The sequence below is a fragment of the Elgaria multicarinata genome, chromosome 8, assembly GCF_023053635.1.
Source record: "Elgaria multicarinata webbii isolate HBS135686 ecotype San Diego chromosome 8, rElgMul1.1.pri, whole genome shotgun sequence".
NCBI lineage: Eukaryota > Metazoa > Chordata > Lepidosauria > Squamata > Anguidae > Elgaria > Elgaria multicarinata.
Window position 1 is genome coordinate 71345246 of NC_086178.1, and position 254220 is coordinate 71599465.

Below are 254220 nucleotides of genomic sequence, written 5' to 3' on the forward strand. Positions count from 1 at the left end.
CAGGGCTAACAAAATGTGCTAAAATATGTAGACCTGAGATTACATTACTAAATGACCCTAATCAGTATGGGGCCAGGTTATCACCTGTTCCAACCTGCCCATGCTTTGAGTTCAGCCACAGAGGCCCTGCCTGTGTGCCCTCTGGTGTGATCAAATAGGTTGGTGGGCATGAGAGAAAGGGCCTTCTTGGTGGTGGAAACACATTTAAAAATTCTATTCCAATTGAGGTCTGTAGGGACCCATCAATATAGGTCTTTAAAAGGTCTTTAAAGTCCCATCTGTTCTCAGATGTTTTCTTACAAGATATAAGGGTGTTGCTCATTTCAGTTAGTGTGCAAGTGGTTTTTAACTATTTTAACTGATTTTAAAGTTACTACACTAGACTGGATACTATTACTTCTATGGTTATTGTTGTTTTTATTGCCATAGAGTTTCACTGTTATTTTTTTCATGTTGATTTTGGATAATTTTTGATGGTTGATTGTGTAATTTAATTGTGAAGAACGCCTTGTGGGAGTTTGACTCTAAAGGCAGTCTAGAAATATCTTAAATAAATACATCATGAGCCAACAAATTAATGCAGACAGCCACCAACATCCAAGAACAGAAGAGAGAAACTATTTAATCAATATAAGTCTACTGCCAAGAAAGTAGGAAAACACAGTAATCTGAATTTAGTGTGTCACTACATAAAAACATATACTTGAATATATCTGCACTAGGTTCAACCCTTTGTAATTGCACAGGCATTTAAAAAAGAAACTATATATATTCTAACATTTAAATCTGTACATTTTAAACTGGTTGAAATAGCTTTATGCCTCTCGATTTTACTATTTTATGTTTAGATTTTAGGATGTTTTATTGTATAAGTACCCAATGATGCCACTGTGTTTCTGCTGAATCTGTTGCACCAGCGAGACCCACCATGGCACAATGTGGAGTTAGCACTTCATAAAGAAACCCCAGAAAGAAGTGAAAATGTTCATTGGCAGATGGAGTGCAGTGTTCCCTTCCAGTGGAGGCTGGTGGCTCTGATTTTGGTGGGCCTATGTATCTATTCTGAGTTTCAAAATATATCCTCAAAATAGGTTGAACATATATCCCACCAAACAGGTTCAGTACCTCGGATAATACCTTGAGATGCCTGGCTGAACCCAGAACAGATTCGCCACCCCACTGAAATGGTCGCCACCAGCCTCCATTGCATTCTGCTTACCTGCCCCGTTTCAGAAACAAGTGTTTCTGTTCAATTTGGGTTATTTGAACAACTGCTAGCTCCCCACTATGTTAGTGCCTATGTGGCATGTGGGCAACATAGGATACTATCCTGAATGTTTCGTGTTTACAGTATGTACGTCATCCTGAAATCCTCTTTGGGATGAAAGTGTGATATGTAAAAAATGTAAATAAATAAATTAACAAGTTACTGAGATTAAAGGGACATGCTTTTAAGTGCAAATGGTTCGGATTAAGCTGCAAGTTCAATCAAAATAAGATTGCATACTGAACATATTTAAGCGGCAGGGAGGGAAAGAAATGTTACGTTTTGTCGTTTTCTTTATTTTTACTGTGCAACAGCAGAAGTGCTTGCATAAATTCAGCCTTTAGCCATAACTTTGGGCTGAGTTATGCAGTTGGATTTCTTTCACTTAGAAAATAGGAAAATAGTCACCACCACCACCCCAACCCGGCCCCCAAGCAGGGCACAGTTTCAGGTATAGACTTGTAAAAACATCAAGCCCTAATGAAAAGAAAAGATGGTGAAAGAGGCAAGCAGCAAGGCAAGCCATTCAAGGGAATTCTAGGGAGGAGCAGATTGGTGCTTCCTTGATGTGTAATAACTTTTTTTTTTTTTAAGATGAAACTAAATTAAATGCATATTTGAAAACTTCAACATTTATTGCCTTTCTCTGAACTCAAATGAGACACATAAACTGTTCTAAAACTCTAGATATCCAGGCACGCTGTGGGGATGTTAGTCATATTAAAGTGCAACGTTGCTAATATGTTTGCTTGCAGCATTTATATTGCTTGGTTTGAAAACCTATAGACACCTCAGCTAGAGACTGCTGCTAGTTTCCAGACTTGTAAAACAAAATAAAAACACTTTAATTAGCCTTGAAGGGGCATTGGAAAAGAGTAAACCAATCAGAACTGAATAAACACATTTGCCAAGTTACAAGTATGAGTAAGCTGTTATGCAGCTTTGGGTCTACATTGATTTATTAGACAGAAAAGGTTCAGGGCATCATCAGACGTTGTATTGCACGCTTGTTACTGGACACTCACAGATGTGTACCGTGTCCTTTAGACGACGACGTCCACCTCCCCCGCACCTCCTGCTCCTTCCGCTCATTTTTCCGTAGCAGAATAGACCCCTTTTAATCCAGCTTTTTTAAAAAGAAAACCCAAATGTGCTGTGATCCCCTGCTGCGTGCAGGAAAAGTGGTGCGGTAAAAGCAGCCTCTGAATGGGCCAGGTGGTCTTTATTTACTTTCTCTTTCCCCTCCAGGAAGAATAAGGAAGTGCGGAGAAGCAGTGATAAGAAAACACAGTTTCCCCCCCTGTGATGACACTCATACTTGGAGCTAATTTGCTGAATGAGAAAGTAACATTTATCTGAACTTAAGTGTTTAGAAATGCTAGTATCTTGTCTTAAGCATGTTACTCATAGGCAAACATATGATGCTGTACGACTGAAACAAATAAACCTAACTAAGCCCCATTGCTTTCAATGAGAATTTATTTCAACATGAGTGTACTCTTAGGTTGAATTATTTTAGTTGAAAGATAATGCCCACTTTTGGGAGAACCATTCCCATTTAGTTTAACGGGATATATGTAAGATCAGGCTGCGCTCCTGCAATCTTAAGCATACTATGAAATTAATGCAAGATTTCCAAATCCATGTTGTTTTCTCCATCTACCACCTTGGCAATACAACTGAATGGGTCTTGGGTCTTTAAACTATTATTTGTACCTGTAGTTCTCTTCTGGCCTGACGCTGCTATTTGCCCTGGGGCAGGGGGGAACTTCCATTCACATCAATTATGTAGAAATCACTACTTTCTTTTCGGCTGATCCCTGTTTTGCTTGAAAACTGATATACCATCGGCCATCCAGTTTCTTTATTAAGGGGAATGATGAGGATCTTCTTCTAGTATTACAGGCTCATACCTGGGGAAAACGTTAAAGGTCGTGTCTCCATCCACATGTGCCTATTCTGGATCATTGACTGTTGTGAGAGAATTCGGGCAATCAATTTGACAATGCTGACATGAGCTGCTACACTAGGAGCCAGACTACATGTTACACTAATAGTGTAGCATGTAGCCCAGGATTGTATTTTTCTTCACTTTCATGCAGCATGAATGACCACAATTCAGATCAGGAACATGGTGCACTGGAAGAGGAGAATAACACTTTACTCCCTTTCCCAAATTCCTCTCCACAGGAGAATGGATGCTTGTTTCTTCTTATTTTGCTAACCTTCCACCACAGGAGGAATTTTGAGAAGCACATTGGGAGTCGGGGGAGAGTTGTAACCCAGGCCAGGGGTTATAAATCATTATAAAACACTATTTATTTATTTATTTATTGCATTTCTATACCACCCAATAGCCGAAGCTGTCTGGGTGATTCAGTACTGTTTTATAACAGTTTATAAGTGTATTGACAACTGTTGGGGCCCATGACACATTCCATATACAATTTTCAAACTGTTTTCAAAGTGTTATATCCTGCTTGGTGTAGATCTGGCCCTGATCTACACCTTGCGTCAGATCATTATGATCCCATCATAGTAATGCAATATCCCTGTGCATTTATACCCCGTGGGACACACAATAACATTTGTTGCAGTATTTTGGATAATGTGGAATAAAAAGCAGGAAATAACATTGAAAGCAGTATATGATATGAGTATTGAGAAATGCTCCACCAGTTATCAGTACATTTCAGTACTGCTATAAAGCAGTAGCATAGTTCTAGCCCCAGGAGCCTTTATGACAGTTGTCAGAGGGTATCATGTAACTTACTTTGGCCTGCTGCTAAAAGGAGCCCTTCTTGTTGGTTAAACTGGTCTCTATGCAGCTCTCTCCTTTGGCCATGGCTAAGTGGTGGGGCACAGGCTGAATAGAACCTGATAGCCTTCAGATTACCAGTTCAAGACCGACTGCATGCCTGACTTGCAGTAGAGTTATTTTTGTTGGTGTGGGTATTGTTTTAAATAAGCCTGCTCATTTGAATGTTTCAGGACTTTAGAGATGCACGTGAAACTTGGGATTCCCATGTCATGAATCAACCTAGATTTAATAGGTTTTCTAAAACATGGGGCCACTGTTTTATTTATTTAAAACATTTCTTAGCCGCCTTTCAGGGCAGAAGCCCTCCCAAGGCGGCTTACAACCATACATAAAACAGTATAAACATTAAGAACAATAAAAGTTAACAGTAAAAGCTAACAATAAAATTAATGAGGTAGTAGCAGCAAAACATGCATCTGTGATGTGTCTAAATCTTCAAGCCAGTCACTTGGTTTTAAAAAGTCTCCCCCTGATGACATTACAGTGTTGTTTCCCAATGAATTCGCCCACAGCAAAGAGCCCAATCCAAACAAGGTGGGCCTTTGCATTTACGAAATGGAACAAAATATTCACCGCTCAGTTGTACAATATATAATGTAACAAATAATGACTAGTAGTAATAACAGAGAAAGATATATGCATTCAAATGAAGATGACCAAATATCACAACATGGCAGGCAGCTTCATCTCCTGAATCAACAAACTTGCCTTGCAAATTATTTGACCCATGCTAACATCTGGTCCTGAGTCCTGGAATCACTGCCTGAAAAATGTTCTTATGGTCAGTCTCTTCCAAGAAGCATCTCATAGTAAATTGCTCATAGAATCATAAATGACAAAAAGGCATTGCAGATATCAGATCTGTATCTGAAGTACATATTTTCCCATTCTTTCTTCGTGCCACTTCTAAAATGACTCACACAATGGTGATTTCACCTCTTCCTGTGGGACACCACTCTACCACCAAGTAGGTCTTGCAGTCAGGAAATGTTTTTATTAGCAGAATGTGAATTTGGTCACCATGCAGACTGCTTTTGGAGCCCACAATGCTCAGCAGGGTTCAAAGTCAGGCAAAACATGTCTCTCCATGCAAAATATTATTGTTTTTCTAAATGCTTTCTCCAAGCATGAGAGGCTTGAAAAGTAGAAGCTCAAGTAGGAAATCAAGACTAGCACATCATTATTTTTGTTTCATGGCTGCATGTAATAGCTATAACGGTTGTCCAGTCTTTCTTACTGTAGTCTGCAGGATGGGGAAGAAAATACTGTTGGTTACAAATTATAATGACCGAGATTGTAGTCACCCCGTGACCCTATCAGTAAAGGGTGCCCATATACCCCCTTTCTTATTGTCTTCCCTCGATTAGAAGGCCTTTTCCTGATCACTAGAGAGAGGTCTGAAGACAAAAACTGGGCTGGTTATTTCAAAACAATATGACATTCCTCACCTCTGTAGCTCCTGGCTATGTACAACTCTTCCCTCTAGCCATTCTCTCCGCCTGTTTTCCTTCTCACATTCTTTTCGACCACACCCTCTGCCAAGTTCCAACACGAATTTCCTAAGCTTCTCCGCTTCTCTTGGCCTGCCGCTTTGTTAGCTCCCTGGCTCCGGCTTTCCTAGGTCAGTGCTTTTTCTCCCCCACCCCCTGTCCCTTGGCTGAGGCCCTTCTGCCTGCCCTAGTGTTCTAAGTCTTTCTGGAATGCAAGCAGCTCAGTCAGTGGCAGCCAAAGACCTTTCAGACTGCCCTGTTAGGATAACTTAGCCAATCTTCATCACTGTTGGGAGGGCAAACTGTCCCTTTAAAAGGGCCAGCCCAAGACATTTTGCTGGCATTTCTGCTGCCTCAAGTCAAGCTGTATAGTACCCAAGGCCAATCTACACCACAAATACCTCTGCCCATGTACCACAGCAAAATACTACTGTCAATGTCAAAGGCCTACCTCCGAGTGCTTCCTCCAAGAGACACTCAGAAGATGGCAACAACGGAGAGGTGCCCTCTCCCTGAATCATGTTTCTACCTTGAAAAATAAAAAAGTTATAGGTGTTTATTTCTCCCAAAGCAAAGCTATGGGAAAATGTGTCATCCAAATCACAATTCGGACCTGCAAATCTCGCTTTGGATTTGGATCCGAACTGAATCAGGGGAGGTCCAAATCAACCCGGACCAAATTGGGCCCAGTTAGGAAGGTCCATATTGGGGTCCAAACCAAATCGGGGGGTCTGTGCACAGCCCTAGTGTGGCTATGGTGCTGTCCTGCATTGTTGGCAGCAGTGTCTGAGTGCCAGGCTAACCAAGAAGCAAGGCAACGAAGCCAGGAAATGTTCAAATGCCCAGGTTTCAGTCCAGTGGGGTTCAGGCTAGGCAGGAGGGGTCAAGATAGCAGGCAAAGGTCAAAGCACAGGCAAGCAGTCAGATAAGTGGGCTAAGGCGAGAGTGGTCAAGATAGCAGGCGGCGATCAATACACAGTTAGGCAGTCAGATATGTTACACAGTCCAGAACCAGAGTCAAGAAGCAGTACAAGGGGGCAATCACAGCACAAGGTCCAGGAGGCAAGGTAGAAAATAGTAGAGCTGGACGAATGGTGTTATTCCCAACACGGGCTAGGAAGACACCAAAGGCTTTTAACACCAGAGCCTGCTGCCCCACCCAGGACTCCGCTCCAGTACATTAGAGTTCTCTGTTCAGAGCCCTACTCATGAGGAGTCACTTTCTCTTGAGGAGTCCTTCCTTGAAATTGAGCACTGCTTCTCACAGAAGCCTTCCTTGCCTGTTGCTTGAGGTAATGAAGGTCCTGGAGGCTCCTCAGAGGCACATTCCCCTCGCCATCATGGGACAGACCTGCAGCCATCTCCCTGAGGGCCTAGGCTCCTCCTGGTCTGGTGACAGTGACTGCTCTGCGGTGCCCTCAGTTTGTGAGCTCCAACTCCTCTTCTGAGGAGAATTCCTCCAGTGGGGGCATGACAGGTGCCTACCTTTCAAAATTTACCACTACACCACTGTTACACAGCAGAACGTATTGCCACTGCAAGAAGGACTAATGCATTAATATGGAATCGTCTCCCTTGAATATGTCACTGGAACTTTCATCTTGTGAGAGAGATAATTAGTGACTTCAATAATTAAATCAATGCCTCATTTAAAGTGAAAACCCGTTCAACCTGAATCATATCTTTAAAAGCTTAGTTTATGTTTTCATAATCATGTGAAATTACATTTTTTTTTCTACATACATTCGCTGGATTTCTATGCTTTGTTCTATTCACAGTGTTTGAGGAAAGTCTTACAGCATGTTCTTTTTTCGGCATCATTTGTGTTGAGCTGACATAGAGCTGTAAATGAAGAGTTCTCATGTAATATGGTACGGGGCACAATATGAATGGCAAAGGGAGCTGGAGCTCATTGGCAAACCATATTGTTTGAGAACATTTTGTTACAGGGCAGCATATGAATATCATACATAAATTAATAAATAAACCTGACTTTCCATCTAATTCAAAAGTTGTGAGAGCAGCTTAGTGGACTTCTTTCATGGCTTGGGATCTGGGCAGTTGGGTCAGTAGTAGGGGTGGATGGATTAGTATATTTGCATTGCATGCCAGTTTCACGTGTATTCTGTTATAAGTCTTTTCCATTCCATTCAATTTCTACATCCTACCTTGGATTTACACACACACACACACACACACACACACACACACACACACACATTTATTTCCTAACGTATACACTTTATCTGCAACTTTTCCTAATGTATGGATTTCTTATAGACTTTTCCATAATATCCACATTTTTTCATGCAATTATTGAGTCAAGTACTGCAGCATAATATTCAGGGAAGGGTGCAATCCAAAGGATAACTGTGTTCCAAACCGATATTAGTCTAGGAAGGGTGGAATAGGTCAGTTTACTTAAGAAATCAGGCCAAACAAAGTTTTCCCCCATCCCTAGTCAGTAGGACCAATCTCTTATTTGATTCAGAGCCAAAAGGCTCAGGCAAAGGGACCAGTCTCCCTCCTAGCGAAAGGGAAACAGTGTCCAGTGGAAAGCTGACAACCCTAACCTCATAAAGGGAAGCTGGTGAGGTCCAATATGAACCTGATTGTACTATCTAATATATTGAACATGAGTACTCTATCCCAGAGATCCAGGTCCTGCCTTCACAGTGCTGCATTGCCTCCACTTTGCCACTAAACCCCGTGATTTCACTGCTGCAGTTTGGTGGTGGGTAACCTTGATGGCAGGAGGCAGTGCGGCCTTTCCAGCATCCATCCAGCTCACTGGGCCCACCTTCTGCCCAGCTTCTGGCAACCATTCAGGGGTCACTATCCACCCCAGAATACCCCTGGCTCAATGCCAGAGTGAGGTCACACGGCTTTAAAGAAAAAAGTCAGGTTAAGTCCCCAACTTTTTTAGCGTGCAGTTTCATGCAAAAGCCCAGCGGTGGCTACAAGTCAACTGCTGCATCATATAAATAGCGCGGTGCCACCACGCAGCCATTGCAGGACAAATAACCATAGAGACAGCCCCTCAGATATCAAAGCTTACCAAATTCTCTCTTGTTTTTGTTTTGTCTATTATCTGTTTTGTCCAGGATTGCCATCTGACTTAAATCCAAAAACCTAATGTATAACTCAGTGCACCTGGGATTGGCAACATGTGGCCCTCCATATGTTTTGGCCTACAGTTCCCATCATCCCTCACCTGACTAGGGCTGATGGGAATTGTAGGTCAAAACATATGGAGGACCACAAATTACCCATTTCTGATATAGAGACAGGCTTTGGTCTGTTTAGTTTTACAATGCAGATGTGTGTTACCCAGTTTCTGTATTAGAAGCTATTATTTAAGCTTCTCTGTGTAACCATGGCGATGGCAATTCCCAGCACTTTTATATGCAACAAGGTTGAATTCTTAACATGCCAAGGATCCAGACAAGAACGGGGTTGTCTCCTGCAAAATTTGTTGGTTATTGACAAATTGCTCACCGTCTTGCCTGACCCTCATTACCTCCACCTCCACATGGTACACCTGCTTCCATTCCAGCACTCAGCCAAGCAGCTGTTAATGCTATGTTTTCATAAGGGTGGATGAGGCATTAAGAAGGTCAATACGCTCCTTTTGTCTGAGGCTAAACCACACGAAGTTGCCATAGCCAAATGCTCATCATATGCTTGTGGTATCAGCGCATGACGGCAATCCCCCACAGACGAAAGCCTTCACATTGTGCTCTGCACTCCCAGGAAGCAAGGCTGGGATTCCATTCTGTGTCTTAATACTACAGCTGATACTTAAACATTGCTGAATCATGCAATGTTTGTGCATCAGGTGTGATAAAAGAACACACTTTTCAAGGTGATTGGCTGCAAGGGTGGAGTGGAGTCCCTTTTTGATGCTGTTTCATAATTTGACTTTTACTTCAGTAATGAATAATACAAATTCTCATCACCATCCAACTATGGCTTATAAAAGGATCCAGATAATTTGTAAAACTATTATTACAGATCTACACCAAGCAGGATATAACACTTCAGAAGCAGTTTAAAAACAGAATATGGAATGTGTCCTGGGCCCCAACAGTTGTCAGGGCACCTCAACACCACTATAAAGCTGTAGTGTAGATACTGCCCTAGTAAGTTAGTTGGTGTTGGTGAGTCTGTGTGAGTGTGAGTGAAATGTAACATTGTAACAGTAATAGGTACTTTCCTCTTCTTGTGAAGGTAAATACAATTATTCTGTGAATTTAGGCTGCAACCCTGTGCACACTTACCTGGAAGTAAGCCTCACTGAACTTGATGAAGCTTAATAAAGTATCAGCATAAATTTACCGTTAACTAGTTTCTAATAGCTCAGCATGATGGCATAGGGAGAGTTTTGCTCTTTAAAAAAATTCTTTTGTTAAAAAAAGGAACCACCACCATTTGAGTATTAAAATTATTCTCAGATATTATATGCAGAAGCATGCCATGTGGACTTCAACAGATTTTACCAAGTCAATTTAACATGTGTCTCAGTAGGGAGCAGCAGCATGTTTACTGGTTAAATAACTGGACTCAGGCAAACACTTGGCTCATGGGCAAAGTTTGCAGGATCAGGACTGGAGCTGAGTGGAGCTGGACTGGTGCAGAAACAGGAGTGTGTGATGTACAAGCAAAACTGATGCAATAGGGGAGGTTTGAGCATGGTCAATGCAAGTGGCAAATTAGAGAGGCAAAACAGCAAGTATAGTTGGAGTTCAGGTCACAGGAACGAAAATCCTGTGGGGTAATGGGGAGCTGGATCAGGAGAGAGGAACCAGAAGGGAGCAAATGATGGAGAGCTTAATAAGAGGCAAGGCTGGTACTGTGGATAATTATCTGCAATAAATGGGCAGATAGATGTATTTGAGGGTAGCAATCCAGATCCAAGATTGACACTGTGACTGGAGTGGAATTCATCTCAGACAGCTTGCTGGAATAACCAAATAAATACCAGCCCTGTTATGCTTAAAAAGCCTGACTCAAATTCCTGAAAAAATAACCCAACATTCTGAATTCCCTTTGTGCATTTTTGGTATTCTTTCAGAACGTGCATTTCCAAAACTATTTTGTAACTGTGAAGGCTGAAATCTTCCCTTAAAATAAAAAAATGAAAATAAATAAACAGCAAATTGCTTGCAATGTTACCAAGAGTCCCTAGGCCAATATCAGTTCCTTCAGCAACCAGATGGTGCATATCCCTGTATTCCTTCAGATGTCAGACAAAACAGTTATCTATTCCTTTGCCTAACACAGACACAAATATATAAACACATACAGTTCCATAGAGGGAACAAGGGAAATGCTGCTGCAATCAAAATAACAAAAGATGTACTTAAAAAAATAGGAGGGGGAGAGCAAAATTGTTTACATATATAGCCATGTGGCTTTGCAGAGCTTACACAATGCCATTTTCTTGAAATGGATTAACCAAAATTTGTCTCTTACTCAACAGAATATTGAATTCATTTCTCCTTCATTCAAACTGAAAATGTAGCATCTGTTGTCTCAGAGATGTTGCTCTTTGCCATTTTTTTTAGTCCTTGAAAACAAACATTATTAATGGAGAATCTGCAAAGCAATTCTAGGCACAACATTAATTATCTTGAAATTATCATAACACTTCATCTGGAATAACTGGAGACGGTAATGCTGAAAGTTCAGTCCTTCTCCCATCTGCATCTTCTGTTGGTCCACTGTGACTTAGGCCACAGCTAGACCTAAGGTTTATCCTGGGATCATCCAGGGTTCACCCCTGCCTGAGCACTGGATCCCCTGTGTGTCACCTAGATGAACAGGTTTGACTCCTGGATGATCCAGGGATAAACTTTTGGTCTAGCTATGGCCTTAGCCATACTGAAGTTTGAAATGGATTCAAGAGAATCTGGAAACCATAGCCAAACTGACTGAGGGCATTTAATTGCATTCTATGTTTCACAAATGCTGTGCCATAAATCTATCGATGGTCACATAGAACTGGCTGATTGATGGAGCGAATGGATCTGTGAAGTCAGAGTTACAAAGGAGACCTGAAGTATGGAAGTCTTTGAAAGCTCCTGTTTTAGAATGGCTGAGGCTGTGTGCTGGGGCAAGGAGACTTGTGGGGCCAGCAGGTTTGGGAAGAAGAGCCCTGAGATGATAGACAATGATGATAGATGATAAATGAGAGCACAATGACTTGGATGCTCACTAGGCTTCCATGACTCCTTCCATTCAGGGATGGCACAGAGAAGGTCCTTGTTGGCAGAAGGTGGGAATGTAATTTTTGCTAATTCCCTCCACTGTTCCAGAGGGTTCCCTGAGCAGATTTTCCAGGATTACAAGTAGGGGTGTATGGATTTTGGAAAATCCATTCCGTCTACGTTTCACAGGTTGTCAGGGCTGGATCTACACTACTGCTTTAAAGCAATTTAAAGCGCTTTGTAACAGTTTTGACAACTGTATATGGAGTGTGTCCTGGGCCCCAACAGTTGTCAAAACTACTATAAAGTGCTTTAAAGCAGTAGTGTAGAGCCTGCCTAGGTGCCTTGCATTCTTTTGGCAGCTCATGGACAGAATCATACTTTTCCCAATTTCCCAAATTTGCACTTATTATTATTATTATTATTATTATTATTATTATTATTATTATTATTTTATATAGCACCATCAATGTACATGGTGCTGTACAGAGTAAAACAACAAATAGCAAGACCCTGCCGCATAGGCTTACATTCTTGTGAAAACATGCAACCTCCCTTTCTTGTACTGATGTCATTATAAATTTGTACATACACAGAGTTCATATAATTGTGCATTCAATTTGTATGATGCAACTATATACTGAACTCTTGACTTTGTGGTGTAAGCCTGGTTAAGATGGTCTGCCTTCAACAAGGGAGAGGGCCTTTTCAGTGGTGGCCCCCCCGACTGTGGAATGATCTCCCTGATGAGGCTCGCCTGGTGCCAATGCTGTTATCTTTCAGGTGCCAGGTCAAGACTTTTCTCTTCTCCCAGGCATTTAACAGCATTTAACAACGCTAAGTTTGTTTTTTAATGGACCCCCAGAACTGTTGTTTTTTAAATGGATACTCTTGTTTTTACACTGTTGTTTTTATGTTTCTGATGGTTTTTAAATTTTGTATACTTTTTAATGTTCACTGTTTTAACTTTTGTGAACCACCCAGAGAGCTTCGGCTATCGGGTGATATATAAATGTAATAAATAAATAAATAAATACTGATGGATCCAATTGGTTTCCAAAATACTTTGTGAGGTTTGGCTGTTGCTATCACTAATCAGGCAGATTAATGGCATCAGTAGCTTATTCAGTCTCTTTATGTCAGCCTTCTGCAATCTAGTGCTCTCTAATTGTTTGAGACTGCTACTCCCACCAGCCCCAGCCAACATGGCTAAGGGTCAGGAATGCTGAGAGTTGTAGTCCAAAATATTTGGGGAAGACCACTTTACATGCCTAGGTGCTCTCTTACTGGGCAGTGGACATGAGTGTTCCCGGGGTATCCACCAGGCTCAGGATGTGAAAGCGAAAAGAGCTTGAGTGGAGTTGGAAGAAAACTTTGGCCTCCATGTTCAGAGCTCATTTTAAAACCCATGTTCTCATGGTAGAGGGAGTGAAGAGATTTTTGTTCACTACCATTGCATCTGCTTTGTATCAGTCAGCACGGTTCTTGTCTCCACCCTTGTCAGAGGGGATCAAGTCTTTCTGAGGCCTGCTGTGTGACCCGTTTGTGAAATATTTTTTTAGATATAATTGTTTGTACAGGGTATCACAATATGTCATTGTCCCCAGTAGTTTTTAATTCTAAATGCACCAGCTGGAATAAATCATCGAAGCTTGGCATTTGGTGATATCAATATGCCGATAATACTCATCTCTAATTTTCATTTTCCTTACAACCAGGAGCAGCTGTCCAACCCCTGAATGGGATGCCTGAACATTGATGTGGAGTGGACAAGGGCTAGCAAGATCAATCCTAATCCAGACAAGGCAGAGTTTATGACTGTGAGTCAGCCTAGGGATGGACAGCTGTCCATCCTCTCTGTCTTGGATGGAGGTAAGAGCCCTATAGAACAAGGTGTGTAGCCTGAGGGCTCTTATGGATCTGGCGTTGTGGCTGGATTCAATGGCTAGGGGCAACTTTTGTCAGATATGATTACTGAGCTAGCTATACCTGCTCTTCTCAAAGTAAGACTTGACCCCCATTATCCTCACATTTTTGTAATATTTTATTTGTGCTTTATACCAAAGCTCTACCACCAGTTGGCAGAGAAGTGCAGTCAATGAATTGGAAACAGGCAGGCAGGCGGATAGATAGATAAAAATACTAATATATAGTACTGAAATCTGTCCTATACTTGATAGGAAAGTATATCCTGAAAATTTTATAAGCTAGCCCAGGCATGAGGCCACAAGTACATAGTTCAGTAAAGTCTCTTGCTCATTATAAGGATAAAAGGTACCCTCCCTTGGAAAGAATAAAAAGTGTATCAGAAATCTGAACTGAACAGCAGGCTAGGTTCAGCGCTACTATGAGGCAGGGCAATATGGCTCACCTTAGGTACAGATTTACGGATACCATTAAAGAGCCCTAGATATATTTACCATCATGGGGTAGGGCAGATACTATGTAAATTTCTGCCTCGGGCATTGCGATATTTTGGGCCATTATGATGTTTTGGAATGGACCTAGACTGAAAGTTTGAACAACAGGAAAATTAGAACACTCTTTGTTTAAGAAAGTACTTCATATTATACACATCTCTTACCTATATCATCCCTGCCCACTGTTCCCTAGAGCCTCATTCCTTCCTTCATCTGGTGTGGTACCATCTTTATCAATAGTTGCAGAAACAGTAAGGCCAGATCTACACCAAGCAGGATATGACACTTGGTTTGAAGACTGTATATGGAGTGTGGCTTGGGCCCCAATAGTCATCACTACTGTTATAAACCGTTTTAAAGCAGTAGAGTAGATTCTGCCTAAGTAACTATCAAATTGAATTCTCTCTCCCTCTCTTTCTATACCTTGCACAGGGCTTCATGCTTGGGATTGCTTACCAAACAAAAGCAAACATGCTCTCCCCTCATTTCCTCTCAGTTGTAACTAACATCTTTATTTTATTTTATTTTATTTTATTTATTTATTTAAAGCATAGTTCTATCCCTCTTTCCCGTCTGTCTTTGCAGGTTATTCAGATGGCTTTGAATCTTGCATCCTAAACCTCCCCCCAAATGCTCTCTGTTCCCACCACAGGAAGATTCTATAACTATGATGAACCAAATATATGTCTTAGGCCCAGGTGAATTTTCAGATTGATAAGCCTCAAATTTGCTGCATTGCTCTTTAAATAGTCTTCTAGGGGGAAAAACAAGCAATAAATGCCCTTAGGCTCACAAGAAGCTGCTCTGTGTGTCATTCTGTATGTCTATTTTAATCATACAAGTGATGGAAGGCTTCATATCTTGGATAAAAGGTGTTGTGTGGGTGAGAACTAAGTTTATTGACTCTTAAGGAGGCATGGGAATGTATTATTTCATCACCTCTTGGTGTGGCTGTGAGAGATAACCTTTTTATATGTATCACAGCTAACACTCAGCATGAAACCAAGAATGGTGTTCAGTGGTAACTCAAAGGGCTATAATTCTATGCAACACTTTTTTAGGAGTAAGACCCACTTGAACTCAGTCTCAGTGAAACTGGTTGCTGAGTAAATATGCTATCAGCAGGCTGCATGACCTAATTCTGTAGGCTTGGCTACAAAGACCATTCTCTGATGTTTTTGCCAGAACCCGAATAAACAAGGTATCCCAGGATGCTGGCAGAACAAAACAAAGCCATTAAAAGAAAAAGAAAAAAAGCCTAATTTCCAAATGAAATCACAACAGTTTGTTCCCCAACCCGCTTTTAAAACAAAGACATACAAAAACCATCATTAAAGATATTGCCATTCATGTAGAATAACTTTTAATTTTTAGTTTACAACGTACACTAAGCATTAGAAAGAATTCTGCAGGGGAGTGCAGTATATTTCACTGAATGTTTATGTTGCTCCAATGAGCAGTTACTCCAAAGAGCACAGTGCAGTCTCTCTTGCTCCCTCTCTTTTATCTTCATGGCAGTCCTGTAAGGCAGGGCTAAATGCAGTGGCTAGCCCAGGGTTACCCAACAAATGGGATGGCTAGCTGGGGATTTGAAGCTAGTTCATCCATAAAGTTCACTGACAACTTTGTCAGGAGATCCTGCTGAATGGGGTGAGCTCTCTCGCTCGCTCTCGCTCTCTGTGGGGGGGATCCCCCAAAATTAGGGAGAAAGATCTTCAAAGAGTGGAGCCTTTCCTGACACACAAGTCATATTCTGGGTCCAACTCATTATCTTCATGCAAGATAGTATCAAAATAAATGCTACTGCTGACTTTGAAAGTTTAAACTGTTTTCGTCTCTCTAGATATAAAGGGAAACAATCTCTTTCATGTTGAATCACTGCAGAATTCCTGGGTGAGTCCTTTTCCAAGTCACATTGTTCATGTTGCCTTTATAGATAGATTCCAGTGGCAGAATTAATAGTACTCTGTGAACGTCCCAACAGAAGACGATACTATTCTAGTAATTTGACTTTTTATTTTTTAGCACATTTAATCCAGGGCCAATATGACAGTCTAACGGGGTGGCATTGATGTCACATTCCCAAATGTCCATTGTGCAATATTTTAGTTCCAGTTTGTACATCTCTGTGGCAACAGAGTTCGGGGGAAAGGAAGTACTATATTCTATTGAATGTCGACCTAAAAAGATTAAACTCTGCCAGAGAGAAATGTCTAGACGAAATATTGTACCTTGGCCACCAGCTTCTCTGAAACTGAAGCGTAGTTTTTGGCAATATTTTTTTTTCCATAAGTTTTCACTTTGGCTTGTTTGAAAAGATTATGCCATTGGATTCTCCAAAAAGCAGGGGTGATGCTGGTTTGTACTGCACTTTTAGCCCCTTCATGGTTCCGTCAAAATTAACAAGTCCTTTTCTGCTCTAGAGAGAGCAAAAAACAATTTCTGTAATATGCTGGTGTATAATAGTCCATCACCCAGTCTTTGGTACCATGTTGCATTATCTCTTTTTGCAGTTTCTGGGACAGCTTGATTTTTGCCCTTTCCTTTTGTTTACCCCATTAACTGTCTTTTACTATCCTCAATAGATCTTTTCCATGACCAAATCACTCTGTATCCACACAAAACTCACTGTAAAATGCATCACACTGACCACCGTCAGAATCTGCCTATTGTGGTCAGCTTATACTTTTTCCTAGTATAGTTTTCCATCCTACCTTCCCTTTATAACTGTAGGTAAAATTATCCAATGCAGAAAACTGTTGAGTCCTGTGGAAAATATAACCAGCCAAGCCAGGGCCATGCAAAGAGATGATAAAACACATTTTCTCCATAAGCTTCACTTGACTTTTTTAACACAGATACCATTTCCAGACACATACTTTATAAAGCATTCCCAATCACTAGCCAGTAGATATTCTTCATTATTTTAGGGGAGTAGATGAATTTCAGAAAGAACACTGTTTTCCATTAGACATTAAGTACACTGGGGTCCCCAAGAAAAGGTGTGCACAGAATGAATTTGTTGTTTTTAAAAGAAATGTCTCTTCAAATGGCAACCATTCTCATTCATGCAGCTTCAAGTACGACTATTTCAAAAGGAAATATATGCAAATAAACCTACGTTCTGAAATGGGACTTGGGGTTTTGAGCTTGTAAAATGGGATTGCGGTTCATAAATTTAATAGTGGACTTGCATAACAAAAGAAGGTTCATAAGCCTTGCAGGAATGCAATTCTACCACACTGTCCATAGAATTATTGTAGAAGCAAACTCAAAAATAGTCATTCAAAAATGAGATAGACTCATTAAAGAGTGTTGCACGGCCTTGCTGAGTTAATAACTCACAAAAAGGTTTACTAGTGTGCTTGACCACATGCATCCAGATTAGTCATTGTAGCACATCAACAACATAAAAGAAGCAAGAATACTAGCTTTTTTGTAATTTATCAAAGGACTCCTGCATTGAAGGAGAAGCTTTTCTGTCACAAGCAACCAAGCAAATGGCTATTTAAAATAACAGGTATTGTAGTGTTGTATGATAAAGGAAGAGAAGTTTTTATGATTATGATCCCAAACATTTGGTCAAAATCTATCAATGAGTTTCATAGATAACATAGGAGCTGTCAAAGAAGGGCAGGTAATCAAAGAACAAGGAAAACAAAATTCCAGGGGTGGATTCCTTAGCAGAAGGTTTTGGGATGACCATTGTATGGAAGAATGAGGATCTGGATAGGGAATGGCATAATTTTTTAAAAAAACACACAGAGAGAAGAACACACAGAACAGATAGGCATGAGTAATCTCATATATTCCTTTTACACATTTGGGCCACATGAGAACTAATACAGTGGCTGAAACAGAGAGACCCACATGAGCTGCCTGTCCATCCCATCACTTTGCAGGTGAGCAGTGCTATCTGTTCTGACAGCAACAATCACCTGTTTCAAGGCTGGAGAACTTTGAATTATATGGAAAGAGCATTGATGGATTGTGCCGAACTACCACCATGCATTATACAGGTACTAGAAGACACAAAGTAAGGAGTCGTTTACTCAGTTTCTGATTCTAATATGTAGAAAACCTGAAACCATTTTGTAAGACAGAAATGATTAAAAAAAATAAGATGCGTGACATTTATTTTGTAATGTTAACATTAATATCTGTAGAAAGATTTTTATTGTCAGTACAAAAATTAACAGATTTTAATACTTTTTATCCCCCTCCCCCTTTTTTAAATATGTAAAGCCGGAATGAATATTGCATTCATATTGCATGGCCACACCAGTGTGAAAGGTGCTCTGAATGTGAAAACATAATGCTTTTAATTCTGAAAGACAAGTTATAGAAATGCAATCATATTTTTGGCCAGCTACCAGTACTTATGCCTGGCAGAGTGGAATGGTTTGGAAAACTGTAATGGAGCAAGAATAAAATAACCCTTCAAAAAGATGGTGGGATTCAACTCTGTCATAAATAGCATATGTGACGATCCAGCAAAGCTAGCAATAGATTAAAATATCTGGAAAGCCTTATTGGAAATTCAGTAAACATGGTTGCTAGTTGGATGCATGTACAGAAAAATGGAAATGGGGATTTAGGCCATTTAAAAATTGTAGCACATGTTAGGCAAATTAGAATATTTTCTTCCTTCACGAGTCTATGGAATCCTTTGTATTGGGTTAATCCCACTGAGCAAGTCCATCTAAATGAACAGGGATTGCCCAAGAATAATGCTTTGGATATGGCTATATTATTCTATTGCCCTTGAGGAGTTGTAGTGTGTGACAACCAAAACAGCTATATAACTGGAGAGACAGAGCGCAAAATACTTTCTTGTAAAAGGACACATTTTTTTTTATTTCTGAGAGTTTTGGTTTTAATTAGAGCAATAACCTCTCATTGAACTTTAAAAACCCAAATTAATCAAAACCTTAATTCCCAAAATTAGTTATATACCGTAAATATTTCTCTCTTTAAAAAAAAAAAAAGATCTGACTAGTAAAGTTTGAGCAATATATCTACTAGTTCTCTGTGCTGCCTGCATAGAAATGCCATTTAAATTACAACATAACACAACCCTATAAAAGATTAATTGTTTTGTACATTACCAATTAATTAATAAATTAACGAGATACCATTTTCCCTGAAAGCAAAGTATTTTTCACCTTTGGATGGTGATTTTTTTTTTTAAAAAAAGGAAAGTCTTATGTATGAACAGCAATTACAAGTAGCTGTTTCTTTTTTAAAAGAAGGAGACTAATTTCCTTGGTGAAGTGGGACATCCATTTTAAAATCAATACAAAAAATAATTCATTGTAAATATATAATATATATTTATACATATTTGATTATATTTACATACATCCAGCACCTATATACTGCATTTGTGCTCTGTAAGTGTGTGTCAACATATATTTTCTCCAAATATTACAAAATAAACAAGGAAGGCTGACCCAGTGTTTGCCTCAAGTCCAACTGGCCCATTGGATGTAGAAAAGGTGTTGCAGTTGTGTCCATATGTGGCCCATAAAATTCTTCTTCTTCTGAATATTGTTTGGTGTTCCAAAGCTCAATCCCCGCCCCAACACAATTAGAACACAATTTTGCCCATTTTTGTTTTCTTTTGGTCCCTACATTTCATATGTACAAACAAAAACCTCGTGTGTCTGAAGGAAGGCTTCTCTTTTTCTCTTGGTAGGTAGACATTCTTGTTTCCTTATTCCATTGTGGAATAATAGAGGGCTCCTTTCATGTTTTAACACTGCCGTTTATGTGTTGGTACTTAGGAAGGCAAGGTTCATAAGGCATCGGATCGGGAGAGAAAACAGAGTCATCCCCTGAAGAACAGGAACTCCTTGTGTCTTGATAGCTAGGTGAATACTGTTCCAGTGGTCCACTGAGGTCTAGATATTCCTGCAAGACAAGGCAAAACAACCACACATACAAGTAAATTTCACATTACCTTTGGACTGAACTGTGGCATGGGTTGCATATACGTTTTATGGGCATACATGAACAAACAGGTTGCGGCCACTTTCACAACTGACTGCTTTTTACACTATTAGACTAGGACTGAAGAAAGCTTCAAATCCCCATTTTTCTATGAAGCTTGCTGGTATGGGACCAGATGAATTGAGGGCCCACCTACACCTATGTGGAATGGCCTGAGCCCAAAGATCAGCAGAGAGGTCCTAGTCATCTGTCTGCTTTAGAATCTCTTATGTTGGCAGGTTTGAGACACAGGACCCTTTCAGCACTGGATCTACCCCTATGAAACTCCCTCCCATTGGATGTAAAATTAGCTCCCTCACTGGTGAATTTTGCATAGGCCTTAAAGACATGGCTACTCTGATCTTTTCATTAAACTATTGGTCTGGAATGTTTTTCACTTTGTGCTATCCCTATGGTCTTAGCTAGATGTTGCATTGAATGGTTTTAGCTTTACATTTTATTCTGTGTGTGGAACTATTTTTTTATTTATTTATTTTTTATTGTTACAGCCTTGTGTGGCACAGAGTGGTAAGCAGCAGTTACTGCAGCTGAAACTCTCCCCATGGCCTGAGTTCAATCCCAGCGGAAGCTGGTTCTCAGGAAGCCGGCTCAGGTCGACTCAGCCTTCCATCCTTCCGAGGTTGGTAAAATGAGTACCCAGCTAGCTGGGGGAAAGGTAACTGCGACTGGGGAAGGCAATGGCAAACCACTCCGCTACAAAGTCTGCCAAGAAAACATCAGCGAAAGCAGGCGTCCCTCTAGGAGTCAGTAATGACTCAAGTGCTTGCACGAGAGGTTCCTTTCCTTTCCCTTTTAATTGTGAACTGTTACGTGAGGGGGGCCTTCATCCCTAAAGGGCACTATTTAAATACCAAAGTAAATAATAAATAAATTATTAACCCCATCTCACAGGATTGGTATAAGGATACCAAGGAGGGAGGAAGAACCTTGTGCATCAACCACCCTAATCTCTTTGGAGGAAGGGCAGGATATAAATATAGTAATAACTACTCTTAAAACCAGAGATCTCTGGAGGAGCGTGAAAAAGGAAAAAGAAACAGAAACAGCCAAAACAACAACAAAAGACTTCTGGGGCAGATGTGTCAGTTCCAACAATATCAACTTTAACCACACTAGCTGAAACGTATACCCTAGCCACATCAAAAGCAAACATTTTGCTTACGATGATAAAAATGAAATTTCACCCTCCATAGAACTATTTCTGTCCAACACATGGAAGTGATTTTCAGAGGGAAAGATTCTTCCATTTGGTCAAGCTGACTTTTTTCTGTTTTATAATAAAATTTTAATGGGCAACTTTTTGCACTGAGCATCTCAAATATTACCTACTAAAAACAAATAATTGTAGTGCAACATGCTATATGTTCTTTGCTCACTGCAGCCACCTGCACTAACGTTCATGGACACAGTCAACTTAGTTTGCAGTCCTTTGACGTAAGCCCCATTGAAATCAGTGGTATCCAAGCAAACACGTGACAGTGCTCTGCAGAGCTCCCACTCATTTCAATGGGTCTTGCACAAGGGAACGTCCTGGTAGCTTGTGCCTATTGCATTTGAATAGAGCCACCAGAGGGAGAGGGGGAGAAAAAGAGCTATAGTATCCTTTAAATCCAAAGCCAGGGCTAAAGAAGTTTTAGAAACAACAGTTTTGGCAGCAGAATAAAGTTCTTTCCCCCCTTGAAACGTTCCTTCTCTTTCAACTTTTGCACAGCAGCTGTATTCATTTAAATGCAACCTCTTCATTTGCTAAACCACAACTTATGATTTTAAGATGAGAAAAATCAATTAAATAAAGCTGGTTTTTAACAAATTTCCAGACTACCTTAACCAAAAAAAAAAAAAAAAAAAAATCTGCATTTTAAATGTTTCCCTATGAAGACAGTGATGATGAATCCAATGCAAAATAAACAGGAGCACAATCTGCAGCAAAAATAGCTCATAGTGCACTTTTGATCTAACATTACTTCCATATCACATAAGTATTCTTTCATGTCTGGTCTCTGTGATCTCTGTGTCTATCCAGAGACAATATGAATCTATCTGTGTGCACAGGGTAAAAATTGTGGCGCCTCCACCATCAATGGCAAATCGCCCATTGACTTCAAAAGTAGTCATCATTTCCTCCATATAAATTAACATGACAGCTTTTAGGAACAAGATGGGGCAGGATATTTCTGGCACAAGTGGAAGGAGGAAACTTTTAGAGCACCCAAAGATCGTATCCATGTGAGTCAAGAGGATTCAACAGATTCACATATTCATTCAAGGGCCATTCACATGATCAGTTTTAAGTGATAACTCTTCTTTGGTTGACTGCTACAATATGCAAATATTGTTTGATTGGTAGATTTTCGGTAGCCATTACCATGGGTGTACATAGACCATCTTCGCCTTTTTCCCATCACATTAGTGGTTCTAATTAAGATTGATCTTTAAGACCGAACTTCAATTACTCATCTGCCCATAACAGCTGAGAAACAAACTGAATAAATAAATACATAAATAAATGAGCATGTAAAAATAAACAGACTCTCTTCCACATAAGCCTTTCAATTCTTTACCCTCCAGCCACCAAACACATATCTTGGTCTATTCCCTTCGCACTTCTTGTAGCTTGCTTTGCTTTAAGAGATACCGTACATCAATCTTAATATGCTCCTCCTCTTGTTGTATAAATCCAAATGTGCCAGTAGGAACACAGGACAACTATACTTTCAGTATAGTTGTTCTCTGTTCTTTATAAGGATACCCACATCTATATAAGGATACCTGCATTGTTTCATTTTGCCATTTATTGCAGTTATCACGTTATTTGACTAAATCAACGTTTAAGAAGCAAGTGCTTTACTCACCTCATTAGTTGTGAGAGTGAGGATCCGATCTAAGTCTTCCACAAGCTGTTTAAAAGTAGGTCTCTGTGAAGGTACTGCATGCCAACAATCTCTCATCATCATATAGCTGTGGAAACCAGCATTTCACTGTGTTAATTAAGTCTACGTCTGTGTCATCCAACGTTCATAATCACAATACCTCTCTGCTGTTCAGCTAAAAGTCGGGGTATGTTCAAACATTACCCTTTGGAGTACAATGCTCTTTATTTAAGAAAGCACATCCGCAGACTAGGAAATTATGGATGGTAGTTCTTATGTCCCACCTGCACATGCATTCAATCATCATCCATACAACAGAACTATGGTGCCTATACAACAGGGATGGAGAACCTGTGGCCCTTCAGATAATATTGGATTACAACTCCCATCATCCATGACCACTGGCCATGCTGGCTAGAGCTGGTGGGAATTGGGGTACAACAGTATCTCAATGGCCACAGGTACCCCACTCATTCCAATAGAAAGTTCTTATTTACCTGAAATGAATGTTTTGCACTGTTATCTAAAAGCCTACACATTTGGCAAAGATTAATCTTGTTGAGTGTTACAACTCCTATCAAGCCACATAATCTGGGCAATTTATGGGCTTTTATTTTAACCATAGTTCTGGACCTTTCATATTAGCTCTACATTTTGGGGGGACAGCCACAGGAGCTACGTAAATGCTTTTTTTTAAAAAAAAAACTAAGATTTTCAGGCACTGGACAATTCTTTTGACAAAATATGCCTTATTCTAGACAAATAATGAATAAAGACTTGCTGTTGATGGTTATTTGACTAGAAGAGAATGGAAAGGACTACTAGGGTGGGAAATGTCAACTTTGGAAAGCACAAAGATGTACTTAATTGAAAAATGTTGCTTCAATGTGGATCCTACATGAATCAGAACTAAGTACAGCCTACATGAATCAGAACTAAGATTGTGCAAATTGTACATTGAAGAACCTGACACATTAGAGCATCAGCCAATTTCTTAAATGCAACTAAAACCAAAGATCAATTTATTGAGGCTTGTTTTTGGCGGGTCCTCATGGCAGTACATAATTCGAACTGTCCTAAATCAGACACTTCTCATTGAAATTTCTGAAGCTCTCTTTTTATTCAAATCAAAAAGTGTGTGTGTGTGTGTGCACGCGCGCACACGTATGTGAGTGAGTGGAGAGAGAAAGAGAGAAAGAGAAAGAGAGAGAGAGAGAGAGAGAGAAAGCACTCAAACCAAATGTATTTCTGCTATTTATATCAGAGCTCCGTATCCAGCTCATGGCCCAGTAAGGAAGAGTTCTTACAGTTCATTGGTGCAATTGGCAGGTTTATCCATTCTATGCCCTTCTTTAAGCAGCTTGAAAAGCTCTTCCACTGGAATTCCAGGGTACGGTGACCCTCCTAAAGTGAAGATCTCCCACATTAGCACACCAAATGACCATCTAGAGAATTAAAAAAGGGAATAAATATGTGACTGAACCAGATTTTCCAAGGACAGCATAGAAAAGGTTACCTTTAATAATGCAAGCCACAGATGCCTATTACCTGAGCAGTACATTTGTATGACTTAAAGGATATGTTCTATTGTCTTCAGCTTTTCCTACTATTTATGTCTACAGCTGCATGCGTAAAGTGATAGATACACACCTGCCTAGGTGTTTCCTGCAACTCCTATGGCAAGGGTGTTGAACCTCAGGCTCAGGGCCCTAATCCAGTTCTTTGGGCTTTCCCAGATGGCCCCAGCCCATTCCTCCAACCACCATTTTTGGGGTGGTTTCCCAGCTTTTGCACAGTTTCCCCACCACCACTCTAAAAGGTTGTAAACTTAGTGATGCTGGTATTTTGGCCCCACCCCTTTTATCTTTGGCCCCGCCCAGCACTGGAATGCAGCCTCTGGGAGCTTCTCTGGAATTGAATTTGGCCCTCAAGCTGAAAGAGATTGGACACTCCTGCCTTATGGGAATCAATAATCTCCTTCTGGCTCGTGAGGAAAAAGCACCACAGTAGACACAGACCCTGTTCAGATGGCATGCTAAACTGCGGTGGTTAAGCATTTGGGTTTAGCATGTCATGTGAACCATGACGTAGCATGTTGTGTGAAGCATTCATAACCATGGTGGCTACATAACCATGGTTTAAACATACTCACTAATCATTTGCTGCAAAAGCGTTAGGGGCCTAACCATGGCTTAGCATGTTCTCTGAACAGGCCCACAGTTCTACTGTTAAAATCGAGCAGCCCTGGCCCTGTAAGCTCTCTGGGTGAGAGACTTCCTAAGAACCTTATAGAAGCTGCTCTGAGCTCCTTGGACAGAGAATGGGGTATAACAACAACAATAAATACATGATACTGCTGGAACCATGAATACAAATATGAGTGGGAACTGGCATAGTTTGACGCAGATATAAGCAAGCAGTTCTAATGTTACAAACCTAATAATATTTTCTTGCAAGCAAATCTTTCTAGTTCACTCAGCTGTCCATAAAGGCAGAACAGGGCAATGCAAAGGAATCTGGATGAGCTGTTGGTTGTGCAACTCCCTCTCGGAGGCCATAGAAACTGGGGTGCCACAATTATTCAAGTCTGATTGGCCAGAAGTGGCTCAGGATAGACTTTGATCATAAAGAAAGCAAATATGTGCATCAGATATTTGCATGGGGTGCTGAAAGGGGATGACCAGGAAGCCTGATTGACTTATAACTCCTACGCAACAAACAATTGTGATATTCTTTCCTTCTCCAAAGGTACTCACAACTTTGCTAACAATCTTCATTGTTAAAAAAAGAAAGAAAAATAAACTATATAATTTCTAAACAAACATATGCCCTTTTAGGCCACACAACTCAAGATGTAGAAACTCTGGTATATTTGGGTTCTCAAGATGCTTCCAAAGTCTAACCATTTAAAGCAATGCTTTGGAGCTGCATGTCTGTTAAAAAAAAAAAAAGGTTCAAGGGAAGAAAACTTCCGCCCTGATGAGAGGAAGCCAGTGCTTTCTACCTTTCATGTGCTTTGAAGCCAGCCAGATTAGTAACAGAGCACTGGTTTGCAGTCTTCCAGAAAATCCTCACTGTCTAAGGCCACCTCCCACTCTTTCTTTCTTTCTGTTACTGGCAACCACGAGATTCAGAAAGGCAAGAAGGGGAAAAATAAGAGAAAAATCTACCACAGTGAAATCAACAATATTGCTGAAAGAATGAGCCTATGGGCAGGAATGAAGTTGAAAATATCCATTGTTTTCTTTGGTTCTGATGTCTAAAATGGTAGGAGAAAAATGTATTTTCTTTTTTTGTTTAAATAATGGGGGGGGGGACTGTAACAGAACTTTCCCCCAACTTAACAGTCAAGAGAAAATGTAATATGAAACATATTTTAATCAGCTGAATATATTTCTAGTACACGTAATTCAGTTTCACTGGGAAAGCTCTAGATTAATGGTACCTTTTACTTCCTTTAAAAGGTAAAGGAAGTTTTTCAGATAAAGTTACTTACACATCACTTTGATGCGTGTAAACTCTGTCAAATAGAGCTTCTGGTGCCATCCACTTCACAGGCAACCGACCCTGGGCAGAAAATAGAAAAGCAAAAACTAGGTTAATAAAAAGGTTTACTGTGATTCACTAGTAAATTTCAACAAATAATTTGGCAAAAGATTAATTCAAATGGCAATACCAATGTTAAAGGAAATGAACCACTAGTTCTATGTAATATGAGATAATATAGCGTCTACCAGTTCTCATTAATACAGTTGTAATTGAAGGGATCGGAAAGTCAACCTCAACCCCCTTCCCTCAAGACACCATTCTACAGACATCAGCTCTCCACAGAATCCACGTAATCCCGAAAGTGCTTTACTTTGGTATATTCAAATGTACTCAGTGGTAAGATAATTGAAATGTGGGAAATGGCCCTCAATGACCACAGAAAAGAAGGATGCTTTTGCAATAGCACTCCGCCCCACAGCCAGTCATTCAACAAGTCCATGTCAGATGCCCACAGACGAGGGTTGCTTAACCTCAGGGCTGCTGAAGCTAAGCAGGTCTGGGACTGGTCAGTGCTTGGATGGGAGACCACCTAGGAAGCCAAATCTATAGCATCTTGAGTTCCGTGATGGGAAAAGTTGGGGTATAAATTAACTAAATAAAAATAAACAAATAATTAATGTTTTCACTCAACAAGAGGTGCTACACTCAAAAATACGATGCTTCTGAATGACCATGCAGGGGCTTCTAAAATGATACACTAGTGTCCTGTATACACACCCTCCTTAATTTTAAAACTGTCACGACACTTAAGGTCTACTGAATATAGCATTAAACAAAGATACTAGGTTTTTGGCTGTATGAGCAGTTGTCTGTAGCAAGAGCACACTATAATAGCATAATATAAATCAGGAGGCCTTGGCGCTTTAACCAGCATGTTGCCGAGAAAGCTTCTACTAACTCCAAACTGAAATATGGGTAATCTAAGACTTCTACAAAACTAAAACCAAATGTTAACAATTGCATAATGGATGCATTCCACAAAATCATTCATTGATTACAAAAAGGCAAATTTATATTTATATTCACTATGCAGCTAACAGTCAAAGAATGTGCTAGAAGTTTCATGGAGACCATAAAAAGCAAAGGCTAAACCTTATCCTTTAGAAAGCATCATGTAACACGTACTCTCCCCGGCTGTGTAAGCAGATAACCTTCCTTTCCCAGTAAAAAGAGGTTAGGAATCCTTACACACTTGCCTATTATTTTCATTTCTTTGATTAAAAGTTAGGCTGCTGTACAAGAAGTCCATTAGGAATACATTTGCTATACTTAAATGCACTACTGAAAAAGATACTGGATCAAGTGATAAGACTGCCATCCACTTACATTAGTAGTCTTTTTATAATAATCTATATTGTTGATGTCTCTGGCCAACCCAAAGTCAGCTATTTTCATGACGTTATTTTCAGTTACCAAAACATTCCTCGCTGCTAAATCTCGATGGATGCACTGAAAAAGAAAAAGAATAAAATTGGAATTTACAGAAGTGAATATGCACAACCCACCTGTAACTTGAGAATCTCCTACCACAGGACTGGGCAGACTTCAGGCTTATGGGATCTACTCTATTGGTTTTTGGTTTTTTTACTAGCACAATGAGATCAACGAACCAGAACCAGGTACAAACAACATGAAGTTAGATTAAATAAATATAGGGCCAGGAATTGTGGGGGGGTTTAGTACTAGAAGAGAGCTCACAATCTTTCCACACAAAGAGCTACTCCTGGTTACACCCTCACCCCCATGTTTCTTCATTTCATCAGTATAATTTAAAGCAGAGGAGCTCATTTTGTTGTTGCTATTGTTAAATAACTGGGAGAAATCCTTCTGCAAATCACCCAGAAATCTACCAGTGGATCCTGTTGTACCTTCTGCCTACTCCTGTCCTAGCCATCAAAATCCACACTGCTTCACTGAGATATACACATTCCAGTGTAATCTAATGCCAAAAGCACTTATGTCTGCATATTTTCATTGTGTGCTGGACAATAAAGATACAGGGGGGTCTCATGATCCAAACGTTTAAGGACCCCCATTTTCTTAAGCATTGTTTCCTCTTTTGAGAAAGAACAGCACAGGATTTTCCTGTACAGGTAAAAATCACCATCACAGAACCATTGGGCATGCTATAGCTATAAGAAAAGCAGTTAAATAACTGGCACCTCTCATAGCCAACTATAATAAAGAGTTTGAAAAGAAAGACTTGTTGGGAAATATAAGACCATGGGAGGATTCTGGAATAACAGAATTTAGAAAAGTGTTAAAAGATGGAATAATAAAAACCACATTATCAAATTAAACAAGAAATGAGATATAGCTCTCCTGTCTTGAATATCTCCATGTTATTGTATTAACTGCAGCAATGACTGCTTCAAATGGGAGCTGTGAAAGGAGGGGTGGACTCTAGATCTCTTGCTGGAGACATGGGAAAGTGTGGAATGGAAGTACAGCATCCACAAGTGACAGTTAAACACATTAAGACTGTGGGGATCACCTTGATAAGCAGGCAATCTGGTCCCTGTTCCCAACCTGACACTGTCAATAGCTATCAAATTAGCCTATATGCAGTCTAATCTCGTCAATTTCCTTGTATGTTTCACACTGCACTTTCTTCACTTTGACAGCTGAAATATACAGGGGCATTGAGAAGACAAGGCTACATAGATCTAATAGTTGTAAGTGCGCACTTGCGCAACTGTGTGTGTGTGTGTGTGTGCCCGTGTGTCCCATTTTGGTGCATTTTTTTTTTAAAAGCTCAGGAATTAAAATGGGCTCACAATTGGAGTGGGGAGTGGCACGGGACAGGTAAACAAGTTAAGCAGAACTAGACCATGGTATACCAGGGGTGAGGATCAAGGGGGGAGGAGGGGGAGAACAACCCATTGTAAGCCCAATTGTCTGTCGGGTGCACTGTGGGTTGTTCCGAAAATAACCCACACTGCAAAGCTTTATTTGCAGGGCGGGTTGTCATGTTGTGCAAACTCACCCATTATTTTCTGATCATATCCCAAAAATTAAAAGTTACAGGATATTGATTTTAGAAGAAATCAAAAAATATCACTGGATCAGTTTGAGGCTTTATTTTGTTATGAAAACAAAGTACTTCTTATAGTAGGCATTGAAATTATTATGTATCTCATCACCCCAGTTCATGTGGTTATCTCCTATAACTGGGGATCCCAGGGCAACCTGGGATGCCCAGGGACTTTCCCTGGGATATCTGGGACCACAGATTTCCTGATATTTCTGTGGTCTCGGGACCATCCCGAGGACCACCTAGAGATGATCCCAGGATATCTGGCAGGTGTAGACCTGCCCCTAGTCACTGAACAACACAAGAATACATTTTCTCTTGTGTTGATAAAGAGGTGGCCAGCTGGCAATGGAACATACAGATACAAAAATATTAAAAAGGAAAGGGAGCATCAAACTTATCTAGTCTAACCCCTAGGTTTGAAGCAAGACTTTCTATACTGAAATCGTATCTGCAGAAGACAATTCTGTCATTTTAAGGCCTTATAGGAAGAAAATATATCCCTAAAAGTAACCAAGTAACCTGTGCCAAACACTCTGAAAATAGTTCCCCTAAGAACCAATCTAAATTTTCCTGCCACTTAAAACCTTTTGATTTTATATCCTGCCACTGAAACACAGCCCTATTGTATTCAGTGATACCAAATAATTATTTTCCACCTACTTTATGAGACCATTTTAAAAAATCTAAAGATTACAATCAAATCCTTTCCCCAGTGTCTACTAGACAAATCTCTTGAATTTGAGACTCACAGTTCAATTTTATACAATAGGAGGTCTTCATTCAAGTGAATCAAATATTCAGAACTGCGCATTAACTTGTACCACAGATTGCTATTGGAATAACTTCTTAAATATTTTCATGGTAAGCCCTATTAGTATGTACTTTGATCTGATAAGGTTTCAAACTAACAGACCAATTCAGTGTGGCTGGTTTTCACAGAAGCATATAAAAATAAAACAAAAAATACCACCAACAACAATTTAAAAAACATAACCCTGTCTTGCTATGATATCTAGCATGCTTGTTTACTGCTGTTTTGGAACAAAACAACTTAATTCTGAAAACTCCAAATATGATGGAGTTATTTTCTTGCTTTGGGAAAACATTAATAGCGGAATTCCAAAGTGGTCTCCTACCCTTAACCTTTTTTCTCATCCCATCAGCACCTTTTTTGAAATGTGCAATTGACCTTTCTCGACTGAGAAAGGAAGTCCTGCCTGCTGATGGAAACCATAGCTTGCTTAAGCACTGCTGTCAGTACTAATAAAAGGCTGCAGGAGAAACATGTTGTGATTTTTGTCCAAGATAACTTACTTTTGGAGGACAACAATGCATACTCTTTTTAATGCATCCACTTCCACATAGGTAAGATCCCATGTGTACAGGATTAAATATACAACAGGAGAATTTATATATGCAGTGGATGAGAAATTGCTTGTCACAGTTGTCTCAGTACAGCAAGGCCATCTATCTCCTCACTGTACTAAACATATTACCAGCACATCCAAAACTAACAGCACAGAATGTGTCGAACAGTGAAGCACAGAGCTAGCAGGAAGAAACACTGAACTGCAAAATCAGGAAGTCCCAGTTCAAATCTTTCCCCTGCCACGAACTCACTAGGTATCCTTAGGCAGGCCATCGTTTTTCATCCTCAGCTCTCCATCTTCAGTATGTGGATAATAATATCCACCTACTTCACAGAATTGTTATAAGAATTACTAAGAAAATAGATGTGACTTCAACATTAAAAAGTGCTATACAAATACTGCAGCTGTCACAACTACTGTCATTTTTGCTGGCTCAGATTCAGAGATCCATGCACACAGTAGTTGTCTGACTATTACTACTACTAGTAGTAGTATTCAGCTAGCTGTTACATGGATCTCTGGATCTGAGCCAGGAAAAATAAGGAAAATACAAGAGATGCAATGTATGATGCAGTCAAACATGAGTACAAATGCAAACATCTAAGTCAAAAGAAAATCTGTAAAACTTAATCACTAGTAAGGAAAACCATCACAGGGTTTGAATTTGGCTGCATTCAGACAACTCGACAGTTGTTTACCTAGGGGCTACTCATCACATAACATGATAATAATCAACTGTGGTATGGATTAGGATCAGTGTTGAGTTGACTATTAGTCCATACTGAGTTGACTGACTCATTCCCCCCCTCCCTCCTCATTCCCAACCAAATATTATAATTAGCATTTGCCATTTACCTGGAAAATGGCTGAGAACTAGCAAAATGACTGTCTAATCCACTGTAGTCCTGCTCAGGTGTTAAGCAAGAGAGGCCCTCCTCATTTGCCCATCTGTGAGACCGGTTAGTTGGGAAACCACACCAGAGACGGGTTTTTCCATAGTGGTCCCTCACTTCTGGAATAAGTTGCCATCGGGGCAAGGTCTGAAAAGGGGCTTGAAAGGGTCCCTCATCTTAAGCAAACAGGAGTAGAACTCCTTTTCAGAACTTGCCATTGAACATGCCTGAGGGGGCAGGACTGGAATGCAGTGGGACCTAGATGACAGAGCCAGCATGCATAGCCCCATGTTCCTATCACAGCTTTATGAATCCTCTTCAAGCTTAACACCTGAACAGGACTTAAAACTACACTAATAGCTTCTGTTTCCTTATTTAATGAATGGCCTCTTACACATTATTTCCATTCCATTACTTGTGCACAAGTGGCAATGGGGGCATTGAGAATATGGCAGCATATAACCACTGCTGTACAATTCAACAAAACAATAGTGGATAAATTCATTTTGGATCCACTAATATGCAGAGACAAAATAAAGAAAAAGGCCTGGATATCCACTCAGAAGAACGTTCAAATTCTCTCCAACTGCTGCTGCATTTTATCTGATGACATCCAGGAAATGCAGGCCTTTATTTCTCACCCCCTCCCTGTGTATAGTAGAACTTTCACCTAAACTACCATCAAATAAATAAGGACCTACCTATATTTTCTCCCAGATAGAATATTAATAAATTGATGTGATGGCACTTTATGTGAAAACAATTTCTCTCAATTGAGCATATGGATGCAGGCAATACCAATCAACAGCTGTGCACCTAATTCATGCAGCCTTACCTGCCCCTACATCCGTTATCTAACAAGTAATGCCAGGCAATTGTCATTACTCCCAGCAATCAGACCTTTTAGTATGCAGCAAAAGTTTCTGATGAAGTCAAAGCTCAGTGCCCTAACAGCCAGAGGACACATGCCTGCCACATTCCTCTGAATCAGAGGATGAGTCACCAGCAGCATTTCCATCTTGCCACACTTACAGAAGTCCAAAAGTGCAAAATCAGATGAGGGACATCTAATTGTCCAGTCAGTTTTTTGGAGAGGATGGGGAATACACGTCTTGTCTACCTACATAAGGTTTCAGTTGGCCTTAACTCTCTGCTGAGACAGCATCTTTGTATAGTTGTCCTAGCAGGAGAGAGCTTTAGCCAGCAGGGCTCATTTGTAGCTGTCCAAGGTACTGCTTTCATTGGCCCTCTGTGTAAGAGGGCTACTGCCTTGACTTTGCCTGCTATCATTTGACTTTACCTACCTTGACCAAACTTTACCTACTTGATCTGATCTTGCCTGCCATAATTTGATTTTGCCTTTCTTGGCCAAATTTTAATTTACTCCTGCAGACATCACCAGGTTCCCCTCTGAGCCTCAAGTTCTCCTACATGAATAAGGATGCAGGCACCATTCTCTCCTTCTCAGCAATGGCACCTTTAGTGCACCCTCCCCCCAGCCCACATAGTCACAGCTTTCTGTCATACTCATGGTTTTCTATACCCAGGTGAATGCTACACCTGAAAATCCAAAGGTGTATTCTCTGCACAAAAACACCCGCAGCAGCCCTGGGCACCATTTTGTGAGAAAGAACCATTTCGGCACACTGATCAATGCTCACTAGATTAGGACAGAACTATTTCACAGAACTTCCCAAAATCCTAAACCTTTGGGTTGATGCTCAGTATTTTAGGATTCTAAAAAAAAAAGTATCCAACAATGGCATTTTTTTTTGTTTTGATTTTAGCTGCCTCGAAATTCAGATAGAATCTATAATACTGGAAAATGTCATTATTTCTAATGTAACATGTGATGCATACATTGGAGCACTGATGACCAACTACTACACAATTTGTGATGTAAGTTACTTGGTAGTAGGTTCTTTCCCCCACCTTATCGCTGGTCTCTGCCCAATACCTCCTCACCCTGTAATGATATTGTGGTCAGGTCAACAGCAAAACCAATTATATTCCACCTAAATCAGCACTAGCAAAGCTGTCTAAGTAACTCCACCCTCATCCTTATTCAAACTATTAAGCAGAAGACTGAAATGTGTTACAGGCTGTGTTACACAGGAAAATGTAAGGTTTACTTAATTATAACTTAAGACAATGTGTAGCGATAGAGGAAACTGACAAATATGGGTCTCTGTGGAGTGAATATTGAAGTTATGCTGTTTCAGCTAGTTTTCTCAACAGGCAAATATTTTAAGTGGAGACAAATTACTAATTTATTCACAGAAGGTTGCAACTTCTTTTCACTGGTTATCTAATGCTCGCATATAAAATTCCCATGAAGGCTCTAGAGAACTGAACGTGTCTCTCTCTTTCATATTCAGTAAGTTAGCAGTATGTTGTGGCCTTAGTTTAGTAAGCCAGATCTCAAGGTTATGTTTTTGTTGCCTGCTTGGCTAAGCAGCTCACAGTTTATCCACATTAGTTTTGAATTTATGAATCCCTAAGTTCATTTTGTAATATTATTTGCTGAAGACTTATTTTTTCCCTGACTCCACCTTTAATAGAAACCTTAACAAGCATAACCTAGAGTTTGATTACTCATGCATATATTTGTAACCAAATACATTTGGAGGCTTTTCTGGAACCTTTATGAACAATTCTGCTAGTAATAATACTTATTAATATAATATTAATATTTAAAAAAGCTGATGAAACTATTCAAAGAGATTAGCTGAAACACTTCAAAGTAGGGGTGGACATGTTGCTCAGCACTACAGGCTACTCTACGGGCTACTAACAGTTTTATTTTTACTTTTTGCACCCATGATGAACATAATTTGCAAAGTATTTTTATGAACATGATTGCTGCCAGTCACATCTGGAAATGTTCTGCAATTCCAGATGAATGAGGCAAGGTAGACTATGGCTCCTGCCTAGCATTTTGAAATGTGTGAAAATGTCCTTCTTCGCAGCTAAGATCTTCTAAACAGTTAGCTTGATCAATAGTCCTCCAATTACTGTTTTCAAATGTCCAGACACCATGACACAGTTCCATAAAATCAAGAGAAGAGCTTAAGAAAAGTACGACTCAAAAAACACTGCACATATTTTCAGACGCTTGTTCCCTGACAATCATGCAAACAATTTTTATCCTGCCATTATAAAGATCATACAATTGCTTTGTTCCTGCCACTATTACCTGACATTTGTATATTACTGGGGCTGGGTATATCAACACAATGGCTTCAATACTGAGCTGCCATTTGGCAAACAGGGAGACTTCTGCTGGCAGAAGGGGGCGAAGGCAATTTTTGCCAATTACTTCTTTCATTGGCAGTCCTCAGCATCACCTCTCACACAGTTCCAGAAGATCCCCCAATCCTCCAGAGCAGAGTTCTGCTATGGGAACTTAAGATCTAAGCCAATATATAGAATGGGATGAGATATGCCTATCCCTCCAATAGCATACCCATACAATCTCTGGGCTTGCCAAATGCATTTCTGTTCAACGGAATACTGGTATACACCAATGGACATTGAACTCAATGTATGTAGACCAAATCTGCAAACTCTTTAATCCTCTGTTTTGTGGATTAAACATGCATTATACCCTGTGCATGAAGGCCTATTGCACACGTGGAGAAATGGGGAAAGTCTGATCCAACTCCTTCACCACATGTAAGCTCTATACTGGTAGCCCACTTTTCAGGGAGAAAAGCGCTTTACAATTCTCCATCCCAGTCCAGTAATTTGCTAAGGAAGTGTCGGCTACATGTAGTGTTCTCAAGAGGGCTCTCCCATTCATTTTAACTGAGGGAGGAGATCCACACACACAACCCTTTGCACAATCCCATTGCAGTAAATGAGGATGGCTCCATCTGCAAGAGCTCCTAATGCCACATCACATAGAAGGGATGCTGATCTCATTCTTCAGATTTAATAAATGCTATTGTGAGATGCAAAGAAAGAGCTCACATGGCAGCATAAAACTGTTCTGGCCGTCTTTAGCGGCCTTCAAGTTAAACATGGCTAATATCAGCATTAAAAAAGCAAAAGAAAATATTTTAATAGCTTTGGCTTACTTTTTGTGATGCTAAGTATTCCATGCCTCTTGCCAATTGGTATGTACATGAGACTAAATCTTTGAACGTCATCTGCTCTTCTGGTACCCGGTTAATATCAAATGAATATTCCATTCCTGGTGGCCGCCGTGCTCGCAGGTATTCTCGCAAATTCCCTTTCGAAGCATATTCGACGAGCACATATAGTGGACCTTCAAGGTGAACACATACACAGAGAAAGAATGAAAAGTGGGACAAAAAATGTTCAGTGCCATTGACTCATAAAAGTACAGTCGATCCCACATTTTCAGATTCATGGGAGACCTAAAAATATTACTATTCCTTATTTATTCAGAATATAAGCTCACCCTATCTCTAATATAAATAGCAAATTTACTGAAGTATAAAAGTCAGTACGATTCTTTAACACATACAATTATGGTCAGTTGCCTTCATACACACACACACACACACACACACTTTTTCCATATACTTATGCACATACCGACCTACTCATCCACCCACTCCCATTAAACATATTCAAAAACACCAAGCAGACTAAATAGCCCTCTTCCCACATCATGTTTGCACATCATGAAAAGCCACTGTGGGTTAATTCACCTGAGGGACTTGTGGTCGCACACTGGCTGACATTTTTAAAATGCAATCCGCAGTGGGGGTGCATTGCAGCTTGTTGTATCATGCAAACCTGTTGTTGCATGGATGTTTTAGGGCTGTGGATGATTTGTTAACCATATTAACAACTACTATGGCTTGCATTATAAAAATGTCAGCCAGCACGCAACAAGCCCCACTGCTAAATTAACCCATGGTGGCTTGTTGTGACATGTGAACCAAATCTTTGACTGAACTTTCACATGTACAATTACAATCTTACTGAAAGGCAGGGGGATAGTTCAATCTTTGCATTGTGTAACCATGGTGAAAAGGGGCATTTTATATTAAAAATACAAAAATAATACAAAAGGAACAGGAAGCAAAAGTGTGTTTCCTATTCCTCTGCATCCCTAGCCCTATTTGTGTATTATTGAAACAAGAAAAAAATCACCACATGAGTGAGTCAACAATGAGTAGCCCCACCCCCAAACGTGCTGCACATTATGTAATTCCATTCCTAATAACACAAAGCAAAAGTCTGAAGGGAGGGAACCTCCGCATGAGTTGGAATTCCAATAGTGCAGTGTTCCAGCTCACTTGGAGGCCTACAGACCTTTATGCTGTATGTACAGATGTTAGGGGTGGGACTATGTAATGTGTGTCACTTCAGGGGGTGGGGCTACTTGGTACAGCCCCAGTTCCTGCTCGTGTGGTGAGTTTTCCAGTTTTAATAAAATGTGAATAGGCTTCTGTCTCATGTGAAATACATCTTTTGCATCTCCCACCGCAAGGAATTGTGCAATCTCCTCTGAAGGGGCTACTCAGGCATATTCACCCCATAGAATCAGATTAATATTTCACCTAGAGACCTCCCTCCCAGAGAGTTTCTCTGCCTCACTGTTCTTTCCCTATTTTCAATTGAAGAAGAAAACAGTAGGGAAACATGCATCCAAGGAGGATAGAATGAACTAAATAACATTAAACCACCCAAGCAGCATTAAATGACCCTCTGTTCTTTGGAGTGGAGGGAAGTTTTGTGTAAAAACACAGAAACTGGGGCAGAGATATATGACAGTATGCCCAATAAAACGTAGCAATTCTGTACCAGTGTCTATGATTCAGAAAATGCTGGCCATTGCTTTTATATCAGTTTTTAATGCCCAGAATGCTATTTCCTGGAATTCTTCAAAATAGATATCATCGACCATCTCACTTATCCCTCTCCACTGCCTTTTACAATGACATTTCCATTTCACTTGCACAGATTTAATAGCTACTCTACACGGCATAATGAGACGGCATTATTTCATCACCTCCAGTTTGCAAACTCAAAATGACACTCACCATCCTGTGTACAGGCCCCAAGGAGATTGATGATATTTTTGTGCTTCCCAATCATTTTCATCATCTCCATCTCAGACACTAGGTCAGACAGGTCTTTTTCTGTAGCATCATCTGCACAGGACAGAACAAGTTCCACAGACAGTTTTAACTAATGTACCAGCCCAACTCATTTTTCTTCATGAACTGCTGCATTGATTCACTATAGATAATCCAACTGGTATGATGTAATTTAAAGAAATCAAATGCAGCCTTCTCGATCTGAACAGCATTTCCCGATAATCTTGGTTCTCAGGCCAGGTCCAAAATAAACTGTTTTCCCTTTTGTTGTCTCAGTTGTGTGCTCTGCTTCTTTTTCAGTTAAACTCCAAGGAAAGTAGGGAGGAAATCAAGAAGGATCAAAACAAAAATTAAGAAAAACATATAGGTCAGTATCCTATTTGTCACTACCACTGATGTAAATTATTTTGCACTAGCATAAGTGACCACTAGAGCAATACCAATAGCGTTTGCGGGCAGGATGGCTTTCTCTGGAAGTGTCTATGAACTGACTGGAGTTCCTCTTTCAGAACGGATATTATACATTTGCAATGACTGTTTGCAAATTTAGAATCACAGATCCTCCTAAACATGCAGATCCTAATCTGCTCCTGTATGTAACAGAATTTCCTTTACCACTGCATTGATGACAAGTGCTGGTTGCTCTCTTACATGTGAGGCAGGTGGATGGTTTCCCAATATGAGATTTTGACTGTCAGTGATCGAGCATTCCAGTCTACTAGATGAGGGTGTTTGCTTTTCTTGTCTTTAATAGGAGAAACTATATGAGGGTGACAGTTTTTCAGTAAGTAACTGGCTTTCTACAAATCTAACGTATTATTAATTACAGTATATTAAATCTACAATTGCAAGATAGAACTCAAACTGGTTGCCAAAAGGAAATAGATACTGCTTATTTCAAATCAGACTATTATGGTATGGGGAATCACCTCCTTTATCATTATTTCCTCCGTCTCTGTGCCTTGAATGCAAATGTTCCAGGTGAGAAGAACATATCAGACAATTATTAGCAAAAGTTCCATTTGGTTTATCTTCAGTTTTCCCAGTGCCCAAGGATTTGTACCACTAAATTCTACAACTCATGTGATATTGCACTAAATAATAAAGCTATTTCCATAACTAATGATTAATACAAAGCACTCTTCCAAGACGGTCTTTCTCTTTTCTTATAAGCAATTGTGAACCTTGCATGGTGGCTGCTTTTGTTTGGCCAAAAGACGCTGGAAGAATATCCACTGGACAGAACTCTATGCTGTCCATCTGCTAGTAGAACTGGCCTTAGGTGAGCTCTGCTGGTCTGCTCACTTCCAGAAATGAGTATTTCCGCTAGTTTCAGGTTGCCCTAGAAATCTAAATTGTCATTCCACATTGGTGGGAGATGCATGCAGAACACAACTGGCCATGTAACGGCAGTGCTGGATGCTGCCCTATGTTTGTTGACAATGGCTTCCACCATTTAGATAAAATTATAAGCATGCATTTTTAAAATTAAGGTCTCAGAATATCTCTCACTATCATCATGTTTGTACATATATCCTTTTATAAACTGTTGGTCTCTCTTTCTCTCTTTTAAAATGTACTAGAAGAGATTGGATCAAGTCCAGTAATTTATTTCTCAATGTGGTTATGCTACAAATGCCTTTGAGTAAGTTTTAATCAACTAAATGAGAGCATAAAGCATATCCCTGTGGACCAAATCAAGAGATGAGGAATAAACAATCATAACAAGACTTTGACTTGCTTGTAAATACCCGTTGAGAAAGATAAATAAGCTGTCAAAAGAACTGATTTAGACTCAAAACTGCTGAAGCCCGAGGTGAACTAAATGAACTTTGGCCTTCTACAGTTAGAGAGTCCGTATGCCACAAAAGAAACATTCTTTGCAGAACCTGCCTCTTTAACTCAATTCCTGCCTCTCCCCCCTATTACCTTTCAGCATTTTCACTGCAACAGTAACGGCTTCTTTTGGCCTGTCTTTGTCAATTCCCACTGCTTCCGCCATGACAACTTGACCAAAGCATCCTTCCCCAAGGGGCTTCCCTAGCGTCAACCTAGGGATGTAAATAGAGGATTAGCACACAGCATCTGAAGAGGGGATGAAGTCGGCGTAACACAAGAGCGAAAAATAAAGGGATCTTTCAGCAAACATTTTGACTAGGGCATTTGTCATAAAGACCTACAAAGGGTATTATAGTACAAGCTAGAGTTTGTGCGCACTCCTCCAGTCAGACTTCTGAGGAACAAGACCTGTGTGTAATTAATATTCACCTGGCAAAACCTCCTCATTTACTGGCAGGAACAGGAATTTGATTTTATGGCTAGCTGGTAAGATGTACTGGGCTCTCCAAATGCAGTGTATTTGTAATACTCAAGTGCCTTAAAATTACCCTGAACTTTTTAATTTGTTGCTCTGAAGCTGAGTTATTGTTCTCCACCCCACATCAATACCTTTTCCAGCTAGGCAACAAAGTAACCAGAAAATGTATTTATTTGTCTATGTTTAGTTTTAATTAACTGAAAGTTAACATAATTTATTAGGGTGACAACAATATCCTTTAAAGGGAGCTTTGAAATATCAACAGGATAGAAGACATTAAGACACACAGCTTTTTAAAAGATGCTTTGGAATGAATTGTACTCCTTATAAAAAGTGGCCCTTGTTTGCTTAAGATACTAAAAGAAATGTGCACAAGTCCTATTCAGAGTCCTATTCCACATAAAATTCAGGGTTTTATTCCAGACACACAGGAAAAGGACTCAGGATGAATACCCATAAAATGCTGAATAAGCGTCACAAAAGGAAGAGCTACCTATTTTCTATTACTTTTTCAGAATGCTCCAGAAGAGAGCATCATAGAGCATGTGCAGTGTATTTTTATTCACTGCTAAGTAACCACAACCAGCCTCATATTTGCATTTGCAAAATCAGATAGGAGGGCTTCTGTAGCTGTGTAGGATAATACAAGGTTGTTATTTGTGTTGTACCCTGCCTCAACCCAGAGGGAGCACGGGTAACAATTATTATTATTATTATTATTATTATTATTATTATTATTATTATTTTATTCTCAACACATTTAAAGAGAGACATATGCTTAAGGAGGATGTGGTCACTCTATCAATACCAATGGTTAAAGAACTTCTTCTATGAATATATCTCTGAAGTCAAGGCAAGAAACTTTTATTGAGACAATTAAACAAGATTTTTGAAAAGGGGTTGTGACTTTTTACTGCGGTAACTTTGGAGATGTATTCATAGAAGAAGTTCTTGGCCATCAATATTGTGAAGGTAAGATCAGATCGTCATACTTAAATGTAAAAGACACCTTCCCTGGAACAAAAATTTAATCTGGAAATGTGCCAGGAATAAAGGATACTGTTTTTCATGTGTAGCTTTGTCATCTTTTCCTTGCATTTTTTTTAAATTTTATTTTTGCTGCTGCTGTTTGATTACTGTTGTTGTTTCAGTCTTCTACAACAGACATTCTCAATAACAATCTCAGATTAGGAATTAAGCACAGAGGAGATGTTGAATTAACAAGAGTGCTTTCTGCCTATATCATCCACTAGCTGTATTAATGTGTCTTGTATATGAAGAGTGCACTGTCTTCTCTCCTGGAGAAAATTAAATGGGCCTGGCAAAATGCCACGATTAAAAATCAAATAGGATGAGTTTAAATAGAGACTTTTAATTGGAAAAAGCTTTCAATTTAATCATGCTAATGTGAATGTATACATTGGGTTATATCTGTTATGAAAAGTGCATGCTACTTTGACAATACACAAAGACCAAAGGGTTGTATGTTTTGTGCTGAGATCATGCTGCATTTTCTCCGAAACTAAAATTCAATTTAAGTTCTTGGCAGAAAGCAAACATTTGCATTGGAAAATGGTTAATTTATGTGCTCTTGTGCTTCTAGTATGAGCATAACAATCCTGTCATTGTGTGCCTGCGGCCCCCCAATCTAATAAACTGCTCTTAAAGAGCCTTCTTTCATTACAAACCCGCTCCACCCACATTTATGCCGAATGCTGTTTTCAAATGTTTAATGCTCTAAGATTTTCCGCATTAATGTTTCCCCTAAGGGAAAGGCTGACAGAATTAAGTATACAGACCCCCACTGTTGACTAGAATCTTACAGGTGGCAAGTGAAATGTGTGGCACCACTTTTCATCCACATAATTAAGAATATTTCTAGAAATGCATGTAAAAGGCTTTATATTATATTATATTATATTATATTATATTATATTATATAAATACCAGAGTTAAATTTTCCAAACAATTGGGTTGAAATTGCAGGGCAGATTCTAAAATCTATGTAATGATTGTCTACACATTAAATACTGACTAAAATTAACCCTGTTTGCAATGTGTGTCCGGTTTTACTGTAAGGATATTTCAATCCTAATGTATATCATACATAGAAGGTGAGTATCAGCACATGGTGGCAGTGGGAAAAGCTGTGTTCATTTTGTTTGAAAATCATAAGTTAGTCCAATTCATATAGGCTTTTTTAAAGCTTTGCAGTAGCATCCCCAAAGCTGAATGCGGTGCATACACCCAATTGGCTAGCTACACTTTGGGTCAATTTTTAAGTAATACAGGCAAGGGTTTTCATGTGCCACCATGAACAAAAAGGGTTATGACAACAAGGTTGTGTGTGCAACAAATGTTGTGCTACACAATTTTATACCAAAGTATGCAGCTTTATTAAGAAGAGATTTATTTAGTGAGCTACTTCTGCATATTAAAATATCATATCAGAACCAGCTAGAATGTATATCCACCCAGGAGGAGAAAGACAGTAATTCCTCGTTAGCCCAAACTGGTGCCCAGAGTATTAGTAGCTCTTAATTATTCAGAAAGAACTCTGATCACATTGTAGGATCAGGAAGTCAAATGGACTACAGATTCCCATTGGACCCTTCTAATCTGAGAATCCAGAGGCAATACAAGGTTGCATGCACACTTCAGTCCTTAAGAAAATATTTATGCATACATTATCTCATGCTAATGTATAATTACTAGAAAGTTGTATTTTCATACATGTGCATTTCATATGTATTCATTGAGGCAGATATCGGAATTTTATGACGTTTTTAGGATTTTAGGAATTTTAGGATGTTTTTAGGATGTTTTAAAAATGTATACTATGTTTTTAATTTAGTTTTATGTATTTTATACTTATTGTTGCTCCCTGCCTCGATCTAAATGGAGAGGCAGGTAAGAAATAGAGTTATTGTTGTTGTTGCTGTTGACAAATCTATATAGTTTCTCTTTTTTATATTTTCTTTTGGGGCGATTGAAATTTCACAATAAAAACGAATTATAGATAGACAGTCAGACAAACAGCTAGATAGCCTCATGGGTATTCACATGTACTTTTGCACACATTGCCTTGTTTCTGGATGCAAACTGTTATCCAATGCAGCAGCTTTGAATCACTTTGCCTCCATTGGACCAAGAAACAATCTATCAGAATACCTATGGTGCATTACCATTTCCTAAATCTAAGGTTTTTGGCCTCAATAGCCAATCACAGGAGCAAGAGCTACTATTGCCTCCCAGGAGAAATATCATGGCAAAGTCCAGCCTGATGCCAATTATCAGCCAGGCAGTTGGGGGAACTTACTTTCCCCTCTTTGCCTCCACTGCTTGCTTTCCTCTTCCCTCCCCACTTTCCTTTCTTTTTAAATCATGCCCACTATTATTATTATTATTATTTATTTATTTATATAGCACCATCAGTGTACATGGTGCTGTACAGAGTAAAACAGTAAATAGCAAGACCCTGCCACAGAGACTGTCTTACATTTTAATTTCTGTGTAGCAATTATAAAAAAAATGTAGGTGCTTTATAAGATAATTGGTTGTTCTGTTGCCTGGCATAACATTTCATGTTATCTGGGGCCAGATCTACACTACTGCTTTAAAGTGCTTTAAAGTGCTTTATACCAGTTTTGACAACTGTCGGGGCCCAGGACACACTCCATATATAGATGTCAAAACTGTTATAAAGCACTCTAAAGCAGTAGTGTAGATCCGGGTAACCTGATGTATACAAGGACCTCAAAATATCATTTTTTAATTCTTAAAATAGAAAAGCAAGTTTCTAGCCCTGCATCAGTCTGATAAACTGTAAAATTAATGCAAGGAACAAAGGCCAGATCTAAACCAAACAGGATATAACTCTATGAAAGCGGTTTAAAAACAGTATATGGAATGTGTCATTGGCACCAACAGTTGTCAGTGCACTTCAATACCATTATAAAGCAGTAGTGTAGAACCTGCTGAAGATTGTTGTTCTTTTAAAATTGATAAAACCTTTTGTTATAAAATGATATTTTGTTGTACAATAAAAATGATATTCAAATAAGACAGAAAAAGAAACCTTACTCCTCCCTTAAACCATTCTCGCATTTTTGGCCACCTAATTATTCAAACAAACAAGCAGGCAGGCATATGAAAATTAAAAGATGTCTATATCTGGGTAGTAAAGATTTGGAGAATTCTACCCTCTCAGAAAAGAAAATAACTTAAATTTAAATATGTTTACTGTAATTTTTTGGTGACCCAGTGTCCTCTATGATAGTTTACTTTAGCACCTGTAAACACAAATGGTGTAAGTAGAAAGCACTGTAAATGGAGGAGTATGGCTTGGATGGATGGAGGTCTCCTTTTTTCACCAGAGGTTCTGAAATGCCATTAAAGGCAAGATTTCACTTACTTATCCCTTGCAAACTCCCATTTTGGATCTTCTGGTAATTCATACTCTGAGACTCCTGCCAACATTGGAGCATCAGCATTGGAGGAGAGACGAGTAGTTATCCTCACCAAAGGAGTGTTGGAGTTCATGGAGGAGCTAGAGTCTGCAGACACCTGTTAATAGAATACAAGATGCAAAACGAAGATGTAATCTTGGCCCAATTATTGCAAACTGGCAGTAGACAGCAAACCAGCCAGCTCATAAATGGTACTCAGCTTCTAAAATCCACGCAGACATGAACATCATGTTCTGGTAAGTGTTTCCTTACTTTTAAAGCACAATCTTTCTCTCCTATGCCCCAAATGATTAATTGTTTAAAAGGACTCTGTTTTTTGTTACCTTCCTCTTTCTCTTTTTCTTTTTTTTCCCAACTGAAGTGCAGTTAGATGGGGCTTTTCAGCCAGCCATTTATTTATTTATTTACTTCATTTCATTTCTATACCACCCAATAGCCAAAGCTCTCTGGGCGGTTCACATATATATATTGCTGGAGAAGGAAGTACAGAATAAAGACACAGAAAGCAGAGCTTTTAGACTCTCAATCAAATTCATTTCATTGATTAGGTCATACAGGGGACTTATCAAGATTTGTGTTTACAGCAACAACTGGTTCAAACAAAACGGTGTCGTTATTCTGTCATGTATAAAACAATTGAATCATTATCTATCCTCAAATCCTATTTCCACTGCAATTTTACAAATATGGATTAATTTCAGGAAAGGGTTGAGCATGTAAAGGCAGATCTTGGTGATTTTTTTAAACTAAAAATTATTTTTTTGTAAAAACCAACCATTTTAAGAAACCAAAAAAATAGTGACCATTTCTAATTTCTTTCTTGAGACCATAGGAAGTATTTTTTGAAAAAAACATTTTCCTGTTTTATAGAAAACAAAACAAATCTATTCAGATATTTAGGTATTTTTAATCACTTTTTAATCCACAAAGTCAGGGAAACTTTAAAAATATCTCTCTAAAACAAACCCTGTTATGTCGAATCTAAACAAAATTAAAATACTTACTACTGTGCATATCAAAATGTCAAGAATACAGTCTAAACATGAAGTTACTATAAAAGTTTTAGAATATCCTTATAATTTTGTGGATTCTGTAGTGATGGTTTTTGAGAAGTATGCAGCAGACACCAACAAGATTTCTTTCTTGGTATCCAGAGTGTTCTCAGCCAGTCAGTCTTAAATAATATTTACTAATTGCAATGTATAAAATATGGGAAGGAGGGGAGAAATCTCTTTGGGAAATGGGATCCAAACAATTCTTTATAGCCAGATTAAAACCTGTACTATGAATTGTGTCTAGAAGGCTACAAGAAATCACTGCTTAGTTTAGGGTGTAATGCATAGGATTTCACCCTAAGAGTACTTCTCAAGTCCAATCCAAATGTTACAATGGCAAGTAGTTTGCTGCAAACCCCCCATTTCCACAGAGTCAAAATTCCAGGATGCTGCCGTTAATACCTGAAATCAGCTTTCTCCAAGAGCCAGCCCACCGAGCCACTATCTGCCAGTCAGATGTGGAGACTTGCTATGGAATCCATCAATACCCACGGGATGTGATCAGCTTTAGGGCACCTCATGAAAATCTTTTGGGCAACAACCACCCCATTGCCCTAACATTGGGATTTGTCCACAATGAAGCAAGCCAGAAAGAAGCAAGCTGGCTATTGGGCAGTATAGAAATGTAATAAATAAATAAATAAATAATGTTCTGCGCTAATAGTAGCCTACAAAGGTTCTTCAAGGATAGGCCATGAAGAGCACACTATAAGTGACACCATGCCTGAACCTGTATGAAACCATCACATTCTTCTCATTGGATGGAAAAAGACAAAAAGATTCCCTGTTCACCATTGCAACATCATATTCCATGGGCAGAATCCAAGGAGGTGCTTATGCCCCTGCTAATTCTCTTATGACATGCTATGTTGCACAAGTGGCCACTACCACTTGCACAATGGCAATTTAGGGTTTCCAGGCTAACCCAAAATGAACAGAAATGCTCATTTCTAAAAGGAAGCAGGTTGACAGAGCTCATAAAAGGGAGCTCTGCTACCTTCTAGAAATGGGAGGCTCTGCTTGTATCGAGGCTTCACCTAAGCAGCCCTAAATCTCCCTTGCATAAGCAGTAGCTCCTGCTTGCACAACAGAATTCTCGGGACCCACTGCTTGCAGAAGGGAATCACCAGGATGGAAAGGAATCAGTGTGAGCGTTGTGAGACTAGGAATTGTATTTTTGGGGCTCTGCCAATCTGCCACCATTTAATTTTATGCATTACCACATATATCATCAGTTATGACAAGATAGTAGGCATTAGATTTCAAGTGAACGAATTCCTGTAGTATGAATGGTGGTGGATTCTATCAAGGCTATGAGCTATGGTGTATTGGGGGTCTCAGAAATCTTGCCATGAGCACTTCTGAAAACTGGATGGAGAGGCCTTTAAATTCTTAAGCCAGCAATCATTGTGTCTGCAATTAAAACATCCTGTAGAACAATTGTTTGATATAGCCATTATAACATTCCATGGAATAACAAATAGGCTGTGGTCAGCTTTGCCAGAAACATTGCACCGTCATGACAGTCTCTTGATTTGTGAGTAGATGGTCAAACATCTGTACAGTGACTTTGGTTTAATGGATATGGGTCATCAGTCAAACATTTGTGAGCTAAAGAAAGGACTGGTCTAATGGATACAAAAGTGGATCTGGGGATAGCCCCAGTCAAGAGTTCTCAACAGATAAGGAAGGTGTGCACCTCTAGAGCAAAGTTTACTGAGTGTGGTTGGCCTCCAAGAGGTGAGTAGAACTGGATAGGGACCAAATTCCATTTATATATGATATCCAATATCTGTGATTTGATGTGCAAATACTCTATATGGTATTGGTATAATCAATAAATCAGTGTGAAGTTAGAAAAGATCTTGTGTGCAGCCTCATTACTCCAACTCTTTTCAGATACCAGATCTGATTACATCTGATTTGGTCACAGTTAATTGGTGGAGAATACGGGCATGAATCTCTTGTCTTTCATGTTGGTTTGCGTTTATGTATTCCCACATGACCTCATCTCCTGCACATTCCCTTTCTTCTTCAAAACCTGAGCCTCACTTCATAGCTTGCCCCAAAAGAACCTGGTAGGGAGTATACCCTATCTGTAATCAGTTTAAATTTGTAGGGCTATCAAAATGATGGGGAAGTTTTTGACCCAATGAGTTTAGAGTTCACAGCATACTTTCTTTAAAGCTCTTCTTATGATCTGATTCATTCTTTTGACTGCTTCTGAACTTTGGGATCAGTAGGCTTATAGGCAATTTCTGCTTGACTCCCAAGCCTGAACACAGCTGATTCAGTTTCTGACACAAAAGCACTTCCTCTATCTGAACTTAGGTACTGGGGTGCCAAACCTATAAAATACCTGCTTTTGCAACTTCTCTGCTGTGATGGCACTACCAGAGTTCCAAGTTGGGAATGCTTCTGAAACATTTGATTTACTAGGATCTCTCTCTCTCTCTCTCTCTCTCTCTCTCTCTCTCTCGTGTGTGGCAGTTTGTCTATATAATCCATTTATAATTCTCTCCAAGGCTCTTTTGCCCTCTGTTCCTGAAGCAGGGCTACTCCCTCTATTTTTGTTGCTGTTCTGCAGTGCACTAAACAATGCTGTACTATTTGCCTATCCATTCTGTGTTGTCTTTTCTATTGCTTGATCTGTGAGACTTTCTTATAGGTTTCTTCTTCTCCGTGGTGAGCCCACTCATGCACTGTTATAATTAATCGCTGTTTTTCTCCATTAGTGACTTTAGATACTATCTCCGCTTTGGTTAGCATCTTCTTTTGACAGGAGTATCTGCCCTTTTGTTCAACCCCCAAGTCCCTTTTTCTTTACCTGTGGATGCTATTAACCATGCTATTGGTCCCAACTGTCAGATATAAGTCATGATGTTCCTCTATATTTCTCAATGTTTTAATTCCATCCCATCTGCCGTACTCCACCCATCTTTTTGCCAGTGATACATATACCACTGGATTCCCTCATAGACATATTCACCATCTACCACAAAGTGGATTTATCCTACGTACCTTCTGTTCTGCTCCTATTGGTATATTGCAATCAGTGGCCCTATATCAGTTTCTTGCACTGAAGCCTGGGATGACAGGACTCCCTCTAACTCCACATCTATGGAGGACACTGGAATGATTCTCCTTCCCTCTTCATAGGCACTCCCCATGCATTGGGGGTCCATATCTCCTGGCCCTTCTTTGAAGTCTTGCTCTGAGTCCCATGGTTCCTTTTCTTGTTCCATTTCTCTCTGTTCACAGTCGTGATTGCCCCTCCCTCTAACAATGCTGCACTCAATATGTCACCTTGGGCTAGTCTCTGTGTGTTGATTCCTTTTTGAGTTAACAGACTATCCAGTGGGCAATTCTACCATTATATGGGGCTAGAGAGAATATATTTAAGGGGTGTGACTTGGTGGGGTCAGGGAAGTGTGGTGCAGGTGCCCTTAAGATGGCCTTTTTATATAGCTTGGAATGCCCCTTCCTGTGCTGGCACCACCCCTACCACATCCTTTTCTTTAATAACTTCTAGTCGAGTTATGCTGGCAATGTAGGGCACATTTGTTCTCAGAAAGTTGAATGTCCCCAAGACTGTTCTCAATTGCTTAACATTTTGTGGGAATGTTGTCTATATACATAGACCTTCTACCTTTGTGTGTTTCAACATCCTTCCATCTTGTCCCAACACAATGCCTAAATATTTAACTGTAGGCTGGACTAATTGGACTTTATCTGAATTCAAGTTGAACTCTGCACCTGCTACAAGTTTTAAGACTTCTAGGGTCGTATTTCTTCTTACTCACTATTCCCATGAATTAGGATGTCATCCATTTCCTGATGTCAGAAGGAAATTTATCCAACATAGCAACTACATGTTGGTGGGCTATGGCTAGGGCATTATTCAGTCCCATTGGGTGAAACAATACTGGTGATCCTGAAATGTGGATGCAAACCTTGCTTGGAAGTCTTCAATCAATAGTATGGCGAAGAAACAATTAGCTACAGTAACTCTATGACTGAATACCAGTTGGGATGTGATTGAACATAGAGCTGCACCTCTGGCAAATTTGCTACCACCAGTGCTGCACTCACCCAGGGTGTTTTTATTGATATGTTGTAGGTCTATCATAAATCTATAAGCTCCCCCCGACAACACAGGGAGATATCAAATGGCCTTTGGTCCATGGTTTTGTGTACTTGATTTGCTAATCTGTATGCTTTGCTTCCAAAATTGCAAGAGTTGGACCAGAATATGCATGCTACCACCATTGTGTAGATACAATAAAAAAGCTTTTGTTGCAGCTTTTCAGACCACACAACTTTGTCAGGTAGGAGATGTGCTCTACTATGTCACTAATGAAAGCAAGAGCAGTTATTGGTTTATGTACTGAATTGTAGCTACTGCATCCATAGTCTTAGGTAAGGCATGGTGCAGTTGTTATTATGATTGTAACAAACAAAGGACTGAACTCTCAATCCATCACCCCACCTATATAGCCTTGCAGCAACTTCTTAGGAATCCTTATGAAATTGAAAAATCACTGTATATGAATAACAAAGCAAAGAACTGATTTCCTTTCAGGTTTTTCTTTTCCTCTGTCTTTATTTCTTGTGCATATTCTAGTTTAAAGATACCTATGTTTTATGAATAGATACCAAGAGGAGGAATATGAGATCAGGAATTGCATTTTGGGTGTCTCATTTGATTTTATGCATTATCACGTCTATATCATCAGTTATGTATCCATAGTATGGATTAGATTTTAGCTGAATAGGTTCATGTAGTATGAATTATGGTGAGTTCCAGCAAGGCTGTGAACTATGGCGTATTGGGGGAGTCTCAGAAAACATGCCATAAAATCACTTCTGAAAACTGGATGAAGAGGCCTTCAAATTCTGAATCCAGCAATTGTTGTGTCAGTAGTTACAGGCATCCTGTAGAACAAATTCTCGAAGTAGGTGTTGCAACATCCTGTGGAATAACAAGTACGCTGTAAAGCAACAATTCCATTTAAAGTTAGAAGAGCTCTTGGATGCAGCCTCATTACTCCAACTCTTTTGAGATCCCAGGTCTGATTGGGAGAGATCACCCTATATCAGAAAGCTTTGGTCACAGCATAAGCACCCCCGTTGGATTCTGCCCCATGAGTAGCAACGAGTACAGTAATACCACAAGTCTGAAACTTGAGGAAACGTAAGGGAGGCTGAATGGCTTTTATAATGATGAGACTATTTACCACACCCATTCGCTTCTTAGAATATAAGGTTACAGGCACTGATCATTGCTTCAGTTTTGTTTGGATGCAGCTTCAGGTAGGTCACTCACTCTTACTGTAGCTGCATTTCGAAAAGGGAGAGGGGGAACCCCATAGAAAATGTGGTATAAAGTTCAGAAACTGAACTGACTTTGCCATACTTACCACTCAACAAAAACTGGACAAAAGAAACTTGTTTTCATAAACACTGTTGGAATAAGACCAAGCAATTATGCCACCTAATACATGGAAGTACCATTCCATGCAACATAATCTTGATGCTGATAATTCTGAAATGAATAGGGTTTTTCACCATCTACCTTTTTCTTCCAGGTGTTGATGCTTTGCAGCCCACAGCCCTACTATCTTGCTAGAAGGGTAGGTGGAAGTTCTCATGCCAAACGTTTCCTTTATCACTCGATAAGAAGTACTTGAAGAGTAGATGATTTCCTCCCAACCCAAACTAAACATTGCACTTATTTTAACATGGACACCTGACAATGATCACAATAATCGTACATAGTTTGGGAGTTCATGTGCAAGCTATTTTATCACTTTTTAAAAACATCTTGTATGGTTTTGAGCAAGTTCCAAACACTGTAATAATAGATGAAGACATTTTATAATAAAACTGTGATACATACTCAAAAAGGAAAAATAAATCCCCCACCCCTAGATATATTATAGAAATCCTCTATTCATTGTGATTTAGGGACTGGTAACCTGACACAATATTGTTTTTTGAGTGGCTGCAATTACGTGCCAAAAAAGCAATCTAGCCTGAATTCAAACTTTTACAGCCTAAGTAAACATGGGACTACAATGGAGAGCATAATGTTGTCTGAAAACATTTACTCCTTTATAACAACAGAATGAGTACATGACTAATTGGGAGCAGTTATTCCACATTTTTCTTTCTTTTGAATTCATTTTTTGAATTCCTGCTCTGTGTTTGAAGGAAGCTAAACACAGAAGAGTAAGAGCAAAACCGCTCTTATCTTTCAATTCTGTTCTAAGATTTCACCATGAAGAGCTGAGAGAATGACCAGATTTTGCTGGGAATTGGTGGTGAGATTCAAGCCAAACATATCCCCCAAATCCCTATGTAAACTCTTAGGAGAAAGGAGAAGACAGAACAGGAGAGAAATTGTTGTTTGCTGTTATTAATGACTGCTCAAGATTGTATGGGATTTTTTAATATGAATCCAAGTCTGGCAAAAGTTGAGTACTGACCTAACTTGGCCAAAATCAGCCCAACCCAGCTCTTTGTTAACTAAGAGAAAAAGGCAGTTTGGACTACTACAGAATGATGTTAGACAACTTGCTGAAAGCCAGATATTGTTTTTAAGAGTACTGAACCATGAGCATTTCAAAGCAAACAGAGATTCCTTATGTGATTACTTCATGCATATTGGAAAATAATCTGAAAGTTGCTCATTTCACCATGCAGATATGAATTTAGCAACACTTATCTCAGAAGTTCTATCATTTGTTTTCCTCGACAGAGAAGGGTGGCTAGTTTTATCCAGAAAAGCCTGGTTAATCTTAAAATAAATTATATCTCCATAGCTGCACTGTGTTACAGGCAATAATGTTATAGGAAAAGTTGGAAGAAACACTTTGTCAATTCCATTATGAGTGGGTGGGAGAAAATCCTGCCTCCTTTGTTCACACAGTAACTAAATCATCAACTAAGTCGGACTAAATATAATATACAAGACTGCGTACAAAAGATGAATCCATTCTATAGGGACTATTTAGCGTGTGTGTGTGTGTGTGTGTGTGTGTGTGTGTGTGTGTGTGAAATCCCTCCTAATGTCTTAGGCATTTTCATTTTCTATAGATAATTTCATTGGACATTGATTATTTCTTCTTTCCATTAGAGCCCCCTTCTCTAGCCAGGTCTCCCCACATAACGTTTTGACTTCAGCTCCCATCATCACTAATGAGCATGACAAATGGTCAGGAATCCTGAAAGCTGTAGTCCAAAACATGTGAAGAGCACCAGGTTTGGGGGAGGCTGCCTTAGGGAGCATGTTTAGACAGGAAAAGAGCCCTACAATTGGCTGGCTGAGGCTTTCTCTGAGTTGTAGGACATTTTTCTGTCTAAACATGCATTGGATTGTATCCTTAGAGTATTATGTCTACAAATAGAATTTAAGGCATGCAATATAGGAGGACTTCCTTCTCTTCTTCTTTTATGTTTGCAGCTTATGTAATGTGTGCCTCCTTCTTCACATATATAACTTTTCTCCGAGATACTATCGACCCCTTTATAACTGGCAACTTTCCTGAGAAATGTTCGATATGTTGATAGCATAGAAAAACGCCCTCCTGCCATGCCCGGCATAGCCTGGGAGTGGGGGGGTGGCTGTTGAGGGTGGGGCCAGGAGAGGAGATGCAGGAGCCAGCCAATGGCTGGCTGGCATGCTGGGTCACAAGGCCGGGAGGGGATTAGAATTACTAAAATGGATGTTCCTCCTCCCAACTACCTCTTCCATCGTGCGGCTCCCTCCCTCCCACCCTGTAGGCAGTATGAGCTTGCTGGTTGCCATTAGGGGGCCAAGTAGGAATTTTTTGCTCTTGTCCTAATTTTTTGTTCTTGTCCTCCCAAGCTGTCCGGTAAGACAGCTTGGGAGTATTAAATAGGTTAATTTGGTTCATGTTCTTAATTCTGTCACATTTGATAAGGGAGGGAGGTAAGGGCATCCTGAGAGGGGTTATGGGGCAGTGAGCATTCACAGGCACTGTTGCAGTGAGGGGTAACACCTGAGGCTCCTCGCTTTGAGCCTAGCGGCCTGGCAGGAGAGATAAAGGTTACCTCTGAGGCCGACCCTCCTCTCTCACTCAGGGCCTTGCTAGACCTACCTGGGAATCCATGCTCGAGGAGCGGCAAGCCCACGCTACAAGTAGCATGGGCCGTTGCTCCAGACCAGACATCAGACGCGACGGGCTGTAGGAAAGCCCCATCGTGTCCTCCATATTGTTACTTCCTTAAAGGGCCAGGTGTGCAGAAGCGCACCATTGGCAAAGGTAGGTGTGTGTGTGTGTTTTAAAAAAGGAGTTCCCCGCTCCCCCTGCCCCCGATTTCCCCCCCAGCCACAATACCCCCTGCCCACCTGCGATCTCCGATCCCCCCATACCCCGCGATCTCCAATTCCCCCCATACCCCGCGATCTCCGATTCCCCCCCCATCCCCCTGGCTCCGGTTTCCCCCCCATCCCCCCTGGCTCCGGTTTTCCCCCCATCCCCCCTGGCTCCGGTTTCCCCCCACCTCCCCATCCTGCCCTGATGGCCACAGCGCTCCAGCAGAGCACTGTGCGCCACCCGCAGCTTTTCCCGGCTACTCGCCTCAGCCCGAGACCGCAGGAAGTACCAGGCCACAAACGGTGCCAGTTATCCCGGGGCAAGGGAGGGTTACCCCTGCCTGAGCCCGGGATCCCCTGTGCGTCATCTGGACACACAGGGTTTGGCCCAGGGCTCACACCGGACTACTCCGTCGTCTAGCAAGGCCCTCAGAGCCAGGCGGCCTGTGCTGCAGCGACACTGGAAGGTCTCCCTACCCCATAAGAGGAAGCCCATGGGGTGGCGAAGTCCCAGGCGCCAACCGACAGGTGGCGAGTGGCTCGCCCAAATGAAGAACAGACCTGCTAAGAGGCCTGATTCAGGATGCCCTCTTAGGATTGGAATTTCACCTTGCAGATCACTTAATAAATGCGGCCCAGTTTAAATCCAATACTTTGTGTCGTCTCTTTATTTCTTGCCTCCACTCACCGTAACATCTGCTCCAGTGATACATGTTCCTTTATGTTTTATATAGTAGCATGGTTTTTAACAGGGGATCCCTTAATTAAAGTGATTTGAAGGACACTTTCTACAGAAAAACTTAGGAGAAGGTCTTCCACTTGATTTAGACATGCCCTGTTGGTTTCTCTATGGCTTTCAAGTTACCAACAGTTCTCCTAAATGGCTTGAGAAAAAAATTGTTCTCATCCGAGGTTGGTATTTGGTTACTCTGAGATCAGACTTTGAGAGCCAGTATGGTGTAATAGTTAGAGTGGGACCCTGGAGATCTGGGTTCTAGTGTGGAGGAGTCATATAGTACAAGTTCCCTCAGATAAGTTCAGAACAAACATTTCAGACCTTTCATCTAATTGTTCCATATAACAAAATAATTATATGAAAGATAAAGTATGTGTCTAAGAGCCTAAATCTAATATCAAGTTTTAATCTCAGAATTCAATATGGAATCTTTCTTCCAGATGAAGCTTTTACTGTGCAATCATCGTGCCTCAAACATGGAATTTTATGGGGCTCCAGATTCTATTTGTAATCCCTCCCATGTTTTTCCAACATTTCTTCCAGACTTTTTCTGACCACAAAAATAATCTGTTAATGAGGAAAATATGGAATAGCTACACAATGCCTTTGTATTGGTAATACTCGCAGCTTTCTCCACAACAGTGAAAAACAGATGTGGGGGAGGAAAGAAGGATTAAATGAAAATATTGAGGGAAAGCACTAGGTAGATGTGCAAATGTTGTACACATATATCTGAACATTGGGGTCACAAAGCCTAAAGCCTCACTAAAGACTGCAGTATAACAACACGCTCGGATCTCCAGTCATTTATAATAAATTAAAAGCTCTTGGGCCTCTTAGAGGAAATATTTCTGGAATCTTAAATTATGACACATTCTCATTTAAAATAATGTTGGTAGATTTTAATCTCAAATTCTTAGGAGGAGAGGTTTTACCAACCAATAACACTTTCCAGTTTGAGGATGTTGAGTTTATGTCGCAATTATATGCATTTTTAGGTAAAAATCTACATTTTTATAACTCCAGTACACTGCTCTAATAAAGTTAAACTGATTAAAAAAAAACAACTCCACCATTTGAATCTACCAAAGAAATTGTACATGTTTGCTGGATCACTGCTTTCTACTAGTATATGTTTCAGCACCAGTGAATTCCCCAAAGCCTATAGTACTCAATAAAAATCTGTATCACAAACAATGGCCCACTCACTCTGGTGGTGATTTTGATGCATACATCATCCTGAGAAACCTAAAATGTTACAGGTGATTTCCTGTCTATGTTATAGCACTACTTCACATAAGCCCCAAAGTATATGGCATGCAATTTACTTTGGTAGTCTGCTTCATATCTTTTACTCACTATGAGTTCCAAATGTCACCTAAGCGAATTGATCCTTAAACCCTGTTCAAAGGTAATCAGGTTATTTACTCCTAATGTGACATAAAAGCAAGGAAGAACCATTCTGCATTCCATAGCTTTTTTTTTAACTGAACTGATAAATATATGCTTACTACCAAATCTTTCCAAGATTTCAAAAGAAAAGGGAAAAAGTTTCAGAAATACAACTAAGCCTTTGGAGAGAAAAAAATGCAGCATATTCCAACAAAAAAGATCTATTCAACTAACCCAGTAACACATGCCAGTTAAACAAAACACCCTCTGTTTTTCTAGCTCTTTCAGATTTACAGCAAAAAGTATGAAACCCTAACCCTTAATGTACAGAAACCAAATAGTTACTTTTAGGAGTAGGACGAACTGAAAATGTAAGTAGCCCTGGCCTCTGGAAACCATAATTTCTTTGATTGATGCTCCAGGGTTGAATTTTGGGAGTGGGGTAACTTGAGCATAAAAATGATTGAAACTATGAAAATTAGAGTATATTTTCTTACAGTGCATACAGTAGATATTTTTACAAATCAGATTTTAGCAGCGACAGCACTTGAAAACATGAAGTAACGTATAGAAGCACTCCAAAATTTAACAGCTAATGGCAGAAAATTACAGATTATTCTAATGGGGAATTTTTCTTGATAAGAATATAAATACAAGGAAACTAAAAGCCATCTGCTCAGGAAATCAAGAACATGGAAAATTATGCATCATGTTGAACTTAAGCTTGCAGTGCACACTGTTTTAAAATGTCTTTTACAAACATTTTCTATATTGGAGTTCCACTGTGCAACTGCATGACAAATGATGAAAGTAAACCCTGCTGTTGGCAAAGGAAGAGACAATTGATGAAAGAGTATTTAACAAACCAACAGTCTGGGATAACTGCCCTTTGGAAAATGTTGGGTTTATGATGATCCATGGTCTGACTACTGACAGATGTATTATATACCAATGGTATTTTCTCTGTCATCACCACATGATCAGGTCATCTTGATGCTTTCATTCCAGCCACAGTCCAATAATCTCTTTTTATTCATGACCTAATACAAATTGCCCTACCTAAGTAGACTTAGGCTGAAACCTCTCTTTAGTAGAGAACAATTCCACATTTAAATTTTCCAGACATAGATAGATGCATGTGCACATTATAGACACTTCTAGATATACATATGAAGTGTGTAAAAGAATAAATTAAAGATTACTTAACAAGCAAGTACTGTGGGATAACTACTCTTTCGAGGTAATGTTCATGAACCTCCCTCTTTATTCTTGTACTCTCCATTTTCACTTTCTCCTACCTTTTGCAGATTTGTTCTGATATCACTGACCTGCTCTGACATCACAGGGAATCCATCTTAATATTACAAGTGTCGGGTCAGTTTCTATCAGCTATGAAAGTATTGGGGGCAATTAGGAAGCCTTTGATTTTGAATTCCAAGGTCCTTAATTAGGATGAATTAAATCACAGAACAATTGACCCACACCATGAGACTTCAATTGCCACCTTGTGGGTACAAATCAATTGAAAGCTTTAGGAGACTTTCCAGGGACAGACAGACACTGGTCTCATGGCACATAATACTAATATAGTGCAGCATAATAGGCACAATCCTCCCCCACCCCACAAAAAGTGGGGGAAATCAGAAAAAAATACTTCCATTTACAACTGTGGTACATTATGTTTGAATCAGGAACTGTGGTAAGTATTAGTTTATTGGAACAAGCCAACTTCACACCATGGATAACGATCATGTCTTGTTTCAAGAATCTGGGTTCTAGTCCCCATTTGGCCATGGAAACCCACTGGTTGACTTCAGGCCAGTCAAAGACTCTCAGCCCAACCCACTTCACAGGGGTGTTGTTGTGAGGATAAAGTGGAGAGGAGGAGGAGGAGGAGGAGGAGGAGGATTTATTGCACTTGTATACTGTCCCATAGCCGAAGCTCTCTGGGCAGTTAAGATATGAATTATGTACACTGCCTTGGGTTTCTTGGAGGAAAAAGGGCAGGATATAAATGCAATAATAAATAAAATAATTACATTAGTTGAAAAAGGGGAGCAGGTAGTTCCAATCTCCTCTACACAACTGTGCTGGGGACAAGAATAGAGGCGAGGGGAGCACAAAACCCCAAAGCTAATGCACAAATGCTAACAAATGGTTTAACTTTATGGGCTGTCAGTGATTCCTGCTTAGGGAATGAGATATGTTTGATGTGCACATTTAAGGTTGTATCTGGCTTGCCTAGCCATGGGGTGGGGGGAGAGGAGGCATTGCGATGTGAGGGGGGGAAGAGTGGGGCACAAAGCTCACCCCCATTGGTGGAGGCAATGTGGTACTATTAGCTGAAGGTGGAGGCAATGGAGCCTTATCAATCTTGGGGACCTCACTGATATACAAGATACAAGACATCCGTAGGCAAGCTATAAAATATATACTAGTCTACATAGGTATGCTGCTTCTCATACTGAAGGTTGCACTTAGTCATCAGGACTAGTAGCCATTGATAGCCTTATCCTCTATGAATTTGTCTAACCCCCCTTTAAAGCCATCCAAATTGGTGGTCATCCATCATTACTACACTTTGTGGCAGTGAGTTCCACAGTTTAACTATGCGCTGTGTGAAGAAGTGCTTCCTTTCATCTGTCCTGAATCTCCCACCAATCAACTTCATGGGATGACCCCATGTTCTAGTATTATGAGAGAGAAAAATGTCTCCCTATCCACATTCTCCACATCATGTATGATTTTGCACACCTTTAACTTGTCTCCCCTTACCCTAGTTCCGGCAGGCCTATCCAGTAGAATTTTAGGATATTTTAGTATGTTTTTAGGACGCTTTTAGGATGTTTTTAAACAGTGAATACCATGTTTTTAATCAGTATTGTATGTATTTTATACTTATTGTATACTTATTGTTGTTCCCTGCCTCGATCCAATCGGAGAGGCAGGTAAGAAATATATTATTATTATTATTATTATTATTATTATTATTATTATTATTTACTTTTTTCCAAGTTAAACAGTTCCAGCTGTTGAAACCTTCACTCATAGGGGAGTTGCTCCAGCCCTTTAATCATTTTAGTTGCCCTTTTCTGCAAGTTAGGGATTTATTCAAGGTAGAAGTATTCAATTTCACAATATTGCTGGATCATGATATTTGTGAATTGCCCAGTATTTCCTCTGTCCCCCAAAACATTATTCCTCTCCAAACGTGGACATACATTATGAAAATACATAGTCCCAAATCTCAGAGGTCTCTGCAGAAGATTACTGGAACACCAGGAAGGGAGAAAACACTGAAGGGGAAAATACAACTCTCACCCTGTGACATGAGTTGCTGTGTAAACATGCACAAGCAAAGCAGAATTATTCCTGTTCTGAAGAAGAAAATGTGCTTCCCCCCCCCCCCCCCGATTCCTATGCCTGTGGCACCAGTTATTCTTGTAGACTGCAGCTCAAAGGAAGGCACTTGGAAATTTGCTCTTTTGTCTCTTCTTTTTATTTTTACTACAATACCAACAATTGCTCTCATTTCACACTGGAAATTTAATATCTCTTCCTTAACTTTACCATACCAACAGTATCTGCTCAGACATTAAACAGCCCTGAAATTAGTGCTTTATTTTAGCTGGTGGCTTATTGGTGTCGGAACCCAGGATGGGTTTCAGGAATCTATGCTAGGTCCTGGAATCCCCTTGATGAAACATTATGTGGAACAACTTTACTCTGCATTAGCACATCGGCATACGAGCACGGCGACTCTGAGCTCATGCAGAGAGCCCTTCTTTCACCATTCAGTCATTACAAAGGTTAGCCCAAAGGTTAGGACTTCTGAGTCAGGAAGCTGCAGATTCTGAGCACTTTGGTTCCAGGACCAGAATCTCACGAGTCTTATACAAAAGGATCTGCTGGCATGTTTTTTTAAGGGAAGGGTAATAGGTTTTTTAAACTCTTTATCTACTTTCTGTTACCTGTCTTCGCAGAGGAATGCGCTTAGTCAGCTTGTGCACAGCAGGTTGGCTACTGAAGTCTGGCTTCTTGGTGGTGGATCTCATGCGGCACAGGATCACTGTCATCACCATGCAGACAATTAGGAAGACTCCTACGCAGTAAATGGCTATCTCCAGGTAGTCTGGGGATGTGGGGTATGGTCTGTCTTCTATAGGAGCTAGAGTGCAAGTTTGAAGGAGGAACAGTCAGGAGAGAGAATTAGGATGCATCAAAAAAGAGAAGGGGAAAAAGCACAGATCAGCAGCACAGCATATCAAACAACGTAGCACTTCCAGTGGAAGCTGGTGTCAGAGGGGTGGTGAATCCCCTCCGGGCTTAGGTCAGAACCAGTCAGAACTCTCAAGGAGTTATCCAAGGTGCTTTGCTGTTCGGACTGAAACCCAGAACGGATTCACTGCCCCACTGATGTCAGAGCCACCAGCCTCCACTGAGTACTGTATCAGGCTTGACACAAACTATATGAGATGCAGAACACTGAAGAGTTCCACAGTGAGAAAATGGTGGCACCGAGGGCCCTTTTCAAGCTATCTCAATGCCTGTTGGGTTTACCTCACTAAGTGAGCCTTTTGAGATAACTTCTGCTCAAAAGCACTGTGGTGTTAACAGCCGATCCTATTTAACTTCTAAAATTAAAGGCTACATATTGAAATGATGTCTATGATCACCTTTTTACTCTCTCTCTCTCTCTCTCTCTCTTTCTCTCTCTCTCTCTCTCTCTCTCGCCAAGCTGCTTGAGACAGGAAAATTGGCACATAATTCACTCCAGATGAATCAATATTTATTCCAATCTCCCAATCTTTAGCCTGCAGCAAATGACAGGTTTAGCAAAATAATTTTTCAAGACCATTGTATTTAACTCTTTGAGCCACCTGAACACACAGTGAAAACCAAACAAGCACTGAATTAGCTAGCTGAAAAGCAGGGCTTATGGGACACCAAAGCACAACAAAGCTTAGGCATGAATTAGCCTGGCTTAGGCATCCAAATACTTCTCCTGGGTCAGGAAAGACACCTCTATATGACACGTTTTGTCATTTAAGTGAGGATTCACAAAAGTGCCAAAATTCATGCCAAACAGCACCTTCCTATGCTCACTATCGTAGGTGTAATTCCATTGAACATAGTAGGGTTTTCTTCTAAGTAGGCATAGAATTAAAGTCAGTATGAACTAAGTCCCTAATTAATTCTTTGGTCCATTGAAAACTGCAGACTGACCACTTTCACCCTGCCCTATATTTGCAACTTCAACTTGGTGACCTTGATTAAGAATCACTCAAAATTCAGGCTGGTGTAACAGCCCAGCATGCTTTAATTTCTGGACTACTAGAGAATGGGAAGCCTGATTTTTGTTTATGGCCTCTATGTGTGTAGTTGCCCAAGAATGAAACTTTTGTGTTGTATCTAGAATTCTTTGAGATTTTTTTGCCAGTCTTACAGAAAGTCCTTTATCGTTCCTCAAAGTCCTTTAAGGTGAATGTTGAGGTTCTGGCAAAAGCATCTGGCTTACACTCTGGGCAAAATTTGGTGGTGACCTAGGAATGCCTGTACAAAATGTCTCTGAGCAGTTACCCTAAACTCCCTAAAATTCTTTTAGTTTTCTTTAAAATTAGTCTATTTTTGCTTGACTAGAAGCTTCCGAATTCAGGTAAATTTGGCACTACGCATTTTAATACTGGCACTGTTCCTCATCCTGCAGAAAAGTTTGCATTTAAGTACTGTTACTGTCCTGTGAGAGGAGAAGGGAATTGTGAGAATGCATCTTGTTACTGGTAGTTTACTAGGTGCATATCCCTGGGGTCCATGTCAAAATCTACAATTATACCCAGAGAGAATACTTTGAAGTTAGTTTCTGAAAATTAGCATTCACATCTACTGATAGGTAGGTACTTAGCTAAGCCTATCTGAAGAATATCATGGTTTTCTCAGTCCATGACTGGCACCGAACAATGGCAAAGTTAGCTTACAGTGGTTATTCTTTAGATAATGAAAGTGATTTCCTGTTTTCAATTAATTTATATTAATTATGATGATGATTTTAAAGAATTTTGACAGGACTGTATTACCATTTATTTACATTGCAGTAATGACACCTTGGTTTAGTCTGTGTTGTTGTTTTCTTTGATAGCAAGTGAGATATAATTGTTGCAAAACATTAACAGGGTTGTTAGTTTACATAATGTGACCCTATGCCCTTATCTCAATCATCGTCATCGTCATCGTCATCATCATCATCCTGCATCAAAAACTGGTCATGACACAAGCAGTGCACATTGCAATTCATTCTTACATCCTATCTTGTGTTAATGTTTCATTCCAGCAAATTGATTAAGAAGTGGTGCTTAAGCACTTGCAAATATGGAAAGAAGTCTACAAGCAGAAGCAACAGCAACTTTAATAACTGACTACCTGTTTAGTGATGAATGCACCTTGTAAGCCTCAAAGGTTAATAGTTAAGGAGGGTAGTAATGTGGGTTGTCTCTTACACAAAGGGGAAAGAAATAACCTAGAGACTTTGAGAAGAATTCATATAGCAGCACAATACTCAAGGAACAATAATGCACATGCAAGGTATTTTTATTTTTAAATTTTAACACTTAATATACTGACCAGAAAGTTACAAACTGTGAAAGTTTCTTCAAAATGAATAATAAGGCAGTTGCGCTTTATGAAGCATTTATAAAGCAAGAAGGTTTCATTAGAGCAGATATCTAAAATGATATTTTCTGACAGACAACCATTTTCAGGCAGCGAAGTGCATTAATGTGTGTTTTTGCTTAAAACAGAAACAACATCAATTCAAGCATGACAAGACAGGCTTTGCAGAAAAAGCAAATTAGTAGCCATTTGCTTCAAACATGCAGTATTTAAAGAATACACCAAGTTGATTCCAAAGATATGTAAAAACACTGCTTCTGTAATCACATTTCAGCACAGCAAATTCTCATAGACAGAAATATGAACCCAGGCAATTTGACTGAGTTGAGGCTTTTTGATAAAATGCTGCTTATAACCCCCACCTGCTATTACAATTCTAAACCTCTCAGGGGAACTTTGAATTCCTTTCAGGGAGAAGTTTATGATTGATGACTTCAGTTATTTCAAGTGTCACTATAAATCTTTTGTTTCAAATTTATAATGAACATTCAAACAGTTGAGAAATGGTTAAAATAAAATTTGAAAACACCTCAGTTCGTATTTTTAAGCTGAAGTGCAGTGTCTTGCTGAAAACACATTTGTTTGTTTTTAACAGGAAACTGAAAGCCCATTCCTGAGACAGAAGCTGTGCTAATTTGATAGCAATCAACAATGAAGCAGGGAGGGGAGGGAAACCACTGAAAGATAGCAGTATATACCTGGCAGAACTGTCAACCATGCAGAGTGAAAGGATATCCCAATAGAATTACCCGCCAAGCATGTATACTCCCCAGCATCCTCAAAAGTTACATTCCGTATATAGAGAACCTCAATCTCTTTGTCCGTGGTGTTAACACCGGCAGCCTAGAAAAGAAAAGGGGAAGCAAGAGAAAAAGCTAGACATTTTAGGAATTCTTGTGGATGGGAAGTGGAACCACGGAAGCTTGGCACTTCGAAAGAAAAAACGGTGTGCCACTGTGGGGGAGATCCCATCCACAAAGCCCTCAACCAAGAGACGTTTACCAAGAGATCCCAGCTCACCTCAGAGAGGAATGAATCATCGACACCCTTCACCAAACCTACACTCACCACCTATTTATGCATGCAATCAAACCACATGGAAAAATTCACCCACAAAACGTTTGAATGAAAAGGTCTTAACTTACAAAGAAAGATCAAACACACAGAAAAACACAAATAAGGACCATCTGAACTGTCACTTAAGATGGCCTTCAAATTAAGAAAAGGGAATTTCAGAAACTTATAATGAGGAAATTAAAAGTAAGAAAGTATTTATTTAGTTTCCTGAACAGGAATAGTTTGACCACTATGGCCCATGCATTGGTAATCTCAAAATGGGATTACTGCAATGAGTTTTACCTTAAGGTTGATCTGGAAGCTGTGGTGGGTGCAGAATGGTGCAGCCAGGTTGGTAATGAGAAGAGCTTGTGCCAGCCAGCATATTACACCTATGCTGAGGGAAATGCAATGGTTGCCTATGTGCTACCAGGCCAGGTTTAAAGTCATGATACTTGTTTACAAAGCCCTAAACAACTCCAGACCAAATTCCCTAAAAGACTGTCTCACCCTACCTGCCTGTTCAGTTGCTGGACTCAACAGGAGATACCCCCCTGGAGGTGTCCCAAGATTTTGGAAGTCCAGTCCATGATGGCTCAGAATAGGGCCTTCAGTTTCTTAGCACCAAACCTCCAGACCACCCTAACGTTATTAATGAGACAGGCACTAACCATTTTGGGGGTTTGGTGCCTACTAAAACATACTTTTTCCAACAAACATTCCCAGGAAGGCAAGCTGTGTACAGTAATTTTATACAGTATTTAGTTCTGATCTTATATTTTGTTTTTTGACATGGCTTGGACATGTCTTTAAATGAAAGCAAATCATAAATATCATTAAATGAATGATAAAAAGTGGTTTGCTCGTTACAACCTGGATTAAACACAGCCTCAAGAATTTTCTTATCTACTAGCATATTATTTAATGCCTAGGTCTGAGAACACAAGCTACCTCAAGGAGTCATATGAATCAAGCCTGAGATTTAAATTTTAAGTAGTTTATACAAACCCATCATGGACCCAAACATAGGTCAATCACAGGAAAGCAATTAATGTGCCTGAAGAAAAAACAGGTCACTACTGCCTCAAGTAGTCATGGGAATCAAATCTGAGGCATTGTCTGGGTGTGCCCATTTGTGATAGATCTACACTTTGTGACATCTACTTCATAGTGACCAAAAGTGTGTAAAACTGAACATTTCACCTTATCCAGAAAAATGGTTGACTTGATATGGGTCAGCAAGAGTAGTGAGATACAACACTGCATTTAATATTAACATTATTCTGAGGTGAATGTGGCATAACTCTATTAAGTGTACAGAGAAGTCAAACAATAGGACCATTTAAAGCCCAAATTAAGGAAATATAACATTAAAAAAAATTCCTGGCCTAGAATAGTCAACACAGTAGCTTTATTGCTACATTGCGACATGAGGGATTAAGACCTCTATATAACAGAGGATCCATACCAAATGACCATGAGAAAGATGGGAATAAAATAATTTATCTGTCATATATGACATATTCAAACGTTACGTGTTTTGCTCTGCCTTTTAAAAAGGCCATTTACTAAGAAATATTTTCACACTATTAACAAGATCAAGCTGAAGCCCAATACCATGGATACATAGTGCTTGTGTAAAGCTGGTGATCCAGTATATTGTGTACTGGATCCTCAGGTGGATGGGTCTACAGAGATTCCGAACCAGTCTGCTACTAGACTGGGGGTGGGGTGGGAAGTCAGGTACATATAGCACACACAATGACACCTAATGTGGTCCCAGATAGTAGCTGTGATTTCCAGAACAATGACTAAGCCATCATGTACCTAGATTAAGAATCAGAAGCCAAATGTGCAAAAGTGAGAAAGGCTCAGAGTGGCCAGGTCAGAATCACTCAGATTATGCTGAGAACAAATATATATGAACACAAACAATACCTCAAAGTAAAACAGAGAATACAAAAGGATTAAAAACAGATGACTAAAAATACACACACAGTATTTGTGGGAATTTTTCCATGGCTACTGGGAGTAACACCAGTTGCATCTCCAAGAGAGGATTATAAATACACCAAGGTCACGGAGTTATCCTACAAGCTGCCTGCAGAGTCCCAAAGCACCAATTTTTTCCAGCTTCTACATCCAGCTTTCTTTAACAGACGTTTTTACCTTTATCTGGCAGAACCACAAGCCAGGCAGACTGGTTGGCCTCCCCTATATAATTGGAGACCTTACAAATATATTCTCCAGCATCCTCCTCAGTCACATTGTACAGTTTCAGCACTTCAGCATTGGAACTATTTATCCCCGAATGCTAGAACAGACCAATAACACAGGAGAACAATGTAACTACTGCCCCAAATGTTAACACCAACATGGTCCCGCCACCAAAACACTCAAAGACGTCTTCCATTTAGCATAAATACCAGTACAGAAATATTGTACTTATTTTAAAAGACCAAAGTTTTCTTACAAAAAATGAACAGTTCAGGATGCCAATTCATTAGAAGCCTGGCTCCACCACTTAATTTCATTAAAAAAAACAAAAGCCAAACCCAGTACTTTAAAATGAGCAGCTCCTTTGTAACAAAATCAGGCATACTTTAAAATAGCTGCCAACTGCCCTGTGGACATTTCAGAATAAGGTGGTGAAAAATTGACATCACAGTATCTTTGACATACAGAAAACCCAGCCTTGCCAGCATCTCTTGGCAGCCAATATGGTCACTACAGAAGGACCTTCAATGTTTTCCTAACCTCTTAATATCAAAGACAGAGTATTTTCTTTGGTTTATTTTGGATAGTCTTTGCCAATGAATAAATCACAAGTGATGTCAAGATAGTGGCACTGCAATCCTCCTAATAAATGATCATGATGTCTGAAAAATAAGCAAACAATCATGCAGACAGATAAAATGGTTTCTGGAAAGTGAAACGTGGAACAAACTTTTGCTTTTGTTTAGAGTCTAAACTCTAACTGACAACTCCATATTCCAGCATATTTATGTGCCGGCAAGGATGAAAGCTTCTGGGTCATTAAAAGAAATTCTATTCCAGTTTCAACAATCTTTTTAATATTACAAAAAGAATTACGGATTGTCTCAAAAAGACACAATAACTCACTTTTAAAACTTCCAGATACGGTAATCCATCTGGCCCAATTTTACTTCCATTCTTTTCTATGTGTTTTATCCACTGGATATGAGGCTGGGCATCACTGTAGACTTTGCAGACAAATTCTGCGTCGCCTCCAACAATTGCAGAGGTATTTGCTGGTAGGCCGGCTTGTAGGATAGGCCTGTGTGGTGATCGTTCTGTTAGGAAGCAGAGATGGAGAAGGGGGGCGGAGGGAAAAAAAGAGAGAAATTATAAAGACGCAGAACTAAACAGTGCTGCCAAGAAAGCTGTTAGTGAACATGAGCCAAAAAGCCCTGTAAGGCTGTTGGCTGACTTCACTGAAATAATGTTGTAACCAAAATGTAGAACAAAAACTGCACTTCAAAGAAGGTGCTTGAACACTACAGTTGGAATGCTATCTAAAGACTGCACTTTTAAAGAGGAGGGGGGGAAATGGTGCAGAGCCTAGGGTCGCATTGCATGGAGAGAACAATTAAGCACAATTCACTAAGCAACTTTTTAATATCACAGAAACGATACTGGCATTAAACTAATAGCACAGTTCAGTTGGTTTATACTCTATCGAATTGGCGGGAATGGGAGAGAATTCAGTTTTCACCTCTCAGTTGTGTTTAGATTGATGACAATTAAAACCAAATCAAACACACACACACACACACACACACACAGATTCACCAACTTAAAAAAGCATAATCTTGTGTTCTAAATCTAAGTCAATATATACGTTGCTATTGCCAAACCTTACACAATAAGGTGAACTGAGGCATACTGTTATAACATAAACGTACATACGTCTTGTAAAAGCATTAAGGAATTAGGAGCTAAGGATTTCCCTTGTCAATATGTGAAATGAGAAAGTATCTAAAGTCTTAAGAACAGTAATATTTTTATTTTTGTTCTGCCTCATTACAGATATATTTATTTGTTTAGAAGATCTTTAAATATCCCCTTCATTTTTAAATCAACTTTGCCCAATTACTGGGGAAACCCCTTCCTCCCATACCAAAGTGTACCACATTCAACAGGTCCTCCCAACCCTCTGGGTAGCATTTTCAGGCAGCTGGAACGGTTGCTGTGAGGAAGAGGGGACTACTTCCACCTGCCAAATTGCATATGCCTAAATCCATTGTTTTTAAAATCATTTGTAAATGTTTATATAGATTACATCAACCTTGTAAATAAGCCCATAGAAGTTACTAGCCTGTAAAGGAATACTAGTCTGCTGGGGGGTGGCAGAGGGAGGATGGAGAGCTGCATTTCTATGCTGGAAGTGGAAGAGGGGGTTTACTGGGAGCCTGCTTGGTTTCTATGCTGGATTCCAACCCTCAGCCTACTTATTCGTCTGGATACAATTCCTCGTGGTCAAATGACTACCAGACTAGTGCTTAAATACAAGGTTAGATTATACATACACACACACACACTTTTAATGGTTTGTTTCTTTTGGGAAGCCACAATGAATAGAACCTACGAAGCTGGGCACAATGGTGGTCGAAAGATAACTGAGGGGATGGGCGGGAACCCTTCTAGACATGCGCAGTAGGCAGTGGGGGAGGGGTTCCCACCCAAAACGCCTCAGCTATCGAAGTTTTCCGAGGATGGCTCTGCGCCATATGTGTGATGCACAGAGACCACGACAGAGAATGAATAGAACCTACAAAGGGGATGGGGAGAAAAACCTTTCTTTGCAGACATTCCTTCCCTAGTCAACACATTGTTTTGAAAAAGAAAGAAGTTCCAAATGGTCCTGTGTGAGAGATGCCATATAACAGAAAAAATGTTATTTCTTAATGATTGCACTAAGCAGTGCAGCTTATTTCATATTGGTTGTTGTCAGTGTGTAAATTTAATATTGATCTTGGCCCTGTTCACAGAAGATCAAAGAGCCGCTGCGTAGCTGCTGTAAATATTTGATTTACAAAAATAGGCTATATGCAGGTAGGCGTAATCACTTAATCACTTAATTATAGTGATACTTAAAATTCATCCAAATGCCAAAATGGCATATGGACTGTTATGCTGTGTAATCCTATCCATGTCTACTCAAAAGTAAGCCCATTGAGTTGAAAAGGACTTACTCCCAGATAAGTACATAAAGTATTGCAGGCTTAAGCATGTTGGCTTCCAAGAAATTGACGTAAAAGCAAAACACTAAGGTATAATAGCAAATAACAATGCTGCCAAACAATGGAATCTTTCATACAGCCCTATATATTTGGCATGCTGCAAATGCCCACTGGGAATTTATTCACTGATGCAGCTCAGGCAATGTACTACAAATCAGGAGCCTCATTTAACTCATGGCTCTTACAGTGCAGTTTTTAAATTGTTTCACACCTATATGTGCAACTGTGTGTATGCCTTAACTCTATGCAAGTGCCATTTAAGAATGGGATGTCATACTGAGGTCTAACTGAATGGAGAATATCAAGTCAATCTAAAGAAGCTGCTCTAATTCTAACTTGGTGCCTGATGTAGGGAATTGGCTGGATGGGAGCAAATAAATTCAAACTTAATCCAAACAAGACAGAGGTATTCCTGGTTAGTTGAAAGGCAGATCAGAGAATAGGGATTCAGCTTGTGCCAGACAGGGTTATACTCCCCCTGAAGATTCAGGCTCGCACTTTCGGTGTACTGGATTCAGCCCGGAACCTTGATGCCCAGGTTTCAGTAGTGTCAAGGACTGTGTTTGCTCAGCTGAGGCTAGTGTGCCAATTTGTTCTAGTTCCTGCCTTAGTCAGATCTCATTTTGACCACTCTACATGGGATTGCCTTAGAAAACTGCTCATAAACTTCAGCTGGAACAGAATGCTGCAGCGAGTCTGTTGACAGGGGCCACATGTGATTTCTTTGCTAAAACAGCTTCACTTTATCATCCATAACCAGTTCAAAGTCCTGGTTATGGTTGACTTGAGACCAAGCTACCTGGAAGACCACATGCACATCTGCCTGGATTTTAATATCTTCAGGTGAGACCCTTCTCTTGGTCTTGCCACCATCAGGCGCACGACTGGAAGGACACGAGAGAGGGCCTCCTCAGTGGCTGCTCCCAGGCTCTCAAAGTCTCTGCTGAGAGGTTTTATTTGTATTTGTTTATTATTACATTTTTATCTTTCCCCTTTTTCTCTTGTGAAGGTGGCTCATAAGGTCCTCATCCTCCTCTCCATTATATCCTCACAACCATCCTTTGAGGAAGGTTAGTCTGAGAGTCAGTGACTGGGACAAAGTCATCCAGTGGGTTTTATGGCCAAATGGGGCTAGAACCCAGATCTTCTGACTCCCAGTCCAATATTCTAACCACTACACTGGCTCACACCAGTGGTTGGATTCCTCTCTGTTATTCTTCTGTGAGCAGGCATGCCTATTATATGATGATGATGATGATGATGATGATTTGTATACCACCCCATAGCCGAAGCTCTCTGAGCAGTTTTCATAAGATGCCTATGACATGTAAACTGGTCAGTTCCTGAAGGGGGGAGGTAACTGGGTACTATCTACTTCTTTTCACTGATGTATTTTAATTGTGCTTTTCTGGATTTATTTTCATGTTATTCTTTAAATAAGATTTTTGTTTTAATCACATTTTATTATTGTTAGCTGCCTTGAGCCCCATTTTTAGTGGAATCTTAATTTATAATTAAGCTCATTTCTTGTCTTCAAGGATGCAAACAGACTTAAAACTGGTAAAATCTCAGAACAAAGGTCCAAATACTAGTGGTCTGGTAATGGGGTGACAGTGCTCTTTGTGGTGCAGTTATTTATTTATTTTTATAGACTGCTCTTCAGTTGGTATTTCCAGGGCAGTCCCCATTTGTTTAAAAAATAATAAGATACCAAACATTAATAAACAACAACCAATAAGAGTGAAGAAAAATTAAAGAACAACAGCATAAAATGCTTTGGGAGGCTGTTAAAAGAACTAGGAAATTGTAAAGGTCTTTACCTAGGAATAATATTTTATATATATATATATATATATATATATATATACACACACACACACACACACACACACACACACACACACACACAGGTAGGCACAAGGCAATCCTCCCTGGGGAAAGAATTCATTAAGCAGGGATCAACAACCCCAGCTGCCACCTATCTCACACTTCAGATGTATTTATTTTTCATTTATTTTATTTATTTTTATCCCACCCAAGAGTGGAAGGGGCAACCTTCAAAGATATACAGGCAGGTTGATAAGGGAATAGACAGTCCATCAGGTACCCAGATCCCTGTGCAGCAAAGCATTAAAAATTTAAGCAGAAGCATACTTTGAATTCTCCTCAGAAAAGGACTAGAGGCCAGTGTGCAACTCCTTAAGCACTGGCAAGACCCAGCATCTGTTTTTTGGACTAAATGCCATTTTTGAGCAGTCTTCAAAGGCAGCTTCACTCACAACACATTGCAGTAGTCTAGCCAAGAGCTGATGAAGGAAATACTGAGCCCCGACTTTGGGTAGCTTTGATGTTCTATATCTGATAAATTCCAGAAGTGTGTGGGAAATTATTAATGCATATTTTTAAAAATAGCTGCCTTGAGTGCCATTTTATCAAATAAATAAATGCTTTGTTTTATTTTTTAATATTTATACCTTTGCTTTTAGGATAATGACCTCATAAGGTAGCTTCCAACAATAGACATAAAACAATAACCATAAAAATAAAAAAATATGAATAAAAACTAAATGCCAGGTAAAATCAGTAACATAAAGCCAGCATGACAAAGATCAAAGCAGAGAAGTTTAGAAAAATATATGTTAAAAAATCAGTGAGACAAGTTTAAATTAAACAAGTAAATCCAACATGGGACTCCCAAAACTTCCCCATGGAAAGATATATATGTTTATTTCTATTTATTATTATTATTATTATTATTATTATTATTATTATTATTTCTGAAATGTATAAGCTGCCTTCTCCACAAGGAATCTTAGGACAGTAAACATTAAAACAAACAATCCAAACTAAAAACCATAAAATTACACATTAAATTATAACGTAAAACAGCAACTCTTCAAATCAATAAGCCAAACAAAATACAACAAGCTTTTTAAAATTAAATAAATTGTAAAAAAAATTAAATGTTAAAATGTGTACAACATATGCTCCCAAGACAGTAAGAGCACATAATTTCCACCCCGTTGCCTTCCAGAGTGAAGTTAATGAATGAATACAGGAAGTGCAACTTCACCATTCTTCCTATTTTTTTGCACATATGATTCGCATCTAAAGCCACTCTGTGTGTTGTCAGATGTAGGAATGGTATAAATGAAAAATAAATGTAAATTGCAAATCGTGGTTTAATGTATAAGTTACTATTTTTATAGTCCTGGAGAAAACTTATAAAATTCCCTGCCCTTTACTAAATAAGCTCTAATTCCATCTCCCCTACCCCTCTTTGGGTACAAAAAATAGCAAGCATGATCTCCCTTTAATGGAAACCTTACACCATCTTCCAAAACATATTACAATTGCCTTTAGTACAAAATGAAACCTTAGAGAATATTATTTAAAATGTTTTTAGAAAGTCAGTAGGCCTCATGTTTCATTTATCCACATCAGGGTTTGATTTCCTTTGCGACCTTACTTCTTGCCCTTAAATTTTTTTTTTAAGAAGTCCCCAACACCATAGGAAAAAAAGTCACCATCATACTAACAGTAACACACTATATGTTTTTTCCCCCACTGGAAACTATTTAACTTTTAATCACATATGCTAATTTAACTGAAATACAGCAGCTGAACTGATGTTGGAATCTTTGGTTCTAAAATTTTAAAGGAAGCATGTAAGTCTGTGAATGTTTACGTAGATGTAATCCACTGATTAAAAGTAAAAACTGTTTCCAAAGTTGTAGGTATTTTAGGAACGCATTGCACAAAACCAGCTGGGCTTCTTCATCTAACAACAAGTGTCCTCCACTGGATGATCTTGGACTCGCTGAACATGGCAAGCCCATAAGCACAGAAAATGCTACCAAAATGAATCAGGCTTTCTGCATAACACTGCCATCCGTACGTTTCCTGATCCTAAATAAAGCAGCAGTTGCACATGATAAACTGTCCACTGGCATGAAACCAATCTACACTAACTACATGGAATGTAAATGCAGAAAACCCCTTTCAAATCACATAAAAATGTGTAAGGGGAGGTGTCATAGCTCTGTCCTCTGCCAACATGCCCAGCACACACACACACCATCCTCATGTTAGGGATGCATCAGAAAGGGCCCTATATTTGCACCAATATATGTACATTGATTTCCTCAATAAGAGTATTGGGCCAGGGTTCTTCTTGACAAGGACAAGTTCTGCATGTATACATCAGTACGCACATAGTGTCCCTTCTGACATGCTCCAAATATCCAAATGGCAGGGGCATATGGGTGCAAGGTATGTTGGCAGGACTGGCTGGGGAATACTGGGAGTCCTATGATCCTTTTTTGGCTAAACATGCATAGGATTGCACCCTATGGATATTAAAAAGTATTCTTTCAGGCCTGGTGGACTAAAACTGTAATCTGAACCTCTAGTAATAAGAAATCTTCTTGCCAAAGGAAGTGAGGCAGGTGGCTACCAGGAGGAGGGCCTTCTCTGCTGTGGCACCCCAACTGTGGAATGAGCTCCCTAAGGATGTTCGCTTGGCACCTACATTATATGCCTTTAGATGCCAGGTGAAGACCTTTTTATTCTCCCAGCATTTTAACAGTCTATAAATAAATTTTAACGTGGTGTTTTAAATTTATAATTTTGCATTGCTGCTGTTTTGATCTGGTTGAGCTTTTATATTGTATTTTATATTATGGTTTTACACTGTTGTTTTATACTTTGAATGGTTTTAATTTTTGTGAACTGCCCAGAGAGCTCTGGCTATTGGGTGGTACAGAAATGAAATAAATAAATAAATAAATAAATAGTCCTTCAAGGGGCAATGATTGTGCTTTCAATGACTCACTGTTAGAGGAAGGTTGTGTTCAGCGCCACTAGGCTTACCCAGATTGGTAACAGATTCATTTTGAAGCTGTTCTCCCTCATTTCAGTCACTATGCAGTCTCATCATTGATGCAGCAGTTCCAGCTATACCTAATAGTGCCATTTAATAATTATTATGCCTGAGGAATACATAGTTGCATGAAGTATTCATGCATAGGTACAGCACTGGTGGGGTTGGATGATATAAATGGGAGAAACTTTTCATGTTGCTTCCTTTAATTTGATAAATCTGTATTTGGGTGCAGCTTCCTTTCTACTACTGCATGAAGCAGTGTATTAAAATGTAAGATCCTCTGGAGTTCATGGACCTTCACATACTCAGAACTTGCCTGTGCATCCTGGCTAAATATGGTCATTTGAAAGATTGAACATTACATTGTTGTGCAGCTCTCTTGGTATATGGGCAAGCAGCAGTGGCGATAAGAGACTGTCATATTCCTGAAGAAGACTAAAAGCTGTATTTAAGAAAATATCTCAAAGACAAAGGCTAGCTTTAAAATACAAAGTGTGGCTAATGTGTGCTAAATAAATACACTGGCCTCCTGGGAACCAATTATATTTGTTTCTGCATCTAAGAACAGTTAAAGTGAACCTTTATTAATTTTTCATTCAAAACTATAAAATGTTAAAATAAAACTACAGAGCCTTTGCCGTCCCAGTGCTGTAAATCCATCAACGTTCCATATATTTATTCTCTTATTTACTTCTGCACAGCGAGGTCAAACAGGCACATGGGAAATAAATCTTTGCTAATCGAAACTTTATAGCTTTCCATTGCAACCATTTATATGACTTGTTTGCATAAAACATGCCAGCATCATCTCATTTAATGAGGAAAATAGCTTTTGCATACCAAAAAGAAAAGAAAAGAAAAAGATACTGGACAATACAATTGCTAACTACGTGCTGGCTCAGCGCCATTGATATGGGTCAAATAATTGAAATGTATTCATATATGTTAATCAAAACTCCATTTACCATATTGAATCTAATTCAGCATTAAATGGCTAATCCAGGATTCCAAAAATATTATAAATAAAGGGGGCAAACATAAAATCCACCACCAGTAATGTAATCCATGATCATCACTTAGTAGGGAAGGGAACCTGTAGAGAGCGGGTGAGTATCACTCCACCTACAGAGTGGCCATATCACATGTCCAGAAACCAAGTCTTGAATTTTCTCTTACATGTCAGTGAATATTTCTGACCTGGTTGCAGATGGTGGCTATATAAAATGGACAACTGGTCCACTATATCTCATTGTCCACACCCTAATTTAAGACTCTCTGCTTCCTCATGCCCTATCACCAGTCAGTAACTAAATGACTTATGAGCGCCTCTGCTGTGTAAAATGGTAGGCGTTGACCATTGTGAATTCCATTGTATTTGTTCAATGATATGGAGAAGTAAAGCTGGTTTGCTAATTTTATTTTGGGAGTAAACAGGTGTAAACTACAAATTTACACTAATCAACGTCATGTGCTATATGGTGAGGCATGGGAAGGAAAAGCCTCTTCTAGGATCATATCATCAATAAGGGTGCAACCCTATACATGTTTAGTCAGACAAAAAGTGCTGCAACTCCCAGCATTCCCCAGCCAGCACCACTGGGGCATGCTGGGAATTTTTCTATCTAAATATGCATAGGATTGCACCCTTAGACTAGCTTCTACTCTACTTAAAATAAATACACCATATCTCCAATTCTGAAACAACGAGCAAACTTGATTGTTTCATGTTCTTTTTTAATCAGTCTTTTGTCACATAAACAAAAAATATCCTTTCCTAGGAATCAGAAGGGATGAAACTTCACTCTTTTATTTACCAAGTTTCCTAGAGAATATTTTCTTTAAAATATTTATTTATTGCAATTCTATACCACCCAATAGCCGAATATAATGCAATCCAAGTGCTCAGAATGCTTCAAATGCATTATTTTAGTAATCCTTACAAGATCATTGTATGAGAGGTCAGTATGATTGTCCACACACACAAGACAAAGATCTGAAAGAACAGTAGTCTGCTCAGTGGGCTACACTAACCACACAATCAGTTTACTAGAAAACAACTTTTCACATTAGATAGTAAAGTAAAGCAGTTCCATCTGTACAGATTTCAAAGAAAGTTGGGAGAATTCTGACAATGAGCAACTGACCTACCAGAGTATCGGATGACTCAGCAGGTATATACAGAAACTCACATAGCCCAGGAATCTGATCTGCCATGGTAACAAGTAAGTCAACTTTGAGTGTGGTCAAGTAAGTCAACTTTGAGTGTGGTTAAAGGTAAACGCTGGATAAGGAATAAAAAAGGACTATAAGGATTCCAGTCAAGCTACCACTATAACTCTGTGAACCTTTGCTATATAGCCACCTTTGAGGAATCGCAAGTTTGCAAGCAAGGGAGGCTGCTGGGGCATAATTCCTAACTCTTAACATTTGGGGAAGGTCACACATTTCTACTTACTTCAGGATCTATGTACTTACAGCCAACCAGGAGGAAAGATGAACTGAGTTATACACTGGCTACAATACTGAGGAATGAATCCATGAATATTTCTTAAAGGCAAAGGGCAGGTGCAATTGGCTATTACAGCAAGTCCATTCCACAGTTTAAGAGGTGGAGGAGGAAGAGGAGGAGAAGGAGGAGGAGAATTCCTCAGCAAACAGAAGGTATGGGGAAACCTGAAGAGTCCCATTGCAAAAATGCCATACCTGCCAGACCAAAGAACCCTTCTACTCCATCCCAAACCCTAACTTGGTTACCAACACTCATTCTCTCATTCTGCAGCACTGCAGAGCACCAGCAGACTACATAGAAGTCATCATCAGTGCCTGCCTTGTGACCCAAAGCCAGTTTTTTTCCCCCCATTGTCTTATTAAGAGGAGGGAAAATACCCAACTGCAACTGCTAAACCAGGAAGTAAGGAAGGTGACAACGTGCATATAAGTTGTTAGTCTTCTCCCAAACCTTTTCTGGGTCACAAACACCCTTAAAAGATTTGCTCAAAGCAACTCACTCACTGTTACAATGTTAAAAGCTCCAGGTTATAATGAACACTTTTATGCACCACTGATGCATCAGACTTTGGGTTGGGAGCTGTATTGTTGCAAGAGGGAGAAGGTGTAAAGCATCCCACAGCTTCATTTAGTTGGAATTTGTCAACAGGGGAAATAAAGTTTTCATCAGTACAAAAGGAGTACTGCAAGGTGGCTTGGGTTCTGGTTAAGTTAATTCATCCTCTTAGCTGCTTATCATGCTTTGTAATGGTTATGGACTACCAAAATGGAACTGGAGATGGTTGTGGAAGTTGCAAGCGTAAAATATGCAAACTGAACATATTGCAGGAAGAAAAATGTCACTGCAGGTGCCCCATCAAGAAATGGCCGAACAAACTAACTTGACCTCTCCTGCTTTCCTTATTGGTTGCTGCACACTGAACTTTGAACAAAGATCAGTGTCCTGCTATGGGAAATGGGACAGAAAATGTGGTACACCTAATGGTACAGTTCCACCAATAACACTTCCTGTTGCTGGGGTTTATGTGAGGGCAGGGAGAGTGGACTAAATTTCAGATTATTTACTGCAAATACAAACATATTTTGATTGAATAATTAATACTCAACGGGTATTCTCACTATTCAAACCCCTTTATAGATTAGTGATCCTCTTCATGACCAGAAATATGGAAACAATGGAATGTTCATTATTAGGAAAACAATGTATTGTTAAAACCCTACAGAATGAGATCACTAGATATTACACCCAGTTTTAACATCAGACAAAAATGTTGGCATATTCAACTTCACCACAATCGCTAGAGCCAAAGAAGTCAGAAATAGCACTTGAAATATTATGTGTGAGCACAATACACATTTACAACTTCTATTCTTTCACCTACCTAAAGCCTGATTCCCCAACATCAAAGTATTCTCATCTAAGACTGTCTTTAAAAAATGTCAGCATTCTTTAATCTTTAAAGAAATTCGCCTGGCAAGTTCAACTTGTACCTCTGTCTCTGTTTTCATCACTGATTTAATCCTTAGCAGTGTTCAGGAATCCGTATCTTTACAAAATTCTCAGGTATGTTGACTATGGCTGTAATCCAGAGGTCCATGTATGATCCCTATGCCTACCAGAATGTTTTTAATTTTCCATTCTCAGCAGCTGCTGCCACAGAACCCATCCAAACTGATATTTCAAACTTCTGAGCTCAACGGAGAACACAGCCATGCTTCTCTAGTTATGTCACTTCTAGTCCTTGAAGCTGCAAACTAAGGAGACATAGCCAAGTCACGGATGGCCATTTTAAAAATTATTCTTGTAATCCACTCTGTTCTTTATCTTAATGGATAGCCAAGCTCTACAGCATAACTTCACATTAAAGGCTTCACAGATACTGAGCACGTGCACTCAGCTGTTATGAGGACATCAACTGGGAGAAAAGAAAGGAAGGCAGAAAAACTGATGTGCTTCCTAAAACATTGCATGACGGGGCTGATTGTCAGTGAAACTTTAGCTTTCCAAAATATTCACGAGACACCACTACAATCAAATTTGCATGAAATACACAAAGACTCGCTGTTTCTTTTCCTAAAAGGTAGAAACAGGTGTGCGCAAAGTTTTTAATCACACCAGCAGTTAACTATTTGGCAAAACAACTGGATAAAGTTGCTTCATTTGGGCCATCTTTGCCCAACATCACCATCAAAGGGAAGAAACGGCAACACAGATATTCCTTCTGTTGCTAACTCTAGTTTTTAGTCATCTTTTCTTGATCTCAAACCTCGTGCTCCCTGCTACTCAAAATGCATTCTGGGGCTCAGTTTATTGAATCGGTCATCAAATGGAATGGATTCACTTCTATGTAGTTTTGTGACAGCTGAAAGAGCTTATGAGGATATAATAGTGCTTGATTAACAAGAACACCTCTGATATCATAGTTCTAGGTGTATCTGCAGGGTACACCTAGTTCTGCAGGAAACTTTTCCTTCTCCATTTCAATATTTTTAGCAAGAACCACAGGATATGTTCTTTAAAAAGGGAACAGTGTGGAACACAATCAGCAAGTCCCTGCTATTCTTTACCATTCATTATGCAGATAAATAGGTGGACAACCTCCAGTAGAAATGCATGCAGAAAACATAATGAGCAAAAAAGGAAGAAGTGGATAATGGCAGTGATTAGCATTAAGAGCCAGTGTGGTTAGAACGTTGGACTGGGAGTTGGGAGATCTGAGTTCTAGTCCCCACTCAGCATGGAAGCTCACTGGGTGACTGGGCCAGACACAGACTCTCAGCCCAGCCTACCTCACAGGGTTGTTGTTGTGAGGATAAAATGGAGAGGATTATGTATACACCGCCTTGAGTTCCTTAAGGAGAATAAAAGGTGGGACATTAATGTAATAAATAAATAAATAAATAAAGAACTACATTTTTTCTTTTTTTCAAGACTCCTTTAGAGCCAAATTCTGTAAGCAGAAAGGATCTAGTAAAATTGGCTGTAATCTCAAAATATTCCATCAAATTCATTCCCATTCATTTCAATGTGAGTTGCATTGGAGTGGTACAGCAAAGGTCAGGCTCCCTGATAAGTTCTGCACCCAGTTTCACCAAACATGCTGTAAGATATGCTATTGAAAGGTGTATGCATTACAGGGGTTTTAAGAGATACAATGGAACACCAGCCAATCAGAAACTGGCAGCAGATGACATGAATGTTCTTGTTTTAAAATGCTCAGTTGTCATCGCTGGCTAATGGTCTTAATACCAGTCTGCCCTTTGTGCAGAAAAAAACTATTGTTAGTCTGCCATAGTGTGCATTTCATCAGCTTCCCCAGAGCAAAATGTGTCTCTGCTGAAAAGTGGCTGTAATGTCTACCCTGCTAATCTTGGAGTTAACCGATATGATCCCTAATATGGCACAGCCCAAAGCCAAAGCTTTAGAACATCTGAACAAACAAGAAAAGCTTTGCTTGAGTGAGGAAAAATATGGGAAACATAACAATGAATTATTATTATTTTATTTTGTTTTTTAAAAAAAACATTTTTGGATTGAAAAAGAATAAAACAACTTCTCTGGAATGTGAAATGCAAGACTCAATTTCTCCCAGACAAGGCTGGAACATGGAAGGGGGATAAAAAAAACAACCTTCTAGATTCTGTATTAAGTTCCTCTTGAAGGTAGATCACCATGTTTCTTGAAGCTCCACAGCAGCTAGGAATGTCAGGGTGTGAAAATCATTTAAATCACAGCCATCAGAGCACAGTCTTACCATGGTATACTGCATGCGCTTGCCAACTGCGGTTGGAGATACAATACTAAAATGCTAAACCTGTTAGATCTGAAGGACAGCAGATGGACAGTGTTATTGCCATGGCAGGGAAAAGGGTCAGGCAAGTCCTCATTCCATCCAACCAGGCACTAATCTAGATTATAGTTACAGTACCTTTCTGGCTTTATATAACATGTACCCACTCCAAGAGTTGATTCATAGTCATTTCCTTTCCAAACACTAACCATTGTGATTTGCATGGACTGATTAAAAGTACCACTTTGAGAGCACAATAATGAACCACATTTTCCTTAAGAGTTCAGCTATTAAGGAGTCCATAGCATAGTACAGCACAGTATTTTCCCCTCCCCCATTCCTACAGTATAAGAAGACTTTTGAGTAAACATGCATAGTAGGTTTTTTGGCACTCCAGGTGAAATATTGAAATGGTATCTTCTTTTTATACCAGATACTGGAACTCTTGCGCCTATTGGCTTTTCAATCTTTATCCTGCTTGACTCTATGATTTATTTAGTCCCTGTAGGGCCACCTTCATGTTCTATTGTCTCCATAACTGAGTAGCCAGTCTCCACACATATTTCCACCTTGTCTCCTAGGAACATAGGAAACTGACTTACACTGAGTCAGACCACAAGTCCATATAGCTCAGTTTTGTCTTCACTGGCTGGCAGCTGCTCCCCGGAATTTTCGGCAGGAATCTTTCCCAGCCCTACCTACCTAGAGACACCAGGTATTGAACCTAGGATTTTCTGGATGCAAAGCATGTGCTCTACCTCAGAACTACACCGCTTCCCTGCGGTGCAACATACCCTAATATATACAGTTGAATGCAAAGACCTAAGAACCAGGACTATAACTGCCTAGCCCAGAAATATCTCAACAATATTTCTACCCCCTCAACAAAGGCAATAAAATCTTAAATATTTATCTATCATGAAATAGTAGTTATTTCAAAATAAAGTTAACAAAATAAAGACAACAAAAAGAATGTACATAATAATAAATCAAAATCACTGAAAAAGCAAAGAAAGGAATTTACTAATTATAAATCTCTAACTGGCATGCTTATGGAACATCTACAGTAAAATGGACTAAGTAGAACCTCAATACCTAATAAAAATTAAAAAAATACAAGTTACACAGCATACTCTATGAACTATAAGACATTTTATTATTCTAGATGGTAATTACAAGTGCATAGTGTTTCTTTACCACTACAGAAGCACAGAATTCTACTCTGATACACCTTGTCACATGTACAGAATGTATTCTTCTGATAAACTCTGGGTTGACGGATTTGAGGAAGTGTGTGTTTGTGTGTGCGCAATCATGTATCTAAGAAATGGGACAATGACAAGGCAAATAGTTGAGATGTAATAAACATGTAGTGGCAGGGAACATATTCAGGGAGAAGGGGGGGCTGTATGATCCAAAAAGTGCAATGCAAATATGTCAGATCAGTATTCATCCAACAAGAAACAGCACCTGGGTATATATTGTAAGCCTTTGTTAAACTATGGCAGTCACTAACAGCAAAGCACACAGCCTCTAGCTCTAAACACTTTGGGGAGATATCTTTCTCTTTCTTTCTTTCTTTCTCTGAACTAGTTTTACATTTGTTGCCAAAAGCCCATGCCAGGTGTAAAGTCCACAGTCAGGCTTTTCACCGCTTTGAAAGAACATTTCTTCCTTCTCACTTTATCCAAATACCTAGAGGCAAGCACCAGTATGGATTCCTGCCTGCCTTCACCCCTGTCTCAGCACGTCCCAGCCCTCAAGTGCTCAAGTAAGTATGTCAGGCTTATCCTTGCTCCTGTAAAGAATTAGTCAACAACAGCAAATCACACTGCCAGAATGCAAGTTTCAACTTGGATAGGCTACATACATTAACTCTTGCTTGAAATTAACTGCAGCAGTTCCTAAAATGTTGTATTTAAAAGGAGGCAAGACTCCTTCCATGGAATCCTGGAGAACTTCTCCCAGTTAAAGTAGACACTAGCTGTGTTTGCATGTAACATGAAGCCATGGATTATGTTAACCATGTTTTTAGCCATGAAATGTCTACAGATGAGCAAAACAAACTGTGGCTTGTTTTCCCTTTTTCTGGTTTGTTTCTCTCCCACCCATTTCAGAGTGGTATCATTTTCAGGCTGCTCTTGTGGAGCACCTCTATTTCAGGGTGAACAGCAACACAAATAAGCCAGGGCTAAGCCACAGCTCTGGGTTCAGACAACACAACAAGCCATGGTTGTGTTATCTAAACAATGCACACAGCCTCCTCCCTATTTACATAAACATTCTCATGAACAGTCTTCCTTACATGTTGCTAATTTATGCGGGGGATGAAAAATGAAATTTTCACAAGGTGAAAATGAAGCAACAGAAAGTAATATAGAATTTTTAAAAATCTCCTACTTAAATATAGATGGATAAGCTGAAATATAAGCATTGGCATATCTTAGTTACCAAACTAGAGACCCATCTTGAATGCTGAATGATGCCAAGATTTTTTGCTGAACAACTGGCAAAAGTAAACAGGGAACAGCACCAGAACTCCAGTTATTTGATATATTAAGATCAATGCGGACTTTAAATAGAACCATTTGCCCTAACATTATCCTATTGAATTGACCTTACCAAGAGCCAGCCATATTCAATAGAGATCAACATCTATTGTTGACAACCCAAACAGACATTACTTAGTGTAGGTGCAGCCGGGGGAGGCAATCCAGATCAGGACCCTAGCATGGGAGGTAAGGGTACATTTAGTATCTGTGTCGGGCTCCCTTATGGCGCGCCTTTTCTGCAGCTCCGGCCTGAGGCCGGGGCTGCAGAACGTCTAGAGACTTCCATGGCTTTTTGCAGCTACTCGCCTCGCGAGTAGCCACAAAAAGCCGTGGACTGGGCACAGCGCTGGGGGGGGGACACATGGAGGGAGAAGGGAGCACAGACGACACGGGACACACGGAGGGAGAAGGGAGCACAGACGACACGGGACACACGGAGGGAGAAGGGAGCACAGACGACACGGGACACACGGAGGGAGAAGGGAGCACAGACGACACGGGACACATGGAGGGAGAAGGGAGCACAGACGACACGGGACACACGGAGGGAGAAGGCATGGGAAGGGAACAGGACCGGATTGGGGGGGTTTAAGTTAAAAAAAAGTTAAAACCTTCTCCAGAGTCTTCGGGCCGCACGTGGCCCCTTTAACAAACAAACAAAAATGGCCGATGCTGCAGGGCTTCCGTCGTCCCTGCGCCTCGGCCGTCTAGGAGGCTGGGCGGCACGCATTAAAGTTAGCGCGCCGTCGCCCCGCCTCCCTGCCGGCTTATCCCGGCAGGTCTAGCAATGCCCATAGATTTCAAGTAATGTTTGGTTTGGCCCTGCGGTAGCCAGGGCAGAGAGCCTTAATGTTTATGGCATCTTTGGATATATTGAAATGCCAGAATGACAGAAAGTGAAAAATATTTTATTATTATTATTAGTGTCTTTTGTCATTGCTGATTGCCTCAAGCTGCTGGGCCTATGCACCGTAAAAGCCAAGATGCTGACTTAGAGGGATGCCTGACTTAGAGGGATGCCTGCACAATCCTATGCATGTTTAGATAGAAATAAATTCTACCACTCCCAGCATGCCTCTATGCTATCTGGAGCATGTTGGGAGCTGTAGGACATATTTCTATCTAAACATGCATAGGACTGCACCCTAAAGGAAGAAGAAGAAAAAGGTTTTAGAGGCCACCTTGTTGAAGTGAATAATTCCTTTTGCTTCAGTGGAAAGGAGGGGAGTCTGAATGTTGTATTGGTTTCTTTCTTTCTTTTTTAAATCTGCACATTACTATAGAAATGGGACAGAACAGATTTAAGAATGACATTGTAGAAGTGGAGTGAACCAAAATTAGAGATTCATCACAAGAGACAGAAATCCCACGTCCTTAGCAGGGCTTTCTTCTTCCAGTTTCTTTGCGGGTTTACAATGGGCTTCTTCAGATGTTGAATAAAAGCAAGATAAAGCTCAAAATGTGTGCGGGAGATGCTCTGGAGGTTGCCAGTGTCATGTAAATGACCCACAAACTTCTGTGAGTGGCCAATCACAAGTATACAATAAAAGCCTCATGGAGAAATGCTCTTAGACAAATCTATTCATCCCAAGCCGAAAGGCAGCATTGCTGCCTTAACCCTATGTGGTTCACATTAGTTCACAGAGCATGCCAACCAAGTGTCAAGAACAAGAGGAATATCAGAATGCCTATGTTCAGCTTCATAGAACCCTCCTACATTTTTTCCAGCCCCTCAAAATGGAAGCCAGAGGAAACCACCACCCTACTTCCACACACACCACTTATTCTGTCTGTAAATAACCAGATATCTTAACTTCAGCAAAACGAACAGGAAAATGTAGGACGTTAAGAATGATGAAATGTCCACCTAAGAACAGTGTCTATTTTACTTCATGTCCTCAGACTAATTCTACTGTGCAGCCAAAGCGAAGTGCTACCAATAATACTAAGAATTTTATTCTTTTACTTCATTAGTATTTTTTCCACATTTGCAGCAAAATATTGGATTGGGAAATATTTGCTAGATCCACAAATCTAAAGCAACAGCTGCGAAAATTGAGCATATGCACTTCAAATGAAACCCTGCTCATTCTGCTTACTGCTAGCATGTACACGATGAAAGATTCAGGCTTTTGAAAGTTATTACGGGCAAGTTAATAATGGCTATTCCCAACTTAGTATTGTGTCACTATTTGGAAAGAGGTTTGCTGGGAAACTTCCAAAATCTGTGACATAATAGGATATTTCACTACACCATGCCGTATAGACGCATTAGTATAATGCATGGCTGTATTTTAACACTGTTCATTACTATTAATATCAAACAAGTGAGCTCTGGAATGAGCTGAGACAGAGAGAGAGAGAATAAGGAAGTATGCTGTTTAGCTGACAAGATGTTGAATATTTTGAAAAAAACAGCTTAGCCAAAAATGAAGAATGAAGAATGCTGTGAGAGGCTCCCTCCCCTACATCTATCTATGACTGTGTATCGCTTGCTGCTCAACTGCCAGCCATTATGCATACCCCTTCCTCCTCCAGTTACTCCACAGAAGATAAAAAGGAGTGTAGAAGATGAGAAAATGAAAGTGCAGAGGGGGAAAAGACTTCTGTGCTGAACCTCCAATCTTTGATCACAAACCCAAACTCTGTAGCTGGAATATTCACATATATTTTTACAAATTTAATTAAGTCTCCTGATTGTTTCAAAATCTAAGGGGTTTGAAGAATTTCAAATGGTTCCTAGCTACTTCTCTTTACTGAACTCAGTTCATCTTCTTTGTGTTATTCATGTCTGGCAATACCCTCAGCAGTGGTGGATTTCAAAGAGGAGCAGATAAGATGTGCTAAGTATTTTCTCCCCCCACTCCCTCTCTTACCCCTACCAACCCATCCAGGTGACCAAATTACCTAAGGTAAACTCTCTCAACCTAGAATAGCTTGGCAATCTATTAATAAAGAGGATTTTATCACACATGGAGACACCTAGAAGAACCAAACAGAACCAAATAGCAATCCCTTTTACATCACCCAATTTAAATCTAGTGGTTTCCATGCCATGCTTCCATTATTATTATTATTATTATTATTATTATTATTATTATTATTATTTATTTATTTATTTATATAGCACCATCAATGTACATGGTGCTGTACAGATTACACAGTAAATATCAAAACCCTGCCGCATAGGCTTACAATCTAATAAAGTTGTAGTAAACAATAAGGAGGGAAAGAGAATGCAAACAGGCACAGGGTAGGGTGAAGGTAACAGTATAGAGTCAGAACAAACTCAATATTTAAAAGCTATAGGGAAAAGAAAAGTTTTTAGCTGAGTTTTAAAAGCTGTGATAGAGTTTGTAGTTCTCAAGTGTTTTGGAAGAGCGTTCCAGACGTAAGGGGCAGCAGAAGAAAAAGGACGAAGCCGAGTAAGGGAAGTGGAGGTCCTTGGGCAGGCGAGAAGCATGGCATCAGAGGAGCGGAGAGCACGAGCAGGGCAATAGTGTGAGATGAGAGAGGAGAGATAGGCAGGAGCTAGACCGTGAAAAGCTTTGAAGGTCAACAGGAGAAGTTTATATTGGATTCTGGAGTGAATTGGAAGCCAATGAAGAGATTTCAGAAGTGGAGTGACATGGTCAGAGCGGCGGGCCAAGAAGATGATCTTAGCGGCAGAGTGATGGACAGAGACCAGCGGACTGATGTGAGACAAAGGAAGGCCAGAGAGAAGAAGGTTGCAGTAGTCCAACCGAGAGATAACCAGTGCGTGAACGAGAGTCTTGGCAGAAGAGACAGACAAAAATGGTCGAATCCTGGCAATATTATACAGGAAGAAACGACAGGATTTAGCTACTGCCTCGATATGAGGAATAAAGGAGAGCGAGGAATCAAATATAAAGCCAAGACTACGAGCTTCCTTGACCGGAGTAAGCGTGACATCGTTGACAGTAAGAGAGAATGAGAGGTGAGGAGAAGGTTTAGGAGGAAAAACAAGCAGTTCAGTTTTTGCCATATTAAGTTTCAAACGACGATGAAGCAGCCAGGCTGAGATATCTGAGAGACATGCCGAGATACGATCGTGAACATCAGGAGAAAGTTCCGGAGATGAGAGATATAATTGTGTATCATCGGCATACAGGTGATATTGGAGACCATGAGATTTAATAAGCTTACCCAAGGGCAGCATGTATAAAGAAAACAACAACGGGCCAAGCACCGAGCCTTGCGGAACCCCTACTGAAAGGGGAAAAGAGGAGGATGAGCTGCCGTTAGCCGACACGCTGAAAGAGCGACCCTCTAGATAGGAGGCGAACCAGGTATAGACAGAGCCACAGAGTCCAAGGTCATGGAGGGAATCTAAGAGAAGATCGTGATCAACCGTGTCAAAGGCTGCAGTTAGATCAGGGAGAATAAGAACAGAATAATGGCCTTTAGACTTGGCAGTAAGAAGATCATTGGTGATCTTGGTAAGGGCTGTTTCAGTGGAATGCAAAGGACGGAATCCAGATTGAAAGGGATCCAGAGCAGAGTTACTAGAGAGAAAGTCAAGACAACGAGAGTAGACCACACGTTCCAGGATCTTTGAGACAAGGGGCAACAGAGAGACAGGTCGGTAGTTAGACAGAGATAGTCGATCAATAGTGGGTTTTTTGAGAAGGGGAGAGACTGTAGCATGTTTAAAAGCAGAAGGAAATGAACCAGAGGACAGAGAAGAATTAATGATGTGAAGCAAGGACGGGAGGATAGCGGGGATAAGGTACTTTAAAGGTACTTTTGCAGGGTGATGACTGGCCTACAGAACAGTCATACCTGACTGAGGGCTTATTTGTAAGCGATATATATATTTTCCACATAGCAACCGATTGTTAAGTTGACAGTTGGGTAGTAAACATGAAAGGAGGTTTGCTCTACAGAACTCTACACACTTTTTTCTGGATCTGTCATCTAGCCACCATCTAAAGAAGGGGCTGGCTCTTGTGTTTGGTTTGTTTAACATTTCCACGCTGAGACAATCTGAGATAAATTTGGCTGTTGGGAGTATGATAAATAAATAAAAATGTCTGGGCCAATTTTACTTTGAGAAGGAAGAGACCCAGATACTAGGAAATTCCAGGGAATTATCTATTGCAGGTTGTTATACTTTGACTCTCACAATTTTAAGATCACACAACTCTATCTAATGAAGTCACCTAACAAAGGAGTCCTCTCAGTGTACCTTGCCAGCTCTTGCCAATGAGTGATAAATGTATAATGACCAATGAATCACCCCGCAGGAAAACTTGAAAGCCAAACTATCGAGTGAAGCAACCTTTCCTGGACACTAGCACTTCAGACCACATTCCTCATGTGAAATCAGAAGCAAAATATTCTTTGCAAAGAAAAAAACCGCAAGTCAAAGGGAGGTCTATGCTACAAACCATCTCCTTGCTATGCTAGCATTCCATGAGGGTGATTTTTATTTTTACACAATCAGGTATGAAACTCACCAACTACTTTCTGGACTGGCTGCAGTCCAGGAAAACTGTACTACATGACCAGGATCAGCTCTAGGTTTGAGGTGGCCCTGGGTAAAGTGCCCTCCGGTGGCTCCACTCCTCTATCAGGCTTTTGCAGGCTTGCCTGGTAGCAGCAGCAGGGGGTAGAAGTGGCAGCAGCTGTGTTCTGAGGTGCGGTCCAAGCAGCGCTGGACTGCTGGCTCTAGCCACCATTTTAATTTCCCACAATGCTCCTGACATTGCATCATTCCAGGGCATTATGAGAAACAGAAATGGTGGGTAAACCCAGCCAACTAGCACCATTCAGAGCAGAAGACTGGAAAAAAAATAATTTAACAGACAGCCCAGGGCAGACATTAGCAGTAGTTCTAGAAATACTCCTGAAGCCTGAGCCCAAGGATGCCAGGTGCCACACTGGCCCCTGTACATCGCAACTCTGATATTACAGTTGAGCTCAGAAAAGTCCTCCGCTTTCTGCAGGATGCTTTTATAATGTGCATTTCAGGAGGAGAAGGAGAAGGAGAAACAACACAAACCCCATGATGGCAACTTAGCACTCAGAAACCACTAACCATGGTGGAAAATCTTGGCCTTACTGTTTACTTTTATGATTCTCTATGAAAGTAGCAGACATAGCAATAAATGACATAACTCTAATTACCATTCCATTCATTCATGCAAGTCACTAATATATTCTGCCAGAAAAAATAAACTGTAGAATATTACTGAATGTAAACCATTGAAAAGGCTCAAAGAGGAAGAAGAGGTTAGGGGCTCCTGGTAAATATTTGCCCAGGTTACACAAAATATTCAAACAATGAAACTGGACATTCTGTGGTGATTTTTAAGAGAGTGACTTTTTCAGCAGTTGCATTTCTGCCATTTTAAAAGCAGTGTTGTCCCTCACATATACCTTTCTCCTTTTCTGCTTTGCAGTTCTTTAAAGCCCTACATAGTAAAGGGGAAAATATTCTTCAGAGAGAACTGTATATATCCCCTCTGCTTCCTTCTTTGATATATATTGTGGACACACCTACTCCCTGGTGAGTGAACATAATTCAGCTGCACCCTTTCAGCAGCTGGTCTGTACAGGATGGAGTCATGTGGAACGCAATTTACTACAATTCCTGGCAGCCGTTGGAGCTGCACCTTCAATAAACATTGTTTAAACAAGTGTTCAAACAAAAATGGTTTAGTCTCCAGGTTAGTTAACCTCCACTGAATAGAGAGCTTATGAAAAAATGTATCTGCAACTCTACAACACCCTACACTTCCTTGATTCTTAAAGCAGCACTCTTCCCCATAAATTAAGCAAACTGTTTAAAAATATTTATTTATTTATTTATTTATTTATTACATTTTTATACCGCCCAATAGCCAAAGCTCTCTGGGCAGTTCACAAAAATTAAAACCATAATAAAACAACCAACAGGTTAAAAACACAAATACAAAATACGGTATAAAAAGCACAACCAGGATAAAACCATGCAGCAAAATTGATGTAAGATTAATTAATTAATTAATTAATTGATGTAATAACTTTCCATTCTGCCAAAGACCTATCCTTTAAGAAACAATCATATATGCTAATACTGCTTGGAGTCTTCCCATGCAAGACCTATCTAGGCCAGTGTTTTGTTCACATTATGTTCAACCAGATGCATATGAAAAGACCATAACAGGACATGAATTCAACAGCAATCTCTTGGTCATATTCACTTGTGACTGGTGTACATAGGCACCTCCAATAATGGAGGGTAGCTTATAGCCTTCAAGACTAGTAGCCACTGATAGCCTTATCCTCCATGAATTTGTCCAATCCCCTTTTAAAGGCATCCATGCTGGCAATCATCACTACATCTTGTGGTAGCAAATTCCTTAATTTAACTATTCAGCTTTATTGGTTTACCCTTATATAGCAAAATATAGGTATTGGTAAACTTGGAGTGACTCCAAGAATTGCAGAAGATAAAAGAAATCTCAAGAAACAAACACTAGCAAGGCAAAAACAAAAAAGCTCTAAATCAGCAACATAATAACTAAGGCCACAGCTAGACCTAAGGTTTATCCTGGGATCATCCGGGGTTCGCCCCTGCCTGAGCACTGGATCCCCTGTGTGTCACCTAGATGAACAGGTTTTACCCCTGGACGATCCAGGGATAAACCTTAGGTCTAGCTATGGCCTAAATGGCATGAGATGCTGAGTGGATGAGAGAGAGAGAAACTGTTTTAAGTTTTAATTGTAAATCATCTTGGGAACCCCATTTAGGCTGAAAGGCAACTCAGAAATTTATAAATGCATACGTACAACTGGGTTGAATAGAGGAATAGAATGGAGTGGCTGGGACAGGCGGACAGAGACACACAGATATATAAAGGGTAGAAAGAACCACTGTTTGGATCTTTGTTCACACTGAGAACCAAGTGTTATTTTAGAAGTTTTATTTTATGTTTTCAGGGATGTGAAAAATTGATAGAGAAAGCCAAGATTTTGAATGTAGCTGGGCTTCAGTGCTTCTGGGGGTAAACCCCAAAATGAGTGAGAATGCTAATTTCTGGAAGAGCTATATCGTGTTGCACAAGTGGTACCATTGAGTTTAGCCACACATTGCTTGCAATTAGCTCTGCTGGCTGTGCATAGAAGAGACTGATTGGATACTGCTCCAAGTATCCACCTCAGCCCCCAACCCCCGAAAGGTACTGTATTTCTTCGATTCTAAGACGCACTTCCCCCCCCCCACCATATAAACATCTCTAAAAACGGGGTGCGTCTTAGAATCGCAGGTCATTTATTATTTCTTAGAATCAAAGCTTTTTTTCTGTTGGTGGTACTGAAATTAGTGTACAATCGATGGCGTCTTACAATCGAAGAAATACGGTAACAGCAAAGAGAAGAGTTCCTGCTCTTTCTAACTCAGAACCTATTTAGTGTGTAACATTTTTTTCAATGCAGGATGGATGGATGGATATATATATACCAGGGCAACTGCTGTTACCTTTTCTCATTCCACAGGTTGGAAGGGACTGTGGTTGGGAAAGTAGTTTGCTGTGTTGTTTATCCTGAATATTACAAATTAGGTTCTGTAACCGTGCTGTAAACCATACTGAACTTGTAATATTAAGAGATGTTAAACCCCTGTTGTTGGTTGGGGTTGGCTGAAGTGGAGAGATTCTTGAAACAATATTGCAGGTTGGGCTGAGAAAGTCATATACAACAGCCCTGCAGTATAGTTTATTGTTGTACCTCTATTACTTACAGTAGCCCTGCAATGCACTCCTCTGCTATATTTCAAGCTAGACATGAGACTACTTAAATTGTGCCCTCAAACTCCACTCTCCATTGCACTTGCAAAAGTTCAAAATAAATAAATAAATCAAGTAAATTTTGCACAAGAAATAAGACCCAGAGCACAGACTCCTGAACTTGATGCTAACTTTCAAGCTCCTCATCCACAGGATCAAGTAACGCCATACACACCAGGAATAGACTGCAACATTTTGTTGCAGCATCCCACTTGTTTTCATTCATTTGTGCATTTTATATTTGTAAAGAGAAATAAGAAGAAAATCAATCTCAGCCATTACTTCAACAAAAAAATCTTTGCAGACACTGGAAATTTACTCACCAACAACATCAAGGTGGTACGTGTGATTGATGGATCCATGTATATTTTCCACTATACAGGTATAGTTTCCTTTGTCCGATGGGACTACACTCTCCATTATAAGGCTCCAGTGCTGATTTCGTACCTGAAAGAATTTCAAAAGAAGTGTTTTGAACAGTTCACATCAACTTTCCTCTTCTGGACACAAAGAATATACATTGTAACTCTTGACATTTCCCCCCTCTAGCTTTGCTGCCAATGCATGAGAGATATACAAAGTACTCTGATACCCAGAAGTCCACATAATGGAGTACCTCATATTACTATATCAGCAAGACAGGTATGGCACTGTGGTGTGTTAATGCTAAATTTGTTTTGCAGTAAGAGAAACCCAAATAAATAAACCTGGTTATCTTATAGAATTTATTCTGAGGACAACATATTTGAATTCAAGTTCTGAAAGGAACATGTGAGTTGAGGAGAGTAGTAGGAGCAGGGTGACAAGGAATATGACTTATGATGAGAAATGGAGAGTGGTGCTGAGTGCAGAAGACATACTTCCAGGTGACTGGAAGCCTACCAATGGTTGCCAGTAGTTACTGAGCTTTCCAAAGACATGGCCACAATCTGCAAAGTCCTGCATAAAGATGGGATAGTTCATTCTCTTTAGTGCTGAGGAACATTCAGTGTTTGGATTCACACAGAGAGGGGTTTCCAGAATCAAAGAGAATGAGGCAGTCCCTTCTGAGGCATCTTAGCACTCTTTATATGGAGACAGGAGATTAAGGGAGAAATTATTTCATTACAACTATCCAATGCAGGGGGCTGCAGCACAGAGGAGATCCTCTCCTCCACCCTCCATCCACCCTTCTTTTTTGGCTAGACAGCCAGTTCAATGCAGGGGGCTTTGAAGTGGGAGGGGTGAAGCTGCATGATGCTTATGAAGCAGTCTAAACCAGTTTCCACGATCTCCTCTCTTCCCCAGGACCTCCCCCTTTTTGCCCTCTCCGCACTCATTTTTCTGAGGACAGAGGTGGGTGCCATTTTTCATTCCACACTGACTGTGAGGAGAAGAGGGCAGGGAATGCAGTTCCTGGCTTCCAGCTTGGAGCAATGTCTATGAGCTTGGAGCCAGAAAAACAAAAAATCCTGTTCTTCCAGACGCTGTCTAGGGGACATAGGATTGCTTCCTTAATTGATGACAATAACATGTAAACATAACACCTGAAGACCACATTCATAAAACAAACAAACAAAAATGTAAAGTCTGAGTAGCTTTTTGATCATAGGTCTAGTCTTCACAAACAATAGAGATATGGGTAAAGCAGTTTCTGGACAATGGATTCACATGACTAGGTGTTCCTCCATACAAAACAAAGCAAAACAAAACCCTGCAGATAGGAAACTAGCATGTCTTGGGGAAAAGCTAAGATAGAATCCTTTTCTCCAATATTTAATTTTCTATGTTCAAGGTTTTGAAGTTTGTCTTAAGGGGAAGAGCTATAGCTCACTGGTAGAGCACATGCTTTCCATGCCCAAGGTTATCAGAAGAATACATTCTGCATGTGGGGCAAGGTGTAAAGAGAGTAGAATTCTGTGCTTCACAGTGGTGAAGAAACACTTTGTGGCCATTGTAACTACCAGCCAGAAGAATGAAATGTCTTATAGTTTATGCTGTTGTAAGTTGTATTTTTTACTCAGTGGGCTGGTTTGCATGACTACTACAGCCCATGGTTTCTGGGTGGCTTGCTACCTATGGCAGCAAGCCACCATGCCCGGGTTCACACATCATGATAAGCAGCAGCAATTGCCCACCAAAGCTTGAACATTCACATGCTGTAACCCACTATGGCTTATTTAGGCCATAATGGGTGTTGCCAAATGTGCAAACTGGGTCCATTTTGACAATACTGGGCTATATAGAACCATGGCCTGTCTCAGTTTAAGGCAGCTTCGTGCAATCCTGTGTCTTTGAAGCACTCAGCCGTGTTAGTTCCAACCTGCCACTGGATGTGATGTGGCCTAGAAACAGGTATTCCTCCTCATCTGCTGTTTGTGAGAAACCATGGTTCTCTTTCAAGTTTACTATGGCTGTAGTACACAGGCCAGGATTCAAAGGACGACACACAGGAGGGAATCATGCACAGAACTGGACCTTTGTTTTCTGTTTCCAAAGAGACATCCCAGCTTTGTACTCAATTTTCTCATGGTATTCACATGTAATGCACATTTGTGTCCTTATTTGGATCCTGCCATAGTTGTTATTGTTAACATACAATCCCTTAATTTCCTAATCATTTTCTTAGGCAGGAAGGCACTTGTGCTGCCGGAACTGGGCTCCAAATGCTATTTGTGCAGGCTTTGAACTTTAAGGTACATGAAAGGATATTTTTACCTCCTAGTTTTCATCTTTTGCTTTTTCACATTTATGAGCATAATAATGACCTCTAGGTCAGGCAATTGATACAAGATAATCATTAGTTCTACAGTGAAACTTTGGGTTTGCTTTGTACATTCAGCTAATTATTAGGCGCCAGGAAACAGTCAGTGTGGAATCAAGGGTTTGATCTTAACAAACGCTGCTCTAGCCAACTCACTTTTTTTCCCCCACTGTGGCTCAGGCAGGGCAAGGGCATGGCGGCCAAAGGATATGAAGTGCAGTCAGGTCAGAGCGGTGTAGACAAAAGGCTGATTGGGTTGAAAGGTGTGTTCTAAAATGTATACATTCAGTACATACACGTGAAATTTACACCAAATCACTTCTCACATGCTATACAGACATCTGTCAGGTAAACTGTGAGCTGTGAATGTGGACAGAGTGAATGCATGGAGTGTTTAGCATAGGCTGAAGCAGTTGCTTGATTAATTTGGCACCCAACACAGGCTCCTTTTATTGTGCAACCACTCAACTCGCTTTCAGGCTCTCTGGGCAGTGCAAGAAATTACAGATTGAGTTGAATGTTGGGCACATTCGGACAGAATCGTGACTCCTTCCATGCATGCTGCACACAACAAAGATTGTTTGAACCAGAATTCATAACACATTGGTTTGATCATGGAAATTAGCTAATGGAAACATGGTTTTTTATCAAAGCCATTGAAGGCTAAATTTGCTCAAAAGCTGCACATTGTTTTAATTGTTTTATTGCTTTTAAATTTTCAACTGGTTTCAGCTTGCTAATAGCTTAATATGCTTCTTATCTGTGTACATTATTTATTGTTTTATACTATTCAAATTTATTTGATCTGTACGCCATCCTGAGATCCCAATGATACAGAGGGGGAAACAAATATTTAATTAATAAATAAATAATGGAGAAAATTAATTCAGCTCTATATCTGCAGGGATCATGACTGGCTCCTTTACATGATCTGTAAGCAGAACATGGTGCAACACCCTCTCACCCATGTTCCCCAGCAGCTGTTGCACTCCAGCTTACTAACACGGATACTGGAGGTAGCTTGTAGTTTGAATATGTGTTGCTCTATAGAGATTAATACAATGTCCTACATCTTTATCAGAGATATATTCCTACTTCTGTTGATTTCTTCCACAGCTATAGTGTTTTCATTGGGTGCATATATAGGGGAAGGGTGTATATGTAGACATGTGTACACATGCATGTGTACACATACACACACACAATGCAATATCAGTTTCACAGACCTAAGAGCTTTCACAATAACTGCTATTCAAGACTGTTTAAATGATATTGTTCAGTAACCAACACTAACAATTATATTGATTTATTTAGCACTTCTACATCACTTTCAATGTCCAATGTACTTTAAAAGGCTTTATCTCACATGACCTTACAATTACTCTGATGTAAGCCCCTTATTATTTAGTTCCTCATACTGATAAGCAACTAAAGCTGAGGTTTCTTTCACATGTCAGAAAATTGGCAAAGACAAAGATTATCACGTAACGTGTGGGATGATCCATGCATCTCTCATAGGATGACAGTATAATATTCCCCTTCACAACTAAAGTGCAAAATGTCTGGTTTGAAATGTAATCCTATCCATGTTTACTCACAAGTAAGTCCCACTGAGTCCCACAGAACTGAGCATAGAATTGCAGTCTTACATGTACTTCCGCTTTTTGCTAGTTCCTGAACAGGTGAAAGGGTCCCAAGAGACACTGAGCAAGTACAAACGATCATATCTTGGCTGAAATAGCCAAGATACGAATGAGCCTTTGGCCATACATTCACTCCTTCACTCCTCCCTTTGCACAAGCTAGTGAACAAAGCAAGAAGTCTTCCATTAACTATTCCCTGTTTCATCTGGATATGAAGTCATGTTTAGGTCCTCTTCCTTGTTTATTTATGACAAAAGAAAAGTACCTTCATACATTCCATTTTTGTAAGATAGATAGATATACGCGCACGCGCACACACACACACACACACACACAGAGTTAGCCAAAATAAACCTGGCCTCTGTACCCTATCTAGGCTGACAATAAGAAAAGCAGACTGCTGTCTGAGAAAGTAGCCATTCAGATGACTAATTTGGGAAGAAAACATGATCAGTTACATGGACATGTGGCTGTTGCCAGGTTGAGTGGGGAAAATCCCTGCTACAGGGATTTTCATCTAATATTCTAAGTGAGATTGATATTGTATCTATATTTTAGCCCACAACTTAAGCCCATTTACGTCATACTGAATAATCACTTGAGTTGCACAAAGTGTTTATGACACCATGTCAAGAAATTACATTTATAACTGCTCATGTTATTCATCTTGTTGACAAGGCAAAAACCTAACAAGATCTATCTTTTTCTTCACTGACAAAGAATGTTAGCTGCCGGGAGATCACTGAATCAAGATGTTAACCAGCTAATCAATCCTGAAATCTAGCAACCACATCAGTTCACCCAGGCTGTGCAGATTGTCACTCAGTGCTGAAAGCATGCAATCATTTTTTCTTTTCTTTTTAAAGACTCTTTTTGTCTATATTAAGCTAAGTTCTGAGAAGTACAATTTCGTAAGTGCTCTGCATTACTCAAGGGAACGTTTAACAGAATCCGAATGGCACGTCACACACATGCAAAATATGCGCATCGCCAGTTGAGTCCGGTAGATGCTTTCTAGAGGAAGCTGTTTATCCCAAAGAGGGGAAAATACCCTCAGCCAAATCACTCTATACTGGTTGTTCTTTTCTCAAATCTGGAGTATAATCATTCACACTGAGGCATAGCAGCCTCAGCTCAGTGTAATCCTGTCTTCTTCCACCAAGCTGCTTCCATACTTGGCCACTGTTGTTCTACACCACTCTTCAAAACCCATGGGGGAGATTTGGGCCATTTCTACACTAGAGGGAGGGAGGGGGGCGATCCCGGACTTACCTCTTTCCGGGATCATCCCCCATGCCCAAATGGCCAGTGCAGCATCTGGGATGGGAGGAGGGATGTCGCGCAAGTGGAGGAGGCCTTTTTTAAAAAAGTGACAGGAGCTGGAGCGCACTCATGCTCCAGCAAAAGGTAAGTGGGTAAAAAAAAGAAAAAAGGCCTGACCCCTCTCCCACCACCACCCCCGATTCCTCCCGACCTGGCTCCTTCCCTCTTCTGCTCCCCGCTACTCATGGGGAGGAGAGAAGAAGCCGGGACGGGCAGCCACACCTCCCACAGTCTCGGGACGATCCCAAGACTGCAGGAAGAATCAGATTTTCCCAGGGATAAGTTATCCCTGGGAAAACCCGCACTCGTCCCCCCCTCCCCTGGGAGTCCCTTGGAGGCACAGGGACTCGGCCGTGACCAGCCCACATTTTCAGGCTGGTGTAGAAAAGGCCTTGGCCTTCAATGTTTTAGAATGAGGTGGGAAATGGCCTTGGCCAAGAATGAATGGCACTCCTAATTCAACACTGATGACTGAAAGTCATCCACAGTGTCTGAGGGCAGCAGGCTAGCTTAGGGGCACAGGACAGGCTGTATCGTGCACACACAGCTAAACCCTCCACCACCTGGTTGCTGCTCCTTGATCTGCTACCTGTGGTGGCCCCTTCACTGTGACTAATGATAACAGTTCCCCTGCCCCAACTCTCTGTACTTTGCATTATTCCCAAACACCTCATTTCAGTGCTTCATTCATAGACTCTATCACCCATGTTCTATCTCCACTGTGGTTTTGTAACATCCAGATATATACTTATCATATTCTGGCAAAGCTACATTCTGTCACAAGACACTTTACCCCATGTACATGCTGCCACTGTTGGCTAAACACAGCCAAAGAAGATGGAAGTAATATCGTTAGTACTAACTACACTCAGTTGTACTATGAAAAATTACGAACAAAAAGGAAGGCCTTTGAAGTATCCCATCCTCAACAATCCAGTTGCTGGCTTTATGGGGTCTTGTTTTAGGCTCACGCATCCTGCCTTAGCCAAACAAGGCTAACAGAATTTAAGAGGAGTTCATATCAAACAAGTACAAATATGACTGCTAAAGCTACTTCAGCAGAGGCCATTAGTTCTGCTTGGGTGTCCATTTGCTGGGATATAGTAAAAAAAATAACCCTAGAAAGCTGTGCATCAGAGCAAAATGAAGTACCAGAAAAGAGCAGCTTTGTGGATCCAAAACAATGTAAAGCGTATCTTACATTTTAGGCTGGATGAGGTACCTGAATGGACTGGACAAAGCCATGCTCAGTGACAGCACAATTAACCTATTTACAAAACTAACTTCCATATTGTTCTGTAGGGTGACATTTGCTTTATGCCTGCTAGACAGGGATAACAGACAAATGTAGCTTTAAAGCAGTGTGCGGTGGGGGAAATACCGACTCCTTACAACAGGTTTTGACAAGTTCTGAACACATTCATCTCAGGGCTAGGAATGACTATATGCTGAGCAAGATCATTTTACAGAAACTAGAAATACAGCTAATAGAACTTGTAGATAATATTTACACTGACAAATGTTATGACAAATTCCACGTTTGCAACAGATTCTCTGTAATGGAAGATTTTTATAGTAATCCAAGACTTTGGACATAAATGGATTTTGCTGAACATATTTGGTTCAACTCTAATTAAAGAGTTTAATTTGCATTTAGTTTAACTTTTCTGCTCTATTATTTAAACACAATGTATTTTTAAATGATTACATAAAGAGTGGAACAATGCAAACTAAGATCCAATGAGTGGAGTCCAATACCTACCATAAAAATGTCTGGAACATTTCTAAATATTCACTGTGCATCAGAGATCAAAATCCTAATTCTGCATGCAAAGGCTTAGATTTTGAATTCAACACCCTAATAATTACACTAATAATCTTTAGGGGAACAAATTCAAAATCTAAGTATTCATATGCTGGTTCGAGGTCTTGCCTGCCCAGACATCAGATGTGCAGCTGAAGAAACAGGGGCCTTACACCTTTTAAAATGCATGTGATGTACTTCCTTGTGCATTCACAAAGCACATAGGCTGGATGTAAACATAATGACTTTGGTCAGGTCTATGAGCGAGTGACAATGTACAAACCCAATAATAATCCATGGATTAAAACCAGGGTGGATTTGATTTAAATCAAATTTGATTTAAATCACTACTCAGAAAGACTCGATTTAATCATGTGACTTCCCCCCCCCCCCACAATGTGCACTCTTCCCCACTATATTTTACACAACTCAGAGTTACCAAAGACTCATTCTTGCTGGTATAATCTTAATATTTATAACCATTTGAAGGTTTCATTTCTGGAATAGCAACTTTTCCAGTTAGTTTTACAGTTATATATAAAAAAATACTGATTTGGTTATACTATTAGAAACACATCATAGATACATTATGAAATTATTGCGAGGTGAACTATCTCCAGTTTAATAGGTTAATCATTCATATTTGGACAACTTTTCTGCTGTACTTTATTGGAAGGAGAAAAATAATCTTACAGAAACCTCTGTAAGAGCATGACATTGTGAATGGATTAATGGAATTCATTTACCAAAATATTTAAACAGCCTCATGCTACATAATTAAAAACTAATCCTTATTTCATGATGAATAACCTTTGGACTATATTGTATCTTAAACAGAAAACTATCTTTAGATACATTTTTCCTCCAAAAGCATTTTATTAAAAAAAATATCCAATTTAAATTTTAAAAATCTGATTTTTTTTATTTATTTATTTAAAAAATCATTGAATTTTATCCACCATGATTAAAACTCTAGGTTGTTTCTTCCTCAACAGCCCAGAGTTCCAGGTTTGCATGCCATGCTGAACAACCCGGGAACTGGATGCAAAGTGGAAGTGGCAAGCAGGCAGGAGACAGCAGGCTTGCTCACGCCACATGGCTCCAGTTGTCATTACATGCAAAATCTGTCATTATTTCCTAGCCCCTTAATCATGGTCAAAAGACTAAGTGCTTTGTTACATCTTCACCAGGGTTAATGCTAGTTTGATTATCTTTAACTAGGCTTTGTAAATCACCTTCAATATCTATTTTCAAACTGACTTAAAGTGAACCACCATGGTTAACTTTTACATCCATATAAATATAATGCTATATAGTGCTGGAAAGAGAAGGGAGATGAAGTATTCAATCCCCATTTCTTGACCATGGTTAAGATCAACATTGAATCATACAGGATTGTCATTAAGGGCTGATGGCGTAGTATAGACGCACACTAAAGCAAAGATTCAGCAACATCTAATGTGCATCTTTATGACTAGCTCTCTGCATTTTAAGAACATGAGAAGACCCATGTTGGATCAGACCAAAGACCTATCTAGTCTTGCATTCTGTTTCCACAATGGCAAACCAGATGTCTTTGGGAGCAGCACCCTCCTGCTCATGTTCTCCAGCAACTGCTGTATATAGGCATACTGCCTCTGGTACTGGAGTTGGCCTACAGCCATCAATGAACTTGTTGGCCATAGGCTATCTCAAGCTAAATTTGTCCAGTCTCCTTTTAAAGCCATCTATGTTGGCAATCACCACTATACCTCTAGCTAGCAAATTCCTTAATTTAAATATGTGCTGTGTACTGAATCTAGTATTTTGTGAACACAGGGAAAGAAGTGATTTATCTAAGTTTGAGATAGGCAAAGCCTCTCAGAATAAGCTTCTTCATGTACAAAAGTTGTCAGGACAACAGGCTGTCACAGGCAAGCAAGCACCTCCCCTTGTCTTGCTGATCCAACATGTGAAAAGGTTTTCTAAATAGTGATCAGTTGCTCCGATGGAGTGCCTAACATCAATCACATCTGTCTTCAGTTGACCTGTGCTGAGATCCTCATCTGAACAGCATATAGAAACAACAGTGGGAGCCATTGGGGGATCTCAACAAAGGGGTGGTATCCAGAAAGTACACTGCACATTCTTTTCCAGTGTGGTACTGAAGGCTCAAAGTCCCCTTAATCGGGGTGGAATCCACATGATTTTTCCTACTGTCCATAGTAGGAAGAGGGTCACTAATGTTCTCTAAGTGACAGGAGAATAGTCACTGTATTAAAGGGAACCATTAAGATAGGCCCATCCACACTCCACAGAGAGATGATCTACAGGGAAATACAAAATGCTGCTAAATACACATTTTATGCATGTGCACTTAGACCTAATCCCACTAAGTTACAAGCTAAGAGTGTTAACTTCACAACATGCAGCTGAGCCCAATAGTTTTCTTTACTTTAGTGTAACTGTGAGTTGTCCCAATTCAAAGTGGACCAGCGCACACTGGAAGGAATGATTAAAACTTCCTGCCACACATTTGTACACACACACACACACACACCTGTTCCCCACCCCACCCCACCCACCCCGGAAGGTTAAAATGGAGTCAATGGAGGCTGTATTCTTTTTTTAACCCCCTGCAGGGGAGGGGATAATTCAGAGGGAGGGATGGTTGAGGGGAGGTTTAATCCTTCTCTTTTGGTTCACACTGGTCCTGATCCAAATTGAGGCCACTCACAGTTACACTAGACTAAAGGAAACTATCAGGCTCAGCTACACACTACGTAGTCAGCATAATGTGTTACCAAAGAGTGCACCCCCACTGAACCCATTGAGACTTGCTGTAGAGGTGGCACATATAGGACGGTGCTGTTAATTGCATATTTTTCATAAATGCTTAACCAAGCTCTGCATGTATCACTTTTCCCCATAAACCATAACTGAGCGCTGTCTCAGAAATGAACATGGAAGATTATCAGAAACTGAAATCATGCATCAAACAGCGGGAAAAGGAACGAAGTACAGTTCTTTACATTCTGACTGACTACAGGTATTCATTTCCACAAAACAAGATGCATGTGTACGTGGCTCCTTTAGGTTTACATTTACAGATTGAAAACTATCATATATTTACACAAGCTAAACTTCAGTGTGTAAAAAGGGTTGTGGTAACGTAGCTTATCAAAACACAGCTGTGGAAACAAACACCCCTTTTAATACTTATAACAATAAAAGCTGATAGGACTCGATTTACTTTCTGGGAGGTGAGAAAGCAAAGAATCTTGTTCGCTCTTAGTGGCATACATTATCTTGCTAAGGTCCACACTGGGGGGCAAAAAATGACAGAAATTCTTCAAAAGACCCACAGCCATGTGTGCAAGGAGGGGGGTGGGTGGGCAGAACCACACACAAGTCAACTTGGAAAAGAAAGAAAGCAACAGCTCTTTGAAATATGACCTCTCCACATATCTTGGAAAACCTAAGAGTTTCCAAATGTTTAAAAAACAAACAGAGTCACTCAATAGAGAAGAATCAACTTCTGGGTTATATGTTCCTATAGCACAGGTATCATTTGCATTCTACATCCAACATAAAAGCTGAAATGGTGCACTGACAAACCAAAAGGACAAACGGCTAAAGACACAACTGCCATTTTTAAAGAACATCATTCTTTCCCTTCAAGAGGGAATGCGACGGATAAGATAAGGAATTTTAGATTTCCCATCTTCTAGTTCACTAGCTAAGTCAGAGGCTAATCTCAAAAAAAGTGGTGGGGAGGCAGTGGGGAGAAGTGAAAAAGCCAGTGTACAAGAGTAGTCCACTGTAACTCTAGATGTCTTGTATCTTTTAGTGGGCATCTGGATTATGGCTGTGTCTGTTAGAAATATTATACCTATAAAATCAGAGCAGTTCCCTATCATGTGATTTACAAAACCCACCCGCTTGGCATGTTTTTGCTGAATATGGCTCAACACATGATATTTTTATGCCTTCATGCCTATCCATGTAGAGATTTAGCGCAAGGATGCTAAAATACTGATCAGCCAATACAAAGGGGGGGGAGTTTCCCCTGACTTAGGAATTCTACTAAAGCAAAAGCATGACTTCACAGGGCTTCTCCAAACTGATTAGGGCCATAGCTAGATGGGATGATATCCTAGGGATCATCCTGGAATTATCCCTGTGCACCCACATGATGCACAGGGGATCCCGGAAGGAGGATGAGCCCTCCCTTTCTCCGGGATATCACCCTACCCTTTAGGTGCATCTTTTCTGCAGTTCCGGGACAATCTCAAGACTGCTGAAAGTGTGGCCCACTCTCACGGTTTGTCCCAGCTCCTCATGGTTACTCATGAGGAGCCGGGAACCGCACATGGGACGTAGAGCTCCTCGGGAGCTCTGCACCCATCGGGGGTGCGGTGGGGGGAGTGAGGAAATTATTTTTAAAAAAAAAACACTTACCTTTCAGTGCACGAATGCTTATGCACTCCCTGTTGTTGTTGTTTTAAAAAAACAAAATGGCGGGCGTGATGTCCTGTTCCTCCGAGGCCACTGCGTGCCACATGTAGACAGAGGTGGAGATCTCACGATAAAAATATTGTGAGATCCTCACCCCTCCATCGCGCTAGACCCGTAGGTTTAGCTGAGGCCTAGGTTTGATCAATAGAGCCCCATTATTGCCCATTATAAATATTTTTCTGTCAGCTATTTTTATTCTGCTCTAACAATCTATATAGAAAAAAACAGTTCCCATTTAAGAAAGAGGAATGGTTATCAATCTGATATAAAGTACATGAATACCAACAAACCCAGAGGTTATGTGCAACCTACTTATGTCCACAGTAAAGAAGGCAAACGCCGTGTTAGGCATTATAAGTAAAGGCATTGAGAATAAAATGGCCAGTATCATACTGCCGTTATACAAATCTATGGTGCGACAACACTTAGAATACTGTGTACAGTTCTTGTCACCACACCTAAAAAATATATTGTAGAGCTGGAAAAAGGGCAGAAAAGGGCAACTAAAATGATTAAGGGGCTGGATCATCTCCCCTATGATGGAAGGTTACATCAACTGGGATTGTTTAGCTTGGAAAAAAGGAGGCTGAGGGGAGACATTATAGAGGTGCACAAAATTATGCTTGGTATAGAGAATATGGATAGGGAGACATTTTTCTCCCTCTCCCAAAATACTAGAATCCAGGGTTATCCCATGAAGCTGACTGGTGGGAGATTCAGGGCAAATAAAAGGAAGTACTTCTTCACACAGCGCATAGTTAAATTATGGAACTCACTACCACAAGATGGCCACCAATTTGGATGGCTTTAAAAGGGGGTTGGATAAATTCCTGGAGGAGAAGGCTATCAAGGGCTAATAGCCCTGATGGTTGTGTCTATCTCCAGTATTGGAGGCAGTAAGCCTGTGTGTACCAGTTGCTGGGGAAGATAGGTGGGAGGTTACACCATGTCCTGCTTTGTTGGTCCCTGGCCGATGACTGGTTGGCCACTGTGTGAACAGAGTTCTGGACTAGATGGACCCTTGGTATGATCCAGCATGGCACTTCTTCTGTTCTTACTAGTGGCAGAAGATGAAAACTCATTCAAATTGAATGCACAGTTTGGGGTCTCCATTACCGTTCAAAGAATTTTCTCTCCCTCAAAAGCTCAGGCACATGTGTAATTAGTACTAGAGAGAGAGATGTCTCAGTAAATCAATGACTATATATACACATATGTAAGGACTATGATACAGTATGTAGAACTTGGGGGGGGGGGAGTTTCTTTTCCCCAGAACTGTATGAATGGCAGGGGTCAGAGGCTTCAAATGCCATTTTTTGCTGCACCTAATAGAAATTTCTAGACCAGAGGTATTGAAACTCTTTCAGGCCTGAAGCTCTGCACCCCTTCTCTAGACTGTACCCATAGCATTGGTACACACACAATCAAAAGGGTCATTTCCCAAACTTTTTCTTCTTTGTACATACACACACTCACACCTGCATCTGTTTCTCATTTGTTGCAGACCATTCTTCTTGCCTCTCTGGGGTGTGCTTTTGTTAAGAGGCTATCACATTTTCTCAACACACATTTTGTTGCTGTAATATGTGATCCTTACTGCATGTATCTCATCCAGTTCCACTGAGACTGCAGTGTGGAATGTTATTATGTGTTATTATTAATAACTACTGGTTATTATGTGTGAGTTGCAGCTAATTTTGTAGTGGCTCAACTCTCTCTTTCTCCCATGCCCTTGAATGCTGTGATCTATTTTGACTCAATGTTTTTATTCTCATCATTTCTGAAGCTGTGTTCTAGAGATAAAATGGAGAAATTCCCAGGGCAAAGTCTGGAGCAACCACTTTTCTATTTCACTTTGACAGAAAGTCCAGCTAAGGACTTTCTCCCAAAGCGTTGCCTTCAGACTTTAGCGAGACTTCCTGCCACGGTGAAACTGGCAAAGTCTGAAGAAGCCCCTTGTCGGTTTCACACCTGCAGCCAATCCAGTTAAAGACTCAAGTCTGGAAAGGTTTTTTTTATTATTATTATTTTAGCTCTTTAGTGGGTGTTTGTGCCGCACCACTACAAGTGTGCTTTTCTGACAGCATTTTTAAGGTGCCAAACTTCAGTAATTTTACGCCTTCCTTCACACCTGCAGTGTACTAACTTGAGGGTTTTTCTCATTTTCCTTTGGTTCCCCTATTTAGTTCCTCCAGCTCTACAGCACTATAACGCAAAACCATACAACTCTATTTTCAAATGGAGTCCCTAAACAACTACAGACTCTGCCCATCATGGGGCAGCAAGCAGTGCTCAGAGCCCCTGTTGCATGTGCCTCTATGAAAAGAGTTAAGGTTAGTGGTTATATGAGACAAAGTTTTTTCTGTAGTAGCATCTCAACTTTGGAACTTCCTCCCAAGGAAGTCAGGCGGACTCTATCCCTTTTAAACTTCGGAAAAGCAGTAAAAACTGAATGTATTGTTTCACCAGGCTTTTGGCTTTTAAAATTGTGTCTGGTCTGTTTTGAAAAGAATGTTCTGTTTTGCTGGTTGGTTGGTTTGCTTTTATGTCATCGTGATTTTATTGTTTTTTATTGCACATTGCTTTTGGGCACTGATGGGAAGAAAAGCGACACATAAATATCTCTTCCTCCATTTCTATGCTTTGCTCCTTATGGCATGTACATGGAATATGATGCTACATTTGAACTTACCAATCTACTGCATGGTGGAAAAGCCCAAGATACAAGTAAGGTACAACTACTTCCCCAGATCAGAAATACAAAACAGTAGGAGTGATTTTCTTTTATTGGTCCAATTTCTTTTGATACAGAAGTACCAAAACTCTGCTCAGAGAGGGTGGGAAGTAGCTAATTTTCAGCTATCCTGAAAGCAGAGATGTTTACACGTGCAGTTTTCACTTAGGAAAAACACAAGGCCACTGGTATAATTTGTCCCTGCTGCTTTGCAATTATCTATTAGCCCCTTTCAGACTTTTGGACAATTCAATGCATTCAATGAACATACAAAGAGTATGTGGAAGGATTGCAGTGGCGCATGCACTTTCACCCTCTGCCGTGTGTATACATGCATAGGCGCATTGCAGATGTGCAGCAGAACAGAGAGCCTGCTGCCACCTACTAGTGCACGTTCAGAAGGACTACTAACTGACAGCAATGTTACAAACTGACGGAAAAGCTCTTTTGGAAGACAGTAGACTTGCTAGTAAAGTCTTAAATCTGGCACTGGGATTTTTCCCCCTTTTTAATACAGAAGGAGCATCTGGTTTCTGCTGTCCAAACGGTCTTTTTAAATCCCTTCCATTTCAGAAGTGATTTCCTATGTGGCACGTGGGGGACAGAGTAGGATGGGCTACTCTGCGTATCCCAAGTCTAAACACAGTTTGGCTGCGCAGAACTAATTCTCTAGTTCTGTGGATCCCCAGCCTTTATATTGAAAGTGTAGATACTCTACAGTAAATCTCATGTGCTCATAGGAAGCTGTGGGTGATGGGGAAAGAATAAGCTGGAATGAACACTGATCACGATATAGCTGAAAAACTGTTAGCTTTTCATTGTGAATGATAAAGAATTTTGTAAGAGTTCCAGTGCCTAATCCAAAGATTATGATCAATTAACAAACATCATCTTACATTTTATATTTTTATGCAGTGCAATCTTATACATGTCTACTCAGAGGTAAGCCCGACTGAGTTCAAAAGGACTTACTTCCAGGAAAGTATGTACAGAATTGTGAGCTTAAAGTTTTAGTCAGACACGCGTTCAGCTGTGTTCCCTAAAAGGTAGGACACTCATTACAAGAAAACACAGTTTCTCTTATGTTCCAAAACAAGACTGACCTTAATTAGCTCTATTTTACACTACCATCCTAAAGACAAGTGTGTACCATTGAATGGCAGCCAAGTCATTTATACTTTTTGGTATTAAGAAAGTCAGGAGATGTTGCCAGGTGCACCCTCATATTTTATGAGGTAAGCAAATGTAATAAGAAATGTCTACTTCATTAATTAATGTTCACCTGGAACATGCACATGCCTTTTTCTCTGAAAAAAACTGGCACTTTCTACAGAAAATCTGGTTAGAAAGGAAGAAATAAAAGATGTAAAACCCTTCTTCTTTAACACTTGCAGCATACATATTTTTGAGAGTTTATTCACACACTGTGGTATGGCCTCAAACATATCCCAGTAAGAAAACCACGGAGGGCAGCAAACAGCTGAAACAAATTGGCCGTTGTAGGTTTACAAACTGAAGTTGGCTATTTCTACACTTGAACAAATAGATGAATTCATATTTGCAGAATTCATATAATGAGAAACAACTTAACTGAAGGTTTTAGGAAGTCATTACAGGGGTATTAGTGTTACAGCCCTCACAAACCATCATTGAGGGCAGCTGGCTTCCCTAGGGATCAGTCTAGTTGCTATGGCTAAATCCTGGTCTGTGCTGTTATAATCTGGACTCAACATACACCTAGCTACTTCTGATTAGCCCAGGATGATCTTGTTGGTCTAGTTTAGTTTCAAGACCAGGTTCTGCTCCTTTGTACAAATTACACCCACACTTGTTAGAGCCTGAGATCCATGACTGATTTTGAACCTATTCTTCCAGATCCATTGCCCTGCTTTGGTGGGATGGAATTTCTATGTGTGTTATCACAATTACTCCCCTTGCACATGAGATGAAGGGTAACACAAGTATGAGAAAATACACTGTAAACCTGGTGCCTGTACATCTCTTTAGAAAGATAACTGAGTCTTCCTCTCAATACGTCCTTTCTGTACAGAACTGTAGCATGGAAGGTCTTTATGGGATTACGTCTGCAGTACATTTAGGCAGGAACAGCTCCGTTCAGTCACTTAATAAGCATGAAAGAAATGGTGACCCATCAAACACAAAAGCAAAAAGCTAGAGGGAAAGAGTGGTGAGCATAGTCTGAGATGTAGGCAGAAGAAACAGAGAAATAAATCCGTAAGGGCAACTGGGCATATTGGAGGAACAAAGCAGGAAAGTGATGAAGCCAGACTGCATATTAAAAGAAAGCATAGAATCAATGATGGAGGGCAACTGGAAGGTTTAGTAATATGTACAAGTCAGGCTCAGAGCAGAAAGCTAATACATACATTGTGGGAAGCAGAGGAAAAGCTGTAATTAGATGACAATTAGAGGAAAAGCTTAGAAAGATATAAATATTTACTTGTTTAAATGAATTCAAATGGTCAGGATTTAGACTCATCTGTAAGCAGGTCAGGTCCATATAAAAGGGGTATATTAGATAGGGGTGCATACCACTAATTGGGTGGGTTCACATGATTGGGGAAGGAAAATGAGTAATGTTGATTATCTTCTTGCCCCATGAGTGCCTGTCACGAGCTGCCTAATTTCCATAATTACCCTCTCTGGGCAGGGTTGTCCTGACGTCCAAACCTGGTGAGGGTGGGTAGCAGGGCTGGTTTACAAACAAGCCACCCACCCTCACTAGGTTCTAATGTCAAACAATCTTTGCCCAGCAGGAGTAACTATGGAAATTAGGGGGCACACAACTGGCACACTCGGGGTAGGAAAATAAGCCATGGTGGCTTATTTTTCCTCCTTGATTGTGCAAACCCTGGCACTGTCCATTTTGTGTAAAAGGTGCCTATTTGTGTTCTGCTTCCATTCCGTCCCATCATGCACACTGCTCTGCATGTAGGAGTTTCTTTCTATTTTCTGTTGGTAACCCTGCTACAAGGACAGAGCTATGCTTGTTGGACTGCTCCGTGTGCAGAAAGGCCCAACTAGATAAGGCCCAAAGTCTGCATGTACATTTCTTCAGTGCCTATTCCTTTCCTGTAGGGAAGGATTTTGTCTATGTGTGTGTGTTTGGAAAGGGTTTTTGAGGGACAAGTTTGGTTGCTGTTTTTCTTTATGCAGAGTACATCCATGCTTTAGCTTAAGAAAAGCAAAATGACCAAATCCTGGGAGGCAGGGTTATCCCTGACCCCAGTAGGTTCCTAAAGGTTTAATATTACCTCTATCTCAGCATTTCAACTAATCAGTCAAGATGCCGTTTCTAAACTCCCAGATTAAACAGAAACCACAAATCTGATGCTACTTGAAATTCAAGCAAACCATTTTAAGTAATTACAATTACTTTCCCTCAAATTTTGCTTCCCGCATCTATTTCACAGACCATAAAATCCATTAAAATAGTCTTCGTGTGCTCTTTTATTAAGTGTGCTGCAATCATGAAGCCATAAGGTTTAGCTTTGCTTTGTTCTACTATACCTCTGCAAGTTGGAATATTCCTGGCTGTCATTGTTCGAAACCACAAACTGTTAAGAAAACAGCTATGAAAAATCTTAGTGAAAAGTTGTATTTGTTTCCTTGTTGTTCTACTAATCCCGTAAACTCAGCAAGACAACTGTTCGCGGAGCCTGACCTTTTAATAAACAGACCTTGCAAAATCAGTAAACAGAAAACAAGCAAAAGTTTTTTTAAAAAAAAAGCTCCAAAGAAGGTGAAGAAAAACACTATCTTTTTTTCGTTTACTGGATGTGCTTTAACCACTTGCTTGAAACTCCGGTGAAGGTAACTATATTTAGAGAGTCAGGATTATCCAGCAGAAAGAGGCACCTGGGCAATGGGAGCTTCATTATAGACACAGTGGACAGGAAGCTTCTTTATGCTGAGTCAGACCATTGGTCCATAGAGCTCAGTATTGTCTACGGTTACTGGCAATGGCACTCTAGGGTTTCAGGCAGGGGTCTTCCCCTGCTCTAACTGGAGATACCACCAATCAACCAAATCAGGGGCCTTTGGCATGCCAAGTTTGCACATGACCATGCAGCTACAATCCTTCCATCAATGGTAGCTGTGGATGTGTTTTTCCACAGCTATCAAGGTTAGCTGTGGAAAAACAGGGGCACCCTGACCTAAAAAGGATGGAAAAGATAAAAGTTTTTATCAGCTTACATGATATAGAATCCTGGGTTTCCCATCAAATAGCAACATCGTATGATACTTCTACAACTTGCTTTATTACAAGGATGATGCGATCACAAGAAGAAGTCTGCTTCTATAAAAAGCTATCTAATATATATATATATATATATATATATATATATATATATATGGGGCAGGCACACACACACATACACACACACACACCAGCAACCCCATCTGGCATCAGCTAAATTACAATATTAAGAATAAGCCTCTTACCTTGTATCCACCAATGCGATGCTCTTGCTTAAATTCTTTCCCATTTTTTAACCACCTCATGGTTGGTAGGGGGTTTCCTGTAGCTGGGCAACGGAACTTTACAGTGTTAGCTGCTGGGACTGCATGTAACCGCTTCTCCATTTTTTCAGTTTGTGTCCATTTTGGTCCTTCTGTTTACAAAAAGGAACACAAGAGGGGACAGAAAAATCTGTAAAACTGCAATGAACTCAGATTCGAATCCCTTGTTATTTGCATGGATTTTCAACGAGACACAACATACTTTACAAGGGGGTGTTGATGTTCTACACTGCTGATTTATGTTGCCTTTGGCAAAGCACACAAGACACTCGAATACCTTAGAAATTTCAGTGTGTACCTGGAGACAAAAATCTGGTCTGCTTTAGCTGGAATGATTACTTACTAGTCATGGCTTAAGGTAATTCAGGAAAAGTTGATTCAAGAAAGAAACTGGGTTGTGTGTTTGTTTGTTTTCTCAAACTATCATCTTGCCTTAACCTATGGGCTTAGGGTGAATAGCAATCACTTTAAAACACTGTAATTAAACTATATTAAAAACAACAACAGCTTCAAAGCTGCCTGTGTATAGGCAGTGAGAATCAAACGTTTCATTTGAAATATTGCCCTCATTGTTCTTTGGTTTGGTTACCAAAAATAAAAACTGTCTTCTGAATAACTAACAAATGTGATTGCTTTTAGCACTTCTGCTATACAAGAAAGAGGAAGTAACCATCAGGGAATGGACTTTTTAGAGTGCCAAACCCAAAAGATGCCATGTCTCCCACAGTGCTGAAAAAAGCCATTCAAATTCTTTCAGACAAGGATCTGCAGATTTTCCAAACCTAACCCAACCCAACGTTTTAGTTGTGCACCAGAATTTTTGGGTTGAAGAGGAGCAAAGAAATATCTTCATAGTGCATAATAAAACTACTCAAATTTAATCCTAGAACAACTAGGTGGTCGTCCGAAGAAGCTATTCAGGGGCTATTCCAGTATAATGTTTCTTAAGCTCCCTCCCTCCCTGCCTCAAAGCCACCAACAGTGCAGTACGAAAAGTGACAGCTTCTTTCCAGAGGCCTTACGAGCCTACATGAAATGGATAAGATAGAGACTTAAGATAGAAACTTAAGAGGCAAGGAGGTGATCAATAAGGTGTATTAAGAACGGGGTAAGGAAAAGCAAGGTAGCAGTGAAGGAGCAAGTAAGATGGAGATTCTACAGCATGGAAATAAGGTACTTGGAGAACTGCCTGTCTCCACATGTGTTTGTCCAAATACTAAGATCTTCAACAGACACCCTTCTCAGGTGCCCCTGCCATCTGAATTTCAGTGGGTAGCTACCAAGGATAGGACCTTTTTGGTGGTGGTCCCCAGATTCCAGAATGGAGGCTCACCCACCACCTCCTTTGATGTCATTTGGCACCAGGTTAATTCCTTTCTATTTTTCCAGGCATTTAATTGCAAGATTTAATATCTGCTGATAGTTTTATGCTGCTTCGGTATGTTGCTTGTACATCTTAGTCATTTTTATTGTATTTTATTATTTTGTAAGCCACCCTGAGAACACCTCTGAAGGGAAGAAAGGAAGGAGCTGGTCCAGGAAAAGTTTTGCTTCCATTTAAATATAAGATTTTCCTCTAATATACTCCCAGGAATGGGCCAGGAGTAAATATCATTTATTCTCCCTGTCTGCACACAACAGATTTTAGAAATTCAGATAAATACTAGATGTATCCAAAGGTTATGTTTATACCCTTTAAAAGAGCCCTATTTGATCATATGGGCCATAACTTTGGTTAATATTCTATCCCTGCCTTGATCCACAAGTTCAGAGAAAGTTATACATGCATTCACAGTAAATACAGGAGGAAATGACAGTGGCCTGGTTCGCATGTAACGACCACCCATGGGACCACACAGAACGAATGAGTAGGCTGCCTCCCACCTGCTCACCATTTCCACTTTGTATTTGCTTTCATCAACAACCCAGGGACTCCCCATTCCTGGGTTGTTTGATGTGCAAATACAGAACTCTGAGTTGCTCAGGAACAAACAACCCAGGGTTTGAACACATGGTTTCTTGTTGGCCGTATCCCATATCTTTGTACTGGATGCTTAATCTCTGCACCAGGTGATCGATTTTGCCCCATGTTCACTGATGACAGTCCAGCCTAGGCACTATGTCACTGGGACAGGAAAGAGAACAGCTAACTAAGAACCTACAAAATGGATGCAGCTCTTCTCAGTGTCCCACTTACATGGCTGATGGTGCCAAGTGACTGGGCCTCTCAGCACCCATCAGGGATGTACCCTTTGACAATGATAACTTTACTGAATGTCAAGACATCATTGATGGAATGCAAAACAATACAATAGCTGAGATAAATGAGTATATCAAAATGGGAACCAACTGGGGGGAAAAGCAAGACTATTGCTAAAACAGTGAAACCAAAATTGAAAGCCAGAGTCATTTTGTCTCCGTCATAATTACTATTAGTTGGCTATGTACAGATTTTCAATATCTATCCAAGACTTCATCTACTATAGCAATCTCAGCCCTTTCCTGGAAATAATGGAAATTTGATTAACTGCATAGTAATAACATGACCATGTTTAATTCAGTTCACTCTTCTACCTGTTTAAAAATTAAGGACTAAAATCTATTTAACAGCAGGGACATTTAATTATTTTACAATAGATCCTTCCTGAAATAAAGCAATTTACTATGGAATTTTTTTAGTACCAGAGGGGTTGAGAAACATAACTGTTCCTCTCTCAGTACTGCTTCATTTCCCTTATTAGCAGGCCACTGCTCCATAATAAACAAACCTTTCCATTTGTCAAACATTTATGGTTGTTCTTGAAATCAGCATTCCTGCACCTCACTTCCCCCCCCCAAAAAAAACGAAATAAAAATACAGCTGGAGAAGAGTATAGCAACAGGCTCTTTAGCAGTCCTCCCCACCCAAAGAAAACATCCCAAATTTAAGCATTAAAATTATTCTTAAAATGATAGATACGTGACTAGTTTTTTTTCAGCCTGTAGCCTTTGAAGCTAATTAACTAAAAATAAATCAATGGGTATTTGAACATGCAGTTGCAAGGCAAGGCAAGTTATAAATATTTAAAATTACAGTGCGGGGCTATAAAATGCTTAATTATCCCGAACGGTACATATAAGAAGGCACCATTAAAATGACTTCTTAGGAACAAAAGTGCAACAATGCTATGGATAAATCTAAAAAACCCAAAATAAAGCTGTTAAATTAACAAAATAAACAAAAAAGATTCATCTAATAAGTCTCGATACATATCAAGTACATTTTTTGTTCTAGCACTAGCATGCTCCAAAAAGTAGTTCAAACAAATAACTCTGCTGGAACACATCCCAAATTCCTGATGAAAATTAATCTAAGGGCTTTGTTACAACTGCCGGGATAAGCTGGCAGGGAGGCGGGGCCACGGCACACTAACGTTAGCGCACGCCGCCTCAGCTTCCAGGCGCTGGATGCGCAGGGATGACGCAAGCCCTGCAGCGTCCGCCATTTTTTTTTTTTTTAGTTTAAAGGGGCCACGTGCGGCCCGAAGACTCCGGAGAAGGTAAGGGTTTTTTTTAGTTAACCCCCCCATCCGTCCTCCCTCGCCATCTCCCGTTCGTCGCCCCCCGTCCTCCCTCGCCATCTCCCGTTCGTTGCCCCCGTCCTCCCTTGCCATCTCCCATTCGTCACCCCCTGCCATCCCCTCTCCTGCCGGTCCGGCCTTCCCTCCCCCATCTCCCACCCCCCGGATCACATACACACCCCCGGCACGATGGGCACAGCACTCATATGAGCGCTGTGCCAGGTCCGTGGCTTTTCGCGGCTACTTGCGAGTAAGCGAGTAGCCGCAAAAAGCCACAGACCTTCCTAGACGTTTCTCAGCCCCGGCCTGAGGCCGGGGCTGTGAAAAAGGCGCGCCATAAGCGACTTCGCTTATGGCGCGTTAGAGGAGGCCTCAGTGCGGCCTGGCACCGGATTCCCCTGTGCGTCATCTGGTCGCACAGCAGGGAAACCGGCCCACAAAGCGCACTAAGGCCTCGTCTAGCAAGGCCCTAAATTGTACATAAACAGTATTGGTATTAGTTAAAATACAGGAGTCTGCATGGGCTTCTATAATTATTATTATTATTATTATTATTATTATTATTATTATTATTATTTATTTATATAGCACCATCAATGTACATGGTGCTGTACAGAGTAAAACAGTAAATAGCAAGACCCTGCTGCATAGGCTTACATTCTAATAATCACAAGAGTCCAATAGTAGTAACAAGTTTTTCAATGTTTTGAGTGGTAATATCAGTGAAACACGTTTTAGCAAGAGAAATGATGGGGTTCTTATTACCCAACTTCTAGTTCCTTGGCTTTTCCAACATACTGCCATCATGGCTTTTAGATGTATCCCAAAACCATAAAGATAATAAACCTGAAAGCCTGTGCAGTATAACTTGTCAAGGGAAGTGCATTAGGCAGCCTTGGGAATTTCACTCTCTCTCAAGCTGTGCCCCCACCCCACCCCATGATAACCATTCTGGGTTATTGTACAGATTATTGTACATGTTATTGTACAAGCTCTTGACAGAATAAATGCTATTTATTTATTTACAATATTTATATACCACTCCCCATTCAAAATTTTGGAGGGGTATGCAAGTAAAAAATAAATAAAAACAGAAAAAAAGCAAAATGCAAAGTGAACTGTGGCTGGTCATCAAGGGAAGGCTTCCTGGAACAACGACATTTTCAGGAGTCGCCGAAAGGAATACAAAGTTGGCGCCTGCCTGACCTCCAGAGGCAGGGAATTCCACAGGAGGGGGGCTACCACGCTGAAGGCTCTTCACCTGGTGAACTCCAACCAGAGGGTAGGTCTATGAGGAACCACCAGGAGCATGCCCTCGGATGACCTCATGCTATGTATTTATTATTAGTATTCTTTATTCTCTGTTGTATGTCAGGAATGGGTCATGGAAGGTCCAGGTGTTAATGAAAGCCTCTCTTTATGTAATACCTGGCCCTTACTACATACACCTTGTTGCAATGGTAGTTGCTATTTTATGGTTTTGTGTTGGATTTTTGTTTTTAATACTACTGGTATTTATTTTTGTAGCTGTTTGTTAATTTTATAAAACACCTTGAAGGGTCCCTCTTCCAGAAATGATTGTATAAAATGATATATTTTTTAAAAAAAATAATAAATATTAACTTCATTACACTCTCCCTGTGCCCTTTTCCCTATGCTGCCATGATTGGAGGTGAGTCAGCAACTACAAAATGGAAGACTTCCTCCCAAAAGATGGTTAAGGTATTTGATATGATCCAAATTCATTTTTTTAAATAGTATTATTTTTACAGCATTCTGTGATGTTTGTATTTTGTTTTATTTTGCCACCTAGCTTGGATCTACATTTCAGAAAAAGGGGGGGTAAGAAGTATAATTTAACAAACAAGAGTCTGTTTAGCGGTTAGGATATTGGACTGGGACTCTAGAGATGCAGTTTCAAATCTCCACTCATCCACAAACCTCACTGGATGACCTTAGTACAGTCACCTAACCTCCCTCACAGGGTTACTGTGAGGATAGAATAGGGGGTCAGGAAGAACCGTGCATGCTGCCTTGAATTCCTTGGAGGAAAGGCAGGATATAGATGTAATAAATAAATAATCATAAATAAATCCAGACTAAGAGACTAAGAAGATGTCCCAACTGCATCAGATTATATAGATCATCTCTCAACATTTTTGAACCTGTTTAGAAATACTTAATCCATTTGATCTATGTAACTTCTTTCAGATTTTGAAACAATATCTTAAGCTATTTTGAAAACTTTTAAACAATTTAACCAGTTTCACTTTGCCCCAAACTGACACAGACCACAAACAATACAACACAGAATAACAACCTGGTTATACCCATCAGTGCAGATGGAATTTACATAATTGCACTGAAAGCAAAGGCCAGGCCCATGTATAAGGCAGAGTTTGGAGTTCTTCAGTGCCCATCTTTGTAAATGGAGTCACGATCAAGCATGAAGCATCTGTGATAAATTCTCCAGTTAAGAGACTGAAGATGGCTAAAGCTTGACTTCTGGTTGTAAGCACACAGCAAATGTATTTAACACATAGAAGTTAACCTTCAAAATCAAATCTGGGGTGTTCTTTATTTTCTGCACTTATTTATTTATTTATTTATTTATTTCATTTTTATACCGCCCAATAGCCGAAGCTCTCCGGGTGGTTCACAAAAATTAAAACCACGAAAAGCATAATAAAACAGCCAACAATCTAAAAACACAATTACAAAATACAATATAAAAAGCACAACCAGAATAAAACCACACAGCAGAAATTGATATAGGTTAAAATAATGAATTAAAACAGCAAAGTTTAAATTTAAGTTAAATTAGGTGCTAAAATTCTGAGAAAATAAAAAGATCTTCAGCTGGTGACAGAAGGAGTACAGTGTACTCCTGTTACCTTTGCACCTCTTAGTAAAAACAAGCATTTCAACAATAGGTGGAAGTAATAAAAAGCACATTCAGATTCTGCCTGGATTAATCTACCCTATTGTTTTGTCACAGTTAGAATATCTGCCAATAAAGAAGGTTTGCAAAGGCGGGAGAAGGTAGCAACTGATAATATACAATATGTGTTGTAAAAGTCTATAAATATAGATACTGGGGTGTGGGTGTGGGTGTGGGTGTGGGTGAGAGAGAGAGAGACCATAAAGTTGCTGTAAAAGTAAATATTTTGCAAAATGATGTTGATGATCCCTCTCTCTCTCTCTCTCTCACACACACACACACACACACACACACACAGAGAGACAGCAAAATAGAAACAGGTTTGAAAAAATGCATGTATACAGATTCTTCTTCTTCTCTTCCCCCTATGTGGCTGGGAGGAAGACTTAACCAGCTTCTAGAATTCCTGGCTTGTCCTTGTGTACAAATTAGAAATTGCAGTTTAAAACAAACTTTCATTAGTTAAACCAATCAGCGAAGCAACCCAGAGTTTGTGTTTCTGTTGTTGAGCAATTGACTAGAATTTGTATTAAACCATGATTCCCCATTTATATGTAACAAGCAGCTAGGAATTTCAGAAATCCTGGTTCAGTCCTCTTACTGGCTACATAGGAGGGAGAGTATGCAAGCTCAATCCTTTGCTCCACACCAGGCTGAATCCTATCTTAGCTTAATGGGTGAAGCAGGCCCAAAGATAGCAAGGCTTCTCCTATTCTTTCCTATTGTAATGTTAGCTGATCATTATGAGACCTGTCATCTAAACCTAACAGATGGTTGGGCTTGTTCCTAAAGCTATAACATCCCTACATCGTTCCTAAAGCTACGACATTAATAAAAACAATTTGAATTTGCCAGTAAAATAAATCCACTACAAATCACAAAAGTCCAGACTTTGCAATCCGCGAGGAAGAATGAAATAAATAATTACCACAATATCACAGTTCTGAGAGTGATATTTGTGAATAGGCTAACATTAGCAGAAAGCAACCGTATCCCTCCCGGAACCATGATTATTATCCAGCAAAGGGCATGAAAGATGCTAAATGTTCAGGCCAGAGGGTATTTTGCATAATTTAACACTATGCTTTGTTTCAATTGTTCAGCCTTTTGGAATAGCTATGCTGTTTTACACACTCTCATTAACTTTCCCCTCACAAACACCCCCACACAGAGAGTATTCTTAGCACTGTTGGACCAGATTCACACAAGCAAGCCTTGTTCAGACAACACGCTAAACCATGATGGTTAAGTGTGTTGAACTAAACATTAAGTGATCCATGACTTACTGTGTCATGTGAACCATTCCTAAACATGGTGACTATATAATCATAGTTTAATTATGCTCACTAATCACTTGCCGCAAAAGGGCTAGTGGCCAAACCATGGTTTAGCCCGTTGTCTGAACAGGCTTGCACTCTTCATTTAGGGGGAAATAAGCGACAGTGGTTAACTATGGTTAAGCCATGTTTAAAAAGCCTCCTATGGAATGTTTTATGTTTGTCGGGGAGCTTGTTAATCACGAAAGCAAGCCACACCAGCAAGCATAATTTGCAAATCCGCATGATGGGTGGGTGGAAAAACTTGTGTTCCACTCTGTGAGAACAGGCCCTTTGTCTCTGACTCTGGCAGACATCTCTCAAAATGACACTTTGATATCTTGGAGAGAACCTTCAGAGGCATCAACCTAGCAGATCCTCAATTCCAATGCAGTGTTCATACAATCCTACCTATCCATTCACTCTTCAGCATGGTTCATAGGTTCAATGGCCCGCACACAATCCTTCAGGGATGCCAAGCATTTGAACTGGGCGCCTGTCTGTTCATCTTGAAAGCTGAACATTTTATTTTATAGTGGGTGAATGAATAGAAGCAAGAAGTATATTGCAGCAACACCAAAACAAGAAGGATGATATTAACCAGTTATGACCAGAAATGAATCAATCCATTTCTCCAAATGTCAATATAGTACTTTGGAAGTCTAGTTATGACAAGAAATTTGGAAAGCAGTCATCACAACTGCATTGGAAGCCACTGAAGCCTATGTTACATTGTATAGTTTTCATAAAGAAATATGGACACTGGAATTGGAGTACCAGCAAACAACATGAGGAGTAACAAAAAGTACAAAAGGAACAATGGGGTGTTCAGATCATGGTTTGCATGGATCAAGCCTTAGGCTCACACATTCCCACTTCACATGCTATTGTTTCAGTCCTGGTTTGTAACTTCTGATCCTGGTTTGTAAGCAAGCAGAAACCATAACTTGTCTGTTCAGACAAACTGGGAATTAGTAATCTCAGGATGTAAAGAGAAAAGAGAGTGTGAGGCCTTGGTTCTCATAGTGCCCAGCCATGGCCTTATGACGAATGCATCCAATGTGTCACAAAACTGACAGGAGGCAAAGCAGAGACTTTGGTATTGTCAACAGATACAGCAAAATGACTAAGGTGTAGATTAGGCTAAATTGACAGAATCCTGGACTGTACTATTTCAAACCACTGGTGGGGGATACATTTTGGAACGCTCTGCCAATGTAAATGAACAAACCCTGAAAGTAGAAAAGTGAGCATATCAACTAGGATATAATTTTTCCCTGGAAGTTTACTACATTCAGGCAGCACTTTACATAGGGAACCAATAAAAATGTGGCTATATCTGTACTGATCTGTGACTCTATTCCTGCGTTGTACATTCCACACTACAACCTTAGAAAGGTCACCTCATTCTGCTGCCAGTGTACACCTGCCCAGTCAGAGATATTTGGTGGACCTGACATGGCAATACAAACCACATTATGAAGAGACAGGAGTCTAGAAGCAATCTTTGGTTTCAGATTATTCTGATCAACTGTTGTGTTGTGTGAATACCCTGGAAGCATCTGCCTAAACTGCTAACCAGGCATAATATAGTCTTTGGGGCTGGGCTTTGTCATTATTATGGAAGACAGACCTTGTATGACATCATTAATTCCCTTTTAATCGTTTTTTTGTTTGTTTGTTTGTTTTCACTACAAGATTAGTTTAATTTAACTCAGTTTCATAACTTTCGCTTATGTGTTGTCATTACAGGAGATCACTAAGCAGATCCAGAAATGAAGGAAGAAGAGATATCAGTAAACTGAAATAAACATTTAATTAAAAAAGGAGAACCGCTAAAAAGTTAATAGCAACTAAGAAAGAATAAACAAGCAGACAAGAATATGATAATAGTTTTATTTCAATGTTTCAAAGGCTAGAAATACACAAAAGCAGAAGGAAAACTGCTGCTAATAGATAATTCATGCATTTAAGAGCCAAGGAATAAATCCTTGAGAAGAGTGAAAAGGGTTAGTGGGAGAGAACTCTATATGGATCTGGCTGGTCACCTTCAGAGTTACTTACTGGTCTGGTTGTTGTCATTCACAAAATCCTCAGAGCCGTCATTGTCATCTTCATCATCTCCAGATGAAAGAACATCTGAAGTTTAAAAAATTTAAAAATTGTTCACCTGCTATATATTGTAAGCAAACACCTATTTTCTGTGGTCTGGATTTTTGAAAAGTACATCTGGAACGGTTTTTCTTTAAGAGTACCAGTATCACAGAGTTTATGGCTGAATGTGCTCAAGTATGTCTTTAAAAAAAAATGAGGCCGCAGTCCAACGAAGATATATGGTTGTGTGAGGAAGAACTGTGTGCACAGCCGGGGGGTTCTTTGAAGTTTCTGCAGCTTAGGAACCTCCAACTGTGTACATTGTTCTCCCCTGCATGTGTGTGTATATGACCAGGATCCAACAAAATATATATACACACACACACGCATGCTTGTTGGATCTTAGCCATGGAAATCTCAAAACAAAGTTTCTAATTTTAAAAAAATCATCTTTTTTCTTTCACAGAAAACTAAAAAGGACAGTTTCTTTAATAGTCATTGAAATGCATTCATAGTTTAGGGGTGTATCTCTCTCTCTCTCTCTCTGTGCGTGTGTGAGTGAGTGAGAGAGAGAGAGAGAGAGAGAGAGAGAGTTTTGGATGCATAAATTAAAAAATAAAGCACCTTTTGAACAACAAGGCCATCGAGCCCAACCCCCTGCTCAATGCAGGAATCCACCTTAAAGCATGCCTCACAGATGGTTGTCCAGCTGCCTCCTGAATGCCTCTAGTGTGGGAGAGCCCATGACCTTCCTAGGTAATTGGTTCCATTGCTATACTGCTCTAACAATCAGGAGGTTTTTCCTGATGTCCAGCTGGAATCTGGCTTCATGTAACTTGAGCCCATTATTCCGTGTCCTGCACTCTGGGATGATCGAGAAGAGATCCTGGCCCTCTGTGTGACAACCGTTCAAGTATTTGTAGAGTACTATCATGTCTCCCCTCAGTCTTCCCTTCTCAATGCTAAACATGCCCAGTTCTTTCATAGGGCTTTGTTTCCTCATCCTCATAGGGCTTTGTTTCCAGACCCCTAATCATCCTCGTCTTATCTGGGTTTAAGCTCCAGTGAATTCACTGGTAAGTATGTATAAGATTGCTCTTTTTATCACTCTGTTGCAAACCACAGCACATATACATACATACATCTAAAATATGCTTGCATATATTATTGTTCATTTGAACCAATTTACTCATTTTCTCATGGTTCTTTGTAGATTTTGCACAACATAGAATTTGTGGATACATTAAATGGTGTGAGGGAGGCAACATCAAAACTCAGTGAAGCTTTCTTAAATTTACACTAGGATTTAACCTAAAGAAATGAGTTTTTATTCTTATTCCTATAAAACATATGATTATATTCATATGCTAACACCCTTTATCAAAACGGATGGTTTACAAGGTTTAAAGCAATGATAAGTACAAGTATGTAAAACTACATATAAAAGATCCAGCAGAGAAAAGAGCAGTCAGCAGTACTAGTTAAAAGTACATAAAAGTACTTTAAAAGGTTGAGCGAATAAAACAAATGTTTGATGCCTAAGAAAAAACAATATTGGCATCAGGTGAACCTCCCAGGGGAGGACATTGTTTACTCAGTATATAGTCACTATAACTGAAAATGCCCTCTCTAGTTACCACCCACTTCAGTTTGGACAAGGCAGGATGGTATTTAAAGATTGCTACATATGATCAAAAATGTACCTTGCATTTTCTTTTTCATGCTTTAACAGGATATGGCCTTACATTCATATACAGTTAATTTAGACAAGAACTGTTTGCACATAATAAAAGTTACATGCTAACAAACTCACCTGTAATATTTACAATGAAGTAGAAGGGATCACTGTCTACAGTCCTAACCGTGCAAGCATAAAGGCCTGAATCTCTTGGTGTAGTGTCTTTAATCTGCATGTATTCCCCAGTAATGTTTGTTCGATTGCTGGACACCAAACGGACCCCATCTTTAGTCCAAGTGATCATGCTGACATCTTTCTGTTGACAGCGCAACGTCAGTTTATCTCCTGGAAGTGCAGAGACTACATCATGCTGAGAGATTTGATATTTGGTTGGTGGCTCTGCAAAAGTGGAAGATAGGTGGACAGAGAACAAGGATGAAGAAATAAAAAGTGGGGAAACAAATATTTCCAACTGTCAATGAAGATGCTTTTATCCATTTTTTAAAAAAGGACATAAAAAGCAAACAGTCTCAACCACCAGCCACTTTCGTAAAATTGGAAAAGGCAAGCAACATGGATTAAAAAGATGTATTCCATAAATGTTGCTGTGTTGCCAACTTATAGGACCAGGATAAAAAGTAGATAATACAAGGAGGTAGATATACTTTTCAGCCCTGGATAAGGTATCTGCTATACTCAGAAGAGGAAGTGAGTAGCTTAACTATATGCCACACACAATAACTTGGTAACTGCATCTGTTGAAGTAAGGTCTGGGTTTACAAAGTTTCAGGGCTTACAAAATTAGGATTTCAGGTTCCACTGGATGCTCTGTCTTCTTTGCTAATATGTTAAAGTGTCTCAGGCCACTGAATGCACATTAGGAAAGGGGTATATGAACAACAAATCCTCAGTATTGTTTCTAAACAAATATCCTGTTTTAGTTCTAGAACAAAGGAAGGCCATCTATGAAACCAATATGAACACTTTTCATTAAGAGACATACATATTTCTTATAACAGTGTTCAAATGCATTTCTTATAACAGCACTGCAGGAGCACTACTTACTGTGCCATAGTAAAAAAAATGTTCTCATAGTCTTTCATTTAATTTGAACTATCAAGGATCATATAATATGACCATGACTGCTATTCTAAGCATCCAGAGAAGTCTAAATTGTGCCTTTATACAAATATTAAGACTTGGATGTTTGGATTTTAAAACTGGGCCTCAGAATTTTCAACAGCTCAAAATGCTTTGGCAAGAAAGTCTTCTGTGAACACTAATACAGTTTTACACTTTTCTTTTTTATAAACTTACTAGGGTAATTATGGATTCCATCAATCCATTATACAGGTGTTATATTTTTCACCAACAGAGGGTTATTAGGGGGGAAAGAAAGCATTCTCCAGATGGAGAACGGACTGTTTTCTACATATATATTTTATATCAGTAAAAGGTTAAATCCAAGAAATGTAGCAAAAAAGTCACAGAGCCAACGATTGATTTTAGGTTTGCTGACACTTCAGAACAAGCCAGGCTGGTTTACTTTATAGAACAGTTGACACTATTCTCCATAACCACTTCAATTCACTCTATTTGGTATAATAAATTTGTTTTACTGAGCTTAGGTGGGCCGACAATTTACAAAAGTCTTTAAAAAGCGCTTTTTTTCTTCTTCAAAAGGCTAAATGCATCATTATAACAAGTTACCCATTTTTCAGGGTGTCTAATGAGGGGATTTACTGACTAATCCAAAAAAACAGTGTAACATATATAGCTACAACAGGGGAGTTTGGAGGTAACATTCCCAGCTTTATAAACTATAGTTAATTAAGCCAGGAATGATAACACCTACATGCTCCCCTCCCAACAGTCCTTTTAAAACACAGTTCCGTGCTACACCTGAAATGGCAAACTGTGCTTTAAAGTAAGTTTACTAATCAGGACTTTAAAGCAGGAGCAAACCATAGTTTAAGAGCCTAGTTAGTAAACCAAAATTAAGAGCCTGTTCAGACAACACGCTAAGCCATGGTTAGGCCACTAACTCTTTTGCAGCAAATTGTTAGTGAGCATGTTTAAACCATGGTTATTTAGCTACCATGGTTAGGAATGGCTCATACAACATGCTAATCTAGGGTGACCATATAAAAAGGAGGACAGGGCTCCTGTATCTTTAACAGTTGCATAGAAAAGGGAATTTCAGCAGGTGTAATTTGTATATATGGAGATCCTGGTAAAATTCCCTCTTCATCACAACAGTTAAAGCTGCAGGAGCTATACTAGAGTGACCAGATTTAAAAGAGGGCAGGGCTTTAACTGTTGTGATGAAGAGGGAATTTCACCAGGTTCCCCATATATACAAATTATACCTGCAGAAATTCCCTTTTTAATACAACTGTAAAAGATACAGGAGCCCTGTCCTCCTTTCTATATGGTCACCCTAATCCATAATGTTTAGCTCAAAACCTCTGTGGCTTAGTCATCTGAACAGGGTCTAAATCACAGTTCCCCTTATTGGATATAAAGGGGAACTATAGCTTTAAAAGAAACTATAGCTTCAGAACCAAAACAAGTATGTGAAGGGAAAAGAGGAAGATTGAGGGAAGAGCACTCAGGCCAAATACTTGTTCCCAGTTTCCTGGTTTAAAAAGTTTGGAACGTTATGTCCAAAATGGTTGCATGTATCTATTATTCTAACAGCACTTGTATGCCAAGACAAACTGTTGTGGTTTTTTTAAGTGTCCATTGAATCCTTTCAAAAGCGAAGCATCAAATTTAAACAGATTTGGTAAAGAAATTGCTAATGAATCAAAAAAGACAAGGAAGTGTAGAATGTCCCTGTTTACTATTCCAGTTAGTCAGCATTCAGTGGCCACTGAGCATGCTCCATCCTCCTTGATTTATTTTCCTCCCTTTAGGATTTCCTAAAGGTTATTTATACTTCTGCAAACCTTTGGGCTCCCCCAAGTCTCCTGATAGCTTTCTCTTGTGTGTAGATGATGTTATTTTGGCAATATAAGTGTTACCCTTAAACCTGAAGATCAGAAAAAGAAGGGACATTTTCCTTATGATGGAGAATGTCGTGACAAAAGTTAAATATCAAGAACTGTTGTGATATAAATAATTGATGTTTGAAAGTCTAGAACTATTTCAGGTAAGTCTTTGTTTTGCCAACTTCAAATCTAGAAGCACTTAAAGGCTGTCACTTTTTATAACGCTTGCCTATAAAAAAAATCTCCCTGCAGTTTTTGACAGTGTGCCCAAAAGCAAACAGAGAACAGGTGGGATACTGCAGCATTACCCTGTCCAATTCTTTCATGTGAAAAGTCCTACAGGTTTAAGCACTTAGGAGTCGCAGCCAATGTGGAAACTAACCGGCTCTGCAGAATTAACCCATCTCCCACTGTGATGCTCTGGGCCAAGCTAGTAAATACTTTTTATGCTTACATGAGATTTAGCGCAAAAACAATGGGAGACCAGCTCCCGCGCTGACTTACAGCAGTCATTCTGTGCAGACTTATCCCACTTTGCTTGGTGATTGTGAATTGAAGAAAGGGGATTGCTTCCATGCAATCCCCAGCTCCCCAGCACACAAAGGGGAGGCGTTTCAGCACAGTGTTCTGCACCAGATCACATGACTAGCAGGAAACACTCTATTCTGTGCAATGTGCCTGTGCGTGGGAATACTTCCCATGTTCCAAGGTTAGCACTAAAGCAAGCAAGGCACCTTGGTGCTAGGCAAGTAACTAACCCCTTTCTCCCTAAAGCGGTTGTCCTAGGTTCTCTTTCCAGACAATCCCACCACTTATTACTCAGAGCTGGTTGAAATATTACAAAGAAGCAAGGCAAGAATTGGAACAGGCCACCTCTTCTTCTTTGTTCAGCATTTCTACTGCATCGCCACTTGGTAAGCTGGTCATCTGTAACATCTTGCTAAGTGGGGTGAAGAATATTGCCATTCCCCTGCCTCTCCAGATTTCTGATCAGATGCTGATGTGTGGTAAAGTTTTCCTCACCACTTGACAGGACATTCGAGACAACCAGTGTACTAAGTGGTTACATGCACACTGTAGTAAGTTGCCACTTGATAAATGGCATCTGGATTCACTCCCAGTTCTCGCATTTCAAGAGAAGCAAGCAAAGCAGAAGTCATTTCTGTTTTTTCAGTTCTTTGTAACACATCCACTGCCCGTGCCGTAGAAGAGGCTCGCAACTGACAAAGTCCTTCCCTCACAACTGTAGCTGCATGAACTCATTTCTTTCTGTTGTAGAGATGGGGGCCATGCAGCAGTGAACAGGTGATTGTGCTACTGACACTCAAGAGTATGCATGAACTTTCAAAACATGGATGAAAAAGTAGTGACGTGGGCACAGGCCTAGTTTCTGGATCAAGATCTTGGCTTCATCGTGAAAGGCAGTTCTTTTTTAAGAAACAAAATCAATTATATTCCAGTTTTTATGGCCAGGAAATATACATGACCTCAGCTAGACCTACGGGTCTAGCGCAATGGAGGGGTGAGGATCTCATGATATTGTTATCGCAAGATATCCCCCTCTGTTTACACATGGCGTGTGACGACGTCAGAGGAAGAGGGCAATGCGCCCGCCATTTTGGTTTTTTTAAAGAAAACAGAAGCAGCACACGAACGCTCATGCGCTAAAAGGTAGGGGTTTTTTGAAAAAAATTCCCCACACCACCCCCGATGGGCATAGAGCCCCTGAGAAGCTCTCTGCCCCATGCACGGTTCCCAGCTCCTTGAGAGTAACCATGAGGAGCCAGGACAAACCGCGACACATGCATACCCACACGTTCCATGGTCTCGGGATCATCCCGAGACCATGGAAAAAGTGGGCTGAAAGGGTAGGGCGATATCCGGGGGCAAGGGAGGGATCATCCCTCCCTGCTCCCAGGATCCACTGTGCATCAAGTGGAAGCAGATGTTGAATCCCGGGATCACCCCGGGATTTCGCCCCATCTAGCTATGGCCCACATCTGTTACAAAAAGAACTTATTGATGGTTAAGAAACTGTTCAGCAGAAAGTTGCAGAACTTGCCTGTGTATTTTAGTAAGGCCAGAAAAAGTCTCTCAAGTAAAAAAATAAATAAATGGCCATCTTCTGGAGACATTGGATAGTATTGAATGTCAGTCCTACATAGAGTGAATGAGACTTAAGTTAGTCATGACTAACAAGTTTCATTCCTTTCAATGGTCTACTTTACATAGGACTAACATTTGATTCTAGCCATTGTTAAAAAAATTCTGATGGACTGACATGTTTCACAACTGCTGTTAACCCTGCCCGCTTTCAAATACTGCAGCTGAAAAATATGTTTTCTATATCAGGTGCCTCTAAAATATAAAGTGAAGTAGATCCTCAGTTTTACAGTGTACTCCTAGGCATGTCTGCTCAGAAGTAAGCGCCAATGAGTTCAATTAGACATGCAATGGCCGATGGGAATTGCAGTCCACCAACATCTTAAGGGTCACACATTCCTGATGCATAGGACTGCTGCCTAAGACTAGCTGTTCAATAAGATAAAGACTAAAACCCATCTCATACTAAAAATCCTACAAGAATTATAAAAATGCATCCACTATAGCTTACTTTAAGAAAGCATCACACTGGATTGAAGAAAACAGCTATGCTAAAACCCTATCCTCAGTAATATTATACCACTAGCAAACTCTTAAAATAAATTCAACAGGTCTCTGCTTACAGCTAATCCCTAATCATCCAGCCATGGAATCTAATGGAACACATTTTATAAACACAGACCAGAAACATTAAGCAAATGCCATCTATTAAAAATAAAATAAATGAAATGAAATAAATAAAGCATCATCCTTCTCTTATATGGTAAATAGTTCCCCCTTTAACTGGTGTGACCTGTTTCAGCCTTATGCAAGGTGGATCACAATAAATCCTTCTTCTTGTCGTATCTGTCAAAGGCCAATTCTTGAACGAACGTTACCATCCATGCACCTCCTTGGAAGGCAATGATACTAGTGTGGGAAGTAACCATGTTGCTTGCCCAAGCCACACAGTCTCCGCATTTCAAATGTTTATTGATTTGGCATTGGACCTGAGCAGTCAGAAGCAGCAACCACACTGCAATGTAATAACGAATCAGTCCTACATAGATATTGCTGTGGATTAACTAAAGCACTATACAAGATAGCTACTCACCCATCAAATACAATCACTGCAGGACTAACAGTTGTAGGCCAAAACATCTGGAGGGCCGAAAGTATTGCTCTCGTATTTTAAGGAAATGAGAAGAAAAAAATTTTGGGGAGAAGAATTCCCTGAAAGGAGAAACCCAGAACCTGGCTTCTTTGTGAAATCGACAGAGTTGAATGGATGTGTTAAAACCATGCTGCAGTCAAAAAAGTAAGAACATTATGGAAGGGAATACCCATGTAATCCATTGACCCATTTCTCTGCCAGCCTGGAGTTCACTCTATTGATTAGGCTTTAGGGGGAATGTGTTAACCATTCCAGCTTCTAATTTAGCAGTTCTCTTGCTGCTAGACCCTGCAATTTCCCAAATGCAGGAAACTTGACTGCATAATTTATATAGCTCATTTCCTATCCCATCAGCTGGTGAAATGATGGTATAAGGCAGATGGAATCCAATCAAGGGGAAAGGAGCCAGACCATACAAGTGAGAAAGAACCAGTTCACTGTGAGAGGTCAGGAGCTAAAGCAGTCTTCCTCAAGCTAATACCCTCCAGGTGTTTTGGACTACCACTCCCATCAGCCCCAGCCAGCATGGTAAATTGGATTGTAGTTCAAAACATCTGGAGGGCACCAGGTTTGGAAAGACAGAGCTAGAGTGTAGGAATGAAGAGCTATAGAAAGGATGGCCTTCCAGATACTTTTGGATTACCACTCCCATGAGCCCAAGGATGATGGGATTTGCAGTCTAACAACATCTGGAGGGCAACTCATTCCCCATACCTGATCTAATTTCCCCTATGCAAACATAATCACGTGCATGCATGTATTGACAGACTCCACCAGCTTAAAATTAAATTAAAAAGAGCCATGGGCCGTTTTATTTTTATTTTTATTTTTGCGAAAGGTGTATGCACCATCTAGCAAAATGATTTCAGTATTAATAAAAGAAAGACACAAGCTTCAAAACCACATTGTCCATATGTGGGACTTTCTGTGCAACTATCAACTTTTCCAGCTGTGCTGATGAATATTCAGTAAGCCCATCGTAAACATCCTCTTGGATGATAAGGGTCCTCTGCTGCCAAGGACAGCCCCACAAAAAGCAGAGAGGCATTTTTTTATATCCTTCTCAATAAAAACAACAACGAAAAAAACCCTTCAGTAGCAGAACAATGCAAAGGAAAGGAATTTGGCTGTTTTTGAAGTCTTTGACTAAATACCAAAGTCATACGCTGGGAACTTTAATTAGAATATACAAGCAGGAAAGTGCGATAAATTCAAGATCTTTTGTTTGTACAAAGGAGGAAAGAGCCTGGGAACAAAGCCGTTTCACTACTTGTATTTGGAGGCAGATCGATCTAAAACTAAGAGCAGAATTTCCACCCCTTTATAGGAGACCTCCTAAATCTGGAAATGCAAAAATGAGAAATAAAAGCCTGCTGTTCTGTTAACAGTCGTATTTTTTAAAAAAGGCAAACCAAGATTCTGCTTCACGTAGCCTCATTCCAGCCAGGCAGACTTTCTAGACTCAGTTATAGTTGAAACATTTTCAGAAGGGAAAAAAAGATAATGTGAACCAGCAAGCATATAAAACTAGTTCAAGCTACAGCGTGCCTCAAAAACAGATCTCGCTAGTCATTTTCCGGAAACAGAAAATTGGCCCGTTTGGGGTCAGTGGGCAGGCCCTTCCCCCACCGAACAAGTTGCTCTGCCCTGGGTGAGGATTCCTCAGCTTCAGGTGCCAGCTGGGATTATACCACAGCACAGCATGACGGCTCTATAAGATGTCACTATAGTAGTCTCATTGGCTGAGCTTGCGATCTAAAATGGGCAGGGCTGCAACAAAGGCCAGATTATTATTATTATTTTTATTTATTTATTTATTTATTTATTTATTTATTTATTTATTTATATAGCACCATCAATGTACATGGATCTACACCAAGCAGGATATAGCACTATGAAAGCAGTATATAAGAGGCAGGAGCCCCACTACTGCTTTATAGCGTTATTGAAGTGCACTGACAACCATGGTAGGTATGGCCAATCACAAAACACTCATGCCAGCCTCCCAGTAAAACAGTCATGCCAGCCTAATAATAACAATAATAATAATAATAATAATTAAGAAATAAAATAAAAAGCAGGAGAGACAGAGAGTCTGGTGGAGCACCAAGAGAAATGTCCAATGGCACATTGATTATCACCTGGGCCATATTGGAGACCCCAGAACTAATTAAGGCTCTCACCATGGCCCACATGTCTTGGCAAGGGAGAAAGAAATGATGGTTATAAAATTATACATGATGGAGAGAAAGTGGAGAGAGATGTTGTTGTCCCTGTTTCATAATATGATAATGAAGTGTAATCTAATGAAACTGATGGGCGAGAGACTCAGGACAGGTGAAAGAAAGTACTTCTACACACATAATTTATGGAATTCACTGCCACATGATGTGGTGATGGCCACCAGCTTAGGGACAAACTAGACATGACACCATTCTCACAATTAGAAATTATGTGAATGGGTTTGCTTGTTTGTTTGAGGTACTTACAGACAGAGAGCTCCTTATTTATTTATTGCATTTATATACCACCCCATAGCTGAAGCTCTCTGGGTGGTTTACAAAAGTAAATGCTACCACAAGAAGGCCTTGTGTAGCTATTCTATCTTTTCTTCCTTAGCATGTTTTTTTCCTGGTAAGAAAAAGACAGAAGTGGTGGAAAACCATGGGAAGGTCATGAGTTTTATACATCATCTTGACCGAGGCAGAGTGATAGTGCCATAAAAGCCTCATCTGGAAGCACCTCAGAGTAAATAGCTAGACGAGAGCACCAATGTAGATCAGGACCCTGGTGGGGGAAGAAAAATTGGGGATTTAACCACTTTCCTCCTGCTACAGCCCCAATCTGGATTAGCAAGGTTGCAACTGCCCATATATCAACACTGTGGGGTGGGGGGGGGAATGCCCTCTTGATTGTGCCACATTTGTCTGGAGTTCAATGTGTAGCAACCCAAGTCAGAGGGTTCTCCATACAGGCACCCCCACTTTGAAAATCCTTTTCTCCTTAATATATGGACAGCACCAAACCTTACAAGCTTTCAGGACCAGTTAAAAACCCATTTGTTTATCTAGGCTTTTGATTGAATTTTCCTCTCTGTTCTTTGTTCACATCATGTAAACCACTATTTGTCTGTTAGTGTTCTCCCCTGTTTGACTTTACTATGTTTTATTGCTTGTACCTTAATTTGGGATTATTTAACAATGAAAAGCTGGTAAGTAATTTCTTAAATAAATAAATAATAAATAAGTATTTTCTAGTCTCACCTTTGCTAAGAACACACCCTAGATCAGCCTCCCACAACCTTGTTTCCCCCACAATTTTGTTGGACTGGGAGTTGGGAGATCTGGGTTCCAGTCCCCACTCAGCCATGGAAACCCACTGGGTGACTTTGGGCCAGTCACAGACTCTCAGCCCAACCTACCTCACAGGGTGGTTGTTGTGAGGATAAAATTATTATTATTATTATTATTATTATTATTATTATTATTATTTATATAGCACCATCAATGTACATGGTGCTGTACAGAGTAAAACAGTAAATAGCAAGACACTGCCGCATAGGCTTACATTCTAATAAAACAATAATAAAACAATAAGGAGGGGAAGAAATGGAGAGGAGGAGGATTATGTACGACACCTTGGGTTCCCTAACAGGAAAAAGGGCGAGATATAAATGCAATAATAAATAAATAAATAAATAAATAAAATATTTAATATGGTTTTATTCCTGCCTGGATGTTTTACAGGATCGGCAGTATGGAAATATTTCTAAATTTAAAAAGAAAATGCTGACTGGCAACAGCTCTCTCGGGTTTCAAAGAAGGATTATCCCCAAACCTACCTAGAGATCCTTGGGACTGCATGCAAAGCATGTGCTGTACCACTGAGCTACAAAGTTTAAGTGTATCTAGAATTATTTATTATTTATTTATTACATTTGCATGCATGCCACATGAGGCATACAACCAAGAAACATAAAAACTATCTTCTTCTTTTTAAAACAACAACATAAAACCCTAAAATCAAAAGCAACAGAAGCTGCAACAAAACCCAAACCTTATAGCAACCCCCAAAATGAAAACTCAATTAAAAACACAGATTTTAAAAGTGAGATGCCCAGATTAGATGTGTTATTTAAAATGCCTGGTTGAACAGAAAGGTCTTCACCTGATACTAATGAGACCAGGGGACCCTCTCTGGGAAGGATAATCCACCACTTAGGTGGGTACATATGAGAAAATTAATATGTGCAAATAAAGTTCTGAACTCAACATAAAATTTGAGTTTAAAAATTCAACTACTGAAAATTTGAAATACAAAGGCTTATTTGAAAATCTAGTCTTGTGCGCCGTGGCGTTTGAATAAATACATTATTTTATTCCACATAATCTTGAAATTCAGTCCAGAACTATGAAGTCTGAAGACTACTTTGTATTGGTTTCAGTTCCTAAATACAGCACTTGCCCTTTGTACACTTCTGTAGCATCTATCAGTAAACACCATGGAAGAAGACTCACTGGGTCATGGCGACACTCAATTTAAATCTAAGTTTTAAAAGCTTAACCTGTTCCTTGGAAAGATGTTAAGTGACACTAAAAAATGAAAGATAATTTAATGTAGTGATTGTGCTATTTAAAAACCTAGGGACAGCTTGTCTGAATATCAGCTGAAAAGGAGTAAGGGAATTAAATGCCAAGGAGAGACCAAATTAACTAGCCCAGCGGGTTTCCCAACAGACAACATGGGTGAGAGAAGGTCAAGAGTGAGCTTGCTATTTATCAAATATGTGTCTAAAGTAATTATTCAGTTCAACTAAGTTGCTTTTCTATGTGTGAAGTCAGATTCCCGATTCACTCTATTATAGGAATGTAGATCAGGTTTAAAAGCCATTTTTGAGGCACAACCCCCTCCATGTGCATTATACAGAATTATTACAGATGACTACTGCTTAAAAGAGCTAACACAAAAACAATAGAGGACAGACTGCAGCCCAATTCTCTCTCTCTCTTCTTTCTCTCACACACACTCTCTTTTTAATAAGGAAGAGTCCCCGTAAGTCGATTTTCCCTATCATAAACATAACCCCCAGAGATCTGATCAATATTTATCACATCTCAGAAAATAACATTTTCCATATATTCAAAAATATATGTTCAGAAGAAAAAATTCACATGTGAAAGTGACAAGGAAATGCAACCTCTTGGCATCTATTCTATGTTGTCCCACCCTGGTAAATTGCAACATTTTGCCTAAGCCTAAAGTCTACACTATCTAACTTTCTATTGACAAAATGCATGCGTATGTATGTGTACCATGTAAGGAAAAGTACACATCCTGACTACATTGCCAATTCTCTGTACTTGCCACATTTGGCTGTGCTGCAGTTATGGAAGCTTGGGAAAATCCTAAATGCTCAGATGATGACGTTGGCAGAAAAACGTGACTGCATCTCATAATCTGAAATAATATCTGGGCAGCATTCAAGTTGTATGGCAGGAGAGTTCAGGGTGGTTGGTCCCCTTCTTCTTCTTCTTCTTCTTCTTCTTCTTCTTCTTCTTCTTCTTCTTCTTCTTAACCACAGCTACTGTTTTAGAAGTCTAAATGATACCATTTAACCATGAGGATAATAAGACATATTCGTGGATACAGCTATCAATGGCTAGTCGTAATGGCTATAAATTACTTCTAGTAATACCAGTTGCTGGGGGAAATGGGCAAGAGAATGCTAATGCACTCATGTTCTGTTTGTGGGCATCCCATGGGCATCCAGCTGGCCACTGTGGAAACATAATGCTGGACTAGACCCAATAATGTTTGTCTGATCCAATGGGGCTCTTCTTATGTTCTTTTTCCCAGGAGAAAACTTGGTATTACAAGATGCAATGGCATGCTTACAGCAAACATATGCCAGTGTGCAAATATGATTTATTATTTGCATAATATCAGTGCCGGAAGGCTGCTCTAAGAACTGGGGTCTCATAAATTACTGTGCAAACAGAAATTTAAAGACAATCTTAGGGCCAACGCAGAGAACACTTTAAATGTGTGTTTGGCATCTCTGTCTTCTTTTCATTTTTATACCAGAAGAAGGAAAGTGGCCCCAATCCAAGTCTTGAAAGCTTTCTTACCCCACCCCACCATGCTAGGATCCCAAATGAAGGCTCTGCACCTACCCTAGAGTAAAGCTGAAAACAGCCATAGTGGCCCTCAGAAGGCAAACTCACGAGGAAAGAACCAACCAACCCATGCAAAACTACTTTAAAATTACTGCAATCAAATTACGCCATATTTTAGTCAGTGGATTTTGTATCATATATCCTAGTCTAACTAACTGACTGGACTGTATCAATAATTCATGAATGAAAGAACATATTTAAGCAGGTACGCTAAATTCCAAGGCTTCTGAAGATGTGCTCAGACATGAGCTCCAAAAGGCTCTTGCAATTCACTGAGCCTTTGCTGTATTTACATTTTTCATAAATGGTGTTGCTTTAAAAATCCCTGGATAAAATCCTGATCAACTTCAAAGGAAGTTGTGAATTCAGGAATTCACTGTGACTCTAGGTTCACAGGAGTCTGTCCTTGATTTCAGTAAAGTTGGAGTTCCGCTAGCAAACAGCTAAACATCACTGAAATCCAAAAATATCCAATTGTTGTAATTTGACTTTGTAAATGAGGTCCACAGTTCAATTAGGATGCAATCCTATGCATGTTTAGACATTTTTAAAAATCCTATAATTCCCACCAAACCTCAGCCAGCCATGCTCACTGTGGCATGTTGGGAGTTGTAGGACTTTTTTCTGTCTAAAATTTTATACTGTATTTTGTAATTGTGCTTTTAACCTGTTGGTTGTTTTATTGTGGTTTTAATTTTTGTGAACCGCCCAGAGCTTCGGCTATTGGGCGGTATAAAAATGTAATAAATAAATAAATAAATAAATAAATAAATAAATAAATAAGCATAGGATTGCACCCTCTTTAAATTAACTGATTTACAGTCTCATCAAGCTTTAAGTTCTATTCTTGACTGAGTAGAAATGTTTAGGCAGATGCAGAGGGGTCTTTCAACCTCCACAGAGAGTGAGAATATTCTTCTGCAGTATGTGCCACTGAAAAACAACAGCTATAAATGTGATAAAGTAATATTTGCCCAAGTAGCACAGAAAATAAAAGAGTTTTTCACAAAATGTCATCACCATCCCTCACTGCTCCGTCTCTCCTCCCACATGAAAGCCCTTATTATGTCATTATGTTTATAAGCCTGTTTTCTCTTTGCTAGTCATTCTTCAGTGTTCTCACATCTGAAATTGTTTCATATATGTAAACGACATTTCTGCCACAGGATAAAGAAAAGGGTTATTTTTCAATAATGCCACATGCTGATAAGATCCAGATTCTGAACAGTGGATATCCATTCAAAAAGCAAGGTGCTTTTAAACCATGAAGCAAACTCTCTTAAAGGGCCTAATTAGGAGATAAACCCCCTGTAGAAACACTAAATCTACTATGACAACCCTAAAAAATTGGCTTTTTCTTTTAATACAATGTTCCGCATTGTGTTGTACAAAATCCCTGCTACTTTAAGCCAACGATTGGAATTTTAAGGATCTGCATGGGAACAGACCTATAGCAAATCATAGAATATAATCAAGAATCCCACAGAATAATTAAAAAGAAAGAAAGAAAAAGCCTGAACTTTCTTTCACAAACAAATATATCAAGCTGCTAGCCCTCAGGGTTGCAGAGAAAATCTTGAATGCCTGTTGGTGATTTCTCGTAAAGTAGATTGGGGGGGGGGGCGGGTGAAGTAGACAAGTGAGTGCTTCATAACCTGCCCTACCCAATCCCAAAGGTTATCAGAAAATTGCTAGACACCTTCTTCCCCCACTCCCAGGAAGGAGTTCCATCCTTCTTTGCCCTCTTCTATTCTAGTCTACATCCTTGGCTGCCACTAGTGGAGAAATGTACAGGGCTGTCACATGGTATATTGCACTGTGTGTTATGTAAGGAGATGAGGGAAACTGAGGTGTCACTTATGCCCTGAAAAGAGCAGGGGCTGGAATATGACATATTCCCAAGGCAGCAAGCTCTAGGGAAGGTAGATCAGTAGTAGCCATAGATGGCAGAGCAGATGCTTTGCATGGAAAAGGTCCCAGAATCTCCAAACATGGCAGGGAAAGACCTGCCTGAACCCTGGAGAGCATCGACAAATCAGAATCAACAATACTGGATGAGATGGACCAATGGTCTAAGGCCTTATAAGGCAGCTTCCTATGTTCCTAAGCAAGCAGCAGGTGAAGGACTCAAAAGTGTAATGATGTTCTGGCTCTTTTAACTTCATATGAAATCAATTTTATATTAATTTCATATTTTGAAAGTAAGAACTGGTGCTTGAGTTGCTTTTCCCCCTTCTCCTCCTCCCTCCCAGTGCCTTTTCCTTTTGTGTTGTGACATTTAGGTTGTAAGCCTGAGGGCAGGAACTATCTTATTATTAATCTTTGTATATCGCTCTGGAAGCATTTTCAGGGGCAGAGGAGTTGAAGAGTTGGGTTTAAAAAAAGCTATAAATAAATATCCCCTCTCAAACCCCTTCTATGATTGGCTCAGCTGAAGACAGCATCTGGGAGAGGACAAGTATCATGAACATTACACTGACAAGACTGTTTTGACAGTTCAATTAATATAAATGTGTTAGCTCATTGTAGTACAAGATAACAGCAACTATATTAAGACTACACCGCCGCTGCCCACCCCCTTTACTGTGAGCCACAGAAGGTGGGAGGTGAGCACCGGGGGAGGGGAGGGGGAGATTCTATAATATACAGCATAATAAATAAATAAATGCATCCTCATTTACAATAAATACCCTGCAATCAAAAACATTCCATAAAATATTGCAGTTTAAGGAACTTGAAAATGTCCCTAAATGAACATCAGCTCAACATGTAAGCTCAAAATAAACACGGCTGTAAAAATCCTCATTCGTACAAAACATTAGAGTAATATAAAGCATTGCTATCCTTCCATGTTTTCTTTGGCATGAACGGGCATGCAGATTTTGTTTGGATTTCAGCACATCCCTGTAGCGTATGCACTTCAAAAAAAAATTCCCCTATGCCTTTGAAGCAATAAGGGAGACTGGCTAGAAAACTAGCAGGAATCAAACATAAGTACAACATGAAAGATCATTTCTCCATTAACAGCCCTACACATCATGCAACCCATGGGCCAACAGTGGTCCCAGGTGTTTGGTTTCGTTACCCACCAAGGATTGCCTTCATGTGCAATGTGTCAGCTATGTGGTGTAAAAGGGAAGCACGCACAGGGTTTGGGGGTAGCTTCCCAAATTTGGGGGTCATGCCTTCTGGAAGCACCAGAAAACCTCTGCAGCACTACTACATTCTTCACAGGAACTATTGCTTTTCCTTTTGGTTGTTAGAGATGGATTACCCCTGGGCACAAAATCCTTGCACTGCACCTTCATGGCCATGTGAGCAGTGGTATAAAGGTCTTAAGAGGAAGTGAAAAGCAAAGAAGAAATCCTTAAGGATCTGTAAGGGTGGCTTGTAGATACAATGCTTAAGAAAGAGAGGAAAAGAATGGAGATTCTATGTTAAATTGACAGCTACAAAGTCCAATAAAATGGCATTGCTCTGTCAAATAAATTAAGACACATTAAAACTAAATGTGCTGTATTTGGCTCATGAGACAGCTAAAGTTCACTCCACGTTAACTATTAGTGGTAATTTGATGGCCATTTTGAGCTGTACACCCTTTCAAATAAACTAACTGCAGCCAAAAGTAATATGAACAAATGACCAAAAGTAAACAGGATTCATTTTTTCCAAAGAAGAAAAGCAATTTTCATAAGTAAAAAAATAATTTTATTGCTACAAAACAATGTGGCAAGCTAAGCATAATTGAAAAGTTCTGGAGCTTGGATCAAGTCCAACAGATAACTATTAAATATTAAACCAACCTATATTCCTCTTTAAAAAGGACAGAGACAAAAAGCTTGTTTTAGTTTGAGAATGGATATCCCTGTGTGAGCACTACATAGCCTCTATTTTAGTGTTACTGATCTCATGGCTTAAGGTTAAGCACATGAAGAAGGACTTCCAGAAATCAAAGCATAGATCAAACAAAATATATGAAGCTATTTGTAGGCTTAAGTTGTCAAACTAATCATTAAGCCCTTCGTTTTGCAAAGATGTACATTTCTCCTTAACCATTTTATTAAAATGGGAAGAGTGTAGTTGCAGGTTTGAAAATAATTATACACAGAAGTCATTGCAGATACTAATCTTGGGAGAATCACATCCACAACCAACATTTTCTTAATAGTTGTACATCTCTTGTTATTACATCCTCCAATGCTGTGTCCATAACCACGTCAGCTACCAAAGCACCATAGTTCAAATATACCCAGAGCTATCATCTCTTTGTTACAACTGTTGGAGCAACATCAGTGGAAAATCTGGTGGTGGCACATGGTTATTTATGCAGGGCATGAATTTCCTCCAAAATTCCAGATCCTGTAGAAAACAAACAGAACAAAAAACTGTAACTTACCTTCAGGTTCCGAAGTAGTGCCTTCGCCAACTAAATTGTATGATGGCCGAGCCAATGAAAATCCAGCCATGGTGATCATCACCAGGCAGATAAGGCAACATGAATCCCAACAGGTCATCTTCTCAGTGGCAGTCCCTGATCCTCTTCCATACCTCCATGTGGACTTTAATCCCATCTGAGCTCTTCTAGGCACGCATGGACCGAAAGCAGCACTTTAAGCCTTAATAAGTGCCGTCTTGCTCCCAGTTGCTGTTGATTCTTCTAAGGGAAAGGGGGAAAGGCATTTTAACATTTAACGTTTTCTCAAACACCCAAAATATATCTTCATTTTCATCACCAACTCATGCAAATCCATTCGTGTTCCAATGTTTGTTAAGACTCCAAAGTAAAGGGTTCCCTGGAATTATGAACTGTGCTGGAACTATAGGGCAACGGTGGCTTTGTCTTAGCAGAAAATGCTTCCACTGGTGCAAACTAGGGCACTCCATTTTCACCAGTCCTTCTCCTACCTACTAGAGCCTTCTGTGCATATCAAGTTCTGCTCCAGAGAATCTCCCAAACCTCAAGCTCAGTTTCTTGGGAGGGGAGGTTTAAATTGTGTTCCAACTTCCATGAGTTAAATATTTCCCATGAAAGCAAAGCTACCATTAGATACCACACATAAGTAGCAAGAGCAATAGGCTGGCTGGGATCTGGGGTGCATGCCTGGGTGAAGCATACAAATGGAGACGCAAAGGTGGAGTACAGGGAAATTCTGAGCAACACCGATCGTGCCGAATTTACAATCTTTTTTCTTCTTTTTCTTTTACCATTCTTTGGGGGAGAAAAGGGTAAAAAGAAATTGTACCTGAGCACTGTGAGAAGGGGTGAGGATTTTGGAGAAATTTCTCAAGGTGCAAGGTTTCAGTGCTTACATTACTGTAAGGAGGCGGTTAAAGGGGTTGTGTGTGCTTTCTTTTACCATCTCCCCCTTTTCTGTCCTTGCAGCCTCTCTCTTCTTGGAAAGTCCCCTAGAGGACGTAGCCAGGACTTCCTCACTTGGGGCTTCCCAGTGCAGCCGCTTGCAGAGTGACCGTAAGCTCAGAGGGGCATTTTTTGGTTTGGCTAAAACCAAAAAGTCCTTTGAAGAAGAAGACCTCTCTCAGCTTTTGGTCACTGAGAAGCAACAGCACTGCAAAGCCCCAAGGGAGGAAATCCAAGCTAAGGGACTGTCCAGAAGTTCACACAGCTGGAGTGTCTGGAAGGACAGAACAGGGGGGAAACAGTAAGAAAAAGTGTGTGCGCGCGCGCACACACACACACACACACACACACACACACAACTTAGCCACAGAAGCCCTCCACCTTGAGAAATTTTGCCAAAATTCTTAACATCCTAATGAAAGGGGCAGAAAAATGACCACATCTTCTTTAGGTAAACACAGAAGTTGTGAAAGGGGCAGGTAGAGTTTTGACCCAGCACTAATATTTACTGAGGTAGTTTTATACTCCATTAGAAATACTTCAGAGCCTCAGACATGGCAATAGATTAAACACAGTTAACCTGTACCTTCACTTTCAAACTGTGATCATCTAAGGCTAAAGAAATGTGGATACAGTTGTCAAATACTAAAGTATCTTCTTTCTATAAAACCAACATGAGCCCCAGTGGGACCTGGAGCACATATATTCAGGTCCTACCTCTCATATTGACTCACTGAGTCAACTTAAAGCTTCAAAAATCACATACGGTACCTTCCTGGACTTAAACACTTCACTGTAGGTCGACGATTACATGACTGAATGTTTCCACACTAAAAAGAATGCCATGGACACAGAAAGGAAGTGTGCAACTGAAAATAATTTCAGCCTGGCCAGGGCCATCTCAGCCTATTTTGGCATGCGAGGCAAGGTAATGTCTGTCTGTCACCCCACCCCACCCCTGCAGATATGCCATCCTGTCTTCTCTCCTGCCCACCCTGGAAGCAGCTGCTGCCACTGCCATCATCACCACCCTCCTTGTCCTCACCTTCTCTCCTCCAGCTGCCACCTCCATCACCACATCCACCACCCACCTTTCTCCTCCTCCTCCTCTTCCCCATGCATCCCCTCTGGCTTCCTCCTCCTCCTCCTCCTCCTCCTCTCTTTCCATTCTTCCCATCGCCCCTCCCCCTCAGCCACCTCCATCCTCCACTCCTCAATCTTCCCCACAGGTGTTGTCTGACTGAAGGATCCATCCTCATAGTGAGGCATTCTGGATGATTTTTTCCTGGAAGTTGTCTGTGTTGCAGCAGCAAAGGCAATCTCCAAGGCCACCTCGCACAGAATGCCTTACTATGAATAAGGATCCTGTCCTAGCAAGGCATTTGGGCTGCTGCCAGGTGGGCTCTCTGGAGAATGTCACTGGCCTAGCCAGGAAGCAGTTAGTGGGGTTTCCTGGAGACCCTATGCCATCTCATGCCTAGACCTGAGGGGTTCTCAGAGCTAGGTATGGGATGGTAGTGTTCCAGAGAGCAGTGCCAGGCACTCTTCAGCAAAGAGTACCAGGTGCATATCCCTGGAATACCAGGCAGGCCAACACCACGGAGAGCCCCCAGACATTGGCTCACCATTCCTCCTGGTAGCAGAGGGGTGTGTGGTTGTGGCTCTTGGTGCTGCTAAGAAGATCCAGAATGCCACCACTGGCTGCCAGCACCACCACACATCCGCTCCCCACACTATTAATGTTATCAGGCTGCATGATATCGACAAGTATCCATCACAACCCTTTCCAATACCTAGTGGTTCAGCTGCCCAAACTTTTGCCAATTTTCCTTCAATAGTTTCAATGCTTGCAGCATCAATAATGGATTAGCCCGTTGCTAATCCAGCACCTCCTAAGAGGTCACCAGCATATCTCTTACCACTATTGAGGACAGGGTTGTTTTGGTTGTAACCAAGCTTGCAAGATAGTATTATTCCACTTATGACACTTAAGGTGAATGCGAGAAATTAATATACCATCAAAGCTTTACCCAACATTCTCCAATGTCAGAGTGCTGTTTGCTGCCCCCAGGATTTGGTGCACAAGGCAGTCATCCTGTTCACCCCTCCAAAGAAACGGCCCTGAGCTTAGCCTTTCCCTTGATGTGCTTTTTATGTAAAGGGAGGTATTGTTTTAAAATGGTAGCATATGCAGTTACACACCTGCAGCCTGAACTGATACAATCCAGAAATAGTTGTACTATGTGACATACCTCATTTTTTAATGTCTACCACATGACTACAGACAAGTTAGTTTCTCTCTCAGCCTTAATTCCCTATCTGTAAAATGGAAATAATGGTGGCATGCCCCCAGAGTTGTTGTGAAACAAACAAACAAAAGACTGTAAGAAATACTCAGTGCTTTTAATTTGCAATATAAGAAATAAGTAGCAGCTACACACAATTACATATCTAACTTTCAAATGTCAAGATCATTTTTGGCTTACTGTGCTTTTCTTTTTCAAAGAAGTTATACAAGATATTCCAGTTTTCAATCTAAAAGCCTAAGTCAAACATTAGATTCTACTACACAATCATCAACAATTCAGAGATTTAATCCTGAAGCATTAGTCAAACATGAAGAGATGAGCAGACTACCCAAATGAGTCCAAACAACTGTGCAACATTCACCAACATAGTATGAGGTTTAACGTAATAGCCCACTCTCAGTTTTGAAGAGATAGATCCAACATTTGAAAATATTTACTCTATAAGTACAAAGCAATGCTATGCATGTTTACCTGGAAATAAATCCCACCATGTGCAAAGGGGTTTACTAAGTGTGTTTAGCACAGCTACCTTATTGAACTAGCAAGACACATATAGATTATAATTCCATCAAACGTTCTATAAAAACCTGTATAGTTCCATGTTTGTAAATGTTTATTTTATTTTATTGTTGTCGATAAAAACAAAACAGGAAATCTGTATTTGTAACTGTTCTATCTGGAACTAGGGTTTTCTGGGAAACTGCCAACCATGGCTATAAAATAAGGAAGGGAATAGCCGCAGCAGTAATGGCTCTCTTGAACTGGGGAGATGGCAGCGGTAGGAGCAGTGGAGACTGGAAAAGTATTTCTTACTTAAACTAGAGGAAGCAGTATTAATGTGACCCATGGCTCCATGACACATGAAGATTTCTGCATGCTTTTAGGCAGAGGGACTTCTGGATGCCTGATCATTGCTTAAGGGAGCTACTTTAATCAAAAAAATCTATGAAGTTTGTTTAAGCAAATAACATAATTGTATACATGTGCAGGCCCATCATGTTTCATTTTGCAAAATTACCACATTCTATTTTTACACTGTACAAATCCTTCCATGGATTTGCATGGCTGAAGGCCAAGAATCAATTAGAGCAGACTCCCTTTATCAAGGTACATGCATGCAGACAATGCAAGATAAAGATAAGGCGATCCCATGCTCAGTTCAGGACAGCTAGCCTTACTTGGTTTAGAAGTCTATAATGAAGTGCCCTTTCCCACAATTACATCTAAAATCTTGCAAAGTTTCAATTCTGGAGCATTCTGTTCTGGAGAAAGTGATTAAAAGATGGAGTGTTCAGGAATATGTTATCTGTGGGCTGCAATGTACATTTGTATATACAAGAAGTAGTTCTGAAATCAGGGATTGCTCAACATTCATACAGTAGGTTCTGTACAAACCATACAAGGGCTAGAGACCCTGCCTAGAAGGTTTACAACCTAAACTAGGCAAGACAGAAGGAAGGCAGAAGATGTGACGGATGGCCACGCATAGTGTAAATGAACTAAAGGAGAGACAGAAAGCAGAAGAGAAGCAAGGAAATGAATCCCTTTACTTACAGTTAAACTTCATGTGCACTGTTCACCCTTGAACACTTGGTCTAACACAAATCACTATTCACCCAGTCCCCAACCTGTAATGTGGAGATGATAATAGTCCTGGCCTAAGTTACAGGAGAGCTGTAAGGTTTTTTGAGATAATGTACATGAAGTGCTTTGAAAAGTCCAGAGAACTTTCTCCGGGTTCAACGGGGCTTATTCCCAGGTAAATGGGTAGAGAATTGCAGCCTTAATGTACAAGCGAGAGAGAGAAGCAGCAGCGTTCTGGTAATATACAGTGCTAAAGAACAAAATCTCATATTCACCCAACCAACAGCTATCATGAAAATTCTCAGATGGGAATCCTTAGCCATGACATTTGTGTTCAACCATGTGATGTTGGCAGTGATAGATCTACAGAGGTACCTATCAGCTGTAAAGAAAATTAAGATTCAGCCATGCTCCTTTTACCTTTTGTGCTACTACCTTTTCTACAGTGGCTACTAGGCCTGATGGCTATGTGCTACTTCCAGAATCAGAGGCAGTAAGCTTATATACACCAGTTGCTGGGGAACATGGACAGAAGGGTGCTGTTGCACTCATGTCCTGTTTGTGGATTCCTGAGTGACAGCTGGTTGGCTGCTGTGTGAACAGAATACTGGACTAGATGGAGTCTTAGTCTGATCCAGCATGGCTCTTCTTATGTTCTCATATCTGCTCCACCTTCTAATATTTTGAATGCAGCAACAATTCACGAATCTGTCTGCATTATGTGTGTATTTGGAACTGGAGTAGTCAGTGTCCAATCACTACTGAGATATTTGTCTTTTAGCCTTGGTGTTCTCTCTCTCTCTCAATCTCTCTGTCTCAATCTCTCTCTCTCAGCATAACCTACTTTACAATTTGCAAGTGTATACAGGTGTGATACACACATAAAGCATTTTACTCACAAAAGAAGTGATCTAGAAGTGATATATCATCATGCAGACCACACTAGTTTCCTATCAGGAAAACACAGTTGTAGACAAGATGCTTCGGATCCAAGATCTGACACACACCTGTGAAAACTGCATAATCAGTTTTCACCTTACATCATCAAGAAGAGAAATGCAGTCTAGATTTTCTGATATGCTACTTAATCTTGGATGCTGCATACAGAACTTCATGACTCAAAAGTAGCATAATTTTATTTATCTAGCTTAAACCCTTTACTGATATGGTGCTTGATTCAATGAAGGCTCCAAAGCACAGTTTTTCCTTGCATGATCTACTATGAATTCACAACCGGGAAATGAGACTGAGTCAACCTCATATGGCATAGTAAAGAAACTGATGAAAGTATTACCAGAAAAGGACATGGCAGATTTAAAAGCATGTGATAGTTTTAAATCAACTTGGTTACAGCCAACATCTGAGATTTCAAGTCTACTAGTCTTGAACATAGAGAAAAAAAGCATTACATTTATTCTATAAACCCTTCAATCCCTCTACCAGTGTCAGGACTACTGGTCACCTTATCACAAAGTATCAGTGACTCTGAAGAAGGATACATATTAGTTATAACCCTATCTGAATGGAAGAAAGACTTTTGAAAAATAAGGGATGTTATGAATGGCTTTCCTTCAATTGGGGAAAAAAAAGGAGGGAGTAGAAAGAAGTTTTTTTTTCCTATGAAAATTAATGAAGTTGGGATGAGCATCCCTCAACACACTGATCTCAAGTAAAACTGCTAGGCAAGCAACTTGCAAGCCTAATGGCCGTCTCTGGTTTTTGACAGGCAAAGTCATCCTTCACCCATAAGGGATTGGAAGCAAGAAAAAAATCCCTTACAATTGAAGAACAAAACCAGCAAACCCTTTGAACGAAGTAACGCTCACTACCGCATTTCCAAAGCAACAGTAGTCCCCACATGTGTGGGTTCCCACCTCCAATTCTCAAAGCAGATGGTCCCCTCTAGAAAGGAAAACACCACCACCACCACCACAACAAACAACAACTAAATTGTTTTGGTCTTTTTGCTAGACTAGCTGTGGATGATCTTATAGAAAGGGACCTCCTACCCTGGGTAATTATGTACCTCTATTTCAATGTTTGGAACACAGTCCCAGCATGCTTTCTGGCCTTCACAATCCTGGCTTCCTGAATACAATAGCATAATCTCTCCTGGAGTCTCGGGCTCAGTGAAAGCCACACGTAGTGTTTATTTTTTTCCCCTTGAAAGGGAACTCTGTTTCTCTTCTCAGCCCTATATCGGGGAGGAGTTGTCAGTCTCCCATGATGGATAGCTTGCCTTGCCACCCGTTCATCAAGTCAATTTTCACCTCGTCACATACCTGCCCAAATGTCTTTGCCAAACTGACAAGCATGGGAAAAGGAGCCTGGGTTGGGAGCCATACCAAATTCCTTCAAGCTGTAGCTCCACATTAAAAAACAAAACAAAAAAAACATACACAAACAAGTAGTACTTGTTCTAGAGTGGCTGTAATTAAATTTAAGCCTAAGTGTTCATTTTAATCTAGCCCCATTGTTATGTGTGCGATGTTTATCACTCCCCAGGGAGGTTGTAATTTGTATAGACCCAACGCGGTCCAAATCAATACCCTGACCTGTGTATCCACCCTAGGCACTTAGAGTACAGCAAAATCTGTGCAAGTGCCAATCAATGCCCTCTCCCAGCTTATAGAAAATTAGCCATATCGCACTTAAGTGACAGTACACTGAATCTGATCGAAAGAGGAGAGCAAAGCCCATCTCCCCTTTACACTACAATCTTCAAAGGAATCAACTATTAAACATTAATTCTGGAAGGTTATTTTGGAAACCCGCCTGGCACTATCAATCCTTTTGCATTGTCTGAACTTCTTTCATTCGCTCTTCCCTAGGACTAGCCTGTTTTTTTCTCCAAGTCTTGGGTGGATCAGAGAGAGAGAGAGAGAGAGAGTAAGGAGAAATCTGCATTTTAATTGACATTCCAGAGAGGTATAGAGGCTGCTTATTGCAGTCTATTCAAACCAAACAGGCTTTTCAGATGAAAATGAGTAAAGGCAAGTAGAAGATTTACAGGGATTTGGTACAAAGGAGACAATGAGGTTTGAAATGTTGATGGCGCTTCACACCAGCCACATAATGGGCCACTGTTTGAAAGGCCAATTTTATACACAGAAATATATGTATGTATGTACCTACGTATGTATTTTCATCAGGACGTCTCCTTTTTTTAGGAAGGAAAAGTATGAATGACCAGCAAAAAAATAACGGGAAAAAGGGGGCAGCCTTTAAACAATGGCTCCACGTAAGAACCTCTTGTACTTTTGGTTTGCATTACTTCTACATCACGTTTCCACTAAGCTCCATGTAAATCATTTCTCTCCATACAAACAGATTGTTGCAACATTCACTAAAGGATTCCATGTGTTGTTTTCCTAACTAGGTCTTTCTACGCACTATAGGTGAAAGAATTTCCGCACACCCAGGCTTGACGTGGTCGGTGTTCATAAAGTCTGATCCCTATTCCTTCCTGCAACTGAATAAACTGGATCCCCTTCTCCACTTCAATTCCTCCTCTCTCCTCAAACAAAAGCCCTTTAATGCCACGCCAATTAAATCACAGCTCTACAATTTGGGTCCTGTTACAACCGTAAAAATCTGCAATGATTTTTTATATATACAGTACATGGTGCATATCATCTTATCTGGAAACATAATCGGAGAGAAGGTCATAATCAGTGTTTAGCACCTTAAAAAAAACCAAGGGATCAGGGCTCAAAGATTAATCTAAAACCCTAGTCGTCCTGGGAACAACTAAGGCTGACCGGGAAGGCACTCTGCACATGCTCAACAGTATGTCTTATTATACTTCTAATGTTCCGTGGCTGAACCCAAGCACAGGGAAGATTTTTAGGAAGTTAAGCGTCTGCTCAAGAGACTTCCCTTTACCTGGCTGACACGTGCATCTAATATACTAAGAAAAGGTAACTTAAACTGATAAATTCATGGCTTTTCAGTTTGAAGAGCTAAGGCAAATGCGGCAAGAAACTGTTGAGGAACTTTGCCTCGTACTTGAAAAGCAAAACAAAAGCTCGCAAGTCGGTTTTATAGTAGCACAGGCTGCCATCCTAAGCGCGTGAACCTGGATGCGGATCCCACAGAAACCAATGGAATTTACTCGGTACCAAATCAAAGTGCTCAACTCAATGCGTTTGGCAAGGCTTTGGCAACCTCGCAAGCCGCACAACAGAAACCACATCATCGTGAAATATCTCTTTTGAGAAGCGGTGTTCGCGAGGGATGTCATTAGGTTTGCTGAAGAGGGGGGGGGGGGGGGCTGTCAATGGCAGGAGAAGGGGATTGTGTTTTCTACACACACACACACACACTCCCATGAAAGGAACTCCTCAACTCCATCAGGTCAGGCTGATCAAAACCGTGGGTGCCAGCGAAATCCACACGAGGTCCCGCCTGGTTTAGCCAATTTGGCCCGTGCCTATACGCGGGTTCCGCGCTTACTCGGCATTTGTCATCGCTACAGTACTTGTCACTTGAGAAACAAACATGTCAAAAATACCTGACATCATACGGGACGCCACTTCTTTTCAGAACAACAGACCCGGAGGAGGAGGAGGAGGAGGAGGAGGAGGAGGAGGAGACCCGTGGCTATTTGGCAACATTTTTGGATCATGCACCGGGTACACGTTGCTTCAAAAACACACACAAAGCTATTACTTGGCGTGGGGGGGGGGGGGCGTGGAGGACCAAGCCAAGAGATGGCCCACTGAAGCTCACTCTTTTAGATCCTAGAGCTACTTTTAAGCTGAGGATTAATCTCTCTTCCCCAGTCCTTCTCTTCCCCAGTCCTTCTCTTCCCCAGTCCTTCTCTTCTCCGCCCCCCCCCCCCCGCTCCGCGCGCCTTGCGCCTCTCAACTGCAAGCCAAGCCTGGTCCAATTACCTTGTATGAAAAGGCTGCGAGTAAACGATCTGCTGTTCCCTTGCAGCGGGCGTGTGTACGGGATGAAGCAAAGCGACGAAGGCAGGCTCCCCGGAGGGGAGGGGAGGGGGGGAGAAACCCCTTTGCAAAAGCACAACAATCGTTTCCTGCTTTATTCCATATTCAGGCGCTCAAAAACATCGGTCCGAAGCCCCAAACCCGAGCGGGGGAAGTCGGCGAGCGTCACCCCCATCTCCGCCGCCTCGACAGTTCCTTCCCCCAAAGCTTCTCTCTCTCTCTCTCTTTCTCCCCGGAACAGCCAGCAGAATGGAGGTGCGTTTGTTCGAAGGGGTTCTTTTTTAAAAAAATAAAAATTTAAATTAAAAAAAAAATTAAAAGGGTGGGGGACGAAAACCAGTGTGTCACAAACTTTTTCCTCCCCACTTCATTAAGGATCCAGCTTTGGGAAAAGAGAGAACTTCCAAAAGTTTGATCTTTCAAAAAGGAACAGAGCATAAAACAGATGCCTTAAGTCCAGATCCAGTCCATTCAGAATCCCTGTTGCAAGCAAACTCTAAAGCTTTATCAACTCTACAACCCTTTTCTCCCTCTCCCTCCCTCCCTCCCTCTCTCTCTCTCTCTTTTCCCCCTCCTTTCCCTGGTCACTCCCCCGAAATTGAAACCCGAGCCATTTCCTGGACAGTTCCTCTGCCAATCACAGCAGTTCAGCAATAGTTGAACTCCGTGTAGGCTCTTCCCCTTGCGTTAGAGATGCATTAAGAATAGGGCTCTCTTTCTCTCTCTCCCGCAACCTCATAGAAAGCACTGGGGGGGGGGGGGGACGCCTCCAAGCGGCACTACAAAACCAGCAGCCCAAAATACAACAACCCACCACCTCTCTCTCTCTCTCTCTCTCTCTCTCTCTCTCTCTCTCTCTCTCTCTCTCTCTCACACACACACACACACACACACACACACACACAAAACTATAAGGAGGAACAAAGAGTACTGTTAACATATTGCTGATTGTTATAGTCTTGACTGTAATCTGGAAACAAGGTTAAAACCATAATCCCATGCTATTATGAAGGGAGGAAAAAGATGGTGTGGTTTTGCCCACTGGATTTTCTGCTGACTGGTGTCCCCACAAGGTGATAGAAGACAGGGGCCAGATCTACACTAAGCAGGATATGGCACTTTTAAAACAGTTTGAAAACTGTATATGGAATGTGTCGTGAGCCTCCACCGTTGTCAGTACTGTTATAAACCATTTTAAAGCAGTAGTATAGATCCAGCCAGGATCACCCACTGAAAAACAGACAATCAAAATGGGATTTTGTCACTCACCCACCTAAGAGCAAATAGAGCTGTTCTGCAAATCATCCCGTCAACTTCCTAAGGAAGTATATTTTATGTTTTGGAAGCATGAATAATATATGTTGTGAGCCCCTGTAACAAATGGCAATGCTGGTCATAACTGGCTAGCGAAGTGGCACTGAATCTAATATTCTTCTAAACCACCCTTCTCGAACATCTGGTGCCCTCCAGATGTACTAAACTAAAAAACCCATCAGCCCCAGACAGCATCGGGAAGTCTGGGAGTTGTAGTCCAAAACATCTAGAGGAGACTAAGTTGGGGGATGCTGTTCAAAGCATTTTCTATCATTTTTCACATGCTAAAAGCTGAGGGGTTTAAGAAGAAATAGACTGGAAAGTACAGTATTCTTGATAAAAGGAGAAGTAAGTTAGGGACTTTTTCAGATTAGCTAAAATATTGGCATTGAAATGTGAGTGTGTAAAAAGGGTATGGGAACTTATAATGTGCAAATCTGTTGGAACAAGTGGGTTTCTGTTTATTTCAGTGCTGCTTGCAGAGTAAAATGTCCTGGTGGATTGTGCCCAAAATTCAGAAAGGCCTTACATTTAGGTAGGGTAACCATATGAAAAGGAGGACATTTAACAGTTTAACAGTTGAGTAGAAAAGGGAATTTCAGCAGGTGTCATTTTTATGCATGCAGCACCTGGTGAAATTCCCTTTTCATCCCAACAGTTAAAGCTTCAGGAGCCCTGCCCTCTTTTGTATCTGGTCAAGAGGGCAGGACTCCATCTGCCAAGGGCCCACTTTGACAAGAGCCTGCTGATGATATTCCTCCTCTTTAACCTACTTGATCACATGCCTCTCTCTCTAGCCCAGGTACCAGCAGTGGTGGGGACAAGTAGATGCTATTACCTACTTGCTCGCTGGCTCTCTGGCTATCCAGCAAGCAAGTAGTAGCAATGATGAAAGAGAGGATGAGGAGCAATAGGAGCTGGTGACAATGGTGGTGAGAAAGTAAAGTCAATGGAGGAGGGGGGCATTGAGAGGGTGTGTTTTTTGCGCATATTCATGAGAATCAACAAGTATGAAAAATAGGATTACTTTGTTTTTAAAAAGGGAAGATCTATGGAAGCCTTCCAACGAGTGTATGAGCATCACCCTCCCATAGGAACAGAATGTTAGGAGCAGTCAAAATCTCTGAAGCAAGGTTAGAGAGAGGAGGATATTGGGTTACAGTAGGAAATGGTAGTTGGTCTGAAAAATGCAGGTCAGAATGGTTGTAGAGTGTGAGAAAAAGAAGAGTTCCAAACTGAACGACAGACCAGTTTCTGAGACTGACTGAGGGCAAAAGATATAGCCAAACATTGAAATTACACATACAGTAGTGCAGGGGTGGGCAAGTTGAGGCTCTCCAGATGTTTTGACCTACAACTCCCATCATCCCTTGCTGGTGGCTAGGGATTATGAAAATTATGGGTCAAAATATCTGGAGGGCCCTAAATCGTTCTCTTCTGCAGTAGCCCGGGGGGGGGGGGGAACAAATCATATAAAAACAGGGAAGGTAAGCGAGAGAATAATTACAAAAAGTCATTAATTTGGGTTTGTTTAACTTCAGCACTTACACTCATTGGGTTCTAAACACCCTGGTGGATAACCAAGTAAAATCCAAACCAGCAAGCATCACCACAGACTAAAAAATAAACTAAAATCCATTAAATGCTTTTAAAAAGAAAATTACCCAAATTTAAGATAGGTAGCATGGTGGTTATATGAGGGTTAGAAACTTTCCCTGTGCTTACAGCGAAAGCAAATATAACATAAATATGAGATTAACCAAAAGAATTGCAATTGACAAAGCTGACACTACAAATGTAGCTAGTGAGATATCAAATTGAGCTCCTAACGTGATTATGATGACTCCTTCTTATCCTCCTCCTTACTACTTGCATTGTAAATCTAAATTAAAACATGCGAGTAATTGTTAACTTTCCCTTTTACTTCTCCCTGCAGATTACTTGAATGTAAAAAGCTAAGATGAAGTTCCTCTAGGTATGTGAAGAGTTAAACTTCTAAAGTCTATGGCCATAGCTAGACCTAAGGTTTATCCCAGGATCATCCCGGGTTCGTCCCTGCCTGAGCGCTGGATGCCCTGTGTGGCACTTAGATGAACAGGTTTGACCCCAGGACAATCCTGGGATAAACCTTAGGTCTAGCTACAGCCTAAGAGTCTAAAGAGGTTACCCAAATCCTTGGGGTGAGTGGCCAGGAGGAGATCAGAGGTGAAGCAGCGAGAGCACAAAGTGAAGCAGCAGCTGGGCAGAACTTTCATTACCTGTGCTTTTATATATTTGTTCTGGCCAAAGGTGGGTCCACCAATGAGTGATGACACAACCAATTGGAATAGAGTATGTGGCTGGTTAGACCATCCATTCACCAGTCAGAAGCAGGGTGTCTAACTACCCCCTCCAATAACATGACATATTGTGCCCATGTGGGGTGCGAATATTTCGGGCACTGCATAAAAAGGGTTAATCTGACCTGGTTATGTTGTCTTGCTTCTCTCTCTCTCTCTCATACATCCTCTTTGAATTCAAGGTCATCATCGGTCATGTTTGGCCATATCTGCCCCAACACCTCTCTTCATGCTTTTGTTATTATTTCTTAACCGATAGACGTTGAGCTTCAGCATTTCTTATCAGCATGTGTACAACACAAGATGTCTAATAGGGATTTTCCTCCCTCTAGTGGGCATCTGAGCATGCTCAGTTCTTCTGGTTCTTTCACTCATATCAGAGCCAAGACCCGGGCTCTTCTCTATGGAAGCTGCTTGCAAAGAAAGCTACCCCCACCCCAACACACACACACACACACACACACACACACACACACACACACACACACACACCCCTCTTCTTTCAAAGCCAGTCCTGTATAAAGTCTTAGTTAGAAATATGACAATGACATGACATCAATTAGCATAGAATCACAATTTCAGGGTCTTCATGCCAATGGGTCAGGGGACTGGAACATAAGTATGGGGTCTTCTTAAATATGAGTCTGGGGTCTTTGGGGGAATCTTCTTATAGGTTTCCCCAAAACTCTCAGATCATTCAACCATACCCGATCAAATTAGCCAAATCAAATCTTCAGTCTGAAGTAGCCTCTTCAATTTTTTGTTAACAAAATGATTTAACCCTTTTAGTACCAGATTAACAAAAGGAATAGATATGAAAACCAAGTACATCAAAGAAAATTAAAAAAGGACAGGAGGAGGAGAAGTGTTTCTAAAAAATACAGAAGAGAAAAAGTTTAAAAGTTGTCACCTGAAGTAAATATTATTATATAAAAACTTTGTACAATAAACTAGGGTGACCATATGAAAAGGAGGACAGGGCTCCTGCATCTTTAACAATTGTATAGAAAAGGGAATTTCAGCAGGTGTCATTTGTATGCATCACACTAGTTAAAGCTGCTGGAGCCCTGCCTTCTTTTGTATATAGAGTGACCAGATACAAAAGAGGACAGGGCTCCTGCAGCTTTAACTGTTGTGATAAAGAGGAATTTCACCAGGTCCTGCATGCATACAAAAGACACCTGGTGAAATTTATTGAAGAAAAATAAGACAGAAATATCACAGTCAAATATATTGGTATATCAATTTTTTTGAGAGTGTTGCTGGGGCATTTAACAGGCCTCTACCTTTTAAAAAACAAGAACAACCCTGAGCCCTTCAGAGTGCCAATGATTTAGTCAATTTAACACATGTGTAACAATATTGCTCAACCACAGATTTTGTTGTGAGTAAAGGGGAGATTACTATCTAATATGCCCTCACAATGGAAAAGTCAGTATCCCTTTAGTATAGGCATGGGGAACCTCTGACCAGATCTTCATCTGGCCCACTATGTTTCTTCCCCAGGACCCATCCTCTCTCCCCAGGCAGGGGAAAGCTCTTATCTCTGAAAAGAGATAAGAGCTTTTCCCCATTGCATGGTTAGAAAGGGGATTCCTTTCTCAACATGCAGCATGGAAAAGAACCAACTTTTCCATGGCAGGAGAGATTACCCTCTCCCTTCATGGGCACTTCACTGCCTTTCTTTGTGGTAACAGACACAGTGAATGTACTGGTTTTTTTACAATGTTATTACCTTTACTGATCTTAGACAATGAGCAAAGGCTATAGAATTGTTTGCATCCATGAGTTAATGGCAAAGCCATGCAATTCTTTTTAACTTAATATTAATTTAAATATTTACTAAATAATATTGCAAAGATTTCAGATTTGTTGTTTTAAATCTAATCCTCATAGATCCAGATAGAAGCTTAGGGGAAGCTATGATTTAAGTGCTGAGGTTCAGAAGTCTAGAAGGTAAATTAAATTCTCATGAATTGTAATTCAACCAGAATAGTTGAGTATCAGATTTAATACTCCATTTAATTTGTTAGAACACTTGACATGGACAGGTCCAAGACAGATCAATTTAATTTATATTAGCATATTCTCTCTCAGTGCTTTGCTGAAGCAGTTCAAAAATAGTTGTATTTGTCATGATCTAATCACAAGAAACCATTTGCAGCAATAGCCTTCCAGTCTACTAGACAGGGAAGGCAATAGGCTACTTCACAGGGAAAAACCTCATACCAAATATCATATCGTTGAGGTAACATATGCATTATGTGCAAACACCCTGTTCTTGGTAGCCAGAAGTCCATCAGCAAACTCTACAAACATTAACACAATTCTAATCATAATTTGACATATATGCGTCCAACATTAATAAAATGTAGCCATCATATTTCGTTGGGTTGTTGTTGTTTTTCATTGGGTTGTTGTTGTTTGTACTTTATACATCATTGTCACAGATGCACAGATTGAAATACTTGAGCCAACATACCTGTCACATGTAGACTCAGTTATGCAATAAACTAACATAAAAAAGGAACCACTTACACTACAATTCTATTCAGACTTACACAAAAATTTGTCTTCCTCTGTATCCAGCACAGAAATCAAGTGAGCATCTAAAGGAGGAAACCCCTTCCTCTGTGCTGTAATAAGCGACAACCTTTAGTTAAACCCACTGTGTGCAAGGGAAAATAACTGGCAAAAAAGCTACTAATTGGTTAATGCAGGCAGGAAGTTGGGGTGCTGGTTTTGGTTTCACGTTTGCCTATTTATTTTGCCTGTTTTTACTTGTAACAAGGTAATTTGTTTGTTTATTTATTTATTTATTGCATTTTTATACCACCCAATAGCCGAAGTTCTCTAAAGCCCGTTAAGATTAAGTAGAGGTCCCGTTTAAAGCTTGCAGTTGTCTTCTATCTCAAGTGTGATCACACAAAACTTACTGTTCACTACTCTGCAGCTTGTTTTTAAATGCAGGTCTCCACACACACCCTCTGCCAGCCCTCAGCAGGCCGCTAATTACTTTCATGGGCTTACTTACAAAACTGTCCTAAACAATATTATCCAGGTAACATCATGAGGCCTGCCTAGCTATAGGACAGAGCTTGTGAATAAGTGAGGGCAAAGTAGGGTGCCTTAAGGGGTTAAAGTTTATTCAGGGGGGAAAAAGGATTGGACATAAGATCAGGCATATAAAATAAATATAAACGTGTAATTCAACTTAACTAAAACTGTCTTAGCTAAGATGGAATATGTAATGTCAGGGAAAGATGTTTAGTCAGTTCAAAAACACACACACACACACAATCCATGAACAGGTAGGCATAGATTAAAGATTAAAAGTCAAAGCAAGCCTCTCTCCTTCTCTTACCATGGCAGCTGGCATATACAAACGTGTAAACCAAGATGCTCCTGTGCAAGGAATTATTATTATTAATAATAATTATTAATTATTTATTTATTACCCGCCTCCCCCTCTGGATCGGGGTGGGGAACAACACCAAACACAATATAATACACAATATAATGTCCTTGTTTCAGATGTATTTAGTGATTTTGTGAGTTAGGCATTTTTATTTTTATTTTTGAAAGCAAACCAAAGCAGTAATGTTACATTTCACATTGGACAAAATCTTAAATGGGGAATGAAGGAAGACAGTTATCCAATAGAGGATAATACAGAGCTGGTTCATACATCACTTGTGGTGACGTGGAGCTATTCGTTGTCTCTTTCTTCCCATTCTGTTGTGGTACTGTTTGGATACAGCAACCATAAAGGTTGAGCTAATGATATGGCTCCTTCCCACATGAACACTGGCCTCCTAATTTGATGATGTTTGAGTTGGGAAGAACCATGTCATCTGACTTGCTGACATGGTTCATATATCCAAACTTTATTAAAGCAGTGGAGGGGGGTAGGGGTAGGGAGTCACGGGTTGTTGCTGTAGTAATAGTATGAGTTGGTGCTAAAACTTATTGGCCCAGTTCAGAAGACACTTTAAACCACGGCGTTAACCATGGTGAAGAAAACAAAAAAGCCTTATTTACTGTGGTGTCTTCTGAACACAGCCTGGTTTTCTGGCTTAACCACCATGGCTAAAGTCATGGTTTAAGGTATCTTCTGAAAGGGGCCCAATGAACGTGGAATATGTAGAATACAAGGCCAAACTACACATTCAACTCGTTGTGTCGGTGTAGCTGAAGCAGTTTTTCCTTGCTCTCGTGTAGGTGCATGTGATTCCAATATAGATGGAGAGCAGTGTAGAGATTGCCCAGTACTGTATATGAAAACTTTTTTTTTTTTTACTCCTCCTAACAAGCCTGACTTCATCAAAAGAAAACCTATAGTTTGGTCAAGAAATATTCCAAAATGAATATAAAAAAACAGCACATATCATGATTTTGCCATCTTCAATCAGGATAAGTCTTTGCATTCAACACTAATTTAAACTACGACTTTTAAAAATGTGAATGCTGGAAATAAATAGCATAGATGAATCAATTAAATTAAAATGAAACAGCATTTAACCCCCTTAGAGTCACAATCTCTTCTATTGCTAGTTAATGCAACTGCAAATTTTCTATCATATCTGCAATGCTGATAAATAAAGTACGACTTTCAAAGACAGTTAAACATGGAACAAAATTGGTTCTCTCTCAACCTTAATAAAGCTAATGCAAATTCCTACTAAATTTCATGAGCACTTGCTCCCTGTTTTTGCATTCCTGCAGATATCCCCAATTTCTTTTCAATTTTCCAACATCCATTCACTTTTGTCTGCTACAACTTTACAGACCTGTTCATACAAATTATGTTGGGTGTGGGGATAGAGAATTTTCATTCATTTGCAGCTTTTTCAATCCTTCTACACCTTGGTATAAGATCTGAATTTTCTAATTCAGAAATTGACATGTCACAAGCAAGATACAGATTTCACAGCTTCCAGCATGTCCCTTGCCCATTGAAAACATTGTTAACACATTCTCACATAAATTACCAGTAAGCACAGGAAGCAGCAATATCTTTTCTCCATTCATCAATAGCATTGTGTCCTCCAAAAGAGAAAACGTTGCACCAAAGATGACAAAATATAGACACTCCCCCCTCCCTTCTGTCTGGAAGGAGTTTTCAGATTTATTCTTTGGATTGATGAAAAGAAAACAATTTATCAATAGCACCCTATTCATTTAAATGAGCCAATTTTCAAGCGTGGCCACAACAACCCTCTCAGTTGAAGAAAAGCAGAAATAGGTTTGGCATTTTTTTTAAAAAAAAAAATCAATGCTGTCATCATATTTAGGCTTTAAGTGATCTCAGGAAGCCTTTCACACTAGTTAGGCTGCTGAATGAAAGAATAATGTTGGGGGGGTTGTAAATTATCATCATCATTCCCTCTTCTTCTGAAAGTGGCTAGAATCCTTTTTGTCAATTCTGCTGCACGTGAATGGTGTGGCTAATAAGCCTATTAATGAGGTTCCACAGTGGAGTGTGAATAGGTAAATAAGCCCCAATCTGTTGAGGTTCAGCAGCAAGGGCAGTAAAGCCATCAAGAGCTAAAGGTGACAGTTTGAACTGAAATAGGAACAACAGCTCCAGGTTTCCAGCAAAAGAAAAGGCAGACAAGGCAGGCATTCAGAAACTTTCCACCCCTAACTGAGCTCTATTATCTTTCGGTTTCTTCCCCCTTTATAAAATGCCTTGAGTAGTCGCTGTTAAAAAAAAGAAAGAAAAAAAGCTCTTGAGACATCCTTTTTCATTCTGGTAATGATACATCAATAGAGAATAAGGAAAATTAGGAGCCCAATATCCCTGTGCACCACAACTTTGAAAAGAATAACACTGCCTCTCAGCATATGGGCTAAATGGAAAAGGGACAGGGATTGGAAGAAAAGAAAACTAATTCCCCCACCCGCGTAATGTTTTCAGTGTTCTAGATTCATGGACTCACTTGTTAGCAGCCTCTTTCTTTCCTTTTTTCCATCTTCAAAATATAAGTTTATGCAAGATCAGGATCAAGTATTAATTGCAAAATACGTATTATCATGTTAATGTAGTACAAGATCGGGATGCTTTCTGACTGTATAACCTTTTTCAGTCAAAGTTGCAGTATATTGAATATGAGCTATATAGAAATATACATATGAAAAGCAGACCCATTGAACTCAATGGGACTTTAGCTATCATAACTAACTTAAGCTCCATTGATTTCAGTTGAGTATACTCTAAGTATGACTAAGCCTGGATCCAACTCATTCTGACCAAGTGGAATTACTTGACCACACAATAGCTTAATTTGGACGTTTGATTCCATGCACATAACTCACAAATTAAAGATCAAGGCAAACGAAATGGCTTGACAAGCTCTCAAATGGGAGAATTACAAGCAGAAACGTTTTTACAACCATTTTTTATTTGGGTGAAGTGACCAATGTAAGTGGTTTTGTTAATGCATCCCACTGTAGTGAAATAATTTAGAATCTGTGAGAGACGTATGGAAAGGGTGACATGATCATAGTGACAGAACATAAATATAATTTTTTAAGAAAAGACAACCTACAGTAGTAAAGTTAAAGATGAACATACCATAGACAAAGATTTTAGGAGAAACCAAATCAGACAGACACTGTGTGTGTGTGTGTGTGTAAAGAAAGAGAGAGAGAGGACTTTCAGATGGAGAGAAATCATGTTTCCTTACCAATGCTCTGCTTCCTGGTTGACTTCCATGTTTGAAATGAGCAGAATTACACGGAGAAGGGAGCAGCAACTATGTGGCTTCAATATTTCAATGGGACAACGCCCTCTAGTGCTAGAAAATTCAGATAAACCCAACATATCTCAGAAGTCGGGTTTTCTGAGGTTTATTTTGTGACGCTAAAACTAGGGAAAGGAGCAGTTGATGCACAGGAGGCTCATGGCATCGTCAAAATGATCCGCAAACATCTGTGAGTGGCCTGTCATGAGCATGCTATAAATCATTCATTTAAAGAAGCCCAAAGAAAGAAAAGAGTGAGAAGAAGAGGGAGTAAAGCCAATTCTTGGAAAGGAAGCAGTGGCAGGACATGAGAAGAGAGAGCAATACTAGAGCTGAAGTTGCCAGCCTAAAAGATAAGGAAATGCATGCTCTCTCCAATACAATATTGTCAGAGAAATGTGAAATTGAGGGAGCTCTGGTAAAAAAGATTGATTGCAGGGTTCAACTTAAAACATCCATGAGACATCAAGGAGGAACTGTTAGTAAGACAAGAGAAGGGGCCACAGTTGAAGGAAGAAAGACAAAGCAGTTTGAAAATCACACCAGATTCAATCAAGACTGAAATGTCTTAGCAACAAATGAGTGGATAAATGCTAGGTTTTAGAAGTATGGCTAAAGGTATGCATAACTGCATAAGAAAAGCTACAACAGGTATCCTAATTTGCAACATAGAGGTTTTCACAATTGCAATCCAGTCTTACAGTTGCATTTTCAGTCTGGGTTATCACTAAAGTTCCATTCATTTGGTTAATCACAAAATGACATTTTCTCCAGCTGAAAGCTTCTGCTCCAAACTTGACATATATTGGGAATAAATAGGAATGAAAAATGACTGAAGTAATTTCACTACGTAATAATTTTACTGGAGTGATTTACTATGATGATTTGGAAAATACTACATAGAGGAATTCCAATATAGAGAGATGTTAGTCTGGCCCTAGCATAATTAAATTCTGGAGGAAAAAAGTGGCCAGAATCATATTGCTGCCACATGATATAACAGACCAGTAGTATGGCTATACTGGCAAACCCGTTGTCAAATGATGCATTCAAATTGGGGGTGGGTGGATACTTTATTAGACTTTTTTATGTGATTACAAAAGGAAATATTTATTTAAAACCTTTGTAGTGTTAGAAACAGTTCATATCACAATAAAAACAATTTAAAGCCAGCTTTGAGGGATGCCATTTCAAAACTGCAGGGCAATCACAGAGTAGGCGCTTCTACTTTTTCCAGCTGATGCTTTCACTTAGCACAGAATAAAATGTTTGGACAGGGCCTTGCTATTGAATATAAATGGCATGGAGGTGTACATAGGAGGAAGATATCTCTGATATGTATGTGAAGCATACATTTGGGCCTAGAAGCTAACTGGCTACCAGTGCAGTTGCCAAAAAAAATAAATTTAAAAAAATATGGTTGGATCCAGCATATAGCAAGAGTGTTTACCACTCTAGTGTCCTCTAGTGGAAGGGATGTGTCTGATTTGCTCATACATTTCTCAGTCTATGTTACTGGTAAGCTTACATTATAGCCACTGGAGACGACAGAATTCATAAGAGTGGAAACCATAAAGTAACCACAACAAGAACTGTCAGGGAGTAACACATATATTAAACTAATGTCAAAAACAAACCTTTGTATTGTAAGTTTTACGCTTGGAAATGAATGCAACTCAACTGCTTTTCAGAGCCCGTGACAACTCTAAGGAATTCCCAGCAGTAACCAATATATAATATCCCGCCAAGTCATAAGAAAGAAGCAAGCCCTGATTATACAATAGATTTGTGGGGCATGAAAAATGTTTACATCAGTTTACATGAATTGTTCTCTTTCCTACTGGCTGCTAGTGGCAAAATGCCCAGTACTGAATCCAGCAACAGTAGTCAACAGATAAAATCAATGTGATCAAGATGATGAAAGTGTTCATTTGGATCTAAGCCATTGGCCACTATTAAGAATTAAAATGTTCTCAAACCTGGAATCTTTAAAGTCAACTGGAGATTGTGGCCAAGAATATTGAACTTCCAAGTCCTGTATATTTGATAAAGTGGTTATTCACGCAACAGTGAAAAACCTATATAAAGTGGTGCTATGTTACGACAATTATAAAAAAACTAAAGGAAAATTCACATTGCACTGAGGTCAAGGTAAGCCAGATTCTCCACCCCCACCCCTACTCAAATGGCGGTTTTGTTGATGGTGAATGGGTCATGGAAGGGCTCCATCATATTGCCTATTGTAATTGATGTACCACTACAAAGGTTCCAAAATGGGATCAGCTGTGGCACACTGCAATTTGAATAGGCCTTGTGAATTGGATTGCAAGGTCCAGCCATTTACAATCAAAATATTGTGTTTCTTTTTAATCAAAACACAGTTCATTACATCCTCAGTGATTAGGTGTATGTTGTTTGTTCTCTTTAGGTTTAGTTCTGCATTTATACTTTGAAAAAGCCTTGGCTAATTGGCAATATAAAATGTAATAAATAAATAAATAAATAAATAAATAAATAAATAAATACCTGGCAGGTTTAATTAGTATTTATCTAGTATGCACAGCAAGCTGTCTATATCAGCCAGGGGATCAAGTGATTCCACAATGGAATGGCTTGCAGCTTTCATAATGGTAGAGAATCATTTCTGCTTCTCCTATGTTTTATAAAGTGAATATATATTGTTTTTAAATGTTGATTAGATCTATCTATCTATCTATCTATCTATCTATCTATCTATCTATCTAAGGAATTCCCAGTGGTAACCTATACCATACTAGCTTTATAGAAGGCACATAATAGAAATTGTTGCTTCTTAGCTATTTATCAGAATGCACATAAGGGCAATGTTCATGGCCCTGGATCCAAAAAATCATGCAACAAATTCAACATCCCTATGGGAACTTTGGACTTGTCTTTAATTTCCACAGACGGTTTGCAACATGCCGTGGAGGTCAGCCATTCAAAGAAATAAAAGGCAAACACTCCACTGAATCCACTCTAACAAAATGAAAGATCATGACTACTCCAAGTATCAGCTCCAAAATGCAGGAATGCAGGCTTTAAAATAAGAATGAAAAGATTGTGTGGTTATTCAGAGCTGCAGAGTTGCGCAGGTCTGCATGGAAAAATAGCCTTTAAAAAATCGCTGATCAACCACCGTGATCATAGAACTAGAGGACATAGAGGACAACCACATGTTTCCTACTGGAAATCCTTTCCTCCTGCCTCAGGTCAAAGGAGAAGGAACACACATAACTCAGTATTGCAGAGAAACTCAGAGGGGGGGGGTTCATAAAAGTGGTTTTGGGGGAAATGGAATATTAAGGGAGAATTAATATCCAAAAAATGAGTTGGGGGATGTATAATGTGCTGCATGAGTGAGCCAGACATTATAGTACTGATATAACATGCTAGTGCAGATTGGCCCTCTCCTAAATTATCCTCATTACTCGAGCCACCTTTCCGATTCCTGCTACTTTTCTTCCCACCTGCCTTCATTTTTATCATTTAGTGGCTATTTCCAAAGTCCTGGTGGATACAATTGGGATCACAGATCCATTTACACTGTGAAAGTCTACCACATCAGCAAAAGGAAATCCTTACAGACTTTACTCAGTAATGGCATTCACTGACAATCACCCAGAAAAAAAATGTCCACATCTAAGTAGGATCAGTTTAGGGAGAATTCTATATGTTGCACACATTCAACTTAGCAAAACAAAAGTTTACATCTATGACATATTTCCGAGTGCAAACTTCACGTGCGACACTTGCACACATAAGGCTTTTTGTTCTATAGGCAGCGTCTAGTTGAGGTTTCTCAACATGTAGCAATATTCAAGCATACACCATTGCCACACATGACCATTTTGTGTGGGTTTTTTCCTACAGGGAAGCACTTTCCACATAGGAAAATCAGTGGGCTCATTCACACAACATGCTAGCCCATCGTGGGTTTGTGAACAACCCTCAGTTCGTGGTTGGTGCACCTGAGGGACAATTGGGCACACTACCCACAGCACGTGGCTTGTTTCCCCTCCCCTTTCACTTCAATCCTCCAGTCAGCTCCGCCTGACATCCCAAGGGACTTGGTGGCAGAGCCCATTTTGTCTGCCACCAAGGCTCCCCTTCCCTGCTCCAATCATGACCAGAGCACTTTCCCTCCTTGCTAGCATCAGCTTCTCCAAAGTGTGCCAAATGCACTTTGGAGGGGACTGCTGTTGCCCCTCCAGCTCCCACTCTGATAAAACTGGACCAAGTTTGGACGACATGCTAACTCACCGTAGGTTGCATCAGACAACAACCCATCACTAGCTGGCGTGTTGTGTGAACCCAATCATTGTGAAGCACCCCTAGGTTAGCTGTGGTATTATCATCATCATCATCATCATCATCATCATCATCATCATCATCATATTTATGCTGCCCAACAGCCTAGACTCCCTGGGCAGTTTACAACTAAATGCACAACAACAGAGAGGAGTCCACACAGTTAACAAGCACAAAACAGGAGACCATTACACTAATAATATGAATATAAACTGTGCAACTAGATAACTGAATTAGCTAAATATTCAATTCTTTATTGTCACAACAATATATGCATGACCATAAAATGTTATAAAAAAATTATATATGAAAAATCAAAGCTATTTTTTTGCTGTAAATATAATGCACAGATGATATGTAATTATGAAGCAGTATGTTTGCTGAGAAACTGCACAAAGTGAAACATATTCTTATAAAGCACACATTTGCTGTAAAAACACTATACAGAATGAAACGACTACTCCGGATTGTATTCACGTTTCATTACTTCATCAGTCACTCTGTACCAGAAAACTTTAGTTCATGTACGGTGCTTCATATCTTATACACTTTCCTCTCCCAGAGCGTTGTAAATAAAGCTACAAACACAAAGGTGATAATTAATAAATAACTACTCATTCCTGCAAAACTTACTGAAAGGTTGCTTAACTCTTTTAATAAGGTATTCTGAAACATGATACCCTCCTACATTAAGACTTTTAAATTTATTAGAGCCAAACTTCAGTAAAGTTCTGCAGGATCTCACCTACAGGAAAAATTATCTACAATGCTCTGGGAGAGGAAAGCATGTAAGATATGAAGCACTGTACATGGAGTAAAGTTTTCTGGTACAGAGTGACTGATGAAGTAATGAAACGTGAATGCAATCCGGAGTAGTCGTTTCACTCTGTATAGTGTTTTTAAAGCAAATATGTGCTTTATAAGAATATGTTTTACTTTGTGCAGTTTCTCAGCAAACATACTGCTTTATAATTACATATCTTCTGTATATGCTAAGCACTGAACTGGTACACATGTATTATTATTTGCCAATAGTGCTTCAGAAAGGAGAATAATAAATGCTTCACACCAACCTTTTATGCAATTTAAGAAGCTGCAGCAAAAAAAGAGGACAATTTCTTGCTCGTAAATTATATTCCCTGAGGCCTTATATTCAGCAATCCATTTTCCCACCTACTCAGCATGTAGAAACAAGCTGCCAATTACATCCTGGAAAACAGAGAGGCTGACATGTCTTATTGTCTAAAATAGAAATGGTTGCATTCTCCAAGGGAGTGGGAAAGTATGGGGATGGCAAATTCCTAAAAAGGGGACAGCACGCTTGAAAAATAGAAGAGGAAGCTAAAAAGAAAAGCGGAATAGTGTTACACTTTTCTCCTGCTTATAGCTGGGATTTAAACAAGGAGCAGAAACTGTGAGCAGAGCCTAACAATAAGTGATTCATGTGCATTTTTCAAATGGATTGATGCAACATATATAGCTATGAGTTAGGGTTGTCCAGTGTGGGTCAGAGTTAAATGGGTCAGCAATGGCAAAAGGATGTAGTTTGCAGTTGGTGATAGACATGTGACAAACTGATCTATTAAATATTACAGATCTCAGCCATCTTTTGATATTCTGTATGGAACAGATTTAGGGGCACAATCCTATACTGAAGATCTTCTGGGTGAGGGGTTTTAGGATTTGGTGAATGCCCAACTATACCGATGGAAAACCGGGTACACCATCTCCATGACAAATATCATGGAACACTGAAAGAAGTGTTCCATGAGCAAAGTTTGGATGAAATGAGGTGAAATCATAGGCAGCATACGGAAATATACACATCATATTCAACACACCTTCAATTTATGGTCATGCTCCAGTTGGCACTGAAACTACATCAGCAACAAATTTTTCTCTCATTGATTTCACCTCCAATGTCTCTCCCACACCCCCTTTGATATATGTGAGTACTGTGTCTGGTCTAAACTAGATTGCTCTAAGATTCTACTCCCCACCCGTCAACAGCAGGGAGCAGTGTCTCTTACACACAGGGGATGTACCTATCCCCACACACAGGTAAGCTCTCTGATGGCAAAAGTCAGATACTTCATTTCTACTGCTGACCAAACACTCATGAGCACTTTTACCTTGGAGGATGACAGCTAGAATTCATAGAGCAGAACAAAGAGCCACTGAACACACAGTGATTGGTTCACACAAAATGACAACCCACACTCAAGGTTGACTGTGGGTTGTCGTTGAATCATAGGTGATTGTTGTCAGGCTTTGTAAATCCAGCCATGGTAATAAACCATACTTTATTAACCACGAACAACCTATGAAGAAAACCCATTGTTTGTTGTTGGGTTGTGAACTGTGGTTTGTTTATGGTTAACAACCTATTGTTTCTTAGCACAGCTGGGTTCACACAACACAACAATCCATTTTTCAACAACTCACGGTTCAACAACAACCCACATTCAACCCATTCCCAACCTTGAGTGTGGGTTGTTGTGTTGGGTGAACACAGCTAGTGTTTTACTACAATTATCAAGGGGAAACTGTACCCACAATCACAGCAATATCTCCCTTTCCGCCCCTGCCCTGGTGGACCAGGACTTCTGGATAGCTTCTCAGCAGGCCTCTTTGCCATCTCACCACATGCATTTGTATTCTTCTAGTTCATATTATGTTAGCACTCTCATGTGTACATTGGTCGTATGGTTGTTTAAGAGCCATGTGGGTGGTTGGTTGGAATTGTTAAAATGTTACTTTCTGAGGTACTTTCCATGTGTCCTTATAATTTTTTGGTGGAGAAAAACTGGAAGCAGATAGCAAATATGCTGGTGTCCCTTATCAGGAACGATGGTGCCCCTGTAGGAATATCGAAGTGGAGACGATCCTTCTGTCCTGTAGCTTTTATAATCAGGCTCGTCATCTTATGATCACCCAATTGTTGAGTAAACTGTCCAGAAGTTCAGACAAATTTTATGTTAAGTTTCTGTTGGAAGATAAGTTCTCAAAAGTAACTTTGGCTGTTGCTAAATTTCTTACAGAAAAGAATTTCTAATCTTACAGGATTAGAGCTCTCTGTGTATTAGACGAAAGTTGACAATAGCTCTAACTGTCTGATGTTTCATGTTTGATTCTTGTTTTTTCATGGATCTATGGATCGCAATAAAGACGTATGTTATGGAACCAGATAGTCACACCAGGTTTTGTGAGAATGTTTTCTCTCAGTTGATGACCATCAAGATGAAATGGATCTTCTACAGCAAAATATTTTTATCACTTCAGATATTGTCTCGGCTTTTTATTGGAAAGCAGTTTAAAAGTTCAGTGAAGGCATAGCCTCATAGCCCCAGAAAATGTTGTGTGGGAAATTGGGTCCTTTTTAATAATATTTTGGAGTTATTAGAAACACGTAAAGCTGGAAATACAACTTTTTCTAGAAGATATAAATGATGTAATAGAATCTGTAGTAATACTAAAAACATTCCTTTGGCAATTATTTCTAGGATCATATGCAGCCTATGGCAAGAGCACTCCATTATAACCACAGTTCTAGTTATATGGTTGTGGGATTTGTTTTCCAATAACATTTCATTGCTTTTCAATTTTTCAATACAAAAAGAAAAAAGAAAGAAAGAAAGATTAAACAATTCTCAGAAATTATTACAACTATATTATAGTTTGGTAATCTCCATGAAGTAAATTGATTCTGTACTCTTCTTTCATTGTTTTATATAGGTATATTACTATATAGAATGTCAGGTGATTTGGTTAACTGTGGTAGTATTTTTTATGAAATGCATAATTTAAAAAAAAAAAGTGGGAGAGAGAGAATAAGAGAGAGAGAGCCACACTCATTTTGAGCAACACACACATCTCCAGAGGATGTGGGAAAGGCTTCTGTGGTGAACTTGTGGTTGATCTGTTTATTTGTTTGCTCTAAATTATTAGTTCTCACCCTATGATCTCTAGACCACCGGTGGTTCGCCAAGAACTTCCTGATGATGTTGACTCTTCCTCTCTTGCTCTCTTCCAGTGGGTGAGTGCCATTTTTAGAAGCTTTTGAACACTTTCCCAGTATCTTTCTCCTACCCATTTGATGACTTGAGGCTCCACTGCTATGGTTTAAAAATGCAATGAAGCAAAACTCCAGAAAGTAGATGTGCCAGACATCCAAGGCACTATCATTCTTCATGGGGCTAATAGGCTTTTGAAACACTTGTCACGAGCAGAATTACTACAACCATCCTGCAACATGATAGCATTTTTTAAAAAATTACAATGTGTGCTTGCAACAAATATTTCAGATGACTCATTCACCATTTAATGCATTATTATTATTATTATTATTATTATTATTATTATTATTATTATTATTTACATTTATATACTGCCCCATAGCCAAAGCTCTCTGGGCAGTTTACAAAAGTTTAAAACAGTGAACATTAAAAACAAATATACAAAATTTGAAAACATAAAATACAAAAAACTCCAGACAATATCTGTATGGGGGCAGGGACAGGCAAACCAATTGGCAGTATGTGTTTTAGTCATCTATTAGTCCTTAGTATCCAGCTATATATTAAAATTATACAATAGAGTCCATCTTAGACTGCACTAAGATGGACTCTACAGAAGATTGCATTTATGCTTCTACCTTTTCTTTTTTCTTTTTTTTAACGCTTCCTTCATGTAGAAAACTAGCATTTTGGAGAACAAGCTTTCAATCTAAGCAGATTGGTTAATTTTTTAAAAAAATGTTGAAGAGTATTTAAAAAAATGGGATACCTCCTATCTGCTTTCTGAAATAGTGTAGTGGCAGATGGAATCTACCACACAATATCCTTAAGCAGTCTGGTACCAGGTTACCTCAAGGAGTGCTTCTACTATTGGTGGCTTTCTCAGTGGTGGCACCCAACCTTGGAGTGTGGATGCCAGGCCACTTTGCTTTTGGCATTCAGGAATGTTGTCTGAACTTATTTGTTTGTTAAGACATGTGTTGTGTAACCATTCCTTTTCAGTTCTGCTGAGGGTTGTCAGCTGATCAGGGCTGGCCCTACCATAAGGCAGAATGAGCCAGCCACCTCAGTACCTCAAGACAGATACTGAGGGACAGAGAGCAGACAGAGCTGTGTGCACCACACAGCCTACTGTGCACCCCTTCAGCTACCTAGATGCCCTCAGGTGCACTGTAGCCTTGCCAGTGTTTATCTAAGTGTATGACTAGTTCATTTTTGTATATGGAATGGGAGAGACACTATCTTGTCTTTTGCCTCAGGTAGCAAAACGATTGTTCCAGCCCTGCAACTGATTAAATATTTGTTTTTAATGAACACCTGTCTTTTATTATCTTACCAATTAATTTATTACACTTAGTAAGTTTACATATTATATAATCTCAGTGAAGAAAGAGGCAGTTTTAAGTGTAAAATAATTGACAATTTCAAGCTGCTTACTAGCTTTGGAAACAGATAGAAAATCCGGACTTAAACTATTGGTGCCCCCATCAAGTACAGACTGGGGGAAATGGAACATTTGTATGACCTGAAACTCTTAAGTCTGTTTTTTGTTTTGTTTTCGCTTGTTGTTTACTTCACCAATGACTTTAGGACAAATTTCACCATGGATGAAAGTTTATTAAATTAGTAGCACCAGTCTTATCTCACTTACTGGCCTGGTTAAAAAACAACAAGGAGTTATGCGTTATTGTTACATGCATATGCGTCAGGCTTGGGTACGCCTTCCTCCTTCCCCCACTTTTCATATTAGAACAAGGACAGTGAGCACTCTGGCACCCTTTGGTAGTTGGCATATCCGGAGGAGCTGCTCCAAGGGAGCTGTGAGGCTCACGTGTCAGGATACTCTGAGCTGAGAGGCTTTGGGTGGGGTGACACAGGGCAGTCTCCCCACACTTGCAGAGTGTCATATAAGAAAGGGGCCGGGTTTTAACTGGCTCCTGGCTTTGGAGAGTGCTCGCCCATAAAGTCAGGCAAGTCGCCTGAGGAAGGACCCATCAATTCCCGCACTTTCACATGCAGATCTAGGAAAGGGTAACTTCCCATATTATTCAAATAAAGAGGCCTTAGTTTAACCCAAGTTCAGGTGTCTATGTCTTTATTCTAAGCTTCATTCTCCACTCACAAACAACAAGGAGTTATGCTTTATTGTTACGTGCAAGTGTCCGGCTTGGGTACTCCCTTCCTCCTTTCCCCACTTTTCCCATAGCCACGAGGCGGAAATGAGAAGTTTCCACTTCCAATTTCCATTAACCACAGGTTTTAGCATTATGCCTGAACCCTGAGCTGTGATTTGATCTGAATGATGGGTAATTAAATCAAGCTAACTTCCTAACCCAAGGTTTTAAGTTCGCTTGTTTCAACTAACCATAGTTAAGATTAACCAGAATTTTTCTGTGTTCAGATAGCATCACAAGCTTCAATTAGTCTAAAACAGAAGGGAAAGCATCCTGAACATGTCCACCTGGCTGTGCTACAGAAAGAGAGTGGGGGTGGGTGGGATGAATGCAGGAGATCGGGCAGAGGCTAGGCTCATGCTTGAAAAAAGAAACCACCGTTCATCATTATGTCTGTACTAGGCCACTGTGGCAAGGTTGGCAGTGTATTCCTTTAATTTTATTCCAGCAGCTGTAAGAGAGAGGTTTGCAGCTGCGAAAGGGAGTATCCTTGCTTGGTACCCGCCAGGCGCATATCTGCTTAGAAATGCTTGGAAAGTTGCCTCATGGACACTTCTGAATTCACTTCAAAGCTAAGCAGTACACATACGTGCACACATGAAGACTCCATACCTCGGAAAGCCATCATATTAGCATCAACGTGGGCTGTACTATTTGCATAATTGGCTTCTGGTTTAGAACTACAATGGTAATTCCATATAGCAGGGAATGATGCCACACAGAGGGATCCTGATTTTCCTAGGCGTTGGGCTCCTTGCTCCAGAGCCATCCAAACAACAGAGTTTGTGTTGCTGCACATGGGAGGTGGCTGCAGACTGGCTCCTCCTGACCTGTGTCTGAACCATGAAAATGCTTCCACAGCTGAGCCATAGAGTGAAGAAAGGAGAGAGCCCTCATTAGAGCAGCCTTCCCCAACCAGGTGCCCTTGCGACGTGTCAGGCTACAAATCCCATAATCACCAGCCAGTGACGAAGGCTACATTTGAGCAATGCTGGTGCTAATTCCAGCTGAAGAGCACCAGGTATTAGAGATCCTTATGCTGAATCCTGCATGATTTATTTGCTTGCATGGCAAGTCACAGAACTGTACTGTAAGCATGAGTGAGCCATCAATGCCTTCTACCCATTCAAGTAGTTACAGATCAAAACGGCAGTGGTCAGCATGAAGCCCGAAAGAAGATCAGCAGATCCACAAGCTAACTGCACAGTTCATGCTTATTTTCAGTCCAATCCTATGCAGATCTACTCTGAAGTAAGAACCATTGTGTTCAATGAGGCTTATGTAAGAGTGTTTAGGACTGCAGTTTAGGAATGCCAGTTGTTCATGGTGCTCTTACTATGCATAAAGGCAAAGCTTCTAGCTCTTTGTTTTACAGCTTTTGAAATTACATTTTGGATGCTCATCCAGTGATCCTATCTGTTGGCACCCAGACCAAACACAGAGACAACCATGGCCTCTGGGAGAAATTCCTGTGCAACTCCGCTCTGCTGTCACATGCACCTTCACAAGGACACACCCTGTGTTTGCTGGAGAGAGCACAGATAACCTCCTCCAACCTGGGCTTCAAAGGGATTGCTAAATCAGGCTGAAACAAATGTATGCCGAGCGTGCGGGGGAAGATCTGATGCTGGTGGGTGAGATAACGATTAGATTAACGCCCTTGTCTTAACGGAGCCCAAGGCTGCACAAGGGAGGAATGTGCAATTAAACATTTTGACAAGTGTGATATTTGACTCCATCTCATCCACTGAGGAAGGGGGCTGTTTGGGTGGTAAACAATAGCAGCTTCCCTGATATCAGGCCACAGATATCTAAAGGAGAGAGAGAGAGAGAGAGAGAGAGAGAGAGAGAACCCCTTCTGGTCTGCTTACATTGGTAATTCACGCAGGTAATTTGAAAAGAGTTTGCCTGTATATTAGATCCACGCTCCAAGATGCACATCAGGTGCTGGTCCTATGCATTCCCAACTGTCCATGTAATAGAATTTGCCTAGGAGACCTCCAGGGCAGGCTTCCCCAATCTAGTACCCTACAGATGTGGGATTATGCTGACTGGGATTATGGGAGCTGAAGTCCAACATATCTGGAGGGAACCAGGTTGGGGAAAGCTGTTCCAGTCTTCAAAGGGCGCCCAGTCCCAGAATGGAGGTTGTCCATGCCTTTCCACTATAACACTAAAGTGCTGGACTAAGAGAATGGGAACCTGCTGCGTAAACATTCCCCCTAAACAACCAGCCATCTCTTGGCTGGGACATCCTAGCTGGAGTATCAGTCAATGATTACTTTTATTAACTTGGTCCACATTTACCTGTTTGCATGTGCACTTACATCATCATTCATCCCTCAGTCATGAAGCTCACTTAATGGCCCTGGACCCGTCAGGGTACTCTCACCCTAATCCAGGTTGGAAAACTGGCCCAAAAAACTCCCCCACCAAAACCCCAGATGTTGTTGGAATCCACTCCCATCAGCCCCTGTCAGCTTAGCCAATAGTTTGGATCTCCATCGCTGACCTAACCTATTTCATAAGGCTGTTTGAGGGGGGCGGGGAGATGAGGAAACCCCATCCACACTGTCCTGAGGTCCTTGGAGTAAGGAATGTGATAATGGGTGTGCTGTCCTACGGCATCACTTTGCTGCACATTGTCCGAACACCTTTGTCCAAGGAAAAGCATTAGCAAACATTACTCTGAGCATGCATCAGAGGAAAAGATCACACCCACTTGCACTGTCCCTACCCCTTATGCACAATCAGCATAACATCTGAAAGTTGATACCCACATAGGCTCTATCCAACATTACACCACAAGCCCTCAGGGGTCAGACTCAAGGCCAGCAAGTGTGACTCTGCTTCCTCCCCTACACTTCTTCAGAGTAACATCTGAAGAGTACTATTATGTGATCTGAATCCTTGCAATTTAAAAAAGCAGTTTATTCAAGAACTCCTCTCCCCTGCTTCAAGGGCCCATTTGCAGGCATACACCAAAGTCAGACCAAGCTGCAATGCACAAGAGTTACACAGTATGCAAGAGCAGATATACAATAAAAAGTTCTTCTCAATTGAATTTTCACAGATATAATAATAATAATAATAATAATAATAATAATAATAATAATTTTATTTATTACCAGCCTCTCCCCCTGGATCGAGGCAGGGAACAACAGTAAATAAAATATAATGCATAAAATTAGTTAAAAGAGCATATAAAACCAATAAATATTAAAATAACAATCACAGCATCTTAAAATTCTTAGGTACATCCTATCTACACTAAAATATAATACACTCAGTACAAGCAGCATTCTCGGGTCTCTGTGCAATTCTATGCTTTATTTATTACATGTATATCCCACCTTTCTTCTGTGATGAGACTCAAAACAACATACATAGGTTTCCCAGGCAACTTCTCATTAACCTTCCCATTAAAAAGTGCTAGCATACCTTTTATTCCAGATTAATTTTCCAGAACACATTAGGACCAACTTCATACTCTCAAATATAAACTCTGTTTTCAATCCCAACTTCATACACAGAGAGGGGAGAGGGAGAGAGGGAGAGGGAGAGAGAGAGAGTGATCCTACACAGACTTAAATGTGAACTAAATGGGAGTTACTTCTGAGTATAAAGGTATATGGTTGCGCTGTAAAGGAGTAAAAATCCATGTTTTAACATTCTTGAGCAACCATGGCTGTCAGTAAAGGATGTTTTAAGGTGTTGCAATCCTGAGTTAAATGATCGTATGCATGAATTCTAGATGGGCTATCGTATGGGAACACAATCCACTAGGAAGTTCTTCTGCACAAGCTCAAATGAAAATGGATGGGTGCTACAGGAGCTAATTACTATGGCCATTCAAGAATTCTTGTGCATGTGAACTTACTTGTGTATTGTGCCCAAGATCAGCTTTGCCAACCTGTTAGGGATGCTTTTAGTTATATCAATAAAAAGCTATTGATGTCTAACTGAGTAGTTCGCACAGTTGGATGGGCTCATGAGCTTTGGGTCTCATGTAAAAAAACATATCATTGTAGCAAACTTAGCAAAAAGTGTTGTGACCAGGTAACACAACTATAACCATGCTCCATTACGAGAACCATCCTTACATATTAACCCTCCTTTAAATCATGCCGGGTTCTGACCCAGGTTAAAAACATCCAGATATCGCTCTCCTTACTTGTGAAAGCACCTGCATCAGCAAGCAGTTTATTTAACTACATATGAACTTGCCAGTACAAATGAATTGCTCAAAAGGGTATTCTAAAGGGATGTTTTACCACCATCAAAACAAGCAACCAATTATTGGAGCTACGAATTCATAAGACTAATGAGACAAAAGAAAAACTGTTCCTATTGGATCACCCACAACTTAGAACCAGGATGTGCCCATTTCTAAATAAATCTTGATATTTTCCTTTGTGGTTTTAGCCATTTAAGAAAACATTAAAATACCCAAAGCATTTCACGCTCCCTGTGCATAACACAAGGCTGAACTTTTATACTGTTTATACTAACTGTTTAGAAACATATAACTAGTAAAGCACAATATCTGAGAGATCTCACTCACTCCTGGCTCTCTTGAAATCTATGTGTGGTTGAGGTCAAGTTTAAATATGAAAGTTATTATTGTTCCTTGAATTTTCATAGCATCATCTCAGGATCAAATTTGAAGTGACATGGGAAATCCATGATCAAGAGTGCATGAAGCAGTGCTTGGCTGCGAAAATGGACTGGGTGAGAGTTAATAAACTGAAGCTCAATCCAGACAAGACTGAGATGCTGTTAGTGGATGGTTCTGCTGACCGGATGGAGGGTGCTCAACCTGTTCTGGATGGGGTTGCACTCCCCCTGAAGGAGCAGGTTCGTAGCTTGGCGGTCCTCCTAGAACCATCTCTGTCACTTGAGGCCCAGGTGACCTCGGTGGCATGGGGTGCCTTTTACCAGCTTTGGTTGGTGGCCCAACTATGCCCATATCTGGATAGGGATAACAAGGATTCAATTGTCTACACTCTGGTAACCTCCAAATTAGATTACTGCAATGCACTCTATGTGGGGCTGCCTTTGAAGATGGTTCAGAAGCTTCAGCTTGTGCAAAATGCGGCGGCCAGATTGATAGCTGGAACAGGAAGATTTGAGCATATAACACCGATTCTGGCCCACTTGCATTGGCTGCCTGTATGTTTCCAAGCCCAATTCAAGGTGCTGGTTTTAACCTATAAAGCCTTACACGGTTTGGGACCACAATACCTGACAGAACGCCTTTCCTGACATGAACGTACCCGACCACTACATTCAACATCTAAGGTCGTCCTCTGGGTGCCTACTCCGAGGGAAGCTCAGAGGATGACAACAAGAGAGAGGGCCTTCTCTGTGGTGGCCCCCCAACTGTGGAACAATCTCCCTGATGAGGCCTGCCTGGCACCGACATTGTCATCTTTTCAGTGCCTGGTCAAGACTTTTATCTTCTCCCAGGCATATTATTATTATTATTATTATTATTATTATTATTATTATTATTATTGCATTTTTATACTGCCCAATAGCCGAAGCTCCCTGGGCGGTTCACAAAAACTAAAACAATTCAAAGTGTAAAACAAACAGCATAAAAACATGATATAAAATACACATTAAAACGAATTAAAACATACCATACATGATTAAAACATCCTGAAAACATCCTGAAAACATTCTAAAATTTTACTGGATAGGCCTGCTGGAATAGATCAGTCTTTATTGCTTTTTTAAATTCTAAAAGACTGTCAAGTTAACGAATCTCCTCCGGCAGGCCATTCCACAGTCTGGGAGCAGCAGAAGAGAAGGTCTTCTGGATAACAGTTGTTAATCTAGTTTTTGCTAGCTGAAGTGGATTCTTCTCAGAGGACCTGAGTGTGCGGGGTGGATTGTATGGGAGAAGGCGATCCCACAGGTAGCCTGGACCCAAACCATGTAGGGCTTTAAAGGTGATAACCAACACTTTATATTTCGCTCAGAAACTAATGAGCCTGGGTCTGGTTTTTTTGGCTCATCATTTCTAAAGTTATTACAGTGTTTTTAATTGTATGCGCATTTTGTATGTTTTTGTGGGTTTTAATTTTTGTATACTGTTTTTAAATATTTTATCTTATGTGAACCACCCAGAGAGCTTTGGCTATGGGGCGGTATATAAATGCAATAAATAAATAAATAAATAAATGAGCATGGTTGTGTCCCTGTATGCTCAGAGTGTGTTTTTAAATTAAGAGCAACTTTAGAGACCCCAAAATTATACTAAGATTCTTGCACCAGAAGTGGGGGTGAGTGGGAAGGCAGAGGTTAACCCTTTTTCCTATACCATTCTGCCAATGTAAGCTCCTCTGAAGTTACTGTTTTCTCCATGGAAGAAAATATATAGGCACCATGTGGGTACCTGTATATTTTCTCCATGTGGCAAATAGCTATTTTAGATTGGGAAAATGTCATGGGAGAAAGGGTTAAAAATCCTGATCCTTTCTCCGCTGCAGCTCACCACTGAGATCGTGATCATAGATCTCACATGTCTCACCTGGTTGTGCCATCAATCCCCAAGGAATACATACTACATTCTGCCATTTTTTTTTTAAAAAAAAAAAAACTGGTGGAAGAGGAATGGGAAAGTGTGTAGAAAATTACATCATACGCTTACATACCATATTGTATTGTGATTTCTCAATCTTCATCGAAGATTGCCTTGCAATGTGTTTTGCATTATTCATTGTGGGGAGCCCTCCTGAAAATGGGAGCAAAGATTGAGCTGGAGTTTGAAGAAGAAATGCAGAGCATTGTCCAGAATGGGTACATTAGCTTTAATTGCCATGACTCAGTGAACAATGGCACCCCACCCTTTTGAAAATAGTGGTAGATAAAGTAAAGATGTTATCTTGCGCCATATGTTGTGGGTGGTCAAGCTGCAATGCTTAATTTTATACTGTATTTCGTAATTGTGTTTTAACCTGTTGGGTGTTTTACTGTGGTTTTAATTTTTGTGAACCGCCCAGAGAGCTTCGGCTATTGGGCGGTATAAAAATGTAATAAATAAATAAATAAATAAATAAATAATTGAGTCATAGGCTGCTTCTAGATAAGAGGACTCCTACGGCTACTAGTTAGAAGGCATTGTGCAGCTATTGTCTTGAACGGATTTTCTGCAGTGTGAGAAACGACAGAAGAAATGGTGGGAAAACATGGGATGGTTACAAGTGGACGACAATGATGTCTGGACCCCTCATAAAATTTGGTGAATAAGGCAGGCCAATGGCATGATAAAAGCCTCATCTGGAAGCACCCATTGAAATGTGCCCTGAAGATGAGTGCAACGTTTCACTCAACTATCACAATGTTCAATGGAGTTTTATGTCAAACAGACAAAGAAATAGGCAAACAAACTTACAAATGGAGAATTGAATGAACCACCTTAACCAAACTCTTTACTTTGCTCAGCTAATTAAACAAGGTGGGCTCTGATCTAACCCTCACCCTCCCCCAAAAAACCATGTAGTATGTGTCACTAGAACATGGATAGGCAATGTGCTGCCTACAGGTATCAATGTGCCCCCAGACAACTTTCTTGGTGCCCACCAAGCTGGCCTAAAAATAACGACAACAGCTGGGATTGCTGTGAAATAGGTTTCTGTTGTTAGTGTTGAAAACTGTGGGTTCAAGGAGTTATTTATTGTGTTAGGGCTCTGTCTCTGCCTTGTACTCAGGTCATTTCTACACCTGCTTTTTCCCCCAGGGATCATCCCTGTGCATGCAAATGACACACAGGGGATCCCAGAGCAGGCAGGGATGATCCCTCCATTTTCCTGGGATAATCCTAAGGTGTAGAAAGGGCCTCAGTGCCTTGGGCAGGTTACTTGTCCTTTGGCACGCCTCCCATGGGAGACATTTTCTCAAATTGCGGAATGTGCGCACAGCCCCAAAAGGTTGCTTACCCCTGCTCTAGAAGGGAGAGGGGAAAGGGAGAATTCCTCACTATTCAACCGCACTTTGGAGCTACTGCTAGTTTGCAAATGGAAGAGGAGGACAGGAAAGAATGGAAATTGATTGCATATTGTCCTGGAGTTTATTTGTATGTTTTGACCTGGACAATGAGCTATAGTTAGCATAACAAACTAATGTTCTCTGCACTAAAAAATGACTGCTTCTAGAAAATGATTTTTCAAAAGGGGAAATTGACACATTTCCAAATCCTCAAAAGATGCACGAGCGCTTTCCACTTGCAGGATTGGAGTTTGTTCCTTCTTGTGTGCTTCCAAGTTGGCCAGACTTGTTGGGGCTGATGGGAAAATGAAATCAAAAACATCTGAATGGTACCGGGTTGAGGAAGGCTATCCAAGAAGGTAGTGTAAAACAGCAGTGCCCCATTTCCCGAGGACTGTGGGTCTATGCCATCCAGGGTAGCCAAGAGTTTAGCTGCATATTTGGGAAACCCAGGGAGGAACTAGTTCTTAAGTGTATTTAATTTTATTTATTTATTTCCAAGGTCCTTTTCCATGAGGGCTTTTATTTATCAGATACAGCAGCAGTGAATGGCTTCCAGTTGAGCAGAGGACTGCTGAGACAGACTGTTCTGAAGGAGCCCTTTCTGGAGGAGCTCAGGGGCTGCATTCCAATGGTGGATGGTAGCCTAAGGCAAAAGGGGCAGGACAAAATTACCCCAAATGCCGGCATATTGTAGCTTAAAGTTCTTACTGCCAGTAACTAGGCCTTAGGAGAAGCATTCAGCCTTTTAGAATGGGCGGGGAAGTGACTGCAAAGCCAGGAAAAGTGTATGGGGAAAAGGGGTGGGTCAGGGGAAGAGGTGTGGACATTTGGTCTCTGGGCCAGAGGTTCCACACCTCTGATCTATTCAAAATGAAGTGCTCCCCAAATTGCTTTTCTCCCCGAAATACTTCTCTTTTTTTTTAAGGCAGCGGCAGTTGTACGCCCTGAACTTCAATGACTGTTACATTATACACAAACAGTAAGATCAAATGCTTCCTTCCCTGAAACTACTCTTGACTGCTCCTCTCTATGCTACTTATTAATTAGACCTTGAATGAAAAGCATATGGATACTGAACAGATGGGCAGTGCAGTACAGATACCACAAGCTAGATAGGAAACTTAAGGTAGTGGAGTCGTTAGGATTGTGACTAGGGTGGCTTTAGGAAAATTAAAAAGGGTGATATCAGTATATAGAGTGAGCTCCAAAGTGTATAACAGGTGCCATCGTAATGTCCAATGTGTCCAGGAAGAAGAAGAAGAAGAAGAAGAAGAAGAAGAAGAAGAGGAGGAGGAGGAGGAGGAGGAGGAGGAGGAGGAGGAGGAGGAGGAGGAGGAGGAGGAGGAGGAGGAGTTCTACAAGCATGAACATGTTTGTCTTTTACACAAACCAGCTGTTCCATCATGCCTTAGTGTGACATGTAAGCTTCGTCCCTTTAGGGCAGAGATGGAGAACCTTTAACTCATGGACCTAATCAGGACTGCAGAGCTTCCGTTGAGTCCATGGAGATTCACAGTGGTGTGGTGGTAAATTATAACATGCAGATGCCCCTCATGGCAGTCCTTTTGGCCTCCAAGGAGAGTCCAAAATGCAGGCAACTGTGTTGATGTAGCAACAAGACAGTTCTAGCCCTTTTCATCTTCACCAGGAGCACATTTTTTTGGTAAAATGAATGGCTCAACCACCCATTCAAGACAAATCCACCACAAAATGCTTTCCATTACAATAGGGGGCAATACCTTGTTACTGGCAACATTCATCCCCCACCCCCATACTGTGAGAATACTGTGAGCTCAGAGGGAACAGCGAAGCCTTCTGGGGGTGGCAGGTGATGTCAGCGTCCCAGTTATTAAAAAAGAAGTGTTGGTACTGTTTCCTTGTGACCCCTGGGTCCACTACACCACGGAGGCACACAAAGCCCTGCCCCGTCCCCAACCTCCAGCCCTGGAGGCTAGTTCAGAGAGGTATCCATGCTGTTATCTCCAGCTGGGATAAGTGATAACCATAGGGATTCCCCAGTTGGGAGGGTGAGTAGCATGCAAAGCTGGCAACTTGGCTGATGTTTGGAGGAGCGGCTCCTCCAAGTGCCAGCTGAGTCCTTTTCTCTATGCAGGGACCAGATGGTCTCAGGGAATGGTGAGACACTGCCTCCCTAACATCACCTTACCTAACAGATTGGCATGGGTGGATACAAATCAATTCCCTGGACCAAGTTTCTCTACCACTTTTTGAGGTGTCTTGAATGGTCACTTGAAATTCAGCCCAGCTTGTATGAATGCTACCTCAAACCAATTAAAATTATCAGTGCTTAAAATCAGCTCAAAGTAGTTGCAAACCGAAGCACAGTTAACACTATATTTGTCTCGTTGGGCACAGGAGCTGAAGCAGAAGTATCTGAGTGCAGGATTGTACTCTCTGTTCAACAGAGGTATCTTTAATCCCCTTTTCCACTGTTATGTTTAGGCTGTGCTGAAGCGTGGTGATGCCAGATGCCACCGAGCAAACTTGAATAACTATATTTCATAAACAAACCAGATCAAATGGTAACACAGAATAGAATTCAGATCCACTGAGCCATTTTAGACAGGAGAATCTTGACTAGAAGACTTATAAAATTAATGTCTTGCTTACCTTTGGAGTGAAGCCAATGCTAGAATAGAATTAAGCCAGTTAAACTATCCCATACTTGCTGTGAGTAAAATAAATGACCCCTTTGAGATTCCTTTTGATAGGAAAGCCAGAAGGATCCACTGATAAGTACATTTGCAAAAGAACAGTACTGATTCTCATACTTAATAAAAGGTAAACTGAAATTTTCAATTGATTAGCAGGGCCACTCAGCTTATTCTTCACTTGCTAATATGCCCCTCTGTGTAGAAGAGAGGTCTGTTTCGTAAGCTGCATTTGAGTTTGCACATTTGACCAATGCATAAACTAGGGCTGTGCTCCGCTTCTCTTCGGTTCACCTCCGGAAAAGGCAGAGGCGAAGAGAGTCGGGGGGCGGCTGCGGATCGAGGTGAAGAGGATTGCCTCAATTCGGCGCTCCGCCTGCAGGTAAGTGGGGGGGAGGGGGACTCATCTGGCACTGCCAGCGTTGCCATCCATGCGGCGGCAGCGGCAGGTAAAGAAACATGGAGGAGGGACGCTTACCTGCGTCCGTCGCAGGCTTCAATTGAGGCCCTGGTTGAAGCTGGAAGTGAAGGCCGAGGCCTTTTCCGGCTTCAAGCTAGGGCCTCAATTGAAGCCTGCGATGACAGACACAGGTAAGGGGGTGGGGGGTGGCTTATCTTGCGCTACCACCGCTGCCGCCATCCATGTAGCGATGGTGGCGAAGCCGGATCTCACTCCGCGGAGCGGAACGGGAGACGGGCGGAGTGGCGTGAAGAGGATCGGGCCTGATCCGGATTTTCCGGATTGGGCCACGAAGCGTATTGGGGGGTCCGTGCACAGCCCTAGCATAAACTATTCTACCTCTCTGCAAATGGTGAGTCCTTAATCATTTCTGCCATTCAGAGCCCAACATTGGGCTGCCCCCAAATTTGCACAATGAAATTAGAATACTTTGGGAAACTCCTGGTTGAGTTCATTTCTGACTTAGGAAAATAAGCTAATTTTTGGTTTTTAAATTGTATTTATTTAAACATTGTATTTAAGCTTTTATTTAAGAATTAATGAAAAGTCTTCATCTTTACAAAGCCCAAACTCAACTGTCACTCTTCCTCTGCATCTGCGCTAGGCCAAGTTACATGTTATTCTGAAGATAGATTGGGGGTTCTTTTAGACCCATCATTGTCACTTGAGGCTCAGGTGACCTCAGTGGCACAGAGTGCCTTCTACAAACTCCGGTTGGTGGCCCAGCTACGCCCCTATCTAGACAGGGATAACCTGGCTTCAGTTGTCCATGCTCTGGTAACCTCCAAGTTAGATTACTGCAATGCGCTCTACGTAGGGCTGCCTTTGAAGACGGTACGGAAGCTGCAGCTCGTGCAAAATGCAGCGGCCAGATTGATTTCGGGAACCAGAAGGTTTGACCATATAACACCTGCTCTGGTCCGCTTGCACTGGCTGCCTGTATGTTTCCGAGCCCAATTCAAGGTGCTGGTTTTGACCTATAAAGCCTTTCACGGCTTGGAACCACAATACCTGATGGAACGCCTCTCCCGATGTGAATATACCCGGTCACTACGTTCAACATCTAAGGTCCTCCTCCGGGTGCCTACTCCGAGAGAGGCTCGGAGTGTGGCAACAAGAGATAGTGCCTTTTCGGTGGTGGTCCCCAGACTGTGGAATGATCTCCCTGATGAGGCTCGCCTGGCACCAATGCTGCTATCTTTCCGGCACCAGGTTAAGACTTTCCTCTTTGCCCAGGCATATGGCGGCACATCCTAATTACCCACATTTTTAGTTTTTAATCGGTTTTTAATGCTTTATGTATGTATGTTCTGTGTTTTAGAGTTTTAAATTTTGTATACTTGTTTTTACCTCAATTTTAGAATTTCTGTAAACCGCCCAGAGAGCCCTGGCTATGGGACCAGTATATAAGTTTAATAAATAAATAAATAAATAAATAAATAAGATCTAGGTAGCAGCTACATCTTTCTTTGTTACTATAAAGCTGGGAGCTCCAGGTGGTGCCCATGAGGACCAATTCATCTGCAGACTCCTCTCTTGGCACATGCCAGGTCCTGTGATGCTCCTGATTTTTATTTTAATAAGATGAGGTGTGGTGGGGACAAAAGAATGTTTTTTGTGTTTCGGAGCTCAGACCTCACCTCTGCCTTATTTATTTATTATATGTCCATACTGACCAATAGCCTTGTACTTAGATTCTGGGGCAAGTTACTTTTCTTTTAGTCTCAACAGTTTGTCTTCTGGGAAATGAGTGTTTAGTGACCAGCCATTCCCACCATGGCAGCCACTTTATGAATGGGCAAGCATTTACAAATGAACAGCCATCTTGTGAAAGCAGCCATGACACTCTCTCAAAAATCCAAATGTGCCCACTCACCCAAAAAGGTTGGTATCCTTGCTATAAAGGGGAAACTGAGCTGAAAAAGTGGCAGATTATCTGCCCCTTCCAGCTAAAGATGAGATAATCCAGGTGTCTGTGTGTGAAGACAGGGTGCAGTTTGAGACCCAAGCTATATATTAAGTTTACTTTATTTTAATGGATCACTTTTTGCCAATTAAAATTACAGGCACAATGGTACTGATCCAGTTCAAGGCCACAGTGGGTTAAGGCTCTCCACCCCACCAATATGTAAAGGCACTCTAGCAAGAGTCACTCAGATAGAGTCCAATTAAACTCGACAATTTATGGCTCAGGTAGGCTTTCTGTCAGCACTGCTATTAATAAACCTACGACGACTAACATACGTATAAATCAACTGTCTTATTTTTGTGGTCAATCTATAGGTATAAATCAAGGCATTGTAATTTTGCACAAAACATACACTATATTAAAATAAACATAGTCACCACCATATGAGACAAGCTAGCAAATACAGCAGCTATGGATATACAAATTACATGCATACAACTGTCAAAACTTTCAGTCTCACATTGACTAGATGTAGCCTTCTGATGTATTTCATGTGTTTCTGAAAATAGCATTGTCTTTTGTTCGTCATCTAGTCTAAACATTAGCGTAACATCAGCATATACACAGCAATCATGCTTGTCTTGGGTACAGGACCATCTGCTTTAGTCAGTGGTTTGGTTGCAAGGCTTTGATTCTTGATCATAGCTATTTTTCCCTACATGACCTCTCCTGCAAAGTAACTAGAAACAGGTTCTAGAGGAAATGGGTGGGCAACTTGTAGCCCTCTAGATGTTTTGGCCTAGAACTCCTATCAGTCCTAGCCCGCATAGCCTAAGGTGAGACATGATGAGAGCTGTAGGCCAAAATATCCGGAGAGCTTCAAGTTGCCCACATTGTCTACATGTTGCTTACCATCAACTCAAGCACTGTAAAAGAAATGCAATTAAAAAAAACATGGAAACAAATTTCAGTGCTTCCAATCATCGTTAAGAATTTGCCTGTCTAATGGGAAAAGGTTTACGTGAGAGCAGTCACCACGAACACCAACATCTGGACAATGGAAAGCATACATCTGGTTATATGTGCAAAGTTCCTACTTGCTCCCCAAAAAAATTAATAATAATTGTAGTAAATAGTATTAGATACTGTAGCATTCATCAAATACTTAAACATATGGGCCATTTTCAGTAGGAAAATATGTTCACAATAAAATAAATCCCTCTGCCTTTCAGGGCTGCAAATTCCATTTTAAAGGAGCAATAAAGGCTCAGGGAGTCTCAGAGGAAACAATGCATTACAAGTTTTCACTAAAGGTTGCCTCAACCATCTGACCCTGCTGTTCTTTGCTCAGTATTGTGAGCTCTCCAGTCATCAGTGGGCCAAGATGTCTTTTCTGCAAATGAAATGTTTGGCAGAAGCTCTCTCCATATGCAGTCACTGCATAAAGCTTAGTGTATAACAAACCAACAGAACTTATGACCCATCGAGTGTGCACGTGCAGACACACACACACACACACTACAGAACACCCCAGCCATGGATGGTGACCCTTCAAAAGGTCAAGAAACCTCAAGCTTTCTTTGCCTGCCTTGGACTGTAAACACATTCAGGCTGTTGATCATCTGGCAGGTGACACTATTTATTTTGAGATTTATTTATTTTTTAATCAAGGCAACTAACATCATACAGTTAAAATCAAACCATAAAATATATCCATTTAAAAACACAACAGAAGCAGCAATAATATGTTGTTGTTGTTGTTGTTGTTGTTGTTGTTGTTGTATTCTGGACAAAGCAAAGGAAAAATCATACAGAGGTCAGGCCAAAGGGCTTTCAGAACAGAAGAAGTTTTTGGATACTGATGGAAGCTCAATTAAGAATAGGCTGATTAGAGTGTCAGTCTACGAGTGGAGTAGCACCAATAGGGATACATTCCCCTAGTCCAGTACCTGGTATAGATCATCTACCAAAGCCACCAAAGCTGCTTCTGTCCCAAAACTGGGCCTGAACCCAGATCAAAAGAAGTCCAGATAATCTGCTTCATCCAAGAAAACTTTGTATTGTTACACCACACCTGCTCCACGACATTAGTCGTGGATAACTAATGGTCATAACTATTAAATCCCTCTGTGCATGTGTTTGAACACCTGGCCAAGTTTTAAAAACTGAACATGAAGTCCTGATAGAACATTATCCTAAACTGGGCTCTGTGAGAAATTATAAATTGTATGTTAAGAAATTCATCCAGATTTCTCCATTGCATAGATACTTGTCCTTTTCATCCATGAGGATTCATGCAAACTAAGACCTTTGAAAGGCAAATCGGCTGGATCATGCTCCAGCTAATAAATGGAAATATCATGCTACTTACTTCTGTGGAGTTTTTAAAAGAAAAAATTGAAACAAATTTAGCATGTGTTTGTATACATATTTGTCTGTTGCTGTGCACACACAGAGGAATCCTTATCAAGAGTAGTCCATAACTTTGGCAACGACCAGCCTAACTCTTACCTATATGTTTTGCCTTATGGAGCCATCCTCAACTGAGTCTCTTTACTCTCTTGTGACAACTGCTTTTTTCAACAAGATAGAAAAAAGTCAGCCTTATAGGAACAGCATATTCAAAAATAAGCACAAGCACAAAGCAAGCCAGGATACAAACTTGGAAGTGCCTGGTTACCTGTCCCATGCCCAAACTGCTCAATCAACCACAAGCTCTTTCCTTCTGTATCTTGCCCAGCCAGCTCAGTGAGAAACCCACATGCTCCATCCACTACCCGCTCCTCAGTAAACACAATCAAGCAGACAGAAGTAGAAACAATTCAGCATCAAGAACACAAAGGCATGCCAGCAGGGTATGGTTGCCAGCAGCTGTTTCCCTCCTAATGCATGTGTGATTCCCACCCCAAATGCTGTTAAGGAAATGCAGAGAAATGTGCAAGAAAGCTGTTCTGCCAATGGTCCTTTACACCCTTCTGCACAAAGCCCATTTATGAACAAATGGAAAATAAAACTCCACAGTACCTTGTCTCTGTTTCTCCATTCAATATGCCGAGACTTCAGGAACACGAGGCACTACAAGGTAGGCAAAGCGGTGCTTGAAAAGGTGTGCCGAAGTGCCTCCTGCATGTCGCAGCTTGACAGATCTCCCCTATCATGTGGGTGGCATTCTTACAAAGAGGCAGAGACTTGCAACTCAGAAAATGATATCACAATGCAAAGTTAACTCACTGAGTGCCTTAAGATGCAGCGAGCAAAAGCACATCACAGAAAGACACAGAGTCTTCTCTTTCTCACAGTAAATGCATCATTGTTACTCATTTCATGTGAGGAATCCAGGCGCCTTCCAGAAAGGAAGTGCTTCTGATATGCAGGCATGTTGCATTTTCTGAGCAGCATTTTCTGAGCAGTCAACAAGCGATAGATCATATGGAGGAAAATGTGACTCTTTCCTCAACTTTATTACGATTGCTGGGCAGTTACAGAAATATCACAGAAATCTCTGGGACACTACCTGGGATGCAAATGGTGACATTGGACACAATATTCTCACCACCACCTGCTGGGGCTGTGCCATTATGTACATGTTTAAAAAAATTAAAAATCTGTTAGAGGTTGCATGCTGAATCAAGCCTGTGAAGGAACCCTCATTCAGCTTTTTCTGAAGTGGCTAAAAGCACCAAGTCCACTTCTCACTAGTGCAGTAAAGTCCTATCATTTCATGAATCTTTTACTTTTATTCAGTCATTCTAGCATAGCTTGAAGGGAAGTGTGTGTGTATTGTGTTGTGGCCATGGTCTATAAGAATGACATCTCTTTGGCCAGGAACTATGTTCAGCAGTCAACCAATTTTGAATGTCTGTACCTGATACTAGGAACTGAAGTCAGGATTGGATTCTGTTAGGGTTAACACCCTCCACAATGTCTAATAAACTCCCTGCCCAAGCTGACATACTTTGTTTTGGAGGTGGCATTGAAGATCCGCAGGCTTTAAACCACCTTGAGTCCCAGTACTGGGGAATGTGGGGCCCAATGTATTTATAAGGGTACTGGTAAAAGTTAAATCCAGGCTTTCAAATGAATTGCATTCATAGCATATCAGAAACTCAGGGTCTCCATATGAATACGTTATGGGTAAGTGTTGTTCAAAAAACTCCAAACAGTCTGAAGGTCCATCACCTACCACTCACCCAAGGACTCTTCACATGACACCTTAAATGCACACAGGATGGGATGGGGGATGGCGCCTTCTGGCTTGCTCCTCCTACATACATCTGTTCAGCCTAATTTCTGCAGGGACACACACACACACACACACACACACAAATTGTATGCATGATCAGGAACCCTTTCTAAGGGTCCCTGGTCATGTTACAAGTTTAGTTCTTTCCTAGGCTATGCCAACTTTATATAGCAGGGGTGTTGAACCTCTTTCAGTCTGAGGGCCAAATTCAAGCACTCAAGGGCCTCATTTGGCAGGGCTAAAGGCAAAGCTGTGGGGCCAAAACACTAAAGATACCTGCATATTTTAGTTTAAAGCTCTTACTTCCAAGAATTCAGCCTTAGGAGAGGCATTTCAACCTTTTAGAAGGGGAGGGGAGCAGGGACACACACAGAAAAGTGAGTAAACCACCAAATAATCAGCAGTTGGGGAAAAGGGAAATCCCAAAATGCTAGATTGGGACCTCAAGCAAGCCAAATTTGCCCCACAAGCAAATTTGCCCTGAATATAGGAAATGTGGCTAACAGTTCCTCCCTTTCAACACATTCAACATAAAAGAGCCTTCCTGTTCCAAAATTCTGCCAGCTGACTATAACAATTCCAATATGACAGACCCTCCCATGTGCTCTCCCTGTTCTTTCCAGCACTTTCTGCAAGAGCAGCCTCACACACAGCCAACCCTGTCAGTTTTGGTGGGAAACCAAATCTCTCTCCCCTCTAAAGAGTTTCATGACAGGCTTAACCCCTACGCAGATGCCCTACCTATCAGGATGTTACTCAACTGTAACATAAATGCAACATAAATAGACTTCCAGAGAATAATAGGAATGTTTAGTAATCTTGCTTCCCACCCAGGGGAGAGATTTTTTTAGCAATAAAAAGAAACACCAATGGATGCATTATTTTCCCCATTATCTGGTAAAATGCTTGCATCAAAAGCCTTGTTAGAAGATAAAGTACTATTCCTCCTCTCTCTCTCTCTCTCTCTCTCTCTCTCTCTCTCTCTCTCTCTCTCTCTGTGTGTGTGTGTGTGTGTGTGTGTGTTGTTAGTTCCATTCACAGTGATGTGTCTGGTCTAAGAGGCACAAAAACATTTAAAGGGCTGCCAGAAAACTAAATGAAAACAGAATTCTGCTGAATCTCCCACACTTACAATACTAGCATAGGAGTGTGTGTGTGTGTGTGTGTTTTAAGGAGGTCTTTACATGGACTGAGTTTCATTTAACAAGGCAAGAGCTGGAACTCTCACATGCTACGCTATTTCTCCGTAGGTCCTCCTGATTGAAGGTTAAGTCTCTCTCTACCCTATCCAAGCGAGGCAGCCAAGAAAAAGAAGAGGCTACCGCTGCTGCTGCCTCCGCCGCTGCCTCCGCTGCTACTGAGCACAGAGGCCTCCTTTTCTCAATATGTGATTTATGGAATGAAGCTCTTGGCAAGTCTGCCACAGGCTGTCACAACATGTGTCAGAACTCCAAGACTGAAATATTACCCCATTGCCTTCCAAAATGCATTGTGGCTTTGAGCAAGTTCTTTTTAACAAAAATTGCAGGCAGTCATTTTCTCAGGAGTCTGTATTCTTCCTTCCTGCTGCAGCCACGTGAAAAGAATATTAATCTAGGGCCTTTTTCCAACAGCGGCTCAGGATGCCCCTTATTCGTCTTTTGAGTATTCAAGTCCAGGCAATTTCAGAATAGCAGGAAACTGTGTTACTAAATGGCCACTCTGAATTTTACTGTCTCCACTCGCTATCTCTTCTGCATAGGCAGAGCGCTAATAAAACACACGTCTTACTTATACAGGCTGACTACAAAGCAGTGGCGTCCCATTACTCAACAGGAGCGCAGGGGCCAACCAGAGAAGCTGAGAAATGCGTTTGAAAGAAGGGACTGACAGGATGCAAGTCAGGGAGGTTGTTTCCATCATGTCATGGTTTGAAAAGGCACGTAGAAAAAACAGCAAAAGACACATGTTTCTGTATAAAGTGTCAGATATGAAACTGGTCAAACACAAATCCAGGATACTAGCCAAGCCACAAACCTCCCAGGACTCTCTCTGCAAATCGTGCAACGCAGGGTCATTTCTCATCATCATCCCCACAATTACAAAGTCAAAGAGCTTCAGCCATTGACCTGGCTTGCACAATCATTGGTCGGCTAAACAAGGCATGGTGGCTTGTTTAAGCCATAACATGCTGGGAGCAATTTGCATAATCACCTGTCTGGCTGCAGCTTGTTGTGTCATCCGAACCTAGGCGGCATTGCTTCTTTAGGGGGGAAACAAACCTCAAATAACCCCTGGGCTGTTGTTTAGTTGAGTGTTGTTTCCCCCTCAAAGTCCCCCCACCCATCTTCATGCTCATTGGTTATGTACCCTAGCTAAAATTTCAAGCACGCTAAGGTTATCTGTGGAATTCTCTGGAGTGCCTATAATGGAGGGCCGACAGATTTCTTGAAAGAGATCACACAAATCCTGTTTGGGGAATTGTATTTGTCATCCATTTTTGTGTTGGGGTCTCATTGTGATGCCCCAACCTGGTGCCCTATAACTCCCATCAACTCCAGCCAGCATTGTTAATGGTCAGGGTTTTTTTATTATTATTTATTTTAAAAAACCAATGGTCAGGGATTATGGGATTTATAGTCCAACACATCTGAAGGATACCAGTCTGGGAAAGCTGTGTGAAATGCTGAATAAGCCAGAGGAAACAGGGTGTCTCAAAGAACCCATGGTTCATCCTACAGTATGTAGTGAAATGTTTTTGAAAGCTAAGACAGAGTAAAAGAGTGTACTGATGATTTCCTAAGACAAATAACCCTGCATCCATCTTGATTGCTTTATAATCCCAGCATTGTTAATCTTGTGTTGCAGAAACAGGCCAAGAGAAAAGAGGATGGACAGCTGCTTTATTAATTAGTGCTGAGAGGAAACACAGAACCATTTGTGGAACTTGAATGGAACGATCGCTTAAGGATATAATATCAATACTAGAATAACGAAGTCCAGGGCCTGGGGAATGTGCCAAAATACAGCATCAGAAAGCCATCTCTGCTAATTATTAAACTCAAATACAATGGGTGTAAAAGAAAACAAGTTAATCAGTGTTAAAATAAGAAAATAATAATAATGGGAAACTTAAAACTTGCCATAAATAGTAATGGGAAAAATTAAAACTTGCTATAATTCCTTTTCAAAACAATTTTGGGAGGTTCCTTTAAAACTTGTAAAATGAGTTCCAGCTTAAATATTATTTCATTACAATAACAAGAATATGACAATTTATTTTCATTTATTGATTCAAAGTATATAACTAATTCTAAATGTGTTGCTGAGATCATGCAGGCATGATCCTAAACCTTTCTGTTCCTCCAACACAGTATGATGTCACGATGAATACACATGTTTAGGGACTCTCTAGGAATTGGCCTGTTTCCAGTGCCAGAAGTCAGACATAGAACATGTGAATTCATTACAAAACAGTGAATGAGGGATATCTGAACATTTATAGGCTGCCTTTCACTTACCTCTCAAGTAACTACAATGAACTCCCAATGAGCTTGGGAGAAAGGCAAAGCCATTACTTCAGGCAAGTCTGAGGCCCCGATAGGTGTCACTTTCGAAATTTGGCATGGCATATGATCAAACTGATGTATTCAGAATATGAATAGAGTAGACCTGAATGCTTTAACAAACTATGGTATTTTCAAGGAATTGCTTCACTTTGTGCCCAGCTTACATTTTAGCCCATTTATTTATTTATTTATTACATTTCTATACCGCCCAATAGCCAGAACTCTCTGGGCGGTTCACAAAAATTAAAAACATTCAAAGTATAAAACAACAGTATAAAACCATAATATAAAGTACAATATAAAAGCTTAACCAGATAAAAACAGCAGATTTAAAACACCAAGTTAAAAAAATTTATAGACTGTTAAAATGCTGGGAGAATAAAAAGGTCTTCACCTGGCGTCTAAAAGCATATAATGTAGGTGCCAAGCGAACCTCCTTAGGGAGTTCATTCCACAGCTGGGGTGCCACAGCAGAGAAGGCCCTCCTCAGGGACGGATCTACACTACTGCTTTAAAGCACTTTAAAGCAGTAGTGTAGATCCAGCCCTGGTATCTAACTACTAACCAAAACACTTCCAGAAATGGGCTGAGAAGTGTAATAATGATGCAGGTTAAATTGCAAGCTTGAGCAATCAAGGAGTGGCCACTACATTACTAGATTTCAGCTGTGTAAACTGAGTTTCCCATTAAGTTTTACTCTACTGACTTTTGAATTCCACTGATCTAGGTTGCATAAAGGAGTCAAAAGCACCTTGGATTCCATAGCACCACGCTTTCAACAAAAAGGAAGCTTTCCAATTCTCTGATCAAGGTATCTATTGCACACTGTATCTCTTCAGACAACCTAGGCCTAATCTATACCAAGCAGGATATTGCGCTATGAAAGTGGTATGAAAGCGGTATATAAAAGGCAGGAGCCACACTACTGCTTTATAGCAGTATTGAAGTGCAATGCCAACTGCTGGGGCCCATTGACACATCCCATCTACTGCTTTCTTAGTGCTATATCCTTCTTGGCATGGCTCCTGCCTTTTATATACCACTTTCATAGTGTAATATCCTGCTTGGTGTAGATTAAGCCCTAGTTTCATGGGGATCCCAGCATGCTAATTGTTCAAAACAGCAAGAGGCAGCAGGATTTAGAGAAGGGAAGAATTGGGCCCTGGTCTATGCTCAGTAAAAGGCAAGCTGGGCTATCACTGAGTAAATATAAAGCTTGTTGCTATTGACTGCTGTCCACCAGTCATGGTCTCTCAAAAAGGTCACCCAATCAGGTGCAACAAGAGTTAAACATTTCTCCAAAAGCAAAACCCACAGATGCTCTCTCCTATGAATTCAGCTAACGTCAGGCAACATGTTGAAGAAACATGGCATTCATTCCTCTGTCCCCTTCCCTAATGATAAAAAGGAGACTGTTGTTGTCTACCATATGAATTGTCCATCTAGCTCCATACTGTCTACACTAGCCTTCCCTCATTCTGGTGCCTTCCAGATGTTTTGGACTTCAGTTCCAATGAACCCCAGCCAGCATGGCCAATGGTCAGGAATTTTGGCTGTTTTGGACTTGTGGTCTAAAACATCTGGAGGGCAACAGGTTGTGGAGGGCTGGGGCCGATCTACACCAAGCAGGATATAACACTTTTAAAACAGTATGAAAATGGTATATGTAATGTGTCCTGGGCCTGAACAGTTGTCATAACCCTTATAAACCGTTATAAGCAGTAGTGTAGATCCTGCCCTGGTCTATACAGACTGGTAGTAGGTCCCCAAGGTTTAAGAGAGGAGCCTTTCCCAGCCGTACCTTGAGATGCTAGTGAGGGATTAAATCTGGGACATTTGGCATGTAAGTCATATGCTCTACCATTGAGCTATGCCTGCTCCTTTTGTTCTTCCTGGACTATAGAAGATCTAGTTTCTATACTCACCAAACCAATAGAAGAACCATGCTGGACCAAGGGTCCATCTAGTCCAGCACTCTGTTCACACAATGGCCAGCCAGCTGTTGACCAGTGACTCACAAGCAGGACACCGTGCAACAATGCACTTTTCAGGGTTAGGGCATATCTCTCTGCTCTCCACTAAGCACCTATAATGTGAGTGGTTTCTACACAGAGCCCAATAAACATAAAATGTGTTATTTGCACAACATTTTAGAATAAAATCATGCAAAGCAGGCCTCCATGTGAACTGTCCATCTCACACAATAAATTTGTGCATTTTGGAGAGGTGCACGCTAGCCTCGCTGTCCTGTGAAGAGGACTACTGGACCAGGAAGTATATGGACAGGAAGGGTAGAAAGGACAACAACTACTGAAGGTGCATTCATTGTGGGGAAAAAGTTCTGACTTATTTTGCCAAGCCTGACAAAAGATGAGTGGCTACTAGTATTTTGCCTTTTGGTCCAATGAAGAATGCATGAACTGGGAAGGATTGGGGAAAACTTTACTGCTCTTCAGCAACTGGGATTTGCAGTTACATTGATGGAGAATGGCCGTAGATAAATGTGTGGGATAGAAAAATGAAGTGTTCCATGTTTTTCACCTTTTTTTAACATCTAGAAGTTTTATTCTTTCTTCAAATTGAGCGTATGAATCCATGTCCTTTTATTAAAAGTTACTACTGTTGATCATGACCATACCAAATTGATTTTACTAGCTTCCCATTACTGCATCAGAGCTGGCATGACTTTAGACATTTTACTTTGGAAGAAATGTCAAGTATGCATTCGTCTCCCTGACCGCAGCTCAATTCAAACAAACCAGACTAGACATCTAATAATAAGTGTTATTCTTCTAATATGGCTCCTCGGTGAAACAGTACAAAACTTGTCACTAGTATTTCATGCTATATCCCAAAAGATGTATTAGGGAGGGGGGAAGCTAATACTCTGTACTTCTCTTTTAATGATGCTATGCATTCTATCATGTTAAACCATGGAAGACCATCCGGGGAAGTATGTCCCCAACCCTCCATCTTGGCTTTCTTTTTCTTGTTCTTGTTCTTCAGACCGCCAGGATTTTCTTATTATTGGAAGCAGGGGAACTACATAAGATCCAACATTACAAAGCCTGAAAGTCAATTAGAACTAATTGTGTTGGGTTAGTCTATGAAAACAGCATGGTATGCTGTATTTACAGTCCTTTGCCAAAGTAAAGAACAAAAGGTAGCTTGCTGAGTTGTGTTTCTCATAGGAAAATTTATATTTAAAAGCTTAATTTCTAGCAGACTTGATCAAAAGATGGCCTCAAAGCATAATGTGAGGTCTAAAGTCCAGAATAGTTTGTGGTAGTCATTTTCTCCCTTTTTGCTGTACACTGGGGGTGGGGAGCTTTTTCTCTCTAGCGTTTGATGACTTTAGATTCCCAGATCCAATTTGTCTCCAGTTCAGATGGAGAACTCCACCCCACCCCTGCCGATTCCACCCAGTATGAGCCTTTATACTTCAAGCTGTCTCTTTTGCTGACATATTATAGCTGGTACAGCAGCAATGACCTCCCCAAAGCAGCACTTCGCATGAGCAACAGATCCTTGTAAGGGTTGAAGGTACAGCCAGCAAGTATGGAAGGAAGCTTTTTTCCCTTTCTGAAAGCTGATCATCTCGGAACATCTGTTGTGGCCAAACTTCTTTGCCATCTCTGCCATCTATGATTGTGTCATATAAATACAATGGGAAGAAAAATAAGCATGAAATGTAAATCCAAATTGCCTCCATCTCAGCAATTCCGGCCATCAGATACTGTTGAGGATTATGTCTGGGCAAGTGCTCCTCAGGCATTGGCAGAAGCTGCCACCTCGCCGGAGGAGTTTGGCATGCTGCCGATTACCACCTTCCTTTGAAACAGCTTTGTGTCACATTAACTTGGCCAACTGAAGGTCACAACAGCAGTTTGCAGCATTTCAAAGTAGAAGGGGAAGCATGCAAACAAAGCTGTTATGAGCTTCCAAAATAAGCTCTCATGGCTGATCAGCACAGGGTTTACAGTGGCCTCCAGACGTCTACATGAAATCTTTTTCCATAGAAGTAAAGAAAAAGTACGAAAAAGTAAATGAGCTCCCACAGATAGATTAATGATAGATTAAGCCAGGGGATAGATTTTGTTCGTTTGTCTTTTTTATATAAATATATAAGATAGCTAGGCATGCAGTAGTTTCCATTTGGGTGCTTGCAAGGCCCAACAGACTTCCAAGGCATATAAGATAAAGGACTACACAGGAGGCAGACATCCGGGCAAAGTATAAAGTGTTGGTTATCACCTTTAAAGCCCTACATGGTTTGGGTCCAGGCTACCTGCAGAATCACCTTCTCCTGTACAATCCGCCCTACACACTCAGGTCCTCTGGGAAGAATCTACTTCAGATAGCAAGAACTAGATTAACAACTGTTACCCAGAGGACCTTCTCTTCCGCTGCTCCCAGACTGTGGAATAGCCTACTGGAGGAGACTCGTCAGCTTAACAGTCTTTTAGCATTCAAGAAAGATCAAGACTGATCTCTTCCAGCAGGTCTATCCAGTAGAATTTTAGGATATTTTATGTATGTTTTTAGGATGCTTTAAGGATGTTTTAAAAAGTGTATGCCATCTTTTTAATCAGTATTTTATGCTTGTTGTTGTTCCCTGCCTCGATCCAATTGGAGAGGTGTGTAAGAAATATATTATTATTATTATTGTTATTGTTATTGTTATTATTGTTATATTATTAAGCTGATCTTAGGGAGAAGCACATTTTGCATCTGGCCTGTTCCACCATCTCATCTTTGGGTTGCAAATATGTCCATATCTTCTCATTAAGAAAAGGTGGGGTTATTAGTAAGTGATAGGCATGGGTTAGAGAAATTTGTTCTAATTTGATTCAAGATCTAAGTTTAGCAATTGCTAAGCTAGATCTCAAATAAGGGACTGAATGGGAAGTTCTACTCAAGACCTAGACATTCTGGAAGGAAGTCCACAACAGCCATGACACTGAGTAAAAGGGAGAATTGTGGTCCAGAATATGTGACCAGCCTGAGAACCTTTCTTATTCCAGAGAGGGAAAAGGTGAATCAAAAGAGTTCTTTCTTAGGTGATGGAAAAAATGAGAAGATATGAGCAAAGCTGCGGTTCAAAAATGGGATGGTGGGCCAGACCACATTCAAAGTGCATTTTTCCCAAAGATCAAGGAGATCAATCATACCATTATCGAGTTTAGATATTTAAGTGGTAGACTTCTGGGAGGGGCTTTATCTCTGCTAGTAGAACGCTCTAATATTGGGGTGCAGAACCTCAGGCTTGAGGGCCAAATCCAGCACTCAGGAGTTCCCAGTTAGCCATGGCCCTTTCCCCAATCACTGATTGTTTGATAGTTTTTCAGATTGTGCATTTTTCTCCCATTCTAAAAGGTTGAAATGACTGTCCTAAGTCTTTAAGCTTCATCCCATGTACCTGTTTCCCTCGAATTATCCCCATAGCATAAAGTTGTTGTTGTTTTCGTTGTTAGCTAAATCACATCCCTGGCTGCGGCGCTCCTAAGATCCTTTGCATACCAGGAAAAGGTTTAAGGGGGAGAAATGTAAAAAATCATAAAAAATCAACGGATAACCCAATCTGATTCAAATTTGGAATGCTTAAAGCCCTCCTTAATATCTATTACTGTGCCAATTTTGATGTCTTTATCTTTAAAACTTACACAGATGTAAGAATTTGTTTAATTGGTAGTTTAAACATATCAAATCCTCCTTCTGTGCCTCCAGTGGCCACTCAGAGAACAACAAAAGATTCGCTCTTAAAGGGGTAGTAAAATATGATGGTTCTTTTGGCTAAGAAGCACAATTAAAGCAAGATGCATGGGAGTGCTTCACAGTAAAAGCAGATTATAAGCTGGAAAACTTCAGAGTCCTTTGCATGCAATTCACAGTGATTGCACAGTATAACACTGGTGTGATGAAGCTCTTAGTTACAGACAGAAAGAGATTTAAGTTAAAATATGCTAGTATTTGGGGTAATTTTTGTCCTGATCCTTCAGTTCAGCCACCACTCAAATGCAGCCCAGGAAAGCTTCTCCACAATAGACTTCAGCCCTGAGACTGAAGAAGCTTTTGTGCCCATGCTGTAATGGATAATACATGAGCATCATCACATGGGGGAAAATCGTGTTTCCTTGCCGTTGCTTCTCCTCCACACTTCCTCATTCTTCCCAGAGGGGAAAGAGGAAGTAAACCAAGACCACATGGCCCATTCAGAGGCTGTTTTTATCATGCAGCTTTTCCTGCACATAGCAGGAGATTGGGGCACATTCCAGTTTTGTTTTGTTTTTAAAGTCAGATTAAGTGGGGTCTATTTGCAATGAAAAACGAGCGAAAACAGTGGGAGGCACACAGGAGGCAGACATCATTGTCTAAACATCCATAAGTGGGCAGTAGTGAGTGTACAATAAAATGCTCATCTGATGAACCTCTATGTCTTGTTCACTCCTCCTGCTTCAAACTTTGTCACGAAGTACCATGGTAATTCTTTACTTTTTGTCTTAGAGTATCATAACATGCGGGGGGGATCACGTTTGCTTATTGTTGCTTCTCCACCTGCATGTTTGTCCCTCATTACATCCTCTTTTGAAAGAGGAAGTAAACAACCTGCACGTGGCCCATTCAGATCCCGCTGCTTCTCCTGCACACAGCAGGAGATAGCGGCAATTTTCATCCTTAAAAATAAGTCGGACTTACTGGGATGTTTTTTGTGGCGCAAAGAAGGCTAGAAGGTGCAGGAGATGTGTGGGAGGCAGACGACATCATGAGAGGTACCCATGAAAATCCGTGAGTGCCCAGTAACGAGCATGCAATAAAATGCTCATCTGATGGAGCTCTTAATGCCTTAAAAAAAACATTGTGTGTTTAACTTATAAAGTTACTGTGTGCTATTCAGTTCAAGATGGTGGGCAGAAAACCCTGGTGGGATGAAGTTCGTAGGGACTTGTCTAATGCAGGGCCTGGCTAAAGTGTCCGTGGCTTTAAAGCTGCAGCTAAAGACTCAAAGAATGCTGTGCTGGACATTATGGCTGAAATTAGGCATGACACCACCAGTCCCATCATTTAAATGTGGGTCTGCCCCCTAATCACATACAAAGGGGGGTTTAAGTGCCAAATAGATCTGTAGGTAAGGAGCACTAAATCCTATCCTAAATCCCGCCCCCTCCCCTGCAATTTTCTCTCAGGTGGATTCACTTTCAATATCAAAGCTAGCCAAGAAAGTGTTTGTGAGGAGAAACTGCCCGATCTCAGGCACTTGCAGAGGTAGAACTCATTGCCACCCATCCATGCAAACCTTTAGCAGACCCACGTTTAGAAGCTGGTGTGGCTTCCCTGACATCTCATTTGGCCCTGACAGAGATCTGCCTACTGAATCTATCACAGAAGAACTGAGGGCAAACGTGCTTCTATGACCCCTCCTTTTTCCCATTATGAAACAGCAACCCCACAATGTAACTTCAAGCCCTGCTAGTTTTCCCTCGGCTCAGCCTTCTTCAATTCTGCTTCACTACATCATCCAAATGAACTCAATTGCCCCTTTGTTTCTGCAGGTACAGCCAGCCCTGGTACAAAGGCCCTCCATCTTCACATTGCCATTGTCTCAGTTTGTTTATTGTGAGCATCACTGTAGCTTCTGGTGACTAACACTGCTAAGCATCACTACGACGCTTCTCGTTCTCAGTAAGGGAATGAATCAAAGTAAATCCTCAGTGCTTCTTTGTTGAAACCAAAATGCCAAAGTGAAGGATGTAAATGAGGTTTCTTAGCCAATGGTCTGTCTTGTCCTCTCACTTCCCTTTCTGCCTCATGTTTCTGGATGCAGGCAGCAGGGCTCATCAACAGACTCCATGTCAAAGGGCCCACCTGGCTATACAGGCCAACTGTCTCTATTTTTCATTTGTGTGCCTTTGGTGGGATATATTTGACCCTGATACCAGACAGTTGCAGTCAATTTTCCTATTGATAGAGAATTAGAATAGTCCTTTAAAAAATTTTTTAAAAAAAAATCTTTTTCCTGCTCCTATAAGAATGTTTTAGTTCTCTCAAACCGGCCATGATTTTGTGAACGGTATCATAGGTCTTCAGTTCTCCATACCACTAATGTTTATCACTCTTATCACTGCTGGACAGAAATTCCACTGAAACCTTAAAAGTGAATGAATAACTGCTGTGGGAATTTAAAATGCACCAATGTTTAGAGTCCTTGTATTGCAGCAGCAACTTACACTGGTCTTTAGTAGCGTTACTCATCATCAAGTGAGGTGGGAAACTACGCACTTTGGAGTGTTTGATCAGGAGAATGAGATGGAGAGTGGAGAGAGGGCACAATCATGAATGAGTACACTATGTTTGTGGAATGCATAAGAGTGAAGATAAATTTTATTCACTGACTTAAGGCTCTCAAATGTGCACTGAACTCTTTGCAGAAAAGGAGAATTTACAGCTTAGTTTAGTGTGATGCAATAAAGGGAAAGTCATCATTAATAGACAATCATAAGGGGACAGGAAGGAAAGGGGTTATATAAGAATGAGATCAGTAAGGGAAGTACGTGCAGGACTTGGTGATTCTATTAAAATAATTATGGTTTCTTCATAATCCCAGTGGTTCTAGAATTAGAACAGATAAACAGGTTTAGAGTGAGGAACTGTAGACACAACACCAGGTATTTTGTATATCAACCTATAACAGTGCATACAACTGTAAATGTGAGGGCTTTGATTGTTTGATGAACAGTTGTTTACATGTGAGTGTTTATTTTTACTATTAATTCTTTATAACATTTTTCATAGATGCCTCTTTTTGAGCCTCTGTCCTAAAGCCCAGGAGTAGGCAACCTAAGGCCCTTCAGATGTTTTGGGCTACAAGCCCCATAATCCTGACTACTTGCCATGCTAGCTGGGCTTAGTGGGAGTTATAGTCCAAACATCCGGAGGGCACCGACTTGCCTCCCCTTATTGTAACTTATTGAGATCTCCAGCTGTCCCATCAAGGAAATACAGAGTGTACTACAGGAAAATAGTAACCAAGTCCCATTCTGATCACCCGTTACATTATGTACTGGGGAAGTGCCCTTGTCAATGAACTGCCATTCCTACAATAAGTTAGAAATGAGGGATGCTTAGAATAACATGGAAGCACACACGGAATATGGTGAGATATAAAGAAGCAGTACGATGATGAGTAGTAACATATTTATTACCTACCTACATTTAGAATAGAAAGATTGTGTCAAAGGAGGAAGAAATGGGCATGGCTGGAAGGAAGGGACACAGCCAGAGCTACGGACAAAGCCAGAGATCCCACGTAAAAGTGGAGTGACGGGAACTTTGAGAGGGAAAGACCACAATGTAATGAGTTTCTTTTAAAACAAATACTTGTGGTGGCCCAAGGGCAAGCAGCACAAAATATTGCCAGCATTGGGTCAACTTCTTCTGTAGTGCTCTACTCATAAAACACCACGTGAAAGGTAGCCAGTTATTTGTGGCCAGTGGTTCCCAGTGATCATACTTCTAGCTGTCTTGAACATTTAAATTACAACATTTCTTCCCATGCAGTGACGGATCCCCAAACACACACACACACCCAAAATGCAGTAGAGTTGAAGTGGCACAAAAAGCCACCGTTCTTTTCAGCTTTAACAGTCTGGACTAGAAATCACTACATCATGAAAATATAAAACCGTATGTTTTGTAGAGGGCTTCCAATAATATGGTGGTTTCACAGAACATTATGAACCGCACGCAGACAGACGATTCACATCCTCCACCCACTATAATGCCACCGCCACCTTTCTAGACAGTGTAACAATCATACCACAGCCTAACATAGCCAATGATCAAGGAACACAGGACCCAACTCAACCAGGGATACAGAGCCAGGCAAAATGTGATTAAGTTTGTTGGGAATGCCTCCAGAAGAGGGAAGCCAACAAGCATCCTAAGAAAGTGCATGACAAAAGTGCTTAAGATCTCAATTTGACATCTGAAATTAGATATCCTAAGCGCAATGATGGGCATGGCCTCAGCACTGATTTTTTTTTTTAAAAAAAAAGGGTATGAATCTATTGCATAAGTACAACTTGCTTTTCCTTGATGGTCTCTCAGTTTTCTGGTTTCTTTTGTTTAGCTTGGGAAAGCAATTAGGTCGTTGGTTTGGGCCCTATTTTGAATGTAATGAGATTGGAGCATAAAATTCACTTATGTCAAGACAAGATTTTATTATGATTATTTCAGCCATCTTCCCTAACTCAACTATTGATGGTACAAGAGAACCCCTGATTAATCACAGCCTCCTGCCCCTACATGATATACAAGTCATTTCATGTGGTACTGCCTGCAGCAAACAGGTAAGGTCTTCACCCTGACAGCAAAGGCAGGACTGATCTTATATAGGCATATTATATTTGGTCCAATACATATACCTAGAGGGTTTTCTCCAATGTTAGTATAACTTAACTCCCATTCATTTCAATGGCTGTACTCCAAGTAGGACTAACACTGGATGCAACCCATTAACAGGAGCAGGGAGCAGCATCCAGGTGCAACTTTCAGGCTGAAGAAAAAGTGGGAGGGGAATAACAACACTTGTGTGGCTGCTATCAAATGATAAATGAAGTAGATCTTCATACACAAACACGGGCCTGCTTGGATTAAACGTTACCATAAGAACATACTATTTAGGTTATTTTTTCATGAATTCATTTTATGGGAAAGGGACTAGGGCTCTGTGCTAGGCCCATGCATAGCATGTAGGAAGTCCCAGGATCACTCTCTGCCATCTCTGCTTAAAAAATAAATAAATCAGGTAGCAGGTAGTTCCAGAGATGATAGAGAGCTGCTACCAATCGGATAGAACAATACTGGTCTAGAGGGCCAGTTCACATGATGAAACAGTCCACTGTGTCTTATTTAAGTCATGGTGGGCTGTTCAATCTTGTGAACCAGCCCTATTTGTCCATCTAGCCCAATATTGTTCCCTCTGATAGACAGCGCCTCTATATGGGCTGGGGCACATGCAGGCAGACATTTTGAATATTCAACACCCAGATGCGGCTTTTGTGCCATCCAAACCTTGGCAGCGAGGGTTGTGCGAGGGTTAACGCATGGTTCCCAGGTTTGCACAACACAACAAGCCACAGATTTTGAAGCTGAATATTCAAAGCACATGCACCCCAGCCCGCTATGGTTTAAACACCCCATGGTGGACTGTTTGGATTGTGCACACTGGGTCACTGTCTAACCTGGCATAAAGCAGCTTCCTATGTCTGTGTTGTCAGATGTGTGCAAATGTCACTTAAGTAGTACAATATACATGGCTTAATTTAGATGCATAATAGAGTATTCCAGGGAATGTGTGACTGTTGCCAGCCCATCTCCCTTCCCCAGTATTTGTATTTGCCCACCACCACCACCACCCTGGCTATGGTACCTTCAGCTTTGACCTTGACCTACATTGGCCACAGCAGATACTGGGGCAATCCAAAAGGCAAAGCAACAAAGCAGACAAATGGTCATGCATAAAAGTTCAAGTCCAGTATGGGATTGGCAGAGGCAGGACTAGTCTAGATACAAGCAAAGGTCAAAGTACAGTTAAGCAGTAAATTACCATATACACAGTCCTATACACAGTCCAGAAGCAGAGTCAAATTGGAGTCCAAGGGTCAACAGCATGGAAGTTCAATCACAAGGCAAGATCCAGAAAACTAGATACAAGGCACAGGATCTGATGAATGATGTTGTTCCAACACTGGGTAGGGTCTACAGTGAAGGCTTTTAACGAAAAGTCTGCTAAGCTCCATCCAGAATTCAGCTGCAGGAATCGGAACTCCCAGTTTAGAGTCCTACTCCTGAGGAGTCCTTCTTTGCACGCAAGAACTCCTCACTGGAGCCCTACTGGCTCCATCGTAGGAGCCCACTTGGCCCCTTTGTTGCTTGAGGCCACGATGCTCCTGGGAGCCAATGGGTTGCTCAACTATACATCCCCTGTACTCTGGGCTTTGGTTAGCATGTCTACAAGCATCACACAGCCAAAATTGAACTCTCAATCATGACAAAATTATCCATGGCAATTTTTGTGGTGAATTATCCATGGCAATTTTTGTGGGGGTGGTGAATCTTAACTCTACTGAATTTAATGGAAGTAATTTACTTTAATCAAGTCAGAATGTTCCCTAGTAAATTCTCAGATGTTTACAAATCAGTATAAACAATACAAAGTATTTTAGAATGCCATGCTCCTAGGCTTTGAGAAATATAATTTTGTATATCAAACCATTCAGTAAGCAAATTACAAAAGATACCTTTTAATATTTCAGTTTCATATTTCAGCTACTTTTTTATTATTATTTTTAACTAAAGAAGGAATGGTTGCTCTAAGTACATAATTAATAGTTAACCAGAGATGAATAATGCAATACAATAATAAGGCAGAGTTTAAGCAAAGTTTTTGAATCTTCTTGTTTCCTGTTCACATTTAACTGTGGACACAAATGATAGCACTCAGGCACTTTATTAACTATTTAGCTATACTGAGTAGGCTACTGTACATTGTCACTGCCTTCATAATGAATGGCATCTATGATTTTATTGTGCTCTTACCAAACTACAGGTGTGGCATTAAAAACCAAATTCTAACCTATTTAATACTTTGGATTTTTAGTATGGTGTGAATTATTTAAAAGAATATATTGTTTTCTATAGGTAAAAAAAAGCTATCAATTTGGGATTCTGGGGATGTGGGAAGTTAAAGGGGGTTGGGGGTTTCCCCACCACTTGATGTTCATATTGGAAAGGGATTTGCATAATGACCGCAGTCTTTAGAAAGTTCCATCACATCTAGGTAGAAACGCGTGGCTCATCGCTCCGACGTCGCTTCCTGAAAACAGGAAGTAATAAGGCCCATTCAGTCCAGCAGGAGAGAGAAGCAACTGGACTTTTTCCAGTGGGAGGGGGTGTTGCGGCGCAAAGAAGGCCAGAAGGGGCGGAAGATGCGCGAGAGGCGGACGATGTCATGTGAGCAATCCGTGAGTGCCCAGTAACGAGCGTGCGGTAAAATGCTGGTCGGATGGAGCTTTCAGGCACACAGCATATAAGCGAAGTGAAGCTACTGCATTCCACTTGCTATATGGAAGAGCTACTATTAGTCGCAAGTGAGCAGTAAAGTTGAGCAATGAAACAGCAGGGTTACATTCCACATTCATCCTAAAAGGAGGAGAGTGAAGAATGATGCAGCAGATAGCAACAATAATAAAAGTTAGACCAAAGAGAGCCAAGTCTCTTGAAAGTTCCTTTCACAAAGCAACTTCTTTTTTGCTTAGATTACAATTCCTATCATCCCCCAGTCCGTGTCTGGGTTTGATTGGTGTTGTAGTATGACACATTTGAGTAGCACCAGCTCATGAGGTGACTGAGTTAGATTATTGGACTAGGTGTGCAGACATCCGGCTTCAAATCCCCATTCAGCTATAAATTTCACTCAGTGACCTTAAGACAGTCACTCATCCTAAGCCTAAATCTCCCTCACAGGGTTGTTGTGAGAATAAAATGATGGGAGGCCCCTGGAAGGAAAGGAATGGATATAAATGTAATAAATTCCCACACCCAAATAACAAAGAGTTAAACCCAAAGCTGTGGGTGGCTCTCCCAGTGAAAGATGACTAATCAGCATGAAACTCTGGAGCAACAAGGCAAGCTGGACCTGTAGGTATGCTGGGAGGGAACACCTGGACAATGAGATCAGGAATTTCTCCTAACAATGACTCTCACATTACTTTCTACTGCTACTTCCTTATCTACCGGCTATCTGCATAAGCAGCACACTGTCATGCAAGATGGCACTACAATATCAGCCACCGCAGCTTCTGCAAGCTGCTATTGCTTCACCCATGGCTGATTTAGAATTGTAGCACTGTAACAGAGTTAACCTGGAAGTGGAAAATTATACTAAATAAAGAACTTCCTGAATGGCACAGGCTTTCCATTAACAGCTATCCTACCTGCAGGAAGACTCAGGAGTCAATTATTTTTGGTTTAACATAGATTGAAAACAAACCTTGGGCAAACTACAGGTCCTTACCTGTGGCAAAAATAAATGAAATGCAATGAAGTTGCAGCAATCCAATCCATTTGTACACTTACTTGAAAAAACACAGATGTGCTCTCATGAAATACATGTCTGAAAAAGACTGAAAAAATGGAATATGAGAAACAAGTCTGTATGCAAGACAATACCTGCATACACCAAGGTCTTGAGATCAGAGTCCTGGTTGTATTCAGACTACTGGGGTCTGTCTTCACAGTGCCAGGTTGGTGCCTCCTCCTCCTCAAAGCTGCGCTTTCCCTATTCCAAGGTGGCATCGGGAAATTCCAATGCCGAGGAGGGAGCATGGGGTTTCGGGGCAACCATCTGGGTCCTGCAGCCTCCCCAGCCCTCTTCCAATTGCTGGTCGCCTTCCACCAGGCTCCGCCCCCAGGTTGGCCCCAGATTGCACACCAAGCAATGTTACACGGCAGAAGCACCGTTTTTATGTTACTCCCTTTGAAAAAGTCAGTGTAAATCCCTGACTTTTTCAAATCTGAACATTGCAGGTAAGTCCTGTGGTGGCTATGAACCTGTGCCGATAGGGCACAGATCTACAGCCACCATGGGGCTTTCCCTGCGTGAAGACGACCCCCCATTGTGATTCCTAGAAAGCATGTGTACACACACACACTCTCTCTCACACACACACACCCAAGGAAACATAACCCTTAGATTTTAACTTGTGGACATTGTCCTAGAACATTAAGCAGCCCTTGTCTCCAATTTAAGTCCTATATGTGCCTTCTGCTTCCATCAAGCTGTAGCAGCAGGCCATTCCATCAGCCCAGCTGAAAGACAAGTTCCATTGGGCTACTCCTTACCTTGAACTGTTTCCAGCTTGTCATTTGAAGAACTACTATTTAACTTAATAACTAGTCCCTGAGTTTGCTTTTTTCCTTTTCTCTCCCCATCCTTTTTTCCTTTTGTGTTGTGTCTTTTAAACTGTAAGCCTGTGGACAGAGACTGCCTTGTGTTTATTGATCATATGTGAAGTGTTCTGGGAGACTTTTAAGCTGAAGAGCAGGGTTCGAATGCTATAAATAAACAAACAATTAGCCAACGGGATAAGGGCTGATTGACACATGAATATGCAACACTCGAAGTTTCATCACTTGGTGCATTCAACTGCAAGTCGGGAACTGCCTGCATTGAAAATGAGTATCGTGGTGAGTATCGTGTCTGATGAAATATGAAGTCCCGTGAAAGTGCTCTCTATATTAGCTTTTGATCTCTTTCACACATTCAAGTCATTACTTGAAGCTGTAGCCATGAATGAGGAACATGTCTCTGTAAGCTTGCTAGGATAATCCCGAAAGACTGACCTGTCATCCAGAGTAAATTAATTCTTAAGTTGCCTCATTCAGGTTAAAAAATGTGGATTTCTAGTTGGTTTCCAATCACAACCATTTCCTGTGAAGGGATGGTCGTTGTGTACAAATATCATAGCCAGGGAACGACCCACTGGTGGCCTGAAAGAACACCAATTGCTTATAAGGTGTTTTCGAATTTGTTCAGGGAACCAGACCCATGGAATGTGTGGGAGTCCCCTAGAAATTAGACACAGTAGATAATTCTGCACAATTACTGCAGCTCTCCATAGCTTATTTAAGACAGGGTGGGTTGTGATGCATGCCGGCAGCCATTTTGAATATTCAAGACACAGTAGGGGAATGGTGTATTGTGTCATGCAACCCCAGTGAGGGTGGCTTATGCAAGAGTTAAACAATGCTTGCCTAACCCTAAAATAGCCCAAGAATTATGCCCTTGCATAAGCTAACTTTGCCAGGTTTGCACAAAGAACAGCTGGCATGCACCACAGCCCACGGGGGCTAAATAAACCATGGTGGGCTGTGGCAATCATGCGAACCAGCCCAGAGGGTTGGATCCAAAGTTAGTCGTACTTCAAGTACACCCATTGAAATCAATGGAACTTAAGTTAGCCACTCTAGTTAGCTGGGGAAAATTTAATTGGCTTACAGCAACACCATAAGCAAAAATAATCTTAGCCCTTTAAAGCTATATAAAAAACACACCAAGTAGATTAATACAGGAGACAATATTTTTGCTGGAAGGAACTCTGCAGACACTTCTGTCTACCCCGTGAAGAAGGCCTCAAAAGAAGGGACAGGCCAAAATACATAGGGCTTCTTGTCAATAAACTCTTTTTTTTTTTTGCATCCTGAGGATGTGTTTCTCTCCTTTGTGACCATTAAAGCTATACCAGAAACAACCCCTAAAAAACTCAGGCTGCAATCTCAAACATACTTATTACGGAAGAAGCTTCACTGAACACAGTGGAATTTACTCTGAGTAAACATGTCCTGTATTGCTCTGTCAGTGATATATATATATATATATATATATATATATATATGTTATGTATGAGTTTAATAAGCCAAGTTTGTTGTAGGGAAAAGTTGGGGTCAGTTGACTCTTCACACGGCAGCTGTGTTTGCTCAGTAAAGGGAAGACACATGTGTATAAACACACAGTGGACACACGTCAGTAGCCAAGTCTGATGGCATCTCCCCAGCACACACATCACTTGTGTCTGGGAGTTGCAGACATGGTTTTGCCCTTCACAGCGAAAACATCAATATAGTCAGTGACTATGCCTGCTGTGTAAAATGTAATTATTGATTTGATTAGTGCTTCACCTTTCTACCAAGAAAATGGCACTCAAGGCTGATTACAATGATAGTCACACAAAACTTTATTAAAACAGTAATAAAACAAATGCATTAAAACCCCAATTAAATGTAAATAAAAAATCCTTAAATAAATAAATAAATATAGTTGAGTCTTTACATAGGTAATGGCACAGCATTGTCATGCTGCCTGAATGCTCACCTTCTTGACAAAATCTCAGCGACTTCTGCTCCTTTTTAAAAAGTAGCTAGCCCGCATGTTTTTATGCTGGAACTACATATAACTTCAAAACACATCTTTTAATTCCATAATACCACTCTGTCATGTCCCGAATAGCTTCCTCTTGCTGATATCATGAATTCATGGCACTGTCTTGCCGGCAGAAGAAAAGTTTTGAACAGTGAGGACAGCAGCCAGTTCAGTGCTGCTACTGGAAGGTTTTTGGAGGATCCCACATGTCACTGACCCTCACACAAGAGAGATAGCGGAGAGAGTGGGGTGGCACAAAGAAAGAGTGACAGACAGTGTGAGAGTGGCAGAAAAAAAGAAGGAAGTGCAGTTTGAACCCAAGGAGAGCCTTGAAGGTGCAGCTCAGCCTGGCTGATAGCTGATCTGATCTGTGCTTTCAAAGGCATTCCTCAGGTCATTGACCCACAGAAGAAAACTTCAATGGCCCTTGATGGAAACTTGGTTCCCCATCCCTGCTTAACACCAGAGGTTAACAGACTTAGAAGAGACATAACGAGAGAAAGGATAAGTTATCCTAAATCAGAGGTAATGTAAGAAAGCTCTGGCCCTCCAGATGCTTTGGCCTACACATCAGACCGAAACAGCATAGCCAATGGTGAAAGATGATGGGAGTTGTAGGCCAAAGCATCTGGAGGGCCAGAAGTTGCCCACCCTTGGACAAGATGTTAGTGAAGCAGGGAGGAAATAAATGCATAGCTGGCAACACTTTTAATGCACCTTGTCATTTTGTCCTTAGAACCAAGTTTGAAAATGTAGGAGCAACTAGAATCAAGAAGAGTTCGAGGCAATTTCCAGCAGGCAAGAGGTAGTACCACTGTTTCGGTTAAGAAAATTTGGTTGCGTCAATGCATGTGGGTGGTAAACTATGCAAGATAATGTTGTTGGATTAGTTGGTGTTATAACTGATTGCTTAATTATTGTTTTGGTAAATTTCCACACAAGTAACTTTAATTTTACAATAGTTAACAGCAGCAAGATTCACATGTGTGTGAGTGAGTGTGAGTATATATACGAGTTCCCACTAAAATGCTTTCAAGACTACACATTTCAAATAACCAAGAAATTAAAAAGATAGACTTCAATGGAACAAATGCCATGAAACAAAGAGGCAGACAAAGCTAATATTCGAGAACCCAACAGTTCAGTAACTTAAGTGAACATTTAATTACATCATTTTTAAATGAATTTGAGAGATTCATATATTGCCTATCCAAACAATTATTTGAGGAAGAACTACTGACTTCGAAAATCCAATCTCTTCGGTTTTCTTATTTGAAAAGAATTATAATTGATTGACAGTCATTAGATTTTGCAGAATATAAACACTGTACCAAGGGCATTGTGTCAGGGTCAGTACTGCTTATGTTCTGTCATGGGAGGTGCTGTAGTAGGAGAATGGACATGCTCGGCCCTAGGAGTCCTTTTGTATTGATGTAGCTTTGCATTGCATTACAAGTGCATGGTATTCAGAAATATCTGAAAAATTTAGGCATTGGTATGGTGTAGTAATGTTTGAAGGTACTCAAATATGAATCGGTCAAATGGGCAAGTTGCTCTGAAATGCACAGGCTCCTAGAGAGACAGGAGATGAATAAGTAAACATGCACATGAGCTTGGAAGCCCACTAGTTGTCTGTAGATCCTAAACAGTTGCATGTGCATAGAAGTCACAGAATTCTAGAAGCAAACCTAAGAGCTTTTGGAGGGACTCAGTTGTGTTTTTCCTCTCCGATAAAAGTGGCTATTAGGGCCATGCAGTATAAGCCTCAATCTAGCTGTCAGCTGCTTCAGAACTTGGATCCAAAACCACAAGGCAAGTTCTTCAGCCTGTCTGTTTGATGTGCTCCACAGGGTGCGCAGCGGCAACGTTTTTCTTTTAGAGGCTGAAATTGAACTGGCATCTCTTGCTGAGTGCCAGCCTCCCTGCTAGCTGAATAAAGACTGAGAGTCAATCCTGGTGCTGGTCTTTGATAGTAAATGAATTAACCCCATTCTTGCTCAAGAAGTCAGCTGATTAATTAAACCAGTGTATTTTCCGCACAAAGGGAGTGGAATTCTGGGGAACAGTTAGTTTCAGAATCAATGGTCTGGAGAATAAGGAAGGATAGCTTCTGATATGTGGCAATAGCCATGAAAAGGAAAAGAGTCAGGGAGTACCATCCTGTTGAATACAATATCGAATAAGGAAATATGTGATATCTTGTTATTTTGGTTAAGCGTTTAAAAAATGATAGCAGACTTCACAGCTGTTCAAACAGCAGTGGTTAACATCTCCTCCGGGTCTGTCAACAGCAGAGCCACAATGTATTGGGACAATCTTCCCATGTTTTTAACATATACTCAGATACAGCGCAAATGCCTATGGCTGCACACAGCCTTCCTTGCTGTGCCCAGAGAACACCACACTGAAGGAAGTTTCAGTTTGTTTTTCTTTTGTTTGGCTAAAAAGATCACGGGAGGAGTGAAAGCTGACTTTGGCTGATGTTTTGTTTTACTGGGCTGATGAGGCCCACCTCCGAGAGAGAGAAAGGTAGCCAGAAAGGATGACTAGTTCTGGAAAGTACTTATACCTACAGAGTACAGTTTAGATTAACTTTCAGTCGAAGCTGGCAACTTTCTATGTCTCCAAGTTCTGCATGGTGTTAGAGGAAGCTGTATCGAGTTGTAAAAGGTGCCATGTCTATTGTTTTTGTGAATTAGAGGTGTCAGCCCAATGTTCCTCAGTGCACATGTATCAATCATTGAGACTTCTGCTGTGCCAAGTTTCATGCTTGGCACACTGACTTTTGAGGTTACTTAATTAAGAAGAAGAAAAGAGAACTGTAATAATACACAACTCGTCTTCCAATCCTTCATGTGAGCCATATGAAAAGGCCCTGTGCAATCTTAATTCCATGTAATGGAGGGGGGGAAATCATGTGACACCCCCCAAACCACTGGAACAAGCAAGAATGTGCAACACAGAGAGACCAACACAATAGATAACAGCAAAGAGCTACAATCAGAGGGGAAGTAGGTCCATGTACCAATCAAGGTGTTTTCAAATTAGATATATCCAGAGGATTTGAACAAATGAGCCACATTATATACTGGAGGAGAAGTAGCAAACCCTTCCATAAATCAAAGCTCCTACTAAGTTCAGCAGAATGAGAATTTCTCAGAGGGACTATTCACATTTCCTGCTGTATTAACAGATGTTCCTTGATAAATGCCGAGTCTTGCATCTCTCTCTATCCCATTTTACACTCCTCTACCTCCACTTACACAGGAAGCCAAGAGACAACAATACAGGAACCCAAGAGGCAACAAAAGCAGAGATGCTCTCCTCTATTGCTGTTCTCATGCCTAATGTCATAAGAACCTAAGAAGAGCCCTGCTGGATCAGATCAAGGATCCATCTTGTCCAGCATTTTGTCCTCACAGTAGCCAAACAGCTGCCTGTGGAAAACCCACAAGTAAGACATGAGTGGAACAGCACTCACCCACTTGTCCATTAAATTAGAAAGAGAGCAGAGTTTTTTGTGTAGTGAATCTGCCCAAATACTATCACAACCGTATCAATACTGGATAATGCAGTTCACACTGTAGATCAAATAGAGGCCTTCTGTAACAAGAAGATGGGAAATACCATGTTAACCACTTTGTCCCCTCTCCCAACATCAAGGTACAACCTAAGTATGCAAGTCTCCTAAGAAGTGACATACATTATCATGTTTTAGTTAGAAATGTCACTAAAGATTAATTTTCTCCTCACTTCCAATGTGATAAAGTGACCTTGATAGGAATTATGTATAAGATTCCAAGTAGCTGCATTGGGTGCACACTGATAGTTTTGTTGCCACCAGCACTGCCTGAAGCAGATGTATGTTTACCTCAGAAAGCAAAAGGAGGTGCCAACAATGTCAAGAAAAAGAAAACAACAGCTACAGTTCCGGTAAACACATTCAGTAACAGAACTGGTTGCCAAAAGAAGAAGCTGTGAAGCAACCCAAATGGGAGAACCACCAAAATCAGATTTGACACCCATTTATTAAGATTGTTTTATGAATAAAAAGAAATAAGAGGCTGCCAAAGGAAATAAATGGCATGACCTAATTGTTGTTGCTTTGAACACAAAATTATCCTACAACCCACCTCCTTTAGAAGGATGTCAGTAGTATTACTTGAAACATTCACTACTCACCAGGTTTAAAGCTTGAAAAACTGCCGAATGTGTTCCGTTTTCAAACATACTTTCCTGTCCTTTTATGGACACAATTCATGGTTCTGTATTTAAACTCTAGAGCCCTACACTAGTGATTTACAAACCTAACCTGTCCTGGGCAAGTTTGGGGATGGATGGAGGCAAACAAGCTGAAGCTTAATTCAAACAAGATGGAAGGGCTGCTAGTCAGGAAGATGGCTGATCTGGATGGAGGCATGTAACTGAACGGGATTGTACTCCCTTTTGGAAAGTAAAATACACAGTCAGGAGAGTTCTCCTGGACTCAGCATTGTGTATGGAGGTACAGGTGGTGTCTTTTACCATCTTAAGCTGATCCACCAGCTGCAACCCTATCTGGAGAAAGCAGAGCTGGTGTCATCTGCACATGCCCTCATAGCATGCAGACTAGACTGCATAGCATGCAGACTACTGTAATGAAATCTGCATAGGGTTGCATTTAAAGACAGTTCAGAAACTTGAACTGGTATGGAATGCAGCTACCAGGGCAGGAACCGTACTACTGCTTTATAGCAGCTTATAACGGTGTTGACAAGTGTTTGGACCAATGACACATTCCATATACTGTTTTCAAACTGCTTTCAAAGTGTTATATCCTGCTTGGTGTAGATCTGGCCATGGGCAGCTGTGGAGGCAATGCATTCTAATCGTATTACACCAAAACTTGCACTGGCTGCCTATTTGCTTCCAAGGTTAATTAAAAGTGAAGGGTTGGGGTTTTTTTACCTTTAAAGACTCAAATAGTTTGGAACCAGTTTATTCAAAGCACGGCCTGCACCCCATAAAACTGCCTGGATCCAAAGATTGTCCTTGGAGGCCTTGCTTTGTGGCCCACCAGCAAGTATTAACATTGAGCTTCATCCCAAATGAGAAATTTATTTATTTATTTATTTATTTATTTATTTTATTTATTACATTTTTATACCGCCCAATAGCCGAAGCTCTCTGGGCGGTTCACAAAAATTAAAACCATCATAAAACAACCCACAAGTTAAAAACACAAATACAAAATACAATATAAAAAGCACAACCAGGATAAAACCACGCAGCAAAATTGATATAAGGTTAAAATACAGAGTTAAAACAGTATAATTTAAATTTAAGTTAAAATTAAGTGTTAAAATACTGAGTGAATAAAAAGGTCTTCAGCTGGCAACGAAAGGAGTACAGTGTAGGCGCCAGGCGGACCTCTCTGGGGAGCTCATTCCACAACCGGGGTGCCACAGCGGAGAAAGCCCTCCTCCTAGATTATTAAATCTATAATAATAAAGACTCACAGCATATTCTTCAGGGATGCTCTGAACTCTCCTTCAGATGGAATGGTCAGATGATCATACCAATGAATCAAACACAAATTCAAGCCCATTTGTCTTGTCCCTCATACTTCATCCCTCCCTATGGCTCCATTTCCCACTTCTGTCTGTAGCTAAGAATGGGCCCCACAATGGCTGGGTTCACATAACATGATAACCCACACTCAAGGGTTTAGTGTGGCTTGTTGATAAACCATGGGTTGTTATGTTGTTTGAACCCAGCCATGATAAGAAAGCATATAATAACAACCTACAGTTGAGTTATGTTGTGTGAACCCAATCAACCTCTTTCTCAGGCACCAGATTCACAGCAATTTGATTAGCTTTCCAGTGGCACTATAGTGAACAGGACGTTTAAATATGTTTATATGCTAAGGACCACTATACCATTCAACTGACAACTACATCTGTTGACAAACACTCATAGCCAATATGTTTGTGTCACACACAGAAACTATATTGTACCAGAAATAGCATCTCATGGTTAACACTTCCATTTCTATTTAAAGTCACACAACAGCAATAAAAAATAGAAGACATCATACCTGTCTTAGATCGACTTCACTGGCTTTCAAGGTGCCTAAAGATTTGGGCCCAATTTATCTGAAGCACTACCTCCTTCCAGATGAACATGCCATAATTTATGAAATTCATCAGAGGCCCTATTATATATGTCCCACTACTTAGAGAGGATAGATTGGTAGGTACTTCAGACAGGGACTTTCTGGTAGCAGCACCTCAATTGTGGAACTCTCTCCCGAAGAAGGTGAGATTGCTTCTTTATTTATTTTACTTTAAATGGGCAGTAAAGGATGTTCTATCAGACTTTTAATGTTGTATAATATTTTGTCACTCTTCTCTTTTAATGTTAATGATGCTTTTATTGTATTGTATATTTTTTGTTTCCATGTTCCTTGATTTTATAGAAAGTTTTATTCTTTTCATTGTACATTGCCCAGGGCACATAATAGGCAAAGGGTCTGATTTATCAAATAAACCTTACGAAGTGATTAATAATGTTCTGTCATGGTATTAATTAATTAATTAAATAAATAAATTTATATACCATCCCATAGCCAAAGCTCTCTGGGTGGTTTACAAAGATATTAAGGTATATTATTTGTTCTATGTTCATGTCCTTTTCTCCATTAACTTTTGACAAATATACTGTTTATTTTTCTAAGAAGAAACTTGAAACAAATAGAGCATTTGAAGTAAATAGTAGAAGGTTTCTCTCAGAAGGAAATGCTCTGGTGATGTAGGTTACCTACTTTACAAGAGACTCTCACCAGCATTTTTCCAGGCATCAAATGCAGGACAATAAGAATGATTCTACTAGAAGTTAAGTTCAACCAATCAAGACCAGAAGAGCTCAACACATAGCCAGTACCAAATCTCAATTTATTGCAGAAAGAACACATTTTTACAATGGCAGGTTATATGGAATTCCAGGAATCTAGAAACCCTAAGCAAGTCTCCAAACTCATGTCTGACCAAATAGCACAAAGATATGTGTGTCCTGTTTATCTCTTCCCACCCCTGCCCCCTCACTCTTTTTCTACTTGCTTCTTTAACATGCGAGAAAAGTAGAGCACAAAGAACTCCTACAGACTGTGATAAAATCCAAATATGTATGTACCTTTATCTCCAAAGGTTCACCCACAGGTATTTCTTTCACACAGCTGCTAACATGAAGTGATTTCTTTTTTCAAATGTCTTGCTAAGAGGATTCAAGTGATATGGTCCAATGTGCATTAGAGTCATGGACCATCACAAGTTGAACAAATCGGTTTGTTTATAAAGTTATGACAGCCTTCAAAAAGAAACCTGGCTTAGGCTGATATACCAACTACGTCCTGGTCTGGACAGAATTACTGCAACATGTTACACATGGGGATGCCTTTGAAAACAGTCTGATAACCTCAGCTGATCCAAAACTGGGCAGCACAATTGTTAACAGGGACTAGCCAATGAGATCAAATTACACCAGCAGTTTTCCAGCTTCACTGGCTGCCAGTCCAGGTCCGGGCCCAATTGAAAGTGCTAGTATTAATACTCAAAGCCCTAAATGGTTTGGGGCCAGTTATCTGAAGGAACGCCTCCACCCATATGTACCTTCCCAGACCCTAAGATCTTCTTCAGGAGTCCTTCTCCGTGATCCCCTGCCAAAAGAAATGAAGCAGGTGGCTACCAGGAGAAGGGTCTTTTCTGCTGAGGCTCCCTGGCTGTGGAATGAGCTCCCCAGAAAGGTTCACCTGACACCTACATTATACTCTTTCCGACGCCAAGTGAAGAACTTTTTATTTTCCCAGTATTTAACATTTTACCATTCTAGTCTTTTAACTTGCTGTTTTAAATCTGTATTTTAAATCCCTGCATTGCTGCTCAGTTTTATTCTGGTTGTACTTTTATATTGTGGTTTAAGTTTTATACTTAAGTTGTACTTTATGGTTTTAATTTTTGTGAACTTCCCAGAGAGCTTTGGCTATTGGGCAGTATAGAAATGCAGTAAATAAATAAATTTAAAAAGAAACCTGGCTGAGTAGACTGGCATTAATGCTGATATGAAGTCAAGCAGACATTTCACACTGAATAAATTTTAGCTGAATCTGCCAATTTGCAAGTTATACAGCTCCTTTGTGAATGAAACCAATAACGTTCAGAAGCTGGCAGCCGAGACTTAACCTTGTTCCATGTCAAAGACAGGTAAGGAAATCACATCCACATAGGGAAAAGAAGGTTTCCTTCCTCAGGAAAATGGAGAGGTTAGCATTCTACCACATCCCAAATGCAATTAGCTAGCTTTAGGGAGGAGTCAACTAACATAAACTTGAAGTGAGAGCCTGAGTATTAAAAGGCCAAAGCATTGCAAAAGGCATCATCTGAACAATTAAATGCAATAAAATATTATTCAAACTGTGTTGACACCTTGCTTCTCTAAAGATCTGTTTGCTGTACTGGCACTGAATAACATTGTCTATAACCAGCATTGAAATACCTTAACCCTCCATTAACAGAAAAATTGTCTGAACCAATCCAGTCTCAAGAGCAAATGTACCCCAAGACAACCATATAAATAAATTTTAAAAAATCTGGTAGAAGGTATTAAGCTTGCTACCATTTGCAAGTAAAAAACTGTGCCTTTATTGAGACTTTGCATGCACTAATAACTTTACACAGCATCCAGATGGGTAGCCGTGTTTGTCTGTTGCAGCAAAAACAATAGTCTTGTGGCACCATAAAGACTAACAAAGTTATTCTGGCATAAGCTTTCACAGACATAGTGTCCACAAAGCTCATGTCACAATAAATTTGTTTGTTTTTAAGGTGCCACAAGACTCTTTGTTATTTTTACATAGCATATCTGTTTGCGGGGGTTGGGGTGATCTTCAGAATCCTTCTCCCCTGGTTTGTCAGTTCTCACACTTGGGTAGTGGCACAAAACTAGCAGAAAAATTTGGCATGGTTGATTTCTTTCTCAAAAAACTGTTGGAGAGCTGCACGTCTCTGACCTAAGGCAAATTCTACTCAGGTTGGCTGATGCTCAAAGGATCCACTATATAATGGTCTAAGCCAGCTTCCTTCAATCAAAAGATCTTCAGAATCTTTCCAAAGAGTTACAGAATACAGAAAATGATGACTAAAACCATAGGCTTGGACCCTGATTTAAGTTGGATCAATTGCACTGATGGAAATGGACTTTCAAGCCCCCTCCTTTCCACAACAGTCCCTCCAGCCCCTAAAATTGATATACAGAGAGTCAGCAGATTCTGCTGAATGGGGTGAGCTGTGGTGTGGAGAAAACAAGGAGGGCAAAAACTCAAATGGAGGGACTTTCTGGGAGAAGTGCCCTTCCTCTAGAAGAAGGCAGATCCTCAATCTAACCCATAATTAACATTTGACAGATGAATATACATGTACTTGTAATATCTTATAGAATTAAGTATTTTATAGTGCAATTCTGCAAAAGCCAGGTGAGCCAGCCACTTCCACAAGACTTGGTTCTAAACATTTTCTAAATGCTCTAAACATTTTCTTTTAAGTGTATCTTTTCTTTTAGAAATTATAGCAGAGCTGGGATTATTTATCATTCTGGGTTTTCTCATTCTGATGGCCTTTGCTGAGCTTATCAAGAAAAAGAACATCTTCTCTGTGTTATAGATGTTGCTTTCTCACTTCCAGATGTACTTGCATGTCTCACTCTATGGCACAGTGGAAGATTAAAAACAAACCTGAAGGTCAGGCATATCCAGAACATGCAGCAGATCACATCCTCGCAGTCAATCCAGGTTCAATGCTGTCCACCTCCAGTTAAAAGCATCAGGGAGCAGATGATGGCAAAGACCTCTGCTCAACATTCTGGAGAGCTACTGCCAGTGAGAGAAAAAAAAACAGGGTAGATATAGGGATGTTGGAGAATATATTTGGGGGGCGAAGTTCAATGGGTTTTCCTAGGTTTGCCCTCCCCTGGACTTTGTTTCAGTTTCAGTTCCCACTGCAGCACCTGACTGCTGTGAGTCAGGCCAGTTTGTGAATTTTCTGGGCATTTTTCATTTCATTTTTTGGGGGGGGGGGGGCAGGTTCTGCAATTTGTGTGAATTTCTGAGCAATTTTCACAAATTGGGCCATAACGTATGCAAATTGCTCAGAAATTTGCACGAATTGCTCAAAGCGCCTAGAGTTTGAAAGAAAGCCCATAGCTCGGCTCACAAACACAAATCAAGCCATACATGCCACGGAACTCCACTGAGTAAAAAGAACGAACTGGATTTCCAGCAATGGACATCCCTAACTAGATGGACATCACATCTGACCTGCATTCTGAAACAATTTCATATATACACAGGCTTGGAAATTTTGCACCACCACCACCACCACCCTTGTGATATATGCTATATCATAAACTAACTTTGACACTATCCGGTTTCAAATGCTTGCCAGGTAGCTTGAGGCTGCCATTTCAGAATGAATTCAAAAGCCCTTTGAGCATGTTTTTTGGATCTTAGACAAGGCTTTCTACTAATTGAGCCATTCAATTTTCATCTAAAAAAAAATAGGTATAAGTTTCATCAATACTACTTAAAATGAGTTTCAGAAGGGTGGTTCAAATAAGTCAAAGTGGACCATTGTTCTGAAAAGTAATAGTTTTCTGACTTAAATCAACAACCGCAGAACTACAAGGGCTACAAATAAAACACACCTAGACACAATTGAGAAAGTCAAATGGATTAAGTAGGGGGGAGTGACCCTCCAGAAGAACTGCATTTCAAAGTCAAAGTGTTTTAAGGGTTTCGTATGAAGTCCTTATCTGAGCCTGATAATATTTGCCAAGGCTAAGTATTTCTTTTGGAGGAAAAAACTGAAGAACTCTTGAATCAGCCTGACTCCACAAAAGGGCCCTTTGTTTATTAGACAAGCATAAGAGCATGCATCAGAAACCACCCTGGTCCATTCCATTATTTCCTGAACTATTCTTAAAATACATTTTTAAAAGTGATGCAATGAAAGAAGCTAACTGGATAAAACTTTATATAGCTGCTGTCTCAAAGAGCACATGAAACTAGTGTTACCTCTCACTCTTGTTCTCATAAAATCAACCTATAATTCCATCAGAAGTTATCAAACCAGATTTGCTAGCCCCTCATTTTATATAAAGACATCTTTAATCTTTTGTGGTTAGCTTTTTGTAATTTCATTATGCAAAAATAATTTCTGTTCATAGAATGTAAGGGTATCATCAGCTGATGAATATTAAAAAAAAATCTACAGGTGATGCAACCCATAAAGAGGCCCAAATGTTTTCCCAGTAACAACCACAAAGAACTTTATTTAGCTTCATTCAATCCTAATTCATAGGGTGGCAAAAGCTTAGTTACTTGCTATATCAACAACGGCTAGGGTGGACCACTGTATCGATGTATTCTCTAATATACTTATCATTGCATTCTCTATATGCAACTAAGGATTCGCTCAAACATATCTTTGTTCTGACTACTGAATGTACATTACAACTGTGTGTATATGCATTCATGCACGCACGCACGCACACACACGTACACATCCTACTTGACATCTTTCTAATGAGCTTTTCCCATAGTCTACTTTGATTGTATTGCACTCCTGTTCCAGAATAAAATCTGCATGGATCAATAGCTTCCATCTGTCATCTTTAAATGCCTTTTGCTTCCTCACAGAAAACAAAGTAAACCGAACTGTTCTTTCTAGTACATTTCCATGACACAAGAAGAGCAGACCCAGATTCCTGTGGAATTCATTAAACTGTCAATGAGAAACAGAGTTCTAGGAGACACATAACAAGTGCTTTAAGGCAATTGTGTTCATATTTCACCTGGGTCCATAGTTAGACATATGGTTAAATCAGATGAGTAATTCTTCCCCTCCCCGAAGCATGTTATCAATCTCCCAATAAGTCCTAAAAGAACTATAGTATTTTAGCACCAGAAAAGTATATACAAGCTCTCAACTTAATGAGCAAATAGTCAATCCCCTGTTGGTTTAAATAAGGGAGGAAAAGAGGTGGGGAATGCAAAATAACCCTAAGCAATAGGTTGGACAGATGAATGACTCAATTCATTTGGATGACAGGACTAGCGTTTTGTCTCTTTAATATTCAAGTTGAAATATTTACAGTTCCAATCAATTTCATTGTTGCTTGATGTTTCAAACAAGCAAACAAAAATCTCCTTTTGGTTACATTGTGGCGGGTTGGTTTTGTAGCTAAAGTGCACACCTGCTGAGTTCAGCCTTGTTTTGCTCAAGAGAAAACAACTAATTAGGTGTTAATTGACCAAACAGGCACACTACTGTGCTCATCTATGTTTGGGTAACTAGAGCAGCTGTGTGGCAACACAGAATTGTCCTCTGGAAAGTGGCTCAAATACACTTTCTACGATTTCATTATAGTGACAGCCAGAAAGGGAAGAACACTAAACAAATCAAGACTTTATTTATGAAACTTTGCCACCTCCTGTATTATCTGCGAAGTAAATCCCTTAATTTAGGTGGGGTGGGGTGGGCGGATACTCCAAGCAAATTAAGATGATTATGATAAATAAAGGATGAAAGTTCAATGAAGAAGGGTGATACATTTAAATCCACAAATTTCCTGACTGAAGAAAAGGTTTTTCATTCTAATGGAACAATGATTTGAAATGACTGTTCTGGAAAGATGAAAAAAATGAGCAAAAGTAGCATAGCTGGGAACCAGCTAAGCCAGAATTGGCAATAGAGGTGTTTCTGATGCCAATAAGGAAGGAGACAATACTAGTTTTATAAGCAGTGTTGCGGTTTTTTAAAACTTCTGCATGGGTATTTATGTACATATTTTAGTATTTCGTTAATAAGTACATGGTGTTCTACTGTTATCCCTTCATACGATGGCCAAGGCAAGGATTGGAACACTAGTTGAAGGGGGATTCTGCATTTCTCCCACCATGCGTTCAAATTCCTTAGTGGGTATCTTTTTTCACTTTCTTTATAGTTTTTCACAAGTTCACAGAATGATTCCCATATGAAAAAACAGTACATGGACAGAAACAAATAAAAGTTTATGTGAAGAGAGAAATGGCTTCAAGAAAGGAGGTGGGGGGAGAGAGAGAGAGCTGTTCAAAATATGCTATTTACAAATTTCTACAGACACAGGGTTTGAGTGAGAGAGAGGGGGGAGGGAGGGAGGGAGAGAGAGAGAGAGAGATTATAAAGTTGTACTGAAAATTACTTCAGTGAGTTTTTTCTTGGCATATTAATTAAAGAATGACCTTTTATATGCAAAGGTGATATAAGAAGGTGTGTTTGAATCTCGTCCCCCACCATTAATTTTACCTCTGAAGCCCTATCTTATATCATCTTTGCATGTAAAAGGTCATTCTATAAATTAATATGCCAAGATAAAACTTACAAAAGTAGATTTTATCTTGGCATATTAACTTACAAAATGCCATGGTGTGCTGGCAATCATGTAAACTGGCCCGCCATTATTTAGCAGCCATGAACAGGAATTGTTTTCGGCTCTCTACATTTCCACTGCAATCATGAGGACTAGTAAGTTGCCCTTTTTATATGAACATGTCAAATCTCAGGCTTGAAAACATTTCAATAAAATACAGTATCCCCAGTTGTGAACACACCAGGCAGGATCCACACTATTGCTTTATAACGGTATTGACAACTGTTGGAGTCCATTACACATTCCATATTCTGTTTTCAAACTGCTTTCAAAGTGTTGTATCCTGCTTGGTGTAGATCTGGCCCCAGTAGATCTGTATACATATATAATATATTCCATAGATTCTGTGTATGCTCAGCAAAGTAACCAGGGGATAAATAGGTCCTGACAAAGCTTAAATGTTTCACAGGCAGTCCTGCTCCACCAAAGACTCTCTACAACCCTTACATGATAGATATGAGGGATTCAGACAGAGGAAGAGGATTTGGGGGATGAAAGATCAAGGGAAATGGTACATTACGATGACTAAATTGTAAGTGAAAATCTGTGATGCTTTAGATTCTGTGCATGTGCACTGCTTACATGGCACTCCTAAACTTACCATTTGCAAGGGAACTAGTTCATTCTTCTCTTAAACTTAAAGGTCATTTTAGTTCAAAAATCACATAGTACTTTGGACAAAACCTTTGCTTCCATTTTGCAAATGGATGAATGTCCTGACCCAAATCCCTTAAATTCAACAGAAAATTTAACTGCCAATTAATTGTTACATATGTGACTTTTTCAGATTCTCTCTCATTTTTTTATTTTTTATGTTACAGCATATATTTTTCATAAGGATCCACTATACCCACTGTTTGCTAATTTTCGTCCGCATGTGTTAGAAACAGGGTTCAGGATACAGTTATCACTTTTTAAAAAAGATCTCTGACATGCCCAAGGAGAAGCTATAATGCCCTTCTTTGAAGTTATCTATAGCCACCATTTTAAAAATCCCTAGAATAGATACAAGCTGTTGCAGTCCCCCGTGCCTGCCTTTAAAGCAAAGTGCTATTCCATCTGTTAATCAACTCTAACAGTAGTTAAGTTGGTGCAGTGATCTGCAGGGCAGGGGGAGTGAAGTTAGATTCAGCCATCACATCCTGCCTTTGCGCTATTCTCATACTCTTTACTAATCCATCACAAAGAATCAGGCAATGAAGACACTGGGAGTTCTTAAGACGTCTTTTGAAAGAGATTAAACAGACTCCACATTGGATTAGATGCCTGACACTTTTAGTTTCCGTTACATTTTGTATACCCCTCAGTGCACAAACCTGTTCCAAACAATGTATTCTAATGCAGATTTCCTTGACTCGCTCTAGGATTTCAGAGTGTGTAAGCCCTTGCACTGCAGGAAATTCTATTATTAAGCTATCTTTACATCCAAGGGCCAGTGTGATATGCCAAACAGCCATCTCGAGGATACTGGGTTATAACAGGGGTGAAGTGGGCAGAGCTTTAGCTTAATGAAAAGGCCAACTTTCATCTCAGGATCCCAGTAAGAGGGCGCCTTGTGAAGTGTTTGAACATTCCAAAGCATTCCCCAATTATACATAAGCACACTTGTGTAAAAGAAAGGAGAAACAGAAGAATCTCACATTGGAGCACACACACTGATTAAGGCGGAGGGGGGCGGTTATTTGAGATCAGGTTCAACGAAGACGAATAATATATAACATGCAGTAAAATAAGCCTACAAAAATATTCCACTCCTCAATGAAACTTGCTTTTTCTAATGTAGTCAAAGGAGGCTCAACAATATTTCCAACAAAAATACAAGGGGTTTTTTTTTACCCTCCCCACGATATCTCATAGGGGGGAAAACACACATGCACTCATATGAAATCATTCGAAAGTGTCATGCTGTACTAAAAATGATATAGACGAAAGGCATAATCATGAGAAGTATTGTACTGCCTGCATACTAAAAAGGAATATGAAGAATTTCTGCATTCAGCTCAATAAGCACAAGATTTATTTTGAGGGAGGTCTGCCCTTGGAGCTGCTTTTCAACATTTTATTTTTACTGGCAATAAAGATGCAAGAGGCTTATGAAGGGAAAGAGGGGGGGTTGGAGTTCTCCCCACCCCATTGTGCTGCTAGCATTCTCCCCCCACCCCCATTGTGCTGCTAGCATTCCAAGAGTGGCCAGTTACAGAAATGAAAAGGATGTGGCTGCTATGAGAGAAATCCCTAGGTGTTTTGTTTTGTTATTGGGAAAAGGTAGAAGAAAAAATTAGTGAATTCCTATAAACCTAGTAAAACTTGTCTCATCCATTTGCACCCAATCAGGATCTACACTACTGCTTTAAAACAGTTTATAACAGTCTTGACAACTGTTGGAGCCCAGGACACACTCCATATACAGTTTTCAAAATGTTTTCAAAGTGTTTTATCCATGTTGCTTCTATCATATGAAGAAATGGTCATGCAATTGTTCACCATGCCTCTAAACCATAACTCAGCCCAAGTTTAAAAGGTCTGTGAGGATGTAGTTTGCTGCAATTTAGGGATACCACTATGCGGTATGGTCAACGCAGATTGACATCAACATAACAAATGAAGTGTCCAAAAGTAGTTATGCGACTCAGCAAAAAAAAATATAAATGCAAACACACAGCCCATCCTTCCACACACAGCCCATCCTTCCTCTGAATCTTAGCTTCCGAATCACACATCAGTGCTTACGACCAATCACAGCTTTCACAGCAAGCACATCAATGCACTCTCCAACCCACAGAAGAGCTTCCTGTCAGTTCCCTGCATGCTCCCTTTCAGTGCAGATTCCAGGTTTTTGGTTAGCCCTTGGGAAGATGCATCTATTGCTCCTCCTTCTCACCACCCCCATTGTCTGGGCCAGAGCAAGAGGCAGGAAAGAAAAAGCAGGTTGCAAAGGTGAAAGAGAGATGCAAGTCTTTTTATACTGTATTTCGTAATTGCGTTTTAACCTGTTGGGTGTTTTATTGTGGTTTTAATTTTTGTGAACCGCCCAGAGAGCTTTGGCTATTGGGCGGTATAAAAATGTAATAAATAAATAAAATAAAATAAATAAAATAAGTCCAGGGGTCTCTTCTCACTGGGGCTATGTGGGCCCTCAAGCAGTTCCCTAACCATACCTACCCTTGCTCCTTCTCCACAACAGCTACCCATTTATTTTGCAACTTATATCCCATTTTTCCAGATATTGTTCACAGTGGCTTACAAGATACATTTTAGAAATACCATAAAGCTTATTAGTATTTGCTAAAATTCCTGCAGCAGAGCAGTTAGCTCTTAGCAATCTCAAGGTGGAGGAAAGAGCCTGACCAAGCTGAGGCATTGGTCACCTTCTTTGATTTCTGCCACAGGGTAGATGGTCTATATCATTATCCTGCCTATACAGGCTAGCTGGTTGAAAAAACACATAACTCTAACACATTGTTTACGTTCACACAACCATTCCCACCACTACCACCACATAATTTCTTGCAACCATCTCATTGGGAAGATCCTTACATGGTATTTTGATAACAGTGATGCTAGATCTACCAAACATGTAAGAGTCTACAAAAGATTGTATTTTGGAGAAACAGCAATACGGGACACTACATTGCTGACCTATGTCAGTTTATATTTCTGAATTCATATTCAAAAGCACCAAAGCAAATGTCTTTTTAAAAAATGAACAGAATGTTTGTAACCTTTTCCATCTCCTCCACACGATATCCAGCATTGTAAAAACTCCAAATTTATGTCATGTTCACAGTTGCTCAGTCTGATGTGAGCCAAGGAAAACATGTGGAGGGAGGACTTGCAAGTATTATTGCTAAAGATTTGACCATAGCTATGGCACTGGCCCCTGTGTACACAAGCAAGAGGATAGGAATTCCAAGGTGTTACAAACATACCCCCTTGCTGGCTATCTCTGGGTTATTCACAGGTCACTGAGGCCGTGTATGGAAGTGAGAACTCCACTTACCTCTGCATACCATAAAAAAACTCAGTTACTGTTATGATCCTTGATCTTTTCCAAGACTTGTTAATTGTCATCCAGAATCACTGGATAAAGAAAGGTAAGAAGTTACTTACATTGAAAGACTTTTCAAGAAGGAGAAAAGAGAGAAGAGAAGAGAAATTTGATACAGTCAGTGAGAGTGGCACACATTAAAAGGATGCAGAACTCTAAAGTTCTGATCCAAATCAGATGCTTAATAGTTTTTTAACAAGGTATTTTCATGTCGTTTTATGAAAAACATCCTCAGTTTAAAAAATAAATAAGGGTACTCAAGAGACATGAGCAGGAAAGATTTAATGCTTTAAAATGGTGGAGACACCGTTCAGGAATTTACCAGGATGCCAAGAAATGCCTCACTTGCTTCTTCTCCATCTTTTTTTTTAATGTACATATTAGGCATTATGCAAAGACTGAAGAGTCCAGAAAATGTCTTCAATTGGGTTAATATAATCCAGCATATCTAAACCCTTCCTGTTCATGCCTGAGTTGTTGTTGTTTTCCTTCTGAAACTGGTGATGCCTTTTATACATCCACATTAAAATAGTTCAGGAACATGGGCCTTCACAAGCAGTTACAATCACAGGTGAGAGAAGGAGAGCAGAGGATGTCATAATGGTGTTTCCACAATTTGTTCGGTAATAGACGATGAGGATGCTGGTTGGTGTGGGTTGGATAACTAGTCAGAGACATTGCTTCTCACCAAGGACCTCTTCTTCACACATTGCAAAATTCCTTCAAGGAAGATGCAACCATGTATGAATTAGCATAAAATCCATGTGTACATTGAATGGGTTTGAATGACATGACAACCCACCATGGGCAGCCAGCCATGGTGGGTTTTCATGTGCTCCAAACCCAGTTCTCTGCACGGTGGCTTAATTTTTGCAAGCAGACCACACTGAGAACCCATGCCTTATTATACTGCTGTTGTGTCGACCGAATCCAGGGGACATCATCATCACAATAATCATCATCATCATACGAAGCCATTTGTGTACTCCCAAAGCATCATAATGATTTTTTTAAGGTGGCGAATGAAAAGGGATAATGACTGGAGAGGGGAGGGAGCTGGGGCAAGGCAATAAGATGGATTCTGCTGCAATGGTGCATGGGCTATAAGCCAGAGTTGGCTGGAGGGGGAAGGAGGGGAAGAACAAGCTATGGCAGGTCTGATTGTTTGTCAGGAGTACCATGGGGTTGGTCAGTGAACAATTAAACCATTGTGGCTTAATGTGATGTGTGAACTCACTGTCATGTACAAAATTGCTAACACATATTTTTCAGCGTATATTCACTCCAGTTGTGGTTTCCATGAAGGAACTTTCATGTGTGTTCAGACTTAAGCAGCTACAGAACCCGAACCAGGTTTATCGGTTCCCTGATGGATCAGTGAAGTTTAATGTACGTATATACAATCTTGTTTCAAAAATTCCCCTTACATTTGTATTGGCTTTATTTACACTAATTTTATTGCAAATTCGTGAGAACAGTATTCCTTGAATTCTTTGTGGAAAATAAGGTGAAATGGATGTAAACCCGTTGTAAAACTAATCTAATCCAATAGAGTAACCCAAAGAATGAACTGCAACAAACTACAATTAAGTCATAGGGACCTAAATAAACAAATGGGAGCTGTTCTCTCATGTTTCTCATCATGTCTTATCTTGTGATATCTCCATTTTCAACATCTTCATTCGTTGATCAAGCTCAAGGGTTTTTAAAATGCAAATGTCAGATTTTGGAAAAGAAACATTTGCATCCTGCAAAATCTCTGGGACTGTAAACTGTGCTGAATGCTTCGTTTATTTGTGCGATGCTTGCTCAGAGAGGCTTTACACTTTGGCAATGAATCATTCTCTGCTGAGGTGCAGCCTCCATTAATTAAAATAGTACTTGTGTGAAAGCTCGAATGCAAATCTTCCTGAAATTAATCAAAGTTCTGCAGCAGGAGCGCTTGAAGGATAGAGCTGTTTTGAAGAGAATTAACTATTATTATAACTATTAAAGTTAAAATTGTCTGGTTAATTTGGAAGTGCAAGTATTGAGTTGCTTTTTTAAAAAAGTAAGAGTATTATATATTTCAGCCCGTTGAAAAAAATATCTTTAAAGTGTAGGAAATGAGGAAATATATACGACGGAGGGGCAATTGAATCTACAGGCAATTCAATTACAATAAAGCTGCCCCCGAACTCTGTTACTAGTTCTGTCAGCGGTCCAGCTCAAACTGTAATTCCTTAGCTTTAAGCCCCAAAAGCAAAAAAAATGATATACCCCAGGCTACTTCCCGCCCAAACAAGTTGAAAACGTTACACATTCCATGTGTCAGAAAGGGAAGCCGGCTCACTGCCACACTTTTTCTTGAGGGCACTGAGTCGAACACGAGCACAAAGAGAGCTTTAGTTGAAAATGGAGATCCTGACTTGCTCAGATTTACAGTGTATGCCATATGCATGCTTTCTATTTTAGATTTTAAAAATAAATAGCCCCCTGGGAAACACTGGCTGTAGGTCAATTTAATTTTAACTCACCTCACTACGGCTCTTAACAAGGCCCTCTTTCTTGAAGGAGGCCTACCATTCCCGACTGTTTCAATTGGATCTGAATGCATTCCTTCCTAATACAATACTGTGCTCTAAAAAGCCCCATCTTAAAGAGTCAAAACAGCCTGTAAGTAGCAAAAAACAAACAAGCCCTAACTTCCCCCCAACATCTGAAACCACGAAGGTGGATTGTTTTCATTATTATTCCAGATTACCTAACACTAATTACCTTTCACAGGTTCTGCCTTTGCTTTGGAATTTTTCTGGGATGGTTCATACAAACAGGCAGCACTTAGTGCTGGTTCACACAATACATTGTTGAGGTTTACTGCCAACTTAACAATAACAACAGTCCTTATTTTCTCCCACATACTCATTTACAGAGTACACGACAGCATGGAGAAATGTCAAGTGTGAACTCACCACTTTCACAGTCAAAGCCATTTCCATGATCACAGATGCTTTTTTCAAGCTTTCACTATCATTTAAATAGCTGTGAGTTCACCGCATAAGCAACTATCTCACACTGGTTGTTTTCAGGGGTATGGAGAGAATAAAGGCCAAAACAAATATGATGCAGGAGGCCTGAGACTTGATCTCCCAGTTTTTATTATTATTATTACTTTGCGACTCCAATTTTGATTGGAGCAGGGGTGCTGGGGTGGAGAGTTAAAGACCTGCATGTCATTTCCGCAAATAAAACCAACTCCTGGAAGCTGTTCTTAGCTCTGAAGCAACGAGAAACAAAACAAAACACAAGTGTCTGTATCATGCCTGTATTTTTTCTGTTATGGGATGAACTGCTTTTGAGGGGCAGTTAGGTCAGAAAAAATGGCAAAAACTGGAGGCCCCCATGGTGGTAATCACAAATCTCCCAAGTCTTGTCTATTTTGGCCCTCATGTCATTTGTTTGTAGGGAGTCAATCCAGCAAAATGTGTCTGCGTACGAATTCACAATTCATATACCTGTTATACTTTGTGATCTTACCAGTTTAATTTGAACATGGAAGTAGCAGTGGTGGTGATGCTGAAGTGGCACTAGTGAGTATTCCACCATCAGTCCGTCTGATAGTTTTATTTCTGGCAGGAAACAATCTTTGCAAATTGTTTTGTGGTGTGCTGAATCAGGATGTAGGCTTCGGGAGCATTCAGATGAGTTTTCCACCTCCACATTCAAGCTGGGCTAGCAAAGATGGGGTCATGTGAATCAGCCATTGACAAATTATACACATGATTCAGAAACTGAAGACAGATGCACCAAATTAGAGTGCTGGGTAGACGTAAAACAAACCTTGACCAGTACCTAATGAAAAAGAAGCCACATTCAACCTCATAACTCTGACTTACAGTGGCCTTAGTCATGCTGCAAATATAAGCTTGAAGTCAGACCAAAACATGGATCTCTCAATAAAATAGTACCTAGCAGTGAGGGCTTCATTTTAAAACTAAAAATATCCTGCTAACAATCAAGGGAACTGGTGTTATGACACAACAGTGAATCAATCTTTTACAACAGGAAACACTAACCCCCTGAAAACATTCTGCTAACACATCAAGGAAATCAAGCTAGTCTATGGGGAATTAAACACTGTACAACCTACTCCTCACTCTCTCTCAATATTAATAAATTATAAGCACATATGCTTCGTACACTGTTCCCAGGTGGTACAAGTGCAAAGCTTCATAATGAAAACTAGGACTGGTAGAGAAAGTCTAATACAGAACACAACAGGAAGAGAAGGTGAGGGAAACCACTGATTTTTATAAATTAGCCTCATTAAAAGACACACTTTGTGATCTCAGCATCTTGTAAGTGCATTTTATATAGCCTACCACTTCTAATAATTCAGCCACAATGTCTATCCAGAGACAATTATGTTTAAGTTTATTATGTCTATATAACAACTATTTATGATAAGAGATAAAGGAGAGATGCTTCTTGGACTCTGAAATCACACAGAAACCAAACAAACCCTGAAGTCAGCTGGTATAACCAACTCGCTTTTACCAAGATCCCCAATCAATTAAAATAACTATGATAGCTTAATAAACATATTGTTCCAATGAGGTTTAATAAGATATTAGTTACCATTAGGACAGACAAATCAGTACCTTTTCATACAGTTCCCTTAAGTGTATTTCCACAATCAGGAGATGTAAAAAGCTTATTTATAACACACTGTCAACAGAACAGATTCATTCAAAGAATATTTTCACAAAGGACAGCTTTTCTTAAACATACCCAGGCAATCTTTAAGATCATCAGAGGAAGCCTTGCTGGTCATTCTGAAATTAATGGGTAAGCTGCCACAAAACATGTTGATAGCGGCAACCACCCTTTGGAAAACCCTCCCTTGTCAAATTCAGGAGGCAAAAAATGTGGCATCTTTCAAACCCCTCCTAAAAACACAATTGTTCACTTAGGCTTTCTCTGAACTGTAATAAAATTAATCATGCTGCTCCGTCTTAATTGGAATTGTTTTTAATGTTGTGTTTTTAATATTGTATTTAAATGCTATTTTAATATTTGTATGTGAACCACTTAGGGATTTTATTATTTTTAGCAGTATATAAGTATCACAAATAAACCAATAAACTAAAATCTTAAACATTTACATTACTGACCAGTAGGCCTCCTTACTATAAAGCTCATGTTGTACAAAATGTCTTCTAGTACTGAGACCAGTGAACCAAAAAACACAGACAGTCATGTATATCCTTCATCCAGAATCACAGTTGTAGCAAAGTGCAGTTTCAGTGGTGTCAACAATCACTTGTTTGAGTTGCTGAAAAGTTGCTTTCATCTGCAGTAAGATCGTGGCAATTTGCTCATAAGATGGGCAATTTTAAAAAAGATAAAAGTATGGTAGAAACATATGCAGTTATACATGCCATTGATGGATGCCTTGCTGCAGATGAAACACAGCCAAGACAAACAAACATTTTCCAGAGAGTATTTCGCATGGCTAAGCAGTGGCTATCCTTTACAGCTGTGTTGACCCCAAGATGGTTGACAACACGAGATGATAGATGTGGTACCTTAAAGCTCTCCTAGAGACTCTTCCATTGACCCTGTCAGGGAGAATGATTTCATATTTTTTAAGTAGTGAAGAAAAAAAAGCAAAAAGGTAATTTAACTGACTTTGATGGTCCTATTTATGGAGATGATCCCTCAGCTCAGCCTGCCTGTTCATGCACAGCCTAATGAGGTGATGTCTCTGCTTACCACCTGCTTGTCTCCAATCCAAGTCTGAACTACTGTTCATATTTTTGCCTGTTAAGTGCTGCGGAAACAGAGCTTTAAATTAGTATGAAATTAACACAGGGTCTTCAGACTCTGCGAAGCTGATCATGCCAGCATTGGCTGCTTATCATTTTGAAGCATAACTTTTCTTTATCAAGAAGCAGAAAAGTGGAGCGGAAATGCCTACACCGATCTAAAGAATATTTCCAAATGTTAACTTGCCAGGAACTGGAAAGTGTGTTTTAGGTACTGGTCTTGTCTAGACTAGATTATCGTAATTCTCTGACAAATGACATTTCTTCCAGCTGCTTAAACAGCCTTTACTAAAGAGCTCTCTCCTGATGTTTTTCTGTGCTTGAAAACTGTATGTTACTGTGCCTTTGCACATATGAAATGCTGCCTAAAAGCTAAATATTTTATACTTTTAGATTTTTACCCTGCCTTTATACAACAGTTCCCAAAGTAGCTTAGAATAGTTTAGTCCAGTACTGGAGTCAAAAATAGGCACAGACAGGGATCTGCCAAGGGGCAGCACGCCAGCAAGGGCCCACAGGAAAGACCCCCTGGAGTCACTCCTCCTCCTCCTCACCATAGCAACCTGCTTGTTCAACTTCCTTTTGATTTGGCCCAGACAAAGGTGTTGGTGAGAACACCAAAATCATGGTACATGGAATTATGGCAAATAGCCATAGCAGAAAAATTGACATACCAACTGAAACTAGCTAAAGTCAAAGTCAAAACATCTGACTTTTATAAAACATGACAGGATTTTATTCTATATAGAGATCACGGACATACACAGCAGTATTTTCTAAACCCTTTTCTCAAATTATGGGAAACAGACTAAATATAAGTTTGATGTACAGAAGAATTATGAAGAAAATTTCTAAGCAGCCCATGGATTCCATGGATTTCATGAATTGTAAAGTAATAGTGAAAAATATGAATAGAGGTTAAGAGTGCTACCCTCTTAATAATTCAATTTAAATTCAATGTATTTATTTTATTTCCTTTTTTTCTTACTCTTCTCTCTCTCTCTCTCTTTGTTGATTTTTTTTTGGAAAATTAGTGAATTTTTTTAAAAAAGAAAGAAGAAAAAGGAGGCGCAGTACCATTATCTGCTTCCTTATTGGCTCTCTACCTGTCAAACAAGCAAGTGATAGCAGCTGGAAACAATGGTTGTGAGAAGGCAGACTCAATGAGGGAATGGCCCATTCAGCATGTCCTGTCCAAGGGCCTCTGAAACTTGGAGCCCACACTGTTTTGGTCTCAATCAATGTCTTGTCAGAGATTCAACAGAACTCTTGCTACAATATGTAACTATAGGTATGGACTCCTTACCCAAGAAATATTGCTTGGCATCAGCCCTCATTCATGGGTCGAGTATGAGTTGGGCATGGGTTGTTGTTGGAATGTAGTGTTGTGTTAACCCAGCTGTGCTAACAAACCATGGTTTGTTAAACACCAACAGCACACAGTTCACAACCCAACAAGAAACCATGGTTAAGAAACCATGCGTTATTAATGAGGCTGGATTCAGACAACACAATAAACCACATTTCAACAAAGACCCATGGTTCAATGACAACCACATATAAAACCTTGAGTGTGGGTTGTTTCGTAGTGTGATCCGAGCCATTATCTTTTAGGCATCACTCTAAGATCTTTTTATTCTCTCAGGCATAATGGAAGGATGTTCAATTTTAAATACAACACTGGAAATGAAGTTCTTCCATATTGATTTTAATTGTTTTATGGCATATTTAATTATTGTTTTTGTTTTCATTTTTAAATAAATTCTGTGTGGTTTGCAATGCAATGATGTGTAGTATATAAATGCCTTAAATAAACCAATCTTGCCACAAGTAATCCTGGTTCACATCCTCATTTCTTCCCAATTCAGTGAATCTTATTGAAGGATCTCCACTGAGCTCTCAAAAACACTTTATTGATCTCTATGTTCTGAGACCAATAATTCCTCTTCTCACTAGAAGGCCAGTTGGTTCGATACTACTAGGGGATGGAGAAGAGAAGAGAAGAACATCAGAACATCAGAAGTGCCCTGATGCTGGATCAGACCAAGGGCCCATCTAATCCAGCACTCTGTTCACACAGTGGCCAACCAGCTGTCGACCAGGGACCAACAAACCAGCACATGGTGCAACAGCACCCTCCCACCCATGTTCCCCAGAAACTGGTGCACACAGGCTTACTGCCTCGGATACTAGAGATGGCACAAAACCATCAGGGCTAGTAGCAATTGATAGCCTTCTTCTTCAGGAATTTATCCAGCCCCCTTTTAAAGCCATCCAAAGTGGTGGCCATCACTACATCTTGTGGTAGTAAGTTCCATAATTTAACTATGCTCTGAATTTGTCCTGAATCTCTCACCAGCTTCATGGGATGACCCCGGGTTCTAGTATTTTGAGAGAGGGAGAACATTGTCTCCCTATCCACATTCTCCATACCATGCATAATCTTTGGGTTATCTGTATGGATTCCTGACTCCTAATCATTTAAGAACAGCAACAACATAATGACTCTCCCCCACCACCATTTTTGCCTAATTACACTGCTGAAATGAAGAAAGCTTGCGATAACCAGGAATGGATTTTTATTTATTTACAAGTTATTTAGTTGTTATATTGCTACACTGCTCAATAGCTAAAGCTCTCTTTGTGTGCTCAAGGATTGTGAGCTCCATTCAGTTCCGGTACAAAAAACAAATTCATGGATTCAGAATTCTTTAAATCTAAGTGCAAGTCTTTTGCACAAGGCTGTAGTAAAACTAACTCGGTTCCACAAGCCTGACATCTGCCCACTCCAGTTATGGGGTACCCATGGGGAGCAAGGATAACTTTAATTGCCACACTGAAACGCTATAATAATTTGCCCTGTCCCGTGTCTTCTAGACCAGAAGTTCCCAATTGGGGGTCCGTGGAACCCACCCAGGGGGTCCGTGGCACCATTCACATATTCACCATTCATTTCTGGAGTCCACTGACGATGAATTCCTACCAGAAGTAAAATATAACATCACTGAGCACCTGCATGATTTAGCGACTAGCTTCAGAGATTACTTCCCTGCACCTAATCATGAAAACTCATGGATAAGGAATCCTTTTGAATGTGGTGATGTACAACTAACAACCCTATCTGTGGAAGAGCAAGATGCACTTGTTGACGTGACTTGTGATGGTTCATTGAAATCATTTTTCAAAGAATAGACTGGACCAATTCTGGGTGAAGGTTTTTCCTGATTATAAGTTAAGTGAAAAAGCTTTGAAACATCTAGTTCCCTTTTGTTCCACATATCTTTGTGAACAAACATTTTCGACATTTTGTTATATGAAGAACAAGCATAGAAATTGGCTCAATATTGATCCAGATTTGAGATTAAAAGTAGGAAATATGGAACCGGATGTGGAAGGGATTGTTTGGGAACAAAAAGAGGCATGATTTCTCCCATCATGTTTAGATTTAGTAGCTGCTAGACATGACATAATTTGTTCAGTTGTAAACTAGATGTTAGTAAAATTAAATTCGTCTTTATATTCCTAACTAAATCATTGTCATTTTTGCGTGGTAATATCACAAATATCACAATTTTTATGGTCTGTTTTTTAGTATATCTAAAATCCTTTGTTTATTAGGGGCTACCACTTATTTTATTCAAAAAATTGCTTTGCACAGGTAACTACCATAGAGATAACAATTTTTTCAAAAGTAGGGGATCCACGGCTTGGCATTTGAAAAACAAGGGGTCCGCAGTACGTAGCTAATTGGGAACCACTTTTCTATACAATGGTCTTGTCTACTATTATCTAGAAGACATGGGACAGGGTAAATTATTCCTGAAATACATCTTTCACTGCCAGAATTTGGTAGGCCTTTTATCTTTTTTCTAGGAACAGGAAGTTATAACAATCTAAGCATATCTTGAGAAGCAAAATATTGCTACAGTGTTGAACCTCAGACTAAAGATCTTTTGTTTATTATTGAGACAATTCAGAAAGCAACCGTACCCCAGAATAAAATGATATGAAGAAATTCACTCTTTGAAAAGAAGTATTATCTTTAGAAGGCAATAAAGACATTCTGGTCCTTGAATTAACCTTTAAGCAATATAAGCACGTGCTTAGGGCACCAAGGGAAGGGGGCACCACAGAGTACCAGTACCATAGCTGTAGCCATCTAATTTTAAGGAATTCCAGATTCATAGACAGGGCCTAGTGGCATATTCTAAGAGCGGCAAATGTTTATTATTTGTGCTTTATTTTATTACACCCAATCAACCAGCTTTAGGCCCTATGTGTCCCGCAACGTCATCTGACATCTGAGAAAACTTTCTGACAATCTTTGTCTCAACATATACCTAGAGCTCAGTATGTTTGACTGTCTTACCAAGTTTATATTTAATATAGTTGTGTGTTCTGGCGTGGGGGATGGCCTTGAAGAAAATTGAGTTTTTAATGTCTTATTTCACCTTCAGCACTTATTGAGTCTTAACGTCTTGCTAAGCAATGGGGCACTGTTATTGGGCTGTGCTTAGGACATCAGCTGGCTTTAATCCAGCCCTGCTTGAAGCACAAAGTCAGCTCAAACCTTACTCACCTCAATGAGGATTATCTCAGCAATTCACTGAATATCTTGGAGCAGGCATACATAACTCAAGCCTTTGTGCTGGCCATTTTACACCTTACGTTAAAACGAAATAATGGCCACACTTACCATTTTAAAGCAGGTTAAAAAAAAAAGTTAAGGAAATACAAATAGGTTTTCTTTTACTTGTAATGGGCCAAGGGAATAGCACAGCTTTAAATAATCTGTCCCAACCACTGCCAACATTTCTATTCTCTAAATCATGTTGTTTTGTAAATTTATGTTTTACATTTGATAAGTAATTATGTTTTTACATTGTTTCATTATATTTTTCCAAAACCTGTTTTGAGTGTTGGAAATCATCATCATCATCATCATCAATTTCTATACCACCCCATAGCCGAATCTGTCTGGGCGGTTTACAAAATATTAAAACATGAAACATTAAAAATAGATATAAAAAGTTTAAAAACATAAAAACGTAAAACAGACAACATACATTTAAAAACCACTTTGAGCTCTCAGCCAAAACTAAAGATAGATCTGCAAAAGGCACTATATAAGAAAAAAGAGAGAGAAAGAGTTTGTTGAGATATTTACAATGCACAATCAGGTGTTTATAGGATTGCCGCCTTACAGAGATACTGAAGCCGGTATCATAGCCAATGTTAATCAAATGTGGCGATAACTTAGCCTAATTGCTTAAACCAAAAATACATAATTGGAATAGCACTCAAAAGAATACTAATAATTCAACATAAGGATAAAAGCTAATATAGGGACAAGATTACATGTGCCTTGCGTATGACAGAATGTTCTCTTGCATATTACTCATTCATTTAATGAGGGCTTGAGCAAGAGAAATTCTTGATGGATTATTCTAAAACCTAGTAGCTGTTCCACATCAGCGCATTGGTGGGGGAGGAACAAATGCAGTGGTTTATAAATGCCAGAGCATGCTCACATTTTACAAATACATTACAATGGCCGAGTAATTAAAATATAAAGGCAAGCTGAGCTAGTCTTTCCATATATCAGCACTTATTTGGTTTGTTAAATGGCATGTTTTTAGTAGACACAACCTTTTAAGTGTTTCTCAACAAGGCATTGATTGCATATTAATTCATGGAGGCAAAAGACTGATTATGCTAATTCTCCAAGGCAAGATGAGCCCTTTTAATAGTGGAACTATACACTACATTTAGTTCAATGATGCTGTTAAACATTTTTCCTTTCCCGTCCCCCTTTTTCTTTTTTCTTTTAACACAGTACAGCTGGCTTCTTAGCCCTTTGTCTTAACAACATACTTTTGCTGGAAAATCACCACCCCACAAACTGTTTATCCCCAAAAGAGAAATTCGTACCTGCAACTTTCTCTCCAATGGGGATAAAAGTAGCTGGGGAGGGGCACTTTTATCAGAAAACCAGCAGGACAGGGGGAGAGGGCTAAGCAACCCTCCCTCCCTCCCTCTTTAAGCTGCAGCCTCAGTTACTGTATTCTTTAACACCCAGCACAGAGTGTAGTCCTTAGGCTACAGAGACCAGGGTTCAAATTCCCATTTAGGCACAAAGCTCAATTGAGGGGCTGTCTAAAAGTCCTCTTTGCTACAAATCAGCACTACATCAGTTATTCGACGCAGCTGCCAATTCATAGCCACTGCGGGGCTTTTCCCCAAAGCTACACTGTAAACATGTCAGGGACTTACCCTGACACTTTTCTTCAGAGCGAGGTCACCACGACCCTTCTTCCATGGTCAACATCCAGGGTGAATGGTGACCAGCAATTGCTCACCAGAAGCCCAGAAAGAGGGCAGGGGAGGGGCAGCCTTCAGTATGGATGGCCGGAACCCACCCACCCCGCACTCCCTGCAGGCATGGGGATTTATGTATGGACTTACTCCCTTAACCTATCAGCAATCAACAGAAGAAAGCAGAATTTCTCCATCAGCCCACATATCCACTTTTAGCTGTTCTATATCCAGCTTTTCTGATGCCCCATTTCAATCTATCGGTTGCGGTTTGTGTCAGCTGAATAGGTATGTTGTTGTAGAAGAGATATAGTACTCCATCTATACATAAATCAAGTGTTTGAAAGTTAGAGAGCTTAGTGGAACTTCACTTCCATTCTGCTGCATTCTCACCGTAATGTGCAATGGTTTTGGAGTACTGCATTCGGAGATTACACAAAGTACTGTACTGAATTCATGAGACCACAGTGATTCTTTGCAATGATGTTATTTGGAAATAATTTTTAAAAATGGAATAGGAGACAGGAATATTTCACAATGCTAACTTCACCAATTAAATAATATTTCTAAATGTCTGCGACAACTGTGAACTTTTTTAGGCAGACTTCAGTATTACTAATTTTTTTTGTTGAACCAGTGTATGAACCCTCTCATAAGGTAATGCTCAAGATGTGCTTTTTGGAAAAAATTATGAACACTTCCTTGGCAATGTTTTAGAGGAAAATTTTAGGGAGACTTAGGAACATAGACCAGCAGACTTGTCACTTAAAGATTAAGCGATGTGGTCATAACCATTTTTCCTCTGAAGTGTTTTTAAGTAGAGTGATGGGTAAAATAGTATGAGGAACAGTAGCTCACTTATGTAATAATTGGTATCTGGTGTTCCAAGCTACTGACTATCATTCAATTGTCTATCAAGATCATAATGCAAAAGCATGTGGTTTTAGTCTGTTGTGGGATGATGTGTGATATATGCATTGAATACCCAACTCATGTGTTTGTAATTCCATGTTTTAAAAAAATCTTAAGAGGGACAATTCACAGGCGCTACTTTCAGAATACGTAATTTAATTATGACCATTTTTAACACCCGAAGATGCCTTCAAAATGCAAAGGTTTAAAGAAAAATCAATAAGTTTTCCCCTTCCATCTTGAGAAATCTTTTAAGAAAATGTGATACAATGTAAAGATTCAACAGTGTTTACAGTTTCCTCCCTAATGGCCAAAATGGTCTTCCACAAATGTACAATTTCTTGTCACTTTTTCATATAAAAAAGTTACCATGTAAACATTTTTGAAAGGAGAATAAAAGTTAGGATTTGGCTGGAGATGGGTATCAAACACCCAATCCCAGCCAGTGAAACTCATTTTTAAAAACAAAACAAAAAACAACAACTTGAAGATGTTTTCATCTTCATCCAAAATCCCAGTAGCTTGCATCTTTAATCACCACAACAGCTCTCTTCTTCAATGGGGCTTGAGCTGGCCAAGTACTTTGATGATCTAACTTCTCAGACATACAAAATGCAATCCTAGAAAGTGTATTAATGATAAAACCAGTACAAGTCAAAATATTCTGCTTGGTAACAGCTAGAAAAAGAGATTCCCATATACCCTGACTCATAAAAACCCTTCTGATTTCCATATCATGTACAACACACACAAAAAACTAACAAAAGAAGCAGGAACATATCAGTTATGCACTTGCATTGGATATAGGGAACCCTAACTAAATAACCCAATAATTCAGGCTACTCCATGTAAACATATTTAAAGTATTCTATTTTTTCTTGCTTTATTAGAAAAAATAAATGGATTATATAATCCATTTTCCAATCTTACATTCATCAGAGATGAGGACTAGAAACTTAGTTGGTTTTGAAACAGAACATAATGTGCTCGAGACTGGTAGGAAAATAGTTGGTTCTGTCAGCTCTGATAGCACTGATATCTTGAGGAGAAAAGGGGTCTGAATTTAGGATCCCTATAAGATGGCCAGTATCTGTAAAATAAGAGTTTTTTAGCTACAGAGACTTACAACCCTATTGATAAGATAACCTATGTTTACTCACAATATGGGTATTGTGAGTAAACATAGCTCCATGTGTGCTTGAAAGCTTGCTGTGAAGCACAATTCTATTTCTCTCAGTGGTGCTGGACCTCAGACTTGAGGCCCAGAGAGCACCACTTGCAGAAACAAATGTGCTTTTTATTCCCATAGACATGACAGTACTGTGATTTAGGTGAGTTTATAATGCAAAACTGCACATGCTCAAAGTTGTTTTTAAATCAGGGTTAACAAACACTTTTGTTGTTATTCTAACAATCAGGAATGTAGAAGCGGTCTTAAAGCATGGAATGGCCACTGGGATGAGGGTGGGGGAGAGAAATGTTTCTTGTGTACTCTACAACGGAAGTAATAAAGATGGCCAACTAAAGGAGGTCTGCATAAGATAGTTAAGTCTGGGGTCTAACATTACCTAGTTGCACACGGACATCACTGCCATATAGAAAATATTTTTGTGGGAAGGGGAGAAATGGTACACCTTGGTATTACCTCTGTACTTTACAGGTCCCAACCATTTCCAAAGAATGATTTTTGTAAAAAATGACTGTATAAATTGGAGAGGGCTTGATTTTGAAGGAGCATTCCATTTACTTTCTTACAGAGCACAGCTGAAGGTCATGTCAGCCACAGCTACAGGAGCTGAGGCAGAGTTTGGAGCCAGGGAAGATTTGAGGCTCTCCCATTTAAAAACACAATATTTAAATTGCTTGGCTTGGCTCCCTGCCAAGATTCCCCCTCTCCTAAGTTACAGACCACCCTTTCTTCATTTATATGCATTTTCCAAAACCTGCAGTTTAAGCAAAGCGCCGAATGGTGAAATATGCAGTACAATTCCAGGGATACCCCCAGACATGTTTTAAAACAAAACAAAACCATCGGTGTCGATGGCCAGAAAAGTAGGGCTTGTGTGTGCATAATATATACACACGGAACAGAATGAAATATGCAAGAATCCAAGCAATTAAATGGAGAGAGCGAAATGGGAAAGGACAGCTTCCTTCGAGGCTCTGGCCTCAAGTAGAAACTTGTTTCTCAGGCATTCTGTGCAAGCAGGGAAGGAAATTTCCTTGCTGTATTACCAGTTGTCAAGAAGATCCCTTAATTTTCCCAAGTCTTCCTCCCTTCGTCTTTGCTTTTCTCCCTGCACACGCCCACTTACATTGTGAATTACAGATCGGTGCTGTGAAGAAGGGTTATTATGCAGATTCATGAATTTATGAGAGAGAGAGAGAGAGCGCCACCAAACTACATTTCCTCTGACTTTTTTCACTCCATTGTTCAGCAAGTGGCAGTGCTAAGATACAAGAGCAAGAGAGATAAATATGGCCCACAAAAGTTTTCCCACAGTCTTTAGCCTCTTTGGGATGCTAATCCTATTGAGAATATTTATGCCGGCACAACAATGCGGGGGGATCCCAAACACAACCCAATAGAGCCAGTACTCCTGCTCACTGCCTCCCTGGCACTGCAACGGCACTTTCTAGAGACCAGCTGCCTGTTGCCATAGCAACCTCACCGCAGAAGGGCAGCCCTGGGCACCACACTTAAAATACTTTAGACTCACCACATGCCTCGCCAAAGAAAGGCCAAGAGTTTCCATTTATCTCCCTGGCATCCTGATTAACCCAGGCAAACTACTTCATTTGGGTTTCAATCAAATGCTCCAGCACAGGATGAAGCCTTCCAATATTGTATGAAGGGAGACGTCTCGGCTGCTGGAATATGTCTATATTTCTGAAGAGAAAAATTAACATATCTTTGCTCTAGATTTTAATGAACACATTTCACAGATATGGAGAATTATACATAGTAAGTGTAATCAGAGCAAATGCCTATTGTGATTGTTGTCGTAAGAAATAAATAATAGCATCTGGAAAATTGGAAACTGCAGTCTGACAGCTTGTTCAGACAACGTGCTAAGCCATGGTTAGGTTGCGAACCCTTTTGCCCCAAATGGTTAGTGAGCGTGTTTCAACCGTGGTTATATAGCCACCATGGTTAAGAATGGTTCACACGACACGCTAAGCCATAATGTTTAGCTCAAAATGCTTAACCACTGTGGCTTTGTGTGTCATCTGTACAGGGTCTGTGTGCATGTCTGGATGTACCATCTGTACTTCTCTACCTAGTATCTAAGATAGAAGGACTCTTCATTAAAATTTACTCAGTAAAAATTTCCCATTATTTATTTTCACACTTCAGTCACATGGATATTGCATGTGTGGAAGGAACAGGGAGGAAATCATGTTTCTTCACCCACCCCACTTCTCCATTCTGTGGCAGATATGAAGGGAGTCATCTTCTCCTGAATGAGTTGGGGGGCAGTGAATGCCGCTCTGCCCTCTGCATGTTCAGTATATGTACGCCCAAATGCATGAAAAAAGGTCTATACATGGATTGAAATGCTTAATCAGAAATACACACATTATTTTCCCAGCCAAAAGTAGCCCTTTGGCCATTCACCCTCATCCCTTGGCATAAGGGGATGAACAGGGCGGTGCTTATTGGCAGGGCTCTAGATCAAATGGGGAACCTCCATGTGTGCAACAAGCTCCTTGCTTCACACTTTTACTGGTCAATTCACAGAAGGTTGTGGGGCAACAGAGAGACGTGATGAAGAGGCCAGGACATAACAGGCCGGTTCGCATGATCACTGCACCCACCATGGCTTATTTAAGTCACAGTGGTTTGCAGTGCATGTGGGCAACCAGTTTGAATGGTGGTGGGTTAGTGTAGTTGTTGGAGGGGAAACAAGCCTCAAAATAGCCCTGCAGCAGACCGTGGGTTACTTGAGGGTTGTTTAACCCTCAAACAACTGCTGTCATCCAAACCAGGGCCAGGGCCAGGGGCCGGACTGCTGTGATTGTGCAAGCCAGGTCAAAGACTCAGTAAGGTCATTATGTTTGAACATCACTGTAACCCTGAAAACCTTGCCAGATGTTTATGAGGAAAGTACTTTAGTAGTACATCCGTAACAGCCATTATGGTGCAGGGGAAATAGTCTTCACCCTGGGTTTAGAACTGGGGTGGTTTTTTTCTATTTATTATTGATTGCAAATGCTTTTTTTTTTAGCTCACAAGAAGTCAAGAATACAATCATTGTGGGGACAAGGTTTCTATCGCAAATGAGACATAGGACTATAGAGGGGGGTGAGGGAGAAATTCTCCCTCAACTCTCACCACCAGCAGCCATACTGAGAGAGGAAGTAGGGCCATTCTATCAGCCCTACTAAAAGACTACTTCATTTATTTCCTCTTCTCTACCTATCTCCTTTTCCTTGTGTTGTGTCTATTTAGATTGTCAGTCTGCAGGCAGGGACCATTTTGTTTAGGTTAGTTTACAAAGTGATTGTTTATAAGCCACTTCCATAGTGTTTTTTTTTTTTTTTTTTTTTTGCTGAAGAGCTGGATTAAAATTCTTTAAATAAATAAGAGCCGAGTGAGGAGGAGGAGGAGGAGGAGGACTAGAGTGTGAGGGGAGGGGAGAGAGAAACATATGGCTATAGTATTTGTTTCAAAATCCAAGGTCTACAGCCACTGCAACTTATTTCCTACTCACAACCCCTCTTCCCCTAACTTATAGAATTTCAATCTGAAACTATGGCTAAATATTGATTTAAAGCCATCAGTGGGTCCCATGTTTTCTTAAGAGACTGAGGAATTTATTGGATAGCTTTCTTTTTGGACTGTGTGTTGAATGAGGCTTGGTTATTTTGGCATGAGGGGCATGCTGCAAACATTTCACATTGAGCTTGTGCTTACTCTTTGGCTTGGCAGAAATAGGTGCAATTCTGTTGCCCTGGGGCCTAATCTCTCATTTGCATTCAGTCCAAAGTAGCTGCTGAGCAACCTCCTACGAAGGTAATAGATGCTAAACTTAGAGACAGGGGCTCATCAGACGAGCGTTTTGTAGCACACTTGTTACTGGCCACTCACAGTTTTTCGCGGGTCCTTTTGACACCACTTCCTGCCTCCTGTGTGTCTCCCACTCCTTCTGGTTTTTTTCCGTCATAAAATAAGAAAGAGAAAATCTTATTTGGCAGGCTATTGCAAAACGTGCCGCCATATCCTGCTGTGTGCAGAAGCAGCGCAATAAAAATACCCACTGAATGGACCGTGTGGTCGTTGCTTTCTTCCTCTTTCTTCCCTGTGTGAAGAAAGAGGAAGCTGTTTGCCCCTTCTGCTGGACAGCAGCAGGAGGCAAAGCAATGGTAGGGAAACGCGGTTCCTCCACCCACCCCACCTGATGAGAGAGAGATAAAGGTTAGGTGATTGAGAGCCAAACTAGATGCAATGTTAAATGCGTCTTTGTATTTAATGTCCAGGTTTGAAAAATGCAAACAGCATCAGCTAGCAGGGTCTGATCATTATTAGGATCTCTGCAGGCATGGAGGGGAATGACAAAGTTTTAAACATCAACACCCATATAATTAATGAACATAATAGCATAGGAAAAGCAGAAATATACTCTCCAAAAGCTAGACAGAATAGCAAGGTAAGCTCCCTAAAGCTTGGGTCCAGACTTCCTCATGCTTAGAATTCACCCATCAAAATTAATGGAACAAGTTAGTGTCTAGCTTTATATTCATTGATTTCAATAGGACTATACTAAGCATGTCAAAGTTTGGGTCCATCCCAATTTGTTTTGTAAAACAATTTGATTTTAAAAGAAAAGTGGAAAGCTTTTCTTTTAAAATAAAAATAATTAAAATAATTAAATATATCCTGATGTGAAATACTATTTTTCTCTACTTTCTTCTTGAAAGGTTTACATTAACAAATATAGTATATATTTTGCAATTCCCCCCTCTTTTTCATTCAAGTTTATTCCTGTTTCAGAATTTATTCTGAGGCTATTCATTCATTCTCCAAATTTGTGAGGTTATTTTACTGCATATTGTATAATAATATAATACAATGAATTGGCATTATTTGCTTATTTTTAACTACGAGAAAAGTTGTGTTGTTTTTTTTTAAAAAAGAAAGAAATCACTGGTACAAATTAAATATTAACATATGAAGAGAGTATCAATTCTATTTGTAGGACATTTATATGTCCTCTCACCACATAATTTTAATACAGTTTTGTGGACTGGTTAAGGAATTCCTTCACCTTCCTTGAATTTATTTAATGTCCATAAACCCTAGTGATAATTGCTTGCTCTTCCTCCAAGGTTGCTATTAGAAAAGAGCCTCTGAAAATACACATTTCTCTTTCCTCCAAACAAGAGGGAACATCTTGATAACAACCAAATGCACACTACATGTGCACTCTGTTTTTAAAAAGTAAACATAACAATGGAATCATTTGGTTTTAATTTACAGACCGGCCTAGAGAATTTCCCCAAGAGGGGATATGGAAAGCAGGCCATAAATTATCAACAAACTCTACACTGTTTCAGCTGCATCCCTCCAGATGAAGAGCTGCACAGCTATAATCTCAAACCGTGTCTCCTATAAAAAAGATAACATAAACTTTGGCAGCCCTGTGCACTACCTCAGAGGAGAGGATCAAAATGTAGGCATACTGGTTTTGTTCTGTATAGACTCAGAGCTATAGGCCATCCAGTTGGCGATACTCTGCTTTCAGGAAAAAAGGAAATGTCACAGATGCGCGGCGGCTTACAGGACTAAATGCTCCCCAAAGCTCGTGGGTTTCAGCTTCCTAAATTATTATTAGTTGAGTTCAAATACCCTTGTCTGGATAAAACATCTGCCTTAGTTTATGAGCTTAACCTAAAAAAAAACAACCCAAAAATGTTACTGTTGAAATCCCACAAAGAAAATCCTATAATAATCCAAATAAATGCCAGAATGGAACATTTTCACACCTGATATAGGAAAGGAGGCTTCTCTAAAATGTGTCAGTTCTAAGCTATCCGAGGTTTTATTGGTCAAAATCATTTTCTCGTTGTGATAGTATCGTAAAATTTAGGATTCGTTGCCTGTCATATCCCACAGAGTTCATAGTGTTTTACTTAACTATTTATAAGCAGTGAAAAGTCTGCCAAGTGATGGGAAATCTGGTTTGGTTTTCACTTCTTTATTCTCCCATTCAACTTGACTCTTTGGTTCAATTCCTGTTAAGCAGGGTAGTTGTTTTTTCTTTCCTCAGAGAGCTGTGTTAGACATGAAAATAGATCAGAGATGAGAAGGGGGATTGGTATAGCAGAACTTTCCGCAACCTGGTCCCCTACAGATGCTTTGGACTTCAACTCCCATCAGAGCCAGCAGTGGTCACGAATCCTGGGAGTTGCATGGAAGCTACCATGTTGAGGGAGGCTGGTATGGTAGCTGCTGCTGTCACAAACCAAAGATGGCTTCCTGAAGCCAGACAACACTGAAATTGTGCTAAGTACATTCTAGGAAATTATTGATCCATATGAGATGAGTAGTTCTATTGATTATGGGGAAAGGAATGTCCAGGATTCCTATCTGTCAATCCAGAGAACACACATGTAATTTAAAATACTATTCAGAAGCAGCTAAAGAAAATGCAGCCACTGCACCTCCATCAGAACTTTTGCCCACTCTCCTTATCCATATTTTTTTTATTTATTTTTTTTTTATTTATTTAAGGATTTTTATGCCACCATTCAGCCAAAACAGGCTCTCACGGCGGCTTACAAAAGTATTTCTTGACAGTCCCTGCCCACAGGCTTACAATCTAAAAGTTGCAGCAAGGACATCAGCATGGCTCAATGCAAGTCATGGCAATAGTGAAGGGACTGGGGGAGCAATAGAGAGGTACACTGGCTGAATTCTCTCTTGATGTATCAATAGTTTTCAAAGATGACAGGCAAGATCTGCCAAACCTAGTCCCAGCTAATGTTCCTTTCCTCTCCAGTTCTCCTATCATAGAGAAGTTGGTATTGCCTTATCTAAAAGACGTTTTGCATATGTGTCTTGATGGGTGTTAAGTTATCTTAGTTATCCCTATTTGTATTCTCTCGTTTTATGCTACAGTTTATATTTTATCTTTCTCTAGTTCTATTCATCTATCTCCATCTCAGAAATAAAGATAGATAAAATATAACATGTAGCATTGCACTGAATGTATATCTGTTGAACCTGCCTTCAAGTCATCTTAACCATGAAGATGATTACACAGCAAGGCTTCCATAATTTAAATTAAATGTTGCTGTTTTAAGCCAAAAAATCTTCACAACCAGATGGAAGGTGCATCCCCCATTTCATTGATAAGAGCATCACCCATCCATCTTCCCTTCTCCCTCCTCCGGCTGTCACAGCTGTGATATAGCATCTGAGTGCCAATCTTTAAAAAGGTGTGCAGTTCCCCTCTGTGGCTCAGCCAGCAGAACCTATAGCAAGCAGCCCTCTCTTGGCTGTAGGTATAGGCATATTTGCCTCCAGTCCAACACTGCAGTTTTCTGCAATCTGCTATGCATTTTTTTCCTCATTCACTTTCTTTCAAATGCCAGCAACATTCCAAAAGCATTCTTTCAGCTAAGGAGATTTCACTCATTAAATGCACTTGTTCAGTGCATTTCAAACTCAAGGGACAGCATGTTGAGAAATAAAGGACCTGGTACATGGGGGTGGGTGGGTGAAGAGAAGGTAGATTAGGATCTACTAGATCTCTGGATGACTTGCACTAGATTTCCAAGGTTTCTGACTTCAAATACTTTAGTAAGAGCAAGGAAAATTGTAAGAAAGAAAATCCTTGCCATGTCTGACATTGTGCAAATTGCTAATTTCTCAGCCTCAGTGTTCCTCAACTGTAAAATAGGGCTATTAATTCAGTGCTTTTGACCAGGGCTTTATTCAGCTCTGCTGACTACTCGCTGTGTTAAAATCCCTGATCTCTGGTAACTACCATGTAGATTTGTATATATTCCAGTGCAATACATGGGATGCAATAGGTCACTGTGCCGCCTGAGCCATCATTTTGTGTCTGGTTCATTTGTAGACTACACTGTGCTGGTAAAAAACAGAATAGATCCCACAAGCCTGAGGTCTGCTAACCCCTGGGGCCTGTCTTGACAACGACAGATTAGCTTCGCAAACCCCACAGTTTTGCTTCTGTGGGGTTGTGCCAGGTAATCCCCATGCAAAGGAGAGCACAGGGTTTACATTGATCATCAGAGCTGTCGCACATCCCTCCTTGGCATTCCCCCCCCCACACACACACCTTACCTCACGGGTCTATTCCTGCATATTGACAGCCAGCTCATAAAGGAAACAGAGAACTTCTCAGCAAAAGAGATGTACTTCTCCCCATGGAGAAGAAATTCTTCTCTGGACACAGTGCAGGGGCATTCCAGAAGCCATTTTGCTTGACAGCCCGGCCCCTGCCTGGGTGGACAGCAACCAATCAGGGGTCACTATCTACCTGGCTATGCCTCTGCCATGACTCTGGAGCGGTGATAGATGGCAGATGCACTGTCCTCACCTCACTCCAGAGAAAAAAGTTGTGGGAAATCCACAACTTTTTTACTTTGGAGAAAGCCCCAGGTTGGCTCTGCAGTGGCTGCTGTGTCATGTAAGTGACTCCCCATGTACAGTATAGACAGCCCCCTGGCCTACATAACTGAATCCCACTCAATATAATCAATCTCTCTCCTGCATAAAATGCTTTGTCTTTCTTCTCATGCACCTTCACAACAAGAGCCAGTTTAGTGTAGTGGCTAAAGTGTCAAACTGGGAGTCAGGAGAGCCAGGTTCTAGTCCTCACTCAGCCATGGAAACCCATGGCTGAGTGATTTTGGGCCAGCCTACCTCAAAGGGTGGTGGTTGTGATACAATGAAGAGGAGGATTATGTTCACCACCTTGGGTTCCTTGTAGGAAAAAAGGCAGGATACAAATACATAAATAAAAAAACCTGGTAAGCTTTGTCATGATTATCACTACTAGCAAAATTATCCATTATTATGCCATAAATTGAGTATTGATCGAGGGCCTTCCTTCTTCTGCCAGGGGTGCATAGATGGTACAATCAAAGGCAACAGGTCTGGTATCAATGATGGCACATGTTCTCCTCATCACAAAGTTGTCTCCAAGACCAGACTACTTTTTTTTAGCCTAAGACCCCTGCTCCTCACACATTCCCATTCAACCTGACACAGAACCCACTGAGTTCATAATATATTGATTTTTGACAGGATACTCACAAACACTGAGAAACTACTTGCTGTTAACAATAAATCTTAGCTGCAGCACTATATATTCATGTCCAAAGGTCTCCACAGAACCCAGACTTTCCAACTTACACTCTTGTTTTTTTAAAAAAAAGTGTTAACTTTCCCCAATCATAGGGACAATTTTCTTCCCTTTAGTGTGCTTATATTGTCTATTCTTTTCTTTAATGGGCTCATATTGCAGACAGATAGGCTATATACTCCAAAAATAAAACTATCCAGCTTGACATGAAATAGGTTTCTCACACTTTCCAGAGTTGCTGTTAATACTGTTGGAATTTGCTCTGTCACTATAGCTGAAGGCTGAAACAAGATCAAGTAGAAAAGGAGACTGGTGATGTTATAGCTTCAGTAGTTTTTTCTCAGAGGTTTGAGGGTTGGATACAGACCATTTTGTCCATTCTACTTCTTTAGATATTTTTTTTAATAATGGCTTGTGTGTTATATTGAGGAGAGTGGATCCAGGGAAAAAATACCATAGGGGACAGTGCCAGCTCCAGGTATTTGAAGGCCCTTGGGAAGACACCCTCAATGGGCCCCATTCATTAGTGAGGCTACCATACTACCACCAATGCCATCAACTCCTCTTGCTCCTCTTCCTTATCATTGCTATCACTTCCTTGCTTGACAGGCAGAGAGCCGGTGAACAGTGGCACCTGTTTCTTATAGAAAGTCTGAGAAAAAATGAATGAATATTGCTGCCTGTCCCAAGTTAACAAACTGTAGGTATACATAGCCAAACTTTTGACTCGAACTAAGCACTCTAAACATAAAACTCCAATTCTAGCCAGCCTGTACTGTCTGGCAATTTGTTTCTGAGCTCAATTCAAAGTACTGGTTTTGACCTGTAGAGCCTTGCGTTATTCAGGACCCCAGAAACCCAAGGGACTACCTTTCAGTGTTTGAAATTTCATTTAATATTTTATTTTTATTTGATAGAAATTTTGACAATTGACAGTGTGACATGCAATGGCAATTGATGTTGGACACATGACATGTTTTTGATAACTGGTTGGGACTCTGAAGGAATTTGTGGAAAGTTTATGACATTTGATATCTGGCTAAAACAAAAATCTAAAACACTTGGTATTTTGAAGTCAAATTTCAATTTCAGACTGTTTTTTTAAATTTGAAATTTTATCAGAACTGTGTTTTCTCCCAAAAACGCGTCCTAGTATATTGCATCATCTTTCCTGACAGTTTTCATGTTAGAAGTTGCTTCATAAAAGGAAAATATGGTCTAGGATTTGATTAATGGATGATGTGCAACTTGCTTTGTTCAAAAATGCCAGTGGAAATAGCAAGATATATGTAAAAATGTACTACATAATATTTTAACTTCTCTGCCTTCCTAAATCCCTCAAGAAAATAAAATGTATAGCTTACCTACATGTGAAATGATGTAACCAATATTACTCACCTTCCTGTGTCCGCCTATTTTTCTCAGCATGTGTTAACAAGTACTTCATTTCATTTTTTTATTCCAAAAGGTACAAAACAGGAAGTAAGACAGTGTCACCAATTTGGCAATCCCTCAGGGGTATTCATTCTGGCATTGGGACAGAACAATTTTGTCCCATGATATTGCCTCACAGCCATCTCGCTGCTCTCTATGTCTGTTTAACAAGGCTGAGATGCATCCGTTTTTAAATGGCTGTCCATCAGCTCTAGAAGTTATCCCTGCTTGCTTTTAGTCACTTAAAATATTTTAAAGCCTAAACTAACAATAGAAAAATACCAAGTGAGTACTTCATACACCATTAACTCTTTTTGAAGTTCATGCCACAATTGATGCCATGTTTCTCACCTGCCCAAGGGTCTCTACTTCCCTTGCTCGGCTTCGTCCATTTTCTTCGGCTGCCCCTTATGCCTGGAACGCTCTTCCAGAACATTTGAGAACTACAAGTTCAATCGCAGCTTTTAAAGCTCAGCTAAAAACTTTTCTTTTTCCTAAAGCTTTTAAAACTTGATTTTGTTCTGACTTTTATACTGCCTGTTTGGTGCATTCTCTTCCCCTCCTTATTGTTTTATTATGACTTTATTAGAATGTAAGCCTATGCGGCAGGGTCCTGCTATTTATTGTTTTACTCTGTACAGCACCATGTACATTGATGGTGCTATATAAATAAATAATAATAATAATAATAATAATAATAATAATAATAAATAAATAAATCACTTTTTAATCAAAGCAACAGGTTTCCTTTTGGCCAATGGGAGCCCATGCAATAAAAACTTCACATAATTCATGCTATGTGCAACTTACCTTGGCTACACTGAAATGGTTTATTAATTTTTCTCTTGGTGACTCTTCATATTGCAGCTATTTCATCTTAGAAAAACGTAATCCTTTGTGTAGGTTTTTTTTTATACTACAGTCACTTTAAACTCTTAGGAATTTATGTTGATTCCAATAATGATTGTTCATCTTCAAGAGGTTTGGGAAAGACAACTTCTTTTTAAGAGCAGCACAGAAAATGCAGAATTGGAAATGTAAGGATGTTGTAGAATTGACAAAAAATGTTACTGAGAAAGCTTGCAATTTGAAAGCTTTAACATGCCCCCTGGTGGTTCATGCATAGCCTGATGATTTTGTAGTTTTCTGTCTGATAATATAATATAATTTATGCAAAAGTAGCAGGACCAATAATCAGTGACTTATCAGTTAATCTTACCTAAATGTTCAGTTTGACATGATTACCACTGCATTCCATTCTAGCTATTGGAGCATATCTGCACTGAATATCTACAATTAAGTCAACATTCATGGTCTCTTCATTTACAGAGATTATTGTGGTGTATAAATTGATGGATGGATGATATTCTGGAGGTGACAGACTTGACGTTGGGGAGCTAGGGGTGGCGACAGCCAACAGAAAGCTCTGGCGTGGGCTGGTCCATGAAGTCACGAAGAGTCGGAAGCGACTGAACAAATAAACAACAAATAAATTGAGGAGATATAGAACAGCTTCCTCTCCCCACTATCATCACAAAATTTGACAGTTTTTAAAGAAGGGCATTATAAAAGATTGAAAGGTGTGGTAGGTACTTTTGCCTGCTATTCTGAAGGCCTAGTCTCTTTATCAGTGGAAAAAATCTAGATCCACTTCATTGCACCCAAGGATCAAGACAAACATCTCTGTTTCGTTTTATGTTAATATCACATGTTCATAGTGTCGGTTGCAATTACAAGGCCTTAAGAGTTGGGATGGAAGACTTGTGGCCTTCCAGATTTTGTTGGACTCCAACTCCCATTGCCCTTGATTATTGACCATGCTAGTTGGTGCTGATGGCAGTTAGAGTTCAACATCTAACCCACAGGTCACAAATCTACATATGCTAATTTATATCTATATATGCACATTTAGAAATAGTTACTAAGATTTATTTAAGTTTCACAGGAGGCAAAGCTAGCCAATTAATTTCTTATCTAAATAATTTCAAATAAAATAAGCTCTTCAGTGAATTTGCACCCTGACTGAAATCATCTTAAAATAGTGGAAAGGTATATTATTGCCATGCAGGGGAAGGGGGGTTCCAGCATGTAGGAAGATTTAACCCTTCCTTCCCCATCTACAATTCCTACAGAAAAGATCCAGGGCCCTGGAAAATACATTTGGGGCACCATAGGAACTGGGTAGAACCTTATTTGAGAATGGTAGAATTCCAATGTCTTACGTACCTGGAAACCCTTTCCCTTTAATCTGAATTCATTGACAGCATCTTAATATACATATTTTTTTTCTTCTGTTGAAAACTTCTTCTGTACTACCTTTCTTTCTATAAAGCGTGAAGTTATTCTACGTTTAAGTTCTGAATCCATTTTTTCAGATTTCGCTTTTCCTTGTTGCACACAATCCCCTACTCTTCCTATTGTGTATTAGTTAGACAGTGAACCTAAGATCAGGGCAATATCTGCTTTAAAATTTAGTGAGGAGTGCCTACTAAATTGTAGGGAATTTATAAATAAACTATGATGAAGACAATAGCAATTATGCAAGGCAATTTAAGAGATGAATCCTTCTCCTTAAAACAGGTTCTTGGCCTTGAAAATACAGGTATATGTAGAACAAAATGACCATTTTAAAAAGTGCTGATTCATCAAAAATAGTACAACTCCTCTGTTGAAGACAGTTATTGTTCTAAGGCAGAGGAACACATAATTAAAGTAGATTATAGTTATTCAATTCCTCATATGTTCAAAGGAAATGAGCCTAAAATGAGAAATATCAGGAAGAAAATTACACATAAGTTGTATCCATAAATCCTTCAACTAAAGGAAGCCATCATGTATTCTAACTGAATGCTATCTATTTCTGCTTCCATTTTAAATAAATCAAGTAGTGTTTACATAAATTCAGAAAAAACCTCATGTTACTTGCCTTCAGTCACACAGTGCTCTCAGGCACTTTTCACATTCCAAAACAAAGGCAGGAGAGGAAGTTCAAGTAGCTCTTTGCTTCCACCTGAAGATGTGAGAGGTACATTTTCTGAATGTAGGGATGGATCATGCTTTCCCTGTCCCACCTTTGGCTGAGACATGGAAGTATGTCCTTTTTTTTCTTTACAGTTTCTGATGCATGCCTGGATTTCTATGTAATTTGTCAGTGTGGAGAGCATTAAGACATCCTGCTAAGAGAAAAACAGGATAAAAATCTGCCTAGAAGAACTTCATTAGAAATAATTTATGAATAATCCAGGTCTACGATGGCTTGATTTCTGAGTGGTAGGAACTTTTATTTGGGGGGGGCAGCTTTGTGAGCGAGTACAGAGCTACAGAGGATAGCCTAAAATCTCAATTCTGAACATGAATTGCATATAACACAAAACTCAGGTGACTCTCGACCAGAGCTGGGAAACTTGGGTCCCTCCACATGCTTTGGCCTAGAATTCCCATGATTCCTCACCTTTGGCTATGCTGGCTAGGGCTGATGTGAGTTGTAGGCCAAAACATCTGGAGGGCCACAAGTTGCTCACCCCGATCTAGACCTTACCCTACAAAACACAAATCACACAACATAGATGAACTGTCAAAAAAAAGCTCCATTAATATAAATATTCCATCAGTAATACCATATTTTACTTGCTATATTTTATATTTAAGTATATCTTATAATACCTGTGCGTATGATATTGTATTCTTGCTTTATGAATGATTTTTTTCAAGTAACCCTAGACATACACACGCCTTGAGAAGAGTGAACTCTGTAGTTCTGAAGAACACCAGTTTCTCTTCAGCAGTGGGGCTTCT

The 254220-nt window shown here is 40.2% G+C and overlaps 1 protein-coding gene across 8 annotated transcripts; it reads right to left on the bottom strand.

Moving 5' to 3' along the window:
* Window positions 1-18670: 18670 nt before the first annotated feature.
* FGFR2 (fibroblast growth factor receptor 2) lies at window positions 18671-149865 on the bottom strand. 8 transcript variants are annotated; one of them, XM_063132743.1, is made up of 18 exons: window positions 149290-149865; window positions 139539-139796; window positions 122853-123116; window positions 121010-121084; window positions 111051-111220; window positions 92163-92286; window positions 67171-67361; window positions 66217-66361; window positions 60290-60493; window positions 44747-44897; window positions 39945-40066; window positions 37959-38069; window positions 36018-36208; window positions 27965-28087; window positions 26586-26656; window positions 24397-24534; window positions 23072-23177; window positions 18671-20120 (listed from the first exon to the last, which is right to left on the bottom strand). In XM_063132743.1, the coding sequence occupies exons 2-18, from the start codon at window positions 139711-139713 to the stop codon at window positions 19956-19958; spliced, it is 2526 nt and encodes an 841-aa protein (XP_062988813.1). In that variant the 5' UTR covers window positions 139714-139796; window positions 149290-149865; the 3' UTR covers window positions 18671-19955. The 8 variants fall into 8 exon arrangements, with proteins under 8 accessions (XP_062988813.1, XP_062988815.1, XP_062988812.1 ...); XM_063132745.1 differs by lacking the exon at window positions 66217-66361 and adding an exon at window positions 63690-63834 and having other exon boundaries at window positions 44747-44898; window positions 60297-60493; window positions 139539-139799; XM_063132742.1 differs by lacking the exon at window positions 66217-66361 and adding an exon at window positions 63690-63834 and having other exon boundaries at window positions 139539-139799.
* Between the last annotated feature and the right edge of the window lie 104355 nt (window positions 149866-254220).

What these genes read in the sequence shown, in the direction of transcription:
- FGFR2 (XM_063132743.1), bottom strand. Translation starts at nt 139,713, where the DNA reads ATGGGATTAAAGTCCACATGGAGGTATGGAAGAGGATCAGGGACTGCC. An exon ending in GAATGACAACAACCAGACCA is followed by an intron (nt 111,221 to 121,009) that starts GTAAGTAACTCT and finishes TTTTGTAAACAG; the next exon opens with AAGGACCAAAATGGACACAA. An exon ending in GCCAATTGCACCAATGAACT is followed by an intron (nt 23,178 to 24,396) that starts GTAAGAACTCTT and finishes TGGTTTCCACAG; the next exon opens with CTATATGATGATGAGAGATT.